Source organism: Hyperolius riggenbachi, chromosome 6 (assembly GCF_040937935.1).
Source record: "Hyperolius riggenbachi isolate aHypRig1 chromosome 6, aHypRig1.pri, whole genome shotgun sequence".
Classification (NCBI taxonomy): Eukaryota; Metazoa; Chordata; class Amphibia; order Anura; family Hyperoliidae; genus Hyperolius; species Hyperolius riggenbachi.
Window position 1 is genome coordinate 282,281,151 of NC_090651.1, and position 278,196 is coordinate 282,559,346.

At 43.8% G+C, this 278,196-nt stretch overlaps 3 protein-coding genes across 3 annotated transcripts; 1 reads left to right on the forward strand and 2 right to left on the reverse strand.

Annotated features, from left to right (window-relative positions):
• The first annotated feature begins 39,254 nt into the window (after positions 1-39,254).
• Positions 39,255-113,253, forward strand: LOC137522769 (uncharacterized). Its single transcript, XM_068242830.1, has 17 exons — positions 39,255-39,351; positions 49,975-50,226; positions 51,488-51,637; positions 55,068-55,298; positions 60,496-60,699; positions 61,795-61,950; positions 63,031-63,165; positions 65,346-65,525; positions 72,658-72,862; positions 74,147-74,236; positions 77,306-77,425; positions 87,380-87,531; positions 90,075-90,161; positions 95,172-95,318; positions 100,165-100,362; positions 101,430-101,542; positions 112,677-113,253. The coding sequence occupies exons 2-17, from the start codon at positions 50,002-50,004 to the stop codon at positions 112,915-112,917; spliced, it is 2,634 nt and encodes an 877-aa protein (XP_068098931.1). The 5' UTR covers positions 39,255-39,351; positions 49,975-50,001; the 3' UTR covers positions 112,918-113,253.
• A 789-nt stretch (positions 113,254-114,042) lies between these two features.
• LOC137522167 (zona pellucida-like domain-containing protein 1) lies at positions 114,043-183,153 on the reverse strand. Its single transcript, XM_068242199.1, has 11 exons — positions 183,105-183,153; positions 173,887-173,985; positions 166,886-167,112; positions 148,729-148,916; positions 142,937-143,009; positions 140,282-140,379; positions 135,977-136,063; positions 127,013-127,184; positions 123,154-123,262; positions 115,077-115,109; positions 114,043-114,227 (listed from the first exon to the last, which is right to left on the reverse strand). The coding sequence occupies exons 1-11, from the start codon at positions 183,151-183,153 to the stop codon at positions 114,043-114,045; spliced, it is 1,320 nt and encodes a 439-aa protein (XP_068098300.1).
• A 30,380-nt stretch (positions 183,154-213,533) lies between these two features.
• On the reverse strand, positions 213,534-248,783 carry LOC137522770 (zona pellucida-like domain-containing protein 1). Its single transcript, XM_068242831.1, has 11 exons — positions 248,702-248,783; positions 246,637-246,736; positions 246,332-246,558; positions 240,565-240,752; positions 233,256-233,328; positions 229,865-229,959; positions 220,786-220,878; positions 218,509-218,668; positions 218,337-218,418; positions 215,403-215,426; positions 213,534-213,784 (listed from the first exon to the last, which is right to left on the reverse strand). The coding sequence occupies exons 2-11, from the start codon at positions 246,725-246,727 to the stop codon at positions 213,681-213,683; spliced, it is 1,137 nt and encodes a 378-aa protein (XP_068098932.1). The 5' UTR covers positions 246,728-246,736; positions 248,702-248,783; the 3' UTR covers positions 213,534-213,680.
• Between the last annotated feature and the right edge of the window lie 29,413 nt (positions 248,784-278,196).

Genomic DNA, 278,196 nt, shown 5'->3' on the forward strand with positions numbered 1-278,196 from the left:
GTGTGTGCCTGTGCCATGTTACACCGGTGCACGTTGTGACATCACTACACGCACTGATGTAACATGGTGTGGGCACTTGCGGTGGCAATTAAAATGCATGCTGGACATCCCAGGAGGGGAAAAGAGGGGCACATACACTTGGAGAGGGCAGCCTGGCAGGCAGTGGTGTTAGGACGATTCCATGCTGAAATCTATTGGAGATCTGTCTGCATAGTGTGGGCAGGCAATAGATTCCTCTCTGATTAGATTAATTTAAAGGAGGGTCTATCTATCTGATGGCTGATCTGGAGGTGTGTCATGAGCTTTTGGAGTCATTCCCCCAGTCCTGACATATGCAGAGTTCTTTAAGAGAAGTAAAAAAATTCTCAAAAACGATTTGCTTATTTCTAGTTCTTGCTTAGTGGACAAACATTTTTTTCTGCCTTATTCCGTCATATGTGATAGGGTGACAACGTCACCTTAAAGTTCCCATGCAGTGGTTTAAGATCATAGGCTTGTGATTACTATTGTCTTGCATACAACAGTATTCTGTGGCCCGTATGCAATTCACTTTTTCTCCTGAGTTTTCTCCTAGGCAATATTTTCAAACTTGTCAATAAAAGGCATTTTAAACCAACAACAAGCAAGAAAACACTTAAAATAATTTTGATAGTAATTTTTGAACTACTTTTTGGTACTTTTTCAATTACAAAGTGCTGGAAAATTATTTTAAATAGAAGATGAAAAATTATCCCCTAGGAGAAAACTCAGGAGAAAAAGTTAATTGCATATGGGCCTGTGTGTTTATTAAGTTGTACCTAAATAATGAAAGCTGACATGAGGTCCTAATTCCATCTTAAAGTGCACCTCCAGACTAAAAATCGACTCAGCAGCACTGAAAAGGCCTGGTGTTTCTTTAACAGTTTCACAGCATCAGAACTTTGTTTCTCTTATACAAGCCTCATTTTTAGCTGCACAGAAGAAAACTGCCCAGGCTTTTTTCCCTGATGCTGTGCAAAGCATGATGGGATTTCTAATGTTGTTGTTCTCGTTCTGCTGTTTTTGTGCAATTTTTTTTTCTTTACATTTTGAATTTGACATTTGAAGCCTAGCGTGTGCAGCTGGGAGGGGTAATCAGGACATAGGACAGTTGGAACTGTGTCTCCTGCTCCTTGTCACCTCCTTTCAACCAAAAAGATGGCTGCCCCGATGACAAAGATGGCAGCCCCCATGAATCACAAACATTTGCCTGTTCTTTTAAAACAGGGTGGGTAAGAGATTATATTACCTATCTATTCTAATTAACATAACTAATGTAACTTAATGACAGTATGGTTGTTTAGGCTGAAGTTCCCCTTTAAGCCTCATTAAGGAATCCTGTTGTTAGTAGCATTTTATTTCTCATGTATGTCTCTCCTTTTTGGTCCGACATTAGGTTGATTTAGAGATAGCCAAGAAAAAGAGACTGGCAGCTGAGTATGAGGAGATCCTAAACAAGCATCTGCGAGTTTTACAGGAAGATGTTAAGTCCCAGGAGGAGCATTGTGTTTTATTTAATGCAGCACTGAGAGAATCCATTAGACTGCTGGAGGTAATTAGAGATAAAACCGGAACATCAGAGTCTGGGAACACACAATATATGATAAAATGGCAAAAGTAAGTAAAGAGCTAAATTAAAGACCCCTTAAAATTAAAAGCATAAAAATATATAAATCTGTGCTAGAGACTTGCGCAGGGACTTAATCTTTGATATAGGTGGAAGCCTTCCATAGAACTGACTGCACATTAAGCAGGTGGATGTCGCATGTGGACAGGGCTGGGTTTCTGGAAAGGCCTGGGTTTTGTGCGGCTGCTGCCCAAGGGGGTTGAAAGATAAGGAAAGTCAAGAAACAAATGGAAAAGGGGTGCTGCTGTCCCAGAGAGCTGTACATGAAACAGAGGAAGATAGAGTTACATAGAGTTTCAATCCTTGATGGCATTGGTTACCCATAACCTTCAAGTATCTGTGAGATGAAAGAGATCAGGAGCCCATCGGCGCAATATCGTAGGACAAAGAGATATAGACACAAGTTTGTACATAGTATACTCACAAGGGTGGGTTGCAAGAACTTGCAACCATCATCTGAGCCTGCCGAAACATAACCATCCCCGCCCGTGTCCCAGGTCTGTTAAAGCAGATGCTCGTCAACCTCTCTCCTTAATTACCGTATTTGTCGCCGTATAAGACGCACTTTTTCTCCCCCAAAAGTGGGGAGAAAAAGTCCCTGCGTCTTATACGGCAAAGGCAGGGAATCCCCAACTTAAAGGGAAGGTCCAAGCAAAAAAAAAAAAAAAGAGTTTTACTTACCTGGGGCTTCTACCAGCCCCATGTAGCCATCCTGTGCCCTCATAGTCACTCATTGCTGCTCCAGTCCCCCGCTGGCAGCTTTCTGACCTCGGAGGTCAGGGCCGCATTGCGTACATTTTTACGCATTCCCGCTAGTGCAGGAACATTAACATATACATTTTTACGCGTTAGTGGTGCAACGAATACATTTTTGTTCCTGCACTAGCTGGAATGCGTAAAAATGTATGCAATGCGGCCCTGACCTCCGAGGTCAGAAAGCTGCCAGCGGGGGACTGGAGCATCAGTGAGTGACTACGAGGGCACAGGATGGCTACATGGGGCTGGTAGAAGCCCCAGGTAAGTGAAACTCATTTTTTTTTTTTGCTTGGACCTTCCCTTTAATAACGCCCGCCGATACGAACCGCGACCCGCCGCCATGTTGGGGATTCCCTGCCTTTCTGTTCCTGCCTTTCTGTGCCCGCCTGCGTCTCCTGGTCCCCCGGATGCAGTGTTAATAGCGGCGGCAACTTACCTTTGGCAGGCTCCCGCGCTGATCCTAGATCATTGCGCTGCCCCCCGCTAGCCTCCTCTGCCTCCCCCCTGTGTATTTGGCCCCCCGGGTGAAGGAATAAAGTATCGGCAGCTTACCTCTGCAGTGCGCCCGCGATGACTGCAGACATCCGTCTTCCAGGCACTTCTCGCTCTAGTGGCCGGCTTGAACTGATGACGCGCAGTTCAAGCTGGTCACTAGAGCGAGAAGTGCCTGGAAGACGGATGTCTGCAGTCATCGCGGGCGCACTGTGGAGGTAAGCTGCCGATACTTTATTCCTTCACCTGGGGGGGCAGATACACAGGGGGGAGGCAGAGGAGGCTAGCGGGGGGCAGCGCAATGATCTAGGATCAGCGCGGGAGCCTGCCAAAGGTAAGTTGCTGCTGCTATTAACACTCCAATCCGGAGGGCAGGAGACTCGGGCAGGTGGGAGGGAGGAAGGCAGGGGGGCAAATAAGGGCACATGGGGGCACAGAAAAACACATGAGGGGGCACAGAAAAACACATGGGGGCACATCAGGACACATGGGGGGGGGCACAGGAGCACACATGGGGGCACATGAGGACACATGGGGGGCACATGAGGACACAGGAGGACACATGGGGGGCACTGAAGGACACATGGGGGCACATGAGGACACACAGGAGAACCCATGGGGGGCACAGAAGGGCTCATGAGGACACATGGGGGGCACAGAAGGACACATGGGGGCACATGAGGACACACAGGAGAACCCATGGAGGCACAGGAGGGCACATGAGTACACAGGAGGACACATGGGGGGCACAGGAGGACACATGGGGGGCACAGAAGGACACATCAGGCACATGAGGACACACAGGAGAACACATGGGAGGCACAGAAGGGCACATGGGGGGCACAGGAGGACACATGGGAGGCACAGAAGGACACATGGGGCACATGAGGACACACAGAAGGACATGTACAAGACGCTCCTGGAATATGGACGCACCAGGTTTAGTATTTTCTTTTTCCCTGATTTTTGCCCTCTAAACCTGGGTGCGTCTTATATTCCGGAGCGTCTTATACGGCGCGAAATACGGTAGTTGTGCGGACTGTAAGGTCCTTGTGACTATAAAACCCTTGAGGGTCTGGACTATGCTAAAAACACTGGTAGACGTGCCTCCACCAGTGTTTTTAGCACAAAACAGAGGTGGTGATCTACATGAGTAGTCGAAATGGAATTGGGGATACTGCACATGGAATGGGGAGGGGGGGGGGTTGCTGCTGCACATGGAAGAGGAGCAACAAGAAAGTTGTCTTAGGGGCGCTAAAAGTATAAATCCAGCCTTGGACATGGATGGGAGCTGTAAATGATATAGGAAAATGACATATGAGGGGATTATACATGCAGAGTAGGAGTTGCTGCACATTGATGGAAGTTCTACTGCACATAAAAGAAGGTTGCTAAAATGGAATGGGGAACTGCTGCACATAGAGGATGCACTGTATGTAGGAGATAGACATTCATATGACATAGGGCCTTTTTCTTCACCTGAAATAGGGGGCAGCACATAAAATGGCGGTAGTTGCTGCACATGGAATGATAGCTCTAGTAGCACAAGAAAGAGGGGTGTACTGACAAGTCGAGCTACACATGAGGGGCGGCACCTGTGGAGGTATTGTACATGGAACTTACTGCCAAGACAAGAGCTTCATGTTTGTTGAAGCTTAAAGGGAATCCAAGGTCAGAGGGTTATGGAGGCTGCCATATTTTTTTCCTTTTAAACAATACTAGTTGCCTGGCAGTCATCCTGACCATGTGTCTCTAATACTTTTAGCCATATACCCATAAATAAGCATGCAGCAGACCAGGTACTGTGACTCAGCTTACAGAAGATCAACAGGGCTGCCAGGCAACTAGCATTGTTTACAAGGAAATAAATATGGCAGCCTCCATATCCCTCTCACCTCGGGTTCCCTTTAATCATAACCCTGCCTATTTGCAAAACAACCCACAGAAAGGTCCCAGCATGCATTGTGGGTTGCCTACACATTAATTAAAGACGTTATTTGCATATTTTCTTTGAGGGATTATAAAGACGCTGAATTGGCACAGAGAAGTTTATTGGTGTCCATGAAAAACATATTTTCACAAAATATGTGGATTTGCATTGCATGATTTAAGTTATATTTAGATTTGAAAGCTTTCCTTGTTAATCCTGGATACTGGTTAGTTGTACACAGGGGCATAACTAAAAATCACTGGCCTCCCTGCAAAACTTTGGATGGGGCCCCCTCCCACAAAGGGGGCTGGGCGCTGTACACAAGAGCCTGCTGCACACTGAATAGGGACTGTCTGCAAATCTTTGTATCATTCCTTATCAGTGGCTGAGCAGATGCAGTCATTAGAACAAGTGTGCAGAGAGCAGAAATCTTCTTCTTTCCTTGCCCATGGTTGTCAGGTTCTCAGGACGGGGCCCCCTGTGGATTCTGGGCCCCCCTGCAGCTGCATCCCTTGCAGGGTTTATTGTTACGCCCCTGGTTGTACAGTAATGATTCATGGTAACACAGCTTCCATACTCACCTTCATGTGATGTGCAGATGTCTCGCACAGTTTGACACGTCTTGCAATACAATGTACACGGCTGTCATGAAGGAGAGCAACAGACTGAAACTGTGGGGTGTGCTGGGCGAAGGAACTGGAGCATATCTAGTAAATAAGGATAGAACCAGATTACTGTCAAAAAGGGATCTCATAGGTAAGTCTATTTTGGTTTAATGTTTTAAATAATTATAGCGTACCTTTTGACACAATCTTTTTTCTTGTTGTCACCTTTTAATGTGAACTTTTTTTTAGTTCTGAGGAACTAAGGGTGAATACCTACATCCAATCTTGAGTAGCCGTTGTTGGCCAATTTTACCACTTCCAAGTTCCATGTAGTATGAGGGCTAACAGATTTTGAATACTGTGAACAAAGTGTGCAGGTAAACTTTCATTAAATGGAGGTGGGAAAATTGGCCCATGATTGGATTGGATTGGATATGTGTATCCACCCTTAGAAGTGTACATTAAGGGCTTGATTCACAAAGCGGTGCCAATTGTTTAGCACGGGTGTGCTAAACAGTTAGCACGGGAAGTGCTTTTCGCGGAGTTTTGCGCACGCAAAGTGCCGCGATTCGCGCGATCGCGGACTTTTGCCCGCGCAATTTGGCGCAAATTGCGCGTGCAAAAGTCAGCGATCGCGCAAATCGCGGCACTTTGCAAAGCTCCATGAAAAGTACTTCACGTGCTAACTGTTTAGCACACCCGTGCTAAACAGTTAGCACCGCTTTGTGAATCAGGCCCAAACTGTTTAGAGGCAGATTTTTTTTCTTTCAGATGCAGATAATGTTGATTCCATAATTTTCAGAAATTCATCTCCCATTGAACAGATTATACATCCTGTATCTCTGTTCTGGAAGGTTAGACAACAATTTTCATCAGTGAAACTATAATCTCTACATATGTAAAACATTTCACAAATGCAGTATGACCATGTGTAGCAAAGTTTAGTTTGTTACTTACTGGTTTTAGATGTGCAATGTTGTCCTGTCGGGCCACTGAGGATCATGACCCCAGCCCACACCATATTTATCATGTCAACTCCTTCAAAGTACCAGGCAGAAGTCCCTCATCCCCAACAACCTGGCTAACCTTGTGTGCACTCATACATGTGCACATGATGATGTTATAGTTTATGCACAGAAGAAAGGTTAACACAAAGAAAAGGGGGTCTTAGTGTGCCACAAGAAGTAAGACGTAGGATGGTTAGCAGCATGTTAAAGACAGTTACTTCCAAGGACTTTTATAAAAGTAGTCCAATACCACTTTAAAAAAAAAATAAGTTTTGAGCCTGAGCAGACAAAGAGTAGCATGAAGGATTAGGTGCAGCCATCGTCATCTTTGGGAGGGTTTTTATCAAAGTCTCCTGGGCCTCTACTGATAGGGACAGCTTGGAACAGACTTCAGCTTACTCTCTGAACTTCCTACTAATGGGAGTAATGTTGATCTTCTCAAATGTATCCACCTCAGGTGTAATATACAGTATATACCTTAATATTTGATGCCCACAAGTGAAGTATAAATCAGAAGGTGGGGAAGGACACAGGGGTCAATAGGCATAACAGCAAAATTTTCCCAATTGACCCTAAGACCCGAGAACTTCCCAAAAATAACCATGATGTCAATAGTAGCCTTCGGGGAGGAATACATGTCACCCAAAAATAGTAGGGTGTTGTTGGCATAGAAAGCAATTTTCTCCTCAAGGGAGCCATATTTAAAGCTGACAATTTGCTGGGAATTATGGATAAAACTAGAGAGAGGTTCAGTGGTCATTGCAAACAGGAGGGATAAGAGGGCAGCCCTCCCTAGAGCAACTTTTCAGCTCCAATGCAACTGATACTAAATATTTAACCTTTATTGCTGCAGTATGGTGATTATACAGTATTTGGACCGGTTACCACTTTAAATTATGCAAAATATTGAAGTCAAGGGCACACTGGAAATCACCTCCTTCACATGCTGTACCAGGCATCATTGGACCTTGGTTTTGTAGTCAAACTAGGAAACCTATTTATTTTTTGAACAAATAAAGCTTTCTCTTGATGCTGTATACAAACTAAAACATATTTTTTTCAGGATGGGAAGAAGAAAAACAGAGCAATATTTTTATAAAAAAAAATAATACCTAAAGTGAGATCTATGGGAATTTTTGTTTTCTAAACATGGATTTTTTGTTATTGAGAAGGAATTACAAAATATGTCTATTTTGATGATATTTTGATGGATTTGTGTGACTTGCAATTAATGTTACCTATCATGGAAAAACAGAGTAGTCTGTAGCTCTCTAGTGATGTAGTCCATGATAAAAACTATGTGCAACCAAAATCTGAAACCCCGCTGAGTGATTGTGTTTATTAATTCACACTATTATTGAATGTAATGCTGTTTATTTATTTAAGCTTTAGATGGGTCTCTGCTGGAGAATGACATTGTATGTTTTGATCCGATACTTGGACTAATCACCCCGACTGCACACTCCGTCATGCTGCTGTCCAGCCATTACCTGATGCCAGTTCCAACTGATTACTTTGTACATCGTGACACAGGAAAGGCTCTTCCTATCGTTGGGAACATTGGTTATGATCCTGCTACCTCTCAGCTGATATCAACTATAGATTCTGGTTATGGTAAGGAACTCCCCGCCATCACCACCCCGTAACTAAAAGTTAGCATGCTGTATGACACATTTTTGAGTCTGTATCTATCCTCCATCTCATAAAATAGCTTTTTTAAATATCCCACAGTTTAATCTATGAACCATTGACCTGTTTTATCTCTTTTGTGCTCTCAGAAGCCATTTCATGTTTTATGGCTGTAATTCCTTATCAGTGAGGGTTACCCTATAGCCCAACCTGGTCCCAACTTGGACATAAACTGTCACTTGCATACCTGATTTTTAACTCTTTTAGGCAGAGTAAGAAAAAACGGAACATAACATAGTGCTTTGCACTGTACATACACATGTCTATCTCTTCATGTCACGTGTCACCTCATGTATCCTTTAAAGCTAACCCTGCATTATATAACATATCTTTAATTCTTTATGATTTATTTCTCAGATTTCTTATACTTTTACAATTTATGTTCAAAAATGGTTTAATGATTCACAAGGTCTGATAATAAATGCCAGTCTTGTTGTATTCAAACATATTTTGTGTTTGGTTAACATAGCAGTCATGTGATCGGGTGAAAGCTGACTGGCTCCTGAACGGTCAGTATGCAAACCTGTAAACTGCTAAGTTCAGTCTGTTTATCTTACTAGTGGTCTCAATCACCAGTGAACAAAACAACAAAGTATATATATATATATATATATATATATATATATATATATATATATATATATATATATATAACCAAAAATAAAAAATATATCATTTAGGGTTAAGTACAATAAATACAGTATCAAATATGCTATTAACCACTTCAGGACCATGCATATTAAAATCTGTGTCCCTTCTTTGAATGCTAGTTTCTGACACATTGTAGATTTTTCTCCAACAGTTTTGTGTACTTTGACAGCTGAAACCTATTGGAATGAATGAGGAACAATTTTGATTGGCTCCTGTCCTGCTCACCTAATCACTATGATCGCGTAATTATCACTTTTTCACCCTTAAAATCCTCATTTCCACCTCTATTTAGTGCCCTTGCAGTGTACCTAAAAAATAAATAATCTACACAATTTTGAAATTTCTGCATAGACGACATATAGAATAATCAGTTTCTGAAAGTTTTACTGCTGCAATTTGAGATATTTGCATATTTTTGGTTGGAAAATTCCATTTTTTTTTCATTTTTCAAGCATATTATCTCTTTAAAACACAAGCAAATTCCAGATTTACTATAATTAATGGATATCAAAAGAAAGCCATATTTGTCCTGAAAAAAGCAAGACTAAATATGTTTGGGTAGACTAAAAATTACCCAAGATCTATCAACTTAAAGGGACTCCGAGCAGTGCAGAAACTATGGAAAGATGCATATCATTTTAAAGCTCTCTTTCTCCTCTTTCCAATGATATATAAACCGCCGCCCTATACGTCTTTTAATTTTCGCTATTTTCGCGATTGAAATTGCCGTGGCCACGATTTCAATTGCAAAAATAAAGAAAACGAAAAGGCGTAGAGGGACGGTTTAGGTGTCGCCAGAAAGAGGAGAAAGAGAGCTTCAAAATGATATCCATCTTTCCATAGTTACATTGTATTACACAGGCCGACTTTTTCTGCTGAATAGAGCTGCTGACACTGGGGAAAGTGTCGTCCTGTGTAATACAAGTAACTATGGAAAGATGGATATCATTTTGAAGCTCTCTTTCTCCTCTTTCTGGCGACACCTAAACCGTCCCTCTACGCCTTTTCGTTTTCTTTATTTTTGCGATTGAAATCGTGGCCACGGCAATTTCAATCGCGAAAATAGCGAAAATTAAAAGACGTATAGGGCGGTGGTTTATATATCATTGGAAAGAGGAGAAAGAGAGCTTTAAAATGATATGCATCTTTCCATAGTTTCTGCACTGCTTGGAGTCCCTTTAAGCTGAGGCATAGCAGAATTATGAAAATTGGCTTGGCCCTGATGTGGTTTAAACACTATACTTTCCCCACCGCATGTCCGCAAATTACCCTATGACTGTATGCACACAGTATACAGCTATTTCTTGGAAATTCTGTATGAGTGGTAATTATCATTTACCATAATAGTTTTTATTCTCTTTCCTTGTAGGAGAAATGTGGAAAACAGGAGTTCCAGTATTGCCATATATTACATATCCTCTGGATGCAAGCACAGGATTACCAGTAGAATGCAAACTTCCTGATATACGTCAAGCTCAATGTCAAAACTTCACTCTAATGGTGGATCCGGTACCTGGCTTAGAGGTACCAATCCTTGCTGTGACAAGACACCCCCAAACACGGCAGTGGCTGGCTGTGGGAGGCACTTACCTCCATCCTCTAACAAACTTACCGTCTCCTATTGAAATTGGAGGTCCGATGATAGGTCCCCGAGGGAAGATTTTCCCAATTCTAGGCATTGGGTTTGACAGAAACACAGGTGAGTAATACTTGCCTTTATGTTGTCCAGTGTGAAATTACTTACAAACTTTACACTTTACGCAACTGTTTCCTTACCAAGAAAAAATGCAATTATGTAAAAAAAAGTAAAGATAATTTTCATTTAATCAATTGAGGAAATATTTTTTTTTAGATACACGATCTTCTGATTATTTCGTCACATAATCATCTCCTTTATTTAAGCATGTATCATATCTTTTTTACAAGGTTTTCAATCCCTTTGTTTTAGTGGTATCATTCTATGGGTTTGGAGGATTGGGGGATGAGGGAGTTCATGTTAATACTGCTGAATAACAGGCGACAAGCTGTGCAAGAAGCTAACACATTAACCTGCAGATGCAAGTTAGATTACACAGAAAGAATACCTTGGCAGCATGGCACATACAGTAAAAGCAAATGGCCCTTACTTTTGTTTAAAACCCTTGTATGTGATTTAGATCAAAAACATCATACAGGCATTATGGTGCTTAAAGGTACAAACTTGAAACATATACTAAATGCTTTGGATTCAACTGAATGTGTTATTGTTTTGTCAAACATTCACATTTTTTTGTAAAAGACAAATCTATGCGTAAAATGATGCCTAATTATGCAATCCCATAATTCATCTAATTTCTAAAAGGCATGTTTTGCTTGATGAATTAAGAATAGGCTGGGGAACAAATTGAATACAACATTTTCACCATTAGAAAAATAAATAACATGCTTCTGCTCTGTGCAGCTGATTACTCATGCAGTAAAATGGGAAGTTTTTAGGTTGTCCATACATAGTACATAGTAGTACTGAAGTGGGCAATTTGGGCGCATAGTGGCGTACATTTGAAAAGGGCACCTGGTAGTAAATGAAACAGCCAGATTCGGCTACAAAGGGTGTCTAGTGTAGCCAAAATGCCAAATTCGGCTACAAAGGGTGTCTGTTGTAGGCAAAATGTCAAATTCGTCTAAAAAGGGCGTCTGGTGTAGCTGAAATGCCAAATTCAGTTACAAAGGGTGCCTGGTGTAGCCGAAAAGCTAGTTTTGGTTTTATAAAAGAATGCTGTTATACGCAAAAATTTGTTGGGCTATATAGCCTAGAAAAGTGATATAGCCGAGAAAAGTGATTACTATGACCTAATTTCTCCCTACTCTCACACAGAACCCTCCCTGGTGGTGCCTAACCCCAACCTCCCAGGTGGTGCCTAACTCCATGACCCCCCTGGTGGTGCTTAACCCTAACCCCCCCTTGGTGGTGCCTAACCCTAAGACCCTCCCCATGGTCCCTAACTCTAAGACCCCCCTGGTGATTGGGGGGTAATATTCGACTCATATCTCTCTTTTATTCCTCATGTTCACTCCATAACCAGCTCCTGCCATATCCAACTCAAAAACATATCTCACATCCGTCCTTTTCTCACTCAAGACACAACGAAAATGTTTATACATGCGCTTATAATTTCTCATCTGGACTACTGCAACATACTACTTTGTGGACTACCTTCTAACAGACTGGCCCCGCTCCAGTCAGTACTGAACTCAGCTACTCGTCTCATTCATCTTTCATTTCGATCTTCCTCTGCTGACCCTCTTTGTCAGGCTCTTCACTGGCTGCCAATTAACCAGAGGATCCAGTTCAAACTCCTAACCCTAACCTACAAAGCTCTCCACAATCTCTCTCCCCGGTACATATCCTCCCTAATTTCCAGATACAACCCCAATTGCAATCTCAGATCTGCACATGATCTTCTGTTGTCCTCCTCTAGAATCACCTCCTCACATCCACGTTTACAAGATTTTGCATGCGCTTCACCCCTCCTCTGTAATGCCCTCCCACAACACATCCGTCACTAGCCAACCTTTGTTACCTTTAAACGCTCTCTAAAAACTCATTTGTTCCGACAAGCATATGCGCTACCTTAGGCCACTTCCCTTTGTCCTAAGTCCAAATTGCACTCTTACTAGGTATCCTAAAACACACTGCCTCTATGTATTTTATCGTATACTACCCCTCCTCTTGTTTCCTCCATTCCCTTTAGATTGTAAGCACACAAGGGCAGGGCTCGCTCCCCCTTTTGTGTCTTGGAAATTATTATACATTTTATTTATCATATTACTTTTATCACTGTCATTCCCAATTCTATATTTTGTATTCTGTATTTTGTATCATCTTTTTTTTTTTTTTTTTCATATTTAGTCACTAATTATGTATCTTGTATATTGGTGTACACCATTGTCTGTATTATTATGTACCCCATGTTTGTTTCTTACTTTGTACAGCGCCACGGAATATGTTGGCACTTTATAAATCAATAATAATAATAATAATTACTATGAACTAACGTCTCCCTACTCCCACAAAGAACCCTCCCCTTGTGATGCCTCACCCTAAGACTTCAAGACCCCCCCCCCCCCAGTGGTTCCTAATCCTAAAACACCACCCTTCCGCTTGTAATGCCTAATCCTAACTACCCCCCTTGCACCCCCAAATCAAAAATCTTGGCTATAAATGGACGCCCTTTAGTAGCAGAATAAAAAACCTTGTAGCCAAAAACCTTGTAACGGAATCAAAAATCTCACCTACAAAGAGACAGCCTTTTGTAGCAGAATCAAAAACCTTGTAACTGAAAACCTTGTAGCCAAATCAAAAATATCGGCTACAATGGGACTCCCTTTTGTAGCCAAATCAAAAACCTTGTAGCCGAATCAAAAATATGGGCTACAAAGAGGCACCCTTTTGTAGCCAAATTGAAAACCTTGTAGCCGAAAATAAGACTCGGGCTCCCTTTTTACCACCTTGTAGCCAACATTTGTAGAAGTAACATTGAAGTCTATAGGGGTGCCCTTTTAATACAGATGGCTCAGGCGCCCTTTTCAACTGATTCCGCATAGTGTGCCTGGAAACGTGGGTGATGCTATAGCCCACAATATAAATTGCAGCTTTGGTGACACATGGGGAAAATTTGGGCTCTGCCGCTTAGCTATAATATAGCTGAACTCTGGCTATCGTTGGAAGGGAGCTAAGTTGCAGCACATGGAGTTTAGGTACAATATAACAAAACTGCAAATAGCTGGAAAGATAGCAGTGGTGATTTTAAACAGTGATGGAAGGCGCCCGGATTTTGTCTACAATTAGGATAGGTTAGTTTTAGACGTAGGAAAGCATGGTTAGAGTTAGGAGTAGGTGAGGAGCTAATGCTAGGCGGAGATAGGGGAAGGTTAGTGTTAGGTGTAGGTGGAGGGGATTATCATTAGGTGTATGTAAGTGAAGTTAGTGTTCAGCCTGTATAGTGGAAGATTAGTTTGAGAGTAAGGTTATGGAAGGCGATAGCAGAAAATTGGAAATATTAACAATATTATACTGTTTTTAATGTACTGTAATGTAATAGTAGAATATTGGTACTGTTACTGGTATTCCTCTATCAGTATTTCATGATGCCCACATTTCTGTGGGCCCCTTTTGTATGTACACATTCAGACTTGCAAAGTGCAAATTGAGGTTCAGTCAGCTTTGGAAATTCATAGTTAGCTGCAAACAGAAATGGTATTTTTAATCATATTACATTATGAAAGAGTTTTGCAAAGTTCTGATATGCCTTTTTCAATTTTGAAAGGAACTCAAGATGCACTTTAATAAAGACAGCAAGCAGACATATTGAACTGCATTCATGTAGAAAATCAGTAGTGTGAATTTTTAGAAAGCAAATCATTGCAAATGCCATATTTTAATGATTGCTTTTGTATATTGACAGGTGATGTAATCCCACTTGGGGGTCTGCTGTCTTCTTCAGGTTCAGTAACTGTTCTGGGTGATGTATTTTGCGATCCATTGAGTGGTAAGAAGGTTAGAATACAAGGAGCTGTTGTCCAGCAGGACAGAGTGGTACCTCATGCCGGGGGCTATCAGACTCTTCTAGACTCAAACCTGATGATGGCTCAGATTGCTGTTATTGATACCTTGAAGGCACACAGAGACTTGTTCTCAGAAGACCTCCCTCTTGTTAAAGAAGACTTTGTGCAAGCACACACAGCCTTCAATGAAGTTTTGGAAACCATGAAGAAAGCCCTTTCAATGAGGAACCAGCATGTTATTTCTAGAGTTTACAATGTTACTTGTCAACTCAAACAGGCAGAAGATATTAAACGTTATGGTGGAAACTTGGGTGAGCATCACAGAATTGCCCTGTAGATGTTATAAATTATACACTTAGATATATATTGAGTAGTCCCACCTTACTAAAGCAGAGTTGTATCATACAATAGATTAGCTTCTATAACACAATCTGAGAATAAAGTGCCCATTAGGATATGGAGCTCTGCTTTTAGTAGATGAGGTAGGGTTGGACACCTATGTGCCCTAAAACCCTTCATCCCAGCCAGATACCATTCATCTCAGCCATGAAGTGTCTAATGGATTCCTCCTTCTAACCTCACTTATTGACCAATCACTGAGGATGTGTGCAGAAGGCGGCGGCTGGGTGATAGTAAGCAGCTGGGATTAAAGGGACTCCGAGCAGTGCAGAAACTATGGAAAGATGCATATCATTTTAAAGCTATCTTTCTCCTCTTTCCAATGATATATAAACGGCCGCCCTACGCCTTTTAGTTTTCGCTATTTTCGCGATTGAAATTGCCGCGGCCGCGACTTCAATCGCGAAAATATAGAAAACTAAAAGGCGTAGGGCGACGATTTAGGTGTCGCCAGAAAGAGGAGAAAGAGAGCTTTAAAATGATATCCATCTTTCCATAGTTACATTGTATTACACAGGGCGACTTTTTCTCAAAAATCAGCAGCTCCATTCAGCAGAAAAAGTCGCCCTGTGTAATACAAAGTAACTATGAAAAGATGCATATCATTTTAAAGCTCTCTTTCTCCTCTTTCTGGTGACACCTAAATCATCGCCCTATGCCTTTTAGTTTTCTCTATTTTCGCGATTGAAATCGCGGCAGCGGCAATTTCAATCGCGAAAATAGCTAAAACTAAAAGGCGTAGGGCGACGATTTATATATCATTGGAAAGAGGAGAAAGAGAGCTTTAAAATGATATGCATCTTTCCATAGTTTTTGCACTGCTCGGAGTCCCTTTAATGCTGGCTGGCTATGCTAAGGAGTATTGGGAAACCTGAATGTCGGCATGCTACCACAGCCAGTGATAGCAAGAGTGTACAGAGCAGGGAGTGCTGTCTATTTGTGGGGTCCATCATGGGGCTCTGTCTGTTGTCGGAGTCTCTTGTGGAGCGCTGTCTTTTAACTGGGAGTTAGTCATGGGGGCTGTATGATGCCGAGGCTGATGTTGTGTGCTGTCTTTTTCAGGGTGGCTGTCTGTTACTGGGATCTTTAATGGGATGTTGTTACTGGGGACATGTCTTTGGGGTGCTGTCTTTTTCTGGAGTTTATCATGGGTGCCTCATGGGAGAAATACAAGCCTAACATTGTTATTATGAGGACATGCTGAGCAGTTGGTATTAGGGGGATTCGCTGTTTCCAAATTGTTCTGTCGGAACATTTAGAGGCTGACCTATTTATACAGTATGTCACTTTACAACAGACCTACTGTCACATCTATTACCACACCTCACTCTTACTGGCATCACTTCCAGCTGGATATACTCACTTCATATTCTGGTCTTATCATCATCCTCCCTACTTCCTTTCCATCAGGTGGCCCTATCTTCCCTAGGTATACCACTAAGTATGCCACTGCTCAAAAATGTTATGGATCTCTTTCTCTCTATCTCTTTATTTCTCTCTCTCTGAGTGTTTTAATTCTTAGTAAAACATTAAATACTTTGGCCGCCTTAAATCTAAGATAAACTATAAGAATAGATACAACAAACAAGATGCATGTACTAAACATGTTTTTCAACTAAGAAATCAAAGGGCACTGACTATAGAGTAAGGTAATAGTCTTCCAAAAAAAAAAAAAAACCTGCTTGAAAACAGTTATCTTCATGGTGCTGCGGGAGGACATGGTGGACATGCCCAGAACATGGCCATTTCCATACCTGGCGCTAGGAAGAGTTGCAAGAGGGTTGAAAAGAAAAAGTAAACTACGGGCAGTAAAGTTATTGTGAAGCAGTCTTGTGAGGCGGCAGCGTGTGAGGCGCAAAAGGAGGAAACTGAAGATGGATGGGCACCGTGGCAGGCAACAGCAGAAAGGTAAAGTATAAATGCATTTCTACCCAAAATTGGTCCCATCGTCGTTCAGGCATGCTCTTGGTGGCACCAATTTTAACCCGATTAAAGAATAATAAAATATCAAATCAGATGGTCTATTGGCCACCAAGAAGAGTAATGTATGGGCACCTTAAATGAAGGGCTATAATTGTTTAACCATTTTTGATCTAGATCAAATGGTATTTTAGTTCAACCAATTACGTAACATAAGGAATATGTAGAGGACAACATTTATTAGTAACTATAATAATGGTTCCTGAATAAAGCCTGTACATAACCTGAATAGAATATGTATATAGAAGAAGGATGATACACCACAGGGAAAAAAACCAGTAGAAGACCAAGAAGCAATATAGAGTAGTAGGAAAACGACCAAGGCATTCTTTAAATAGCTAGATGTTTTAAATACATAAATAAGCTACCTCCATGCAAACCTGTGATAATTCAGGTAGAAAAACTACAAAATCCTATTTGGGTATCATAGGAATTACAATGGTACATTAACAAATCAGTCACACTCCCAACAGGATTAGATATAAAACCTGAAAGACTTCAAAAAAGGGTAAACTAGTATTAAGTACTGAATAGTAAGATGCATTCAGAATGTTAAAATCTTAAAAAAGAATAAAATGGAACATAAGTGGTGATTTAGCTGCACGTATAAGGTCTAAAAATGGACGTTATAAAGCTATATTCTGAAGTGCCTTTAACTGTTCCACTAGTTATTATCTTTATCTACTTTAGAGGAATAGGAGAAAAGGTGTGACTATTGAACTGATCTGTGTTTCTCATTTCATGCTGTAGGAATGATTAAGTATCATAAGACAGAGCTGTGGATTCCTGCAGTTCTTGGAACTGAGATCCCAGATCCTGGACCTTCAGACCTGATGGTCCCAGTTCTTGGAGTTGAACATGATTATCGTAGAGGTCATCTCATTCCATTGGCAGGAACTATGGAGGACTCACAAGGTCAAGGTATAAGAACTGATAACTATATCTATGCTTATAAAGAGGAACTTAACTGAATATAACGTAATGAATAACACTGCTTATTATTTTACAATATTACTTTATAAATGATTTCGTTTGTGTTTGCCCATTGTACAATCTTTCGTCTTCCTGATTTACATACTGAATTTTATCACACAATGTGACATCTTTACTGCTAGCGAGGAGCAGTTATTGTTATTGTTACTTAATGTTTGTTTGATGTGTGTTCCAAAGTGATTAGAAACAATACCTGGGCCCATATGCAATTGAGTTTTTCTCCTGAGTTTTCTCCCAGGTGATATTTTCAAACGTGTCTATAAAATGCCTTTCAAGCCACCAGCAAGCAAGAAAATGCTATATTTTATAGCATTTTTTCACCTACTTTTTGGTACTTTTTCTATTGCAAAGTGCTGAAAACGTATTCTAAATTGGAGATGAAAAATGATCTCCTAGGAGAAAACTCAGGTGAAAAGTGAATTGCATGTGGGCCCTGGCCACCCAGAGTACACTGATGCTTAAACCAGTATAATTAATGTAAAAGTATCTTGAATAACTTGACTACGGTAAATTGTACTACTGTATTTTGTCACTAGAGTTTCTCTTTAAATAATTTTTCACCGAGGAGTCAGCTATAGATTGGTCCTATTTAACTTGGACTGACAACCACTAAAAAATATGCTGTAACATGAAACTTAACTTGTATTTATTGGAATAAAATCATCAAAGAAGGAGCAAATAATCATCTTACTCACATACACATTTCAGGAACTGTGGATGAAACTTGGAACTGAGCCACTAAAATGCACTTAATGTTGGCTTTGATTGCCCTACCTCCAAACTACATAAAACTTGCATGAAATGTGCAAGCAGCTCGAACTCTTAGCATCTCACTCACTATTTCTGCTTACTAATTATAAAGTTAGTAATCATAAACAAGAAGAAAATCGAGAGCCCAAGATAGTGGAGTATATTAGTGTGATACAAATGAATTCTGTATATATGAAAAGGTACTCACCAGGATGGGTTACCACTAAGGTAACCAAAGTAATAGCAGGTGGGGAGTTTAGACCCGACCCCACTCGGGCTAAAATGTTGCTCTTCATAGATAAAGAAGATAAGGGGTAAGCACTTTATTCCACTAGCAATCGCAATTGTTAAACGCTAGCGATTGCAATTGCACAAGTCCCTAATTTTTTTCCGGGATTGCGATTTTGCAATGCATTACAACGCAAAAGTGGGGAAAAAAATCGTTCCGAGGTGCGATCGCACTTTGGTAAAAGTCGAATCGTGGTAGTGGAAAATACCTACCGCAATTATTATTTTGCAAACCCTACTGTGTTAAAAATCGCTAGCGTTTTGCGATTTAGTGATTCAGCAGCGCAATTGCTGCTACTGGAAAAGGGCCCTAACACCTCTCCACCAAGGGTGGACACAAAATTGATGAATTTTGTACTAAACAGAGGCGCCAGATAAGAATTAAAACATATTACAAACCGTTTAAAAGGGGGGTAGTGGTGGACTTGAGCAGTCTAATTCCAGTGAAAAATATTTATTTAATCAAAATACTCCAAATATTTGCAGTAAATAGGAGCAGCTGAGTTTCAGTCACTGTATTTTTTTGGACTATAAGACTCACTTTTTCTCCCCCAAAAGTGGGGAAAAAAAGTCACTGCATCTTATAGTCCAAATGCAGGGAGTTCCTGGCTTGTAAACGCCTGCCAATATGAACCTCCAACCCACCGCAATGTCGGGACTCCCTGTACTGTGCCCATGCAGAGGAGGACACAGGGGGATAAACGAGGACATGGGGACACAAAGAGGCATAGAGAAGGACACAAGGGGGACACAAAGGAACATAGTGGAGGACACAAAGAGGGACACATGGGCCACACAGGAGGACACAAGGGGGTCAGAGGAGGACACAGGGAGACACAAGAGGTACAATGTTGCATGAGATATTAAGGGGGCATAATATACAATGCCCCTTCCCCAGGGATGCACTAGGTTTAGAATATATATTTTTTCCCTGGGTTTTGTCCTTTAAAACTGAGTGTGTCTTATGGTCAGGAGTAGGGTTGCTCGTCGGATTCCGCGGAATTGGGGTTTCCGCGATTCCGGACGGAAATTGGCAGTTCCGTTCCGGTGAGCTGGAACGGAACATCTATACCGGTACTTGGTAAATAGCGGAATTTCTATGCGGAATTTCGTCTGAATGTTTTGATCAATCAGAGCCATCGGAAATTAAAAGCCAATCAGAAGCGTGTAAAGGCCCATACACACGGGGTACGGCTGTCGCCGCAACCACGTGGCACGCGCGTGTTGTGGCGACAGGTCGCCCGTGTGTATGACGTGCGCGCCCCGAACCGTCGCCTGTCGGAGCTGTCGCCAGGCGATTGACATGTTCAATCGCCGGCTACAGCTGTCGCCGCAACTTCACCGGAACTGTCGCTAGTCCCGCATGTGTATGCGGGCTAGCGACAGCAACCCACACACAGCACACAGAGCTTCTGGCGGGGGGGGGGAGGAACCTCGGCGACAGCATCCGCCGCATCGCTAATCCCTGTGCTGCCGTGTGGATGCAGAGGGACTTGGCGACGAGCTGTCGCCGAGCTGTCGCACACACGCTCCCGTGTGCTAGCGACAGCTACAAATGTAGCTCGTGTGCATTTAGCTTAAAAGCTGCATTTACTGTTAGGCAGAATTTTAAGCCAATCAGAAGGATCGGAAGAGATAGACCCATCACAGAAGCTTAAAACACTCTGATTTCTACATTAAATTCAGAATTTCAGCACCAATCAGAGTCTTAACAAAAACCAACCAATCCTACGTTAGCAACCAGCTCCTAGCTACCTATCATCAGCTATCCCACCCATTTTGTATATAAGAGAGGTGTGACAGTCCCGAAGCTTGTGGGTTTCAGTCTGGTGTTTTGGAGAGAGGAGAGACAGACCCATATTAGTTGTTTCAACATAAAACAAAAGTCTTTTTAAAGACTGAGAGAGAATTAGACTGTGAGCTATTAGTTAGAGTGTGAGCTATTAGTAGTAGTAGCTAGGTGTATTTGTGAGAGAGTGACAGTAGATTGTTAGTTTATAGTGTACTAGTAGTTGCTGTGTGGAGAGGGTTAGAGAGAGCCAGCCAGGCCACAGGCTAAAGGTGCATACACACATCAGACTATAGTCTTTGGAAAATGAAAGATCACAGACCACTTTTACTCCCTTCCATGTAGTATGAGAGCCATACCTTCACAGTCTTTTCTATGGAGCTGAACTCCCCATCAGAAAAAAAATCTTTGCAAGATGCTGAACAAAAACATGCTGCACACGCTCAAAAGATCTGTAGCTGCAAAAGATCTGTTCCTGCCAAAAATCCATTCCTGCAAATTGCAATGATAGTCTATGAGATCTGCAGATAATCATACACACATGATTTAACTGACATTCATCTGCAAATCAGGTCCACCAGGATGGATTTTCAGATCTGCGGATGATTGCATGATCTGCAGATGAATGTCAGTTAAATCATGTGTGTATGATGATCTGCAGATATTATAGACTATCATTGCAATTTGCAGGAATAGATTTTTGGCAGGAACAGATCTTTTGCAGATACTGATCTTTTGTGTCTGTACAGCATCTGTGTGTGCAGCATTTTGCAAAGATTTTTTTCTGATGTGGAGTTCAGCTCCATAGAATAGACTGTGTAGAGTATGGCTCTCATACTACGTGAAGGGTTGTAAGATTGGTCTGTGATCTTTCATTTTCCAAAGACTATAGTCTGATGTGTGTACCCACCTTTAAGTGTTTGACAGAGTGAGAGAGTTAGGTGATTGATTAGTTGAGTGTAGTGCAATTTTTTCTTTTTTAAGTTAATTTTTTTCCTTTATTTTGTTTTTGATTTATTTTCTTTATTTCACCCCTTTATTTCTTATCTGTTTTTAAGTTCAAGTTAGGTGTATTTATTTGATTTTGGTTCTGTCGCTCATACCCCTTCCTTAATAAACTTTTTTTGCCCCAAAACAATGGAGCGAGAGCAGCAGCAATTTCCAGCCACTCCTAAAAGAAAATGGAGTGATGGTGGTGTTGGTGGATCACGTCAACCCATGGAGTATTGCACAAAACAACTGGATACCTGGCCTGAACTCGCTCAGTATGCACTGGAGGTTCTTGCATGCTCCGCCGCCAGTGTTCTTTCTGAGCGAGTATTTAGTGCTGCAGGTGGGGTGGTCACCGACCAACGGACACGTCTGTCCACAGACAATGTGGACATACTAACGTTCATAAAAATGAATGAGTCATGGATCAGTGATAATTACAAGGCCCCTCTCACTGATTCATGATGAAGATTAGACAGACTAAATTAAAATGTTGCTGTTTTTCAAGCCTTAAATGCTCTCCCTCTCAAACTCTGCTGCCTATCACTATCATTGCATATTCTATCCTAACCCTACGCTGCTGCTCCAAAAAAAAATTGTAATGTCTGCTGTAGAACCACCTCTAGGTCCCATGGCCTACAACTTCTCCTGCTGCTCCAAAAAAAAATGTAATGACTGCTGTGAAACCACCTCTAGGTCCCATGGCCTACAAGTTCTCCTGCTGCTCCAAAAAAAAATTATAATGACTGCTGTGAAACCACCTCTAGGTCCCATGGCCTACAACTTCTCCTGCTGCTCCAAAAGAATGTAATGACTGCTATGAAACCACCTCTAGGTTCCATGGCCTACGACAACTCCTGCTGCTCCAAAAAAAATTGTGATGACCGCCGTGGACCAACCTTTAGGTCCCATGGCCTACGATGTTTCAAATGAGCCTGTGAGTAATACCTCGGAAATTTACAGAAATCCTTTTAAAGGGAACCTAAGCTGAGAAGGATGTGGATTTTTCCTTTTAAAATAATACCAGTTGCCTGACTCTCCTGCTGATCCTGTGTCTCTATACGTTTTGCCACAGCCCCTCAACAAGCATGCAGATCAGGTGCTCTGACTGAAGTCAGACTGGATTAGCTGCATGCTTGTTTCAGGATTGTGATTCAGCAACCACTAAAGCCAAAATTATCAGCAGGGCTGCCAGGGAACTGTTATTTGTTTAAAAGGAAACATCCATTAGGTTCTCTTTAACATTGCGGAAATTGTACCGCCGGAATGCGGAATACCGCGAAATACCGTGGGAGACCGCCGGAAAGTAGCAGTAGCGGCATTTCATTATTGCGGTAGGCGGAATTACTGCGATATCGCAAATCACCTCTTCCGATCATCCATAGTCAGGAGCATCTTATAGTCCAAAAAATGCGATCATAAAAGCAACTCAATACAAGCATTTTAACCACTTGCCGACCGCATGCTTATACCGTGCGTCGGCAAAGTGGCAGCTGCAGGACCAGCGACGCAGTACTGCGTCGCCAGCTGCAGGCTGATTAATCAGGAAGCAGCACCTCGCGCGAGCGGCTGCTTCCTGTCAATTCACGGCGGGGGGCTCCGTGAATAGCCTGCGGGCCGCCGATGGCGGCTCGCAGGCTAAATGTAAATACAAGCGGAAATAATCCGCTTTGTTTACATTTGTACGACGCTGCTGCGCAGCAGCACCGTAAGGCAGATCGGCGATCCCCGGCCAATCAGCGGCCGGGGATCGCCGCCATGTGACAGGGTACGTCCTGTCACTGGCTGCACAGGACGGATAGCGTCCTGTGCAGCCCCGATCACCGGGGATGAGCAGGTAGGAGAGGGAGGGGGGAATTTTGCCGCGGAGGGGGGCTTTGAGGTGCCCCCCCCCCCCGCAACAAGCCTGCCCACCAGAGCGATCAGACCCCCCCTGCACACCATCCCCATAGGGGGGAAAAAAGGGGGGCGATCTGATCGCTCTGCATGAAACCTGATCTGTGCTGGGGGCTGCAGAGCCCACCCAGCACAGATCACAAAAAATAACGCTGGTCCTTAAGGGGGGGTAAAGGGTGGGTCCTGAAGTGGTTAATAGTTAAATAAATTTGAGGTACAGTTCAGAACACATTTCCGTCCTTTATGAGAGCTTTTCCCAATCTACATCCCACATACAGTATAATAAAATATAATAATACAGTAAATAATTCATTTTATTGAGCCAGTTACCCCATCTAATGTATCCATTTTTCATTTCATAAGGACTTGTTCCAATTAAGATTGGAGCTAGAACAATTGATTTGGTAACAGGGAATAGCTGTGCAGTGACGGGTGTCCAGACTAATCCGGTCACCGGGATAATAACACCAGTTATGCAGCAAGTAACACCATTAAAAGATCAGGATTCCTATCTGGTAAGTTGTTTTAAGTGACATAACATAAGTTATATGTCGAAATGTTTTGTTTAATGTTCAAGTTATAATCCTAACATTGTCTGTGTATTTTAGCTGGAAGCTCTACAGACGGAACTGAATATGAAAGAAAAATTTTGGCAATGTCAACGAAATAAGGAAGAAGAACTCATGAAGGATTTATATTCTTGCATTATCCATGTTCTAGATGTAGCCAGAGAGGGGAAAACTCATAAGGTGAAAATTATATTTTGTATATTGGTGTATACTATTGTCTGTATTATTATGTGCCCCATGTTTGTTTCTCACTTTGTACAGTGCCATGAAATATGTTGGTGCTTTATAAATCAATATTAAGAATAATATTAGTTCAAACAGTTAATTTTACTGTTCTGTGAACTATAATCCTCCTACTCCTCAATTTTTTAGTCAACTCCAACTCTTTGTGACCATATGTTCTTTTGCATGCCAGATGTGTCCGTCAATCACTGCTTCTTTCAGCTGTTGCATAGTCATGTTCATAGCTTCACATATGCTGCCTATCTATCTATACTTTTTCTAAGCATCAAGGAGTTTTAATAGTAGTATCAGGGGCGTAGCAATAGGGGGTGCAGAGGTAGCGACCGCATCGGGGCCCTTGGGCCAAAGGGGCCCCGAAAGGCCCTTCCTCAACTACAGTATTAGCTCTCTAATGGTCCTGTGTTTACAATAATCACTTCTATAGATACTTTGAATAGTGGTAATCATTAACAAGCTTTTCCCCATCCCCTTCTTGCACCTCTGACACTGTAGTTGCCATTGACAGGTTTTGGTGCGCCGTACCAATTGTTATGTATAGAGTGCTTGGGGGGCCCCATTGTAAAACTTGCATCGTGGCCCACAGCTCCTTAGCTACGCCACTGAGTAGTATCAATCCTTCTAGTGGAAACTCTGGCCTTATTTCTTTAAGCATTGACTGGTTAGATTTTTTTAGCTGTCCATGGGAACTCTCAGTACTTTTCTCAACACCCACCATTCAAAAGCATACATTTTTGTACAAATGACCTTATTTATAGTCCAACTTTCATGGCCATATGTTACTACTGGAAAAACCATAGCTTTAACTAGTCTGACCTTTGTTGGTAAAGTGATATCTCTATCATTTAGTACATTGTAAATTTGCCGTAGCTTTCTTTCCAAGTAGCAAGCAGTAACAAGTATGTTCATTTATCAAAGGTCTATGTAAAAAAAAAAATGTGATAGTAATAAATAGAATTGAAAAGAAACAAGGCCCCCAAGTTGACCATAATGTATGGGCCTGTAGACATGAAGCTTTTGGACCAAACCAATGGCAAGTACACACGATTAGCTGTTTTATAATTATGGTACTGCTGCTGATTCATATTACTATTGGAGGCTGAAAAGAAGCCGGTCTTATGAGCATAGCATTAATGTTGATACACGTTTGTCAGGATCTTAAATGTTTGTCAAATGTACTATATTCATTATTAATTATTGTATCTTTTATTTTAGATCAGGCTTAAAGACCGAATATTCTCACTAGATGAATCGTGCCAATCCCTTGAAGACTCTTCTTTAAGTGAAGTCCAGAGAAGAACATCCCCTAATCTTAGCAGTTTAGTTGTAAAGATGAGTCAGTTGCCGTTTTTAGGTAGGAACATTTTGAATGTATTTTTGTTCAGGTACATAGATAAATATACGATCTGGGCTGGGCTTATCAGCTGTATGATTGAGCATGCAAGCAGTAGGAATGGTTAATAAGATGCAAATAACTCAGAGAGGATGCACATTTTACGGATATCTTATGCAAACGCATGCAATATGAATAAGGCACAGCAGCAGTATTTGATTGGTTCTCTTACAAGCAGCATACATATACATAAAATTATCATTACAAATTGCATCAATTGGGAGTTAGTTTCATCTCATTGACCATCCCTTGCTAACTAACCAGTGACCACATTATACTGTTGAGGTTAGTACGGGTGACAGTTTGCCAATGATCCTGGTGAAGACATACTTGACAAGTTTGCCCTCAAGCAATTAATGCTTTAATGCGCTGACCAATAAAAAAGCATGGGGGTGGAGCATCAAGCTGCTGCTAAGAGATAGAGAACCAGTTGGCTGAACTTTTCCAGCACAGCTGATTGCTGAAGTGCTGATGATAGAGGAGATCTTTACAAATAATACACAAATCACACAAATTACCCTGAACTATCGAATAGCCTATTGTCTATATTTGTCTAAAGGTTCGTATACACGATATACAAAAGTCACCACAAACAAATGACCAATGTCATAGAAATAATTTTACTAGCGACATAGTCAAAAGAAGAGTCTTTCCAATGATGTCAGCACACAGATATTGCACACAAACAAGTCATTTAAATACTGCACGTGCAAGCAGATGCGACATTGCACACAAATTGTGTGCATTCTGTAGAACAATGTAATTTAAACGAACAAATGTAGGCAACTGCACAATATTTGCCCACTAGTCGTTGATCTGCTAGATGGATTGGGCAAAATGTCTGATATCGGTTGCTCATTGTTGTTGTTTGGCTGCTTTGTTTGCATCAAAATACGGCAGAATAATTAGTTGTATGTTTCACTGACTTTTGCATAGCATGTTTACAATATTTAACCACTTGCCGACCGCGCACTCATACCGCGCGTCGGCAAAGTGGCAGCTGCAGGACCAGCGACGCAGACTGGCTGCAGGCTAATTAATCAGGAAACAGCAGCTCGCGCGAGCGGCTGTTTCCTGTCATTTCACGGCGGGGGGCTCCGTGAATAGCCTGCGGGCCACCGATCGCGGCTCGCAGGCTAAATGTAAACACAAGCGGAAATAATCCGCTTTGTTTACATTTTTACAACGCTGCTAACAGTAGCAGCGTTGTAGTAGATCAGCGATCCCCGGCCAATCAGCGGCCGGGGATCGCTGTCACATGACAGCGGGGAGCCTGTTAGAGGCTGCACAGGACAGATCCGTTCCTGTGCAGCCTCCGATCTCTCGGGGAAGGGATGGGAGGAGAGGGAGAGGGGGAATCCTGCGGTGGAAGGGGCTTTGAGGTGCCCCCCCCCCCGCCACCCACAGCATGCAGGAGCGATCAGACCCCCCCAGCACATCATCCCCCTAGTGGGGAAAAAGGGGGGCGGTCTGGTCGCTCTGCCTGTCATTTGATCTGTGCTGGGGGCTGTAGAGCTCACCCAGCACAGATCTGAAAAAACAGCGCTGGTCCTTAGGGGGGGTAAAGGCTAGGTCCTCAAGTGGTTAAAGGACAGATAAAGTGAGAAAACTATGGAGGCTGCCGTATTTATTTTCTATTAACTAATACGAGTTGCCTGGCAGCCCTGCTGATCTATTTGGCTGCAGCAGTGTCTGAATAACACCAGAAACAAGCATGCAGCTAATCTTGTCAGATCTGACAATTATGTCAGAAACACTTTGATCTTGTGAGAGAACGCGGAAAAGCCGCCGCGTGTGCTGATAGCAAGGCGGCTGATTCCGCGTCTGGCGCGGCGGTTTGCAAGCGGAAGCGTGCGTCTGATAACCTGAAAGAACACGGAAAAGCCGCCGCATGTATGGACAGCAAGGCGGCTGGTTCCGCGTCCACCATGGCGGGTTGCATGCAGCAGCGTGCATCTGGTGTGGTTGAGTCTGTTAGTGCACATAGGTTCAGGAATACGCGCGCGCGCGCTGAGAGGCAAAACTTTTATGATGGCCAAGGAGGGATCAGCTGACCAAGCTGGTCAGCTGACCTCAGAGCTGGTAACCATTGGTTCATCACTTAGGGGTGGCGCCAGAGAGCGCTCCTCTATATATAGTTACTGCTGGCCACTCGCAAGTTGTCTGCCGTTGCGAACACTACGTGGAAGCACTCAGACCTTAGTCAGATCCAACAGTGTGTTTGAACCAGGAGGACCTGGGAATTCACACTGAGCCAGATTACTTCTATTGTTATCATTCTGTTATACTTCAGACTAGTTCCAGGGTGTAGAGACCACGGACCTCACACCCAAGACTAGGGAACTTGTGTTATCATTCTGTTATACTTCAGACTAGTTCCAGGGTGTAGAGACCACGGACCTCACACCCAAGACTAGGGAACTTGTGTTATCATTCTGTTATACATCAGACTAGTTCCAGGGTATAGAGACCAAGGACCTCACACCCAAGACTAGGCATTGTTTGATATTTGTTATGACCTATTGCTTTTCTGACTATTCCTCTGCTCTCTGATTTGGTACCACACATATCTGATATTCCGTTGCAAACAGCTGCCTGTCTTGGATACCGAATCAGCCTTCTGTCTTTGTACTTTGTCTGTCCGTGTGTTGCCGACCTGGCTTGCCTGACTTCGAGAGCTATCTCTCCTCTTAAGAGATAGTCTCCAGATCTGTCAGTGACATCCACCTTCAGGTGTCACTCACTCTCTGGTCCTTCCTACCTTCAGCCTGACTTCACCCCTTGGAGAGTCTCAGGCTGCTGGGAGGTTTCTGTACTCTCTAAGAGCAGTATTGCCCATAATGCCTAAAATCACCTGCTCTGCAGGTGCGTTACTCAAAGTCATACTGTTACACCAAACACTCACGATTACATTAAGGTGTCCAGAGGTTAGTACTATATCTGTATTATTGGTGATTCTGCAGATCATCCATAACCAGGTATATATCTGCATTCTTGGTGATACTGCAGATCACCAATAATCAGATTCTCTCTGCGTGCTGACACCGATCGTTACAGATCTGCTGCATGCCTGTTCAGGGTTTACGGCTAAAAAGTATAGAGGCAAAGAATCAGCACAGTAGTAAGGCAACTGGTAATGGTTAAAAGGAAATAAATATGGCAGCCTCCATAGCCCTGATGCCACAGTCGTCCTTTAACTACTTCACAACCGTGTCACGCCGATGGGTATGGCCTCGGTGGCAGCCCCAAGACCGCCTAATGCCGATTGGCCTAAAGTCCTGGGGCTGCAGTTTGCAGGAGATCGCGCACAGGCTGCGCGCGTATTTCCTTTTGGTAGGCGGAGCGGTCGCCACTCGGGAGACTGTTAGACGGTCTAATTACATTGTACAGCACTGCGATATGCAGCTGCGCTGCACTGGGGACAGCCGTGTGACACGACTGTCTGGTTTGATCTCTGGTTTACTTTCAGTTTTGTTTAGTACAAACCAGTTTCAACCTGTGACTTTGTATTGTTCTCAACTTTGCTTTTGTGTTTATTTTTTTGCCAGAGGACAGCACTGAAGAAAAAGAACAGCAGCTGATATTTTCACTGGTTTTTAAGAAAACAACTGAAAAGTTAATGGAATTTATTAACAGAATTGAGCAGGAATCTGAGAGACATTGCAGCCAACTGACAGAATGGATGAAGAGTAGAGAACAATCAAATGAAGATATAGTTAAAACAAAACAGGCAGCTGTAAGTAGTGTGAAAACAAGGATGATACCATTTATTGGCTAACTTAGAGATGAATAAACAGTGAGCTTTCGGCTTATAAAAAGCCTTCGTTGGCCTTTGTCAAAACTCCTTGCTTTTACTGATGGCTTACACGGTACAACACTCTACTACTTCATATATGGAGAAAGGATGAACAGCTTTACCCCCAGAGCTGGACAGTGCAGGAACCTGGAAGCTTGATTCCAAATAGTAACAAAGAAAACACAGAGATGGTCCGCACTTGTCCACTTTAGGATATCTTTGTTCAGGACGTATCCAGCTTCACAAAAACTGACGTGTTTCGGACGAGAGGTCCTTAATCATAGCATATGTAAATATCACACACCTTGAACTGTAAAATATATAAATTATAAAGGCTGCAATGAGGATAAGGCTTGAAGTCACCTGACTTATCCTGTATCATGCAGTGTCACCATTCAAATGTTGAACTGTTTCTTCAGTCTTCTTCTCGCATGCATGAAATAGAGGTATTAGCATGAGACACTACAACCTAAACTAAGTTTATGTTAAAGTAGAGGCGTGAAACTCCAGCACTCATGGATCATGGGAACAGGGGACCAGACATGCCTGTGTAGCAAACTGGACTGTAAGGAAACTGTTCCTTTAATAAAGCGTGCTCACGCTGTGGGTACAATTGTATACGTTGCAGGAGAGAGAGAGAGAGGACAAGGCTGGCACTGCGATTCAGGAATTTATTAGCAGGAATAAAAACACTTATAGGCACAGATGTAGGTGATGCAGATAGTGGCTAGGTGAGCAGAGACTCTCTGCCTCGCAGTGAACAAGTGCCAGCGGCGCAAAACGGTCGTCTGAGGAGGCATTTAGACCTGGCGCCCAGCTAACCACTATCTGCATCACCTACATCTGTGACTGTAAGTTTTTTTATTCATGCTAATACATTCCTGAATCGCAGTGCCAACCTTGTCCTCTCTCTCTCTTCTGCCACCTAAACTAACTTTCATTTTATTTATTTTTTATGTCTCTTTTTTTTTTTTTTAAATACACGTTTTAAGGTTGTAAAGTTTACTATTTGTGTTGCAGTCAAAGAGGAAAATCCTATAGTGGACATATGAACATTTCAATTGGTTTTGAATTAGTTATTTTAGCAGATGGGTGAGGATGATGTCCAAACAATTATTTTTTACCTAACTAAACTTTTAAAGAGAACTTCAATTTTAACCACTTCACAACTGAGGGGTTTTACCCCTTGAGCACCAGAGCAATTTTCACCTTTCAGCGCTCCTTCCATCCATTCGTCTATAACCTTATCATTACTTATCACAATGAAATGAACTATATCTTATTCTTTTCGCCACCAATTAGGCTTTCATTAGGTGGGACATTATGCCAAGAATTATTTTATCCTAAATGTTTTTTAATCGGAAAATAGGAAAAAATGTGGGAAAAAAATTATTATTTTTCAATTTTCGGCCTTTATAGTTTTTAAATAATGCATGCTACTGTAATTAAAACCCATGACATTTATTTGCCCTTTTGTCCCGGTTATAAAACCATTTACATTATGTCCGTATCACAATATTTGGCGCCAATATTTTATTTGGAAATAAAGGTGCATTTTTTCAGTTTTGCGTCCATCCCTAATTACAAGCCCATAGTTTATAAAGTAACAGTGTTATACCCTCTTGACGTAAATATTTAAAAAGTTGAGTCCCTAAGGTAACTATTTATGTATTTTTTTAAATTGTAATTTTTTTATTTATTTTTTAATTACAAAAAATAAATAAATTGGGGAGTGTAGGAGGTAATGAGTTAATTTTTAGTGTAAAAGTAATGTATTTGTATATGAAAAATGCTTTAGGGTGTAGTTTTACTATTTGGCCACAAGATGGCCACAGTAACTTTTTGTTTATGCGACCTGCAAGTGTACAGGAAGTACGCTTGCAGGAAGGGTTAGGAGGCTGGGAAACTTTTTTTTTCACATAATGATCGCTGCTTCTCATAGAAGCAGCTAATCATTGCGGGGGGCAGGGATTAAGGAACGGGAAAGGTTTTTCCCGTTCATTGATCTCCATGCGAGCGGACGGCAGCATGCACGAGCGCGGGGGCGCGCGGACAAGCGAGCGGGAGCGCGGACAGCGGCGTCAGGTGCGGATTTCTCCGTCCCTTGATGTTAACAGGGTGGAAAAAGGGACGGAGAAATCCGCACCGCTGGGGGTAAAGTGGTTAAAGGATACCTGAGGTGACTTGTGACATGATGAGATAGACATGTGTATTTACAGTGCCAAGCACACAAATAGCTAAGCCGTGTTACTCTTTTCTTTCTCTGCCTGAAAAAGTTAAACATCAGGTATGTAAGTGGCACTTCCTGTCAGAAGCCACTTTCTTAGCAGAAAATGGCTTCTGAGAGCAGGAAAGAGATAGAAAGGGTCAATAGTTCATAGATTTTAGCTCTGGCATACTTCAGTGAATGTGTCATTGAGCAAAAACAATAAAACAGTAAAAACTTAAGAAATAGATTTAAATATAAATTAAAAGTTTGGAATATCTTAAAAAGTCATTTTTACGAGAAGGAGGATAGGTACAGTGGTTTATTTCATTTGTTAATTTTCACCTCGGGTGTCCTTTAAACGCCTTGCACTGAATAGTTTGGCCAATCAAGTCATGCTTGTATCAGAGTAGACTTTCACACATTTTTTTTCTCATTCCTGAATCCATAAATCCAGAAATATTGTTGTCTCATTTTCTTGCAGGTTATGCAGCATTACATTGATGAGTTTGAGGATCACATAATGAGAAGACTGTCAGGAGTAGATGCTGCCTACTGCAGGCTGGAATATGTGAGGGAACAAACTAAACAGCAAGGGCTTATGGCTAAGGTACATATACTCTTCATAAGATCTACACTAGATATTTTGACAACTATAGAGTGAATGACTCTCCCCGGAGTGTACCAATAAATTTATGTTGTTCTAAATACACAGCTTGTTGTGTCTGCTTGCAGGAGGTAAGTCCACCACTGCCTCCTAAGCATTTTTAAACCTTTTAAGTATTGTTTTTATTCTTTTGGCGCCTCTGTCCTCGTTATATTTAATATCCACCCCTGGTGGAGGGGGATACCCCATCTGTTTTCCTATCTACAGAGAGCGACTTCTTATTCCTGAGTGAGGACAGGCTAATCTCCTCACCTGCCTATACAGTGGTTACCTGGAGGTAACCCGTGTTTGTGAGTATATCGTTGTACTCTTCATCAATTTCCCATTTCCTCAACCTACTACACTATATTTTGGCTCTCGGTTCTTCTCTTTACATATAGAGTGAATGAGAAATGCAGGGGTGCCTCTTCTTGTCACTCCAGGCAAGAAATCCTGTGGCGCTCCCCCCCCCCCATAAAAGATAAAACAAAAATCATATACATTATAGAACACTTCACACATGATATAAGCCATCAGAGAGGGATAACTATGAAACGGGGCCCTAGGCAAGATAACACTTTGCCCTCCACTGATGGTCACCTGGCTTATTTAGTTAGATTTGGCAGGGGCTAGCAACCACCAGGCTCCTAAACTCTCTCTAGACCCTAGGCAGCTGCCTAAGTTTGCCTTGTGGATGATCAGCATTGTATGCCATACAGCACATGCTGCCAGTATGCACCTCAAATAAATACAGCATCCACACTACAAGTTCCAATGGCAGTCACATTGCAAGATTGGATTATCAAGCAAGACATTGTTACTTTCAAAATAATTTTTCACAAACATTATGAGATATGCAGATATGTTACCACCTGTTAGGGTAGGACTGGAGTGGGTATATCATGACATTGAAGGGCTGATATGGTAAGGTGGTTTAAGGCACAGTGCACACCGAGCGGTTTTAGCAGCGATCCGCCAACCACATCTGTCTGTGAAAATGCTTGGCTAATGTATTTCAATGGGATGGTGCACACCAGCGGTTTGAGGTTTTTAGCAAACCGCAAACGTGCCTCCTGTTGCTCGTTTGCGGTTTGCAGAAGCGATTCTGCCTCAATATAAAGTATAGGAAAAATGCAAACCGCTCTGAAAAATGCTAGATCAGAGCGGTTTTCCAGGCGTATTTGTTACAGAAGCTGATCAGTAACAGCTTTTACTGTAACAATATTTGTAATCTGCTTCACAAAAACGCCCGGCATATTTAGAAAATGTCTCTAAACATGCCTAGAATCGCTCTGAAATCTGCTTCAAACACCGCTAGCGTTTTGAGGATCTGCTAGCGGTTTTGGTGTGCACTGGGCCTAACAGTTTGATTCATAATCCATTCTGGAGATAAGCACAGTGTGTTTGTAGTAAGTGATACAAGAGGAGAGAAGTAGAATGGAGGGAGGAAGGGTAGTAGAGGGTCAGAATTGATGATATGGATGAGCAGATATCTATGAGTAGAATAGAGGCTCAGGGGGTAGCACTACTGCATTTTAGTGCTGAGTCCTAGGCTTGAACATTGGCCAGGGCAAAATCTGCATGGAGTTTCTGTGTCCAGACACTTCAGACATTTCCTGCATCCTAAAAAACATACTAATAAGTCAACTGGTTTACCCCAAAACAATCCTATATTGAAAATATTAGACTATAACTGTGGTAGGGATTAGACCGTGAGCTCCTCTGAGGACAGTCAGTGACATGACTATGCACTCTGTAATGTGCTGCAGAAGATGTCAGTGATATATAAATAAATACTAATAATATGGTAGGACATTATACTATGACTATGGTAGGGTTAGATTGTGAGCTCCTCTAAGGACAGGCAGTGACATGACTATGTACTCTGTAATGTGCTGCAGAAGATATCAGTGCTATATAAATAAACAATAATAATATGGTAGGACATTATACTATGACTATGGTAGGGTTAGATTGTGAGCTCCTCTGAGGACAGTCAGTGACATGACTATGTACTCTGTAAAGTGCTTCAGGAGATGTAAGTGCTATATAAATAAATAATAATAATATGGTAGGACATTAGATTATGACTATGGTAGGGTTAGATTGTGAGCTCCTCTGAGGACAGTCAGTGACATCACTATGTAGTCTCTACAGTGCTGCAGAAGATGTCAGTGCTATATAAATACATAATAATAATAATATGGTAGGACATTAGACTATGACTATGGTAGGATTAGATTGTGAGCTCCTCTGGGGACAGTCAGTGACATGACTATGTACTCTGTAAAGTGCTGCAGAAGATGTCAGTGCTATATAAATACATAATAATAATATGGTAGTACATTAGACTATGACTATGGTAGGATTAGATTGTGAGCTCCTCTGAGGACAGTCAGTGACATGACTATGTACTCTGTAAAGTACTGCAGAAGATGTCAGTGCTATATAAAGTACTGCAGAAGATGTCAGTGCTATATAAATACATGATAATAATATGGTCGGACATTACAGTTTGACTATGGTAGGGATGAAATTGTAAGCTCCAGTGAGCAGTCAGTGACAGGACTATGTACTCTGTAAAGTGCTGAAGATGTCAGTGCTACATAAATACACAATAATAGTTCCAAATGCTACTGGCTCCCCTGAAGAGTGCTCAGACTAGTGTACATAGTTGTGCACATTGTTCCCCAAGTAGCAGTTGTTTGGTCAGAGAGACAGTGGGAGAGGGAGCATGAGCAGAGGGTGATGGCAAGCAAAGTTAAGCTCCACACTCACCACAGTGACTGCAACAACACAGGAAGATGGATCCAGCGAGGTGTCCCTCATGACAAGCGTCCAGCGATTCATCTTCCTGCCAGCGGGTATGCGAGATGTCACGTGACATTACAGGACGGGCGCGAACGAGAAGTCAAGCAACCTCAGTACTTTACTTGATCCTCAGTGACGGTCACTTTTCACCACACAACGCTAAGCGATGTCACGACATCGTGTAAATGACTACTTGTCGCTCAAAAAAAAAATTGATGGACATCGGGAAAATGGTTGGAAAAATCGTGAGGCGGTACATAGCATTAGAGAGAGGGCAAACAGACAGCATTAATGGAAATACTACATTATTATGCCAGCTTCAATTATAAGTAGTGATGGATGTAATTACACACATTGCTTACATGTCCATTATCATTGTTTGAGCTTTAGATGCTGCCCTCCTATTCACTCACGCACAATGAAAGACAAAACCTGCAACCCCCACTGTGTCCATTACACACTTCAAACACTGTCCTGTTGAATTCAGGGAGAAGTGCAGGCTGTGTAGGGGAGAGGATCAGATGATCCTACCGCTCCATAGCTAGTCATGGCGATTGTCCTGACATCTAGACATGCAGACATTCTAGCAGAGCACACAGCTGTCTGCAGAGTTTACTGTTTGTTTGTTTGTTTGTTTGTCTCATTCGCTCTGCAGACTCAGTAACATTTGGGGGTAGGGAGCTGTCCCTGTCTCCTCTGTGGAGGGGCAGAGAACAGCTATAAGCCAGACACCTTCTTCTTAGGGAGTATCTATAATTCTGAACTCTGAATGATTCTTTAGTGACTTAGCAGAAGGCTATTTGTGAAAAGAGCAGAGTAACCAAGCACCTCAGGGTGACCCAAACTACTAGGAATGTATAGGGGGATAAAAGGAACCAAAATGCCCTCCTACTAAAAAAGCAAAGCTTGGTGTAATTTGCCTTCTTAAAACAGAAGGAAATCTATTTCTCTCCAGTCCCTTACAACGGTCTTTCAGGACAGGAATTTTTATTTCCCCTTGGACTGACAGTAATTTATTGTGCCTTCCCCATCAAAGCCGCTCCAAGCCACTGCCTGGGTGGTCAGTAGGTAAAGGCACCCCTGGAGAAATGTAATTTGTTATATTTTAGATTTACCTGATCAGTGCAAGGATGATGTCAAATCTATTGTTTGTAACAGATGATTTTATGCTTTAGTCATATTTGTTAGGGACCTCCCTTCATTATGTCAACTCACAAAAATCATACTGGAATGTGACCAGGAGAGAGCAGAGACATATTGGACAAATGCTAATTCCTATGCTGAAACATCTTACACAAACCATGGAGGAAAATGTGAAGTCTACACCACCAATAGAGGCACCTGCATCAGGTATACTTACACTAAATCCCTAAGGTTTTACATAAAGACTATTAAAGTGGGCTTGTCATCAGCCAAAAATTCAAATTCCATTTACCCACTGCTCTGTGTTTATTATGCAGTCTACAACCTGACCCTGCATTGCAAGCATTCCAATATAATCATAAATGATTCTGCAGTAATAAATCTTATCTCAAGTCAACCAGGCTCTATTTGGGTTATTGCCAAGCAGAGGGAATCTTGTTATCTCCCCTCCCACATTCCTGCACTTTACTGATTGGCTGAGGGCAGTCATGAATTTGGCCTGCACAGTAGTACAGAGCGCTCTCCCACAGCTTTTTTCCATGCAAGAGTAGCTCCATGCTACTGTGCAGGCGCAGCCATCCGTACCAGGAAGCCAGATCATTTGGTAGCCCCTCTGGTTGTCCTCTGCGATCACCGATTATGCCTCTCAATCAGACCTGGTGGCTCTTATTGCAGAATGTTGTTAGACGTTTGTTTTATCATTTCATTTACTGTTGTGTTTCAGGTTACTCATCAAGGAGTACGTTAAAAGCATCGGCTGCAAATTCGGACAAACTTCAAGTTTCTAGTGCCACAAATAAGCCTAAGCATTCAATACGTGCTCCTTGGTTGTGCACCACAGAAATATTTCAGAAACATCAAGGATATGTATTCAGGTAAGCGGCCCCCTAACACGTAAAAAAACACATGTTCTTACTGTATATACAAAAGCAAAGCAAAATTCTGAATTTAGCTTTAAGTTGTGTTTAGCAATTAAGATAGTCATTCACACACAGACATGTATCCAGTGGCGTACCTACCATAAGGCTGCATGTGCTCAATAATGCAAGGCAGTTTGCTGCTGCAGAGGCCAGTGATACAGGTACTGACAGCCGACTTGTGTAGTGAGCAGAGAAGCAAGCTCAAGGCAATTTAGATTAACTTGAATGCAGCTTGAAAAATAGGGGAGAAACCGAGAGCCCAATATGGTGCAGTATGTTAATATGGAGAGATCTGTTGTGAATAAATGTGATGATTATACTCACAAGGGTGGGTTGCCACAAAGGCAACCACTGGACAGGCCGGCGGGGAGAGTTGTAATCTGACCCCGCTCAGGTTTAAAAAGTCGCTCTCTGTAGATAGGAGAAAATGGGGATACAACCCTCCACCAAGGGTGGACTAGATAATATTGAAATACGATAACAGAGGCGCCAAGCAGAATAAAATTAGTTAAAATTGTTAAAAAGGGGGAAGTGGGTGGACTCAGTCACCTCCCTTCTGAAAAAAAAGGCCGGACAATGGACAGGTTACTTACAGTCTAAAGTAACATTTATTAGTAACTCCAAAAGTGCAACGCGTTTCACGGGTAACAGTCCCGCTTCTTCAGGCAAACGATTTTTGGAGTGTGCAAAATCAGGTCATGAACCAGGTAGAGCGCCTCTGTCTATGAATGTCTTGAATGCAGGTTATCTTATCTCTTTTCCAAGTTCCCCTCTCCCACCCTGTTGTCTTCCCCATGACCCTTTCCTCTTTTCAGATTTCAGTGGCTTCTTTTAGCAGCATGTCCCTGCCAAACAGCACTGGTGATGTCTGCAGTCCTGATGACAGTCCTAACATATTATTATTGGGCCTGATTCATCAAGCGAAAGCAGCGCAGCTTAATGTGCATTAGTGCTCGCTAATCCAGGCTTTACTTAGCAGCGTCCGCTGCTATGTAGGAGTGTGCCTTCCCTTGGTATGCGCATTGCTTCCTTAGCAACGTGCATAGCTTTCAATGTTTGCGGTCCTGTGAAGTATCGCTACTGCGATACTTCACTAACAGCTGCTACTGTGACAATAAACATGTTAATTGTCATAGCAGCAGCTGCTAGTGAAGTATCACTGCAAGGTGGAATCATGGGTAGTGTAAAAAAACAGCTTGCGCGATCACAGCACGATTGCGCTTGCGATCGTCGCGCTTGCGAGTGGAAAAGAGCCCTCTGGCAGAAGAAACTTGCCATATATTTTCTAGTACTGCTTTCTAAGCTGTGGGTGATTAAATGTTTGCTTGTCTATCTAGATTTCTGCTTGAGAAGCAAGCCAGTGAACTTGTCCACTTGGAACGGATATTGCTGACTGAAGAGATGAACAGGATCTGGACATTTTATGAATCTTACAAAGTAAAGACAAATCCATGGGTTGTCACACCTCAAAATAAAGATAAGCAGGTTGTCACACAGCAATAAATGAGAAACTTTTTTTCACTGCATGAAATATCTTTATAGCCAAAGGAACAATGCTGTGTATTTCCCTTGTTCCTCCTGCTGACATGTGATATATGCATGTGTTCTTCTATAGCTGATGTGCCATACATGCATATATATGCATGAGTCCATATTAAACACTTTGCCTCCCTACGACCATCAATATTATTTATGTGTGGCAAGTGCTATTATGCCCCTTATAACTACATTTTACCCACATATTGACTGCAGCGCAGTTCACATTGATACCGAGCGCATTGCTCGCTGAGTGTTGCGTGGCATTACTATGGCAACGCATACGGAAGCATTGTACCTATGTGCAGATCTTCTACGCAGCGCACGAGCACGCCCCTTCCACAGCCAGCCAATATGAACGCAATATCGCATCACCCTGACAACCAGTCTGCCGGCGGACATGACGACACCACTAGGCCGGGCCTGTCACTATGACAACGCCCGACACAATAATATTGCATAGAGGAGGCAGCGGGCGGAAGTGACGTACTGCCCGCTCATAGCCACAAAAAATAGACTGAACGGGGCACCATTGGAGCGATCGTTGTAGTGATGTGCGGCTGCACATCATTGGGCATTTCCACCTTCAATGCATATGTAATTGGGAGGACAAACGGAGATTGACCAGTGGGTAGATGGGGGTTTGCTCTCCACCCACTGGGCGCGGCTCATTTCCTGTTCCACCAGGTATTTAAACAGGTGCCCGACCAGGCACATTCAGCTTTGACTTAAGCTGTGTGGGATGATGCTGGGGGGTTTTATGTAGATATTTTGTGTATAGCATTGTATGTATTATACAGCACCTTCTGAGGAAGCCCTTTTAGGGAGAAATATGTTCATATTAGGGTTTTAACTTTTTGTACAGCACTATGCACCTTTGTTGACACATCTCTCCACCATCCATTCCTGAGCGTTGGGATATAGCAGTGTGAGGTAGCACTCTGGGCTCTACCCTGACCGTCAGCTTCTGACATACATTTGGTCAGAGGTTGCTTTTCTTTATCCCTTGAACCTCTCCCGATACCCTGGTGTGCTGTTTTCTGCCACCTGTGGGATAACTACACCCCACTTCCACACTGAAGTGGGGGGGATCAGCAAAGACCACCACAGTGACATACATTGGGCAGTGTTCCCCTTACCTGGGTAGCTCACCATATACACCCCGCACTACATATGGGGGTTGTCCAGTAATTATCTGGTAACTTATAATTGGGGTGTATCTCACCTCCTATTTATACCAATAGGGTTTGTCTTTTTTAGACTTTTTGTTTGTATATATTTCCCTGGTATCCTTGTATTCGGCCAGTGTTTAATAGCCAAAGTCCAGGCAGAAATTAAATTCAAAACATCATGCACATTTGTTGTCAACATTGATACAGGTCTTTCTTTGCTTACAAAGTTTTAAATTATAATGTCAACAAGATGTTCTAAAAGCCTGGGTTGCTATCCAGTTCAAACCTCTGGATTTCTAACACCAATAATTAACAGTTGCTGAATTCACTACAATGTTGGGCTGGTGCATACCAGAGCGATTTTGGAACGTTTTTAAAACCGTTTAAAAAAAAAAAATTTTAGATTTCTGAGGCGTTTCTGCCTCAATGTTAAAGTATAGGAAAGTGTAAAACTGCTCTGAAAAACGCTAGATCAGAGCGGTTTTCCAGGTGTTTTTGTCACAGTAGCTGTTCAGTAACAGCTTTACTGTAACAATATATGAAATCTGCTACACAAAAATGCTCCAAAAAATGCTAGGCATGTTTAGAAAACCTCTCTCCACATGCCTAGAATCGCTCTGAAATCTGCTTCAAAAACCTCTAGTGTTTTGCAGATCTGCTAGAGGTTTTTGGTGTGCACTGGCCCGTTGTTAGATTTGATTATGTTACAATGCAAATCATGATGGGAGCTAATCATCCATGGAGCAGTAGGTGGTTACTTATAAGCCATAGATCAGCAACCCCAGCCTAATTCCCAACCACCTGACACAGATGCAGATCATCAATGACATGTCCAAGATGGCATAATTTGAGTTTAGTAGGGGAACAATGATCATATGACCAGATCAGTAATCAATCCAAAACTATAGAACTGCTTTATTACAAATTGACTGTGTTGAAATATATTAGGGACATGTCAAAGTTCATTCAGACTTTTTTTTTATTACTTACCTGGACATACACAGGGATCTTTTATGTTAGTTACCCCACCAGGGTTGCTCGAATGTACCAAAATTCGATTTGGGTACATTCGAATTCGGCCCCGCGGAAAATTCGGATTCGGATTCAGATGCAATAGCCGAATTCGGTTCGGATTTGAAATTCGGTTCGGGTTGCATAAAAAAATTCGGGAAAAAATCGTGTTCGCAAATTCGGATGGGTTTTTTTTTAAAGGGAAATCACATGTAAATAGGTCTAATATAAAAAAAAAAAAAAAAGAAAAATGTGATGGCAAACTTTTTTTTTCAGCATTTCTTGTTTAGTCATCGTCACCGTCTTCTTTTTTTCTCTCCATCTTTTTCTTCACCATCTTCTTTTTCTGTTTTACCCTCTTTTTGTTTCTCGTCATCAATCATTCATTACTATCATCTTCATCATCTTCTTCTTCACTGGCATCTGGTTCTTTAAGTTCTTCTTCTTCTTCACCTGCTTCATCTTCAATTGTTTTTTCATCTTCTTCTTCACCTGGTTCTTCTTCGTCTTCTTATTCTCCTTCTGCATAAAAAAATTCGGGAAAAAAATCGTGTTCGCAAATTCGGATGGTTTTTTTTTTAAAGGGAAATCACATGTAAATAGGTCTAATATAAAAAGAAAAAAAAAAGAAAAATGTGATGGCAAACTTTTTTTTTCAGCATTTCTTGTTTACTCATCGTCACCGTCTTCTTTTTTTCTCTCCATCTTTTTCTTCACCTTCTTCTTTTTCTGTTTTACCCTCTTTTTGTTTCTCGTCATCAATCATTCATTACTATCATCTTCATCATCTTCTTCTTCACTGGCATCTAGTTCTTTAAGTTCTTCTTCTCCTTCACCTGCTTCATCTTCAATTGTTTTTTCATCTTCTTCTTCACCTGGTTCTTCTTCGTCTTCTTATTCTACTTCTTCATCATCATCATCTGGTTCTTCTTCACCTTGTTCTTCTCTTCTTTTTCTTCACCTGGTTCTTCTCTTCTTCTTCTTCACCTGGTTCTTCTCTTCTTCATCTTCACCCGGTTCTTCTCTTCTTCTTCTTCTTCACCTGGTTCTTCTCCTCTTCTTCTTGTTCACCTGGTTCTTCTTCATCTTCTTATTCTTCGTCAACATCATCTGGTTCTTCTTCACCTGGTTCTTTTCTTCTTCACCTGGTTCTTTTTCTTCTTCTTCACCTGTTTCTTCTTCTTCATCACCTGGTTCTTCTTCTTCTTCACCTGGTTCTTCTTTTTCTTCTTCTTCACCTGGTTCTACTTCTTCTTCATCATCTGGTTCTTCTTCTTCACCTGTTCTTCTTCCTCTTCTACTACTTCTTCACCTGATTCTTCTTCTTCTTCTTCACATGGTTATTCTTCTTCTTCTTCTTCACCGTCCACCACCAACATTCTTAGTTTTTTCCCCTTGCAGAACTGCACTGTTGTAAAATGTTATCTTCAACACCAGCATAGCTATTGTAGTGGTGTAATAGCTAGTTGTGCATGGCAGCAGTGCATAATTCTGTGGACCCTGGCGGTGGGAACACAGACAGGCAGGAGGATAAACTCAGCAGGAGGAGGAGGAGTGGCGAATGGCAGGAGGCCATGTATGGACCCTGATGGTGGGAACACAGACAGGCAGGAGGATAACTATAGCAGCAGCAGCAGCAGGAGGAGGAGTAGTGACGTATGGCAGCAGGCAATGTCACAGGCCAATGGTACCTAGCCTTGGTACCATGGCTGAAAATAAACACCAAAGAGCAGGAGGAGGTTCCGGACAGCAGTCGTGCAGCCCACATTGTGCCCAATCCACAACTGGGACAGCACAGTTTTCAACCCAGACACCTCAGAAATTTTTTTTATATACAACAGTATAGCTATTGTAGTGGCGTAATAGCTAGTGGCGCATGGCAGCAGCGCATAATTCTGTGGACCCTGGCGCTGGGAACACAGACAGGCAGGAGGATAAACTCAGCAGGAGGAGGAGTAGTGGCGAATGGCAGCAGGCAATGTATTCTGTGGACCCTGGCGGTGCGAGCACAGACAGCAGGATAACTACAGCAGCAGGAAGAGGAGTGACGTGTGGCAGCAGCAGGCATGCATTGTGTGGTAAACAGCAGGATGAAAATCAGCGCTTCGTAATATGTTGGCACTTTATAAATACAATAAATAAATACACAAATAAATAAATTCATAAATAAATCAGTAAATTCATAAATATATAAATACATCAGCAACAGCAGCAGGAAGAGGAGTGACGTGTGGCAGCAGCAGGCATGTCACGGGCCATGGTAGCTAGCGTTACTACCACAGCAAGTGAAGAAACACCAGGCCAAATTATCAGGACCCTGGGAATGAAGGTTTATGTTGTCAAAGAATTCCCAGGCACCTCATGTCCTCCTCTCGCCGACAGTCGGTGCCAGGAACGTGCCTTCAATCCAGGCCTGGTTGATCTTCAAAAATGTCAGTCTGTCCACTCCCTCTGTGGAAAGACCAGAGCGCTTCTCGGTGACCATGCCACCTGCCGCACTGAAGCACCTCTCGGACAGCACGCTGGAAGGGGGGCAAGACAGGACTTCCAGGGCGTACTGCGCCAGCTCACTCCAGATGTGCAACTGCTCAACCCAGTACTCCAATGGGGTCCACGCTGCCGGTGTCAAGCCCACTGAAGGACCCCATGTACTCAGCCACCATCTGGGTCATGCGCTGGCTGTGGCTTTCAGAGGAGGTGGCTGCTGCACGCACCTCCTCTCTCGGCTGCTCTACCGTCATGTAGAGCGCCTGCGTCAATGACAGCAGGTCTCCTGGGCGCCTGACACTGCTGCTGCTGGCCGCAGGCACCGGCTGCTGTGCTGGCTGGACAGGGACAGAGGGGGTGGAAGCCTGGGGACAGGCTTCCTCCAGTCGCCGAACAAGGAGCTGCTGCAACTCGTTTGTGCGCTGCTCACGTCCTGTAGCAGGCAGAAACTGAGCCCACTTCCCCCTCAGCTGTGGATCCAGGATCATGCTGATGCAGGCGTCCTCCCTCGCTTGCATCTGCTTTACCCTGGGGTCTGTGCGCAGGCAACGCAGCATGTGCGCTGCCATGGGGAACAGGGTGGTCCGTGACACAGAGACATCAGGGTCAGCGTCCTCCTCTGGCTCCTGAGCCTCTTCCTCCTCTCTCCACCCTTGCACCACTGCTGCTGCGCTCCGCTGTTCCCCCTCAGCAGCGACGTCCAGCACCTCCAACTCCTCCTCATCCTCCTCCAGGGATTCAAATTCCTGCACTGCAGTGGACTGCGCAGGCAGCTGCTGTTCCAGCTGGTTCCGGGCCTCCTCCCCCAAATTCACCAAATCGCCAAGTGCCTTGTCCAGCAGACAAACAAAGGGCACCCACTGGCAGAGGGATGCCCGCTCCTGGCTCACCAGTTTGGTTCCCTGCAGGAAGGGAGCCAACACCAAGCAGACCTGCTGCATCTCCCCCCAATGTGTGTTGGTGAGGAGCTGGAGTTTGGTGGTGCCTTCGAGAGTGCCATCCACGATGTACTGGTTGACAGCCCTCCTCTGCTCAACCAGCCACTCCAACATCGCCAGGGTGGAATTCCAGCGAGTCGGCACATCGATGACAAGGCGGTGTGGTGGCAGGCCCTCGCACTGCTGGATCTCTGCCAGCTTTGATGCAGCAGCAGCTGAGCGGCGGAAAGTGCGCACAATTTTCCGCCCGCTTCCAACAGCTCCTCCATTCCCTGGTAGGTGCGCAGGAACTTCTGCACCACCAGGATTAGGACGTGGGCCAAGCAGGGGATGTGGGATAAGTGTCCCCTGCTAATGGCAGCCAGCAGGTTGACGGCATTGTCGGACACCACCAATCCGACTCGGAGGCCTCTGGGGGTCAGCCACATCTTCTCCTGCTCCCTCAGGTAGCGGAGCACGTTGGCTGCTGTCAGACTGTTCTTCCCCAGGCTCACCATCTCCAGCAGTGCTTGGTAGTGGCGGGCCTTCACGCTGCTGTTGCATTGTCGCTTGGCGGCGGGAGCTGCTGCTTCTCCCCTGACCCCGCATGGTGGCACCACATAGTGGGTGACTGGTGTCGCTGATGCGCCCAAAGGTGGACCTGCTGCTTCCTCACTCTGGCTTTCCACCAGGCTGACCCAGTGTGCTGTGTCCTGTCCCAAAACGGCTGCTCCATGAATCCATGGTTATTTGGCCATGGCAAACTGGTGCAGTGCTGGGATCGCCGTGCGAGAGAAGTAGTGGCGGCTGGGGACTTGCCACTTCGGGATCCCAAAATGCAGCAGCGCTCTCATGTCACTCCCCTCCTGCACGAAGGAATATGGCAGGAGCTGGGAGCACATGGCCCGGGCAAGCAACCCGTTCAGCCCCCGGATCTGCCTGTGAGCGGGAGGCAACACCTTGGTCACATGGGAAAGGACTCGCTGAGCAGGGTCTGGTGGCGTTTGCCTACGCGGGAGGATGAGGAGGCCACTGTGGAGGGAGCTGATGAGGCCACTGTGGAGGGAGCTGATGAGGCAACTGAGGACTGGCTGCCCAGGGGGGGGGGAGGAGTGAATTGCTGCTGCTGTACTCCTGCTGCTGCTGCTGGGTGGGATGCTGCTGCTGCTGAAATCTGTGCAGTGGCTCTCTGGCTCTGACCACCACTGCCTGCGCCACTTTACATCAGCTTCTCATACTCACAAAAATCCTCAAAATGCCTGGTCTCTAAGTGGGTCGACAGGCACGAGGTACTCAGCTTGAGGAGATCGCGACCTCTGCTGAGACTGACCTTGCAACTGTTGCAAATTGCACGGGTCGGGTCCTCTGTGCACTTAGTGAAGAACCGCCAGACAGGGGACTTCAATCTGCCCTTTGAGCTTGAGGGCTAGGGTTTTTTGGTGCCCTTTGAGGCTTGTGCCTTTTTTGGTTTGGTTGGAGGTTTGCTGCGGGTGTGGTGGTAGCGGCTGAAGCAGCAGGCTGTGGCTCCTGCCTTCCATGCCCTTTGCTTGCCGCCTTGCTGCTGCCATGCCTCTGCGCCAGAGACACCTCCTCCTCCGATGACAAGCTGCCTTCAAGCAAGTGTGCTGGTGGTACTGGTGAAGGCACATAGGGAGGATCCAGCACGTCATCATCATCCCCAAACATGTCCTCTGAGCCCGCCTCAACCACATCCAGTAGCCCAAAATCCCCTGCATCATGCCCCTCCTCATCAGCGCCAACAACAAACTGCTCCACCTCCAACTCCTCCTCCTCCTCCTTGCATGATGATGTCCCCATTATCTCCTGCTCAAACTTCTCCACAACACAACGGCTGCAGTCACTGGGGTAAAGACCCAGCTCAGTGAGGGCAGGCTGGTCAATGGGGTCACAGTGACCTCAAGCGGTGGTGGAGGCCTGCTGCGGACCGGAGTGCTGGTGGTGGTGGTACTGGTCTCGCTGGTGCTGGAGGCCTGGCTGGAAACGGTGGCTTCCTGCTCCACCATCATTTCCACCACAGCCTGCGCCTGACTCTCCATAATGGGCCGGGGGTGATGACCCGTCTCAAAGATGGGCGCAACGCGCTGCTGTTGTGCCTCTGCTCTCTCCTCCACAACTCTGCGGTCAGTGGCTGGCGGCGGACCAGTCACAGACCTGCTGCTGCTGCTGGCAGTGGCTGCTGCAATGGCGCTGCCTCTCCTGGTGGTGCCTCGTCCTCTACCTCTGCCAGTCATTTGGCACTTATATACGAATAAACAAATGTGTAGAAAACGGCGGGAAAGGGTGTAAACTTTAATAAAGTCTGGGTTGGTGGTGATGGTGACTGACTGGTGGTAAGTGTCAACAAAAAATGAAATTTTTTTTTAAGTAGTAGTAGTAGTAGTAGTAGCACAGCAGCAGTACAATTTAACTAAACTACTATAGTACACAACTAACTAGATTCCCTAACCTACCTAAGCTAGTAGTAGGCTAAGGCTGCCCTAGGCTAGCAGGCCTACCCTGCACACAGATTAACACTAGCCTAGCACAGTATACAGTACACACTAGCTGACTACAAACAATCAAATTACTATCAATCTATATAACAGTGCAATGAATGTGTTTAGGAGGTGTTTAGGAAGCAAAACGCTAGGTTTAGCACAGAATACACTTGATCAGACATGCAGCACAGCACTGGAGATGCTCTCAGTACCAGCTCAGTCACACAAGTGCGTAGCTCCGCAAAATGGCCGCCGCCTTATATAGAGGAGGGGAGAGCCAGGCTCCCCTCCTCTGATTGGTTGCTAGCATTGCCAGGGACTCAGCTGAAGGAATTCTGATTGGCCCACGTCACTTCCGAATCCCGAAGCCGAACCCAACGCGTCATCCGGCCGAATTCAAATGCGCACATTCGGCCTCCTTCACTTCAGGTCCAGCGCATTCGGCTTCGGCTTCGACTTCGGGAACGCTGAAATTTGCCCGAATAATTTGGGTAAATTTGCATTCGGGAGTCCTGGTGAGCAAGCCTGGCAACCACCCAAAGTCATGCATCCTCTTCAAATGACAACTGAAGTGAGGGGAATACGGAAGCTGCCATATTTACTACCTTTTAAACAATGTTCTTTGCCTGGCTGTCCTGCTGATCCTCTGCCTCTAATACAGTACTTTTTAGCCATAGAAGCTGAACAATCATGCAGATCCGATGTTTCTGACAAATATCTGACAAGATTAGCTGCATGATTGTTTCAGGTGTGTAATTCAGACACTACTGAAGCATGACAGATATGACAGATCAGCAACACTGCCAGGAAACTGATACTGTTTAAAAGGAAATACATATGGGGTCGTATTACTATTTAGTATTTATAAAGCGCCAACATCTTCCGCAGCACTGTACAGAGTATATTGTCTTGTCACTTAACTGTCCCTCAGAGGGGCTCACAATCTAATCCCTACCTTAGTCGTCATATGTCTATGTATGTATCGTAGTCTAGGGCCAATTTCAGGAGGAATCCAATTAACTTATCTGTATGTTTTTGGGATGTGGGAAGAAACCCATGCAGACACAGGGAGAACATACAAACTCCTTGCAAATGTTGCCCTGGTTGGGGTTCAAACCAGGAATCCAGCATTGCAAGGCGAGCGCACTAACCACTACGCCACCGTGCTGCCCGGTCATATGCAATTCACTTTTTCTCCTAAGTTTTCTCCTGGGGGATAATTTTCATCTTCTCTTTAAAATAAATTTGCAGCATTTTACAATTTAAAAAGTATCCAAAAGTTGGTGAAAAAGTACTATCAAATTTATTTTGAGTATTTTCTTGCTGGCTTGTGACTTAAAAAGCATTTTATGACAAGTTGTGAAAATATCACCTAGGTGAAAACTCGGGAGGAAAAGTGAATTTCATATGGGCCCTAGAGTGTCTTTTAACCACTTTAGGACCATCGGCTTCTTCTTATAATCCCAGGTAAATATGCTAGAAATGTAAGACTAGTGTGGGTAGATACTGAGCTGCACATGGATGGTGAAATTATTTTTTAGAGAAACTGCACTTGGAAATCTGTGTGCTTGTCACAAACACATTAATGTGTTGGGATTAACAATATGTTTAATGAGGGTTCCAGTAAGTAACACAAGTGGGCTGTATCCTGTTCCAGTATGTTATGGTAATGGAATCAACCAATTGGAGCCATCTCTGCCAAATCTAGCTTGCGTACAGTCTCCCAACTGAGCACTTTGGCCTCCTTTTTACCCCTCACACTGGATGCTACACCAATGTCTGCAGCGCCGCCACCCCTCACCCTCCATCCCAGCAGAATGTGTTTGAGTCTATAGCCTTGCAACACATCTGCATAGCATTCAGCCACGGAGCATTGTTAGAGATAATACAAATCTAGCACCTGTACAGATATCTGGTAACATCACTAGGGGGTTGATTAATTAAGCTGTGCTGCTAAAGCATAACATGAACAGCGCAAGTTCTGTTCACACAACATGCGGTAGTGCAGCGTAGCATGTGCTGGTAACCTACACGCAGTCCATTCACTTAACGGCCACTTCAGCCATTCTGCCCTAAGCCCCGTCGGGTCCAGTGGCTTCATAGGACGTGATCCCCGCACATTGATTGGCCCAATAGGCTGCCTGTCACCTGGACCCAACAGGGCTCAGGGCAGGATGAGTTGATCAGCCGTTATGTGAATTATGCGCGCATAAGTTACAAGTGCAAGCTATGCAGGTGTGAAGCTCCACTCGGCCGGGGCTCCGCATTCTGGCTATCCCAGCCTGCATGGGGACAAGGGGTTAAAGAGGCTTGGGAGGGGGGAACCCCACATCATTTTTTTTTAACTTCCCACAACTCTGAACATTTAAAAAAAGAAAGTTTCAAAAAACACGTAAAGTTGCCAGGGATCTTTATACAGCCATATTATGTATGCGATCCCTGGCCAAAGCTTTGTGACTCCGGAGGGGTTTCCAGGGGGTCCGTACGCTCTGCGTATGAACCCCCTGGAAACCCCGTCATGAAATTCATTGCTGTTTCTTTTGATATATGTAAAGTTACACTTCAGTTAGGTTTGCTTCATTAACTGTCATTTACCGCATTTAAATGTATACTTTTTTCCTATGAAACTTTAAAATTGATTTTCTCAAAAACTATAAGGTCTTTTTCCTCTTGTACCCACTGTCCCCCTCCACGTACCCTGCAAATCTGGTGTGTCTGGCTTGTAAGGGGGCTTTGCTATTAACCGTTAAAGTCAGCGAATGTTCGCCTGTCATATAAGTCAATGGACCACGCTGCGAACAGCCAGTTTGTAAACTTTTCAGAAATTCGTGTTCGAAATTAACAAACCCAATATGTGATGTTCGCTACCTCTCTAGTGTAGTGTTCGCACAACTCATACTGCTCACATTAAGCATCAACCCCTATGAGTTCCATCATGACAGATCATTGAACAACACAATTGCTTGTTTCATACTAAACATAAGACAAAGGTTGCTGCTCAGCTGTACAGAACTTAGTCCAAAAAATGATCACCCTAGTAATAACTTACTGATTATTTACGGCGATAGAAGCTGAGCGCCTGTGTGTGACTTCAGGGTGACTCTGGCAATAGATTAATTGATGAATAGAGTCATTAAACACCCCTCTTTTACATTTCAGAACTTGTGTGCTTATTGTTATAAATGTCTCATAAAGTGGTTACTGGTATTTTTCTCTTGACTGCAGCCCTTGAAAACAGACCCAGAAATAAATATGAATTTAGAATGGGATACGCTTGTCGAAGAACTGACTAAAGTTCACAGCTTCGCCCTCAAAGCTCTACATGAGAAACATCAAGAGGAAGTGAAAAGCTGGGGACTGAATCCAGACACAATCGTACCTGGGAATTACTTCAAAAGAGATGTGAAAGCTGCCATATTGCACCTGGCTATGGAAATATTAACAGCTTATCAACAGCAGCCTTGTGACAACTCCCAGGTATTCAGATCATTTCAAAGAGAGATCGTTTTCGATTATTCAGCAATAGGGTTGCATGTTTAGATCTACAGGCCGATGTCAGAGGCTGACAGGTGAAGGAATAGGCTATACTAGCCTCTTCACTGGTAGTCTAAATATTGGTTTGGCATGGAGTGAACATAGGCCTTGGCTAGTTTTCTTACTCAAAATTTTATTGATACTCAATATTTTCTGACATGTGAACTGTTAATACACTCTGGGCCATATGCAATTCACTTTTTCCTGAGTTTTCTCCTAGGTGATATTTTTCCAACTTGTAAATAAAATGCTTTTTAATCTCCCAGAAAGCAAACAAATACTCAAAATAATTTTGATAGTACTTTTTACCCTACTTTTTGTTAGTTTTCCCATTGAAAAGTGCTAAAAATGTATTTTAAATCGAAGATGAAAAGTTATCTCCTTGTAGAAAACTCAGGAGAAAAAGGGAAGTGCATATGGGCCTCTATGAACAATTCTAAAATATGTGATTGATAATGCCTTACTTATTGTCTTTGTTATATGTTATTCCCTTCTAAAAAATAAAAATGTTTGAAACTAAATCCTTGCAGATGCCTCGAAGCATTGGACTGTACATACTGTACGTGTGTTTCATCATCATCATGTTACATGTCACTTCAGGAACCTTTTAAAGAGAACCCGAGGTGGGATTTAATTATGTTAGTGGGACACAGAGGCTGGTTGTGCACACTAACACCAGCCTCTGTTGCCCCATGGTGTGCCTCCATGTCCCCCCTGCGCGCCGCTATCCCCTCCGCAGTGCTAGCGACACACAGCGTGTCGCCAGCACAATGCTTACCTATGCCTGTCTGTTAGCGCCGCTCCCCAGCCTCCTCCGTATCAGCGCTACCCGCCCGCGTCCCTTCCCTCCCGCTGATTGGAGGGAAGGGGCGCGGGCGGGTAGCGCCGATACAGAGGATGCGGGGGAGCGGCGCTAACAGACAGGCATAGGTAAACATTGTGCTGGCGACACGCTGTGTGTCGCTAGCACTGCGGAGGGGATAGCGGCGCGCAGGGGGGACATGGAGGCACACCATGGGGCAACAGAGGCTGGTGTTAGTGTGCACAACCAGCCTCTGTGTCCCACTAACATAATTAAATCCCACCTCGGGTTCTCTTTAAATAAATGTTTTGATCAGCTGAGTTTATTCCTCAAATAAGCTAGTGCAACAAATTTAAGGTTTCAATTGTGATGGAGGCTAATTTTAACTTTTGTTGTTGCCAGGGAATGTCTTCAGCAGAAGCTGCATTATTTACCAACACTAAGGATTCCCAGAGTCTGTTTTTATGGAATATAGCTGCAAAGTTTGTCAGACAAGAGCTGCTGATTCAGATTCACACATATAATATACTGGATACCTATTTGGAGATTCAGGTAAAAGCATTCTATAGATTTGGATAAAAAAAAAACTGAATCACAGTCTTAAAGTGAACCTGAACCAAGTAAAACTATTTAAAATAAACACAGGATGCACCTGCAAATTAATATTACATATGGTACTTACCTCGCCGTCAGTTCCTCTCAGAAGCTCACCATTTTCTTTTTACAACAATTCCTTCTAATTCTGACAAGATTTTGTCAGAACTGAAATATATCAGTTGCTGTCAGTTATACATAAGTCGCTGTCAGTTATAACTGAAAGGACAACTGGTGAGCAAGGTAATGTCCATGTTTCCCTTTGGCTCATGTGGATGATGTAACAGTTTAACAGTGTGCTGGCCCGGAAGCTGTTATGGGGTAATGGTCATTTTCAAAATGGAAGACAGAGAATTCCATTTATTACAGTGGACAAACAGGATGCAGAAAGTGATTGAGAAGTAGTCTACATGGGAGGTAAGTATGACCTGTGTATGTTTATTTTGACTTTTAATTTTCTGTACATTTTTGTTTTAAACAGTTATATGTCTCCACCTCCTACAATCATACACTTAGCACACAGACACACAGACAAAGCAAATGGGATTCCTCATGTATTTGTGCGTATTCTATAAACTTTCCAATACATTTTTTAGATCACAGATTTTAAATATTCTTTTTCAATATTGTATACAAAATCACATTTTCATGTACAGTTTTCTTTCCCATTTTGGATGGAGGGAGGAATACTACTTTTTCAATAATAGTATTTATTGAAATGTTTTGATATAACAAGTCATAAAATCCATCCAAAGTAAAGGTATTGTACCAATAAGGCTGTACAGAGATATACTTTTCCATATAATTTATACAAAGCCTTAACATTTGCAAAGTTAAACCTTTACCTTATGGAGATGAAAGAATAAAACACTATATACAACTATGTCTGATCATAGAATATTGGAAACTTATTTCCATTTTTTTCTTCTTCTACAGAACAGTAAGAAATACCTAATTAACCCGTAAACTGTAATAGGAGATTCTTCCCGGAGGGAGGAATAGTTAAAACTTCTGTCATCTTTATGTTGACCTCTGTGTACCAAGAGAATGCTCTCCATTAGTGATACAAACAAAAGAAAATTCCAGACTGAGAGTACATTTCTTCTTCACTGTATCTACAACGTAAAGCGGATCTGAACTCAGAACGTCCTCTCTGCTCTAAAAGATACAGCAGCATAATAACCTTCAAACAAAAATACATTTCTTAGTTACAGCTGATACAAATCCTAAAATAAATCTGCTCTGTTTCTACTTCCTGATTCATGGAAGCAGACATATTGTTTACAGCCTGTACTTTCAAATGAGCTTATCTGCCATCTCTGCCTAGGCAGTCATGTGACACAGGGGAGAGATCAAATATAACTTGTGATTAGACACAAATGAGGGGGAATTAGACAGGCTAAACTCTCTAAATACATACAGGGTGCATTTCTCTGTTTTCCTTCTATCCAGTGTGAGTTCCAATATAAGCTGGACATAGACTTTAGTTGAAGTATGACAGTAAGTATGACATGTAAAAAAATAGACCACTGAAGGATCTTTGCTCCATAGCAAGAAAATGTAGCATGCATATTATGTGAGTTATAGACTTCTGGCTGAAGGGATATTTTATTTACAAAAGCAAGAAGTTTTAAATCAGGATGATACCATTTATTGGCTAACTAAAAATGAATAAGAATAAGCAAGCTTTCAGCCTTGCAGCCTTCGCCGGGCTTACAGGATGTAAGCCAGACGAAGGCTGCAAGGCCGAAAGCTTGCTTATTCTTATTCATTTTTAGTTAGCCAATAAATGGTATCATCCTGATTTAAATCTTCTTGCTTTTACTGGTGGCTAACACGGTACAATACCCTACTGCTACTACCTATTTACAAAAGTAACTCTTTATTTAGGCCCCGTTCACACTGCACGCGTTTCCAGCCGCGTTTTGGAAACACGTGCAGGTGGCCGACACGCACGACATCAGACATTGCATAGAGTGCAATGTCTGATGTTCACACTGCATGCGTTCCGGACCTGTGCGGTCCGGGAACGCATGCTGCACGCATTTTTTGTAAAAACGCATGGCTGTCCCATTCACTTTTCAGTGATGGGATCAGCCACGCAACGCATACGAACGCGGATGGCGTGCGTTCGTACGCGTTGCGGTCCGCATGCGTTGCGGTCTGCGTTCTGCAGTCTGAACAGGGCCTAAGAGTGAAGTCTCAGTTTTGATGAAGGTAGAAACAAGTCTGAAGTCAGGTATATTTCATGGGAAACATATTATTACTTCTTCACCCAACTGTTTAAATACAGCCACATGTCTAGACAATAATAGCAATAATACATTGTCTGTGTACAAGGCTTCCCAAAGTCTCATCTGCCTATGGGATCCATGCCCAAACCAACAGTAGCATTGTTATGGATAGGCAGCGGCAGCGCCAGGCAATGTTTTCGGTACTTACAGCGGTTACATAATGCATGAATCAGGAAACCCCCGTTACTTAGGTAGTGCACATGATAACATGGTACCGTGTCGTGGCAATCTGTGTGTCACCTAGAAACACAGGTTGTGCTAATTGTGCAACATGAACTACATTACTGCTGTAAGCAGTGGCATAGCAATGGGGGTTGCAGAGGTAGCGACCGCATCGGGGCCCTTGAGCCAGAGGGGCCCCATGGGGCTTTTCCTCAACCAAAGTATTAGCTGTTTATTGTTCCTGTAATGGTAATAATCACTTCTATAGATGCTTTGAATAATAGTAAGCATTAACAAACTGTTCCCCATCTCCTTCTTGCACCTCTGACACAGTGGCTGTCCTTACCAAACACCAAAGAAAATGCTCACTGACAGACAGCACTCTGCCACTTATGTAGTCTGCAGACTGCTTGTCAGCCAATAGGAAGTGCAAATACATTACACGTAGTCTGCAATACTTAATTAAGCAGAGGCTGTGCAATACAGCCAATCGTTGGAGAGGGCTTCAGTAACATATAGACAAAGGCTATATGCCAGCAGGGGGCACCAACATGCAGGAATCTCCCTCTCATCCGCCCCCCTCCTAACTAACCTGTATAAGGAGCTACAAATGAAATATATATATGCAAACGCTAGTGCACATGACAGGCCGGGGCCCCGAGCACTGCCACTACTACAGTGGCTGTCCTTGGCAGGTTTTGTTGCGCAGTATCAAGTGTTACATATAGAGTACTTGGGGGGGCCCAATGTAAAACTCGCACCGGGGCCCATAGCTCCATAGCTACACCTCTGGCTGCAAGTAAAAGCAAATCTAAGTAAGCAAATAATGACTTGTGTTTTATGAATTTTAGTAGAAAGTAAATGTTATCCTGGTTTAAAATCATAGGCAAACATGTCAATTATTAGGATGTATTAATGTTGTAAATACGCAGATTGGCAATTGTGTAGAAGAAGTACAGAAGATCTTATCCACATCTCAGTGGAAGTCTTATGGTGGAAAACCAGCTGCAGAAGATGCTGCAGACTTACTGGAAAAACAATACTTGGATAGACTGATATCTTTATTGAAGAAGACATCCTGCAATGAGAAACAGAGTCAGCTGCCACTTGATGAAGTACAGCATCAACTGAAGGAGGATCACTGTGCATTAACTGAAAAAATGGTAATGTATATTTACTCTTCTAATTTCATCTGTATCCTTCTTATTCTGCATACTTCTTTCTCCCCATCTGTGGCCTTCTTTCTTTGCTCTGTGCTTCTATCATCTGACATCATAATCTTCTTAATGCTTCTTTTTTCCCTTCATTTTAATCTGTGAACTGCTTTCTTCTTCTTTGCATTTTCCATTCTATTCTTCTGCTTTCTTCTCTGATTTTTCTATTCTTCTACTTTTTTCTTCTAATATATTAATTGCAGCGCCATCCCACACCACTGCCTGCAACTACCCAACTCTATCAGGAACCCCATTAGTGGACATCTGCACTGAGCTTCCTTATTGGTTACTTAGGCTATCCATCTCAATTAAAGGGTACCTTAGCGCAACTTAAAGTGAACCTCCGGACTAAAAATCTACTCAGCAGAGTTTAAAAGGCTTGGTGTCTCTTTACCAGTTTCACAGCATCAGAACTTTGTTTTTCTTACCAAAGCATAATTTTTAGCTGAATTTTTAGCTAAGCTCCACCCTTCAAAGAAAACTGCCCAGGCTTTTTTTCCCTGATGCTGTGCAAAGCATGATGGGATTTCCTATGTTGTTGTTCACGTTGCCTAGCAACTACGAGGGGTGATCAGCACACAGGACAGTTGGAACTGTGTCTCATGCTCCCTGTCACCTCCTTTCAACCAAAAATATGGCTGCCCTGATGAAATCAAACATTTGCCTGTTCTTTTAAAACAGGGTGGGTAAGAGATTATATTACCTATCTATTTTAATTAACATAACTAATTTAACTTAATGACAGTATGTTTGTTTAGGCTGAAGTTCCTCTTTAAAATAAAAATGAGGGGAGCAGGCATGTTTAGTGGGCTCTCCTCATGCCCATCACTCCCCCCGTTCTCCTCCGTCTCCCTCAGGTACAGCCTCTCAACAGTGAAACTGGAAAAGTATATTTTTGAATTTTCCTGCTGAACTCTTAATGGTTCACCTAAATGAAACAATAGCAAGCTCTGGCAGTATAGTAACATAAGCCACTGGTCACTTGCAGGGGATACAAATAAGATCATGGGTGTAGCTATAGGGGTAGCAGCCGCGGCACAGAGCTATATGAGGCCCCATCTGCTTAGTCACCCTCCACTTTATTCACCTGAAGAAGATAACAAAAAAGTAGCATAAAGAAAGACTTGAATAGCAACAGAACAGAAGAACAAAGAAGAAGATGACATTAGATGTCAGAAGTATACATGGGAATTTAAGTGGTACATACATGGTTAACCATAAAATCATAATAAAGAAAGAACAAAACACCAGGTTGGATGTAAAAATGGCCGTAGGCACTGTTTATTGCGGTTTAATTTAATTCAATAATTAATCTTTATTATAAAACTTTGATCATTAAATCGGAAATCATATAACCAAATAAAACTCCAAACAGTATAACCATAAATATTCCAAAATAAATATTCCAAAATACAGTCTTTAGACTAGTATTATACCAAGTAATCCAAGTCAAACTAGTCAACCCACAATCGTGGGCGACTTTAACCGCCAATAAAGTCAATCAGCCTACGACAGTTCCTGAACAAAAGGGAGGGCGGGTGGGTGCTCCCAGCTTGCCTGACTGGAAACTGAGGAGATACACAGAGTGTCAGAGATGTCTTGACAGGACCCCCTCTGTGATTGGCCGGACAAATCTTGGCTCCAAGTGACAGCTGCCAATCACAGAGAGCTCCTCTGGGCATCCGCACAGCAACTGCATTCCTCACAGGCTTCCTAGGGACAGCCCATCACCTGAAAGAGAAGAAAGGCACAGCCAGCATCAAACAGAAAAAACAATTTAACCCTATGAGTACCACTAATCCTGTCAGTAGTATATAACTATCCCTACCTGAGCACCATCATTAGCTATATATATATATCCTACCAGCAACTTGCTAACTAACATGTAAACCTATATGGAGACCCCCCTAACTGTCTGCCCACCAAATTCCCAAGAGGCCTGCGTTTTATACTGGCACTATGGCCTTCCAAAAGAATAATGAAGTATGCAGTTTAACAAAAAAAAGGGGGGGGGGCGCAAAAAAAGAAGTATACAGATGTAAAATGAAACAAACAATGTTTTTTTTTTAGATTTAATTAAATACTTACTTTTGCAAATTTACCTCTTTTACTTACCTTTTATGGACAATCTTTTAAACACATCCCTGCATTCTGTAAAAATATAGGCACAGGAATCTTGCCTGTTATTTAGCAGGTGATAGCTGACGACTGGCATCTACTGTAGTTAGTGAATTTTGAATGCCATCATGTGCCCTGCACTATGCATGCATGTGCCTGTTTCTTTCCTTCATAAAGGTGTAAATGCCTTTTAGTAATTTCTTCTTTCAAATTATGTAGTGTACAGTATTAGCTTCCTCTACTTGCCATACTAATTTACATACATTTTCTCTGGGTATAACTCTGCAACAAAAAATCATTTGGGCATTCTGCTGTCAACAAGGGTAACTTCTCATGATGTAATTTATTATTCTTAGGCTTCGATTCATAAAGCATTACTGCATGAAGAAATGCTGAAAAAAGCTGACTTTACAGATTACTTAGGAAAATGTCAATTCATAAAAGCTGTTATTGCATAAAAAGCTGAAATTCCCGAGCAGCGAGGTAAATTACCGACTTGTGTGGTAATTACCTCAACACATGTCAGTAAATGTCAATTCATAAAGATTAGAACACTCGGTAATGGCACGAAGAATACCGCCTGTTTTGAAGAGGTGATAAGCAGAAGCAGTGAGAACTCCCCCTAGGCAGCAGCAGCGAGAGCGGAACAAACAAGGCTTCCCCTGAATACTTTAGGCTGTGTGTTTAACCTTCTGGGTTCCTGTTTTTCAGATGTGTATTTGCTGGAGGTGAACATCACAAAACCTGGCATGTGTAAAGTTTTTTGAAGTTCTTCTAAGCTGTGGCAATTAAATAAATTGTTTAGAAAGACTAATAGACAGATTCAGAGCAGATTCAGCACAAGCAGAGGCAATATAACAAAACACGCACATCTACATTGAAGTTGGGATGCCTCTTTTATTGTAATGCTGTCTCTGCAAGGAGAACAGCAAATGTAACAACTCAGCCAGCCACTTCCCATGTTACCGACAGTTTAGTTCGGTAAATCATTGCATTTCTATCGCAGCTGTGAAAATGTTTATTAATTAGCACACAAAAGTCTAAAATACCGAATGCAGTATTTTCCCGAACAGATTTTTTTTACCGCACAGCCTTTTATAAATTGACTGCTTCTCCTATGCTCCCATATAACCCAAGTTTACTTCTGGGTCATATTAAATTTTAGTCTTACAATTTGCCTTGTTTTGTGGCAAAAAAAAAAAAGTTTCTGTAACTTGCTTTGTACAAATTATTTCCTACATATTAATATACTAGCTGGACGCCCGGCGTTGCCCGGGTATGTATTTGGCTAGTGTTGGCTCTGCCCACTTTTCCTAACCCTAACACACAATTACTTAATGACCAAGTATGTGAGCTTTGCGGTCTTTGGCATCAATAATTTGCAATAAAATAAATTTAATCTGATTGGATGTGGCTCCACCCCTTTTCTGAATTTGAACCCCAATCACCCAATGGCCAACTGTACCAGGTACAGGTGATTAACAGTGCAAGAATGGCAGCAATTAAATATTCCCCTTAAAAATCAATAGATGGATTTTGATTGGCTTTTATAGGCTCCACCCACTTTTCTGAATATTAATCCCAGTCACCCAGTGACCAACTGTGCAACGTTTGAGAACCCTACCATTAACAGTGTAAGAATGGCTGCAGTTTACATTTGCGCAATGAAATTTGTATTTTTCTCCACCCACTTATTTCCTAACATTGTTCAGGTATGTATTTGGCTGGCGTTGGCTCCGCCTACTATTTCTAACCCTAACACACAATTACTCAATAACCAAGTTTGTGAGCTTTGCGTTTTTTGGCATCAATAATTTGCATTGAGATTAAACAAATCTGATTGGCTGTTTGTGGCTCCACCCCTTTGTCTGAATTTGAACCCCAGTCACCCAATGACCAACTGTACCAGGTTTAAGGCTTGTGTCATTAACAGTGCAAGAATGGTAGCAATTACATATTCCCTCTTGAAAATCAATAGGTGAATTTTGATTGGCTTTTGTAGGCTCCACCCACTTCTCTGAATATTATTCCCAGTCACCCAGTGACCAATTGTGCAAAGTTTGAGAACCCTACCATTAAAAAAAGTAAGAATTGCTGCAGTTTACATTTTCTCAGTGAAATTTGCATTTGTCTCCGCCTACTGATGACCCGGCATTGCCCGATTATGTATTTTGCAGGTGCTGGCTGCGCCCACTTTTCCTAACCCTGACACACAATTAATCAATTACTCAATGACCAAGTTTGTGAGCTTTGCTGTCTTTGGCATCAATAACCGGCATTAAAATTAAACAACTCATATTGGCTGTTTGTGGCTCCACTCACTTTTATAAATTTAAACCCCAGTCACCCAATGATCAACTGTACCAGGTTTGAGGCTTGTGCCATTAACAGTGCAAGAATGGCAGCAATTAAATATTCCCCTGAAAATTAATAATTTGCATTGGAATATAATAAATCTAATTGGCTGTTTGTGGCTCCACCCCCTTTCTGAAATTGAACCCTAGTCACCCAATGATCAACTGTACCAGGTTTGAGGCTTGTGCCATTAACAGTCCAAGAATGGCAGCAAAGTAAATATTCCCTCTTGAAAATCAATAGGTTAATTTTGATTGGCTTTTATAGACTCCACCCACCTTTCTGAATATTAATCCCAGTCACCCAGTAACCAACTGTGCAAAGTTTGAGAACCCTACCATTAACAGTGTAAGAATGGCTGCAGTTTACATTTTCCAGTGAAATTTGTATTTGTCTCCCCCCCCCCCCTTTTTTTGGTTATGGGAATAAAAAGTATCCTATACTTTATTCCAGTTAATGTACTATGTGTGTGCCAAATTTCATTCAAATCCGTTCAGCCATTTTTGCGTGATCGAGTAACAAACATCCAAACATCCAAATATCCAAACATCCAAACATCCGAACTTTCCCATTTATTATATTAGTAGGATAATATTTTTATTTGTTTGCTTCATTTTATGGAGAAAGATTACTATTTAATAGATAAAATGTGAAATAACTGTCTGTCTTTTAGGTACAGGACAAATATACATCATTGCTGCAAGCGATGGCAAATTCTTCAGTTACCCCGTATAATACAGAATATGTAGTGTGTTTTGTGCTCTCGCAAAGGCACTTCCGACAGTCAGTTATGCTTCTCCAAGACATCTTCAAGGTCAGAAAGGAGGAGCAAGAGAAACTGCTGAAAAAATTAAGTCTGCATGATGACATCAACACTGTAAGTTCTTCCTTGCATATAAGTAAATGCCAGCTGTTTTTATTGGTTTTGCATAGCATAGGAAAATGTTTTCCTCTGTCTTGTATTAATGTTGTCTCGGTCCCAGTGCTTCTTGTCCCTGTCACAGTAGAGAAGCAGCAGAAAATTAGGTGAATGTGTGCACCAAATCCAAGTCTGTAATAACACCTCCTTCCCCCCCCCCCCGCCCCCAGGGGATACATACCTGGGAAGGGGGAAGCCTTTGGATCCTAATGACCCTTCCCCTGTCTTCTTCACCCTCCAGGATTCAGCGTTGGCAGCCCTTGAACACCGGCAAGGTAAATATTTACCATGGCTCAGGTGGAAATAGCTGAGGCGGATTGGGTCTGCTCTACTGTAGATAACCAATTTTATGTTAATTATCCTTGTTTCAGTATCAGAAATACTTCCTTTACCGATATATTGCTGTATATTGGTATTTGACCCTGCCCCCGCACCCCCGATGTTTAGCCTAGGCTCATTAGCACTCTGGTGGATGAGGTGGTGTTTCTGCTGACTTCGGAACGCACAACCAATAAAATGTTTATTTGTTGTGTGTTCCGAAGTTAGCAGAAACAAAACCTAATTTAGAGCATAAGGCTGCAAAACTAATTAGCCTAGGCAAAACTTCAGTGGGAGGTGCAGTGCTGCTTCTTGCCAGCAGTAATGATGGTGCCACCTATGATAAATTGAAGAATGTAAATCAGGGAAAGGAAAGATTTTCCCCATTATTTGTATTATTTCCCATGCACAAACAACAGTTGAACAAACATATTAAAGACAAGAAATACATGCACACAAAGGCACATTTCCATTTTACAAAATGAAGAATAGCAAAGATGAATACACTTATCAGAGAGAGGAAAGATTTTACAATGGGCAAACACTGACCAAATCATTTATAGATCAATAGTGTAATTTATAAGGAATTTGATTCATTAAGTAATATTCAGTAAAGTTCCTGTTTATGAAATGAACTGGAAAACAATGCAAAAGATTGACTACCTCCTATTTATGCATACATTCATAGATGGATCGCTGCATTTATTGCCATTATTATTATTTTATGTTTTTAAGATGCATTTTCAGGAAGATCTGCTTAATCTCTTCGACAACAAAACAGAAGCCAGATTTTTAGTTGCAGATTTGCAGCACGTCATAAAAAGGATACAGTTAAGAGCATGCCATGTAAAGGAACTTGCCAGTGGGATAAAGGAATATTGCTCTAACAAAGTGAGTATTTCATTTGGTTTTGAAAATATCACATTATTATTATTATTAGCAACTGTCAGCTAGTTTCTGACATTCCATATGAGAACATAGAGGAGGTACTTAAAAGGTTAGAACCTAATAATGGCGCCCATTAAAAAGGGCACCCTCATTCAATGCAAATGTTTCTCTTTTGGTGCCAAGTGTATAAAAAAGGCACCGCGTAAATATAAAACAACTATATTGCTTGTTATCTTTAACTTTCATTTCCATACCAAATTTATCAATTACAATAACTCATTTAAAAAAAACAAAAAAACTGTATAATAATTTCTAAAACTGTTCCCTATGCTTTCTCGGAAAAAAAATGTTTACATTTCAACTTTTTGCACCACAACGAGCAACTTTCGCTATTCTCACCTATGTTACAAATTATCGTTTTTCAACAAACTTAAGGTTAGGCACCAACTGGGGAGGGTTCTGTAAAGGGGGAGGTTAGGTTATAGTTAAATATCGTTAAGTATTAGGGATATTTTACTATATGAATGAAGTAGTACAATATCGATAAATTAAACAGTATTTTATCACTTTTACTGGTGCTCATTTTACTAAATGTAAAAGTAGAGGTTACAGTGGGAAATAGTAGAAAATCAGTATTAGAAACAATATTTTTATGGCATATCCTGGCACCCATTTTACTAAACGATGACTTTCGTTTATATATGGTGCCCTTTTTAACTCAAGCCTTTATTATATGCATACCCTGAAAGGTACTCATGATTGTATAATTCCTGATGCATGTAGCATTCACATAATTAGGTTTGTTGGTTTGTTTGTTTAAATTCATATTTATTTTTTTAATAAATGCACAACAAGCTGAGTTTATTGAAAAAAATACTAAAAAATAGCAAAATCAGAAATCATAAGAAAAAGAACTGTTGTTTGGCTATATGCACATGCAATTTCAGTTTGCTAAAACTGGAAATTAAGCTACAGAGTTTAATAGCAGTAATTTATTTAACTGCTATTTTTATGTCTAGCTGTGTGGGTCATTCTTGTGTTCTGTTATAAGACCAAACTTTAACTCCTATAGTAATCTGACAGGCCAATATCCTTGGATACATGGAGGAAGCTCAATGCCTGGAATATGAACTTCAGACCTTTACAGAACAGGAACTTAAAACTCTGAAGGAGAAACTTAAAGAATTATCTGAAAGTACTATGCTTAGTGACCACCAGGTAAGTGAATGCTATATTTATGCAGATCCACCTAAAACAGCTTGCATTTGTCAGGATCCTTGTCTGTTGTGCCAATATGTGATGGTAGAAATCCTGCTACAAGATTTTATTGAATCAGTCTCTTTTTAATAAAGACTACGCCAAATATAGTATTAGTAATTCTTGTTTCACTTGCCTAATTAGGTTTTCTTTGTCTTCTTGTCTGACTTGTCTAAAGTCCTACATTTCTTTAAATGTATTAATATAGGTTTGAAAGTGAGTTTCAAGCATCACTGTTAATATAGAAAAGGTCACTTATTTATGACTTTATTGCCATATTTTATCAAATAAGAACTGGTGACTCTAAGTACCAGCTTTTGCATGGTCATCCAACTGTTATCCAAAGTTCAGTGTTCTAACCTTACCCTGATGGTGGCTGGTGCCAAAGCCACAGCAAGATTGCTACTATGGCTTGGCTGTCACACCAAAATGCACAAAAAAGCAGAACTCTACTGGCTTGCAAATGTGCATATATTGCAGTAAACAGAAAAGGACCAAGTGTCCGCAAAATTATTATTATTATCTATAAAGCCCCAACATATTACACAGTGCCAGACAATAATACATACAATGGTACAAAGGATGACAGCTGTAACATAACAAGCTTCTACAACATAGGACAAAGTTATACAAGGCAAACGGTACAAGATACATGGTGATGCAATTTGGGGCTGGTTAGGTAGGTCCAGTAATTCAAGTATGAGGCGATCATAGCAATTGTGAGGTGGATATCTGGTGGCAGTGCAAGCAGGGTGGGGTAGAATGATCAGGAACTCAGTTTTGTCTAGGTTAGGCTAGCTGACATCCAGTAGGAAATAGCTGAGAAGCATAAGGAGATCTTGTCCATAGAGGTGGAGTAGACATCAAGGGTATGAAGGTAAATCTGAGTGTTATCGGCATAAAGGTGCTATCTGTAGCCCATGGAGGAGATGACTTTGCCAATAGAGGTAGTGTATTTTGAGGAAAGTGGCACACAACAGAGCCCTGGGGGACCCCGACTGAGAGAGAGCAGGGGTTGAGGAAAACTCATTGAAGGAGGTTGTGTAGGAGCAATTGGAGAGGTAGGAGGAGATCAAAGCCAATGTGATGCTATGGATGCCCAAGGACTGTAGGGATTGGAGGAGAGGATGGTTTTTAGCAGGGGTGTCGAACTCAATCATGTAAGAGGCCAAAATATAAAACATAGTTTACGCTGCGGGCCAAATTGTTTATTAAGATTTACCATTTATTGAAAGGTCTCAAACTAAGTTGTGCAACTATAGTGATTGTGGAGAGGGGGCTATGGGGGGTAGCTCCTCCCCCATCCGCAGAGCAGCACAGTGGAGCAGGTTAATAAGAACCTGCTCCAGTGCTGCTGTGGGTGTCCTCCGTTATTCCTGACAGCCACACGCTCTATGCTGCATACTCCCAGCTTCCAATGCATTTCACATGATTGGGAGCTGAAGGTATGCAGAATAGAGCTGGAGCTGCCAGGAAGAACACAAGAGCAGCATTGGAGCAGGGGAAAGGTGTGTGTCATTAACCAGCCACATGGGGGGTTAGGTTCCTATGCTAATCTTGCTGAGGGTCCCATGGGTTGTTGCTGCACCATGACTTAAACTAACAGTGCTTCAACCTGAAACACAGTCACTGGTGTGCTCCTTCAGATGAAAATTCAGTGTGCTGTTTTTCTGTTCTGTTTACAATGATGCCCATTTGAAGCTCTCGAGGGCCACATGACATAGCAAGGAAGGCAGCATTTGGCCCGCGGGCCTTGAGTTTGACACCTGTGGTCTACAGTAACAAATGCAGAGGAAAAGTCAAGGAGGAGCAGTACGTAGGAACTTCATTTGGCTCTGGCAAAAGTAAGGTCGTCGTCCAACATGTAGTGCTTCTCTGTTTGGTACAATATATGGATGTTTGCAAGCCGGTAGAGTGCCGCCTTTGTTAATTTTGGTTTTCATGGTCATCCCAAGTTATTGCATAATCTGAAAACGGCATGCCTGCCAAGCTGATTGTGAAACAACATAGAGCAATAGTTTTGTTTGCTAAACATATAACATTTTAGTTTTTTCAAATAATTGTTGTCTGACTTAAAAAATGTCACAGAGCTATTTTGAGATTAGGCATAAGGTCACCTCTATTTAAACTTTTTCTTGCAGTGTAAAGGCAGGACATCAGAACAGAATGGGGACATTACTTTGAATGACACAGATTCATTCAGGTATTCACAAGATAAAGAAGTGGAAGTAGAGCAGTCTCACAGAAAACAGATTGCAGAGGAACGTATGAAACTCCAGGACCAGCTTGAGCGCGGAGAACTGAGTGGATTGATGAAACAGGTCTGGCAGTGCTGGCTGTGCTATATAATGCAACATGTATTTTATAGCCATTAAGAATAGTGTTGATCGAACACCCAGTTATTCGGGCTCGGCCGGACATGGTCCAGATGAGCGGGATATTGGGCCGAACACTGAGCCTAATTGAAGTCAATGGGGACCCGAACATGCCTGCTTTAGTCCCCATTGACTTCAATTAGGATCGGTGTTTGGTCCAATATCCCGCACATCTGGACCATGTCCGGCCGAGCCGACCCGAGCCCGAATAACTGGGTGTTCGATCAACACTAATTAAGAATTGTAGGTTTTGTTTGTTTTTTTTAACTCAGCAAGTCATATTTATTGGAGAGATTGGCAGTTGAGATACACAGACATTCTCTGCTCGCAGGCAGGGTAGAAAAAAAGGGAAGGATAAACGGGTCATCATACAGAGTAAATTGTCCTGCAGCAGAAAAGTGATTCCAATATATGATCCTGCTGGACCGCTGAAGAGTAACAACAAAACAGAGTAACACATAGAATTACCATGTTTAAAACTAAAGGGAAAGGGAAGGAAGAAAATAAGGAAGAAAAATATGATAAAAAAAGAGAAAGAAAAGAGGAGTACCCTAGGCCCCGCCAGGCCAACTATATCAGAGAGGAGAGAACTAAGGAGAGAATCTGTGTCTACTGCCTTAGCAGGAAAACGCTCAAATATGCATTATACGAGTCCAGGGGTCCCAGATAAAGTGGTATTTGGCAATAGCTCCACGTCTTTGGTATATGGCTTCATGATATGGAAGGATATTCTTTACTGCTGTGATCCATTCTGTAATTAATGGCACAAGGGGAAGAATCCAGTGTTTGGTTAGGATTCTACGGGCAATTTGCATAACATATATGATCAATTGGGTGGTGTACTTGTTGTAGGTATTGGGAGGAATGATGTTAAGTAGGCAAATCTTGGGGTCAAGAGCCACAGAGCAGCCCATCTTATCATGAAGAAATTTCGTTATTTGTTGCCAATACAAATTTACCTCGGGGCAGGACCACATCATGTGATAAAAAGAACCTGTATCCAAAGCACATTTTGGGCAGAGAGGGGAGTAACCTGGTTTAAATGTAGATATACGCACCGGGGTTAAGTATGCTCTGTGCAGTACATAAAGGGCAAGCAACCTATCAGGTACATGAGGGGATACCTTAGGAATATTATCGAGGGCATCTTCCCAGTCCTCGTCTGTTAATTCTCCAACCTCCAGTTCCCATGTGGATTTCTTAAGATAGGCCCTACGAGTGGAAACCTCCATCATTATAATGTTGTAAATTGTGGATATCAACTGAGTTGATGAAGTACCACTAACTATAGATAGAATTCGTGAGTCTGAGAAACCAGTCGGCAAGGTTGAGAATTGGGCCTTAATTGCATGAGTGAGTTGTAGGTAGGCAAATCTCATATGAGAGGGTAAGTTATATTGAGTAGAAAGTTGCTCATATGGAATAAGGTGGCATGAGTCTATGATTTGGTGGAGGTATAGAATACCCTGATTAATCCAGAGTCTGGCATTTGGCAATTTATGTAGTTCAGGAAGACTACGGTTTTCCCATAGCGGAGTGTATTTAAGGGGATGCTCGAGGCGTAGGTATTTGTGGGCTGTATCCCATGCTTTTAAAGTTTGGAGAAGTGTAATCGGATAGCCTTTAGTATGGTAGGAGTTTTTGGCTCCTATAAGAATAATGGTAATGGGCTCAAGTTGTTGAAGTGCTGGGGAGTCTGACAGAAGCCCTACTAGCCTGTCTTTCTGGAGGGTAATGTCAAAGTATATATGGGAGAGCTGGACAGCCAAGTAATATACATGGCAGTTGGGTACTGCTAGACCACCAAGGTCTTTAGGACATTGTAGTGTTGTGAGTGGGAGACGGTGCCTACCCTTATTCCATATGAACTGTGTAAGAAGAGTATTTATTTTAGAAAAGAGCGAGAACGGGAGATACAGGGGAGCATTCCAAGAAATGTATAGAATACGAGGTAATAAAATCATTTTAAGGAGATTCGCTCTGCCGGCCACATTGATCGGTAATTTACACCATGCCTGAAGCTTAGATTGTACATATTGAATTAAAGGGGTCCAGTTAAGTGAAATAAATTCCTGAGGGTACCTGGAAATGCGTATACCAAGGTAAGTGATCTCCGATGCCCATTGAAGAGGAGTAGAGGCCTGAAGCAGGGATGGAGGGAAGATGTCCAAGGGAAGGATAGAGGACTTTGACCAATTGATGCGAAGGCCAGAATAAGAGCCAAAGTTTTCTATAACTTGTAAGGCACGTTGGAGTGAGTGACCAGGGTCAGACAAATATAATAGCATATCGTCTGCATACAGGCTGATTTTATCCACATTTTTTCCCCGGTGAAGACCATGAATTTCCTTGTCTTCTCTAATCAAAACTGCCAGGGGTTCAAGGGCCAGGTCAAAGAGGAGAGGGGAAAGAGGGCAGCCCTGCCTCGTGCCTCTAGCCAAAGGGAGGGCATCGGAGATCCAGCCATTTATTCGTATTCGAGCATAAGGGTCAGTGTATAAAAGCTGCACCCAATTTATGAATTTAGGGCCAAATTTAAATCTTTTGAGAACTATATTCAGGAAGTCCCATTCAATGGTGTCAAAAGCTTTAGCTGCGTCAAGGGATACCACCACTCTGGTCCCTACCGTGTCATGTAAGGACTGCATAGCCAGGTGTAGTCTGCGTATGTTAAGGGCTGTGGATCGGCCTGGGATAAAACCAGACTGATCGGTGTGGATCAGAGAGGTTATGACAGTGTTGAGTCTGAGGGCTAGGAGTTTTGCTAGGATTTTGACATCTACCTGGATAAGAGAAATGGGGCGATATGATTCGCATTGCAGCAAGTCTTTACCAGGTTTTGGGATCAGAGTTATGACCGCCTCGCGCATTGTGGGGGGGAAGGTTCCACTTTCTAAGGCTGAATCATATAGTTTTAGTAGTTTGGGTGCCAGGACTGTTGAGAAGGACTTAAAAAATTCTGCGGAAAAGGCCGTCCGAACCAGGGGCTTTAGATGATGGGAGAGCAGCAATTGCGCTTTCAATCTCTTTGACTGTAAGGGGGGCGTCTAGCAGGGCAACCTGGGGTTCTGTCAGGGTAGGGAGGGGTATTCTTCCTACGTACTCTGCAATTTGAGAAGGTGATTTAGATGTGGATTTAGTGTAGAGATCTGTGTAAAACTGAGTGAACCTATTTAAAATATCTGAGGGTGAGGTTAGTATGGCTCCATTGATGTCTGCAATGCGGACTATTATTGGAGGGGAGGTTTGCTCTTTGGATATTTTAGCTAAAAGAGACCCGCATTGTTCTCCTAGCTCATAAACCCTTTGCTTAGTAAAGAGAATTTTCCTATGTGCCTTTCCTATAAGGAATTGTTCATATGCATTTAGTTTAAGTTTATGATTTCTCTGGGAGTGCTCAGTTGGGTTGGAGGATACATCATTTATAGCTTGCTCTAGATCTTGGGAAAGTTTTTGTTCTATTTGAGCTGTCTCAATTTTAATGCGTTTGATTTCAGAGGTTAAATATCGTCTAACGAAGAGCTTAAAAGTTTCCCAAATTATCGGAAATGTGGTGGATTGCATCTGGGTTTCGAAAAAATGAGTAAAAGCAGTGGAAATTTGGACTGTTTCCTGAATTTTAGTGATCCAGAATGGGCTCAGTCTCCACATGGGAGATTGTTGCATAGAGTGCCATGAAAAGTGGGCTACGTAGGGGGAGTGGTCTGAGAGCAGGGATGGCAAAAAGTAGGCCTTAGTTAAACTAGAGATCAGACTTCTAGTGGAGAGTATATAGTCCAACCTAGAGTGGGTTTTATGTGAAGCAGAATAACATGACACAGCAGGGACCTCTGGGTAAAGGGTAGACCAAGTGTCAAAGATGGCGACATCTTGAAGTATTATGTGAAGTTTAGTATCTCTAACAGGAGTTTGTGACATGGCTGGCTGGGGGATTTTATCAAGTCTGGGAAAAAGAATGTAGTTAAAATCCCCGAGCCAGACTGAAGGCAGATGAGGGTGTTGAGCCACGTAGTCCAGGGCCACCTTAATAACCGAAAAGGAGAAGGGTGGCGGTATATAAAACACAAGTAGCAAAATTGGGGTGTTGTAAAGCAAACATCGCAGGAAGATGTACTGACCCTCGGGGTCTATAACATTACTAATAAATTGAAAATGAGTACGCTTGGATATAAGTAGGGAGACGCCTCTGGAATGAGATGAATGAGTTGAGTGATAGTCCCATCCTATCCAAAATCGGCGGAGGGCTTTGGGCAAATCTCCGTCCAGATGCGTCTCCTGCAGAGCAATAATGTCAACCGACTTCTTACGTAAAAATTCTAGGATGACCGTTCTTTTAACCTTATCTCTTAGACCCCTCACATTCCAGGTCAAAAAGGACACGGAGTCTTGTGGGGGGCGAGAGAGTGCACTCATCATACAGGCATATTAACACATTTTCTAGTAGTATGAGAAACGTAGACCAGATTAAAGGTGATAGTGGCCTGGCGGGGCAAGAGAAGGTAACAATAAAAATTAACAGCATATAACACCCAGCTCATGGCCCTAAACGTAGGGTCTGAGCATTTACCCATAGCACAAAACAGTTCAAAGTAGCTGCAATGAGGTAGGTTATCATGGAGTAACTCCACGAAGGTTATTGCAAACAAATGTTCTATGCATGTGGCAGCTACCTGAGGGTGCGACATCTGAGGAGCAGGTGTCACATATGGCCTTGCACGCTTCTACACACAGGGCAGGGGGAGTTATGACCATGCAAGGACTAGCAGGTTTAGTGAAGGGGGAGAAGTGTAGGTTTTGTTTTTGTTTTACTTTTTTCCCCCAAACATTAACCTGCTTAAAAATGTGCACGTTGTATACAAAAGGCGTCAGGTTCTTTTAGGGCTGGTTCAGACGGACGCTTGCAGAGCGTTTACTGCCAGCGTTCGGGGCTTGGCGTTAAACGCTCCCATTCAAGTGAATGGGAGCGTTTGTACCAAGCTTTTTGACGTGCGTTTGCACGAACGCGGCGTTCGGGTCCCGATTTTCACTGGCGTTCAAGGAGCCCCTGGAAGCTACATGTTGCTTCCAGGGGCGGTTAACCGCGACGGGTAATGTCCCCCTAGGGGAAGAAAAAACGCGACCGCATCCGAACGCATTGCGAACGCTGCTGAAAGCCCGAACGCATTGCCGCCGCGACGCCAACAAACGCGACGCCTCCAAACGTCCGTCTGAACCAGCCCTTACTCAGTTCTGGGATTAAACACTGATTTATAAAAAATAATAATAATAATTCAACATTGATTAAAATGTATATAAATCACCCCTTCCCACCATAAACATAAATTGAACGTTAAGGAGTATCTACTTGTTTGAACCTGCAATCCCTTAGGCCTGAAACCTACTAGAGCACTTACAAGTGTGATTTGTGCTTTCTTGGAATCGCCTGCACTTCCAAAAGTGATGGTGGTGATTTCAGAGGAGCAATTGCAATTTGGCAAAATCACAATTGCGGTGCTTGCAGCATTTTCATTCAAGAAGTGCAGGGCCCAAATTTGCATTCCTTGAAAATGCTCCAGAAAGCACTGTTGTTTTATGTTCAAATCTGTTGCTAGCGGTTTTTAGACCATTTTGCGTTTTTTTTATTTTTTTATTTATTTTTTTTTTTTTTTAGTGGGCATCTTAGTGACCAATGCCAGTGAGATGGAAGTAGATTTTTCTGCAATTGTGATTTTGCGCGATTGCAATTTGTCACTGGAATGTTATCATTACATATAGATTTAAACCCACTTCAGGGGTGTATAAAGTCCATCTCGAGGCACTGCTTCATATATACCAACTGATAGCATAAGGGCCCTTTTACACTTAATAAGTTGCTCTCAGTTATAACTGGAAGAAAACTGATTTTCAAAGTAATATCCATCTTTTGCTATGGCTCAGTTCCCACTATATGTATTTTAACTGAAAGAATTTTCACAATGCACTGCTATGGAAGAACGCATACTAACGCACACTAACGAATACCAATGCATTAAAGGAAACCAGAGAGGAATGCTTCGGTAAAATAGAAAAAAGATTTTATACATACCTGGGGCTTCTTCCAGCCCCATAAGCCTGGATCGCTCCCATGCCGCCATCCTCCGCTTCCTGGATCCGCCGGTACCGGGTCCGTCACTTCCGGCGGATGCGTCCAATTGTCCGCATCACAGGGGCTCCCTCCATACCCGTACGCATGCGGCTGCTCAGTAAGCAGCCACACTCGTACCTGTATGGAGGGAGCCCCTGTGATGCGGAGAATTGGCCGCGTCCACCGGCCGAATGGCCGACTCGCGGCAATGACGGGACCCGGTACCGGCGGATCCAGGCAGCGGAGGACGGCGGCGTGGGAGTGATCCAGGCATATGGGGCTGGAGGAAGCCCCAGGTATGTATAAAAGCTTTTCTTCGCCCTCTCTGGTTCCCTTTAAGTGTAAAAGGATCCTTTGAGTGTAAATTACCTCTCACTGATAACTAATTACAGGCCATAGCATTTTTGCATGGCAGAGAAACACTTATGAATGAACGGAATAGATCTAGATGGTCAATAGTTCAGTATGATAGCTATGTTTTTAGCTTTTAAACATTAAGGCTGTCCAATGTAAGAGTGTGACCATATACACAAATGTTTAACTCATCCATTCCTTACCCGGGACTTTCTCCAGCCCCATAAGCACAGATGCGCCCTTCGCCATCCTCTTGCGTGCCTCTGTTAAGCTGCAATCAGCTCCTGGTATTCGGCTCAGTCGGGCCCAGTCTTACTCAGTGACGTCAGCCGGGCTCTTCTGCGCTTGCTGACGTCACTGAGCCGAATACCGGAGCTGACTGCCGCTTAACGGAGACACTCAGGAGGAGGGCGAGGGACGCATCCGTGCTTATGGGGCTGGAGAAGGCCTCGAGTAAGTAAAAAATCTTAAATATCTGAGGTCTCTGGTACACTTTAAGCAGAAATGTTTTTTAGTATTATTATATGCTTTTAATTTGTGAATTTGTGTGGTGATGTGTTCCTTTTCTCTATGTCAAAAATCTACTACAACCTTATTTATAATTTTTTTTTTTTATTGTAGAAACTCATCAGGGAACATGATGAAACTATTGGTTTTCTGGAGAAAGCCCTTCAGCATAACCTTGACATGCTAAATATAAAACTTGAAACAGATCTGATGCTCAAGAAAAAACTTGAAGACACTACTCAAACAGACCTGGATCCACCCCATGGGAAATCCAACCTACAGAGCAATGACCAGAAGATATTGTCTCTACTTATAGAGAGTATGCAAATAAGAAATGTGTGCACATAGTAAACGTTTCTATGCTGTTAATAGCTTTACACCTGTATATTTGTCAGGAAGCATGTGACCAAACTCTTTCACATGTGGTTAGGGAAGTTTTCAAACTAGGAAGACTTTTTAACTTTCCAAAGATATAGCCATCAAAAAACTCTCTCATGGCTATAATATACAGGCAACATGTAACAAGGACTTGAAGCAACTACAAATACCATTTGTACATGCTATTGATCTGTGGTACAACTACAAATTACGGGACCCCATAGCAAGGTGTTTATTTGGCTTGCAACCCAATGCATATTTGAACAATGGCATCTTCCACAATGGCATCTTCCACAATGGCATCTTCTGGCCTGCAACACTCAGTACAGCTTTCCTGAAGCATGTGCATCTGCCAGTGACCACTGACCTCCCGAATGTGCACACAACATGCATCTTATATCACTCCCTGAGCTCTGTTGCTTAATTTATGTACACATGCCTTATGGTCTAAGGTTGTGGAGGAAACAAAAAGGCAAGTGAGATCCCCTATCTTCCCCTAAGTACCATAGCAGCCCCATTGGCTTCCTTGGCTACCGCTATACTTCTATGACTGATATTATTTAGTATAGCTTCTAGGAACTAAGATATGATTCATGTATTACAGCCAGGTGTCTGCTGGTGGGACAATCAGTGGGCTGAGTACCTCTACTGTCTTCCCTTAACCATTTTGATACTGACTTACACTGTTTGCCTCAAACCAGCCAACCTTATGTTCCCTCTTCTCTCACCAGCAAGGAACATTCTCCCTCAGCCAAACTGAATGTGTATATTCATTGCTTTGTCAGTGGTGTTACACAGGTGCAGTGCCAAGTAGGCTCTTTGATCTGTATAACTAATAGCTTTCAAAAGCATGTACTGGGCGTTTATTACACTCATACCTGTATTTAGTATTTTGATTGTAATATTTATATTTTGGTATGCTGTACTTGTGTTCTTTGTAACAGTGAGAATCATGTAAGCATGCAAAAATGTTTTGATCTGTGGCTCTTATCGGTCCCCTTCTACCCACTCTGCTCACCCTGCCCTCTTCACCCAAACAAAACATGTGTGGAAGCAGGCAACCCTTCTTACAAATCCTTGAAATTCTATTCGAACATAAAGTCATAAGTAATAAACCAGGAAATAATTTATGATAAGAAAGTATTCCAATTGTAAAAGTACAGTGTGCAAAGCAGTGTTGTAACTAACCATTTGTATTGTTGTACCCACTTTTTGTATCGTCTAGATATAAGTGTATTTCAGCAAGCAGAACAAATTGCAGCTGCAAGAATTTCAAATCTGGGTCCTCAACTGTACAGTTCACTTTATCCTACAGGTAAGGTATGACTATGTATAAGTATGTGTGTGTTGGGGTGTGTGTGTTTGTATATATATATATATATATATATATATATATATATATATATATATATATATATATATATATATAAATATATGTATATATATATATATATATATATATATATATAATTTTTTTATTTACTTTTTTTTTAACTAGAAGTCGTTAGCGTAAAATGTACAGGTTAATGTTACTGTTATTCCACTATTAGACTATTCAACTAAGAACTCTCTAACTCCTTCCACCCAAAAATGCAGTCCTGCGACCAGAATATTTGCAGCTTCTTAAATTGTCTTAAAGGGACACTGTAGGGGGGTCGGGGGAAAATGAGTTGAACTTACCCGTGGCTTCTAATGGTCCCCCGCAGACATCCTGTGCCCGCGCAGCCACTCTTCAATGCTCCGGCCCCGCCTACAGTTCACGTCTAGAATTTCAGACTTTAAAGTCTGAAAACCACTGCACCTGCGTTGCCGTATCCTCGATCCCGCTGATGTCACCAGGAGCCTACTGTGCAGGCCCAGTATAGTCTGTGCCTGCACAGTACGCTCCTGGTGACATCAGTTGGATTGAGAAGCCCCGGGTAAGTTCAACTCATTTTTCCTCGACCCCCTACAGTATCCCTTTAAAGGACCAATATCTCAAAAATGTGTAAAATCCAAACACCCATGTTATATTTCTCCCAAAGAAGAATGCACTATAAATTGCTTATTTCCTGTGTTTCTATCACTTACATTAGGCAGAGGAACTTCGACAGATCTGACAGAATGGACTAATATATTACCTAACATGGAATTCACAGTAATCCCTTTACATTCAAAAGTGCTCCTGGATGACAGTGGCACTTTCCAGCTCCCAGAATAGTGTGCACAAAGAAGACTGGCTTCCCAGCACCATTGTAAATGTTCTTTTTTTATAGAGTGATTTTTTAATAAAAATAAAGAAAATACTAAGAATCCCTCAAAAAGTTGGGCTTGTACTAAATATGTCAGTCTTGTCCGATTTTTACCAGCTATTGTGACAGGAACATAGGAGAAAAATGTATAGTGCACTTTACGTTGGACAAATGTAAAACTAATACAAATTTATGCATAGTGGTTAGCGCTCTCGCCTTGCAACGCTGGGTCCCCGGTTCAAATCCCAGCCGGGTCAACATCTGCAAGGAGTTTATATGTTCTCCCTGTGTCTGAGTGGGTTTCCTCCAGGTACTCCGGTTTCCTTCCACATCCCAAAAACATACAGATAAGTTAATTGGCTTCCCCCTAAATTGGCCCTAGACTAAGATACATACACTATACAATACATACATAGATATATGACCATAGTAGGGATTAGATTGGGAGCCCCTCAGAGGGACAGTTAAGTGACAAGACAATATACTCTGTACAGTGCTGCGGAAGATGTCGGTGCTATATAAATACTAACTAATAATAATAACATTTTACAAATGTTTGTAAACTAGTGTGTATATATATATATATATATATATATATATATATATATATATATATATATATATATATATATATAGTAACTATAGCCAGAACAGAAAAACGAATGAATACAGCATAATTATTGAAAGGCTTTAAAAAAGAAGTCCAATTTCATGCTGGATTATCCAATTGGAGATCATCCAGTTAAATTTAAACAATCACTTCAGGTCCACTTTCATGACATTCCTCAGGTTTGGCTATGTTCCTGTGTATAAAACTGACTACTGTTTGGGTGTGATGGGTGCAAAGGGAAGAGATGGACACCTTATTGATAGAGAACCTTTTTTCTACTGGATCTTTTTATTAAATTTTGATAAGAATTTGTGGTTCAGGACCTCACTCAGCAAAGCCGTCTAACCAGTGGTGGCTGCAAAAAGCACATGGACCTTATGTTGGGTTGGACATTTCCTCTAAGATAAAAAAAAAAAACCAAAACATTAAATTACAGAAATGGTAATATGACATCCCACATGGTGGATAAAATAATTTGATTGACTGGTCGTCTAACTTAATTAGCAGCACATTTGAATTCAAATCTTGGCTAAATGAATCCTATAAATGATACAACCAATGCTGTGGAAATGTATGGGTACATTTTGCTTTATAAATTGTTCCACTTACTAAAGGCTCATACACACATCAGACTATAGTCTTTGGAAAATGAAAGATCACAGACCAATCTTACCACCCTTCATGTAGTATGAGAGCCATACCTTCACAGTCTTTTCTATGGAGCTGAACTCCCCATCAGAAAAAAAATCTTTGCAAGATGCTGCACACACAGATGCTGTACAGACACAAAAGATCAGTATCTGCAAAAGATCTGTTCCTGCCAAAGATCCATTCCTGCAAATTACATTCATAGTCTATGAGATCTACAGATCATCATACACACCTTGTTTAACTGACATTCATCTGCAGATCAGACAATCATCTGCAGATCTGAAAATCCATCCTGGTGGATCTGATCTGCAGATGAATGGCTGTTAAACAAGGTGTGTATGATGCTCTGCAGATGTCATAGACTATGAATGCATTTTGCAGGAACGGATCTTTTGCAGGAACAGATCTTTTGCAGATACTGATCTTTTGAATGTCTAAAGCATCTTTGTGTGCAGCATCTTGCAAAGATTTCTGTCTGATTGGGAGTTCACCTCCATAGAATAGACTGTGTAGGTATGGCTCTCATACTACATGGAAGGGGGTAAAATTGGTCTGTGATCTTTCATTTTCCAAAGACTATGGTCTGATGTGTGTATGAGCCTTAAGAATGGCCATGCACCAGGTGCACGGCTGTTCTTAGTTGGTGGAGCGATTTGTCTGGTTAATTCCCATAATGAACAAGACTACCTCATGCTAGCTAGTTAAGTGATCCCCGGTGGTTTGTGTCCAACTTCTTAGAGGAGCAAAACGGAGAGAATTGACAGACTGATAGAGTCTGGGCGTGGTTTTACATTTCATAAACATGGTCAAAATGTATTAGTGTTTACTGTGCACATAACTATATACATACTGTACATAACCACATTTTTCTTCTCCTTCCTTGGATGACCAGATACAATCAGCAGCAAACCCCTGGAATCCTCGTCCTTGCTCTCTCTTCTGAAGGAAGTAGACAGTCAGCTCAGAACCAGTGCTCAGAGTGCTAAACTCCTTGGAGACTGCAAAGGGCCAGGTAGGAAGATGTTCCATGGACATAACGCTTTACAGAGATCAATAAATCTTGTATTGTTTGCTTTATCATAGTTATCTGGTGCTTATTCAACCTGTACCTCAAAATATAGGATTTTATTTCTTCAAAGCAAATTTTGAAACAACTTTAAAATACTGATATGATGTAAAGAAACCAATAACCTGTATAATAGAACTGAACAAAAATACTGTACAATGTACAATTCTGCACACTGTTGGGAATATTTACCAATACTTTTTCATGTTTCACATCTTGCATTCCCCTTGCAAGCTTATTGTTGATTAGGCAGCAACTTTTTCTTGAAGGATTTTTTTCTGACTTTAGGTGGCTAAGGGCAGTTCTTAGGACCCGGGCCACCAGCTGGGAACGGAGTTGTGGCGAGGGACATACAAGTACCGTATTTTTTGAGTTATAAGATGGACTATTTCGCCCCCAAAAGTAGGTAAAAAAAGTCCCTGCAATTTTGGGATTGATTGAAAAAAATTTGCATACACGTATGCGTTTACGCGATTGCAACGTGAAAATGCATAGAAAGGGGGCGTTTTTCGGTGCGTCTTTTTTTTTTTTTTTTTTTACACCTCGCACCTTCCCTTTCAGGATAGTCATTATAATGTTAGCACTTCAGGGTTAATTCCTTTTTCAAGCTATTTAAAGAGAACCTGTAACAACCTGTATCCTGGGAGATACTCACCTCGGTAGGGGGAAGCCTTAGGGTCCCAATGAGGCTTCCCCCTCCGCTGTAGCTGCAGGCAATCCAGCGCTGGCTCCCACAAAGTGTCCTGCAAACCGGGCTCGACAAGCTCAACATGGCTATAATATTTACCTTCCTCAGTGGCGTAGCTAGAAACCTCTGGGCCCCGATGCGGAATCTGGATGTGGGCCCCCCCTCCCGGCAACAACAGCCCCCCCCCCCTCGCAACACCCGAAGTCAACACATATCCAAATCCCCATATAGCTGTGCATGGCATGGCTATATCAATTCCGCTTTCCAGCAGCATGGCTGCCACGTTCAATTTGCAAACATACGCAGCACCCAGAGGAAATAGGGAAATTAGTAGCAAGATGCCAGTCTGAAGGAAAATAATCGTTATGTGAGCAGCATTCACCCGATAATAATTATGTGCGCAGCATTCACCAGAAAATCGTTATGTGCGCAGCATTCACCAGAAAATATTAGTTATGTGGGCAGCATTTACCAGATAATAATTGTTATGTGCGCAGCATTCACCAGAAAATTGTTATGTGCGCAGCATTCACCAGAAAATAATCGTTATGTGCGCAGCATTCAGGGCTGTAGAGTCGGTCCAAAAATCCACCGACTCCGACTCCTCAGTTTAGGATTCCACCGACTCCGACTCCTCGACTCCGACTCCTCTAATTTGCATATTACAATTTTGTTGATTAAAAGTATGTAACATGAAATTCGTCTCTTAACTGCCAACGCTTAGGAATTTTACAAGACAACTGAAGTGAGAAGGATATGTAGACTACTATATTTATTCCCTTTAGACTAAAACTAGTCCTTGGTAAGAGTACTTGTAAAAGGTACAAACCGGAACAAAGAACATCTATCAGGCCCTAGGCAATGTAAGTGTGGGTACATGTAAGAATGATGTGCAGTTACTCTGCAGGGGAATGAGGAGATTCTTCCTCTATTACACATTCAAGGTTTATGGGTGACAGACAACACCTCTGTGTTCAATGTGCACAGCATTCTCAGTGGATTCCCTGCAGCTCTGTGGGGAGTGCATATGTAGAGTATAGTATTACTGTGTAACAAATAAACCTGAGACAGATGAAATTAAAGTTTTATACATACCTGGGGCTTCCTCTAGCCGCCTTCAGGATAATCAGCCCCTCGTTGTCCTCCTCCACCACCTGGATCTTCTGCTATGAGTCCAGGTACTTGAGCCAGTCGGGCGTAGTGCGCATGCACACACTCGGCCGCCAGGAGCATACTACACCTGTGCAGCACTATTGCGCAGGTGCAGAATGTTCCTGGCTGTGGGAGCGGCATGCGGCCGGACAGCGCTGACTGGCTGAATTGCCAGGACTCATAGCAGACGATCCGGGTGGTGGAGGACAGCGAGGGACTGATTAGCCTGAAGGGGGCTGGAGGAAACCCCAGGTATGTATAAAACTTTACTTTTCATCCGTCTCAGGTACCCTTTAATTTGTAGTCACCAAACCAAATTTTAACAACATATCAAATTATTTGATTTCATCAGCAAAGGGAGTGCATACATTTGCATAAATCAGCATCAGTGCAGAATTATTTCCATCTCATTGATCATCTCTATTAGTGACACAGCTACACATCAGGCTTTATTCTTACAGCATAGATGTTATTTAGTATATATGTTACGGCCAGAACCCGAAGTTTGGCCACTTCTAGTTCTGGCCGGCCACTTCGGGTTCTGGCCGGCCAATGCGCGAAGTGGCCGCTGCGCTGCGGCCAATGTTAGAAATGGATTGTTTCCTCTGACGTTAATGTATCTTCTGGCCGCAGCGCAGCGTCCAAACGTATAACAACTTAGTGAATGTATTGCAATTCAGCCGGCGGCAATGTAACAATTCAAGCCGCTGGCTTTTTCTCTGCCTCTCTCTCCTTCTCCTTCTCCCCCCCCCCCCCGCCTCTCTCTCCTCCTTCCCCCCCCCCCCCCCCCCCGCCTCTCTCGCTCTCCTATGGGCAGCCGGCAGTAACACGCGTGTCCCCCCGGAGTCGTTCGTCGTGGCAGGGTTATCCTGCCGTTCTTGCAGAGTGGGTGCTGGCAGAAGCGATGTCTGCAGCCTCCCCGCTCTGCTGCCCTGGCTCCACGAACGACTCCGGGGGGACACGCATATCCCCGCCGGCTGCCCATAAGAGGAGAGAGAGAGAGAGAGAAAGGCAGAAAAAAAAAGCCGCCGGCTGAATTGCAATAAATTCACTAAGTTGTTATACGTTTGGACGCTGCGCTGCGGCCAGAAGATACATTAACGTCAGAGGAAACAATCCATTTCTAACATTGGCCGCAGCGCAGCGGCCACTTCGCGCATTGGCCGGCCAGAACCCGAAGTGGCCGGCCAGAACTAGAAGTGGCCAAACTTCGGGTTCTGGCCGTAACATCTATAAGGGCCCGTTTCCACTAGAGCGAATCCGCATGCGTTGTCTGCATGCGGATTCGCATAACCAATACAAGTGGATGAGACTGTTTCCACTTGTCAGTTTTTTGGTGCGTTTTTCTGTGCAGGATTTTTCTGCACGGTAGAGCCTGCAGAATTCGCCTGCGTGAGGAATGCAGGCGATTCGCAGGCTATGTATTTAATAGAGAAAACGCACATGCGTTTTTTGTCGCGATTTCGCGTGCGAATTCGCACGAAAACTAATGCAAATTGAACCGGGCAGTGACATGGTTAAATTCGCATATACCCTGCCTATGCGAAATCGCATGCGAAATCGCGGCAAAAAACGCATGCGGAATCGCATCCGCATGCGATTTCGTCAGCGGTGGAATCCCGGTGATTCGCACCGCACTAATGGAAACGGGCCCTAAGAGATTCCTGTGTACACATCATATATACAGTCACAATCAGATATGTATATCTGACCTTAAAAATACGGGGACTGCTTTATTGAAGCAGCACAAGTAACTAATTTTGATTGGTTTATTTCATTTTTGTGGACTAAGCACAGCTATTACTGTATATATACTGTATATATACATTATTTTTAATGACTATTATCTGAGAAATAGAACATTTTATCATATTTTCTATTTTAATTACAGTTACAAATTCATTAGGAGTCGGAGTCGGTGCATTTTTTCCCGACTCCGACTCCAGGCACCCAAAATTGCCCGACTCCACGACTCTGACTCCACAGCCCTGGCAGCATTCACCAGAAAATAATCGCAATGTGGGAGCATTTACCAGAAAATAATCACAATGTGGGAGCATTCACCAGAAAATAATCGCAATATGGGGAGCAGTCACCAGAAAATAATCGTTATGTGCGCAGCATTCACCAGAAAATAAACGCAATGTGGGAGCATTCACCAGAAAATAAACGCAATGTGGGAGCTTTCACCAGAAAATAAACGCAATGTGGGAGCTTTCACCAAAAAATAAACGCAATGTGGGGGAATTCACCAGAAAATAAACGCAATGTGGGGGCATTCACCAGAAAATCGTTATGTGGGGACAGTCACCAGAAAATAATCGTTATGTGGGGGCAGTCACCAGAAAATAATCGTTATGTGGGGGCAGTCACCAGAAAATAATCGTTATATGGGGGCAGTCACCAGAAAATAATCGTTATGTGGGGGCAGTCACCAGAAAATAATCGTTATGTGGGGGCAGTCACCAGAAAATAATCGTTATGTGGGGGCAGTCACCAGAAAATAATCGTTATGTGGGGGCAGTCACCAGAAAATAAACCTGTACAAATAAAAAAAAATTCACTCACCTGGCCAGCCTCTGACGGACCTGACTAATCACAATATGTGCATTCCTTAGATCAATGGTCTGTGACCTGCAGACCACAGAGGCACGGACAGCAATCCAACATCTCAACATACAGAACAACGGCACTCACTCCTGCTGCCTCTACTAACTGTGCACCCGACCTCCTCCTCCTGGAACTTTGCCTGCTCTGCCCCGTGCAGTTGAAGCTGGAGAGGCTAGAGGCCAGCCAGCACCAGGGGAGAGAGCGAGTGACGTCATAGTCACAGACAGTGACATGACTCATCTCGCCAGACTCGCCTGGCTCCAGGGGTGAGCCTGGGGTGCCTGGCACCTGGGTACAAGATTTTCTCTGGCGCCTATGGGAGTGGTTAAATTAACCGTGCCCAACCACATAACCACACCCATGTCCTGCCTAATCACACCCACACCTTCCACCTCTTTACGCATGCATGTGATACCCCATTCCTACCCCTCTTTCATGGGCTTGCTCCTGGCTGGCTTTGGCTGCCTGCGAGTCCGCTAGTCTCTGGACTGACTCAGGCTGAGAGGCTCTGCGAGTGCGACGCAGTCACACACTGCGTATTTATGGCTGCCTGCGGCCACCCTACTCTCGCTCGCTGTCTTCGGCTCCTCCCCCCGCCAAGCCCAAGCGTGAGGTGGGCTGCCTGTATCTTTACCGTTGCGCTGCGCAGCCTGCCAGTGTTGCCAACCTTTCACGTTATTTTTTACTGACAAATACCTAAAAATTCACTGACAAAAGATTTTTACTGACAACATTTCCCCACTAAATGCACATAAGAGACAGCGTTTCACCAGTAAATGCACATAATGAGAGACAGCTTTTCCCCAGTAAATGCACATAATAAGAGACAGTTTTTCACCAGTAAATGCACATAAGAGACAGCTTTTCACCAGTAAATGCACATAAGAGACCGCTTTTCACCAGTAAATGCACATAACAAGAGACCGCTTTTCACCAGTAAATGCACATAACAAGAGACCGCTTTTCACCAGTAAATGCACATAACAAGAGACCGCTTTTCACCAGTAAATGCACATAACAAGAGATCGCTTTTCACCAGCAAATGCACATAATGACAAACAGCCAGTGTTGCCTGTATATGTAGCCAGGGATATATGTGCCCATTATATGTAGGCAGGGGTAAATGTCCCCAGTATACGTAGGCAGGGGTATATGTCCCAGTATATGTAGCCAGGGGGTATATGTCCCCAGTATATGTAGCCAGGGGGTATATGTCCCCAGTATATGTAGCCAGGGGGTATATGTCCCCAGTATATGCAGCCAGGGGGTATATGTCCCCAGTATATGCAGCCAGGGGGTATATGTCCCCAGTATATGCAGCCAGGGGGTATATGTCCCCAGTATATGCAGCCAGGGGGTATATGTCCCCAGTATATGCAGCCAGGGGGTATATGTCCCCAGTATATGCAGCCAGGGGGTATATGTCCCCAGTATATGCAGCCAGGGGGTATATGTCCCCAGTATATGCAGCCAGGGGGTATATGTCCCCAGTATATGCAGCCAGGGGGTATATGTCCCCAGTATATGCAGCCAGGGGGTATATGTCCCCAGTATATGCAGCCAGGGGGTATATGTCCCCAGTATATGCAGCCAGGGGGTATATGTGCCCAGTATATGCAGCCAGGGGGTATAAGTGCCCAGTATATACAGCCAGGGGGTATATGTCCCCAGTATATGCAGCCAGGGGGTATATGTCCCCAGTATATGCAGCCAGGGGTATATGTCCCCTGTATATGCAGCCAGGGGGTATATGTCCCCAGTATAAGAACACAAGCTTTCAGGAGGAGCACCACCAATCAAATTACACTTGGAGTGTGCCTCGGTCAAAGCCTCTGTGCCAATAGAGACTTGCAACAGTCCATTTCCAAGTAAGACTGGCACCACTCAAAAGAAATAGTATTTGTAGCTCTTTAATCAAATAAACATGGCTTTAGCAAGACAGACGCTGTTTCGGGCACAGCCCTTTCTCAAATTGCAGGAGGCTCTTGCAATTTGAGAAAGGGCTATGCCCGAAACAGCGTCTGTCTTGCTAAAGCCATGTTTATTTGATTAAAGAGCTACAAATACTATTTCTTTTATGTCCCCAGTATATGCAGCCAGGGCAGCCATCAGGGGGGGACAACTGACACTGCAGTGAGGGGCCCTGGGCTTCAGGGGGCCCTGGGCCTCCCCCCTATAGCGCTGGAAGGGCCGCATGTGCTGGCTGCTGGCCTCTATGGCTCACTAACCAGCACACCGTGTTCCAGTACTGAGAGAGAGTGACATCAGCGCTTGAACATGGGGAGCAGATACTGGGGCACCACCTATAGTTGAATATCTATACTGGGGCACCTGTATCTTGCTGGCCTATACTGATGCACCAGCTATACCAGACTACCTATACTGGGGGTATCTACACCAGGCTACCTATACTGGGGCACCACCTATAGCTGGCTACTTATATTGGGGGAACCTATGCCTGGATATCTATCCTGGGCGGGCACAGCAACCAGTGGGAGGGCCCAGGGAGGGGGGCCAGGCCTGATGATGTGTGAGGGGCCCCAACATTTCTGGTGGTGGCCCTGTATGCAGCCAGGGGTATATGTCCCCAGTATATGCAGCCAGGGGTATATGTCCCCAGTATATGTAGGCAGGGGTATATGTCCCCAGTATATGTAGGCAGGGTGTATATGTCCCCAGTATATGTAGGCAGGGGGATATGTCCCAGTATATGTAGGCAGGGGTATATGTCCCCAGTATATGTTGGCAGGTGTATATGTCCCCAGTATATGTAGGCAGGGGTATATGTCCCCAGTATATGTAGCCAGGGGGTATATGTCCCCAGTATATGTAGGCAGGGGTATATGTCCCAGTATATGTAGCCAGGTATAGTGACCCTGTTTAGGTAGTGAGTGACCCCCTTTAGTTAGTGAGTGACAGGAGCCCGCCGCCGCTGCTCCCCCCTCACCTGCAGCATCAGTCAGACCTCAGCATCAGCGGGCGACCCGACCAGAACGGGCGCCGGATGCACCCGCTCTACATCACTTCCGCATATCAGTGCGGGTGCTAGGTCCTAGCGCCCGCACTGTTGGTCGCCGCCTGATCGAGGTCTGACCAGACGCGGCGCCGGCGGCTAGAGGGAGGTAAGGAGCGGCGGCCAGAGGGAGGAGCGGCAGCCGGGCGGCAATGCACCCGCCCAAGCTCGGCCCTGCCTGGCTCCACCGCTAATCACTGCTGTGCTGTCTGCTGCTGACGCTGGGGAGGAGGGAGGCGGAACCGAGGGAGAGAGTGAGATGCAATTAGTAAGGATGCCGGCCGGCAGCACCCACACACTCTGGCTCGTCCTCGCAAAAAAAGTTACATTATGCAAACAGGGGGGGGGGCCCGGCGGCCGGGCCCCCCCTCAAGGCTTCAGGCGGCGGGCCCCGTCGTGAATGCGACCTCTGCGACCTCTATTGCTACACCCCTGACCTTCCTTGGCTCCAGCGGGGGTGCTGTTCCAGCTCTCAGCTCTCAGCACGGTAATAGGTGGAAATAGCCGATCTCCGTCGGGTCCACCCCACTACGCAGGCACAGGAGACTTGCGCCTGCGCAGTAGAGCGACCCGACAGTGATCGGCTATTTCCGCATATCTCCGAGCGGAGAGCCGATACTGCGCTGGAGCTGGAGCCGGAAAGGTAAATATTTACATCCCCGCCGTTCTGGGACACAGGAGGATGGGGGAAGCCTAGATAGGATCCGGAGGCTTCCCCCACCCGAGGTGAGTACCCCCCAGGGAACTTTTTCTCACTACAGGTCTTCTTTAAGGCCAGTGAATTTAACTCCAGAGATTGGGGTACCTATTGTTTTTATGCCCAATACTTCAATATCAGCAATCCCTATCAGTCATGTTAAGTTTCATTAGTTTCATCTATTCTAAGGTTAGGTAAGTTTAGGGTTAGGTAAGGTTAGGGTAGCACTCTGGAGATTGGAAAGATCTGGTTATGATTAAGTTGCGGCCGGTTATCTGCATTGGGTTATATCACTGTGTTAGGCTAGGTATGTTAGGTGACTGTGGTTGCTTCCTACATAGAAGGCAGGCATTTTCTGTCTACAGGTTTCATTGATCCCTATCATATAAGCAACAAGCAGTACAGCACCGGCAGTTTGATTGATGTGCAATAGATTACTGCTGAAATATATCCAGATGGAATATGGCATGTGGTGTAGATATCAATCACAATATGGTCGATTTTTGTTTTATTATAGAGGAATTGATTGGTTAGGCATTTCAGATCTTAATCCATCTTTGTATGGCTAGCTTAAAGGAAACCAGAGGTGAAAGGCATATGGAGGCTGCCGAATTTATTTCCTTGTAAACAATACCAGTTGCGTGGCAGCCCTGTTGATCTTCTGACATAAGATTCTAAGAAGTGGCTGAGTCACACCCTGGAACAAGCATATGGCTAATCCAGAAAAACCTGAGTCAGCTGAGTCAGAATACTCGAACTACTGCACGCTTGTTAAGGGTCTACTCTATGGATAAATGTATTAGAGACACAGAATCAGAAGGGCTGCCAGGCAACTGTTCTTGCTTACAAGGAAATAAATATGGCAGCCTCCATATCCCTCTCACATCAGGTTACCTTTAAGGGAACAAATTTGCAAACAGTCCATCCACTTTAAAGTGGTCTGAAACTCTGACATAACAATCAATAAAAATGTGTTTTCCTACTTTTTATTACTCATACAGTTATCATATTTGCTTTTGTGCACAAGTAATATGTGTCTGTCTACAAATTACAATTTTCCAAAGTATAGTTTATCTTGCCCTGAAACCTGCCATTGCATTTTATTCCAGTTGCTTTTTATTATGTATTAAAATCTTCTAGTGAGCTATTCTGAACTGTGGCCTCAATTCACGGAGCTTTATCAAACACTTTATCAAACGTTTGATAATTTTCCTCATGGGTAAAATCTAATTTTGAATTCACTAAGGTGTTATTGATTTATTGATCATTTCATCGATAAAACATTTGATAAAACCTATAACACCTTAGTGAATTCAAAATTAGATTTTACCCATGAGGTAAATTATCAAATGTTTGATAAAGTGTTTGATAAAGCTCCTAAAGCTCCGTGAATTGAGGCCAGTGTGCATGCTAGAAGCAAAGAGAGCTTCTCAGAGAGTGTTTTCAGTTGCTTACACACAAATGTAACAACATTGGAATGTAAAAAAAGATACGGTTATCTCCAGTCTGGATGCAGATTTCAAGCTGAATTGCCTTTACATGGCAGGACAAGGTGCTGCGTTTAACTGTTTCAGTGATGTTCAGGTAAAAAAAAATTCTGGGATAGTAGCTTTAAAGCTGTAAGGAATCTTTTAGAGTAAAGTAGATATGCTGACCACTTTAAGTAGTATTTACAAAAAATAATTAGATGTTATTTGTTTCACTCATTTTATTGTAACTACTATGCTTTTGCATTTACAGAGCAGAGAGGTCCATTTAGAGATATACAGGATTTGCAGTTACACTGCGGAGGTGATCTGAGCCCTGTTCTTCCTGAAGACCTGTCAGCCTGGGAATATGTGATATACCAGTATGGCATTCACATCTTACAGCTCCTGAAATCACACATTGACGTAAGTGCCTTTCCTCATTTTCTGCTTAGACGATGGTAATGGGAGTCATTATTTTGTTACTGGACTTACGACCCAGTTTTATGATCGAGTACGATTCAGTGTCTGACGATTATTTTTCCTGGTTTATTAATATGCATAAAAACAAAAGATAAGGTGCATGTTTTGTTTGGTAATACAGCTGCATTATAGACTTTGCATTCCATCTGCTCATGGTTGCACTTGTCTGTAATAGTATTGTCTGTAATATTATATCAGATTGTGGTAAAGGAAATTTCTTATCACTTTGACTTATGAAATCTGTTCTGGAAAGCTGCCCACAGCTTATAGTTTAAGTGCATAGGATGTTTAACAGTGCCATACAGGATAATATTTTAAGGTGCTAGAGAGAAAGCTATGATACTGTAAAAAATGAGTTTTCTAAACCTGATTATCTCTCCTCATGTTCTGTCACTGCTAAAATGTGTAAATTCATAAAAGTGCAAGAGAAAGTGAATCCGCCATCCAATATACTTCCCTTCCAGCCATTGCATGGGTAGGAGGAGCATGGCAGAAGATCATAGCAGGGGTGAGAAGGTGTGGCACAGCTGCAGTCAGAGCTCCTTTACATTCAACAAGCTCCTCCTCCTTCCATTATTGTCCTTTCACACTGAATCAGTTGCTGTCAGTTATAACTAAACGTGAAGTCCAGTGTTCATGTTTCTCTATGGGTCAGTTCACATTATATGCATTTTAAATGGAAGCTTTTTACAGTGCACTGCTATGGAACAACTGATCAGTTAAAACGCATGGGGTTTTCAGTGTTCAGTGTGAATAGGCTGCCAGGCAACTGGAATAGTTTAAAAGGAAATAAATATGGCAGGACATATGTTTTTATAATGACTAAGAACAAAGAACACTTTAAAAGAAAGAGAAGAGGAAGTAAACAAAGACTGAACTAGATAGCAGTGAAGAATGGATTTACTCCTTAACATCAAGCTTGGATTTACAAAACAGGAGACTATAGGCACAGATGTCTTGACACCCTAGACTTCTCCCTTCATGAGCCTAGAAACACTCACCAAACAGCACTGCAAATGTGCCGGCTGGCCCAGCTTTCACTGTTCCCTCAGTTCCCTTGCCCATAATAGGTAGCAACAAGTGCCCCTTACTATTAGGTAGCCAGAGTTATCCTCAGTGTTAAGCAGCTAGTTGTGCCTCCAAGCATTAGGTAGCTAGTGGTACCTCTGACTGAAGGTAGATCTGGTCAGTGGAATGCTGACACCTGAGTGAGCAGGGACGGATCTAGGGGGGGGGGGGGGCGAGCGGGTATCTTGCCCCAGGCGCAGGTTGTTGAATTCTTAAAAAGGCGGCAAAATGAATGGCAGTTTAGGCGCCAAAACCTGACCTTGCCCCAGGCACAACTTGGTATTGATCCGGCCCTGTGAGTGAGTAACCTCTCATTCACACTCTGCTTGGGACTCTGCCAGGGGCGTTGCTAGCCCCAAAGATCAGTGGCACGTGACCCAGATCTATTCTGGGGTGCCCCGGATGTCCCCCAGTCAGAGTAGGAGATGTGAAGCCTCTATGGGGGCATGCTTGGAACTGTGGTGCATCAATGGAAGGTATGCTGGGTTCTGTGACGCCTTTATGGATGCATACAGGGAGCTGTGCTTATTCTATGGCGGCATGCTGGGAGTTGTGGTGCCTCAATGGAGGGCCTGTGGGAGCATGGGAGATGGTCCACTAGAAGGTCGGGGAATGCTATGGGGGAACTGCCAGACAACCCGGCATCAGGTCAACTCACCCAGCAGAAAGCCAGACCAGCCAGCACAGAAGCCAGGTAACTCTGCCTAGTTATGTTTAAGCGGCACTGCCTATTTATGTGATATGCTGTATTTATTTATTTATTTGCTATATTAATGGAGAGGGGGCTTCATCCAACATAAGGCCTACTTAGACCACTGTTAAGTTGTAAATTTGGTTCCACCCATAACCACACCCACATTCTGGTGCATGGCCCCAGTCTGGAGTGCCCAAAAGTGCCCCGGATTTCTTAAGATACGAGCAACGTCCCTGGGCTCTGCATAGTTGAGAACGAAGGAAGGCCTTTGGGGAAGGGAGTGATCTGCCTTTCCATCTCCAGCCGCCTGCAGGCATGTGCCTACAGTGCCTTATGATAAATCCAGCCCTGCTTGACATATGAAAAATGTTTCAATAAAAAGTCCAAAACACAACATGGTGGAGACCCCAACCCTCCTGGATGAACAGAACCTCTCCGTAGGAGACTTTGTTGCAAACTGTTTCTAAACTTACAGTATTTTCAAAAACAAACAAGTCATATATTCAAATATTACAATGATCTTTACTACTACACATGAAAGCTACACAAAACTCTCCATGAACTTTGATTAATGTTTTAGGTACAGAAAAAAACAGCAGAGTGTACCCGGGAAACTAGGTCCTCAATGTATGATACTCATGATTTTTGTGTTCAAGTATAAAGATTTTAGTTCAATGACATAATCATTGTGGTTCCTTAACATTTCATATCATTACTTCAGCAGATTGGAGATCTCCATTTGCATATTTCTTCTTCTCTGCCTAGTGGTAACGATGACAAGAACGCCTTCTCTCATTCTTTCTTTTACCAGGTAAGGAAATCAACAGTTTATTTTCTTTGAATCCATAAATGTTGCATTATTTCTTGAAGAACCTTTTGGGCTTTCCAATGTCACGGGTACATAGATAAAGACCCCTTACATGTTTAGAAAATAAAAAAGGAGCTAGAAATATCAACTTTATGGGGGGAGGGGGCTAGACTTGTTGCCCTCTTTCTTTTCTACTTCTTCTTTTAGTCGTTTTAACAGTTTTTTCTATATAATTCGCACTCCATTTGAGGAGTTGCCACCAATTAAACTTATTGGATTGAACAGCTGAATTCAGTGAGTTTTGGGTTTAGTCAGGCTCCAGAAGGAGCTATAGGTAATATCTGGCAAGAACCCAAGGCTGCGGCAAGTTACTGCTGATCATTGTACCTAATGCAGTATAATCAACATGAGTACAACAAGTGATTGTTAGATTGGCTATATCACCTAATATGAACCCTTAGTTCTTTTTTTTTCTTAAATATGTAATAAAACTATTTTAATATACTGTGTGTATGTATATGTATATATATATATATATATATATATATATATATATATATATATATATATATGTATACAGGATCTTCTCAAAAAATTAGCATATTGTGATCAAGTTCATTATTTTCTGTAATGTATTGATAAACATTAGACTTTTATATATTTTAGATTCAAATACACACAACTGAAGTAGTTCAAGCCTTTTATTGTTTTAATATTGATGATTTTGGCATACAGCTCATGAAAACCCAAATTTCCTATCTCAAAAAAATAGCATAATTCAGCCTGTGGCACTGATCAGGTGTTATGGAGGCCCAGGATGCTTTCGATAGCAGCCTTAAGCTCATCCGGAGTGTTGGGTCTTGCGTCTCTCAACTTTCTCTTCACAATATCCCAAACACTGGTCCACATGACAGTCTAGGGGCCCCAGGTCTCTCTCACTCACTGGGGCCCCCAAACCACCATGCGACACCTAGAGGGAAGTGCGGGCAAGCCCTGGACCTCTCACCTCCAGGGAACTCACCCCACCACCTCTAAACTGAATGCCAACTGCAACAAATACAATTGCTAACTTCCAGTCAGAGCAATATCCTGCCTCTATCTGGCCAGCAGACGCTTGTCAGCCAATCAGGTGCACTGTCATACACCCTTTGCCTGCTGTACCATACCTAGCAGGAATTACATAGATTAGCATTCAGGTGGGAGGCTTCGGTTGGACGCAATCGTGAATTGCGTCGTTTAACAGGGACGCCCCGTGTAGGCACATCTCCCACACGGTCCCCTCCCTAACCACTCACCTGTCAACCGCATCGTAGAAGCTGCAAAAAATAAAATTTAAAATCACAAACACTGGTCCACATGACAGCCCAGGGGCCCCAGGTCTCTCTCACTCACTGGGGCCCCCAAACCACCATGCGACACCTAGAGGGAAGTGCGGGCAAGCCCTGGACCTCTCACCTCCAGGGAACTCACCCCACCACCTCTAAACTGAATGCCAACTGCAACAAACACAATTGCTAACTTCCAGTCAGAGCAATATCCTGCCTCTATCTGGCCAGCAGACGCTTGTCAGCCAATCAGGTGCACTGTCATACACCCTTTGCCTGCTGTACCATACCTAGCAGGAATTACATAGATTAGCATTCAGGTGGGAGGCTTCGGTTGGACGCAATCGTGAATTGCGTCGTTTAACAGGGACGCCCCGTGTAGGCACATCTCCCACACGGTCCCCTCCCTAACCACTCACCTGTCAACCGCATCGTAGAAGCTGCAAAAAATAAAATTTAAAATCACAAACACTGGTCCACATGACAGCCCAGGGGCCCCAGGTCTCTCTCACTCACTGGGGCCCCCAAACCACCATGCGACACCTAGAGGGAAGTGCGGGCAAGCCCTGGACCTCTCACCTCCAGGGAACTCACCCCACCACCTCTAAACTGAATGCCAACTGCAACAAACACAATTGCTAACTTCCAGTCAGAGCAATATCCTGCCTCTATCTGGCCAGCAGACGCTTGTCAGCCAATCAGGTGCACTGTCATACACCCTTTGCCTGCTGTACCATACCTAGCAGGAATTACATAGATTAGCATTCAGGTGGGAGGCTTCGGTTGGACGCAATCGTGAATTGCGTCGTTTAACAGGGACGCCCCGTGTAGGCACATCTCCCACACGGTCCCCTCCCTAACCACTCACCTGTCAACCGCATCGTAGAAGCTGCAAAAAATAAAATTTAAAATCACAAACACTGGTCCACATGACAGCCCAGGGGCAGAGAGAGACCTGGGGCCCCTGGGCTGTCATGTGGACCAGTGTTTGTGATTTTAAATTTTATTTTTTGCAGCTTCTACGATGCGGTTGACAGGTGAGTGGTTAGGGAGGGGACCGTGTGGGAGATGTGCCTACACGGGGCGTCCCTGTTAAACGACGCAATTCACGATTGCGTCCAACCGAAGCCTCCCACCTGAATGCTAATCTATGTAATTCCTGCTAGGTATGGTACAGCAGGCAAAGGGTGTATGACAGTGCACCTGATTGGCTGACAAGCGTCTGCTGGCCAGATAGAGGCAGGATATTGCTCTGACTGGAAGTTAGCAATTGTGTTTGTCTTGTGTTTGTCTCTATGGGGTTCAGATCAGGAAAGTTGGCAGGCCAATTGAGCACAGTAATATCATGGTCAGTAAACCATTTACCAGTGGTTTTGGCACTGTGAGCAGGTGCCAGGTCGTGCTGAAAAATGGAATCTTCATCTCCATAAAGCTTTTCAGCAGATGGAAGCATGAATCCACTTTTGAACCAGAAACAGTGGCAGAAGCGCCTGACCTGGGCTACAGAGAAGCAGCACTGGACTGTTGCTCAGTGGTCCAAAGTACTTTTTTCTGATGAAAGCAACTTTTACATGTCATTCGGAAATCAAGGTGCCAGAGTCTGGAGGAAGACTGGGGAGAGGGAAATGCCAAAATGCCTGAAGTCCAGTGTCAAGTACCCACAGTCAGTGATGGTCTGGGGTGCGATGTCAGCTGCTGGTGTTGGTCCACTGTGTTTTATCAAGGGCAGGGTCAATGCAGCTAGCTATCAGGAGATTTTGGAGCACTTCATGCTTCCATCTGCTGAAAAGCTTTATGGAGATGAAGATTTCATTTTTCAGCACGACCTGGCACCTGCTCACAGTGCCAAAACCACTGGTAAATGGTTTACTGACCATGGTATTACTGTGCTAAATTGGCCTGCCAACTCTCCTGACCTGAACCCCACAGAGAATCTGTGGGCTATTGTGAAGAGAAAGTTGAGAGACGCAAGACCCAACACTCTGGATGAGCTTAAGGCTGCTATCTAAGCATCCTGGGCCTCCATAACACCTGAGCAGTGCCACAGGCTGATTGCCTCCATGCCAAGCCGCATTGAAGCAGTCATTTCTGCAAAAGGATTCCCAACCAAGTAGTGAGTGCATAACTGAACATAATTATTTGAAGGTTAACTTTTTTTGTTTTAAAAACACTTTTCTTTTATTGGTCGGATGAAATATGCTAATTTTTTTGAGATAGGTAAGTTGGGTTTTCATGAGCTGTATGCCAAACTCATCAATATTAAAACAATAAACGGCTTGAACGACTTCAGTTGTGTGTATTTGAATATAAAATATATGAAAGTCTAATGTTTATCAGTACATTACAGAAAATAATGAACTTTATCACAATATGCAAATTTTTTGAGATGATCCTGTATATATATATATATATATATATATATATATATATATATATATATAATACCTTTATTCAAGGACATATATTTTTCTATCGGCAGCCCTATTCAAATCGCTTTTTCTCCCATGTTTTCTCCTAGGAGATTATTTTTCATTTTCTATTTAAAATAACTTTTCAGCATTCTGCAATTGCAAAAGTACCAAAAAGTAGGTGAAAAATTCCTGTCAAAATTACAAGTAGTTCATTGCTTGCTGGGGGCTTAAAAGGCATTTTATGATGAGGTGTGAGAATATCATCTAGTAGAAAACTTAGGAGAAAAAAGTAAATTGAACAAGGGCCCCATGGCCCATATGCAATTCCCTTTTTCTCCCGAGTTTTCTCCTAGGAGATCATTTTTCATCTACTATTTAAAATAACTTTCCAGTAATTTTCAACTGAAAAAGTGCTTAAAAGTAGGTGAAAAGTACTATCAAAATTATTTTGAGTATTTCCTTGCTCTTTGGTACCTAAAAAGGCCTTTTATTGACAAGTTTAAAAATATCACCTAGGAGAAAACTCAGGAGAAAAAGTTAATTGCATATGGGCCCATATGTCCTTTTCTTAATTTCTATACTTATTTCCAGTGGCATAATCTTCTTCCGGGTACATTTTCATCTGGATATTTCTTTCATCTTCTTTCACCTTTTTTTCTTTTGTCAACTTCTTTCCTTTCCTTTAAAAATCTTTATTGCAAATTCACCCACAGCCCACCTTGCTGGACCTGCGGGGCCCGCCTACATTGCTGCTCTGTGCCACAACTCTGCCGGGCACACCCAGCAGCACCACTTCCCACCACTTCCCGTGCACCTCTGTTGGGCACCCCCAACACCACCACGTCCCACCAAAGAACAACTGACACCACCGAAACCTCCACATCACCGCTGGATTAAAGCCACAGCAGAAAAACGAGAGCATCAGCAAAAAGCATCTTTAACCACTTCCTGCAAAATGTATGTTTATAAACCTCCTATGTGTGCACTGTCATCCACACACGCACATGGACCCTTGATCCCATGGAATGAAGTGGTTAAATCTGCTGCTGGAGCTATCCATTGGTCCAATCACTGAATCAGTGAGATTCCTCCATGAGGACCCTATACTCTACTACTGTGGATATTATAGGAAAGCCCACACACGAGTCTTTGAATTTTCTGCGGGTGCTTCCTACTGGTCAAGAAAGAGCCATCATTTAAGTAACCAGATTGTTAGTCTGTTATAAAATGATATTTGCATTTTATATTAATGACATTATATTGTGCAATCATTGCAGAGATCTGAAAATAACCTGTTTGTTTCTCGGGAATACCTCCAGTCTGTTGGGAGTTTTACTCTATTACTTGTGCACTGCACATCTCACATTATTTCTGATGGCTTCTGTGATGACTTCAACCCTTTGTTCCTGAGGACCTTCTACCAGGTATTTTTCTTGATAAAACATCAATGTTGCAGTACGATTTGGTCTGTCTGTGCAGTACTTGAAAGTCCTAAGGAGTAAAAGAACTTTGAGGCACACCTCGTCTCCCCACCACCACCACCACCACCTCCTCCACCCCTGAACATGGGCCTCTCAATCACCTATTCCCCGCCCCCCCCCCAACCCCGCCCCGTGATCATGCAGAGCAAAGGCAGCTGCAACAGAGCATGTACTTAACCCAATTCTGGCAGGACTGGTCCTCTTCACTACTCCATGTAGCAGCGACATACAACTTAACAGCTTATGGCTCTCCTGACACTGCATGTCATAAGATAGGAAGTATTATTATTTTTATTTTTTATTTATTTAGCGCCAACATATTCCGCAGCGGTTTACAAAGCACAATAAGACGACAAGGGGAACATAGATATACTAACAAACGCGAACGCGAACCACCGAAGTTTGCGCAAATAAGTTTGCATGTGAACCGTTCGGGCCATCTCTAATCAGGAGTCCCAGGGATAGGGGAGAGCAGGTGGAGAGTGTGCAATCCACTACAGATCACATCTACATGAAGTCTACTCTAATGTCCCAATGTCAGTAATGGACCTGAAAAGAAAAAACAGTGATGTTTTATCTGTTGCCGCAAAGCATTCACTCTTCAAGAATATAATAATTCAATGCTGAAAAACTGTGAACAGAGTTTTTAAATCACATCTAAAGGGAAATGGAGTAGCAAAAGTAACTTGGGGCCCCTGGATCAAAAACCCCTCCATGTAAGCAGTATTAGGGTCCCCTTTAGTTTTGACAAATTGCTCCCCAGTGCCCCCAAGATGGCTGCCAAGCCCAAATTTACACATATTGCAAACTTTTCATTCAACTCCATTGTCCATACATACATGCATACTACCGATAGTTTCAGTAAACTCCTGATAGAAAAAGTACGGGCAAGCTTGGTAATCAGGTGACAGAATTCTTCACGTCCTGACAATATCCCATTACACAATGATCTTGCAGCTAAGTAATGCACTCCTGTACTTATGCCCATTGCTATGTGAAGTGGTACCTGCCGGCCACAGAGTTAGTTCAATTCTTCTGGGTAGTCCAGTGTGGTGAGAGGTCCATTAAGCCCCTCAATCTAGTCCCAGTAAATCGCACCATCCACATAGGACTCAACCCTCCAGGAATAATTCAACAGATTTTTATTGCGTACATGAGCGGTGGTATAGCACACAAAAAGCACAATGTTGTGCCTTTTGTGTGCTATACCACCGCTCATGTACGCATTAAAAAAGTGCTTAAGCACTTGAGAAAGGGCCTTTGCCTGAAACATTGTGCCTTTTGTGTGCTATACCACCGCTCATGTACGCAATAAAAATCGGTTGAATTATTCCTGGAGGGTTGAGACCTATGTGGATGGTGCGATTTACTTATGCCCATTGCTGCCATATTAAGGGTTAACATCTGTCCACTGGAGCCAGCTCTACCAAAATAGTAGCACACTGTGTCTACTTCGGACTTACGGAGAACTGGAGTGAAGGGCTGATCTTCCCTACAAATGAGTCACAGGCCTGCTGCTGTTGGTGGCATCCCAAAGACTGCGGCTGTAGATGAAGCAAGCACACTACTGACAAATTAGCACTATCTCCCAACTCAGAGAGCCTCTCTCCAGCATCAGCCGCTCAAGATACACAGCGACCATTGCAAAAACAGAGGAGATGCTGCAATTTAGGAGATGCTGTGATTCAGTTCAATACAGATGGGCAGTGGCGTAGCTACAAACCTCGGGGCCCCGATGCAGAAATTGGACCTGCCTCTTCCCCCCCACCCCACCCTACATTAAATAGCCAGGAGTAGGTGCCCCCAGTATATGTAGCCTGGATTAGGTACCTTAGTATAGATAGTCAGGAATAGGCACCTCAGTATAGATAGCCAGGATTAGATGCCTCAGTCTAGATAGTCAGGAATAGGTACCTCAGTATAAATAGCCAGGGATAGAAACCTCAGTATAGATAGTCAGGAATAGGCACCTCAGTATAGACAGCCAGGATTAGATGCCTCAGTCTAGATAGTCAGTAATAGGTACCTCAGTATAAATAGCCAGGGATAGAAACCTCAGTATAGATAGTCAGGAATAGGTACCTCAGTATAAATAGTCAGGAATAGGTACCTCAGTATAGATAGTCAGGAATAGGTACCTCAGTATAGATAGTCAGGAATAGGTACCTCAGTATAGGTAGCCAGGATTAGATGCATCAGTATAGATAGTCAGGAATATGTACCTCAGTATAGGTAGCCAGGATTAGATGCATCAGTCTAGATAGTCAGGAATAGGTTCCTCAGTATAAATAGCCAGGGATAGAAACCTCAGTATAGATAGTCAGGAATAGGTACCTCAGTATAGTCAGGAATAGGTACCTCAGTATAGGTAGCCAGGATTAGATACATCAGTATAGATAGTCAGGAATAGGTACCTCAGTATAGGTAGCCAGGGATACATGCCGCAGCCTCAGTATAGATAGTCAGAAATAGGTACCTCAGTATAGATAGCCAGGGATAGATGCATCAGTATAGATAGTCAGGAATAGGTACCTCAGTATAGGTAGCCAGGGATACATGCCTCAGTATAGATAGTCAGGAATAGGTACCTCAGTATAGATAGCTATAATTAGATGGCTGAGTATAGATAATACAATACAATACAATAAAATAACATTTCTATAGCGCTTTTCTCCCATAGGACTCAAAGCACTTAGGCTCTCTCAGATTCAGTAATTAGTAGTAGGATGAAGTATTCACACAACAAAAGTTATATTTCTGCAAATGCCAAACTGAACAGGTGGGTTTTCAGTCTGGATTTAAACACGTCCAGGGATGGAGCTGTCCTGATCTGTTGAGGTAAGGAGTTTCAAAACGTAGGGGCAGCATGACAGAAGGCTCTGGGACCAAAAGATTCCAAGCGGACTCTGGGTATGACTAGATTATTAGAACCTGTGGATCTGAGAATGCGGGGATTGCTACGCAGCTGCAACATTTCTTTCATGTATCCAGGGCCTAGATTATTCAGGAATTTAAATGTCAGTAGGCCGATCTTGAATAGGACCCTCCATTCTATAGGTGGCCAGTGAAGGGAGTGCAGGACTGGCGTTATGTGGCAGTGACGGGGTTGGTTGGTTAGCAGTCTGGCAGCAGTATTCTGTATCAGCTGTAGGCGGTGCAAGACCTTTTTTGGAAGGCCAGTGTAGAGAGCATTACAGTAGTCCAGTCGGGATGTGATGAAGGCATGGACTAAGGTTGGCAGATCTTCTGGGGGGATGAGGTGCTTGATTTTTGCAATGTTCTTCAGGTGAAAATAGGATGATTTCACCACAGCAGAGATTTGAGTTCTGAAGTTTAACTCTCCATCAATTAGGACTCCCAGGCTACGCACATGATCAGAGCTGCGTAGATCCGTGCCTCCTATTCCCAGTGGTGAAGACTGCAAGTTAAGTTGTTTTGTTATCATGCTCTGCCCTCCAATCAGAAGGACTTCAGTTTTGTCTGCAGTTAGTTTCAGCCAGTTGTCATTCATCCATTGCTGTAGTTTATGTAAGCAGGCATTTATAATTAGAGTTGGGTCTGTCACACCAAGCTTGAAGGAAAGATATAGTTGGGTGTCGTCTGCATAGCAGTGGTATGTCAGGCCATGTTTTTGGATTGGTTTTCCAAGCGGTAACATGTAAATCATGAAAAGCAGGGGGGAGAGGATTGAGCCCTGGGGCACCCCATACTTAAGTGATACAGGGGTGGACAGGAAGGGCCCCATAGACACTTTGGGGGTTCTGCCACTCAAGAAGGATTGGAACCACTGAAGAACTATGCCATCAATGCCGCAGTATTCCTGTAGCCTGTTTATCAAGATGTCATGGTCAACTGTATCAAAGGCTGCAGAAAGGTCTAGCAGTATGAGGATCGAGCACTCTCCTCTGTCTCTTGCCATGAGCAGGTAGTTGCATATTTGGATGAGGGCAGTTTCAGTGCTGTGGTGTTTCCTGAAGCCAGACTGGAATGGGTCATAACTGTTGTTTTGTAGGATTTTGGCTTCTAGCTGGAGGTAAACAGCTTTTTCAATTAGCTTGCCCAGAAAGGGGAGGTTAGAGACAGGTCTGTAGCTGGTCATTGCATCTGGTCAGGAATAGGTACCTCAGTATAGATAGCTAGAATTAGATGCCTCAGTTTAGATAGTCAGGTATAGGTACCTCAGTATAGGTAGCCAGGAGGATGGGGGGCGCAGCAGCAGGACCAGCAGCGGCTCAGTAGTCATCAGATACTCACTTGCCACGATCCATACGCTGCAGCTACAATCTTCTTCCTGTTTTTGTGTTCTATCTCACAGTAAGAGCACCCCCTAGAGGGCACTCTTACTGTGAGATGGAACACAAGAACAGGAAGAAGTTCGTAGCTGCAGCGCTTGGATCGTGGCGAAGTGAGTATCCGACTCCTTCAGTGGCAGCAGGTAGGGAGGACAAGTAGGCCAATCAGGGGCCCGGTCGCACAGGCGACCGCTGCAACCGTGGCCCCTATGCCCCTGCAGATGGGGGGATTGAGGGGTCCCGGCAGCTGGACCAGGGCCCTGGGGCAATTGCCCAGGTTGCTGCTATGGAAGCACCGGCCCTGTGTGTTATGGCCCGCACATGTCTCTAGTTAGCAATAGAGCTTTAAACATATTTTCTCTCTTTATTTTATTCTCTTATGTATATATTGATGTTAACTACAACCATCCTCACAGTCCATTACTGATTATTGCCTTTCCTCACAGTCCATGGCTGATTATGACATTCCTTTATTGAAAATCTATTTCTCTTTGTAGGCAATAAAGGTTTGCTTCACTGAAGGCTTCTTTACCAAATATGAATTGTCACGCCATTCACAGCTTAATAATCCATGCTCAGCACAGTGCAGAAGTCTGTCAAAAACATACAACTGGTCAAAGGACAACATCGACTTCATTCCTCAACTTATTTCAATAAAACTTCACCCGGCAGGGAAAAATTCTTCCCATGGAGAGGTAAAACCACAATTCACAATGTTTTGCGCTAACCACGATGCCACCATGCTGTCCAATATAAAATATATGTAAAAAAGAGAGGAGCGCTCTGAGATTTCCAGCAATGATAGGTCAATTAACACTAGGAAAGGTCTCACCTCGTATTAGTGTGGCCGGTAAACCTTTATTTTATAGTCCCATATGTATTTTGTGCCATATTGTAACACTGTGGCCAGTCTATTCCCCTGCCTCTATTTTCACCATTCACGGACAATTGGACGCTGCTCACCACGCCTTCCAGCGTGTGTTTGAACAGAAGTCCTCGCTACCATCGCAAGGAGGTCTGGAGCTGGTGACGTCGCCTCCGCCCTGTCTCTGCCTTGCTGCCACGGAGAGCCCGGTCCCCGGCTGCCTAAGAGGGACGCATGCGAATCGCGGCTGAGTACGCTGTACCGGCCACACTAATACTAGGTGAGACCTTTCCTAGTGTTAATTGACCTATCATTGCTGGAAATCTCAGAGCGCTCCTCTCTTTTTTACATATTCCTCTAGTGATTAACATGGGAGCAGCCGAGTGATTGTCGGGTGGCCAGATCGCACCTTGAGGGGCTCACTACCCCAGAACTTTTTACTCAATATAAAATATATGAACTATTGACCTATGTCATCCCTACACTGCATTGAGAAACTGTTCGCTGTCAGGAAAGTGGTTTATGGCTGTAATTCCTTATCAGTGAACATTATACTATAAATCTGTCACTTGCAGACCTAAATGTTTCACTCATTCAGGCAGAAAAAGAAAAAAAAACTGACCTAAGTCTGCTATCTGTATGTTTTGCACTGTACATTTACATATCTATCTCTTCATGTCACATGTTACCTCAGGCTTACATTAAAAACCAACCTCAGGTTGTAGACTGTGGGAAAAATGTGTTTGACAAAACAGATTATTGTATGTTTGTTTTTAAACTGTCATTATAAACTATTTGAAACTAAATACAACAGATTAGAGCTAGAAATGATAAACAAATGTTGTGAGCATGATCATGTCTGTGAAATTTTAATGAGATTTGTATTTATTTTTGCAGGCTGTAAAGACAGGAGAAAGGTTACCTATATCTGAACTTGAGTTAACACTGAAGGAGAAACTGGCGAAAAGGAAAAAAGAGTTCTTCGCAAACAACTTAATTGATGAAACCTGGTAAGTTTTATCATATAAATACAAATTTGCACTGATTTGAGTATTAACTAAACCACCATTTTCATCCAAGAGAACAGGTAAACATGGCTCACTTGAGTGGAAATTGACAACCTTTGCCATTATTCCCCCACTGTCTGTCTGTACACTGGTTCTATATCAATTCTGCCAGTGTGGTCATTACCAGCTTTGCAGCCACCAATGTTATCCTTGTAATATAAAGTGCAGAGAACGCAAAATGGAGCATAACCTGCAGCAATTAGTGTCTTCCAGAGCACAGTTAAAAGTAGCAGACCATCTACCCCTATTTGTGTTTCAGTCCCTCCAGATAGTTCCTCAGCCCCACCCCCTCCCCCTCTACACACGTTCTGAGATACTGGGCTCCAATCTCTTCTGGGTAGTGTTTTTCAGGTTTCTTAACCTCTATATGAAGCTTTGTATGAACAACTGAGATGACTATCACAATACAGGTGGAGGTTTTGACTGTAGAGTGAGGACCTAGAACACACAGTGACTGGGACCTACAGTATATGGAAGACAAGCAGAAGTCAGCTGAAGAAAGGGGCATGGCACCCACGGAATGCAGCACAGGTAGCTGTAGTAATGTATTTCCTTAATGCTGCAGTGCATATCAGGGTGCAAGCAGCTGGATAGAGGAACTAGCGGAGGTGAGGATGGATAGGTGAACACACTCCTTTAGGCCCTATGCACTTTGAATTGGAGCACACCAATGCTGCAGACTGATGAGGGGAGGGGATCTCCACTGCACACATTCTGAACTGAATGGACTATAGTCTGATATTTGGTATAGGACAGACACCAGTTGATTCTAACGTTTCATTTCATACTTGACTGTGTTCAGTATGTAATTTTGAGCAAACATTGTACAGTGGCTTGCAAAAGTATTCGGCCCCATTGAAGTTTTCCACATTTTATCATATTACTGCCACAAACATGGATACATTTTTTGGGAATTCGACGTGAAAGACCAATACAAAGGGGTGTACACGTGAGAAGTGGAACGAAAATCATACATGATTCCAAACATTTTTTACAATTAAATAACTGCAAAGTGGGGTGTGCGTAATTATTCAGCCCTCTTTGGTCTGAGTGTAGTCAGTTGCCCATAGACATTGCCTGATGAGTGCTAATGACTAAGTAGAGTGCACCTGTGTGTAATCTAACGTCAGTACAAATACAGCGGCTCTGTGATGGCCTCAGAGGTTGTCTAAGAGAATATTGGGCAACAAACAAACAGCAGTAGGTTGAAAAAAGGGCCTCACAGGGATCCAAAAATACAAAAATCTTTATTGAAGACCAAATCTCAATTTTCAATACACAGATAAAATCAATTAAAAATAAGGGCCCCAGGGGCTCCTCATCCACTCCTCACACACCATACTGCATCACACATGCAACCCAACTAATATTACTGGTAATAGTGTGTACTATTGAAAAATGGCTTACAGAATTCCAAAAACTTTTGAGCTGGAAATAGAAACAGCCTTTTCAAAATCAGAGAAGGAAGGCTCCAGTAAAATCAGCACGGCAAAAGAACCTCTATGGCAACTATTTCGTAGTCATAGGAACTTAATGGAGAAACAATTAAAAAGAAGGTGGAATGTCTCCTTCCTACAGTCCTACCAAAAAGCCAAAGTTATCCCTCATGGAATTCGGGAACGAATATCACCAGCTGAAAATTTACAGACAGAAAGATTTAAAAAGATCTGGCAGGAGGACTGTTTGAAGAGAGGCCTACACATTCTAAGTTTATTCATAGAGGAGGAAAAATTACAGTTAGAAGCATTATCTGAGGCGGTAGATCAAAGCAGTGCTGAACTGGATGCCTTTAAGGAACACCCTGATGTTCTTAAATTAAATAACAATCTAAAAACATATATGGAAAAGGCTCAATATACAATTAAAAAGATGAAACAGACCAAATTCCAGGAGGATATTTCGGAATGGAATATAGAGGCAGTATTTGATCCATCTCTAAAACCCAAGCGAGGACGTTCAAAATCTAGGAGAAGGGGTAGTGGGAGTCGGCCTCGACGCCCGCCCCCCTCAGTACCTAGACCAAATGTGGAGCAAAGTGAGGATGAAGACCCAGAGACAGTGGGAGATGAGGGAAGTTCAAGGCAGGTGAATTTTTTAGACGAGAACAGTGGGGAAGAACAAGAAAGCGACGTCCAGGACAAAGGAAAAGGTATAGGGAAAGGATCAAAAGGGAGGGATCGAGGGGGAAGGGAGCTGAAGGACAAGGAACAGAGAGAGGAACTAAGGAGGGGACGCAGTCAGAACAAGGAAAACAAGAACAGATAGGAGTAAATGTGGTGAACCTCACCGACTTCAGGCTGGAATCACGCCACATCTCTTTGTTGTCAAAAGGCCTATCATTCGCCCCAAATCAAAAGGGGGATGAATTTACTGTCTATAAAGATGTTATACTATTTTTGAGAAGAACTATGTTAAAATTAATGTATAAGGACAAACAAAATTCCCAAAATGAGCCTAGAGATGTGGAAAAAATCTATCATTGCCTGAATTTGAATGAGAGGGAAGCCCTTATGGCCTTAGAACTACTGTGGGATGAGGGCAATGAAGAAATATCATGTGATGATATGGAGGGGGATGATCCATCCCTAAATGATAATTCCATACCGCCAACAGGCCTAAAGAAAAGATCAAAATTCATGCCACCCATCAGCACAAACAAGTACCTATCAGTATTCTTGGAAACATTTTCCAAAGAGATAGGAGCCCTGGAGCTAGACCCCAGAGGTGAACACAACCTGTCCAAGGAAGAACGGTTAGCACTGAAGGAACTAAAGGATCTTAGAGGGGTAGTTATTAAGCCCAGTGACAAGGGGGGAAATGTGGTCCTCTGGAGGGAAGAGGATTATCTGGAGGAGGCACACCGTCACTTGGATGATGGGGCCACCTACCGTCGCCTTGCCACAGACCCCTTTCCCCCCTTGGTCACTAAAATCAATCAAAAATTGGAAGAAGCGCTATCCGAAGGCCTCTTATTAAGGTCTGAGTATGAATATCTAAAAGTTATGGAATATGTGAGACCGACTTTTTACCTTATCCCGAAACTACATAAAAATAGAGAACGCCCTCCAGGTCGCCCTATTATGTCGGGAATAGGAGGCCCCATGGAGAGAATTGGACAGTTTGTGGATAAAAAACTAAGGGGTCTGGTTTACCGTCCTACGTGCAAGACACAAGGGATGTCCTTAGGGTCATCTCTGGGGTCTCTGTCCCCCCTGGGGCCCTGTTGGTGGGGATTGACGTTGAGTCTCTATATACGTCGATCCCACACAGGGCAGGTCTAGAGGCAGTCTCTTTCTTCCTGGGTGAATCCTACCCGAACTTACCTGAACATAATCAATTCCTGCTGGACATTTTTGACCTAGTGCTTACTGAGAACTTCTTCCTCTTCGAGGGCAGGTTTTATCACCAGGTGGCCGGGACATCGATGGGGGCGGCGTGTGCGCCGGCGTATGCTTGTCTCCATCTTGGTTACTGGGAGAGGAGAGATGTGTACACTATGGATATGTTCCGGCGCCACGTCGCCCTCTGGATTAGATTTTTTGATGATGTGCTGGTGGTGTGGAGAGGTGGAAGAGCTGAGCTAGAAGTTTTTATTGACACCTTGAATGCTAACAAAAGGAATATCAAACTTACCTATACTAGTGATGCCGAGGAATTACCGTTCCTGGACCTGAGAATTGCGGTCAGGGATGGAGCCTTGGTGAGCACGACATATAGGAAGCCAACGTCAGGCAACACCATCCTCCATGCCTCCAGCCATCATCCCGGTCACCTGGTGAGGAATATACCCTATGGTCAGTTCCTCCGTTTAAGGAGGAACTGTACCAATGAGGAGGATTTCAATGCTGAGTCCCGTGAACTGTATGGGTGCCTCAGAGAGCGAGGATATCCTCATAGAACTCTGAGGAGATGCCTTCAGAGAGCAAAGAATCGGGACCGCGAATCACTCCTCTTGGAGGGCAAAAGAGATGGATCAGGTGCTGCCAGAAGGGAAGGTATAGTGACACCATATGGACTACACTGGAACTCTCTAAGAAACTGCTTGACAAAACTTTGGCCAATCCTGCTAGCATCACCTGATATAGCTGAAATAGTGGGTCCATATCCCACAATAACGGCTAAAAGAGCACATAATTTAAAAGACCACCTGGTAAGTTCAGAATTTTATAGTAAAAAATTACAGGAGGAAAGGAGAAATTGGCTTTCATCTGCCCCACCCCCAAAGGGTATGTACCGCTGTGGGAGGTGTAAGGTCTGCCCCTTTGTACACAGAACAAAAACCTTCTGGGACACAAAGCATGAGAGGGAGTATGATATTGGTGCGTTTATGAACTGTGAGACCACAGGGGTAGTATATATGGTTACCTGCCCCTGTGGTCAACACTATATTGGAATGACCACGCGGGCCTTTAAGACCCGAATTCTAGAGCATATATCAAATGTTGGAAACAAAAATGAGAATTGTAAAGGTCCACTTAGAGATCACTACCAGCAGTATCATGGGGGTACCTTTAAGGGGAGTCTAGCTAAGGTTCTGGTATCCATAAAGAAAGGGGCAAGAAAGACTGACATAGAGAAGGAGCTATGTCGGGTTGAAACAATGTGGATTTATAAGCTAGGAACACTGTCTCCGCTAGGTTTAAACTCCGAGATGGACTTTTCAGTGTTTTTGAACTGATCAGCTGTTTATGGTGGAGGTCCCCTTTAAGTCCAATGGGAAATTGAGATAGATGCATGTCAGAGTGGATGGAAATGATGGGTGACATTGAATGTTGAATAATAACTGTATGAATAACTAGGATGAACCAACTAATTGATTGCCCGTTTTGTTCACCTGAATATGCACAACCGATTGGGATACACTGCTATGTGATGCATCCTTTTCTCACTTGTGGGATGTCCTGGACATTTGGTCCGTTCATTAGCTCTGACTTCTGGGCCACATCGAAGGTGTTAATACCTAAGTGTCACTTCTAATTCTAATTTCAATTCATGCTGCTATGCTAGCAACTGCTGGCGAAAAAACTTTGGTTCCAGAACAAAAGATGGCCGCTTGAAAAGGGTCACATGACCAGGCCTGTCAGTATAAAGAAGCCTTTGAGATGTATGATCACTCCCCCTGACGTCACTCTGAGGAAGCCAAGCCTATTGGCGAAACATGTAAGTGGGAGGAGTCCCAGGAGGCTAGCCTCGCCCACTACCTGAAAAACGCGAGCGTTCGATCCCCGCCGGGACGCTGATGCCTTGGAGCAACAGGCGGGTTGATCATGCTCACCGCTGCCACCAAGACCCTACTACTTGCTGGAGGGATAGCAGTGCGACTTGTGAGAGCAGAGACTCCTATACAGACAACGCTCACTAACCGCGGACTGCAGCGTGTCGGGGACCTGTAAGCCCAGTCGGTCGTAAGTTGTTCAGAGTCTGTGGACGCTCCATGGTACACAAGTAAGCTGCGGGAACTTTATTTTTCATGTGATCTGACACCCTTATGTTGAAGGATTGGAGAGGATGTTTTTGATATTCACTAACTGCGACCCAGTGACAGGTCGACCTGCATAGGAGAACTTAGTGACTCTTTTGCCTTTTGAGTTCAACCTAGCACCATTGTGGATCTATTATCTACCTACCCCTCCTGAAAAAAGAGGATTCCGCAAAAGATTACATATACGAGCAGTGCACTAGCTCTTAAAGGGCCAGCCACATGATTTAAATATTTATACATACCTGCTTTGCTATAGCTGCTGGAGCATCCATTACCAGTAATATTAGTTGGGTTGCATGTGTGATGCGGTATGGTGTGTGAGGAGTGGATGAGGAGCCCCTGGGGCCCTTATTTTTAATTGATTTTATCTGTGTGTTGAAAATTGAGATTTGGTCTTCAATAAAGATTTTTGTATTTTTGGATCCCTGTGAGGCCCTTTTTTCAACCTACTGCTGTTTGTTTGTTGCTCAAATTTACTTTTTGGTTTCTTTCGGGCCCATATGAGTTGGTTGGGTTGAGGAGCTTAAGGTTACTATATAGCCTGGCCCTCATTATAACACATTCCAACTTAGATCCATTGGTTTGAGGACTGCTATCCATATGTTTTAAGAGAATATTGGAAGCAACAACACCATGAAGTCCAAAGAACACACCAGACAGGTCAGGGATAAAGTTATTGAGAAATTTAAAGCAGGCTTAGGATACAAAAAAAATTCCAAAGCCTTGAACATCCCACGGAGCACTGTTCAAGCAATCATTCAGAAATGGAAGGAGTATGGCACAACTATAAACCTACCAAGACAAGGCCGTCCACCTAAACTCACAGGCCGAACAAGGAGAGCGCTGATCAGAAATGCAGTCAAAAGGCCCATGGTGACTCTGGACGAGCTGCAGAGATCTACAGCTCAGGTGGGGTAATCTGTGCATAGGACAACTTTAGTCGTGCACTGCACAAAGTTGGCCTTTATGGAAGAGTGGCAAGAAGAAAGCCATTGTTAACAGAAAAGCATAAGAAGTCCTGTTTGCAGTTTGCCACAAGCCATGTGGGGGACACAGCAAACATGTGGAAGAAGGTGCTCTGGTCAGATAAGACCAAAATGGAACTTTTTGGCCAAAATGCAAAACGCTATGTGTGGCGGAAAACTAACACTGCACATCACTCTGAGCACACCATCCCCACTGTCAAATAGGGTGGTGGCAGCATCATGCTCTGGGGGTGCTTCTCTAAAGCAGGGACATGGAAGCTGGTCAGAGTTGATGGGAAGATGGATGGAGCCAAATACAGGGCAATCTTGGAAGCAAACCTCTTAGAGTCTGCAAAAGATTTGAGACTGTGGCGGAGGTTCACCTTCCAGCAGGACAACAACCCTAAACATAAAGCCAGGGCAACAATGGAATGGTTTAAAACAAAACATATCCATGTGTTAGAATGGCCCAGTCAAAGTCCAGATCTAAATCCAATCGAGAATCTGTGGCAAGATCTGAAAACTGCTGTTCACAAATGCTGTCTATCTAATCTGACTGAGCTGGAGCTGTTTTGCAAAGAAGAATGGGCAAGGATTTCAGTCTCTAGATGTGCAAAGCTGTAGAGACATACCCTAAAAGACTGGCAGCTGTAATTGCAGCAAAAGGTGGTTCTACAAAGTATTGATTCAGGGGGCTGAATAATTACGTACACCCCGTTTAGCAGTTGTTTAAAAAAAATGTTTGGAGTCATGTATGATTTTCGATCCACTTCTCACATGTACACCACTTTGTATTGGTCTTTTACGTGAATTCCAATAAAATTGATTCATGTTTGTGGCAGGAATGTGACAAAATGTGGAAAACTTCAAGAGGGCTGAATACTTTTGCAGGTCACTGTATATGAATACATGCCAGTAATGACAGGGCACTCCCCCTTCTGTCATTGTAACAGAAACTTTCCCTGGAGGTTTCCTTTTTCTGAGAAGGGGACAGAGCCTATTATATATGACAATGTGGCCTTTTTCTGTATAGCAACATGATATAGTATCAAGTCTAACACACTGTCCAGGGGACAAACTATAATACCAATAGCATAATACCCTATGCAGGTCACTTATAGGGCATAGTTATTAAATCATAGTGGAAAATTTACAACCGGCACTTAGATAACATCAGAGGTTAGGATGAATGGGTGAAAGAGTAGTAATGTACTTTATGTCAGACTGTGGTAATTCAAATTGCTTAGCTGAAGATTTACATTGCCTTTAAAATTGCCATTGCTTTTAAAATCTCCAATTGAAGAAAAGACACACCTTCAGCCAGACAGTATAAACAATTACGATCCATAGACTGTATGTAAATGTAAAGGAATACTATCAATTAAAGCATTTTATTTTTTAAATGCTGTATGTTAGGGCACACATTAGCACAAGTACTAAGAGCAATTTCCTTTTTCACACAGCTCTGTCTCTCTGCTGTAAAACCCGTCATCAGTTTTAGATACAAAAGTGTTAGGCTCTTAAAGGGCTAGACCATGTTCCTGCACAGGGAGGTTGCTATCAACTCCTCAGTGTATAGTTTAATAATCACCTTGCTGAAAGAATCTTATTCAAATGGTGGTAAGGGGTTAACGATTCCAGCAATGTGTGTTCCTTGTCTTCTGTTCTCTGACTGATAAAGATCCTGATAATGCCTTTGTAAACAGCATCTTTCCCTCTCATAGCAGCCTATGAAGTAGATGCAGCCTGGAATGTAGCATCACAAACAAGCCAGTCAGTCGGTCAGGAATATTGTATACACATCTCCCTGCTAGTTATAATACAGCAATATTACAGCTCCTCTAGTTACCTGTTACCTCCTCAGATCAGCCTCCTCCTCATGTCTCCTGCATGCTGTGACACAGTAAAGTATATTTGTGAGCTGTGTGCGGAATGAAGAATAATTTTTAAGCAGAGAGAGAGGGAGAGAAAACTGGGTGAATAAATAAAGTGCCCCTAGCGCTAGTGGTAATGTGTACCCTAATATAGAGTATTTAAAAAAAAGTCATTTTAATTGATAGTGTTCCTTTAAACAGACAATTTGTTAGCTAAGAACTATGAAAATTAATGAACTGTAGATACTGTATATGTGCCCAGGTATTTCTTTTGATTCATTTCACCTGAAGAAGATGCTTGTAATAGCGATAAAATATCTTCCAAAACAGAAACGGGTGTTCAGTCACCATCTTTTTCTTTGGATAAACCATGACCTCATACAAATGAGAGCCTTTGGAAATTTCAGAGGTGATTGTCATACTCTGCTAAAACCTGCAGAGGGTACCTAATAGTAAAACCTTTTTTCAGTTGTGACTGACCCACAGTGTTCACAAATGTGAACATTGTGGGCCAATCACAACTGAATAAAAAAGGTTCTGGTCTTTAAGATTGCTGCCCAGAAAAGGTTAACTAAGTATTGTGGCCCATGGAGCTCAGCAGTCATTAGACAGCTGAGTTTAGTGGCAATGATAGCGGCTGGAGCAGGCAGCAATGGGAGATTGAAATATGTGCCCTGCCTTTGTTCTCCAGTTCAGGACATGTTGAATAAATTACACCTAGTGTAAGTATGGATGGACCCTTGAGTTCAGGCTTATTGCATGTTGGCTGCACGTCAACTGCAGTTTGAAGTTATTTGCTTTCGATAGTAATCAAACCTTCCTGTGAGCTCAGGTTGAAGTCAGAAAACAACTTGAACTGAGGTGAGTACACTAGCCCAGGGACATAAGAATAGCCACCGCGATCACAGGGGCCTTTAGAGATAAGGGGCCCATTCCACCTCTTTTCCAGTTTGCAGAGGAAGTGCGGGGAAACACTGCAATATTTACCTGTCAACAGGAGTGCTCAGATACCCCTTTTTAAAATCCGAATTGATTCGGATCCGGATACCCAGATATCCGGATCCGAATCGGATATCCGAATCCAAACTTTTTGGTATCCGAGTAAACTCGGATATCCAAACCCAATATCCTGGATATCCGGCCGGATTCGGATATCCGGATAGAAAACCGGAAGTGACCTGAAAATGGCGTAAAATGCTTCCAAAAGTCTCTCTCTCTCTCTCTAGGCCTGACTGCCTTCGAAAGGGATTTTTGCCATTCAAAGTGATTTTGGCTTCTGCTCGGATATCTGAAGAAACTATCCGCCTGGATTTCGGATTTCAGATGGGAAATCCCAGTTTGCTCGGATAGTCTACTTGGATTTTAACCACTTAAGCCCGAAGGGTTGAAATTTTTTTACATCCGAGCAACTTTCACCCCCCATTCATTTGCCAATAACTTTATCACTACTCATCACAATTAATTGATCTATATCTTGTTTTTTCCGCCACCAATTAGGCTTTCTGTGGGTGGTATATTTTGCTAAGAGCCACTTTACTGTAAATGCATTTTAACAGGAAGAATAAGAAAAAAATGGAAAAAATTCATTATTTCTCAGTTTTCAGCCATTATAGTTTTAAAATAATACATGCCTCCATAATTAAAACTCACGTATTGTATTTGCCCATATGCCCCGGGTATTTCACCGTTAAAATTATGTCCCTATCACAATGTATGGCGACAATATTTTATTTGGAAATAAAGGTGCATTTTTTCCGTTTTGCGTCCATCACGGTTTAGAAGCCCATAATTTATTAAATCATATTAATATACTCCTTTGACATGCATATTTAAAAAGTTCAGACCCTTAGGTAACTATTTATGTTTTTTTGTTTTTTTTTTTATTATTGTAATTTTTTTTTTTTTAATTTAAACTTGTATGTGGGTATTTTTTGGTGTGGGAGGTAAACAGGGTTTTTTTTTAATATATTTATATGTTTATTTTTAAAACTTTTTTTTTAGGTGTAATTTGCTATTTGGCCACAAGATGGCCAGAATCAAAAGTCCTGGGAGCGATCGATCTCGCTCCCAGGCAGAAGAAAGAAGACCAGAGCTCAGAAAAGCCGCAGCGTCTGAAGAGACGCTGTCGGCTTTTCTCCGGGGGGGTCCGATCAGCGAAAGGGATTTATAATCCCTTTCACTGATCGGTGGGCTAGCGGCCAGCAGCGGGGGCGCGCACGGGGGGGCCCGCGGGAGCGCGCGCGACCCGCGGGAGTGTGCGCAGCCCAACTGGACGAGAAATCTCGTCCAGTTGGGCTTAAGTGGTTAAAAAATATCCGACTTGCTATTCGAAGTTCGGATAGTGGAAAAAGTTCGGATTATCTGGGTAGTTCGGATATCCGAAATCTTGCTGAGCACCACGGCCTGTCAACACTCCATCGGGTCACTTATACCTCCCGACCCTATTCTGCCCTCCTCTGGCACCTGTTTACATCACATGTGATTGGTAGCCAGAGGAGGGCAGCAAAGAGCAAGTGGCTACATTGAGGAAGAAGGCTTCCAATGCAGCATGGCCAGGAATATATGTCTACACAGCTCCGCTGTGCTTACTCTGCCACAAAAGGGGTCATAGGGGTGGCATGAATTTTCAGGGGGGCTGATAATTTTGACTACGGGGGGAGTGTTGTCACATGTATGCACTAGTCCTAACACTGGCTATATGTATGACCTTGGAGTTCATGTCATGTGTTACTTTACAACGTGTTATTTCATTACAGCACAGCCATAAAAGAAGAAAGCAATCAGGAATGGATCAGCACAGAGCATCTGCTGGAAACCCTGGACCAAATGAACTCTGAACTGATTAAAATCTTAGAGAAAGAAGTTGCGCTACAGAATCTACAAGATTTAGAGGGACGGTGTTATCACTTGAAAGCTCTCTGTCTTGAGAGACAGCACTTGATAAGAAACATAGAGAAACTTGAAGAACAAATTACTCTTCACAACAATCTAGTGTAGCAGTAGAGTTACTGTGGTGGGGAGTTAGTTATTGCTTAATGGCATTAGAGATCTCTTAAAGTGTACATGAATAGACATGTGACACATGACGAGATAAACATTGGTACATAAAGTACTAATCCTAATAAAGGACAACTTTAACGAGAGGGATATGGAGGCTGCCATATTTGTTTCCTTTTAAACAATACCAGTTGCCTGGCTATCTTTCTTATCCTCTGCCTCTAATACTTTTAGCCACAGGCCCTGAACAAGCATGCAGCAGATTATGCATTTACGACATTATTGTCAGATCTGACAAGATTAGCTGCATGCTTGTTTCTGGTGTAATTCAAACACTTCTGCAGCCAAATAGATCAGCAGGGCTGCGAGGCAACTTGTATTGTTTATAATGAAATAAATATGGCAGACTCCATATCTGTCCCATTAAAGTTGTCCTTTAAGAAACTGTCTGAAGTCCTGTTATATTTTTGTGCACCATAAGAGTTAGTGCTGTTATCTATGAAAATAAAGCTTTTGAACAGCTTGTGAAATACAACCTGATGTCCTGAAAAGTAAATAGAAGGCAAAACACTTTTATCTGACTGTGAAAAGACTGCTGACAACAGGTGTGTTCACAAATTCAAAGAGTCATTATTTCAGTTTTTTTCTCCTTTTTTTTGCGGCTAAATGAAGCAGATTTTACATCAGACTGTCATGGCAGCTGTTTAGAATGCAGTCTTAAAAGTTCTGCAGTTAAACTGAAAATAAAAATAGGAAACTCTGTTTTGTGTTACCAATGTTAAATTTGCATGTAAAAGAGACCTAGCAAGTAAAGTACTGAGATGTCATCAGACCAGAGGAATCATAAAAAGGTGAAGCAACATTTATAATAAATTTTATTAAGGCAATAATAGGAAAATAAATCAGAATCAACAAGTAATCTCTGTTATAAAGACACATAAATCAAAGTGCAATGCATCATAAATTTAAAAGTAGTTACTGATTATAATACATACCTGCAAGCATTTCTTCAAATTAACATGTAATTAACATGCAGCGTATTAAGAACGCGATTTAATTTTTTTACTAAAGTGATTTATGCAATATCATTTTCTCAGTATATATTACTATGACTCTCAAAAGTGCTTATTTCCCAGTGAAGGTGAAATTATCCACTCCATTCTTCTTCTCATTCTGAGATGCTCGAAGGCGGGACATCCTGTACAAGATGATGCTGCCAATCACCAGGGCAGCCCCGAGCAGTGCAGCAACAACGATTCCAACAATAAGACCAGTCAGAGTGCTCTCCAGCTGCTTTGCTGCTGACTCACCTAAAACAAAATTCAGGATACCATAGTGATTATTACGTTAACAGAACTACATTTTACTTTATACGGAGGAGTGGCTTTCTGTGGTAGGAGAACTATGCACTTAGCTAAGATGGACCAGAACTCCAAATCTATTAGTGACGTGGGATCAGCTGTACACACACTAGACCCTCAGCTGGCCAGAGCCACCTCTGCTGAGATTAGACTAGCATGTGTAAATACTCTAAAGTACCATTTTTGTGAAAAAAATTATTTAAAAATAGATACATATAAAATGTCAATTTCTCCCACAGTAACATGCACTATAAACTACAATTTTTTCGTATGTCAGTTACAGTAGGTAGGACAAATCTGACAGATTTGATTTTGGACTAGTCCGTTTCCTCTTAGGAGATTCTCAGTTTACTACCTTTATTATTTACAAAAGCATGCATTTGACATGTTTTTACAATGCAGATGTGTGTATGCTAATTTTAGCTGTTCACTAATGTTGCTGTTCAAATCTGGGTTTCCTAGATGAAAGACCTGGATAATGCCATCCGCAGCACTTCAGGACCATTACATGGGGAGAGAGTCACAAACTTGCATTCCATTTGGTGCTTCGCGTCACTCCAATGCCTTCGACTTGCGCCTGGAAGGAGGAAGCGTCAGAGTCACGTGGAACGCAGCTTCAAGACCCTCTTCACAAGTATTGCTCATGAAGTGCTACAGACAGCATTATTCAGGTTTCTGAATTCGGAAACCCGGATTCAAACAGCAGCACTACTGTTCACACATTTGCACAGTAGTAATGAATTGCCACTATCGCTGTGTAAGTACTATCACACAACATACAAAGAAACAGATACTTACTGCTTGAAGAACTTGAGGCCTGGCCTACTGCTTCTATAAAAACATATAATATAAAGAAATTATAAAGTGATTAAAACAATATATTCTAAATTAAATATAAATCAATCTGTTAATTAAAAAATGTAACCAATGAGATTGTTTTAAAGCGGATCCGAGATGAAAAAGTAACTATAACAAGTTACTTGTCTATATATCTTATCTAAAGTTTAGATAGTTTACACAGCAAATCTAGCTGCAAATGGCTTCAAAAGTTTATGATTATCATGTCATGTTCAGTCATTATCATGTCATGTTCAGATCAGTCATGTTCTGTTTGTCACACTACACTGAGACAAGCTGATAGCATCTCTAGTCCTCAGCCTGTGGAAAATGTCACTCCCCCCTCCTTCTCCCTCCCCCTCTGCCTCTGAAATCTCTGGCTAGTATCCTCCTCCTCCTCCTGTCCAGACTGAGCTCCCATAAGCCCTTGCTACCTGGACTGAGTGCCAAGGCTCTCTGAAAAGATGTGGGCGAGGCTTGTTAAGTTTATCGGGAATTCGAGTATTAAAACAAAACAAAAAAAGTATTTGGCTTGAGGTATGCCCTATAAACTATAGGAAAGGAACACAATTATGCAATGAGTAAAAGTTTACTATTCATTTTAAGTGACATAAAGCTAAAACTCCAAAATTTAGAATATCGTGTGTAAGTCCGTTTATTTCAGTAATTCAACTTCAAAGGTGAAACTTATAATATGAAATAGGAACCCTTTGCAGGTGCTTTGGATTCATTAGCTGGCTCAAGTCTGACACTTTGGGGGACATTTATCAAGATTGAGACAAAATATTTGGAGGTTTTTAGAAATCCATGCAGAACTGTCTCAGTCATCCTAAGAAATCACTAAATAGTGCAGATTCCTTCTTAAACTGTTAGGAATAGGAGGAGTTAGGAAGGTCTCTCAGGCAGCGCAGTGTGTGAGGGAAATTACTGTTGCTGAGGTAACCAACACATCTGCTGTCAGCAGGCTCTGAGTGAGGGGGGAAGAGCCCTTCACAAACCACATGCCTGCAATGCTGCACTATCTGGAGAACTGATATGAAGCACTTCTTAATCTGAAGAGTTTAGGGATCGATTTGCATTTTTCTTAACTGTAGTGCAGCTCTAGAAATCCTTGCTAAACTGTCGCTATTACATAAGGAAGTTTCTTATTATCATTCAGAACAGTTCCTCTGCTGGGTAGAACAGTTTTATAAGAAAAAAAACTGTCAGTAATGCTTTGATAAATCCGTCCCTACGAGCCTAGAATATTGATCATTTTCCCAATATTCTAATGGTCTGAGATTTTGGGATTCTTATAAGCTGTAAGCCATAATCATCAAAATTATAACAAATAAAGGTTTGCATAATAAAAGGGCTGACACCACAGAATAAAAATAAGCTCTTTATTGAAATGCCATTAAAATTACATAATAGTCAAAAAAATAGGCTTTGGCGGTGACAGCCCGCTGTTTCGAAAGCTCTTTCTCAAGCCACTCAGCCACAAACAAATAAAAACAACAAATACAGGTTTGAAATATCTCACTTTGCATGTAATGAGTCTCATATATTAGTTTTACATTTTAAGTTGAATTACTGAAATAAATGAACTTTGCACGATATTCTAATTTTTCAAGTAGGAGTATGTTCACAAAAGAATGGTAAATTTACCTGGTGCAGATAGCAGATTTATGCAGTTCATGTAGCAAGTTATGTAACTCATTTTATACGTGCATCACTTACTGTATGTTGCCTGTTACAGAAGCAGCGCAAGTGTTGCATATATAAAGCATGTTGCACAATTTTCATTAACTTGCTATGTATAGTAGCAGTAAAAATGATGTGAACCCTTTGGAATTATATGGATTTCTGCGCATATTGGTCATAAAATGTGATCTGATCTCCATCTATGTCACAACAACAGACAATCACCGTCTGTTTAAACTAATACCACACAAATAATTAAATGTTTTCATGTTTTTATTGAACACACCATGTAAACATTCACAGTGCAGGTGGAAAAAGTATGTGAACCCCTAGAATGATGACATCTCCTAGAGCTAATTGGAGTGAGCCAGCTGGAGACCAATCAATGAGATGGAACTGGAGGTGTTGGTTACAGCTGTCCAGCTGTATAAAAACACATACCAGTTTTGGGTTTGCTTTTCCCAAGAAGCATTGCCTGATGTGAATGATGCCTCACACAAAAGAGCTCTCAGAAGACCTACGATGAAGAATTTTGCCTTGCATAAAGCTGGAAAGGGTTATTAAAGTATCGTCAAAAGCCATGCTATTCCTCAGACCACTATAAAACAAATTATCTATAAATAGAGAAAGTTCAGGACTGCTGCTACTTTCCCTAGACGTGGTCTTCCTGTAAAGATGGCACAGCGCAGAATGCTCATTGACATGAAGAAGAATCCTAGAGTGTCAGCTAAAGACTTACAAAAGTCTCTTGCATATGCTAACATCCCTGTTAGCGAATCTATGATATGTAAAACACTAAGGGCCTGATTCACAAAGCGGTGATAACTCAGTTATCACGCCTAAAAGACTTTAGGCGTGATAACCTTTGCACTAGCAAAGTTATCACCACTTTGTGCTCTAACTCGCGCGAAGCTCCCGCGCGCAAAGTTTTGCGCGCGGACGCGCGTGCGCAAAGTCCCATAGGGCTTAATGGGCACTTCGCGCGAAGCACGGTGCGTTGCGCAAAACTTTGCGCGCGGGAGTTTGCGCGAATTCTTTCAGATCACGCCTAAACTAAGTTTAGGCGTGATAAAGGGCTTTTCACAGGCGTGCAAAGTGTTTGCACCGCTTTGTGAATCAGGCCCCAAGCAAGAATGGAGTTCATGGGAAGATACCACAGATGAAGCCACTGCTGTCCAAAAAAAACATTGCTGCACGTTTAAAGTTTACAAAAGAGTACCTGAATGTTCAACATCAGTACTGACAAAATATTCTGTGGACAGATGAAACAAAAGTTGAGTTGTTTGAAAGAAACACACAACACTATGTGAGGAGAAAATGAGGCATAGCACACCAACATCAAAACCTCATCCCAAATGTGAATGGTGATGGGGGTATCATGGTTTGGGGCTGCTTTGCTGCATCGGCCTGGATGGATTGCTATCATTGAAGGAAATGAATTCCCAAGTTTATCAAGACATTTTGCAGGAGAACTTAAGGCCATTTGTCCACCAGCTGACGCTCAGCAGAAAATGGGTGTTGCAACATGGCAACGACCCAAAGCATAGAAGTAAATCAACAACGGAATTGCTTAAACAGAAGAAAATATGCCTTCTAGAGTGGCCCAGTCAGAGTCCTGACCTCATCCCGATTGAGATGTTGTGGCATGACCTCAAGAAAGTGATTTACACCAGACATCCCAAGAATAATGCTGAATTTGAAACAGTACTGTAAAGAGGAATGGTCAAAAATTACTCCTGACCATTGTGCACGTCTGATCTGCAACTACAGGAAACATCTGGTTAAAGTTATTACTGCCAAAGGAGGTTCAACCAGTTAGTAAAGGGTTCACATACTTTTTCCACATGTACTGTAAATGTTTACATCGTGTGTTCAATAAATACATGGAGATATGTAATTATTTGTGTGGTATTAGTTTGAGCAGACTGTGATTGTCTATTGTTGTGACTTAGATGAAGCTCAGATCACATTTTATGACCAATCTGTGCAGAAATCCAAATAATTCAAGAGGGTTCACATACATTTTACTGCTACTGTATGTAAATTGCACCAATCCTAGTAAACTTTACATGTGCTGTCTGCACACATTAGGCTAAAGCTGGCCATACACTGGCCCGATTTGCGCCCGTTTCGACAGCAGATTCGATCACTGGGATCGAATCTGCTGCCAATCGTTCACGCTACACGCCGAATTTCGATCCATTTCGTCCGATCCCGCATACATTACCTGCTCCGCCGGCGCGAATCCAGTCTCCCGGTCACCGCTGCTCTGTCTGCGCTCTGGTCTCCAGGTCCAGCATGCCTCACTTCTTCTAGCCCGGCAGGAAGTTTAAACAGTAGAGCGCCCTCCTGCCGGGCTAGAAGAAGTGAGGCATGCCGGACCTGGAGACCAGAGCGCAGACAGAGCAGCGGTGACCGGGAGACTGGAGTTGCGCCGGCGGAGCAGGTAATGTATGCAGGCGGGCGGGGGCAGCAGCAGCAGCACCACCACAACAGATTGTGAACGGTTTCAGGCTGAAATCGGTTCACAATCTGTTTGCTGTAAAGGTAGCCATACGATCCCTCTCTGATCAGATTCAATCAGAGAGGGATCTATCTGTTGGTCGAATCTGATGGCAAATCGACCAGTGTATGGCCACCTTTACAGTTCATTTATGAATATACCCTATTAAATCCTGCTCAATATTTCTGATGTAAAGTTACTGTACATTTTTATTCAGGTGCACTCTTTCAGCAGATGAACAGAAATGATTTTCCCAGTACTGTTTATTATTATTAATAGTAGTAGTAGTACATTTGGAAACAGAATTTAAATCATAACAACAATTCATTGAATGTTGTTAGTTATGAGCTGGTATTGCATGAATTTATATCAATAGGATGTATGTATTTTTCCTCTTCCTGCATTAAACGGCATGGGAGGTGCACAATGACCTTAATTCAATTAACGTTGATTTAATTCAAAATAACTTTTAAGCCCCCAGCAAGCAAGGAAGTATTCAAAATAAATGTGTTATTACTCCTAGCAATTGTCCAGCATCCCATGCTCATTAGGGGCGTGGATCACAATAACTCACGGCCCTGGCTCTTCTACTGACCACAAATGCTATTGCTCCATTGTTATTGCCTGATGAAGCGGGATCAAACCTGCGAAACACGTTGCATTGTCCCCTAGAGTATGTAAATAAACTTGTATTTGACAAACACATTGGCAATTTTTGAGTCTGCTGGGAGAAGGTAAGTCTACCACTGCCTCCTCATGTTTTAAACTTTTTAGATACTTTTATCCTTTTGGTGTCTCTGTATCTGTACTATGCTGTTGGGGCTATGTTGTTGTTTCTTAAAGGATACTTTAACCCAAAAGTAAATTTAAAAATGGGGTTAGCAGGCATGTGTAGTGGGCTCTCCTCCCACCCACCACTCCCCCTGTTCTCCTTCGGGAACAGTCCGTTACCCTGTACTGACCCACCAAAGCGACTTCCTGGTCGAGAGGGTGGACAAAGACTGCACAGGGGCTATCCGGTGATGCTCTGCACATGTCCACTATAACACAACTACATTGTGGGCATGCTCAGAGCGCTTCCAGCCGTGGGCGAGCAATCGCCGGGCAGCACCGGTGTAGTCTTCGCCAAGCCTCCCGACCAGGAAGTAGCTTTGGAGGGTCGATAAAGAGTAACGTAGGGTGCTGGAGGAGACCGGAGGGAATGGTGGGCAAGAGTAGAGCGCACTACACAGGACTGTTCCCCCAATTTTTGAATTTGCTTTGGGGCTAAGTATCCTTTCAAGCACCAGCTGTATTTTGGGCTGTCCCTCTGAGGGTCAGCTTGAGACCATAAAGTAGGGGGGTACCCATATTTGTGCCAGTTTAAATATTAAAACATTATTAGTATTTTCTTAAAGGGGGCATTATATTCATTTAAAAACATGCTAATTAGGGCCAGGTATATTTAATTATTCCTTATGGATACTGATTTTCCTGCTGATTTACAGTATGTAGCCTTGTCACTCCTTCAAGTGTTTAGGGGAAAACCAGTGCTAGTCGTAATGGAAAAATCTACGCTTACGGATCATTACGCGTAATTTTACGCTATTACGCATTACGCAGTTACGGTTACGGCGTAGGAAATGATCTACGGTTCATCACTGTAATTACGCGTTAACTTACGCAGTTACGCATAAGGATACCGTAATGTAGGCGCTTACGCTACGATGTTATGCGTAGTGCCGCAATACCCATTAATGCGTACTTTTTGATGCATACGGACGATGTGTACGCAATAGCCGTCAATGTGACAGCTATTGCGTACACATCATTCGTATGCGTCAAAACGTATGCTTATATACTGAAGGGCGGGAGAAGATACTATTGGTTGCTTAGGATGTTGACTGATTGGCTACTCTTAGAAAAGGGGAGTTTTTACGTTAGTAATTACGCGTAAAATTACGCGTAAGTCTTCGTAAAATTACGCATACCTAGCAATTACGGTAGACAGCGTAATTACGATACCACTTAACTGCTTACGCGTAAATAATTACGTGTAAGACCGTAAGTTACGCGTGGCGCTTACGCGTAAATTTACATTGAATTACGATGCGTAATTACGCTCATGCGTAATTTCGGCCCAGCACTGCGGAAAACATAATTCACTAATCACACTTACGTATCCTTTAAATATTGTCATCTCTGTATTGTTCCAGCAAATATGCCACTTGTACTTCTATGCGCATGCATACTGTATTTCTTTTCTGAATAAACTAGATTTAGCAACTCTTACTTCTGCTCAGAATGTAAAAACAGTGTTACATTTAGCATATTAGTATAAATAAATTATAAAATTGCCTTCATGCGTATCATGCTGCTTCCCTCACAATTTTTTGCTGGGTTTACAGTTAAGACCGATCTGTTATGCTTCCATAGAGGCACCAAGAAAACAGGAAAATTAGATATTTACCTAACGGTAATTTTTCCTTCCTGGTGCTGTCTCCATGGCAGCATAGCAGACTCTCCCATTGTCCCTCAGCAGGACTAGAGTTCATAGAATGGTATGCAGCAGTGGGGAATGCACTGATATATAAATATTGTGTTATGAGGGTTAAAGGAACTAAGTGAAGTGAGAGAGATATGGAGGCTGCCATATTTTTGTCCATTTATACAATGTACATTGCCTGGCTGCCCTGCTGATTCTCTGCCTCTAATACTTTTAGTCATTTCCCCTGGACACGCATACAAATCAGATGTTTGACTTAAGTTTGATTGCATTTGCCGCATGCTTGTTTAAAGAGTAACTGTCAGGCTGCAGGAGCTAATTTAAACCTCTATTCTCCTGTGTTAAACAGTTTAGAAGGAAGCCAAAAAGGCATTAGTGAAGATAAAAATCTCTCTTACCTTTGATGTGTGCTTATCACCAAAGCTGTTAGACCCAAGAGGACGCAAGCCGCATACTATACTGCAAAGCATTCTGGGGCCCTCCCCTCGGCTGCTAATGAGACGTTACAGCAGCTTGTAATCAGTCCAGCGCGTAGCACTGATAAATCTCCGGGCAGAGTACACTGCAGGAGTCAGCTATTGTTCCTAGCCACATGGCTCATTAATATTCACTGCACACTGTGTTATTCAATACGAGCTTTTCTGTGATCAGGAAGCAGGCAGGACATGACGACACATTTGACAGAAAAACATGGAGCCTGCCATGAGCTGTCAGGAGCATCTATCTCTGCATATACTATGTACATATTCTGTGAAATCCAAACGTGGACAGTGAAATGCATATGTAATGTAAGTACAGCCAATCTTTAGCTACTGATATATGTGTTTATTTTCTCTGAGACCTTATACCTAATAGCCCCTCTTTAAGGTGGCTGAATCAGACATTACTGATGCATGAAAGATTGGCAGGATGCCAGGTAACTGGTATTCTTTAAAATAAAATCAATATGGCAGCATCCATATGTCTCTCAGGTCAATTGTACTTTAAGGGGCGGAGTAACACAGCTCTTATGTTGCAATGGAGACTGCACCAGCAAAGGAAAATTACTTTTAGGTATGCATCTTTTTTTCTGTTTTTAAGCACTCTGCAATTGAGAAAATACCAAAAAGTAGGTGAAAAGTACTGTCAAAATTATTTAGAGTATTTTCTTGCTTGATGGTGGCTTAAAAGGCATTTTATTGATAAGTTGTGAAAATATCACTTGGAGAAAACGTAGGAGAAAAAAGTGAATTGAATAAGGGCCATAATGATTGATACTTTGTACCACAGTGAATGTGCACTACATATATGCCGTATACATGACAAATTACTAGATTAACATTTTTAGGAAGTTGCCAGTAGTAAAGAAACAATTAGTCTCTTCCAACCTGTATCTGATGTGATTATAGGACCAGCCGACACTGTGACCCTTTCTGTGGCTCCACCAGTTACTGCCACATCTTCTGCAGCTCTCCTTCTTCTGGTTTTATTGCAAGCCTGTATGTTAAGATAAAAGGTATTATCGTAGTTATGTCACATATTGGTACGGTGCCGGCTTATTACTCGAGGCAATTTTAAGTACATACTACAGCTCAGCTTAGTCCTTGACCTAGAGGAGATTGGTGCTTTTATGTGGGCAAACTAGGCAAATGCCTAAGGTCTCCAAGCTTCTTAAGGGCTGGGGCAGTATATCTAAGCCCCACAGGACTTCATCTTAAAGTGGACCCAAATTAAAAATACAAGATTTCAGAAATAAAATCTATTTTCTAAATTATAATAATAAATAGCAGCCTTTTTACAGCTGCATGATGACAATTGACAAATATAAAATATTTTACATTTATTGGAGGAACCCCTCCCTTCCTTTCAAATTGCCGGGACAGAATCCGGCAAACTGCTGGAGTAGATGGTGTCTGGCAATGGAGGAATTGCTAATGGCTGCCCCCAGCATATCCCTAGTTATGAAAAGAGAAGGGTGAAAAGCATGCACTGAAATGATCAGAGGTTTGAAGGAGAGTTTGAGTCAGCGATCTAAGAAAGATACATAGAGCGCTCCATAGTGTAAAACCAAAAAATAGTTTAATATGCGCAAGTTTAAAATGTACGTACAAAATACAAGATGCAATAAAGCTCATAGATAGCCTGCAGACACCTTCTCCCTCCTGTAGCGTGGGCACCGCCAGGCTGTGGCCAGCAGCGTGGCGTCCGATGTCCTGGAAAGTCTCTCACTGGTGGGGGGCGTGTTCGCTGTCACGACGTGCCTCTAGCATGATGACGCGTTTCGGCATCCCTGCCTTCGTCAGATCTGATCTGACAAAGGCAGGGATGCCGAAACGCGTCATCACGCTAGAGGCACGTCGTGACAGCGGACACGCCCCCCACCAGTGAGAGGCTTTCCAAGACATCGAACGCCACGCTGCTGGCCACAGCCTGGCGGTGCCCACGCTACAGGAGGGAGAAGGTGTCTGCAGGCTATCTATGAGCTTTATTGCATCTTGTATTTTGTAAATACATTTTAAACTTGCGCATATTAAACTATTTTTTGGTTTTACACTATGAAGCGCTCTATGTATCTTTCTTAGATCGCTGACTCTTGTTGTTTACCCTACTGGAGAGCGGCTCCATGATCACCATCTGATATCTTAGGCGGTGTGGACAGTCTATTGGAGCGCTAGACACATCTTTTTTATTGTTTGAAGGAGAGTTTATTTATCTATGTATTTGTCAGAGTGGTGCAACTAAATATTTTTAATTAAAAACATTTTTTGGTTTGGGTCCGCTTTAAGTCCCAAGGGTGTAGATATACATACCTCGCCGGAATCGCCTGCCGCGCGTGGTCGTGCATGCTCCCCCACATGTTTTCACTGCTGCACATTAGTACACCATTCCCCGATCAAAGTGCTTGTGATCAACAATCTCCAGCATCAATGAGAAAAAGTGAAAGTAAAGCATACACGTATTACTTCCTGCGTACTGTTCACAGGAGGAATAAAGAGGGGGGGGGCATCTAGTAGCCGGATACTAAAATTACACCTTCATAAATCACAATGAATGAAAATACATAAAATACCCCATTAATTAACCTCCCTTTCCATAGCAACCAAAATAAAACACTTTTATAAAAATAAATAAATAAAAATAAAAGTGGCATTTAAAAAAAAATACATAAAAGTTACCTTAGGGACTCAACTTTTTTAATATGTATGTCATGAGGGTATATATGACTGTTATTTTTGCAAATAAGGGCTTGTAATTAGCGACGGCGCGCAAACTTTAAAAAATACACCAACAAAATATTATTGCCATACCTTACAATAGGAACATAATTTTTAATGGAGTAATAACCGGGACAAATGGGCAAATTAAATACCTGGGTTTTAATTAAAGTAGCATGTATTAACTTAACTGAGAAAATTTTTTTTTTTAATTATTATTCCTATTAAATTGCATTATGAATAAAATAATTCTTATTAAAATATACTACCCAAAAAAACTTAATTGGTGGCAAAAAACAAAAAAACAAAACAAGATATAGATCATTTTGTTGTGATAAGTAGTAATAAAGTTATTGGTGAATAAAAGGGATGAGCGCTGAAATGTGAAAATTGCTCTGGCCCATAAGGGGAAAAACCCTTTAGTGGTGAACTAGTTAATCCCATAACTAACCTAGACCTTAAACCTAAACCTTAAACCTAATCTCCATCCCACTTAATCTTAAAGAGACCCGAGGTGGCATTTCATTACGTTAGTGGGGCACAGAGGCTGGTTGTGCACACTAACACCAGCCTCTGTTGCCCCATCGTGTGCCTCAAAGACCCCCCTGCTCGCCGTCGCCGCTATACCCCCGCAGTGCTGGCGACACGCAGCGTGTCGCCAGCACAATGTTTACCCTAGCGCTGTCTATCAGCACCGCTCCCCCGCCTCCTCCGTATCGCCGCTACCTGCCCGCGTCCCTTCCCTCCCGCTGATTGGAGGGAAGGGACGCGGGCGGGTGGCGGCAATGCGGAGGAGGCGGGGGAGCGGCGCTGACAGACAGCGCTAGGGTAAACATTGTGCTGGCGACGTGATGCGTGTCGCCAGCACTGCGGGGGCTATAGCGGCGAGCAGGGGGGTCTTTGAGGCACACGATGGGGCAACAGAGGCTGGTGTTAGTGTGCACAACCAGCCTCTGTGCCCCACTAACGTAATGAAATGCCACCTCGGGTTCTCTTTAACCCCTTTGTGACAACTTGCCCAAATCTTCTCTCCTTAAAGAGGAACTTCAGCCTAAACAAACATATTGTCATTAAGTTACATTAGTTCTGTTAATTAAAATAGATAGGTAACATAATATCTTACCCACCCACTGTTTTAAAAGAACAGGCAAATGTTTGTGATGATTTCATGGGGGCAGCAATCTTTTTGGTTGAAACGAGGTGACAGGGAGCATGAGACACAATTCCAACTGTCCTGTGTCCTGATAACCCCTCCCAGCTGCACGCAATAGGCAATGAGAACAACAACATCAGAAATCCCATCATGCTTTGCACAGCATCAGGGGAAAAATGCCCAGGCAGATTTCCTTGATAGGGTAGAACTTAGCTTCTGTGCAGCTAAAAATGGCTTGGGTAAGAAAAACAAAGCTCTGATGCTGTGAAAACCGTTAAAGAAACACAAAGTCTTTTCAGTGCTGCTGCATAGATTTTTAGTCTGGAAGTTCACTTTAAGGTTAACTACTTTCCTGATATACCCCCCCCCCCCCTCCTGATGGCTGCTAATTGCCCTAACTTCCTATCTCTGGATGATAAAACTAACATTCCCTAACTCTGTCCGCTAATGACACACCTCCTAAATGATTCCAATCCTTACTCAATAGCAGTAACTAACTAATATTCCCCTTTTGTCATTGGCATTCCAGGCTCTGATTACAAGCACTAGGAGCCTAACTCTATTATTCCTAGCATCATTCCTAGCAGCTGAAATACATTTTCAGCCAATAAAGTCCATAAGCATTTTGATCAGCCGTGTTATAACTGAGTGTCTGCACCAAATCAATCACATCAAACTTAAATGATCCAAACATGGGACCTGTTCCAGGGGACATCCCAGATTGGGCCCTTCTTTAACCGCAACTGAAAGCAGAAGATGGCAGGGAAGCATGGTGTATAAGGTATACTACTTGTCTTTATCAGTGGGCTCCCTCTGTTCCTCTCCTATCTCGTGTCCATCTTATAACTTTATAACCGTGCTTTCTATAGTCAGACATACCTGCAGGTAGCTTTGACATGTCAGGGGTTGGCACAGTCTGGTGATACAGTGAACATAGATGGTGGATGTCGGCAAACTGCTGTGCGCCAAGAACCGGAATGTCTGGAAAGTAAACTTGGCTGTTTTTCCTTGGCCATTCAAAAGAATGTTGGTGTTGTTTCCCGCAGTACACCTTAGTGAAAGCACAAATAGAACTTGGTTCATAAAAATCTACAAATTTTCATTGTACAGAAAGCATGATTTTCAATATGAAATATACAAGGATGCAGAGGCAAAAACAGTCCAAATACAGATAGACCTGCCTCCTCTCTTATGGAACAATTTTGCACACTAAAGGGATGAATAAGTTATTTTCACAAAGATAGTTCTACGCATAACATTTGTTTGTATATTTGTTATTTTTAGCTAAACTCCTGAACTTAAGCCTGATCTGGAATTGAATTCCTTACTTTGCCCAACCTAAACTGCCAACTCTACATGAACATTAACCCAGCAGCGGGATTGTCAGCTATGAAATCAAATCCCATTTACCCACTGATCTGTGTTTATTATGCAGTTTACAATCTGACCCTGCATTGCAAGCATTCCAATATAATCATAAATGTTTCTGCCATTATAAATCTTATCTCAGTCAGCCTGGCTCTGTTTGGTACATTGTCAAGGAGAAGCATGTCATCTCCCTCCCACATTCCTGCTGCTCACTAATTGGCTAAGGGCAGTTCAGTGTGGCACAAGACTGAAGAGGGAGAAATTGCTGAAATATGATCTATGCTGTGTTAACTTGTGTTTACAAAGCAAGCTAGATATGACAGTGCAGTTTCTAGGGGAAAAAAATAGTAAGGGAGGATATGACATCAGGATTGGCTTCAGTCAGAGGCAGCAAAGATGGAAAATGCTTGAAAAAGATTTCTATGTATTTACTATATAAAATGTCACTGAAATCAAAATGTGCACAGTACAATAAATATGTTATGTAAACAAGTATTTATCTGCTTATGTATGGTTTTTTTCTGGGATAGTTTGGCTGCCCCTGCTGCTTTAATAAATAGGTCAATTGATCATGCTGCCTGCTGCAACAATTTCTAGATCAGAGCAATTGAATCAGCCGTATATTGATGGCAGAAATCGATGAGTGTATGGCTATCTTTACAGAAGATCGTAGCAAAACCTAGCTAGTCCTGGTCTTATCTGATACCATTGATTTAATTAGTAAACAAGGCTACAGATATCAACAAGAGACCTTAATTACATAGCAGCCATTCAAACGGATTATAAAACAAACATGATACATTTTAGAAACATCAAATTGTACAAGAAACAGCATAATAATATTACCGTGTTGCCACAGCGGGTTGCACTTATTTCCCAACCTGCGGTCTGTAGATGCAACAGTGCTATGAGCTTTCTGCACACAGAAACTTTACTGGCATATACTGGATATGCTCCATAGTAACCTAGCCATAAAACATAGCTATAGCCTTAGGCCACATTCACAAAGGTATGCTGCAGTGTGGTGTAACGTGGAAGCTTTGTAACACAACATTCACAGTGCAGCGCGTGCATTGCAGTACACTGGGCTGTGGTAAGGTAATGCACTGCATACATTAACAGTACAAGTGAAGCACACTTCTCATTGACTGTATGCTTCAATGTACCTAACGCAATGCTCAGGTAACCTGAGAAACCAAAATGAGCCCCTCCATACCGCCCACCCCACCCATCACACACTGATTGCTATTAGATTAAGAGGCATCCCTGGACCCCCAACCGCCCCAACACCTTAATCTCTAGTTATCTGGCTTGCAGTCACTGCCATGTATCCCCTTTTCTTATTTCTCTCTGCTTCAAACACAATAGAGGAAAGATAGCTGAGTGAGATGTGCGCCCCCTCCTACACTGCGCCCTGGGGCTGGAGCCTCTCTCGCCTCTGCCTCGGCCCGGCCCTGTGCAATGCTACTGTCCCGATCTGTTGCATTTCTGCTGTCACAGGGAATTCAATGACCACTTTGAACGTAGGCTGTGTTCACACATTCAGTACAATATGCGCAGTCCCATTCTGGTCCTATGCCTTCAGTTTGCATCAGTTTTGAATCATTTTTACAGAACAGAACTAATAGAAATCTGATGAAAACTGACAGGACAGGACTGGAACAGAATTGTAAACATGGGCCTCAATTCACTAATCAGCTTAGACTAGTCTACTGATGGTTTTTAGTCTACTGATGGTTTGGTCGGTTGCATCAAAGGGGAATTTACTATTACCAAATGTTTTAGATCTTTTTATAGACCTGGTCTAAACCATTTGATAATTAGGTCAGTAAAGCAGGGGAAATGATCAAAAGATGCAATTCACAAACAAGTAGCTATGACTGGCATCGTTCTCCTTTGATGAACTCTCCTCTGCATACAATTAAATTCCTGCATAATGAATTCAAAAGTTTCCATCCTCACATCTAAAATACCTCTCAGACTTACTTTACCAACAAGAAATCAGCCGGTCTCAAATATCTCAGACCCATCCTTTGTGCTAGTACCTACAACTGCATTACTACACGTAGGTGTCAACTTAGCACCAACTAAAATTAAAATAGCCCTATCTCACTTACTTTGTGCCACCCACCAAGCCCTTCTCCAAAAATGGAACTCATCTGACATCCCTAAGCCCGACACAATTATCAGCCTAGCTCTCAATAACATAAAAATGGAGAGCTTTTTATCCCGACACTTCACATCATATCCAACCTTATGCTGACTCCCCTCACCTAGGCCCTAGGGTATATATCTAATAGCCTGTGCACCGTTCGCAAAAATCAGGATCCGTCTAATATATAGCTTATTCAGACCATCTGAAACACAACTATAGCTCAACCAAGTTTATTAACCTTCCTCCGATTCAACTCCCCCTTCAGAGCGCAAACTACTATCATCTTCCCCCCAATCGAATCTGTAGGTAGTTGGCATTGCCCCTACAGAGATTGATACCTCGCCTAACCCCCGCAATGTCCAATCCCTGTCTTTTCAATTTGCTCTGATTCCCGCTCCCCCTTTCCACTGAAACATCCAGGCCTCTCAACTTGGTTGACTAAAAAAAAACAACATCACAATTCCCCTCAATATACAGTAAATTATCTGTGTACAGTTATCTGTTATATTTGTTATATTTGTTATAATTGTTGAAAGCTGTTTAGCAACGGTTTGTGTACTCTGCTCTACCTCTTACTATGTTCTTTGTAAGTTAAAAATTTCTCAATAAAAATTAACTTGGAAAAAAAAAATAATAATGGACACACATGTCCAAATGAAAAAAAAAATTAAAAAAATCAGCCGGTGTAATCTCTGTCAGAAAAAGTGGGTGTGGTTACTCCTTGTTTGCCTTTGTGAATTGTGTAATTACTGAATGTTAGACCAGGTCTAAAAACAGGTCTAAAACATTACACCAAACCATCAGTAGACTAAAAATCATCTGTAGACTAGTCTAAACTGCTTAGTGAATTGAGGCCATTGTATGTGTGAGCCTTACTGTAAGCAACAACTGCATTTTGTATATAGTACAATTATTAACCATTAGTCAACTAGGCCCTTTTCAAAAATGGGCTCTTGAATGACCGCCAGTGCGCCCAGCCGCCCGCGCATGTTAGCCCACACGCATGCTTTCACGTGTGCATGTGCCTACGCCCACGGCTCTATGCCTGTGCACTCAACAGCTGTCACGGGAACGCAGCCTATGGAAGCAATTTGCAGGGCTTTTATTAGGATGTTAGACAATATCCGTTGTTTAGGTTTAATTATTAATAACATAATATATATTATAATATAACTTTTATATATATTATAAGGTTTGTGGGTTTTAGTTAGCTAATTAGGGGCAATCAATCCAATCAATTAAGCGACATAACTCTTTTGTACATTTAACTGATCCATTTGATGCAAGAAATTTCAGATTCAAAGGGCACAAACGAATTTACTAGAATTCACCAGTAATTCAACAGAAATAAGCACCACATCAAGGTAACATTAACTTTGTTGTAACTTACCTGTACTGCTGCTTACTATTGCTGTCTAACTTGATCATCTCTGCCCTTATTTCTGAACTGCACAGCCTACAAGCCACCCCACCAAATAAAAACAAACTGCACTGATAAACGACTAAACGTTGCTCCATTGCCCTAGGTAAGCCCACCACCAAGTATCCTCCAACCTCTGCTACACCATTTTCCCTACCTATTTTCACCACCACTCCCAGTGCAACAGTATGTATCCCCAACACATCATTATGCGTACCCCCCTCATACCTCCTCCTCTTTCCCTTAATCACCCGCCCTATTGGTGCCTCATGTTCTGGCTCCATCTGCTTCTCCCCCTGGTCCCTTGTCCACTGCTCACCACACATCCTAACCCCAGGCCCACTCCGGTCTCCCAACCCCCCCGTTCCCCTCCTCATACTTCCCACCTCACCCACCACAACCAAATTTACCCACCTAGCCCCTCTCCCCGCCGCACCTCCCACCCTCCCCATACCCACGAACATTCTCGCCCCAATCTCATTCCCATCCGCCCCATACTCAGACAATCTCTCCCTCTATCTGGCGCTCTCTGGAATGCCAGATCTATCCGCAACAAGCTTACAACTATCCATGACCTCTTTATCTCAAAAACCCTCACCTTTCTTGCCCTTACTGAAACCTGGCTCACCCCCTCTGACCTGCCTGCAGCTGCAGCCCTATCCTACGGGGGTCTACACCTCAGCCATACCCCAAGACCAGATAACAGGCCTGGGGGAGGGGTGGGCCTACTCCTCTCCCCACCCTGCACCTTCCGTGTCCTTACCCCTCCCCCTTCTCTTTACTTTACCTCCTTTGAGGCCCATGTTATCCGCCTCTACCATCCCCTCCCAGCCATTATTGCAGTCCTATACCGCCCCCCCTCCAGTACTATATCGCACTTCCTAGAAAACCTTGCCTCCTGGCTCCCACACATCCTGTCCTCCGACCTCCCAACAATCATCCTCGGAGACTTTAACATTCCAATTGATGAGCCTACCACCTCTGCTGCCACTCAGCTTCTCTCGCTCACCAACTCCCTTGGCCTCACTCAGCATACTAATGCCACAACCCACAGTGCCGGTAATACCTTGGACCTAATTTTCTCCAAAGCCATCGCACTTACCACCCTGGACATTACACCATTCCCCATCTCCGACCACCACCTCATCACCTTCACCCTCACTTCATCCAGCAACCCCTGTCCCCCTCCCCAAACTGGACGTTGGCAGAGAGATCTGCGTAACCTTGACCCCAATGTACTAGCCACACCCCTCCACTCTCTCTCCTCCTCCCTCCCCAGCCTAACCTGCCCCAACGAAGCGGCAGCTCAATACAACAGTAACCTCTCTGCAGCCTTAGACCATGCGGCTCCCCTGACCTTTCGTACCAACAGTCGCCCCAACCCCCAACCTTGGCACACTGCCCTCACAAGAAAACTACAAAATGAGACACGAGCTGCAGAACGCAAATGGAGGAAATCCCGCAACAACAATGATTTCCTGGGATACAAGACTAAGTTGCAGACGTACCATGCTGCCCTCGCTGATAGTAAACAGATATACTTCACTCACTTGATCGCTACCCAAGCCTCCAACCCACATCGTCTTTTTGCCACCTTCAATGCCCTACTTAACCCCACACCTCCCCCCCCAACCTCCACCCTCTCAGCCACTGACCTATCAAATTACTTTATCAACAAAATTACAACCATCCGGAGGGATATTTCTCTCCTCCACTCTATCGCCCCCGCCTCCCCACCACATCCGACTCCTTCCTCTTTCTCCTCCCTTACCTCCTTCAATCCTGTCACGGTGGAGGAAGTCAACCAGCTGCTGGCAACTTCACCTGCCACTTCCTGACCCCTAGATCCGGTCCCATCTGATTCTCTGCGCCCACATTTTTTTGATCTGGCCCCTGTCCTCACCCATCTGTTCAACCTCTCCTTCTCCACCGGCATCTTCCCCTCCGTATTCAAACAGGCCACTGTGCTTCCCCTACTAAAGAAATCTTCACTTGACCCTGCTCTGCCATCCAACTACCGCCCAATCTCTCTCCTCCCTTTTGCCTCAAAAATTCTTGAACGCCTGGCCCACCAACGCCTGACCAACTTCCTTAACTCCAACTCCCTTCTCGATCCCCTGCAATCTGGTTTTCGCACAGCCCATTCTACAGAAACCGCCCTCACCAAAGTGGTAAATGACCTCGCCCTTGCCAAAGCCGAAGGTAAATACTCCATCCTGCTCCTCCTGGACCTCTCCTCGGCATTTGACACTGTCGACCACTCCCTCCTCCTCCACTCCCTGCAGCTAATGGGCATTCAGGACCTAGCCTTAGCCTGGATCTCCTCCTACCTCTCCAACCGCTCCTTTACAACATTTTTCAATGGCTCCTCATCCACTCCTACACCCCTCTCAGTTGGTGTTCCTCAAGGTTCCGTCCTAGGACCCCTACTGTTCTCACTCTATACTGCCTCAATTGGCAAAATCATCTCCTCCATGGGCTTCAATTACCACCTGTATGCCGACGACACCCAGATATATCTCCACACCCCAGACCTCTCCTCCTCTACCATGGACAAAGTCTCTGCCTGCCTCACATCCATTTCCTCCTGGATGGCTGCCAGGTACCTGAAGCTTAATTTGGACAAGACTGAGCTTCTAATATTCCCACCCCGCACAGCTGCACCCCTCCCAGATCTGCACGTCACTATTGAAAATACTATAATCCACCCTACCTCCCAAGCCCGCTGTCTAGGCGTTACTCTGGACTCTGAACTTTCCTTTACCGCCCACATCCAAGGTATTGCCAGATCCTGCAACTTCCACCTCCGCAACATCTCCAAGATCCGCTCCTACCTGTCCCCTGACACCACTAAACTCCTTATCCACGCCCTTGTCATCTCCCGCCTAGACTACTGCAATTCTCTTTTATCTGGCCTCCCCTCTAACCGTACTGACCCACTTAAATTGGTAATGAATGCGGCAGCCAGACTGATACATTCTTCTCACCGCAGCGCCTCTACAACTCCGCTCTGTAAAGCACTACACTGGCTCCCCATCAGCTTTAGGATCAATTTCAAAATCCTGTGCTTTGCCTACAAATCAGTGCACAAGACCTGCCCAACCTACATCTCTGATCTGGTCCACAGGCACATACCAGCCCGCCCCCTTCGATCCTCCAATGACCTGCGCCTAGTCGCACCACGCATAACTCAGTCACACGCACGATTGCAGGACTTCACCAGGGCCGCCCCTACTCTCTGGAACTCTCTCCCACCAGCCGTCAGACTCGCCCCCACCTTTAATTCCTTCAAACAAGCTCTCAAGACTCACCTCTTCACGCTCGCATACCCCCCTACACCAGCACCATAATATGTTCTGTTAGACCCCCTCTCAAAAGACGCACCTATTGTCTCCACCCCACCCTTTAGATTGTAAGCCTCCGGCAGGGCCCTCCTCCCTAACGTATCCAGCTTGATTATGCAATCTTACTCGCAACCACCCCTCTTGTAGACTCGAACAGTCTCTATTTTGACCTATGATACTGTATTGTTATCAAATCATTTGCATGATCTTGTTTTGTTGTGAGTTTCCGTATGTTCTACCTGTATGTTAACCCATTTATCTATTGTGCAGCGCTGCGTAAGATGTTGGCGCTTTATAAATACAATAAATAATAATAATAATAATATAATGCCAATATATTGTTTAAAAAATATTTCTCATGATAAAGACAGGGAGGATCCTTCTGGAAATTAGGCATATGCCGTGAGTATATATCTCAGTAGTGTTGGCAGATCGCCCATATGACTGTGTTAGCATTGGGAATCAAGTGTTGACATTTACTCAGAGAAAACATGAAGTTTTGTCTGAGTTCACCAGCAGCGATTCCATTATGAATAATGCCCAGCATGACCTTTAAACTAGCATTTGTGTGAAATATTCAGGCGAACATGGGTTCATGGATAGGCAGTCACGTTGTGATTTGCACATATATGAATGGCCCCATTTGTGAATAGGCAGGTGCTTGGTCGTCCCACAAAACCACACCAAGCATCTTCACCCAACACTAATGTTCAGCCCCAGCATTAGTTCCACGTCATTCATTTCTTCAAGATGAATCAGAGAGTTGGTAATGCTAGTAATGCTGAAGGTAACCCATAAGCAGGCCTGCTGGTGGTGATTTGTTCCTCAACCACACACTACTTAAAGCGGATCTGAGATGAAAAACTAACTATAACAAGTAACTTGTCTATATATCTTATCTAAAGTTTAGATAGATTACACAGCAAATCTAACTGCAAACAGCTTTAATAGAATATGATTATTTCTTCCTGTGATAAAATGACAGCAGCCATGTTGTTTGTAAACATTACACAGAGGCAAGCTTATCTGCATCTTGAGCAAAAAAAAACCTAATCCCCCTTTCTCCTCCCTCCTCCCCTCTGCCTCTGAAATCTCTGGCTAGTAATACCCCCCCCCCCCCCCCTCTTGCCCAGACTGAGCTCCCATGAGCCTTTGCTACTGTCTGAAAGTGCCTTGGCTCTCTGAAAACCGGTGGGTGTGGCTTGTTTAGTTTATAGGGCATTAGATTATTTAAACAAAAACAAAAATGTATTTGGCCTGAGGAATGCCCTATAAACAATAGGAAAGGAACACAATTATGCAATAAGTAAAAGTTCATCTTGGATCCACTTTAATGAGTTTAAATATTACTATAAGAACTTGTGTATATTACTTTTAGAATTGCTGTCTTCATCTGTGCATGTCTTCAAACAAAATGGCAATATAAGAGCTATGTGGTTAGATAATCAGGTATAGGTGATGAAATCACATAGCAGAATGATTATATATATATAAACTGTATATCATAATTACTTTTATTTCTTCTAGCTACTTATATTTTAAATGGTTGTACATACCCTGTTAATAGGCTAAACTTGCCACTTGTGGTAGTGGTTAGTAAGGGTGATGGAGTCGCAAAACACTCATCCAGGAGCACATTGAAGCTGGAAGGTATAAAAAGAAAACAAATAAAAATAATCACACACATTCAAACTGCACTTGCTGACAACCTTGTCCTTGTGACCTGTTGGATGTCCAAGACTCCCCAACATTCTCTTTTCTCTGTTCATGTCATTGAAGTCTCAACATCATCTGTGCAGATGCAGGAAAAAAGGGCGCCGACGGTTAGTGGACGAAATGGGCGCCACCATAGACTCTAATGCAATTATCATTAATACAGCCACAAAAAGCAGAAAAAAGGGCACCTGATAAATATCATTAACAACATTAAAGTTATTGACGTATGTTATCGTTTTAGAAGATTGCAACATTATAGTTTTTGTCATATTATTTTGTTTGTATGTACAGATTTTATGTTATCAAAGATATTATCATTTCTATGTGTAAAAAGGTGTTTCTGCAGGAGGAGTGGTTAGGGTTAGGCACCACCATGGGTGGTGGTTAGGGTTAGACACCACCAATGGGGCAGATAGGGTTAGGCAACACCTGGGGCAGTGGTTAGGGTTAGGCACCACCAGGGGGTTGGTTAGGCTTAGGCACCACTGGGGGGTTATGGTTAGGCACCACCAGGGGGGTGGTTAGGGTTTAGGCACCACCAGGGGGTTGGTTAGGCTTAGGCACCACCGGGGGGTTAGGGTTAGGCACCACCAGGGGGGTGGTTAGGGTTAGGCACCACCAGGGGAGTGGTTAGTTTTAGGCACCACCAGGGGAGGGTTCTGTGTGAGAGTAGGGTTGGGTTAAGCTGTATTGTTGAATTACGTTACGATTTTTAACGTTAATCAATGTTATCAACTCCTGTCTGTTTTAAAACTGTTTTTATCGTTGACCAATTTCGTTAATAATGTTTATCGCTATTGAGATTTCGTTATCCACCGGTGCCATTTTGTTATCCATCCGGGCCATTTTTTCCTGGCGCCCTTTCTAATGCATGCATCTGTGCTGTTATAGACCTGGTACACACAAAGGAATCTGCAGCCAATCTTTCCTCTTGATTGATTGCTGATTAAAAAGCAATCAGGGTGGGAGTGTTAGAGCCCACTTTCCACTAAACACTGCCTAAAACTGGCGATTAAAAGCCAGGATTGCGGTGGGGAGAAGCAGAAACGGCAAAGAGAGATCCAAGAGATCACAGTGACTCGATTGGTATGTCTTTTTATTGTACAAACGGACAGTACAGATTCTCTTTAAATAGACCCAAACCCAAATTGTGTCATGCCATCTAGTGTTTTTTTTAGCTCTAAAGTACCTTGCTAATTCATGCCTATTTTGGTGTATGAAAAAAAAAATCATATGGCTGTTAGATGTTCTTGGACAATGCTATGGTGTTGAGACATTAAAGGGAACCTGTACTGAGTAAAATTATTTAAAATAAACACATGAGGTAACTTCAAACGAACATTACATCGTTACCTTGCCATCAGTTCCTCTCAGAAGCTCACAATTTTCCTTTGGCAACAATCCCTTCCAATTCTAACAAGATTTTATCAGAACTGAAATATATCAGTTGCTGTCAGTTATATATCAGTTGCTGTCAGTTATAGCTGAGAGGACAACGGATGTGCCAGTAATGTCCACGTTTCCCTATGGCTCAAGTGGGTGATGTTACAGTTTAACAGTGTGCTGAACAGAAAGCTGTTATGGGGTAATGGCCATTTTCAAAATGGAGGATGAAGAATTCCATTGATCACAGTGGATAAATGGGACGCAGGAGAGGAGAAAGCGATTGATGACTAGACGATGCGGGAGGTAAGTATGACTTGTGTAGTTTTATTTTGACTTTTAATTTTCAGTTCAGGTTTTCTTTAAGGTTACTTTGTGTTGTGGAACTCTGGGAAAAATAAGTTCTCCTGTAGATCCTGGTAATGAAAGATCTACAGCACTCATTCTCAACCAGGGCTCCCTGGAACACCATGGTTCCTTGAGGACTTTGCAGGGGTTCCCTGGCATTTTTTGCCCTTCAAGGTTAGTTGTCTCAGCTGACAGATTGTCCTCTTCACTCATTTTCTGCCCATTCTGTCCTGAATTCTAGCTTCCCTACTTGTTCATCACTGAAGCAATGGCCTAGACACAATGGCACATTACGTTGGTGATTACAATGTGGCATGTGGGATGCCAGAACTAAGGATGTGTGTCTAGCAGATGGAGAGAAAAGAGATAAAACACTAACACTGGGCAACTATAATGGGGTGTTCAATAATGGAGGGCATGAAATGGGTGCCTCTTAAAGGAGAAACATGGAATGGGGACTATTACAACAGTAAAAAGTGTTTAGCCTCACCCTTACGTTATTCTAGGGGTTCCCCGAGATTCAAAAATTATTTCAAGGGTTCCTCCAGGGTAAGAAGATTGAGAAAGGTTGAGCTATAGGGTGACAAGAGTTTTCAACTTTTGCTAGGACCATTACTACAGTAAATGTGAAGAGACTTAAGACCAAAAATGCAGATACTTGTACCTATGGAGAGGGAAGGCTCTGGACCCTACAGCGCCTTCCCTGTCCTCTCTTGTTTCCTTACTAGTTCCATCCCTGTCACCCCCTTTTATATTTGCCAAGTGCTTCTGAAGACGTGCAACTCCGTACTGTTTGTTCATGCTCACGCATGCGCAGTGTGGAACCTACCATCTCTGGAAGCATTCAGGAACACGAGTGCATCTGGAGCCTCCCAGGGCTCATGGTTGTGTTACACACAACGCAGATGACAACGCAAAAATGAGGTGAGCAAGAGGAGACACGGCAGGCTCTATAGGATCCAGAGCCTTCCCTGGTGATAGGTAAGTATCTGCCTTGGTTTTTTTTTTCATGTAGCTAGCCTAGCGCTAGCTACATGATTCCAACCTCCCTGCGGCATCCCTCCCACCCCTCCGATCCCCGCCGGCGCAATGGCCTGTCCGGAAATCCCGTTCTGAACGGGATTTCCTGGAGGGCTTCCCCAGTCGCTATGGCGACGTTGTGACGTCACAGGGAGACCCGATCCACCCCTCAGCGCTGCCTGGCACTGATTGGCCACGCAGCGCACGGGGTCTCGCCTGGGGGGGCCCTGCATCGCGGTGGGTATCGGCGGATCGGCGGCGGGCGGCGGCGATCGGGTAAGGCACACAGTAAGCAAAGTGCTTGCTGCGTGTTTTAAAAAAAAAATATTGAAATCGGCCCAGCGGGGCCTGAGCGGTCACCTCCGGCGTCTCTGGACGAGCCTAGCTCGTCCACAACGCTAGGGTGTTTAAAGGACACCCGGGGCCATATGCAATTCCCTTTTTCTCCTGAGTTTTCTTCTATGAGATAATTTTTCATCTTCAATTTAAAATAACTTTTTAGCACTTTGCAATGGAAAAAGTACCAAAAAGTAGGTGAAAAAGTACTGTCAACATTATTTTGAGTATTTGTTTGCTTGCTGGTGGTTTAAAAGGCATTTTATGTACAAGTTGTGAAAATATCACCTAGGAGAAAACTCAGGTGAAAAAGTGAATTGCATATGGGCCCTGAGGTGAAAAACATAAACAATGGTATCTATCCTCCTTCTCCTAAAAATGACTTTTTAAGATATTCCACCGTTTTATTTTATATTTAAATCTACTTTTTAAGTTTTTACTGTTTTATTGTTTTTGCTCAATGACACAATCATTGAAGTATGCCAGAGATAAATTCTATGAACTATTGAACCTTTTTATCTCTTTTCTGCTCTCAGAAGACATTTTCTGCTAGGAAAGTGTTTTATAGTTGTCATTTCTTATCAGTGAGGGTCACACTTTAATCTGACCCAGTCCTGACTCAGACAGGAACTGCCACTTACATACCTGATGTTTAACTCTTTCAGACAGAGAAAGAAAAAAAGGAACACAGCATAGTTATTTGTGTGCTAGGCACTGTACATACCCATGTCTATCTCATCATGTCACATGTCACCTCGGGTATCCTTTAATTCCTCCATGGAAGCTCAGTCCAGGTCACCGGAGTCAAGCAGTAGTGTGCAGATGTGGCCAGGAGCAGAGCGCTCATTCATGCACATGTCAGCACAATGATGTAATTGTGCAGTCATGCGCCTGTTTTTAGTATAATGTTCAGCTCTGGTATCCTTTAATGCTGATGATTGATGGAGGAGCTGAGTACTTTATTGATTAGTTTATTTAATATAGTTATTCCCCCATGTGTATTGAACAGGAAAGTTGAAGCAATAGATAAAACAAAAAGCATGAAATGGGTAACTTACTCGGCAGTTAAATTAGTAGCTGTGACTTGAACATATACCGTTTGTTTCAGTGGAAGAGCGGTTCCATTTATTTGGAATGTGTTGGTAAAGTTTGAATCCTGAAACAAGATACATATTTAGCAAATACACAATGGGTTTCTTTGAAAAGAAATGTTCAAGTGTATTTATTTATTTTTTAGGAACAACTACTACTATAATAATACGATATGATCAGTAGCAGTTCAGCAATTAAGTAGCAATACCAACAGCCACCGCTAAAGCGTGGTACACACCTTCAATTTTGATTGACAAGGCACTGACCAATTTTACTACCTCCATGCAGTATGAGATTTTACCTACACAATCTGCTCATAGTATTCAAAAACTGTTGACCCACATACTACATGGAGGAGGTAAAGTTGGCCAGTAATTGACTAGTCTAAACCGAAGGTGTGTACCAGTAGAGATGGCCCAAACTGTTCGCCGGCTGACAGTTCCCGCCGAATTTCTGCTGCTCACGTTCTCGGTGAACTGCAAACATTTGGCTTGTTCAACACGCCCCCTATACATCATCGTGGAGCCAAACTTTGACCCCTTACCTCATAGCTAGCAGACATATGGCAGCCAATCAACTAGCACCCCCTCCTGGACCCCCCAACCCCCTATTAAAAAGCAGTTGCGGTGGCCATATTGGATTCATTCTCTGCTGGCTGCTGTTACTGAGAGCAGGGTCAGAATTAATGCAGATAGGTAGGGAACGCATTAGCTAGGCCTGTGTTCTTATTCCTCACTGAATATATGCTGAAAGCTACCCAAACAGCCTTTTTGAGGGCTAGTACATTGGTCTCCTGTTTTTTTGTTTTGGGCGTGACACTCCACAGCCCACTAACACCCATAGCTGTGCACAGTACTGCAATTGTGGCCAAATTAAGTTGCAGGCACACTATTGTGGCCAAATGAAGTTGCAGGCACAGTACCACTCCAGTGCTTTTTTTTTTATTGTATTCCAATAGAACTATTGCATTCCTGTGTGTGTGACACTCAACAGCCCACTGACACCCAGAGCTGTGCACACTACTGCTATTTTGGCCACATTAAGTTACAGGCACAGTACCACTCCAGTGCAGTCCAGGTGTCAGATCTCTTGAAACAAATTTTCCATCACTTTTGTGGCCAGAAACAGTCCTTGTAGGTTTTAAAATTCGCCTGCCCATTGAAGTCTATGGTGGTTCGCCGGGTTCCTCTGTTCGTGAACATTTGCAGAAATTAGCGATATCTCTACGTGCCAGGCCCAACCTAGAAGTGAGGCCTTCACTCTGCCAGAATGGCAATGTGGACAGTCATAGAAAATTCGATGTACAACCTGCTGTGTTGATCCATGTAACTGAAATGTCGAAGCAGATGGTTTCGGCACACGAAACTCTGGACCTCAAAGCAACCTGCTTTCCTCTGCTCTAATATTTTAGCAAATCCACTCTGAGTTTCGGTCCTCTCTCTGAGACAGGCGTTAAGATGAGACAAATAGGCTAAGTTGGTCAGACCAACCAGTCCTGCAAGCCTTCTCTTACAAAGACAGGAGAAAGCAATCTTAATTAAATGATACTAAAAGAAACCCCTATTTGTCCTGGGAAAAAAAAAAATACATTTCTTGGATAGACTAAACATTGACTGAGATGTTTAACCGCATCCTGACCATCTAATGCAGGATTGCCGCGGAACAGCGGCTCTCTCATTTCTTCGCGATGCATATGTGTGTCATCTCGCGAGGAACGAGATTTGATGGGAGCCCGCACTCCCATGAAGGCTCGCTCCCGTCAGCCGGCACAGCGGACCCCAGCAATCAGCCTGCCAGCCAGTGATGTAGCCTGCCAGCCATCAGCCTGCCAGCCAGCCATCAGCCTGCCAGTCAATTATGTATTTTATTTTTTATATAGCGCCAACATCTTCCACAGAGCTGCACAGAAGTCTTATCACTTAATTATCCCTCGAAGGGGCTCACAATCTAGTCCCTAGCATTGGCATATGTTTATGTATTTTTGTTTTTTTAATCGTTTTTTCTATCGATTTTTATAGAACAGAACGAAAATTGATTGGAAAATCGATCGAAAACATGATTAAAAAATGTTCGGAAAATTGAAAAATTGATAAAAATTCGTATCAACATGTTGGAAATAATCGATCTGGTAGGTAAATCTTCCAGAAAATTGTATGGTGTGTACCTAGCATTAGATCTTTACCATGCAGTGACAACTAATTGGCCAATGTGCATAAATAGATCAGTACGATAACTTGTCAGATGTCAGAGCAGGAAGTGTTAAGGCACAACAAAAGCAAGGACAGGATTAGAAGCTTCCAGTCCAGGAAAAGTCAGATCAAGTAAGTCATAAATAAGGTTGGTCGGTGAGATGCAAATAATTCTGAGTTGACGCAAACTTATGCAACTTTTTTAATGCAAATTTGTGCTGCTTGAAAATGGACCAATTGAATCCCTTATCTTTATTTAAATGATTCAATTTAAAGTTGCATAAAATTGCATAATTCAATATAAACTTGGAATTATTTTCATTGACCATCCCTAAAGGTCTGTATCCAGAAACAAAAGACTTGAGTTGCAAGTGTAGACATGCAGCAGCAGTAGTGGTGGATTTTAGCTGCACTGTTCATAACAATACTTACAGTGTAAATTTGTAAACCTAAAGTACTGATGAAGGTACCATTATTCGTGTTGATAGCAACATTTGCTGAGGATCTGCAATCAAATTTGAATAATTTAATGCCAGCACGTTTATTTCCTTATCTATAGTTTAATATATAAAAAAAGATTAGGTTATTCAATTCTGGTGAATACATGAAAGAGAGCCCAAGGTGGGCTCATTAAAAAAAAAAATTAGACTACCTGATCAGGGAGGCTGAGGGGATCAGGTAGCCACCCAAACTGCCACCCTCCACTGCCCCTGAGAGCTGCTCTGGCCCACTTTCACTTTCATGACTTCTGGGTCATGACGCTGCAAGGAGAGCGATCTCTCTCTCTCCCAGCATGCAGGGAGGCGGGGGAGCAGCAGGGGCATGGCAGCTCTGGAAACCCTGCAGAAACGCCCATAGTGAGCGTTTGGGGAAGGTAATCCCTCGCTTCTATTTACCCTCAGAGATATCAACAAATATTGTTGCTATTTTCGGGGGGCTATAGCGTGGCGGCAGAGAGTGATGGTGTGGGGACACAGAGGCATGTCATTAGGACAGAGAACATGCCTCTGTGTACCATCTGCCCCCCAAGGAACCGCCTCAGGTTCTCTTGAAGGAAAAAAGCCCCATATGAGCAGCTTTGTTCTACTGGGCATACATGAACATTACTTGCTCAGCGGATGCGCTCATACATGCCAGGAGTGTGGCCTCAAGAAGAGGATCTTTGCAGAAACAGAGGGCTTGACGAGGGTCTGGGACACCTCTGGACCTTCCAAAGGCTTCCCACTCAGGTGCGGACTGGTCTGGGGGAAGGGGGGAATTCTTCACCTGAGCTGCCACCATTTCAAACTATCAGGGCTGGTACAGTGGTGAATTGCTTTTAAAATCAGCAGCTCCTTGGCCACCTGATTCAGCTCCGCCCCCAGCAGTCCACAGCTGTTCTGATGGGCTCAACTTAGCTCTGTTATGTAGGGCCAGGGAGCAGGGCATTGACTGAAAGCTGCTGCACCTCCTGGCATGCTCTCTCCACTGTGCACTGTGTGTAGACTCCACCCCCTGGCCTGTGGAGACCATGCTGAGGCCGACTACCAGTACTTGCTATGCTGCTGTGTATGCACCCATGGGGAGAAGCAGGGCTGGCCTTTCAGTACAGCCTTCCCCAGTGCAGAGAATAGAGGCACTGCTCAGGGGTGCAGCTAAGGTTTTGGTAGCCCCAGGCAGTCCATAACTTGAGGCCCCCATCCACAAAAGCCACTTCTAAAAAAAAATGGATAGCTACACCCCAAAACAAAGTGGCGCACCCAGCGCGCCATGGTGGAAGATAGGCGTGGCCAAAACATGATGTGGGTGGAGCCAAATACTAGCAGTTTCTAGGCTAAATTGCACCCAGGGCGAGGGCGTAAAATGTGCCCCCAATGTGGAGACTGGTATAGGTGCCCGAAGTATAGGTAGCCAGCTATAGGTCCCCCCACAGTATAGGTAGCCCATATAGTTGCCCCCAGTATAGGTAAAAAAGGTAGGTGCCCCCATATAGGTTAGATAGGTTGGTCCCCTGTATAGGTTAGATAGGTAGGTGCCTCCAATATAGGTAGCCAGTACATTTACCCCAGTATAGGTTAGATAGGTATATGCCCCCAGTACAGATTAGATTGGTATATGCCCCCAGTATAGGTTAGATAGGTATATGCCCCCAGTATAGGTTAGATGGGTATATGTCCCCCAGTATAGGTTAGATAGGTATATGTCCCCCAGTATAGGTTAGATAGGTATATGTCCCCCAGTATAAGTTAGATAGGTATATGTCCCCCAGTATAGGTTAGATAGGTATATGTCCCCCAGTATAAGTTAGATAGGTATATGTCCCGCAGTATAGGTAAGATAGGTATATGTCCCCAGTATACATTAGATAGGTATATGCTCCCAGTATAGGTTAGATGGGTATATGCCCCCAGTATAGGTTAGATGGGTATATGTCCCCCAGTATAGGTTAGATAAGTATATGTCCCCCAGTATAGGTTAGATAGGTATATGTCCCCCAGTATAGGTTAGATAGGTATATGCCCCCAGTATAGATTAAATAGGTATATGCCCCCAGTATAGGTTAGGTGGGTATATGTCCCCCAGTATAGGTTATATAGGTATATGTCCCCCAGTATAGGTTAGATAGGTATATGCCCTCAGTATAGGTTAGATAGGTATATGCCCCCAGTATAGATTAGATAGGTATATGCCCCCAGTATAGGTTAGATAGGTATATATCCCCCAGTATAGGTTAGATAGGTATATGTCCCCCAATATAGGTTAGATAGGTATATGCCCTTAGTATAGATTAGATAGGTATATGCCCCCAGGCCCCCCAGTATAGGTTAGATGGGTATATGTCCCCCAGTATAGGTTAGATAGGTATATGCCCTCAGTATAGGTTAGATAGGTATATGCCCTCAGTATAGGTTAGATAGGTATATGCCCCCAGTATAGATTAGATAGGTATATGCCCCCAGTATAGGTTAGATAGGTATATATTACCCAGTATAGGTTAGATAGGTATATGTCCCCCAGTATAGGTTAGAAAGGTATATGTCCCCCAGTATAGGTTAGATAGGTATATGCCCTCAGGATAGGTAGATGCCCCCTCCTATAGCCAGGAGGGTGTGCGCAGCGGCGGGGAGAGAGAAGTTTCCACTTACCTACCTTTATTCTGCACGCAGCTTCTATCTTCAGCCTCTCCCGGCGTGTGTCGCATCGGTAAGAGCTCCCCCTGTGATGACATGCGGTACGTCATCACAGGGGGTGCTGTTACCATAGCGACAGAACCTGTCAGGATCGAGGAAGGTAAGTTGAAACTTCTCTCTCCCCGCCGCTCCGCCTGGTGCCCGTACGCCCGCCGCCCACCCGCCGCCAGCAGTAGAGCGAGGCCCCCGGCAGTGTGAGGCCCCAAGCGGGTGCTTGACTTGCTTGTATGCTGGTAGCGCCTTTGGCACTGCTGATGCAAATTTCATGCTTATATTATGCAAATATATAGAACTTAGACACAGACCAATCAAATGCAGTGGCTGAAGAGTACACTTTAGCAATTTAATAGCTATTTATAACTTAGGGCACAACTGAAGAACCTATCCAGTGGAAATGAGAGTAATACTCACCTCCCAGACAGCTATCTCGATGCTTGAAATTCCCTCACTGCTCTGCCCCACACAACTAACCACTGTGATCTCCTATGTAGAGATTGTAGTCACAGCCTCTATTTCCTAATGTTTCCCCAATCTCGAATCTGCAGTACAATCTCAACACAGGAAGCAACAGCTGTCAGTGTTGGAAGGCCCGCCAGTAGTGATGGTCTTGTCTTGGTCTAAGAGAACTCATGGAGAAGCATGTGATTTGTTTGATCAGCCGATAGATTTGCAAATCTCTGATTTACTGTGATCACATATTGCTTTAACACATGATCATGAAGAGCAAATCAGAGACTTACATACAGGGGTTGGACAAAATAATGGAAACACCTAACATTTTGGCATCATAATCTTTGAACATGTTTTAAGCAATCAAAACTTGACATATGTTAAAAAAAAATGTGTTTATTATTTTTGTTATTTGATATGTTTAATTAAAAGAATTGTTTTTAACAGATATTTAAACCAAAGTTGGTTATAATTTATAAAAATGGCAGATCTCTCAGACTTTCAAAGAGGACAAATTGTTGGTGCTCATATGGCAGGTGCTACTGTAACAGAAACTGCCCGAATGCTTGGCATTTCAAGAGGTACTGTCTCAAGTACTGACTGCCTTTGAAAGAGAAAGAAAGACGTCCTCAGCAAAGCACAGTTGTGGCCGAAAGTCAAAGATGTCTGAGAGAGACCATCGGACTGTAAGTCGAATTGTTAGAAAAGCTCGCAAGACCACGGCTCCTAAAATCACTGCAGAGCTGAATGAACATCTACAGAACCCACTTTCCACAAAAACTGTTCGTCGGGAGCTGCACAAATTTGGATTCCACAGAAGAACTGCAATAAGAAAACCTCTTGTCAGGATCTCTCCTGTAGCATGTTCTGTCGGTTGCAGTGGATTTGCAACCGGGCAGTTCTGACTTATCTGCTTGCATTCGGTTGCGCATTTGCAATAAGTCTCATTGTCATTTGCAATCACTCCGATTCCTCCTATTGCTTGCTGCAGTTGCCCTGGATTTCCTACATGCATGTTGTTGCATAATATTGCATGTATTTGTTATGCGAGTCCTTTTTCACAGTAAGCTAGCAGCTTGTAATCAAGCTGGTTCAGGATTGAGTTAATTACCATTCAGCTGTGTGGGAATTTGCATGCCTGCATCTATTGGCTGATGTCGACATAAAAGTCTGCCTCCCATTTCAGACTCCGCCCGACATAGCGTACAGCTCCCTGAGTTGTTGCTGGGTCCATGCTGTGAAAGTATTGTGTATTTCTTTGCTCTGTATTTTCACGCCTGCTGGATGTTTGCTGAACGCGCAGGGGGTCAGTAAAATCCACTATCCTGCTAATTGGATACCACATACCATTACTCCTGTGGCCACCTGTGTAGCCTCTTCCATTACCCAGCTACATAGTCTTGTTGCTCTTGGTGCTAGGTCTGCTTTCTGCATCAGCATGTATGCTTGCTCACCTAAGTCCTATTAGGGCCAGCTAGTGGCATGCCAGGCAGGGTCAGCAGGTGAAGAGCGAGCCTTCCAGTGTTGAGCATATATGCTGACTCAGAGAGTATATCCCCCAAGCTTTACACCTCTGCTCTCAAAGACAAATGTTTCAAAGCGTTTAGAGTGGTGTAGAAACCACCAGAATTGGTCCCTCGAGCAGTGGAAAAATGTGATTTTCTCTGACAAATCATCGTTTACCTTATTTTCGACCTCCGGCCAAGTGTACGTTTGGAGACAGCCGAAAGAAGCATTTCATCCAGACTGCCTTCTCCCAACCGTAAAACATGGCGGGGGTTCTGTGATGATCTGGGGTGCTATTTCTTGGAAATCCATCAGGCCAATGATTTTCCTTCATGGAAGAATTAACAGCCGAGACTATTTAGGAATTTTGGGCGACCAAGTTCATCCTATGGTTCAAGAACTGTTTCCGGAGGGGAATGCCATCTTTCAAGATGATAATGCCCCAATCCATACAGCTAGAATTGTTAAAGAATGGCGCGAGGAACATTCTAATGAAGTTGAGCATCTCATCTGGCCACCACAATCCCCAGACCTCAACATCATTGAGCATTTATGGTCGTTATTAGAGATTCAAATAAGAAGCCGATTTCCACCGCCATCGTCTCTAAAAGAACTGGAGGGTGTTTTAACTGAAGAATGGGCTAAAATTCCTTTGGAAACAATTCACAATTTGTACGATTCAATTCCTCTGAGAATTGAGGCTGTAATTGCCGCAAAAGGTGGACCTACATCATATTAAATTTATTTTGTTGGTTTTCAAGATGTTACCATTATTTTGTCCAACCCCTGTATCTATCACCTGCTCAAACTGATCAAATGCTTCTCCATGAGTTCTCCTAGACATGGCCATCACTACTATTATTATTATTACTTATTGTATGTATAAATTGTCAACATATTACGCTGTGCTGCAAAATAGATAAATGAGTTAATAGACAAGGTAGGACATACAAGGAGCTCACAACAAAACATGGTCATGCATAAACCCACCAGCATAAAGACTCCCAGAAACAATATCAGTATAATCTTGTCTCCACCTGAACAAGTTTTCAGTTTCAGCTTTACGGAACTTTAGAAATAAAAAATATATGTACTCACGTTAGAATCTCCATATTTGCCAGCAGGTATAAGAGAGGATAATAACAGGTGAAAGAGTAGTTCAGGTTAGTACTGTAGGAGATTATACCATTGTCCAATGTGGGCGGAGTATCCACAAATCCTGAGATAACCACTGTCTGGACCTTTGAATACGCAGCAAAATCTCCAGTTCCTGTAGCCTCTAGAATCTGCAAAATAATTCACAGGCAAGATTTTTTAAATACAGGAAATAATAAAATAAGTGTTTGAAGGACTTATGAAAAACACAAAGGATGTCTAGCTAGTCGTGACTAGAGGTGATCAATGAGATTAAAATTATTCTTACTTGCAGGCAAATTTAATACAAGTTGTATGCAGCTCAGAATTGGGCCAGTCAGATGCACTTCCTGCAGATTTTGATTGGCCCAGTTCCAAGGTGAATGCATTTGGCATTATCTTTGCATGCAAGTCAGAATTGTTGGCCAACTCTAGACAACACACTACATTTCTGCATCAAAGGGTAGCTAAGATGGCGAGGGAGAAAAAAATATATACATACCTGGGGCTTCCTCCAGCTACCTCCAGGCTGATCGCTCCCTCGTTGTCAACTTCCGCTGCCTTGCATTGTCCGCAATTGGCCAAGGTAAGTCCCCCAGTTGGGACCAGTCAGCGCAGCAGGAGTATTATGCAGGCTCAGAATGCTCCCAGCCATGGAGTAGTACGCCAAAACAACAGGACTTTCCAGGGCCAGGAGGAGGATCCAGGGGGCACAGAAGGACAGCGAGGGAGAAATCAGCCTGGAGGGAGCTGGAGGAAGCCCCAGATATGTATACATTTTTTTTGTCCTGCCCCCCTCTCAGATTTACTTTAACAATTTATGCCTGTATCACTTTGATAATGTGACATGTAATACAGCTACAGTTACAGTAGTGCTTTGTGGTGCGAGGTAACGGAGGCATTGTAAAATGGAATACCGCACTGCAGTGTTAAATCTGTGCGTTCACAGTGCATCTGATGTGGTGCAATCTAATGGAGTGTGACTTTTCTGTTATATTGAGTTCCTGTTTTTACGGGAAATGTAACGCACCTCCCACTGTGAACCTAGCGTATAGCTTTCTAAAATTGGAAGACACAGTAATTCACAGTGCTGTTCCAAAAGATTGCACACCAACATTCAGTGAAGATGGTGGGTGCTGGACTTCCATACAAGCATCCAAGGAAGGTCAGCACACCACTTTAACTAGAACTTTTTATTGCTCCATTACCGTATACACACACTCGATTGTAAAACCAGCAATTGTTTTGGGGCCACACAGGTTTCCCTTTGTCAAAACACAACTCGAAAAAAGTGAACCCTGCATGGCCCCGAAACGATTGTTGGTTTTACAATCAATCATGTGTATACAGTGAAGGTGCAATAAAAAGTTCCCGTTAAAGTGGTGTGTTGACCTTCCTTGTATGCTTGTATGGACTTTTGCTACTTGGTCCAGCACCCACCATCTTCACTGAATGCTTGGATGCTTGTACAGTAATCCACAGGTGCACAACCTCCAGAATGTGTCCAAGTTGCAGGATCATAATATATAATTTCAGGAAAGTAGTAATAGCCATGCAAACCATTCATTTAGGTTGTTTGTTTAATTGTCTTTCATTTATTTTACAATCATCTCATTTGACACACTGTGCATACACATGCAGTGATGTCAAAAGTGGCATTGCCAGCCATTGCTAGTCCATTTGATAAATGTGTGGGCTAGCCAACATCTAGCCACATGATGTCCAGTGATGATATAAGGAAACATGCTTGCACCACAGCTGTAGAAGTGCAATTATTCATATTTTTAAGATTCCACTGCCTCGGTGCTTCAAACACAGCAGCACAAGGTCAAGGGGTCACAATATAATTCAGGGCCACTGTATCTATTGTGCTCATGTGCAAACATTATATGTCAATAAGTAAAAAAAATGCTCCAACAGCAAAAGATAAGATACGTCTGACCCATTGTTATGTTTGTCTGTAATTACTTTGTGATCCAATAATCATAATGTAGCATGATTCCACTGTGAAAGACTCTATCCCCTTTATCCACCACTAAAGTGTATCTACATCCTCTGTGACTTCATCTAAGCCACGAGGATGTAGATATACATCTTGTAGCTGAAGCACAGCTGTGCAGGATTGGGCATTGCTGCAGCAGTAATTTGGTGAAATGGAACAAATATTTTTAAAAAGTGCTTTTATTTTTTCAGTTCAAAGTAAAAAACACACACTGTAGCATTATTTCAGAATCAAATAACCTCACCATAAATTGTGACAGGAACATAATGTAAGTTGTGTAAAAACCGTAGGAATAATAAAAAAAATATAGAGGTTTTTTTTTCTTTTTATCAACAGTAGCGCTTTTTATTTTTAATCTGGAATTAGTAAAAAATTATGTTCTTTTTCCCATTAAAATGCATACAAAACAAAATTGTTTAATAAAAAAAAAAAACGATTTTGCACCCTAAACCCAGAAGAAACCCCCAAACATCAAGGACAAAAAATTGATAACATTGATCGGGATTTTTTAGAGGCAGGACCTTCGAAGGAACGCAGAAAACGACAAAGCCGTGACGGAGAGGAGTCAGAGGAGGATACAGAAAACAGAGGCACAAACAAAAAACAAAAAGCGTATTAGGGAAGGGGATTTACAATCTTAGCAGTAAGGAATTATCAAAACATGAATGAATGGTCTTGGATAAAGGCCTGAAATTCGCACCACCCAAACCTATGAACAAATTCCAGTTGTACATTGACTCTCATAAATTTGTTAGGAAATTGAATATAAAGAAGTTTTTTAGTAGCCGGAATGCTCCCACAGCATCTACAGTGGATCTGAGTGCTAATAGACCCTTTTTATATAGCGGTTTAAAGAATAAATCAACATTTAACATTTATGCGCCAATAATGGCATAATAGACACTTTCAAAAAAGCGGTTTTGCATGATATTGAAGAATTACCAGTGAAGGCAGCTAGAACTGATCGGCACTTTAAGGAAGCACTTAGCACTTTATCTAAAGATAAACAAATCACTATTAAACCAGCGGATAAAGGCGGTGGTGTTGTGATTATGAATACCAGTAAATATAATCGAATGGTGCTGGATTTACTTGAAGATTGTAAAACGTATTAAAAACTAAGGACAGACCCAGAAGGTAACTATTATGAAATATTGAAGGGACTAATAAAGAAGGGTACAGACAAAGGAATTTTGACAGAAAAGGAAGCAAAATACTTAGTACCCTCATTTTATAGAACCCCAGTAATGTACTGCCTCCCAAAAATTCATAAGGACTGTACAAATCCCCCGGGTAGACCAATTGTAAGCGGAATACAGTCAATAACAGCAAGATTGGGTCAATTCATTGATACGTTTTTACAACCTATTGTCACGCAGGTACCTTCCTATTTAAAGGACTCCAAACACTTAATTCAAATTCTTGAGGGCGTACAATGCGGAGAACCACACATTTTGGTAACAGCTGACGTTTCCTCCCCGTATACCGTGATACAGCAGGATGCAGGACTAAGGGCAGTGGAGTATTTCTTAAAAGCACAGGGCACTTTAAGTAATGTTAAGATCTCTTTTTTAATAGAAATTTTAGACTTTGCATTATCACATAATTATTTTTGGTTCGAAAAATTGTTTTATTTGCAGAAGATTGGTGTAGCCATGGGGGCAAGGTATGCGCCCAGTCTGGCCAATTTGTTCATGGCCAGATGGGAAGAGCAAGATATATATGAAAGAAAACATTCAGATCTAATTTTATGGAAACGTTTTATTGATGACGTGTTTTTTATCTGGAAGGGAGATGTGCAATCACTGGAGACGTTTATAAGTTTTATTAATACTAATAATGACAACCTAGTTTTCAATTGTGAATATAGCACTATGAATGTCAATTTTTTGGATCTAGTTATTACAAATGAGAAGGGCAATTTTAATACTAAAACTTATTTTAAAAAGACTGATCGTAACAGCTACGTTCCTCAAGGTAGCTGCCATCATCCTACATGTTTGAAATCTATCCCACGAAGCCAATTTCTGAGGATTTTTAGAAATTGTACTAGACTAAAGCTGGCCATACACTGGCCCGATTTGCCGCCGTCACTGGGATCGAATCTGCTGCCAATCGTTCGTGCTACACGCCGAATTTCGATCCATTTCGTCTGATCCCGTCGATCACTCCGTGCGGAAAATTACCGTCGATCGCCCGCGGGTAGGGAGCGCGTCGCTAGCGGCGTTCGAGTACCCGACGACCGACGCAATAGAGCCGCATACATTACCTGCTCTGCCGGCACGACTACCCCCGGTCACCGCTGCTCCGTCTCCGCGCTGGTCTCTGGCATGCTTCAGTTCCTCCTGCCCGGCAGGAAGTTTAAACAGTAGAGGGCGCTCTACTGTGGCTGGACAGTGTAATGGTTAGGGGCTCTGCCTCTGATGTAGGAGTCCTGGGTTCAAATCCTGGCTCTTCCTACTCAGTAAGCCAGCACCTATTGAGTAAGGAGTTCATTAGGCAAGTCTCCCTAACACTGCTACTGCCTACTGAGTGCGCTCTAGTGGCTGCCTCGCAAGCGCTTTGAGTCTGACAGGAGAAAAGCGCTATACAAAAAAAGGAATTATTATTATTATTACTGTTTAAATTTCCTCCTGGGCAGGAAGAAGTAAAGCATGCTGGACCTGGAGACCAGAGCGGAGAAGACAGCGGAGACCTGGGGACTGGATTCGCGCCGGCGGAGCAGGTAATGCATGCGGGCGGGGGGAGCGGCGGCAGCACCACCACCACCACAACAGATTGTGAACGGTTTCAGGCTGAAATTGGTTCACAATCTGTTTGCAGTAAAGGCAGCCATACGATCCCTCTCTGAACAGATTCGATCAGAGAGGGATCTATCTGTTGGTCGAATCTGATGGCAAATCGACCAGTGTATGGCTACCTTAAGTGATTATACTACACAGACGGATCTACTGATAGATAGATTTATTGAAAAGGGATATGATAACATTGAATTACAACGGGTACGATCAGAAATTGCCGCAAAAGACCGATGTGACATTATACATGGGAATAGTGCAATAGGAGTTGAAGATATGGAAACTGATAATACTGTAAATAGTAGAACAAAGCAAACTGAAATATCCTTTATAACAGATTTTAATCTGCAACACAATGACATTAAAAAAATAGTAGCACGACACTGGCATCTACTACACTTGGATCCGGACCTGAAGGAGTTGGTGGGCAACCAACCTCGTGTGATATTTAAAAAGGCATCTAACTTGCAAAATGTTTTAACTAACTCTTTCAACCAGCATCCAATACCACGGACATTTTGAACCCTTGATGGATATTACAAATGTAAAAAGTGCTATAATTGTAGGACGTGTAAAAATGTCCCACGTAAACAACTATCGTTTAAAAGCAATGTCACTGGTGAAACATTTAATATAAAGACATTCTTCAATTGTAAAAGTATGTATGTGGTGTACTTGTTGGAGTGTCCTTGCGGACTCCAATATGTGGGAAAAACAGAACATGTGCATAATATTGAGAAAGGTGAAGTAGATCATTCAGTCCCAAACCATTTTAAAGAACATCACAATAAGGACCCCAGTAAAATGAATTTTTGTATTATTGACCAAGTGACTAATAAGTGGAGAGGACAAAATAAAGATAGAGATTTATTGCAATTAGAAAATGAATGGATTTACAAACTGAAAACTCTGAAACCAAGAGGACTGAATGTTGATTTTAGTGTTAATTGTTTTATTGATAATTCGTGAATACAATTTTAGTAAATAGTTTGTGTTTATATATATGTTTCAGAGGTAAATATTTGATTCTCCACTAGATGGCAGCACTAACATAATTGTGGTCACGTACGGTAAGTGTATATTATGTAAAGATCTGTTTTAATTGCTTTTTTATATTATTTTTAATTAATTCATGTGGACGTTTATTTTAGTATTTATGTATACCGATGAGTTAGTGGATTATTATATTCACTTACATATGATTATTGGAAGGATAGAATAAGAGGTATCTTTTAATTAGAGTTGGGCCGAACCTCCGATTTTAGGTTCGCGAACCGGGTTCGCGAACTTTCGCGGAACGTTCGGTTCGCGTTAAAGTTCGCAAACCGCAATAGACTTCAATGGGGATGCGAACTTTGAAAAAAAAAAAAATTATGCTGGCCACAAAAGTGATGGAAAAGATGTTTCAAGGGGTCTAACACCTAGAGGGGGGCATGGCGGAGTGGGATACACGCCAAAAGTCCCCGGGAAAAATCTGGATTTGACGCAAAGCAGCGTTTTAAGGGCAGAAATCACATTGAATGCTAAATGACAGGCCTAAAGTGCTTTAAAACATCTTGCATGTGTATACATCAATCAGGTAGTGTAATTAAGGTACTGCTTCACACTGACACACCAAACTCACTGTGTAACGCACCGCAAACAGCTGTTTGTGTAGTGACGGCCATGCTGGACTGGTGCGCACCATGGCGAGAGTGCAGGTTTTGGTGGCTTTACAGCCCATATGGTCGCCTGGCTGATGTAGCTGAATGACAGAACAGTGACTGTCCAGCTGATCAAATTTGGTCTGATCACAATGAAGCAACGACCTTATTATCTTTTGTGTGCCCCCCGAAACACTCATCTAGGCGCCGGTCATTGCTTCATTGTGATACGCAAGCCCCTTCACCACGGCAAGCTAATGATCACGAAGGGGAATGGGCGCATGTACATGCCTGTTCTTTTGTTGTTGCAGCTGCCCGCAGTGCAGCCAGAAAAATTAGGCAGTCATGTACACGCACCAGAAAAATTATTACAGCGGCCGCTGCTAGCAGCGGCCTAAAAAATTCAGCAATCCGCCTGGAGTCCCGGACCCTGTTGGTGGTGGCGGAGAAGGTAGTCAAGCGGCCTGCAGGCAGACATGCTGTGTGGAGGGACTGGGAGCGACTTAGTCTTCTTGGGGCAGGCCAGGCAGCCAGTCACACGGCGTGCAGGCAGAGATGCTGTGTGTGCGGGGACTGACTTAGTCTTGGGGCGAGCAGCAGCCCTCCGGGATCCATGCCTCATTCATTTTGATAAAGGTGAGGTACTTAACACTTTTGTGACTTAGGCGACTTCTCTTCTCAGTGACAATGCCTCCAGCTGCGCTGAAGGTCCTTTCTGACAGGACGCTTGCGGCAGGGCAGGAGAGAAGTTGGATGGCAAATTGGGACAGCTCTGGCCACAGGTCAAGCCTGCGCACCCAGTAGTTCAAGGGTTCCTCATCGCTGTTCACAGCAGTGTCTACATCCACACTTAAGGCCAGGTAGTCGGCTACCTGCCGTTCCAGGCGTTGGTGGAGGGTGGATCCGGAAGGGCTACGGCAAGGCGTTGGACTAAAGAACGTCCGCATGTCCGACATCACCATGAGATCGCTGGAGCGTCCTGTCTTTAACTGCGTGGACACGGGAGGAGGATTAGTGGCAGTGGTACCTTGCTGGCGTTGTGCTGTCACATCACCCTTAAAGGCATTGTAAAGCATAGTTGACAGCTGGTTCTGCATGTGCTGCATCCTTTCCACCTTCAGGTGAGTTGGTAACAGGTCCGCCACTTTGTGCTTGTACCGAGGGTCTAGTAGTGTGGCCACCCAGTACAGCTCATTCCCCTTGAGGTTTTTTATACGGGGGTCCCTCAACAGGCAGGACAGCATAAAAGACGACATCTGCACAAAGTCGGATCCAGTACCCTCCATCTCCTCTTGCTCTTCCTCAGTGACGTCACGTAAGTCAACCTCCTCCCCCCAGCCGCGAACAATACCACGTGAAGGTTGAGCAGCACAAGCCCCCTGCGACGCCTGCTGCGGGTGTTCTCCTGCCGCCGTCCCCTCCTCCTCCTCCTCCCCCAAAGAAACACCTTGCTCATCATCCTCTGAGTCTGACTCATCTTCTGCACACGACTTCTCTTCTTCCTCCTCCTCCCCCCTCTGTGCTGCCGCAGGTGTTGAGGAAACAGCTGGGTCTGATGAAAATTGGTCCAATGCCTGTTCCTGCCATAACGGTTCCTGGTCACGCTCATTTGCAGCTTCATCCGCCACTCTACGCACAGCACGCTCCAAGAAGTAAGCGTAGGGAATTAAGTCGCTGATGGTGCCCTCACTGCGGCTCACCAGGTTGGTCACCTCCTCAAACGGCCGCATGAGCCTGCATGCATTTTTCATCAGTGTCCAGTTGTCGGGCCAGAACATCCCCATCTTCCCAGACTGTTTCATTCTACTGTAGTTGTAGAGGTACTGGGTGACGGCTTTCTTCTGTTCTAGCAGGCGGGAGAACATGAGCAGGGTCGAATTCCAGCGAGTCGGGCTATCGCAAATGAGGCGTCTCACCGGCATGTTGTTTTTCCGCTGAATTTCCGCAAAGCGTGCCATGGCTGTGTAAGACCGCCTCAAATGCCCACAGAACTTCCTGGCCTGCTTCAGGACATCCGCTAAGCCAGGGTACTTTGCCACAAATCTTTGAACAACTAGATTCATGACATGTGCCATGCAGGGTATGTGTGTCAGCTTCCCCATATGCAAAGCGGCAAGCAGATTGCTGCCGTTGTCGCACACCACGTTGTCTATCTCCAGGTGGTGCGGGGTCAGCCACTCATCCACCTGTTTCTTAAGAGCAGCCAGGAGAGCTGCTCCAGTGTGACTCTCCGCTTTGAGACAAGACATGTCTAAGATGGCGTGACACGGTCGTACCTGGCATGCAGCATAGGCCCTGCGGAGCTGGGGGCTGTGTAGCTGGAGAGGAGAACTGCCACTCAGCCAAGGAGGAGGAGGACAGCAAAGAGCATGTAGCAGGAGGAGAGGAGGTGGCAGGAGGCCTGCCTGCAAGCCGTGAAGGTGTCACAATTTGGTCCGCTGCGCCCTGCTTGCCATCGTTCACCACCAGGTTGACCCAATGGGCTGTGTACGTAATGTAGCGGCCCTGCCCGTGCTTGGCAGACCAGGCATCCGTGGTCAGGTGTACCCTTGACCCAACGCTCTTCGCAAGATATGACACCACTTGCCTCTCAACTTCACGGTGCAGTTGGGGTATGGCCTTTCTCGAAAAATAAGTGCGGCCTGGCATCTTCCACTGCGGTGTTCCGATGGCCACAAATTTTACGGAAGGCCTCAGAGTCCACCAGCCGGTATGGTAGCAGCTGGCGAGCTAACAGTTCCGCCACGCCAGCTGTCAGACGCCGGGCAAGGGGGTGACTGGCCGAAATTGGCTTCTTCCGCTCAAACATTTCCTTCACGGACACCTGACTGCTGCTGTGGGCAGAGGAGCAGGAAGCGCTTAAGGGCAGAGGCGGAGTGGAGGAGGGTGCCTGTGAAGGTGGAAGGGAGAAAGCGGCAGAAGCAGATGATGCACCTGAAGGAGGAAGAGGAGAAGGAGGGTGACTTTTCTTTTGTGTGCTGCTGCTGCTTTTGCTCAGGTGGCCATCCCATTGCTGTTTGTGCCTTTTCTCCAGGTGCCTTCGTAAGGCACTTGTCCCTACGTGAGTGTTGGCCTTTCCACGGCTCAATTTTTGTTGGCAGAGCGAACAGATGGCTTTGGTCCGATCTGAGGCACACACATTAAAAAATTTTCACACTGCTGAGCCACCCTGGGATGTGGGCACTATGGGGACCTCAGCAGCTGATGCTGAAGGGCAAGTTGGCTGGCTGTACATAGGTGGCGATACATGGTGCCGGACACTGCCACCAGCTGTTTCTGATGAAGAGCTGCCCCAGCTTCTTTCAGCAACTTCTCTCCTCCTACTACTCTCTGACTCCCCCTCTGAACTGTCCCCCTCTTCATCTCCTCTATTGGGAACATACAGAGGATCCCTATCATCGTCATCATCGTAATCATCCTGCCCAGCTTCGCTTGCCTCAGACAAATCCAAACATGCACCATCAGTAGGTCCTTCATCCTCCTTACACGTTACATCCATAGTGTTGCCGCGTAACTCAGACATATGAGCTGGTGAAAATTCATCTGGCTGTAACAACAATGGCTGTGCATCAGTGATTTCAACACTAAATAATTCTTGCGAAGTGTCAAATGCAGCGGAAGTGGTGCTAGTAGTAGCGCTGGTGGCTGAGCAAGATGAGGTGTTCTGTGTCGCTAAATACTCAACCACGTCCTGACAATCTTGGGAGGTGATGGGACGTGCCTTCTTCCGAGCACTGTACTGTGGGCCAGGTCCACACGAAATTACATTTACACGACCTCGCGCAGACCTGCCGGGTGGCCTTCCTCTGGCTCTGGCACTACCTCTTCCTCTACCTGTTTTGTCCATATCGGGTCGGGTATGCACGGAGTGGTATATCACACTGCGTGCACTCACGTAGGTAGGTGGGTTCACTTAACTGCACAGGTATGCGCACTGATGCGGTGGGTTCACTGAACAGAACAGGTATACAGTGGCGGGTTCACAGAACAGGTATGCAGTGGCAGGTTCACTGAACAGAACAGGTATGCAGTGGCGGGTTCACTGAACAGTACAGGTATACAGTGGCGGGATCACTGAACACAACAGGTATGCAGTGGCGGGTTCACTGAACAGAACAGGTATGCAGTGGCGGGTTCACTGAACAGTACAGGTATACAGTGGCGGGTTCACAGAACAGGTATGCAGTGGCAGGTTCACTGAACAGAACAGGTATGCAGTGGCGGGTTCACTGAACAGTACAGGTATACAGTGGCGGGTTCACTGAACACAACAGGTATGCAGTGGCGGGTTCACAGAACAGAACAGGTATACAGTAGCGGGTCCACTGAACAGAACAGGTATACAGTGGCGGGTTCACAGAACAGAACAGGTATGCAGTGGCGGGTTCACTGAACAGAACAGGTATGCAGTGGCGGGTTCACTGAACAGTACAGGTATACAGTGGCGGGTTCACAGAACAGGTATGCAGTGGCAGGTTCACTGAACAGAACAGGTATGCAGTGGCGGGTTCACTGAACAGTACAGGTATACAGTGGCGGGTTCACTGAACACAACAGGTATGCAGTGGCGGGTTCACTGAACAGAACAGGTATGCAGTGGCGTGTTCACTGAACAGTACAGGTATACAGTGGCGGGTTCACAGAACAGGTATGCAGTGGCAGGTTCACTGAACAGAACAGGTATGCAGTGGCGGGTTCACTAACCAGTACAGGTATACAGTGGCGGGTTCACTGAACACAACAGGTATGCAGTGGCGGGTTCACTGAACAGAACAGGTATACAGTAGCGGGTCCACTGAACAGAACAGGTATACAGTGGCGGGTTCACTGAACAGAACAGGTATGCAGTGGCGGGATCACTGAACACAACAGGTATGCAGTGGCGGGTTCACTGAACAGAACAGGTATGCAGTGGCGGGTTCACTGAACAGGTATGCAGTGGCAGGTTCACTGAACAGAACAGGTATGCAGTGGCGGGTTCACTGAACAGTACAGGTATACAGTGGCGGGTTCACTGAACACAACAGGTATGCAGTGGCGGGTTCACTGAACAGAACAGGTATGCAGTGGCGGGTTCACTGAACAGTACAGGTATACAGTGGCGGGTTCACAGAACAGGTATGCAGTGGCAGGTTCACTGAACAGAACAGGTATGCAGTGGCGGGTTCACTGAACAGTACAGGTATACAGTGGCGGGTTCACTGAACACAACAGGTATGCAGTGGCGGGTTCACAGAACAGAACAGGTATACAGTAGCGGGTCCACTGAACAGAACAGGTATACAGTGGCGGGTTCACAGAACAGAACAGGTATGCAGTGGCGGGTTCACTGAACAGAACAGGTATGCAGTGGCGGGTTCACTGAACAGTACAGGTATACAGTGGCGGGTTCACAGAACAGGTATGCAGTGGCAGGTTCACTGAACAGAACAGGTATGCAGTGGCGGGTTCACTGAACAGTACAGGTATACAGTGGCGGGTTCACTGAACACAACAGGTATGCAGTGGCGGGTTCACTGAACAGAACAGGTATGCAGTGGCGTGTTCACTGAACAGTACAGGTATACAGTGGCGGGTTCACAGAACAGGTATGCAGTGGCAGGTTCACTGAACAGAACAGGTATGCAGTGGCGGGTTCACTGAACAGAACAGGTATGCAGTGGCGGGATCACTGAACACAACAGGTATGCAGTGGCGGGTTCACTGAACAGAACAGGTATGCAGTGGCGGGTTCACTGAACAGTACAGGTATACAGTGGCGGGTTCACAGAACAGGTATGCAGTGGCAGGTTCACTGAACAGAACAGGTATGCAGTGGCGGGTTCACTGAACAGTACAGGTATACAGTGGCGGGTTCACTGAACACAACAGGTATGCAGTGGCGGGTTCACAGAACAGAACAGGTATACAGTAGCGGGTCCACTGAACAGAACAGGTATACAGTGGCGGGTTCACAGAACAGAACAGGTATGCAGTGGCGGGTTCACTGAACAGAACAGGTATGCAGTGGCGGGTTCACTGAACAGTACAGGTATACAGTGGCGGGTTCACAGAACAGGTATGCAGTGGCAGGTTCACTGAACAGAACAGGTATGCAGTGGCGGGTTCACTGAACAGTACAGGTATACAGTGGCGGGTTCACTGAACACAACAGGTATGCAGTGGCGGGTTCACTGAACAGAACAGGTATGCAGTGGCGTGTTCACTGAACAGTACAGGTATACAGTGGCGGGTTCACAGAACAGGTATGCAGTGGCAGGTTCACTGAACAGAACAGGTATGCAGTGGCGGGTTCACTAACCAGTACAGGTATACAGTGGCGGGTTCACTGAACACAACAGGTATGCAGTGGCGGGTTCACTGAACAGAACAGGTATACAGTAGCGGGTCCACTGAACAGAACAGGTATACAGTGGCGGGTTCACTGAACAGAACAGGTATGCAGTGGCGGGTTCACTGAACAGAACAGGTATGCAGTGGCGGGTTCACTGAACAGTACAGGTATACAGTGGCGGGTTCACTGAACAGGTATGCAGTGGCAGGTTCACTGAACAGAACAGGTATGCAGTGGCGGGTTCACTGAACAGTACAGGTATACAGTGGCGGGTTCACTGAACACAACAGGTATGCAGTGGCGGGTTCACTGAACAGAACAGGTATGCAGTGGCGGGTTCACTGAACAGTACAGGTATACAGTGGCGGGTTCACAGAACAGGTATGCAGTGGCAGGTTCACTGAACAGAACAGGTATGCAGTGGCGGGTTCACTGAACAGTACAGGTATACAGTGGCGGGTTCACTGAACACAACAGGTATGCAGTGGCGGGTTCACTGAACAGAACAGGTATGCAGTGGCGGGTTCACTGAACAGGTATACAGTGGCGGGTTCACTGAACAGAACAGGTATACAGTGGCAGGTTCACTGAACAGAACAGGTATGCAGTGGCGGGTTCACTGAACAGAACAGGTATACAGTAGCGGGTCCACTGAACAGAACAGGTATGCAGTGTCGGGTTCACTGAACAGTACAGGTATACAGTGGCGGGTTCACTGAACAGAACAGGTATACAGTAGCGGGTCCACTGAACAGAACAGGTATGCAGTGGCGGGTTCACTGAACAGTACAGGTATACAGTGGTGGGTTCACAGAACAGGTATGCAGTGGCAGGTTCACTGAACAGAACAGGTATGCAGTGGCGGGTTCACTGAACAGGTATACAGTGGCGGGTTCACTGAACAGAACAGGTATACAGTGGCGGGTCCACTGAACAGAACAGGTATGCAGTGGCGGTTTCACAGAACAGGTATGCAGTGGCAGGTTCACTGAACACAACAGGTATGCAGTGGCGGGTTCACTGAACAGGTATACAGTGGCGGGTCCACTGAACAGAACAGGTATGCAGTGGTAGGTTCACTGAACACAACAGGTATGCAGTGGTGGGTTCACTGAACAGGTATGCAGTGGTGGGTTCACAGAACAGGTATGCAGTGGTGGGTTCACAGAACAGGTATGCAGTGGCAGGTTCACTGAACAGGTATGCAGTGGTGGGTTCACTGAACAGGTATGCAGTGGTGGGTTCACTGAACAGGTATGCAGTAGTGGGTTCACAGTACAGGTATGCAGTGGTGGGTTCACAGAACAGGTATGCAGTGGTGGGTTCACTGAACAGGTATGCAGTGGTGGGTTCACAGTACAGGTATGCAGTGGTGGGTTCACAGAACAGGTATGCAGCCAGGAACAAGCTAAGCCTAACTCATCTTTCCCTATGAGAGACAGTCTGCAGCAGCTCGCCCTACTCTCACTAATGCAGGCACACGAGTGACCGTAATTGCCGCCGCTGCCTGCCTTATATAAGGGGGGTGGGGCTCCAGGGGCTAGTGTAGCCTAATTGACTACACTGGGCCTGCTGACTGTGATGTAGAGGGTCAAAGTTGACCCTCCATGTGCATTATGGGGCGAACCGAACTTCCGCAAAACTTCGCCTGCGGGACGCGAACGCTAACCACGGAAGTTCGCATGGAACCGTTCGCAGGCGAACCGTTCGGCCCAACTCTACTTTTAATAAGATGAATAGTTTTGCAATTTCTTGTTTGAAAAATACTATCACAAGACTTAAAGGGACTCCGAGCTCATCTTAAAAATGAAAATTGTACTCACCCGGTCCTTTCTCCAGCCCAGTGCTGGTCGGGAGGTCCCACGACGGCGTCCTGGCTCCTCTCCTAGTCCCCGCTCCGGAATGGCTGACCGGCGGTAGCCCGGGCGACGCTCGGCCAAGTGTCGGGCTTCTTCTTCCGCGTATGACGCGGCTGACGTCACACGCCGGCCGCCTCGCGTCATCACGGCGGCTGGCGTGGAAGTACTGCGCATGCGCGATTAAAGCGCGCATGCACAGTACTTTCACACCGGCCACGGTGATGACGCGAGGCGGCCGGCGTGTGACATCAGCCGCGTTATACGCGGAAGAAGAAGCCCGACACTCATTATGAAGATTGTCGAATAAAGATTGTAAACCCCCTGTTGCTGAAAACTACTGAGCCCGGCTTGTTGTTTTGTCCCTTGGTGGTGAACACTGTGTACCTAACAAGCACTGGGTGACTACAGGCTATAACAACAGAAGAGGGTGATTTTTCAGCGCTGAGGAATACAGATTTACATTCTTAATTTAAAAAAATGCCATACACTGAAAGCCTATTTTGTCTTGAAAAAAATATATATTTTATTTACTTGTCATAAGTATGGATAAAGTGATTGCTGATTAAATAGGGACATAGCTAAAATGTCAGAACTGCTCTAGTCCATAAGGGGGAAACAAGGTCTGGATGTGAAGTAGTGAAATATGGTTATTTCTGTGACTATATCCCTATATCATGGGATGTTTTCTTTCCCTTTATTGATTTTATTCCACTTTAAAAATGGGCTCTAGGTCTGTCGCCTGCCGTGCACGCACACACACGCCCGCCTGCTCGGCCGGCCCGCCTCCTGGCCCCTGCATCCTGTCCCAACGTCTGTGTCAGTGCAGGACATGCGTAGTAGCACAAAAGCACTGACACACGGACATGGGACGCAGAGACACTTTATTAGGTAGGATTGTTACATCCTTACATCAGTGAAAGCTAGCAAGGCTATGGTACATTGATGATGACAAGTTAAAAAGTTATGTCCATGATTCAAATAAAGCAGAATGATGGTTACGACGTGTATCCCCGTGCAAATATGTGCAGCAACTGAAGCAAGTCATATATTTGTATTTTCCATTATTTGTAGGAAGGAAGAATATTCTGTCATGACTGAACCGTTTAGTTAAAAAAAATCTATGCTTACATTACTGAGGACAACACCTTGGTACTCTACTAACTGAATTTAAAATGTTATTGCATTTTTGAAAACAAATGTATTTGGCACTTCCCACAGTCACAAATTTTCATATTGAAGGCCAATTTGCGTACGTTAAAAAGGGGCGCTGGGAAAAAAGGGCGCGGGGTTTTAAACGATAAACATGGATAACGTTTAAAAATATAATGTACTATATTTCGTTTAAAAATAATGTTTTATAAAGTTATAAATCATTAAATAATGTGCATGAAATCGGCAATTGTGAAAACGTTAATGTTCCGTTTAAAAAGTGAAATGTATAATACCGTTTAAAAAAAAAATTAGTAAGTAACCCTCCCTGTACCTACCCCTAACCCCTAGACCCCCGTATTGGTGCCTAAACCTAAGACCCCCCTGTTGGTGCCTAAACCTAAGACCCCCCTGGTGGTGCCTGAACCTAAGACCCTCCTTAGTGATCACTGTATTGTGTGTAGAATAATGTTTTAGAAACAGTAAGGGATAGAATATAGTACAATTTACGTTACGTACTGATCGCTTTATTTTGTGAATAATAATGTTTTACAAACAGTAAGGGATAACATTTAAAATAATGTTTTATTGAAATAGGAAACGTAAATCATCACAAGCAGTTATAAAACATTAAAAATCTTCGGGCGGCGTTGGAAAACGTTATTATTCTCGGGCGCCCTTTTTTCCTGTTCGGCGCCCAGTAAACAATATTTATTATGGGAGTGAATGGCGGCGCCCGATTTGTTCACTAGCCTCCTGCGCCCTTATTTACTGTTTCCGGCCAATTTTAGTACTTTTTGCGCAGTGCTTTGTTTTAACCACTTGAAGACCACAGGCTTAGACCCCCCTAGTGACTAGGCTATTTTTTTAAAATTCAGCACTTTAACAGTATATTACTCGGCAATACAACTTAGCACACATTCCCCGCTTATCTCCGCCTACAGGACCTGACGCCAAACGGCGTTAGACGGTCCCGTAGCTGCCACTCTCCCACCGTAGATTGGCGTTAGGCAGTCAGGAGGGTGTTAAAGAGTACTTCTGATGTAAAATAGAAAGCCTGCAGCTCTCTATTATTTCTGCAAGGATCAGTGGGTGGTAGGGTTAATAACTCACCTGCTAGTCCATATTTCGCTAATGACAAAAACACTGCCAGCCAAACCACACCCCCCACCCCCTTTCAGCAAAACCACCACAGTGTTTTTTTTCTAAAGTCTTCTGAAACACTGTGGCCACCCCCACCTGCTTGCTGCAGCTCCCAACTGCCACAGCAAGCAGGTGGGTGTGGCCATAGTGTTTCTGAAGGCTTCAGAAAACATGGCCATTGCTATCTTGCAGATAGAGGGGCAGAGTTTCTAACATCTAATGAATTTAGGGGTGAGCAGGAGAGTGATTAACACTACCACCTGCCGATCCTTGCAGCAGTAAAGGTAGCCATACACTGGTCGATTTGCCATCAGATTCAACCAACAGACAGATCCCTATCTGATCAAATCTGATCAGAGAGGGATCGTATGGCTACCTTTACTGCAAACAGATTGTGAACCGATTTCAGCTTGAAACCATTCACAATCTGTGGTGGTGCTGCCGCCGCTTCCCCTGCCCGCATGCCCGCATACATTACCTGCTCCGCCGGCGCGACTCCCGGGTCTCCGCTCTTCTTCTCTGCTCTGGTCTGGTCTGGTCTCCGGCATGCTTCCCTTCTTCCTGTCTGGGGGAAGTTTAAACAGTAGAGCGCCCTCTACTGTTTAAACTTCCTGCCGGGACAGGAAGAAGGGAAGCATGCCGGAGACTAGACCAGACCAGAGTGGAGAAGAAGAGCGGAGACCCAGGAGTCGCGCCGGCGGAGCAGGTAATGTATTGCAGCTCTATTGCGTCGGTCGTCGGGCACTCGAACGCCGCTAGCGATGCGCTCTTTACCCGCGGGCGATCAACGGTTATTTTCCGCACGGCGCGATCGACGGGATCGGACGGAATGGATCGAAATTCGGCATGTAGCGCGAACGATTGGCAGCAGATTCGATCCCAGTGATCGAATCTGCTGTCGAAACGGCGGCAAATCGGGCCAGTGTGTGGCCAGCTTAAGAGAGACATTGCAGGAGCTCTATTTTACACTGGAAGTAGTCTTTAAATATGCACAAGAACTGCATGCTGCATGTGAGCGCATTTCCATTGCAGTCAATAAAAGCGCACACCATCCAGGTGCCTTTTTAGGGTATTTTCTTTATGGGAACCGCAATACAGCTTTCAATCTAACCAGGTGTAACAGATACCTGATCAGATAAAGGAAACAACCTGTGACTATGTTACAGAATTATCCTCGCGTTAAGAATGCTTACCGATATAGTATTTCCACATGAATTCTGTGTGGTATCGTTGATTGGAAATACAAATCTTACAACTGGGGGGTCAACCGTAGTGTCAACAGTTCCATTGCAGTTGCCAGTAGTGTGTCTCCCATTCAGAGCCAGAGTTGCCGGGTCAAACATGGCGAACTGGGCTGGGCAGGCGATGATGGTCAGTACGATGTTGGATGGACCACATTGTACTGTGATATCACTGTTTGCTGATAGAGAGAGGAATTAGTATCAATGTTCAAATGTCACGTTCAGAAAGTACAATTTTCCAATTTAACAGGACCATTATCATAAACATTATAAAATGTTAAAGGGAGTCGGAAGCCTTTTTTAAAATAAAAAACTGATACTTACCTAAGTAGAGGGAAGGCTCTGGGTCCCATAGAGCCTTCCCATTCTCCTCCCGTGTCCATGTTTCCTCGCAGGTTCCCTGTTAGCTGTCCACTCCCTCTCTAGCGCATCCGCGTGTGCGCAGTACAGAGCCGTGGAGTCTGCGGTGGGAATGAGGACACTTGGAGGAGAAAGAGAAGGCTCATTAGGACCCAGAGCCTTCCCTTTCCTTAAGTAAGTATCTGTTTTTTATTTAAAAAAAAGGCTTCAGATTCGCTTTAAATCCACGTGTATACATACATAAGATGTACATTTGTCACAAAGTAAAATGCACTTTTTTGCTATGTAGATGTCACTTATAGGAATGAGTAATTCATAAAACAAATTGACTGGGTAGAGTGCGTTGCGCAGTTAGTGTGGCCCACGATACCTAGGTAAATCAATTATTGTGAAAGCAACACTTGCGTAGTGTGCATCATCATAGCAATGCTCACGTTACCTAGGTAACGCAAGCCTGCTAATTGTGCAGTAGGCACTACGTCATTAGCGTACTAAACAGATTGCCATGTTACCAATGCTATGACTCTTTATATCCTAAACAGAGTTATGATGGCTATCACAGTCTATAATTGTGTATCACTTTTTCTGTCTGGTGCATGTTTCGCAGCCAAATTGCTGCTTCCAGAGGCGTAGCAATAGGAGTTGCAGAGGTAGCAACCGCATTAAGGCCCTTGGGCCAGAGGGGCCCCGTAGGCCCTCCCTCAACTGCAGTATTAGCTCTTTATTGGTCCTGTGCTGATCTTTTATACAAATGCTTTTAATGATAATAATGATTAACAAGCTGTTCCCTGTCCCTTTCTTGCACCTATGACACTGTGGATGTCTTTGGCAGGTTTTGGTGCGCCTATCGATTGTTATTTATAGAGTACTTGGGGGGGCCCTATGTAAAACTTTCACTGGGGACCACTGCTCATTAGCTATTTCACTGGCTGCTTCCTCAGATGTTACACAAGGACTTTACAGTTTCATATACTAAGTTGCCAAATTGTATCATATTACATTCAGTCTAAGGGATAATAATTCCAATCTGAAGTAAATACATCATCCTCAATCCAGAGAAAATGTTACAATCTGCCACAACATATACGCATTGTTGTCAAAGGTTACTAGTTCCACATGTCCAAAAATGACCAGTGGCTGTAAAGGGTAATGGTTACGGGCTCTGCCTCTGACGTTGGTGACCTGGGCCCATATGCAATTAAAGTTTTCTCCAGAGTTTTCTACTACATGACATTTTTAAATGTGCCAGTAAACTGTCGTTTAAACCACCAACAAGTAAGAAAAGACTCCGAATAATTTTGGTTGTACCTTTTCATCCCCTTTTTGTATTTTTTCATTTGCAAAGTGCTGAAAAGTTATTTTAAAAATAAGTCAAAAAATGATCTCCTAGGAGAAAACTCAGGAGATAAAATTAATTGCATACGGGCCCTGGGCTCAATTCTTTGCTCTTCCCATTCACTAAGCCAGTACCTATTAACCCTCCTGGCGGTTTGCTAAAAATTCAAAGAACGGGATCTCCTGGAGGGCTTCCCCCGTCGCCATGGCGACCGGGTGGGATGACGTCGTCGTGACGTCATAGGGGACTCCGGTCCACCCCACAGCACTGCCTGGCACTGAATGTCCAGGCAGCGCACGGGGTCTAGGGGGGGGGGGCGGCCGCGGCGCGACTAATAGCGGCGGATCGGCAGGTAGCGGCGGCGATCGCATTGTACACACAGCTAGCAAACTGCTAGCTGTGTGTAGCAAAAAAAAAATTATGCAAATCGGCCCAGCGGGGCCTGAGCGGTGCCTTCTGGCGGCATAGCCCGTGCTCAGCACGGGCTTACCGCCAGGAAGGTTAAGGAGGTCTTGGGCAAGACTTCCTTAGGCTATGTTCACATTATAACTCGCCAGCGCTTTTTCAAGCACTGAGCAATTTTTTGTGATTTACGTACACTTTCTAAGCGCTTTTCTAAGCGCATTTGCAGAGCATTTTCTTTTCACTTCCTGACGTCAATCAGGAAGTGAACTCTTTCACCCAGAAATGAATAAATACAGTGTATTTATTTATGAAAGCACTGGGGAAATCACTATACAAAGCGCTTTTTCAATCTCTTTGTGACTTCCCTATACCTTCCATTAAGCCAAATCACCCCAAAAATGTTACAGGTAGCGCTTTTTGGAGCAGTTTGGAATCTAACCATTCATATGTGAACACTCTCATTTGGAATCATTGCACAAGCACTTTTAGGACGATTTTCAAAATCGCCGGCGCTTATAAAAAAAAACGAAAACGCTCTAGGTGTGAACAAGCCCTAACACTGCTATTGCATACTGAGTGTGCTCTAGTGGCTGCCTTACAAGTGCTTTGAGTGCAACAGGAGAAAAGCGCTACACAAATATAGAAATTATCGGGTGCTTCATTCCAACCGTGGTCCCATCTTCAGCCCTTGTCCTACCTATCTATCTGTCTGCTACACGAAGCAGAGTATGGTGTCTAAAGAATTTCTTTCTTTTCCAAAAACATACCCTAGAGATGACAGAGACACTGTCCAATTACCAGAACAGTGTTCACACAATGGGCTTGATTCACCAAAGCGTGATAACTGCTATCACAGCAGTTATCACGCGAACTGCCACGTGCGAAGGTTTGCGCACGTAAAGGATTATGATCACATGTAAACAAAGTTTTGCGTGCGATCACGTGCACGTTTCACGCACGTAATCGAACTCAGACCTCCGTTTATCACGCGGAGTAACCCTTTACGTGCGCAAATCTTCGCTCGTGGCAGATCGCGTGATAACTGCTGTGATAGCAGTTATCACGCTTTAGTTAATCAAGCCCAATGAGACAGACTTGCTGGTTTCTTTGTATATGTTGTTATGAATGTTTTTGTAAAAAATAGAGGAATAGCTGAAAATGTACATTTTATATGTATGCATACACATGGATTTTAAATCCAAACATTTTTCACAGTAGTGATATTTTAAACTTGATCTGAAATCATGTTGTTAAAATCAAAGTAAAAGAGAGGCTGATTCCTAGGCAGCCTCCTTTACCTGTCTTTTCCCTTCACCGCTGCGGGAGGCTTCAGCAATCTTCGAGAGCCTGAGTGCTCCCAAAGATGGCCGCACCGTACTACGTATGTGCAAGCTTGCATTCTCACACATTTGCGCATGTGTAGTAAGGAGCGGCTGTCCTCGGGAGCACTCGGGTTCCCGCAGATTGCCAAAGCCTCCTGCAGCGGCGGAAATGAGCAGTTTCCGACCAATCGGTCAGAGACTACTAACAAGGATCCAGACCTGGAACTCTGGGGACCGTAGGAGGAACAGGATGGCTCTATAGGACCCAGAGCCTTCACTCATCTTAGGTAAGTATCTGTTTTCTTGTTTTTGTTTCCTAAAGAGAATCCGAGGTGGGGATATGGGGGGCAGATGGGACACAGAGCCATATTCTCTGCCTAATGACATGGCTCTGTGTCCCCCAACCGCCGCATTCTGCCCCCCCCCCCACACACACACACAGCCGTGCTAAAGCCCCCAAGTTTGGCGACAAGATTTGTCACTAACAGTGTTGCTCGGATACCCCTTTTTATTATCCGGGTTGACCCGGATCCAGATAGTAAACTATCTGGATAAATTCGGATATCCAAATTCGAACCATTCCGCAATCCAAATAGATCCGGATATCCGAACCCATCATCTGGGTAAATCCGGATATTCGGATTGAAAACCGAAAGTGGCCTTTAAAATGCTTCCAAAACGTCTTTTATAGTAATTGATGCATGAAGCATCATGTTTTTTTTTTAAAGAAAAACAGTAATTGTTTATGTGGGGATCTAAAATACAAAAAAAAAAAATGGCTGTAAATTAACATTCAGGACTGGTTCCAGACAGCAGTCGTGCAGCCCACATGGGGCTTGATTCACAAAGCCGTGCTAAGTGTTTAGCACGGGTGTGCTAAACAGTTAGCACGCGAAGTGCCGTTCGCGGACTTTTGCGTGCGCAAAATGCCGCGATTCGCACGATCTCGGATTTTTGTGCGCGCAAAGTTGCGCAAGCAAAACTCAGCATTTGCACGAATCGCGGCACTTTGCGCGAGCAAAAGTCCGCGAACGGCACTTCACATGCTAACTGTTTAGCACACCCGTGCTATACACTTAGCACGGCTTTGTGACTCAAGCCCATTGTGTCCAAAGTCCAACACACAACTGGGACATCAGTTTTCATCCCAGACACCTCCAAAAAAATTACACAGCAATTGTGTTTTGGGCATAATAGGTAACAGCAGCAGTGGTCTGTGGCACCCTGGTGGTGGGAGCAGCACAGGCAGCAGGAGCAGCGCAATGCAGCAGCAGCAGGTTTAACGTGTGCCAGGAGCATGTCGGAGATTGTACCATGGCACATAGCATTGGTACCACGGCTGTTAAAAAAATTGTGAACCAGGCTTAGTTAGTATTAGTTAACAATCAGGAGGAGCCAGGAGGTTGTGGTGGTAAAGGGTGGTAAGGCAGGCATAGTGATTCCCAGCCACTTCATGTCCCTCTTTTGTCTGGCGATGTTTTTTCCTTGCACGGGAAGCAAAGGAGGGAGCAAAGGAGGCCACTGAGGACTGGCTGCCTGAACAGGCCTCAGTGTCGGCAGGAGTGACAGAGGGGGTTCTGGTGCTGCTCCGAGTCTGACCACTGCTAGCGCCAGCTTCATTCAGCTTCTTGAACGCCTCATCCTCAACAAAATGTTTTTTGTTTAGATGCGTAATGAAACTGGAGGTGCCATACTTGGAGGGGTCACAACCTCTGCTCAGCTTTAGTTTGCACACATTGCATATGGCAAACTTGCTGTCCAATGAGGGCAGAGTGAAAAACCGCCAGATTGGGGACATGAAGATTCCCCTGCGGCCTGAATGGGATTCTGCTGCTTTTCTCCCTGTGGCGGTTGGGGGTTGAGTGGTGCAGCGGGTGGTAGTGGCAGAAGATGTCCTCAGAGTCAGAGCTGACATCCCCATCCTGTGGATGGTAGTCACGGTCCTTCATCTCATCATCAACATCATACTCCCCCTCCTCAAACAATTGCTCCTATTCTGCTGCCACATGCAAGGACCCCCCCCCCCCAACAACCACCGTCTGCATCTGTGACTCCTCCACATAGCCCAATGCGCCCAGAATATCCTCCTCAAAATCGCTGATTGTGATTGTGGTGCCTGGAGTGAAAAGCACGCTCACTGAGGGTAGGCTGCCCGCTGGGGTTGACGTAATGACCAACAAGTCCCCAGGCATTGCTCGGCGGCTGCTGCTGCTCCTGCGAACAGGAGTGGTGGTGCGGGTGGTGGGGGAAATCAGCACAGAGTGACAGACAGCAGAGTAGAAGACAGTGCACACTGTCTATCTGTCACACTGACACTGCTCAGCACAGCAGCACTACAGTAATCTATAGTAGGCTAACACAGTACTACTATAACAACTAACTAGCACTGCAGTACTAACTACACAATAACACAGTAATCCTATTTCCTAACCTATACTGTAGCTAAGGCTAATAGCAGGCCAGCAGCAGGCAGACCTAAATAGCAGATGCTGCAGCACAGAGTCTGACTGTCACTGACTGAAATCACAAAATTACACAACCTAGCTAACTAAAAAACAATAAAATAGTGGTATAGTACAGGTGTTTATGTGCAAAAACGCTAGGTTTTATCACAGTATACAGCACTTGCTTAGTCAACACCACAGGAGATGTCTCTCAGTGAGCAGTCACAGCAAGGACGAGATTCTCATCATGGCTCCTGCCTTATATACAGGAGGGGCTGGCCAGGGTTCCCCTCTGTGATTGGTTGCTAGGGCTTCGGCTGGGAGCCCTCTGATTGGCTCAATGAGGTCATGGAGCCCTCTGATTGGCTCAGTGTGTTATGCTACCCGGATTCTGATATCCGAACTAGATATCCGGATTTCTTTCCGGATATCGCATGCATATCTGGATTCACCTGGATCCGGATTTCAGATTTAGCAAGCTACATGGAATCCGGATCCAAGGTCGGATAGCTTAAAAAGTTTGGGTAATCTGGGTAGTTCGGGTACTCGGAATCCAAATGAGCATCACTGGTCACTAATTCGGAGGTAAAAAGAGGGGGGAGGAATTCCCTGTTTAAAACGCCTGCCAGGGGCGTTCATATAGGGTTTCCTGAGCTGCCATCGAGCAGCTCTCTCCCCTGGCCACGCCTCCTGCTGCTCCCCCGCCTCCCCGCACGCTATAAAAGACAACACAGTCTCTCAGCGCAGCATCCTGACTTTAATTTTATTGCATAGTAAAAGGAAACTTTATTTTTGAACAAAAACAAAACCTCCATTGTTGTACTGTTACAAGGCGTGCGACCTACACTATATAAGCTTGCTTGCTGTCGTATGCGTATATAAAACACAGTCCTTTACATATTTGTAAGGTAGGCTAGCAGATGGGAGTTTCAGAATTAGTTAAAATTAATCACATCAGGTAGCTTGTCTGATCATTCTGAAGTAACCTGTAAGAAGCTTGAAAAATAACTTTTGCTATAGGTAGTCAGTAGGGCCTCAGACCCACTTACAACTGCACAACACTCTAAAAAATGCTATAACACATACCTGGATACCTGTTATAAAGGGATGAGCAGTTTATTCCAGCCCCAAGACACTGCCGTACCAGCAAACCAAGCATACATAGTACAGCTACGTGTATTTTTCCTAAAAAAAAAAAAAAGAAATCATTAAGATTGAAATGTTGCCTTTAGCAAGATATTGTGAAAAAAAACATTGTAGGAGGCATATACTCATAGTAAACCTTGCATTAGAGAGCTAAGAAAGTTGCTATCCTGATCACCTTCAAAAATCAAGATGTCCTGGCTGTAATGCTGATCCTCTATTTAGAACACTTTATACATTTTTAGATTGTAAGCTCGCAAGGGCAGGGCTCTCTCCCCCTTTTGTGTCTTGGAAATCATTATACATTTTATTCATCGTGTTATTTTTATCACTGTCATTACCACTTCTGTATTTTGTATTCTGTATGCTGTATCATTTTTTTGTATTTTGTCACTAATTATGTATCTTGTATATTAGTGTACACCATTGTCTGTATTATGTACCCCATGTTTGTTTCTTACTTTGTACAGCACCACGGAATATGTTGGCGCTTTATAAATCAATAATAATAATAATAATAAAAGGAGTGGAGAGGGGAGAGGTCAGTGTTAGTAGTGGAGAGGGGAGAGGTTAGCATTAGGAGAGGGGCAATGTTAGTATTAGGAGAGGGGGTAGTGTTAGGCAGAGGATGGGGGAGGTTAGTGTTATGAATGGAGAGGGAGTAGGTTAGTATTATTGGTGTAGAGTGGGAAGTTAGTGTGAGGACAGGAGAAGGAAAGGTTTGTGTTAGGCAGAGGAGTGGGGGTAGGTCAGTATTAGTGTTAGGAGTGGAGAGGGGGGAGGTTAGTGTTAGGAGTGGAGAAGGGGGAGGTTAGTGCTATAAGTGGGGAGGGGGGAGGTTAGTGCTATGAGTGGGGAGGATTAGTGTTAGGAGTGGAGAGGGGGGAGGTAAGTGTTAGGAGTGGAGAGGGTGAAGGTTAGTGCTATAAGTGGGAGGGGGGAGGTTAGTGCTATGAGTGGGGAGGATTAGTGTTAGGAGTGGAGAGGGGAGGGGGGGCACTGTTAGGAGTCAAAAGGGTAAGGTCAGGATCTGAGTGTTAGGTTAGTGTTAGGTGTTAAATTATATTTATATATATTTATAAAAGGTGATCACATTCCACCCAAACATCACTTCTAAAGAGTTAATACATTTACCTCGGGTCCTCAGTAAGCCTGCCATAAGTGAAGTTCTGTATGACCTTTATTATCCTAGTGGCCCTTCCCTACACAGTTGCAAACTCATTAATTCAGTAAGTATTGCTGTTGTTCTATTCCTGATTACATTTATGTTATTCAATTTAGAGCATAAACAGATTTTTACTGCTGCCTGTGTCTGACTTGGGGAAAATGTTCCTCAGCTCTTTTCCATGAAAAAAGCTACACAATTGAAGGTATTTGGAAATCTTTCCACCTGGGTAAAAGACAGAGCTATAATATAAGGGTGGTTTCAGACTGGGGCGGTGCAGTGCGGTAATTTTACCACACCACACAGTAGGGCAATGAAAGTCTGGGGGGGCTTTCATACTACCGCGGAAGGGCGCGATGCGATGGAAGTGATGTAAACGCCACATTCCTGACACTCGGACAAACCTACGTTACCGCGCGGTTATGCGTCGAGCTGTGGCGGACCTTAAGTCATGTAAGTCTATGGGGACGTAGGGATGTTAGAAATCATAGCAGTGGGCGTGCGGCGCACATGCGCGGAAGTGTACTTTTTACAATACGCTTCCATGCACTTCCGTATTTCCTAAAGTGAGCGCAAGCGAGCATCCCTTCCTGTTTGGATGTCACCCAGAAGGGGATCACCGCATACTAACGTGGTAATCCCCGATGGCCTGTTTGTGGTGTGTGCTGTACGCTCCACGGACCGCACCCCTCGCTGGCGCCAATCTTTAGTCTGAAACCGGCCTCAGGAAAAAAAGTAAATAGTAATAAAGTAACAAATGAAAAAAAAAATTTTAACCAGAGTTTTCCTTTGATTAAAAAAGTAACAGCGATCTAAGCAGTTTTTCCTCCTCTGAATCGCGGTTATTTTGCCTATTTGTAATATATTTTAAAGGCAGATCTGATAAGCACCATGATCACATACTGAAAAGCCAATGTAAATTCATAAAAAGTAATGAAATACATGAAAATATTTACCGGTCACTTTCCTCTAACAGTCAGTCGTACATTATTTTTAAAAAGCTGTGACTGGGGTTCAGTGTAAAGTGAGCAGAGATTACAAAGAATGCTGGTGAGCCGATAAACATGTAATATAACTAGAAATAGTAACATCACTCTTCGCAAACAATAGAAAAAGAAACGGAATATTAACCACTTGAGGACCACAGTCTTTCTACCCCTTAAGGACCAGCCACTTTTTTTCCATTCAGACCACTGCAGCTTTCACGGTTTATTGCTCGCTCATACAACCTACCACCTAAATGAATTTTGGCTCCTTTTCTTGTCACTAATAAAGCTTTCTTTTGGTGCTATTTGATTGCTCCTGCGATTTTTACTTTTTATTATATTCATCAAAAAAGACATGAATTTTGGCAAAAAAATGATTTTTTTAACTTTCTGTGCTGACAATTTTCAAATAAAGTAAAATTTCTGTATACATGCAGCGCGAAAAATGTGGACAAACATGTTTTTGATTAAAAAAAAAACATTCAGTGTATATTTATTGGTTTGGGTAAAAGTTATAGCGTTTACAAACTATGGTGCAAAAAGTGAATTTTGCCATTTTCAAGCATCTATGACTTTTCTGACCCCCTGTCATGTTTCATGAGGGGCTAGAATTCCAGGATAGTATAAATACCCCCCAAATGACCCCATTTTGGAAAGAAGACATCCCAAAGTATTCACTGAGAGGCATAGTGAGTTCATAGAAGATATTATTTTTTGTCACAAGTAAGCGGAAAATGACACTTTGTAAAAAAAAAAAAGAAAAAAAAAAGAATCCATTTCTTCTAACTTGCGACAAAAAAAAAATGAAATCTGCCACGGACTCACCATGCCCCTCTCTGAATACCTTGAAGTGTCTACTTTCCAAAATGGGGTCATTTGTGGGGTGTGTTTACTGTCCTCGCATTTTGGGGGGTGCTAATTTGTAAGCACCCCTGTAAAGCCTAAAGGTGCTCATTGGACTTTGGGCCCCTTAGCGCAGTTAGGCTGCAAAAAAGTGCCACACATGTGGTATTGCCGTACTCAAGAGAAGTAGTAGAATGTGTTTTGGGGTGTATTTTTACACATACCCATGCTGGGTGGGAGAAATATCTCTGTAAATGACAATTTTTTCATTTTTTTTACACACAATTGTCCATTTACAGAGTTATTTCTCCCACCCAGCATGGGTATGTGTAAAAATACACCCCAAAACACATTGTACTACTTCTCCCGAGTACGGCGATACCACATGTGTGGCACTTTTTTGCACCCTAACTGCGCTAAAGGGCCCAAAGTCCAATGAGTACCTTTAGGATTTCACAAGTCATTTTGCGGAATTTGATTTCCAGACTACTCCTCACGGTTTAGGGCCCCTAAAATGCCAGGGCAGTATAGGAACCCCACAAATGACCCCATTTTAGAAAGAAGACACCCCAAGGTATTCCGTTAGGAGTATGGTGAGTTCATAGAAGATTTTATTTTTTGTCAAAAGTTAGCGGAAAATTGATTTTTATTGTTTTTTTCACAAAGTGTCATTTTCCACTAACTTGTGACAAAAAATAAAATCTTCTATGAACTCACCATACTCCTAACGGAATACCTTGAGGTGTCTTCTTTCTAAAATGGGGTCATTTGTGGGGTTCCTATACTGCCCTGGCATTTTAGGGGCCCTAAACCGTGAGGAGTAGTCTGGAAATCAAATTCCGCAAAATGACCTGTGAAATCCTAAAGGTACTCATTGGACTTTGGGCCCTTTAGCGCAGTTAGGGTGCAAAAAAGTGCCACACATGTGGTATCGCCGTACTCGGGAGAAGTAGTACAATGTGTTTTGGGGTGTATTTTTACACATACCCATGCTGGGTGGGAGAAATAACTCTGTAAATGGACAATTGTGTGTAAAAAAATCAAAAGATTGTCATTTACAGAGGTATTTCTCCCACCCAGCATGGGTATGTGTAAAAATACACCCCAAAACACATTGTACTACTTCTCCCGAGTATGGCAATACCACATGTGTGGCACTTTTTTGCACCCTAACTGCGCTAAAGGGCCCAAAGTCCAATGAGTACCTTTAGGATTTCACAGGTCATTTTGCGAAATTTGATTTCCAGACTACTCCTCACGGTTTAGGGCCCCTAAAATGCCAGTTCAGTATAGGAACCCCACAAATGACCCCATTTTAGAAAGAAGACACCTCAAGGTATTCCGTTAGGAGTATGGTGAGTTCATAGAAGATTTTATTTTTTGTCACAAGTTAGTGGAAAATGACACTTTGTGAAAAAAACAATAAAAATCAATTTTCCGCTAACTTTTGACAAAAAATAAAATCTTCTATGAACTCACCATACTCCTAACGGAATGCCTTTGGGTGTCTTCTTTCTAGAATGGGGTCATTTGTGGGGTTACTATACTGCCCTGGCATTTTAGGGGCCCTAAACCGTGAGGAGTAGTCTTGAAACCAAATGTCGCAAAATGACCTGTGAAATCCTAAAGGTACTCATTGGACTTTGGGCCCCTTAGCGTACTTAGGGTGTAAAAAAGTGCCACACATGTGGTACCGCCGTACTCAGGAGAAGTAGTATAATGTGTTTTGGGGTGTATTTTTACACATACCCATGCTAAGTGGGAGAAATATCTCTGTAAATGACAATTGTTTGATTTGTTTTACACACAATTGACCATTTACATAGAAATTTCTCCCACCCAGCATGGGTATGTGTAAAAATACACCCCAAAACACATTATACTACTTTTCCTGAGTACGGCGGTACCACATGTGTGACACTTTTTTGCAGCCTAGGTGCGCTAAGGGGCCCAACGTCCTATTCACGGGTCATTTTGAGGCATTTGTTTTCTAGACTACGCCTCGTGGTTTAGGGCCCCTAAAATGCCAGGGCAGTATAGGAACCCCACAAGTGACCCCATTTTAGAAAGAAGACACCCCAAGGTATTCCGTTAGGTGTATGGCGAGTTCATAGAAGATTTTATTTTTTGTCACAAGTTAGTGAAAAATGACACTTTGTGAAAAAAACCCAATAAAAATCAATTTCCGCTAACTTTTGACAAAAAATAAAATCTTCTATGAACTCGTCATACACCTAACAGAATACCTTGGGGTGTCTTTTTTTCTAAAATGGGGTCACTTGTGGGGTTCCTATACCGCCCTGGCATTTTACGGGCCCAAAACCGTGAGTAGTCTGGAAACCAAATGTCTCAAAATGACTGTTCAGGGGTATAAGCATCTGCAAATTTTGATGACAGGTGGTCTATGAGGGGGCGAATTTTGTGGAACCGGTCATAAGCAGGGTGGCCTTTTAGATGACAGGTTGTATTGGGCCTGATCTGATGGATAGGAGTGCTAGGGGGGTGACAGGAGGTGATTGATGGGTGTCTCAGGGGGTGGTTAGAGGGGAAAATAGATGCAATCAATGCACTGGGGAGGTGATCGGAAGGGGGTCTGAGGGGGATCTGAGGGTTTGGCTGAGTGATCAGGAGCCCACACGGGGCAAATTAGGGCCTGATCTGATGGGTAGGTGTGCTAGGGGGTGACAGGAGGTGATTGATGGGTGTCTCAAGGTGTGATTAGAGGGGGGAATAGATGCAAGCAATGCACTGGCGAGGTGATCAGGGCTGGGGTCTGAGGGCATTCTGAGGGTGTGGGCGGGTGATTGAGTGCCCTAGGGGCAGATAGGGGTCTAATCTGATAGGTAGCAGTGACAGGGGGTGATTGATGGGTAATTAGTGGGTGTTTAGGGTAGAGAACAGATGTGAACACTGCACTTGGGAGGTGATCGGACGTCGGATCTGCGGGCGATCTATTGGTGTGGGTGGGTGATCAGATTGCCCGCAAGGGGCAGGTTAGGGGCTGATTGATGGGTGGCAGTGACAGCGGGTGATTGATGGGTGGCAGTGACAGGGGGTGATTGATGGGTGATTGATAGGTGATTGACAGGTGATCAGTGGGTTATTACAGGGAAGGACAGATGTAAATAATGCCCTGGCAAATTGATAAGGGGGGGTCTGAGGGCAATCTGAGCGTGTAGGCGGGTGATTGGGTGCCCGCAAGGGGCAGATTAGGGTCTGATCTGATGGGTAACAGTGACAGGTGGTGATAGGGGGTGATTGATGGGTAATTAGTGGGTGTTTAGAGGAGAGAATAGATGGAAACACTGTGCTTGGGTGGTGATCTGATGTCGGATCTGCGGGCGATCTATTGGTGTGGGTGGGTGATCAGTTTGCCCGCAAGGGGCAGGTTAGGGGCTGATTGATGGGTGGCAGTGACAGGGGTGATTGATGGGTGGCAGTGACAGGGGGTGATTGATGGGTGATTGACAGGTGATTGACAGGTGATCAGTGGGTTATTACAGGGAAGGACAGATGTAAATAATGCCCTGGCGAATTGATAAGGGGGGGTCTGAGGGCAATCTGAGCGTGTAGGCGGGTGATTGGGTGCCCGCAAGGGGCAGATTAAGGTCTGATCTGATGGGTAACAGTGACAGGTGGTGATAGGGGGTGATTGATGGGTGATTGATGGGTAATTAGTGAGTGTTTAGAGGAGAGAATAGATGGAAACACTGCGCTTGGGTGGTGATCTGATGTCGGATCTGCGGGCGATCTATTGGTGTGGGTGGGTGATCAGTTTGCCCGCAAGGGGCAGGTTAGGGGCTGATTGTTGGGTGGCTGTGACAGGGGGTGATTGATGGGTGATAGGTGATTGGCAGGTGATTGACAGGTGATCAGTGGGTTATTACAGGGAAGGACAGATGTAATTAATGCACTGGTGAATTGATAAGGGGGGGGGGGGTCTGAGGGCAATCTGAGCGTGTGGGCGGGTGATTGGGTGCCCGCAAGGGGCAGCTTAGGGTCTGATCTGATAGGTAACAGTGACAGGTGGTGATAGGGGGTGATTGATGGGTGATTGATGGGTAATTAGTGGGTGTTTAGAGAAGATAACAGATGTAAACAATACATTTGGGAGGTAATCTGACGGCGGGTTTGCGGGCGATCTAATGGTGTGGGTGGGTGATCAGATTGCCCGCAAGGGGCAGGTTAGGGGCTGATTGATGGGTGGCAGTGACAGGGGGTGACAGGGGGTGATTGATGGGTGATAGGTGATTGGCAGGTGATTGACAGGTGATCAGTGGGTTATTACAGGGAAGAACAGATGTAATTAATGCACTGGCGAATTGATAAGGGGGGGTCAGAGGGCAATCTGAGCGTGTTGGCGGGTGATTGGGTGCCCGCAAGGGGCAGATTAGGGTCTGATCTGATAGGTAAAAGTGACAGGTGGTGATAGGGGGTGATTGATGGGTGATTGATGGGTAATTAGTGGGTGTTTAGAGGAGAGAATAGATGTAAACAATGGATTTGGGAGGTGATCTGATGTCGGATCTGCGGGCGATCTATTGGTGTGGAGGGGTGATCAGATTGCCCGCAAGGGGCAGGTTAGGGGCTGATTGTTGGGTGGCAGTGACAGGGGGTGATTGATGGGTGATTGACGGGTGATTGACAGGTTATCAGGGAAGATAGATGCATACAGTACACAGGGGGGGGGGGGGGTCTGGGGAGAATCTGAGGGGTGGGGGGGGTGATCAGGAGGGGGCAGGGGGCAGGGGGCAGGGGGGGGGATAAAAAAAAAATAGCATTGACAGATAGTGACAGGGAGTGATTGATGGGTTATTAGGGGGGTGATTGGGTGCAAACAGGGGTCTGGGGGGTGGGCAGGGGGGGGGTCTGAGGGGTGCTGTGGGCGATCAGTGGGCGGGGGGGGGGCAGATCAGTGTGTTTGGGTGCAGACTAGGGTGGCTGCAGCCTGCCCTGGTGGTCCCTCGGACACTGGGACCACCAGGGCAGGAGGCAGCCTGTATAATACACTTTGTATACATTACAAAGTGTATTATACACTTTGTAGCGGCGATCGCGGGGTTAACATCCCGCCGGCGCTTCCGTATGGCCGGCGGGATGTTACGGCGGGTGGGCGGAGCCAGTTGCCGGGGGAAGCGCGCGTCATCAATGACGCGATCGCTCCCCCCGCATGCCTAAAGGACGCGCCGCCTGAAGGCATATTGCGGTCCTTTAGGCGTCCACTTTGCCGCCGCCCATGGGCTGTGGGCGGTCGGCAAGTGGTTAACACACACATTATATACTGTATATATCCTACTTATTAAATAAACTATAAAATTCAATTGTCAATTGCAGAGAAAATGAATGGGAGGACGGGGCCAGAAGGGGCTGGCGTGTGCGCGCTGATATGCGCGGTGACAGACCTAGTCACTAGTATATATATATATATATATATATATATCCGTGTATTCTAAATTTGTACTACAGTTGCATTCCATAGAAACAATGGTTTGACTCTATAAACTGTAGTAATTGCTATAGTGTTGAATATGCATATTGTAAGCCATTTAACAATATACAAAGATGAGTGCGACATAAAAAACCTTTTGCACAGTTATCAATATAAGGCAGTCTCAGTTTCCACCAGGTTTGTGCTATAAACATGCATGCAAATCAAATATTACATACCGGTAACATAATAACATCATATTCAACAGATATTTCTATAATTAGTTTCACATGCAGGTACATTTTGAGACCTGCTTTTATCTAAATAAGCACAGGTCAGACAGCAGATAAGAAGGTACTGAGGAGTCCAGTAATGTACAGACAGTAAGGAACCAGTCCCAAGTTCTCTCTACACCAGAGTGGCAGATCTCAGGGAAGTTTTGTAAACACAGTACAGCAATAACTTGCTTTGCCCCCCCAAAAAAACTGTCCTTAGACTATGATAGTATGGAATAGATTTTGAGCTTCTCTGATTCATAGTCAATCATGAGACTATTAGGCTCATTCACAAAGCTTTTCTGTTGAATTATTTCACCTTACTTATTAACACACAATTTATCTCTCCTTAAATAACTTAACTTGTATTTATCTCTCCTTATCTAGATTAACTCATGATTTATCTCTTTTTATCTAGCTTAAAGGGACTCAGAGCTGAATGAAATAAAAAGATTTACACATACCTAGGGCTTCCTCCAGCTCCATCTGGGCAGATCTCTGCCACGCCGCCATCCTCTGCTGCCTGCAGCTTTGGGAACTGGGTCCCCACACTTCCGTCAGTCGGCTCCAGTCTGATGTAAGAGAAGTGTGCTCTTTGCGTATCTCTCCAAAGCTCTGGAACACTTTAACGTCTGATTTAGCTCTCCTTAAAGGATTAATTCAAGGAGAGATAACACATACAAGAAGTATGTTTCTTCCAAAGTAAAATGAGCCATACATTACTTTTCTCCTATGCTGCTGTCACTTTCAGTAGATAGTAGAAATCTGACAGAACTGACAGGTTTTGGACTAGTCCATCTCCCCATGGGGGATTCTTAGTTATTCATTTATTTACAAACATGCTTACTAAACTGCAGTTGCTCAGATCAACTTCCAAAACAGTCTGCTAATGAACATGAATAAACGAAATACTCAAAATCCAAGTTCAAAAATACTGTAAGTAACGCAACATGGGTGAAAAGTCATGTATAGCTCATTTTACCCTAGAGGAAATGAACTTATAATTTGTATGCGTTTACATGTATTTTAATTTTTACAACTTTTCCGCAACTGTGGTCCTTTAACTGACTTAACTCATGATTTATCCCACCATATCTGTTTATCTCATGGAATTATCTCTCCTTATTTGTTTATCTCATACATTAGCTTCAGACACTATAAAAATAATAGTAATTAAAAAAAACACACAATTTACTTTATTACTCTCTGCATGCAGCCATTGGAGTTATACTTGACTAAGAACACCTCTGGGCCCATATGCAACTCACTTTTTCACCTGTGTTTTCTCCTAGGTGATATTTTCACAACTTGTAAATAAAATGCCTTTTCCACCACCAACAAGCAAACAAATACTCAAAATAATTTTGGCAGTGATTTTTCACTTACTTTTTGGTACTTTTTCCATTGCAAAGTGCTAAAAAGTTCATTTAAATTGAAGATGAAAAATTATCTCCTGGGAGAAAACTCAGGAGAAAAAGTGAATTGCATATGGGCCCTGATGTGCTTAGCAGATAGTAAGAGCAGAGAAGGAATCAGCCCCCATATGCCACTTGTAACATATTTCTTTTAAAGCTAACATACTGTACATCTTGGAGGCCTTTATCTTTAGCTGTATGGCTGACAGTGGTGAATTACCAGCTATGAAGCCTGACTAGTGCATTATTCTTACCTGACAAAGTCATCTTGGTGAGTTTAACCACGTTGTTGACAGTATGTATGTCTACATAGCTTTTATACCGAGAGTATGTGAAAGTGTTCTTTTCAGACAGCAGTTCATATTCTAACTGGGGGGCTGCAGACAGTCTATTGTTTCATGCGTAGCATACTTCTTTGCAGATAGACAATGGGCAGAGTGGTCAGAGCATATCAGATTCTGTGTCAGTATCCTACTGATATGTATCACTATCTAGGAACAATGAAAAGCTAGTAGGATGGGAACATGGCTCTGAGCACTGTAACATATAGGGCTGGACATACCTGCCCATTTAGCAAACAAGGATGCATTGTGGTATATGATTTAAAAAAAGAGGAATTCAAATCAAGAAGGTTTATAATATTAATTCTCCCTTTAGGACCGAAAATAAGAACTGAGCAACTACGTTCATATATAATTCATATTTACATGAACAATAAGACACATGATATTTGGAACAAGAGAAATCAATAGCAGCATAGCAATTCAAAAACAGTAACAAAAACAGGGCAATATTATGTCACAAGACGTCAATTTATTTTTTTCTTTGTTTAGAAAAAAAAATACCGGGTATTTACCATTTTGACATTTCTCATCTTAAAGAATAATTGTAATTACAATATCACTCATATAAACCAATTACAATATCCCCCAATTAACATATAATTATAATTCACAGATGATTTTTTTTCACCAGTAAAGATATTTACACCTGAAACAAGCACATGTATGCAAAAAGGGCACAGAGGAAAAAAGGGTGCCCGGTGAAGCTGAAACGGCTTCACTGGCAATTAATAACCCTATTTTCACACTGAACCCCACCCCCCTCCCCCCCCAATCTACAGATGCCTATCCTTAACCATTTACTCCCACGGCTAACCTTAACAACCCATCCCCCATGGCTAACCTTATCCACCACCCCCTCCCCCCACGGCTAACCTTAACCTCCTGGGGACCGCCTAACGCTGATGGGCGTGGCCTCGGCAGCAGGCCCAGGACTGCCTACCGCCGATTGGCGTCAAGTCCTGGGGCTGCAGTTTCCCATGGAACGGCCGTGCGCATGCGCGATCGTTCCCTGCCACCTCACGGAACGGAGTTCCGTCATTAGCCTGCTAGCCGCCGATCGCGGCTAGCAGGCTGCTTGTAAACGAAAGGGGAAAGAAATCCCAGCAATCCCCGGCCTCTGCTTGGCCGGGGAGCTCTGTACTCTCATAGGCTGATGCCTATGAGAGGCGGAACAGGACGGATCAGCGTCATGTTCCAAATCAGATACTGGAGGGGAGGGAGGAGGGAGGGAGAGAGAGACTTGTAAAGGCTGAAGGGAAAAGAAAAAGTGCTGCAGCGATCGGACCCCTCCGGCGGCATGTCCCCTTAGGGACAAAAAAAAGAAGGTGAGTCCGATCGCTGGGCTCCCAAGCTGGGCTGTGCAGGAGGCTGAAAAGCCTACACAGCCCAGCACAACAAAAAATGGCCTGGTCTTTAGGGGGGGTTAGCACTGTGGGCGTCAAGTGGTTAAAGAGGAACTGTCGCAAAACTCTTAAAATGTAAAACACATACAAACATACAAACAAGAAGTACATTTCTTCCAGCGTAAAATGAGCCATGCATTACTTTTCTCCTATGTTGCTGTCACTTACAGTAGGTAGTAGAAATCTGACATTACTGACAGGTTTTGGATTAGTCCATCTCTTCATGGGGGATTCTCAGCATGGCCTTTATTCTTTATAAAGACATTCCCTGAAAAAGATTTATACAAAGATGCTGGCCAGCCTCCTTGCTCACGGAGCAACTTTTAAAAATAACGTGCTTTTAAAAATAAAGAAAACCCTGAGAACCCAACCATAAGAAGATGGGTTAGTCCAAAATCTGTCGGTAATGTCAGATTTCTACTAATTACTGTAAGTGACAGCAACATAGGAGAAAAATAATTTATGGCTCATTTTACTCTGCAAGAAACGTACTTCTTATTTGTATATGTTTACATACAGTATATTTTACATTTTAAGATTTTCGTGACAGAGATCCTTTAAAGGATACCAGAGCTGAAACAAAAAGTAAAAACGGGGGGAGCAGGCATGTATATGAAGTAGTTCTCATGCCCATCGCTCTCCCGTTCTCCTCCTCCCTCCTCCTTACTTGCAGCTACTTCCTGGTCCGTAAGGTCGAGCATTAGTGTGCAGGTGCCGGCCTAGCTGCGCATGTCCTTGATCGCACAGCTGGGGGCGCTCTGCTCATGCATATGACGTCAAGAGTACATGCAGTGGGCATGTGCACAAGTAAGGGGGGGGAGGAGAATGTTTTTACTTTTTGTTTTAGCTCTGGTATCCTACCCGCCCCCCATGGCTAACCTTAACCACCGACCTCTCATGCCTAACCTTAAAGGTTCCCCCCTCCCCCCCCCCCCCATGCCAATCTGACGAAACATCCAAAAAGCACGGTAATTTTCAGGTTACTAAATTTTTCCTTCAGAGTCGATATTTGCGTAGGCGCCTATGGGGAGCGCAAACTTTCACTGAGGCGTGTGCCCAAATTTCGCAGGTCGGGCTAATCCAGTCAAACTTTAGTCAGAAATATCTAATCTGCATGCTTTTTCAGGATCTATGGCTGGAAGTATCAGAAACAGAGGCTCAGCATGACAGCCAGGTAATCTGCATTACTTGGATTTTGCTATGAAGCTTGGGAAAGTTAAACCACTAGAGGGCAACCTTTTATTGCATCTTATTCTCAAAGAAGCCTGACAGAAGGTTTCATTTACTGGAACATCAGCTACTGTAGACCAGATTCTTTCCTCTCATGAAGATAACCCATAGAAAGATGCTTTATTTTTTCTTGGGATGTTCTGGTTTAAATTTTAAACAGTTTAAGCGTATTTACATGGAGGAAATGTCAATGTGTAATCTGTTTTTGTTAACTCTACTGAATGTTCTAGGTGATTGATAGTACTGCAAGGAGTTTGTATGTTCTTCCCATGTCTGTGTGGGTTTCTTCTGGGCACTCCGGTTTCCTCCCACATCCCAAAAACATACAGATAATTAAATTGGCTTCCCCCTAAAAAATTGGCCTACACTGCGATGAACATATGACTATAGTAAGGATTAGATTGTGACCACCTGTGAGGGAAAGTTAATAAATTAAAGGCTCGTTCACACTAGAAATCGCAAAACGATAGCGATTACCGCTAGCATTTTGCGGGCATGATTTTTACACGACGCGGAAAAATCACTGGACGAATTATCGTTTTGGGAGCAATCGCGATTAGCAGTTCTATACATGCTAATCGCGATCGCTCCAGAATTGCTGGCAAACCACTGCAGGTAACGCGTTTGCGATTAGCGATAATCGCAAAACGCCCACGATCATGACAGTGAGAACACTTCCATAGGCTAGAATAGGACTAGCTGTTTGCGTTTAGGGAGAATCGTGCGATTCCCGTTTAGGTGTGAACAGGGCCAAAATCTTAGCCACAAGGAAAATACAGGAAAAAAACACAGAATCTAGGCTACTCACCTTGAGTAACAAAGACCCCAGCTTTTAGCACAAGAATTTTCATGCGAGTGTACAGAGGGTTAATAGACTTTGCTGTTTTACTTGCCCACCCCCTCCAGCACGTCCCTATTACTTATTAAAATATTTAAATGTCCTAGTTCAAGGTGAAGAGCCCGGAGTCTGTGTTTTTTTCTTGTACTTGATCCACGTGTCTAGGATCAATTTAGATTGATCAAAGAGTTTGGAGCGATGCTCAATTCAATTGTCAATGGTAACCATGGTTCTTGGGTCTTCAACAGAGAGTACTCTGTGTGTCTGGATGGAGCCAACGTCCTCTGGAAATGAACTGTAGGTATAAAGGTGATCCAAGATCACCCTGGAGGAAAAAACACAGAGACAACGGGAGTCCTGATGGTGCAGTATGCCACAAAGAATTTTATTAGTGAGAATTGTAGAACGCAGTAGTCACAAAAGGAGGTTGCAGACGGCCAACCAACCACTGCAGGCAGGTGGAGATGAACAAACCTGACTCCACTCGGGTATCCAGCCCAGCTAGATGCAGTTGTGCCCTGTTGATACAAAATGACTAAATGAGCCAAATAGAACATCCCTCCAAAGGAGGGTGAAAAGCAGCACAAAAGGGGGAAAGAGGCTACCTCACCTTTTTCTATTTTTTGTGTTTTTAACAAAGTTTTGTTGATACATTGGCTATTTAAAAAACTCTGTCACAATATAATAATGTTAACCAAATAAGAACACAAACAGGAGAGATCTTCAGAAACCCTTCCCCCCAAAAAGCATATGACCCATCTTGGAGCTACTACAATGCTCTTCATGGCACTGCCAATAATACCCACACCACCTCAAATATAGAAAATCCTCTGAATTGTATATGGATCATAAATGGTGTTGAAGTCTGTCCCAGTTTAAAATAGATGACTTATTTCACTTGTTTTTGCTTCTCTTTTCAAAATGTGCACTTCTCCATACCCAAAAGAATGTCCCTTCTCCATCAGATCTCTCAAAGTGTATGAGATCTCTTCATTGTACAACTCTCTTCAGTACAATGGATTCCAGAAACCTAAGTATGACAATACTAATAACCTGCTGAATTGCTGGGCTTTTCTTAACTGCTTGGACTATACTGACTCTTCTATATTTTGCCTGATGAAGCAGGTTTTTATCCAGAGAAAGCTGTTGTATCATTGTGAGTTTTTTCCTCTTGCACAAAAAAAGATACCATAACATAATAAAACCTTGGATTGCAAATAAGCGCTTTGCAAGACAAGCAAAAAACTTTCAGAAATGTTGACTTGATAAGCAAGTAATGTATTGATATATAAGCACAGTATGTATATGTGCGTCACATCATTACAACTGACCAGATGGATTTATAGCTGAGAAGCCTATATTATTATTATTATTATTATTATTATTATTATTGATTTATAAAGCGCCAACATATTCCGTGGGGCTGTACAAAGTAAGAAACAAACATGGGGTACATAATAATACAGACAATGGTGTACACCAATATACAAGATACATAGTTAGTGACAAAATACAAAGAATGATACAAAATACAAATTATAGAATTGGCAATGACAGTGATAAAATTAACATGACGAATAAAATGTATAATGGTTACCAAGACACAAAAGGGGGAGAGAGCCCTGCCCTTGCAAGCTTACAATCTAAAGGGAATGGGGGGGGGGGGGGGGAACAGGAGGCGGGGTAGTATGCAGCAAATATATAGAGGATTTGTGTTTTAGGATACCTAGTAGGAGTGCAATTTGGTCTTAGTACAAAGAGAAGTGGCCTAAGGTAGCGCATATGCTTGTCGGAACAAGTGTGTTTTTAGAGAGCGTTTAAAGGTAACAAAGGTTGGCGAGTGACGGATGTGTTGTGGGAGGGCATTCCAGATGAGGGGTGCAGCGCGTGCGAAGTCTTGTAAACGTGAATGTGAGGAGTTGATTCTAGAGGAGGACAACAGAAGATCATGTGCCGATCTGAGATTGCGATTGGGTATGTATCTGGAAATTAGGGAGGATATGTACCGGGGAGAGAGATTGTGGAGAGCTTTGTAGGTTAGGGTCAGGAGTTTGAACTGAATCCTCTGTTTAATTTGCAGCCAGTGAAGAGCTTGACAAAGAGGGTCGGCAGAGGAAGATCAAAAAGAAAGATGAATGAGACGAGCAGCTGTGTTTAGTACCGACTGGAGCGGGGCCAGTTTGTTAGAAGGTAGTCCACAAAGTAGTACGTTGCAGTAGTCCAGACGAGAAATTATGAGAGCATGTATTAACATTTTAGTTGTGTCTTGAGTGAGAAAGGGACGGATGCGAGATATGTTTTTGAGTTGGAGATGGCAGGAGCTGGTTATGGAGTGAACATGAGGAATAAAAGAGAGAGATGAGTCGAATATCACCCCCAAGCACCGAGCTTTGGGAACTGAAGTTATGGGAGTGTTATTAACATTTATTGTTACTTCAGGCAGGGAGGTGAACAGAGACGGTGGAAAAATTATTAGTTCTGTTTTACTTATTTTAAGTTTTAGGAAGCGAGAGGACATGAAGGAGGATATAGCAGACAAGCAGTCAGGAACACGTTTAAGGAGGGAGTTAAGGTCTGGGGCAGAGAGGTACAATTGTGTATCGTCTGCATAGAGGTGGTATTGAAACCCGAATGAGTTGATTAAATCACCAAGACCATGCATGTAGATGGAAAAGAGGAAGGGACTACTCCTCCAGTCCCTCCAGTCCTTGGGCATTCACGATCTCGCCCTGTCCTGGCTTTCATCCTACCACTCCAACCGCTCCTTCACGACCGCCTTCAATGAGTCCTCGTCCACCCCAACCACCTCTCGGTGGGAGTCCCCCAAGGTTCGGTCCTTGGCCCCCTACTGTTCACGCTATACACATCCTCCATTGGCAAGGTTATCTCCTCCATGGGTTTTAACTATCATCTGTATGCAGATGACACCCAGATCTACCTCCACACCCCTGACATATCCACCACTACCATGGACAAGGTCTCCTCCTGCCTATCAGCCATCTCCTCCTGGATGTCCGCTAGGTTCCTGAAACTAAATCTAGACAAAACGGAATTTATGATCTTCCCACCCCGGCCATCCATGAACCTCCCAGATGTGCATGTCACTGTTAACCACACTACCATTCGCCCTACCTCTTTAAGCCCGTTGTCTGGGTGTCACCCTGGACTCCGCACTCTCCTTCACTTCCCACATCCAAAACCTCACAAAGTCCTGCAACTTCCACCTTCGTAACATCTTTAAGATTCGCGCTTTCCTGACCTCTGCCACCACCAAACTCCTCATCCATGCCCTCATAATTTCCCGCCTTGACTACTGCAATGCCCTTCTGTCTGGTCTTCCTATGACCCGAACAGCCCCACTGCAGTCCATCATGAATGCGGCAGCCAGAATTATCCACTGTTCCCATCGCTCCACCACGGCAGATCCCCTCCTAGAATCCCTCCACTGGCTTCCTATCCAGTCCAGAATCAAATTCAAGATACTGTGTCTGACCTACAAATCTGTCCACAAAACTTGTCCAACCTACATTTCCGATCTTACTCAGAGGTACACACCTAGCCGCTCACTCCGCTCTTCCAATGAACTTCGCCTAACCGCCCCCCGCATCACCCAGTCCCATGCACGCCTCCAGGACTTCTCAAGAGCTGCTCCAACACTATGGAACTCCCTACCTCCACCATCTTCAAGAACCTTCCTCCACCTTCAACATCTTCAAGAAAGCCCTCAAAACTCACCTTTTCACTCTGGCCTACTACCCCTCACAAGTGCTCTAAACCTACAGCTGAACTCTGGTCCCCTACCGTTCGTGTCCTTACCTCTCCCTCTAGATTGTAAGCCTTTGGGCAGGGTCCTCCTCCTTTTGTGTCCTACCTGATCATGCACCTCCATTACTGTGAACCCATGCTATGTATCTGAGTGAACCTAACTTGCCTAATCTCCATGCTCCCATCCAGTGACTGACTAAGCATTACCTTGTACTCATACTGTGCTGTGTGATCTGGTTTTCTATTATTCCTGTATTGTCATATTGCTGTATGTCACCCCTAAATATTGTCTGTAACCTAAATTAATGTTCAGCGCTGCGTAATATGTTGGCGCTTTATAAATACAATAAATAAATAAATAATAAATAAGGGACCAAGGACAGAGCCTTGGGGAACCTCGACAGACAAAGCATGAGGAGAAGAGATCTGATCTGAGTAGGAGACTGTGAAGGACCTTCCAGAGAGGTAGGAAGATAACCATGTGAGAGCAAGGCCCTTTATTCCGACATTTGAAAGTATTTGTAGGAGTAAGGTGGGGTCGACAGTATCAAATGCTGATGACAGGTCAAGAAGGATGAGTATGGATAATTGACCTTTGGATTTGGCTGTAAGAAGGTCATTGGCCACTTTGGTAAGGTCTGTTTCCGTGGAGTGGTTAGAGCGAAAGCCAGACTGGAACTGATCAAGTAGAGAGTTAGCAGATAAATAATGGCTTAATTCTGCATGTATATGGCATTCAAGTAGTTTGGATGCAAATGGGAGAAGTGACGCTGGGCGGTAGTTGGCAAGTGTGGTAGGATCTAGAGAAGGTTTTTTAAGTAGTGGTGTCACAACAGCTTTTTTGAGTGGGGACGGAAAGATGCTAGTAGAGAGGGACAAGTTAAATAGTTGTTAGTGCAGGCAAGAGAGATGAGGATAGCTGCGGAATGAAATGGGATGGAAAAGGATCCAAAGAACAGGTGGTTAGATTAGCTTTGGCAATTATAGAGGAGAGAGAGTGTTCAGAGAGTGGATAGAAGGCAGTTAGAGAACAGTCAATGAGAGGTGTGGAGGTGGGATTTGAGGGCTGCGTGGAGAATTCACTTCTGATTTTGACAATTTTATCAGTGAAGTATGTTGCAAATTCTTCAGCTGATAAGCAAGATGAAGGAGGAGGAGGAGGGGGATGGAGAACGGAGTTGAAGGTGCTAAACAAGAGTTTTGGATTGTGTAAATGGGCGGATATTAGGGAAGAAAAATAGGACTTTTTTTGCCACAGAGAGTGCGTTTCTGAAGTTGTTCAAGGCAATTTTATATGAGATGAAGTCCTCACTTGTGCTACTTTTCCTCCAGCACCGTTCAGCTGCTCTAGAGCATCTTTTTAACTGTTTAGTGGTTTTGGTCATCCAGGGTTGGCGACAGACACGGTGAGGGCGGGCATTGACGAGGGGAGTGAAGTCACCGGTGGTCGGTGGCGATAAGTTCCTTGTTCGGAAAGATCTGCAATTGTTTGTCCGTAAGATCTTGCTCAAGTCGATGTACGCGGAGGAAGGTGGTCTGAATCAATGTAGGTCTGCAGATGCAGGCACCCATGGCAGCGCATTGGGACCCTTGAGGATCTGGATGCCCTACGGGCGCTGGAGCATCTTATGGACCAGACCTCTGATTTTGTTGTACAAGAAAAAGACCTATTGTAGCTCACTATAATTTCTGTGTAACTAACCATTTCCTTCCGCAGCTTTTACTGGTGCACCGGCAGTGAAGACCAGAAGATTGTGTTATTTGACCTTTGGTGTCCAAGGAAAGTGTATTTTGACATTGAAGTGTACATGATTCTTTTCTACAGTGGCCACTGTTAGGCCATGAATAAATCTTTGATAATTTCAGTCAGTGTCTGGTGGATTCAACTCAGCCAAGTGCCTGGTGCTAGCGGATAAAGCAGGTTACACAGCTATAGGTGCCCCTGTATAGGTAGCTAGGCATAGTTGCTCACAGTATAGGTTAGCCAGGCATAGGTGCCCACAGTATAGGTTTAGCCAAGTATAGTTATTTGCAGTATAGGTTAGCCAGCCATAGGCTTCCTAGTATAGGTTAGCCAGCCATGGGTCCCTCAGTATAGGTTAGCCAGCTATAGGTTAGCCAGCCCTAGGTTCCCCAGTATAGGTTAGCCAACCATGGATTGCTCTGTATAGGTAAGCCAGCTATAGGTTTGCCAGCTACAGGTGCCCACTTCACTCCCCTTCCCTCCCTCTGCAGATCACTACGAAGAAGAGTGACTCACCGGTAGAGATGGTCTGAACCGTTCGCCAGCAAACAGTTCCAGGCGATTTTTGGGTGGTTCGCGTTCGCATGCGAACGTGAACTTTCCCAGAAGTTCAGTTCGCCCCCATGGTGCACCATTAGGGTCAACTTTGACCCTCTACATCACAATCAGCAGGCCCATTGTAGCCAATTAGGCTACACTATCTCCTGGAGCCACCCCACCCCTTATATAAGGCAGGCAGCGCCGGCCATTATAGTCGTTCGTGTCCCTGTAGTAATTAGTGAAGGGAAAACTGCTGGCAGACTCTCATAGGGAAAGATTAGATAGGCTCTTGTAAGCTTGTTAGCTTGCTCCTGGCTGATTGTTATTCCTAACATAGCACCCCACAACAGCTCTCTTGAGAGCTAATCTTGTTCTTGCGTTCTATTTTTTACCCTCCACCTCCTCCTCCTCTCTTGTCTTATCTTCCAGGGATGTGTAGGATGTCAAAAGCCAGCTTACATACATTGGCCGGGAATCAAACCCAGGTCAACTGCTTTGAAGGCAGCTATGCTCACCACTACACCACCAACACTACATGCTGAAGCCAGCCTAGCATGTACCATTGTGATATACCCAAGAGAAAAATGAGCTTGCTTAGGGATTTGTAGGATGTCAAAAGCCAACTCACATACATTGGCCAGGAATCAAACCCAGGTCAACTGCTTTGAAGGCAGCTATGCTCACCACTATACCACCAACACTACATGCTGAAGCCAGCCTAGCATGTACCATTGTGATATACCCAAGAGAAAAATGAGCTTGCTTAAGTATTTGTAGGATGTCAAAAGCAACCTCACATACATTGGCCAGGAATCGAACCCAGGTCAACTGTTTTGAAGGCAGCTATGCTCACCACTATACCACCAACACTACATGCTGAAGCCAGCCTAGCATGTACCATTTTGATATACCCAAGAGAAAAATTAGCTTGCTTAGGGATTTGTAGGATGTCAAAAGCAACCTCACATACATTGGCCAGGAATCGAACCCAGGTCAACTGCTTTGAAGTGTCACGATCTGTTCCTGCTGGTGACATATGTGAACTTTCGCATGGACTTCCTCTGTTCACCAGCAGATGTCCCCTCTCTCAGAAAGAACATTTTACATTCCTCCTGAAGTTCCCTCTGCCCACCAGCAGAGGTCTCTGTATTCAAGAACTATGTCTCTGCAGCCTTGCAAGAGGTCACATGACCATCCTGCAGAGTATATAAGTCCAGATCCAACAGAACACTGTTGCTAGTTCATTGGTGATGATAGCCCTAGAGCCTGTGTTCTGGTCCTTTTCCTGTTACCTGATTCCTGCTACCTGTAACCTGTCTGCCTGTTACCTGATTGTTTGACTCCCTGGTGTATGATATTGGCTTTGTCTGACTATTCTTCTGCTCACCGATTGTATTGCTTGATGTCCTGGTATCTAATCTCGGTTTGTTGACTAACCTATTGCCTGCTGCATATGTCCTGTGCTTGAATGTATATTATCCTGTGTATATATATATATATATATATATATATATATATATATATATATATATATATATATATATATATATATATATTAGTTAGTTAGCTTAGTTAGACAGGGTCCGGGGTTCATTGTGTGCACACTGTATATACTGTAGATTTGGTTTGTGTATGTCTGATCGTAAGATATTTGCCTGCAATCGTATTGCTAGTTTGCAATCATATTGCTACTTGTACAGTTCACTTGTATTTATGTTCATGCACCAATTGCAGCATCACTTGTGTATATATCCTGCCCTTGTAAATAAACCATTACTTTATTTCACCTTTACCCTGGTTTTGGTCTTCAGTATTTCCACATTAAGTGACATTCTGCATTCAGTGCAAATCTGTGTGCACAGCACGTTACAGAAGGCAGCTATGCTCACCACTATACCACCAACACTACATGCTGAAGCCATCCTAGCATGTACCCTTGTGATATACCCAAGAGAAAAATGAGCTTGCTTAGGGATTTGTAGGATGTCAAAAGCCAGCTTGGAAGGCAGCTATGCTCACCACTATACCACCAACGCTACATGCTGAGACTTCTTGGAGCAGACTTACTTCCTCCCTCCACAAGACACACATACATCCCCATAAAATAATTCAACAGCAACTGCATGCACAGTCTCTGTGGCACAATCGGTTAGCGCATTCAGCTGTTAACCGAATGGTTGGTGGTTCAAGCCTACCCAGGGACAGCCTTGCCTTTTGCATTCAACAGTTGTCCAAAGAGAACCCCAGATAGACATGTAGAATCATCTCTTCCTCACTCTGGGCTTGAACCACCAACCTTTCGGTTAACAGCCAAACACGCTTACTGATTGCACCACAGAGACTGTGCACACAGTTGTTGCTAAACAATTTTATGTGGATGCATGTGTGTCTTGTGGAGGGAGGAAAAAAGTCTGCTCCAAGAAGTTTAACGCCACTTTAAACAAGACCTGTATATATCAAATTTCTACATATATTTTTATTTATTTTATTTATTTATTTATTTATTTATTGTATTTATAAAGCGCCAACATATTACGCAGCGCTGAACATTAATTTAGGTTACAGACAATATTTAGGGGTGACATACAGCAATATGACAATACAGGAATACAAGAAAACCAGATCACACACCATAGTATGAGTACCAGGTAATGCTTAGTCAGTCACTGGATGGAGCATGGAGATTAGGCAAGTTAGGTTCACTCAGATGCATAGCATGGGTTCACAGTAATGGAGGTGCAAGATCAGGTAGGACACAAAAGGAGGAGGACCCTGCCCAAAGGCTTACAATCTAGAGGGAGAGGTAAGGACACGAATGGTAGGGGACCAGAGTTCAGCTGTAGGTTTAGAGCACCTGTGAGGGGTAGTAGGCAAGAGTGAAGGTGAGTTTTGAGGGCTTTCTTGAAGATGTTGAAGGAGGGTGCTGCCCTAATGGGTGGAGGTAGGGAGTTCCATAGTGTTGGAGCAGCTCTTGAGAAGTCCTGGAGGCGTGCATGGGACTGGGTGATGCGGGGGGCGGTTAGGCGAAGTTCATTGGAAGAGCGGAGTGAGCGGCTAGGTGTGTACCTCAGAGTAAGATCGGAAATGTAGGTTGGACAGGTTTTGTGGACAGATTTGTAGGTCAGACACAGTATCTTGAATCTGATTCTGGACTGGATAGGAAGCCAGTGGAGGGATTCTAGGAGGGGATCTGCCGTGGTGGACAAAGGCCAGAAAGAAGTAGGCAAAGGAGTGCCAATTTTTCCGTACGGCTAAGCGGTCTCACTCACTTTTTCCTACAACGAAGCATCTGCTGTACAGCAGCAGAGTGGTGCAGCGGAAGCGTGCTGAGCCCATAACCCAGAGGTCGATGGATCCAAACCATCCTCTGCTAGGTGTACTTTGGTTTTTACACCTTGCTTTGCCACATGGGCCAATCGGTGGCCATAGCACCATAAGAGAAAGTGTCATTAGGGCCTTGCTGTAACATAGATAGTAGTGTAACTATTTCAACTAATGTACCCTTCTTAAACTTGAAGGTTATATACAAACGTAAGCAGAGTGGTGCAGCAGAAGCGTGCTGGGCCCTTAATCCAGAAGTTGATGGATTGAAACCATCCTCAGCTAGGCATGATTTCATTTTTGCACCTCGCTTTATTGCATGGGCAAAACGGTTTCGATAGCCCTGTAAGAGAAAGTGTAATAAGGGCCCTGCCGTAACATAGATATTACGGTAGCTAAGACTACTCCTGGGCCTTTCTTGTAGTTGAAGAGATGAGTGAACTGTGACACCACACTTAAAAATGTAAAAAACAAACAAACAAAAAAACAGAGAAGCTTCCCCATATTGGAGCATTGGATTTGCTAAAGTCTTAAGCCAGGGGAGGACTGGGACCTTTTGGCCTGGAGGGAAAACACAAACTAGAGGCCCATTTTCACGGCAGCCCGGGCCCTAAATTACATCACACACGTGCCCCACGTGCTATATGCCAAAAGTCTTATGGGAAATACAGCAAGGACAAATGAGGAACAGCGTGACAGGTAAAGTATAATGCACTGGCAATTGGGGGGGGGGCACATAAAACATTTTGAGTTACAATGGCCGGGGTTTCCGTCGCGTTCAGGGCCGGATTTGTGGAAAGGCCTCCAAAGCCCAGGACTAGGGCGACAAAATTTGCTACTGTTTGTGGGGCGGGTCACGGGTGACAGTCTAACTGCAGCTGTCACCCTCCTCCATGTGTCCGAGGCTGTTAGCTGAGCTGCCCGCCCCGCTGGCCGCTTTGCTCTGACTGTGTGTGAAGTGAGCAGAGGAGGCGGAGGCGGCTGCGGTAGCCTGGCTACGAGGAGGAGGAAGCCGGAGTACTAAGGAGGAGATCGAAAGCGTGCGCACCGGCAATGGAGTGATGTTGCCTGGATTTGAGTGAGCCTGCCTGCACCAGTGGCAGATTCTCGCTCCTGAGTCCCAGGCAGTTCAGGCTCCAGGCATCCAAGTGGCGGCAGGGACAGCGTGCATATCTTTCAGCAGGGCGCACTCTGGCAATTATAATGCCTTCCACTGAAGCACAGTGCAGACCAGGAGACTGTAGATGGGAGGTCTCGCGTTGCCACTGGGGCTGATGGATGCATGAGAGCCCCAGGGCACAGGCACCGAGGAGAACAAGAAGACCCCCTTCCCTATTTATCTGCTGAGCACATCCCTGGCTACAGCTTTCAGCGTCTGCACCCTGCCTGCACTCTGTAAGTGAAAGTGAACATAAGCTATGCCTGTGTAGTGTGTATGCTGCCGATGCTGCCCAGCTTCCTCTCCTCCTCAAGTTACATGACATTATTCTACCTCTGTCCCTCGTGACTTCAGCCTTAGCTAGATATCTTTCCCCTTTGCTATTTAGCACTCGGCAGCCTCTGTGTCAGCTATCATCCTCCCAGGTCAGATGAGGTCAAAAGTCTTGCAGCTGCCTTGCTGCTGGAGCTGACATTGCAGCGTGTGGAGGAAGGAGATAGCTTTAGTAAGATTCTGTGTGTCCCCCCCCCCCTTTTTCCCTGTCTCTCTCTCCCCCCATCTCTCTTTCTCCCCCTCTCTCTGCCCCTGTCTCTCTTTCTCCCCATCTCTCTCTGCCCCCCTCTCTCTGCCTCCCTCACTCTTTCTCCCCCTCTCTCTGCCTCCCTCACTCTCTTTCTCCCCATCTCTCTGCCCCTCTCTCTCTTTCTCCCCATCTCTCTCTTTCTCCCCCTCTCTCTGCCCCTCTCTCTCTTTCTCCCCATCTCTCTCTGCCCCCTCTCTCTGCCTCCCTCACTCTTTCTCCCCCTCTCTCTGCCCCCCTCTCTCTGCCTCCCTCACTATCTTTCTCCCCATCTCTCTGCCCCTCTCTCTCTTTCTCCCCATCTCTCTCTTTCTCCCCCTCTCTCTGCCCCTCTCTCTCTTTCTCCCCATCTCTCTCTGCCCCCCTCTCTCTGCCTCCCTCACTCTTTCTCCCCCTCTCTCTGCCCCCCTCTCTCTGCCTCCCTCACTCTCTTTCTCCCCATCTCTCTGCCCCTCTCTCTCTTTCTCCCCATCTCTCTCTGATCCCCTCTCTCTCTGCCCCTCTCTCTTTTTTACCCCATCTCTCTCTGCCCCTCTCTCTTTTTCTCCCCATCTTTCTCTGCCCCTCACTCTTTTTGCCCCTTTTTTCCCCCACCTCTCTCTTTCTGCCCCTCTTTCCCCCCACCTCTCTCTCTTTCTGCCCCTCTTTCTCCCCATCACTCTGCCCCCTCTCTCTCTGCCCCTCTCTCTCTTTCTCTCCCTCTCTCTCTGCCCCCCCCTCTCTCTCTGCCCCCCCCCCCCCTCTCTGCCCCTCTTTCTCTTCTGTCCCTCTCCCTCTTTCTCCCCGTCTCTCTCTCTCTCACTCTCTCTCTCTCTCTCTCTCTCTCTCTATCTATCTCTCTCTCTCTCTCTCTCTCTCTCTGCACCCCTCTTTCTACCCATCTAAATCTGCACCACCTCTTTTTCTCCCTGCCTCTCTCTGCACTCTTCCCTCTTTCTCTCACCCTCTCTCTCTCCCCATCTCTTTCTGCTCCCTCTCACAACACACACATATATATGCACACATCATACACACATATTCAACATTATATCCACTTCGCACACATACACTCCACTCATATACAAGTATCACGCATATACTGCATATATCTGCACACATCAAACACATACCATACATATACACACATCACTCACACACACAATTTTATTTCCTGACACACTTTTGGGAGAGTGAATTCTCCCAGAGTAAAACAGAATGCCCCCGGGAGAGAACTTTGAATCATTCTAACGATTTCCAAATCTCACACCGGAGCACTAGAGCATAATGTGCATGCGCCAATTTTTGACATGTGCCATATGTGTCGCTGATCACAGTGGATCCTGTAAACATGTAAGTTCTGTCTGGGGTACATAGAGATCTATGCTGCTGTACAGGCAACATAGCTTATAGTATAGGGTGCTGCTACCTCTAGTGCTCCTGTTAGAAATATACTTCCGCAGCCTCCCAGGGGGCAATATATTTTGCTTTTATTGTGGAGGAATGTTTCTGTTTGGCAGCGGTAATTGGTGAGGATGTTAATAGTTGGAGAGGGCGGTTGATGACAGTGGGCCTTGGGTGGTAAAAAGTACAAATCCGGCCCTGGTCGCGTTCATTGTTCGTGATTATCACACTGGATCGACCTCATCAGCCCGAGATTGCCCAGACTCTCAGATCGATACTTTCAACCAATTTCCACCTGAAATCAGACAGATATTTTCCCACGGACCTGCAGGAAAGCCTCTGCTCTGCATCATGCTGTTTATATTTACCAACTTGCCCACCCTCTAATTACTCTGTAATTAGGCATTGACTTCCCTCGGCCATTCTAGTGGTTCACATTGTCTTATACAAAAACATGTACCAAGCACTGTACCAGCCCTAAAACATTAAATGAGAGGCAGCCTGGGGGGAAATTTCCCCCCCCTCCCCCCTGGCCAGTCCTCCCCTGTCTTAAGCCAATGTGTTGTAAGACACAAGTAAGCTTTAGGTTAGCAGGAATGGTTGCATGGCCACCTAGCTTTTCATCCTTCCCACCCTTGCCCTGGAATCTTCCAGACTTCAAAGTGCTGTCCTTTGCTGTGTGCATTACTCCAGCATCATCCAGGGGGGCACATGATCTTTCTGAAGTCTTGAATTGAAGCCTGTAAGCAGTATCACCATGTGTCCCACTGCTTTCATCTAGCAAATTAGGCAAATAAGCAAGCTCATTTTTCTCTTGGGTATATCACAATGGTACATGCTAGGCAGACTACAGCATGTAGCTTTGGTGGTACAGTGGTGAGCATAGCTGCCTTCCAAGCAGTTGACCTGGGTTCAATTCCTGGCCAATGTATGTGAGGTTGCTTTTGACATCCTACAAATCCCTAAGCAAGCTCATTTTTCTCTTTGGTATATCACAATGGTACATGCTAGGCTGGCTTCAGCTTGTAGTGTTGGTGGTATAGTGGTGAGCATAGCTGCCTTCAAAGCAGTTTACCTGGGTTTGATTCCTGGCCAATGTATGTGAGGTTGCTTTTGACATCCTACAAATCCCTAAGCAAGCTCATTTTTCTCTTGGGTATATCACAATGGTACATGCTAGGCTGGCTTCAGTATGTAGTGTTGGTATAGTGGTGAGCATAGCTGCCTTCAAAGCAGTTGACCTGGGTTCGATTCCTGGCCAATGTATGTGAGTTGGCTTTTGACATCCTACAAATCCCTGGAAGACAAGACAGGAGAAGGAGAGGAGGGAGCAAGGGAGAAGAATTACACTCCCTGATTGATGTATACACATGCAAGATGTTATAAAGCAGTTTAAGTCTGCAATTTAGCATTCAATGTGATTTCTGCCCTTAAAACACTGCTTTGCGTTAAATTCAGATTTTTTTCCGGGACTTTTGACTTCTATCCCACTCAACACTGTCTCCCTCCAGGTGTTAGACCCCTTGAAACATGTTTTCCATCACTTTTGTGGCCAACATAATTTTTTCTAGTTTTCCAAGTTTGCCTCCCCATTGAAGTCTATTGCGGTTTGTGAAAGTTCGCGCAAACTGAACTTTTGTGGAAGTTCGCGAACCTGGTTCGGGAACCGAAAATTGGTGGATCGGGCCATCTCTACTCACCGGCTCCCAACATTCCAGCAGCAGCAGCGCGTCGAGCGCCACCACCATAGCTACAGCAGGTCTCTCTGTGTGTGACCCAGAGGCTTGTAACAGCAAGTCACATGATAAGTCATGGGATGCACTGTTTAAAGCCGTAGGGTAACACGCACAGAGACCCGCTGTAGCTATGGAGATGGCGCTGGACGCGCTGCCACTGCTGAATGAATGTCATTGCTGGAACGTTGGGAGCCGTTGACTCATTCTCTTCTCACAACTGCTCCGCTCACACTATGCAGGGGGAGGGAAGGGGAGTGAAGGGGGCACTTTGGGGCAGCCAAAGAGCAGCCTTTTATACATGGGCCACCTGTAGGCACTTGCCCACAGTGCCTAATGGTAAATCCGGCCCTGAAGTGTAGGGACTGTACAATGTCACACTTCCGTAAAATTCCTCAAAAGTAGGCAAAAGTCAATGGATAATTTCCTTGTTAAAACCACACAAAAAAGGATGGAGTGAGCCAACTGATAGCAATGATTCTGTTAGTGAAATACTTTTTTAAATTTTTTATACAGTACAGTACTTTGTATCTATAAATGTTTTTGAATCATGGAACAAATCGTTTGAGTTTCATGCTCACAAACCAAGGTTCCACTGTACTGTCATAATCACTTCTATGAGGGGTTTTCTCAGGGAAGGTAAGTCCATCTTTACCTCCCATTCTAAAGTGTACCTGATATGATTAAAAAAAGGAAAAATGTATACATACCTGGGGTTTCCTCGAGCCCCCTAAGGCCAGATCGCTCTCTCAACGTCCTCTTCCATTGCCTCATTCCTCTGCAATCCTCCCGGTAACTTCGGCCACTCGGGTGCCAGTCGTCACAGGCGTAGTGCGGCTCCCCTCTCGCGCTCCCTAGGTCGGGAGTGTTCTGTGCCTGCGCATGTGCAGAATGCTCCCGGCGACAGGAACGTGGTGGGGCACGTGCGCTTTGTGGGGCGGCGTATGCGCAGTAAGCCCCGTCTCCTGAACTTACTGGGAGCCATAACGGAGAATTGAAGAGGCAGAGGACGGCAGCAAAGAAATGGATCAGGGCGAAGGGGGCTGGAGGAAGCCCCATGTATGTATAAATTTTACTTTTCAATCATCTCAGGTTTCCTTTAAACCAGTGTTCCCCAACCCAGTTCTCAAGGCCCACCAACAGTGCATGTTTTGTGGAAATCCACACAGGTAGCTCATCAGCTCTGCTGAGACACTAATTACCTCACCTGCTCTTGTTTGTGGTTTTCTGCAAAACATGTACTGTTGGTGGGCCTTGAGGACAGGGTTGGAGAACTCTGCTTTAAACTGTTTTTAATTATTTATGTGATCTTTAGTTTCTCTGTACCTTTCGTTTGGTGATCCAGCTTTGGTGGAGGATTGTGCTATGGCACCTTCCAGGGAGCCACATTTAACCCAAGTGGAGTCTGGCTTATTCTCCTCTGCTGCGATTTGTGTGGTCATTTTCTAGTGACCCGTACTTGTGAATATATAGTGTCATAGATTGCTGGCTCTGCTATTTTATTTATACACTTGGTCTTTTATTTTCAGTACTAACCACTTAAATCGATAAACAAATACTTTTCTTGCAAATATACATTGCATGATACTTTGAATAGAAAATGTATTTATACTTTGGCCAATGGTAATTCCAATCCCCCACAACCACAGCACAACATCCAGCCACCATGACTGTTTGGTTGTGTCTATCAGATGGGTGGATGCTTGTACAGTAAATGTGGTTGGGTTAAAATGGAGCTGCAGCCATGGGCCATAGCTGTAGTCTGCATTGGCGATGTCATAATACAGTATGTAAATGTGAATGTAAATATGTAGCACCAGCAGAGTCACATGTCATGTTTATAGATGTCGCGAACATAGAATTTTACGTTTGCGAATGCGAATGTTTGCGAACAGACGAATCTGGTGAACCGCCATAGACTTAAATGGCCAGGCGAATTTTAAAACCTACAAAGACTGTTTCTGGCCACAAAATGGATGGAAAAGTTGTTTCAAAGGGTCTAACACCTGGACAGGGGCATGCCGGAGGGGAGTCCATGCCAAAAGTCCAACCAAAAATTACGGAGTTGAGGCAAAGTCAGGTTTTAAATCCCTAAAAGGCAGAAATCATTTATGCACAGCTCTGGGTGTCAGTGGGCTGTAGAGTGTCTCACACAGAGAAATGCAATAGTTCTATCAGAAGTTAAATAATAATGCACTGGATTGAGTCTGTGCTAGCAACTTAATGAGGCAACAGCTCTGGGTGTCAGTGGGCTGTGGAGTGTCACAAACAAACAAAAAACACAGGAGACCGATGTGGTAGCCCTCAAAAGACCTGTTTGGGGTGCTTTCACAGCACGTGAGGAACAAGAACACAGGCCTAGCTAATGCTTTCCCTACCTATCTGCAGCAAGTCTGACCATGCTTTCACTAACAGTCAGCAGCCAGCGGAAAATAATCCAATATGGCCACTGCTACTGCTTTTTGATAGGAGGTGGGGGGTCCAGGAGTGTGTGCTAGCTGATTGGCTGCCATGTGTCTGCTGACTGTTACATAGTTACATAGTTATTTGGGTTGAAAAAAGACATACATCCATTGAGTTCAGCCAGAAAATAATGTACAACACCAGCCTGCTCCCTCACATATCCCTTTTGATCCAGAGAAGGCAAAAAACCCTTACAATGCATGGTCCTATTAGCCCCAAAAGGAAAAAAAATCCTCCGCAACTCCAGGTGGCAATCAGATAAAATCCCTGGATCAACACCACTGGGCATTACCTAGTAATTATAGCCATGGATGTCTTTCAACTCAAGGAAAGCATCTAAGTCCACTTTTTAATGCAGATATAGAATTTGCCATAACTTCTTCCTGTGGCAATGCATTCCACATCTTAATCACTCTTACTGTAAAGAACCCTTTCCTAAATGAATGGCTAAAACATTTTTCCTCCATGCACAGATCATGACCTCTAGTCTTTTGTGAAAGCCTATGGACAAAAGCTCATCCACTAAACTTTTATATTGCCCACTGATGTATTTATACATGATAAGTAAATCACCTCTAAGGCATCTTTTCTCCAGACTAAATAAACCCAGTTTATCTAACCCTTCTTGGTAAGTGCAGGGGCGTAGCAATTGGGGTTGCAGAGGTAGCAACCGCATCGGGGCCCTTGGGCCAAAGGGGCCTGTGGGGCCCTTCCTACACCAAAGTATAAGCTGTTTATTGGTCCTGAGGTGTTAATAATCACTTCTAAAGATGCTTTGAATGGTAGAAATCATTAACAATTTGTACCCCACCCCCTTCTTGCACCTCTAATACTGTAAATGACCTTGGCAGGTTTTGTTGCGCCGTATCAAGTGTTATGTATAGAGTTCTTGGGGGGCCCTAATGTAAAACTCGCACTGGGGCCCCGAGTTCCATAGCTACGCCACTGAGTGAGACCTTCTATCCCTTGTATCAATTTTGTTGCTCGTCTCTGCACCTTCTCTAAAACTGCAATATCTTTCCTGTAATGTGGTGCCCAGAACTGAATTCCATATTCCAGATGTGGCCTTACTAGAGAGTTAAACAGGAGCAATATTATGCTAGCATCTCGAGTTTTTATTTCCCTTTTAATGCATCCCCAATTTTTATTAGTTTTAGTTGCAGCTTCTTGGCATTGAATACGATTATTTAACTTGTTGTCGAGGAGTACTCCTAAGTCTGTCTCCAAGTTTGATGTCCCCATCTGTATCCCATTTATTTTGTATGGTGCTAGACCATTGGTATGACCAAAATGCATGACTTCACATTTTTCAACATTGAATTTCATCTGCTATTTATGTGCCCATATAGCCATCCTATCCAGATCCTGTTGCAATATGACACTATCTTCCTGAGAGTTGATGATTCTGCACAATTTTATATCATCTGCAAAAATAGCAACATTGCTTTCTACTGCATTTACTAGATCATTAAAAAATAAATTGAAGAGTACTGGACCCAGAACTGACCCCTGTGAGACCCCACTGCTAACAGTCACCCATTTTGAGTACGATCCATTGACCACAACCCTTTGTTTTCTGTCCATTAGCCAGTTCCCTATCCATGCAAACAGACTCTTCCCCAGTCCTTGCATCCTCAACTTTTGGACCAAACATTTGTGGGGAACAGTGTCGAAGGCCTTTGCAAATTCCAAGTATATCACATCTACAGCATTCCCAATATCCACATTAGCATTCACTACCTCAAAAAAGCTGTTAGTCAAACAGGACCAGACTATTTTCTATTATGAAGTCTTGTATAGTATCTTTTACTAATCCCTCAAATAGTTTGCTCACAACTGACGTTAAGCTTACAGGTCTATAATTTCCTGGATCTCATTTTTTGCCCTTCTTAAATAATGGGAAAATGTTGACTGTACGACAAAGTACTGAAACTCTGCCAATTGAAAGAGAGTCACAAAAGATGAAGGGGTTTATCGATAACTGAACTTAATTCCCTCAGGACCCGAGGATGTATGCCATCAGGGCCAGGTGCCTTGACTATTTTTAATTTATTTAGTCTTGCCTTCACTTCTTCCTGCGTTAAGTATTTATTATTACAATTGGAAGATTGAGACTCTTCTGCATTTGTAATTTGCAACAGCGATGTTTCCCTTGTGAAGACAGAAGCAAAGAAAGCATTTAATAACTCAGCCTTACCTTGGTCATCCACCATTGAGTTCTCACCTTCATCCTTTAGGAGTCCTATACAGTCAACCTTTCTTTTTTTAGAGTTGATGTACTTTTAGAACTTCTTTGGGTTAGATTTGATATCCCTAGTTGGCTGATAGTGTAATGGTTAAGGGTTCTGCCTCTGACACAGGAGACCTGGGTTCGAATCTCGGCTCTGCCTGTTCAGTAAGCCAGCACTAATTCAGTAGGAGACCTTTGGCAAGTCTCCCTTACACTGCTACTGCCAATAGAGCGCGCCCTAGTGGCTGCAGCTCTGGCGCTTTGAGTCCGAAAGGAGAAAAGCGCAATATAAATGTTATTTGTCTTGTCTAGTGATTAGATTTTCAGCTTCAATCTTTGTCAGCCTAATTTCTTTTTTACAACTCTTATTGCACTCCTTATAATTGCTTAGTGCAGCCTCAGCCCCCTCCTGTTTTAGCACCTTATAGACATTTTTTTCCACTTCATTTTATCTCTAACCTTTCTATTCATCCATAGAGGCCTTTTTTTATTCCTAGACGTTTTGTTTCCATACGGGATATATTTACAATAATATTGATTGAGAATAACTTTAAAAGTTTGCCACTTCCCTACAGTGTCCTTCCCTTTTAGTACATTATCCTAGTTCACCAAATGTAATGCCTGTCTGAGTTGATTGCTGTGCTTCTCTAAAATTCTTAGTTCTAGTTGTCCCTCTGCCCCGTGGCCTATCAGTCACCAGATCAAACGTTATCATGTTGTGATCACTATTTCTCAAATTTTCTTGAACCTGCACATTTGATACATTACCTGGTCTATTTGAAATGTTCAAATCCAGTAACGCTGTGTGGTAAGGGGTCAAAGTTTAGCTCAATGATAATGTATAGGGGATGAATCGCACATGTCAAATGTTCGTTGTTCGTCATAAATGCGAACAGCCGATGTTTGCAGAATACAGCTTGCTGGCGAACTGTTTGGGCCATCTCTAGTTATGTTACTGCCTAGGGCCTCCGCCCATGTGAAGCAGCCACAATCTGTCCACAGCCCACCCCACACTCATGCATAACACAGCATATAGCTGGATGCCCACTCAGAGAGTGCCCTGTTTATTAGAATTATGCACATATGCTGCAAAATTTAAATTCATGTCACCTCACCAGGCAGTGTAGGAAGCATTTTCACACAGTTGAGTTGTCCAAGCATGGTTCCTACACTGACCACAGTCCTGGATATCCTACACTGACCACAGTCCTGGATAGTTTGAATGGAATCACCAGAGATGTTCGGGAGTGGGTCTAATTTCATGGTTTTGCGAAATGGTGAGGGGGAAGAAGCATGTAGGAGAGCGTATGTCTTACATGTAACAAAGTTGCTGTTCTTTTAAGTTTAAAGAGTAGTTTTTTCTACACGCTGACCCTCGCCAACTATGATAGCCTGCTAGATAAAAGGTCCAAGCTGGATAAGGTAGGGAAATGTGGGTCTATTGGCACAATATGGAATCCATCACTCTGTCAGTAATGGAGTAATTGAAAGATACAAAATGATGGGTTTATAAAACTCTTAAAGAGACACTGAAGCAGGAAAAAAATATGATATCATGAATTGGTTGTGTAGCAGGAGTAATTACTAGAACATTGGTTGCAAAAAAAAATATCCTCATATTTTTTTTTTTAGTTATACAGCTTTTTTTTTATAACATTGCATAATTCTCTAATACTTGTAGTTTACACATTAATCAGCATTCTAAAAGTTTTTGCAGAACAGGCAGTGAACTTTTGACCTGTTTTGAACTGTTTTCTGCAAAAGAAAAACACAATATAGTTGAGATAACCTAATCTGAAGTCAGAGCTCTCCATGCATTTCAAAGTCGCAGAGCTCAATGGTTATTTGCATAGATAACAACTGGAGTTTCTTAACTCTTCCTGTACTGGAAACAAATATTAGACATATATCTCTGCTCCTAATGCTTTATTTCTTAGCTGTACTACACAACCAATGCATTATATAATAAAAAATTTGCTTCGGTGTCTCTTTAAGTGCTCCTTAGCCACTTCAGCCTACGTTTTTTTTATTTTTTTATCACCTCAAGGACGTAAGCAATTTACCCTATCAGCGCTCCGCCCATTTATTTGCCAATAACTTTATCATTACTGATCACACGTAAATGATCTATATCTTGTTTTTTGGCACAAATTAGGCTTTTTGGGGGTGATTCTTGTTTTCAGAAATTACTTTATTTTCTTTTGAAAGGATTCATTTTTAATTCAAATTTGCCCTCAGTGTATTTTTAATATTTTGCCACTAGATAACGCTACGATCACTATGCTGAGTTTTCTAGTAGTGTTTTTTTTTGTTTGTTTGTTTGCTTTGTTTTTTTTTCTTGCATCATTTTACGTTTCACTATTATAAATGGACCTGGTCCCTAATTGGGGTCATACGTCCACTTATGCCAGGCACTGCGACTGAATCAGGGAACATCTCCTTCCCCAATTGCCGCCGTGTAAATGCCACCAGTAACAAGCAGCAGGTACGCTCACGTGCGCTCGCAACCACCGTGGAAACACTGGATGCATCCAGATGGATCAGAGCCACTCCTATCTAGATGACTATAGTCATCCAGATAGGATTAAGAGGTTAAAAGGAATCTTAACCACTTTGCATCCAGACCTCATTTCCCCCTTATGGACTTTGCAGTTTTGACATTTTAGCTATGTCACTATTAACCACTTCAGCCCGCAGATGTCTTCACCTTCAGAACGGAGGCAATTTTTCCGTCAGCGCTCCTCGCATTCTTTCGCCAATAACTTTATAAATACTCATCACACGTAAATGATCTAAATCTTGTTTTTTTTTCGCCACAAATTAAGCTTTTTGTGAGCGATACTTGTTTTCAGTAATAACCTTATTTTCTATGCATTTTGAAGGCAAATACACACAAAACAAGAAAAAAATACACTATTTCTCTAATCCCACCCCGTATAGTTAGCGCCCCCCCCCCCCCCCCCCCCATCCAATGTGAAAAGAGATATAATTCAATTAAGGCATACAGAGGGCAGCAGAAGGAGGGGCAGGGGATGGAACCAGGCTGGAGGGAAGGTCACAGTGCTGAGGTTGTACTTGCAAGGCACTAGAATGAGGAGAAAGATGGAGGTGCAACTACATATAGAGGCCCAGTGCACACCAAAAACCTCTAGCAGATCTGCAAAATGCTAGAGGTTTGTGAAGCAGATTTTTAGAGCGATTCTAGGCATGTTTAGAGAGATTTTTCTAAACATGCCTAGCATTTTTGGAGCGATTTTGTATAGCAGATTTCATATATTGTTACAGTAAAGCTGTTACTGAACAGCTACTGCAACAAAAACACCTGGAAAACTGCTCTGATCTTGCGTTTTTTAGAGCAATTTGAGCTTTTCCTATACTTTACATTGAGGCAGAAACTCATCTGCAAACCGCAAAAATCCTGCAGGAGCCACGTTTGCGGTTTGCTAAAAACTTCAAATCGCTGGTGTGCACCATCCCATTGAGATAGATTAGCCGCTACCAAAAACGCTTGGTGTGCACCAGCCCATAGATGTGAGTCTGTTCTATCCATTACGATGTGTAACCCATATGATCCTTTAGCACCAGGCTCTGGCTGAGTGAAATCCACCAGACACTGACTCAGATAAGATTATCAAGAATTTATTCGTAACCTAACAGTGGTCACGGTAGTTGCAATCAACCCAAAACACTTAAATGTCACAACACACCTCCTTGCACATTTAAGGTCAATAATACACAATCTCTAGTATTCACAGCCGGTGCACCAGTAAAACCTGTGGAAGGAAACGGTTAGTTACAAACAAATTATAGTGAGCTACAATAGGTCTTCTTGTACAACAATCAACCACTTTACAGCATATACAGATCACAGTACCATTGTTGGGTGTGGGCTGGGGAAAGGGCTGGTCTACTGAGCAATTCAGTCCAATACCTAATCAGTTCTTAGTCCCTTGCAACCAAGTCCAAGCTATATTGCTCAGCAAAACCTTGGGGGAAACTCGTTCGCAATTTGGTACTGAATAGTTGACAGTTCATTGGTTGGTCCAATCAGGACATTCACCTTGCTCCAAGATCTTTTAGGCTCTTTAGGTTGTGTTTGTAGCACTCAATACACTTTACTCTTAATACCTCCCCTCTGGATTGGGCCTCCCAAAACAACAAACAAAATACAATTTAAATCAAATAATCAAAAAGGGTTAAAGCAAAATAAAGATAAATGAAAACAAAATATAAAGTGACTGATGCACCCCTCTATACCATCAACACCACCCTCCTACAATAAAACTCTCTATCGCAAAAATGAGGTTTTTCTTTTAAAAACCTTTATTAACATTATAGTCTCACCTAAAACGCCACACTTCCGCGGCTGCAAACCCCCTCGATCACCTCAATCTCACGGGGGTACGGGCAGGCAACTACCGCATAGAGGCAGCGCGGGCCGGCCTCTATGCGCGTCAATCAGCGCTGGATTGCCGCCTCTCCCCTGCCCCTCTCAGTCTACCTTCACTGAGAGGGGCGGGGGAGAGGCAGAGAAACGCGCTGATTGACGCGCATAGGGGCGGCAGCAAAATCCATGACCAAGAAAGTCGTGGATTTTGCCTGCCCTGTACCCCCGTGAGTTTGGGGTGATCGAGGGGTTTCCAGCTGTGGGAATGCGGCGTTTTAGGTGAGACTATAATGTTAATGAGGTTTTGAAAAGAAAAACCTCATTTTTGCGAGACTTCAGAGTCTCTTTAACTGCACTTTGACTTTAAGGCTGAATAAGCTCTGAAATGTGCAACGTTGCAACAGTTGTATTCCAACCTAATTGACTCTGTATCTTGATCAGGTATTACCTGGTTTCTCCTGCAGTATACTTTAATATCACAAGATGCAATACAACTCATCCTCTTCCACTTAGCTTTGTAATACTGACAGGTTCTCTTTAGATATCAGACTCTTTGTAATTATGCAGAATGCATCAACTGAAGAACATATGAAGTTTAACTCTTGACTTGAAACGGACTTGACAGGAATAATGTCTCTATGTAACAGGACCATATGCAAGCGGGGGCTGTGTCAACTCAGCAGGGTACTCTATGGAGGCTATGAATGTCTCTCAGTGACAGTAGTGCCTGGACTTTTTATAATCAATAGCAATTTGTCTCACTTTATATCATCAGCTTTCTTCTGCATAAACAACTGTATTCTCAGCACAATGTCTCTGTGACTGTACAGCTCTCTCATACAGGCAGTCTTTAGCAATACCACTCAGGGACAGAATTTGGGCCTCTCCAGGTTCTGGGTTGATATCATCAGCAAGCTTACGCTGGACACTGGCTACTAACTGTACACACTTTGTGGCTTAGGTTTGGCTCTCAGGCCTATACTTACCTGACTGCGAATGTCTTTAGGTCGGGCTTGGTCCGGGTCTGCCGCCTCCGGCCTCCAGGTAGTGTCCAGCCCGCTGCCGCTGTTCTTACTGCACGACTGTGTCTTTCTCTGTATAGCCGCCGGGTCCCCCTAGCTTCCGGGCGACTGCTAGGGCCTTTCTCTGCGCTGGTCTGGCCTCCCACCAGCTCTGCACCGCTCGCTCCTACTTCAAGTCCTCTCTCCTCCACACTCTCTCCCGCTCTGCTCTGGCTCTCACCAGTTCCCTCCAGTTACACCCTTCTAGACTCTGCCCCCTGTGCCTGCTCTGTGTCTCTCTGACAGGCCATGTAGGGCTCTGGAAAGTTCCAGCAAATTCCCCTACTTTGCATACTGCGGTCGTCTAGCAACTGATTAAGCGACCTTTCTTTCGCTTACTTTCCCTTCTTATGCGCCGTTTTGGTTCTAGCAGCTTGGTACTTAGTCTTAAAGGCGCCACACACATAGTAATGCTTTAGTATTCTGGAACCCTCTTTTGCGGGGGTTACAGATGTACCAGATGTAAAGTTTATATATACTCATCTAACTGTACACTTAGCACAACCTACATATATGTATTTCCATTCAAGGTTTTTTTTTTTTTTTTGGCCGGAGGTAGTCTTTAAATAGACATAATTTAGAAGTCTACGTTTTAAAAGTCCCCAGGTGCCTAACCCTGATGTAGCCCAAGAAAGAAACACATAAAGAGCAACTGTAATGAATACAGTAGAATTTAATTACTATTCAGGATACCAATTTTGATGTTAATTATCCTCGTTTCATCATCCCAAACACTTCTTATATCTATATATTGCCTTATATTACTGAAAACACCTCCCCCCAAGTAATGCTTAGCCTAAGCTATGATATCATGCAGCCTTCTCCCCCAGAGCATTCTGGGAGGTTAAGTAATGTTCCTGCTAACCTCACATACTCAACAATCCCATACTGATTCAGCTAGCAAGTAGCAAAGATGCTGATACCCCCGACAAGTTTAAGATTGTAAAGTAAGTTGAGATAAGGTTTTACAATGGGCAAACAATGGCTAAATAATTTATGAATATTGTAAAAACATGCAATTTTAGCAATTGTATTTATTAAGTTATGTACAGTTAAGCTCCCCATTATCCACTAGAGCTGTGGAGCTCAGAATGACCCACCCTGGCACAATTTTTGCAGCTTCTGCAGGTGCCCCAAGCTCAACTCAACATTAGATTTTTCAGCATAAGTTAGATTCATCAAAAGCTCGTAGACTTTCCATATTTAAAATTGGAAACCCATCAATTTAATCGTATCATGTACAAATAAAAAGAGACACAATATGAGGCAGAATTGTATTATTAACAAATGCTAACATTTCATCAGCTAAGAAGCAATATACAATTGTCAAACATGTGCAAAGCCTTAACAAGTAATACATTAGGAAGCTATAGCAGATTATTTCAGTGCTGCTGATTATATAATTAAATTATTGCATCGATTATGCCTAACCTAACACAAGCACAGATCAATATGTTTTCAGAGTGTTTTTGACAGCAATCTGTCCCACAATCACAGCAATGATGAGCCCAATGACATGTCCTGTCTGTGATGCAGCTTTTTGACTTGTTCCTGTGTGCAATGAAAAGAAGATTGCTTTAGTTTGTGTGCAGATTACGGCATTAGCTATTCTGATATCCTAAAAAAGCAGTACAGTAAGTATTAGTATAAGCATGGCTCAAAAACTCATAAAAAGGTAGCAGGAAAAAAGGGCGCCGCCATAGACTCTAACAGATAGACAGACACAGAACATTTATATTGCACATTTCTCCTGGTGGACTCAAAGTTCCAGAGCTGCAGCCACTAGGGCGTGCTCTTAGGCATTAGCAGTGCAAGGGAGTTTTGCCCAAGGTCTCCTATTGAATAGGTGCTGGCTTACTGAAAAGGAAGAGCAGAGATGCATTTATCACATCTCTAATGCATTTATCGCTCTTACGGTGCCCAAAGCAGAAAAGGGCGCGGGATAAATACCGTTGTCAACATTAGAACATTAAAGTTTTTGAAATGTGTTATCCGTTTAGAAACATGCAACATTATAGTTTTGTCATATTATGTTGTTGATTGTACAGATTTTAAGTTATCAAATGTATTATCGTTTCTATGTGTGTAAGGGTGTTTGTGCAGGGGGGTGGTTAGGGTTAGGCACCACCAGGGGGTTGGTTAGGTTAGACCGGGGGGTGGTTAGATACCACCAGGGAAGGTATTGAGGCACCACCAGGGGGGTGGTTAGGGTTAGGCACCACCAGGGGGCTGTTAGGGTTAGACACCACCAGGGGGGTGGTTTGGGTTAGGCACCACCAAGGGAGTGGTTAGGTTTAGGCACCACCAGGGGAGGGTTCTGTGTGAGAGTAGGGTTACGTTAAGCTGTATCCTTGAATTATGTTTTAAAGTAAATATCTTTTCATTTTGATTTCCCGTCTGTTTTAAAGGAATACTTAAGGCAAAAATAAAAAATGAGTTTTACTCACCCGGGGCATCCCTCAGCCCTCTGAAGCTGGATGGTGCCCTCGCAGCCCCGCTCGGATCGTCCTGTCCCCGCCGGCGGCTACTTCCGGGTTCGGCGACAGCCGCCGACAGGCTGGGAACGCGGCTGATTCTCCGCATTCCCAGCCGCTATATCACCCTCTATGCTGCTATAGCTATAGCATCATAGAGGGTGATATAGCAGCTGGGAACGCGGAGAATCAGCCGCGTTCCCAGCCTGTCGGCGGCTGTCGCCGAACCCGGAAGTAGCCGCCGGCGGGGACAGGACGATCCAAGCGGGGCTGCGAGGGCACCATCCAGCTTCAGGGGGCTGAGGGATGCCCCGGGTGAGTAAAACTCATTTTTTATTTTTGCCTTAAGTATTCCTTTAAAACGGTATTTACCATTGACCAATCTTGTTAATGATGTTTATCGTTATTGGATTTCGTTATCTGCCTGCTTCAATTCGTTCTCCAGCCACGCCCTTTTTTCTGCATGTCCTTTCTTCAAGCACGCCATTAAAAAAATTTGGTTTTTGATATACAGTATATAAAAACTATACATTTGGTTTATGCAACTGGTCTCTACTAACTGCAAAGCAACAGAAAATAGAAAAATTCACATAATAAAAATCAAAAATTTTAATACACCTTTGCAGTGCCAATAAAAAAATTATCCACCCATACACTCATAAGTATATATGTTTTTGTTTATAAGGAATACGTACCAGTATTGAAGGCTTGACTTCCAACTGTAAAATAAAAGTCAACAATATAAAGCTCATCACAGAAAAAATAAGACTTAATAGATCCTCTGTATGTAAAATTCCCCAATAATGTTTTGTTTGCTAAAAGCACAGCATCATTTCTAACACTGAGCTGTATTATTTTCTCCACACGGAATGTATTATTTAGAAAATTTTGAGAAACTGGCACACTCTTATCCATGTTATGAATGGGTTAAAGGGATAATTAAGTCAGATAAACAAAAGGCAGTTTTACTTACCTGGGGCTTCTACCGCCCCCCCTGCAGTCGCCCTGTGCCCGCGCCAGTACTCAACGGTCTTCCGGTCCCCTGCCATGCCTCAGTTTCGCTTTTGACTGAGCCTGACACCGACCACTGTGCATGTATGGCCCTGGCAGCACGTCCTTGTTTGCGCTCCCATTATCGGGAGCGTCCTGCGCAGATGCAGTAGAGATTTTCTTGTACTGCGCCTGTGCAGAATGCACCTGGCAATGGAAGCCCGAACAAGGATGCGCGCCACCAGAGCCATGCAGGCACAGTAGCTGGCAACAGACTCGGTCGCCAAAAGCAAAACTGAGCCTCAGCGGGGGAGTACTGCAGGTCAAGCAAGGTCATCGCTGCAGTTTTCCCTCCGTCCTCTGGGTAGCACTGTAACCCTATAGTGAGATTGCCGGCTGTCGTCATGATGACAGAAGGCGATCTCACCAGGGGGAAGCACAGCCTCGGAGGAAAGGAAGCAGAATGGAGGCCGACATTGGGATCCTCCAGGAGGTGAGTTAAAATGCCCGCTGCGTGCATTGCTCTGCACTGAACCTCCGGCGGCTACCCTGAGTGTAGGTCGGGGTTACCGCTTTGAGCTGCAGTTTTCTGCCCCGACTGTAGCTCGGGGTTACCGCCAAGGTGGATAAGCATTGAAGGCTGAGTTCACTTATAAAGAAAAGTGCATTATCAATATGCTCACTACAAATATATCCATAGCACTCCATAGAAGGGATAACTGTTTTGTAATGCTGTTTTAATCACTTGACGATGATTACATTCACCTGACGATGGATCAGGGAACCTCCCAGTGATGCTTCCCGACGAACGAGGTTCCCCGATACATCTCCCTGCCTGCAAGAACACGCGACAGCACATGACAGGCGCGAACGAGAAGTCAAGCTATCGCGGTACTTTGCGTGGGAGTCGTCGGAGATCTTAAAGATATGCTCACTCATGGCAGTCGGCAAACTTCATTCATGTAATTGCGTGCCTGTACCCATGTTGCGAGATCGTGGAAACGATTGCTTGTTGCTCAAAAAATCGTTGTGAAAATCGCCTTGAAGGTACGGGTCCTGTTCTATAAACAAAGATTAGTGATCACTCTGATCACCATTTAGCTGCTCTGTGGTAAACAACATAGGCCATGGCTTGCCACTATTCTATATCGTGACACATCCCTTTATAATTCAATATAAATCAAGAACTCAAAATGTTATTGTCGATTTGATTTGGAAAAATGTCTATGGAAGACAGATTTGTTTGTATTTGATTTGATATTTGTTAATGTCGGATCAAACTCAAAATAAAAATTATATTAAAATGAAAAAGTACCTTTAAAAAATATATATATAAAACATTTTACACTGTAAATAAAGCATAATGCCACCACGCTACTTCTAACCCATTGATTCCATAACTCCTTTATAAACCTTATGCTGAGAACAAGCCGCTGTGCATTCTGGGCCATTTTTTTTCTCCCTGCAGCACAAGAGATGCCGAAGATTCCTCAGGCTTCCTCCATTAGGTTTAATTTATGATCTGCAGCTGCTCTTTCCTCATGGGGGATTCTCAGGGGTTTTCTTTATTTTCAAAAACATTTACTGAAGAGCATTTGCTTAGTCCAATTGTGTGCAAGTGAGAAGGGAAGAAGGCAAGCATTGTAGATCCTCTTCAGGAACTACTCTTTTTAAAGAATAAATGAAATATCAATAAACCCCTATGAGGAGATGGACTAGTCCAAAACGATTAACATTTGGGATTAACTCAGATTGATTTCTATCTTTGACTAATGAATATATCCCTAATTCTGAGCCATGACACTATCTGCATGACATTTCTATGTTTTCCCTATATTTGCACGGAAGTGCTCTTGTTTCCATAGAAAAAAAATATTGGTATGTTTTCTGCTTTCTCTCACAATAGGCCCTCAAATGTGGCAGCCTGGCAGGGATATTCCATTGTAAGCCTCACTGAGGGTCAAGTAATGATGTGACTTGTTCAATGCTTTCTGTAAATTGGCAAGAAAAATATATCAGTTCTACTGTATATACTGTAAATGCATAGTTAAATATTTAACAGCTAGTTTACAGCAGATGCCAAAATACAGATTACCTGACATGAGAGATATTGCTGAGGCAACGGCCTCAATTCACTAAGTTTATCTCCTGTCTTTGATAAAGTTTTTTTAGAGTTATTACCATGGTGATAAGGCATGTAGTATTTAGGAAACATTTTACCTCAGGCAAACCTAAAGTTAACTCTTCTGTCTTTAATTTAAGATGAGGTCTCTAAAGTTAACTCTTCAATGCTTAAAATAACTCCAGAATTCTAAAGTTAAAGACAAGCTGTTAATTAACTGCGTGTGAAAATAACTATATTAAGGACTGAAGTGATAAGATAACTCTCTCACTGAGAAAACGTATCTCTACACCTTAATAAGGCAAGAGCGATGTGTGGAGGTAAGTTTTATCTTGCCTTATTATCTCCGGCATCATCTTAGTGAATTGAGGCCAAAGTATGTAACACATATAAGGGAGTAAATATACCCCTTTCATAAATAAGTCCATGCAAAAAATACCTTTCTTTTGCTGGTTGATACAAAAAATAAAACTAATTTCCATATATAGTATACACCCTAAAACCAAACTATCCTCACCATCAAAAGTGATAGGGCCATAGGAAACAAGTGAATCTCCGTCGCTCTGAGCAGCTCTCTTTCTTCTTGAACCAGTGCATTTCTATATTGCAGAAAAAAAACAACAACAGTAAAATATAAATTTATTTACATCTCCTACAAATCTTCACTATAAGCATGTAGAGGAACTTACAGGACACGTGGCTGGGTCACAAAGTTTGGTAAAACAGTTTATGTATATGGATGATGCTGGTAGCCCACTGTGCTGCATGAAGCGGAATGCCTTAAAGTAAAACTGGGCAGACTTACTAACGCCATTTGAGGTAACATTAACATTGGATGATACATTGCACCTGGAGAAAAAACAAGATGGTTAATTTAACTTGGTTGGTGAGCATCAGTAAAAGAAGCAGTTAACGTACTCCTAACCTTTATTTTTCAAAGCTGTGTAAAAAATAAGCCACCACACAACTTACATATTCCGGGTCCCCATCGCTGCTTCTTCTTCCGTCCTGGGCAGCTCTGCCATTCTGCTGCAGTGTCCTTTCCTAAATGCCAGCAACTTCATAGCAATAGCGCTGACCCGGAAGCACTACACCGGAAGCCATTGCTGTGAAGATGCCTGCATATATAAGAGAACACTGTGGCAGAACAGCAAAGCTGACAGGACAGAAGAAGCAGTGATGGGAACCCAGAGTTGGTGAGTTGGGTGGTGGATTATTTTTTAACAGGTTTTTAATCATTAAAGCAGGAGGGGTGGTTCAAATGGGAGTGCTCAGGGGAGATAGGGGCAGTCTTAGGAGAAGAACTACCACTTCCTCCATGCCCTTATTGGACATTCTTTACCAGTCAAAGATTTTGACTGAGCAGAACGTGACCCACAGGGGGCACTAAAAAAAAAAAAAGGAAGGTGCAGCGACATACAGTATGTCATAGCACCACATATACAAAAGGTATGAAAAGAATGCAAACAACCCCCCCCCCCCCCCCACACACACACACACACACACACACACACTTTACCAGTACATTGGTACTTTAAGACGTTTATTCTATTTACAGATGACATGAAAAAAATTAGCTTGGCAGAAACTCCCACTCTTCCACTCAACATCCAAAATTACAAAAACAAAAAAATTGTGTGGTTCATATTCCTATGGCATCCCTGCTAGAGGATAAATTACATTATACATATGCTATATCACAAAGGCAAAGTGGTTAGCTCCTTTGCCTTGTAACCCTAGATTCTGAGATTCCCCGCCAGGATGTTTTCCTTTCATGGAGTTGGTATATTCTCCCCCTGTTTGCATATGTTTACTCCAGACATTCCATTTTGCTCCATAACCCAAAACATATTGGATAGATTACTGGCACCCTGAAACCCCACCCAAGCATGTATTAGCCAATTCTTATCTATCTGTCACTGATTAAGATGACTGCCTAAAGCAGGAAGTAACATCTTATGCATCCTTTTACACCTCTGCAATTTCTGTAGTTTTTTATTTTAATTTTTCCAAAAATTTGTCCATCATCACAAAGGGATCATGCACTGCTGCAGGCATGTTGGGAATGTGTAACCACTCCCACCTCTACCACCTCTATAGCAGGTGACAGAAACACCAGGCATGTAATAAAGTAGAACATAGGCAGAGCTCTAGAGCAGTGACTAGAATGTGCGGTCAGCGTATTTAGTGAAGATCTAATGTCAGTGGTTGCCCAGGACTAAAACTTGTTATCAAGACAACCAGTAAAAACTGTGTAAACACCTGGAGGACCCAATAAGTGTCGCCAGCGCATCCCTTTAATTACTGACATGTCTAAAGGGGTGTACAAGTCACCCAAAGACAGGGGCATGACTTAACCACCCCACCACCCCCACACCGCAAAATTTGGCAGTCTGGGCACCTCCACATGCTGCTGTGTGCTGCACCCCCCTCCCCAAACGTGTATGCAGCACACAAATCCCTCCCTCCCCCCCCCCCCCCGTACTGTATCTGGTTCTGGCAGGGATACAGAGCTACTTAACTTCCCCTTTAGTATAGCCGCCATGCAGCCACTAACTTAGCGGCTCCCAACATTGCGAGTCGCTGGGTGATAGGCTGTACAGCGGCTACACTAGTGAAGAGGGCCTGTCCCTCCGTGGTAACAAGGTACAGTATGAAACTCTGCTGCCATTCTCCCTTGCATCCCAGGACTGGGCCTCCTCCGCCCCTGCAGGGGTCACTGATGCTATTGTTACACCCCTGCCCACAGGGTTTGAGACTAGAGACTTCTCAGTAAAGACCATCTCAACCAGCCACCTCTGCTGAAAACCCTGTAGTGTGTGTATGAGGCTTACATTATGCGTGTTTCAGTTCAGAGTGTCTAATTAACCATAAAACCGCTGTAACTCTGATAATCTAACAGCACCGGACCCTGCAAATGACCTGTTTGTATATTACATCACATATTGCAAGATGTGCATACTTACCCAACAAAAAAATCGAACTTGTTTCCTTGGGCTGGTAGAGGCGAAACGTAAGGGGAAGGAGTGGCAAAGCACTGATCCAGTAATACATTGTAGCTGTGGAGAAATTAAAAAGACACCTCTATGTAACTATCTTTTTGCGTACATTGCAAATGTAGTTAATTATTTTTAAAAAACTCAAGTGAGCTGAGCATAGTTACAAGAAAACTGTTAATCGTTAACTTTTCCTGAACCTCCAATCAATTAACTGCCAGATGACAAACTAATCAGCAGATCAGCATTCTGGTTAGCCTAGTCAATAGAGATTTGCAGAGAAGAAAACAATTTTGCCTACTGAAGCAGTTACTAATGAACTTTACCTAGTCAAAATGTTATAATAATAATAATAAAAATAATAATAATAATAATTCCAGTATTTGTATAGCGCTTTTTTCGTGTTGGACTCAAAGCGATTTGCGAAGCAGCCACTAGAGCAGTAACAGTGTTAGGGAGTCTTGCCCAAGAACTCTTACTGTATAGGTGCAGGCTTACTGAATAGGAAGAGCCAAGATTCAAACCAAGGTCGTCTATCCAAGAGGCAGAGCCCATTACACTATCCAGCCACTTATAATTTTGAGAGACTGGGAGTGTAGTGTGATCATGCACAGTGTTTATACTTGTGCAACACTTTTAATGAGTACCTCCAGTGTAATATAGTACTGTAATGTAAAGCTGGTGATTGAAAGGGAATATAAATCACCCATTCACTGGAAAATAGCTATAATTGTTATACCTCCATCAGCAAAAATGTTATAGCAGTTTTTGCCCGAAGCCTCTCTGTTGAAGCTTAGGACCTATTCACACTACAAAGTAGCAAATTGTGCTGGTGATTTCACTGCGATCAGCATTGTAAAATCACTGTACACTCCCCCGATTCCCAACGATCGCGATCAGTGCTTGTTTAAGCACAAAAAAAGTATCGATTGAGAATCGCGACAAAATGCTGCAGGTAACATGTTTTGCGATTGCCATTAATCACAAAAACGCCCAAAATCGGCAGAAATTGCGGCAGTGAGATCACTACTATTAGGTTTCTATTGCGCTAGCGCTTTAAAAAGCACTAGCGCTTGAGCGATTAGCGGGAATCACCTACTAATCGCTCTAGTGAGAATGGGAACTTCCAACTCTGTGGCCACGCCCTCCTGTGTTGCTACGGCCCACTCCCAGCTCAGCAACCATGGCTTGATAGGAGGCCACTGACTGGTTGTGGGCAAAGCTCTGAACTTCAAGAACTACAATAAAAATAACGTAATGAAAAAAGTGCTTAATTTTTGCAATAATTAGTTATAAATTATTTAGTCAGTGTTTGCCCATTGTAAAATCTTTTCTCTCCCTGATTTACGTTCTGATATTTATCACATGGTGACATCTATACTGCTGGCAGTTGATGTCTGTAGATGCTGCTTTTTTGGTGGATGGAAACAGCTGTTATTTCCCATACTGCAACAAGGCTCCCACAGTGGGATGTCAGTACCATGGTCCTGACATCACACTGTGGGAGGGGTTTCACCACAATATCAGCCATACAGAGTCTCCTGATGATCCGTTTCAGAAAAGATAAAGATTTCTCATAGGAAAAGGGGTATCAGCTACTGATTAGGATGAAGTTCAACCCTTGTTTACAGTTCTTCTTTAAGTTTTACGACAGGGAAGGGGGGGGAGCAAGGTTTAACAATTATCGCATTTTCCAGTGAATGGGTAATTTACATTCCCTTTCAATCCCTGAAGCTACATAAGGACACTAAATGGAGAACATTAATTGCTTTTATTTGTATGTGAAATTACACTGGAGGTAGTCTTTAAGATCACACACAGAGGTCTATTCACTAAAATCAGGTAAAATTGCAATGTGAATATAGCGCACAGCAATTTTTCAGCAAGTTACACACATAGTGCAACTCACATCACGTAGGAATTGCATGCGTTGCCAGTATAAAGCGCATAACAAGATGAACCAGGTAAAATAGTAAAGACAGTTATTTCAACAATGTACTCAGGGCCGGATTTACCATAAGGCACTGTAGGCACTTGCCTACAGGCATCTAATGATGGAAAGGCTGCTCACTCCCTTACCCAAGTGCCTATTTCTTGCCTAAACTATACACAGTCCAAGCAGAGTGTAAATGAGAGGTTACTCACCCGGGTCTCGTGCGGCATTCCACTGACCAGATCTCCCAGGGGCACCTCTAGCTACCTAATACTTGGGGGCACCTCTAGCTACTCAATAATGAGGATAGCTCTGGCTACCTAATGCTAAGAGCCACCTGTAGCACTGGCGAACTCAGGGGGCTATTCCGGGTGTCTGGAACCTCCCCCCTGCACTGAGCTGTGTATTCAGCCAGGGAAGCCCGCATAATATAAACAGCCTCATTCTCCCTCCCTTCTTACTTCTGGTGCCTCCCTCCAGCTAATAGAATGAGAGAGGCAGCCGGGCTTCCCCTCACAACCCTCACAAGAAGATGCAGCCTGCAGTGAGAGAATGTTGATTATGGAGTCCTGGACTCTCCACAGCACAGAAGTGTCAGACATGATGAAATTAGAGTGCAGGCAAGCTGGTAAATATGCACAGGCATGATGCAGAGCTTGCCTGGACTCAGGGTCTGTGGGCAAACATCTGTCTGGTCTCTCCCCATTGTTATAATGACTGCATGTGTGGATAAGGTGTGGATAACACGCTGAAAAGTTTTTGACAGTCCCTAGACTCCAGGAGGGCTTCTTTCTGACTTGTGTGAGAGACTGACAGGGACAGGAGTCCGATTACAGGCAAGTAGCCTGTGTGATGTGGGACTTCAATACAGATAAGTTCTCTGCTCCATCTCAGGCTATTCTCAATTTCTCCACTCCTCTCTCTGGGCTAGTGCAACGCCAAAATGACAATAGCAATTGCTAGCAATTTGTGAGTGTGATTTTGTGAAGTGATTTTCAGAGCGATTTTTGAATGAATTGCTCAAAAACATGCTACATGCAGTATACCTGCGATTTTGAAAAAATCACAACGCTGCTGTGGGAACACCCACATAGGGTAACATAAGCCAATCGCTTTTCAAATCACTGTTGATTTGAAAAACGCTCAGAAGCACTCTTGGTGTGCACCAGCCCTCCCTCATTCACCTTTGTTTCCCTCTTCCCCTAGAGCTGACTGTGTGTTCTTGTCTTACAGGAAAGCTAAATAAAAGTGCAATCCTGGTGAGGCAAAATATTATTATTTAGTATTTATGTAGCGCCGACATCTTCCGCAGATGCATATATCCCTGCATCATATGGGTATCGCTTGCGCTATGTGAAACTATGTAGCATATTCCACTGAATTGTCCAAACTAAGTCTATCTCCTGTTCCTCTCTTTAGGAGTTGTTCCAGCGCTGTACCCCGTTCACATTTGCTGCTACCAGAAGCCCTCAGAAACACTTGTGTCCTTGAGTACTTCCAAAGATAGGCAGCTCCGTAATACGCCAGCGCACTTTTGTGCATGGGCAGTATGGAGCCACCTGTATTCGGAAGCACTTGGGGACATACGTGCTTCTGGACCTTTCAGGAACCCCCCCCTTAAAAATCCTGCGTTTGCCCCTGTGTAGCTACCTATGATGGGCTGGGGAAATAAGGGAGAAGTGACAATTTGGCCAGTCAGCACACTTGCATTGTGGTTTGTCGGGTGTTTGTAGGATCACGGAGGGCAAAGTCTAGGGGCGACAGGACATTTGTGCCTATAGGCTCCTGTGATGTAAATCCAGGCCTGAATGTACTACAGCAAGAGTATGGGGGGAGGAAGGGGGGGCGGGGGTTGGCGTTGGTTGGTGGTGAAGTCAGTGCAAGTCAGTCCAGGCTGGTGAGTGCAGCACCGAGGACCCATGACGTTCAGGTCTCAGCACACTGGCACCTCAAGATCTAGCCTGGCTCACATATACATGTATACATGGGACCTGTTTTGGACTGATCTAGAATTAGCTCTAGACACTCATATTTTTTTCACTCATGTAAAGAGCAAATTAAACAAGTACTTATATACTCGAGTATAAGCCGACCCCTCAACTTTTACCATTTAAAACAGGGGAAAACTATTGAACCGAGTATTTGCCGAAGGTTGGAAATACAATAAGTATAAATACTCTCCACTGTACTGCCAGTCAGGAGAACCTTAATAAATGTAATTAGCCTGTGCTAACATTTCCAGTTACTTTAGCTGTTGGCATTGTGTGTCTTTCCTAGGGCAATTAGCTAAAGATTTAATTAATACATTTCTCAGTCACGTTGAAATGGAAGGACAGTGAAAGTGGTTGCTATAGGTTACCACATACTTTCACACAATATGTTTTGCAGCACTTACAGTCCCCTCGAGTGTCAAGGATAGCAAGTAAGCAATTGGGCATGACCGTTAAGCCTCCCTGCAGGCAAATTACAGTCAAGCAGAGGGAAAGTGGACGGCATGCTGTGTGTGAGCTCATGCTGGGCAGATTAGCTGCATTACTGTGTAACCCGGGGTGTGACATCTGTGCCCCCCATTCCTCTGCAATATATATATATATATATATATATATATATATATATATATATATTGTTTTGAAGCCTGCTGATAAGGGCGGGGCCCTGGTAGTGATGGACACAATAGATTATGAAAGAGAGATTTATTCCCAATTGTCTGATCAAAATGTGTATAAGAAACTACCAGGTAACCCCGCCCCACATTTGAAAACTGCATTGAAATGTATTTTGGATGAGGCTGTCAGGAAAAGTGTTATAGCAAAAGATTTAAGTGAGTACTTGTTTGTACAAAATCCTGTAATTCCTGTCCTTTACACCCTGCCCAAAGTCCACAAAATTCCCACAACACCACCTGGACGTCCAATTGTGGCTGGGATAGGGTCAGTTTTTGCTCCCTCAGCCACTTTGTTGGACAAAATACTTTCTCCCCTAGTCAGACAGACACCCTCGTACTTACGAGATACCACCGATTTTCTAAACAGGGTATCCAAAATTACATTTGATACAACTGAGGATATCTGGTTAGTTGGATGGGATGTATCATCTTTATACACGTCGATCCCACAAAACGAGGGGATTGGGGCGTGTATGAATTTGATTCGACAAAGTGATGAATATAACAGCCAGGAAATGGAGTTCATGGAAACTTTATTTCATTTTGTGTTGGACAACAATTATCTTATGTTTAAAGAGGAATTTTTTCTTCAACAGCGGGGCACAGCTATGGGATCCAATGTCGCTCCGTCTTTCGCAGGTGCATTTATGCACGATTTTGAGACCAAATATGTCTATTCTAATGTAGCGTTCGCCAGACATTGTCGCGTCTGGTGGCGCTACATAGACGATGTCTTCGCGATATGGCGGGGCAACATTGGATCCCTCATGTCCTTTCACTCAGAACTTAATAATTTTCATCCAAATATTGGATTTGAGATTGTCCATGACAGAACTGAAATTCATTTCCTGGACACGACCATACGAAGACAGGGGTGCTCTCTGTCTTCTAATCTGTACCAGAAACCGACCGATCGGAATCAACTTCTCCGCTTCGAGAGCTACCACCCACCCGCTGTCTTCCGCTCTGTAGCCAGGAGCCAGCTGATGCGGGTTAATAGGATCGTCTCGGATGAGACACAGGCTGCACAGGCTAGACAGCGGATGTGTGAGAGGCTCTCGGAGCGGGGATACCCTGAATCTTTGTTACAAGAGAAGTTGCAACGTGTCATAGAGCCCGACTCCTCTCCAAGTGAACAAAAGTGTACCCAAGCACGTCTTCCTTTTGTGTGCCAGTTTCGTGGCTTTTCCCATAAGGTACTTGTAAGTGTGAGGCGACATTGGCACATGCTTGCGGATGCCTATCCGGAAATACCAGAATTTTCTCTGCCTCCTATCCCTGCGTATAGGAAGAACGAGACAGTGGGTACACGTTTGGTCCATGCCGACACTGGTCCTGCCCCTAAGAGTCTATCTACTTTTTTGCGTTCGACACGAGTGGGAAGTTTCCCTTGTTTATCCTGTAGTGAGTGCCGCCATGTTATAAAAGGCTCGACATTTGGGGATGGATATGGTGTCAGATTCCACCTGACCTGCCAGAGCTCTTATGTTGTGTATTTATTGCGATGCCCCTGTGGACTGAATTACATAGGGGAAACCACCCAAAAGGTGAGGGATCGCATTGCACAACATAGGAGCTCTGTCAGGAATGTCAACTCTGACTTACCTGTAGCTCGCCATTGTAGGGAGTTTGGTCACAAAGATGTAGACCTTAAATTTATGATCATTGACCATATCCCCAAACCAAGAAGGGGAGGGGATAGAATATTGATGTTAAAGCGACGTGAGGTATTATGGATCGATAGATTGGGTAGTCTACACCCAGGAGGTCTCAATCATGACTTTGACCTTCATCTCTTTTTATAATTTTCAGGTCTGGATTTTCTCTAGAAAAACGAATAGGATACTCTTGGGTCTGGATAAGACATTATTCTACATAAGATTGTCTGGGATCAGATAAGTGGATTATGTATTATGGACTGCCGTATGTGCATATGCAATTTATTGCCTTCCTGTTTTGTTTACTTCCTTGATTGGGAGATCATGTGATGTAATGATGTCATTTCCCTGCAGGTATAAAACTGATCATGTGATTTGTATTGATTAGCATTGATAAAGGCTGTGGACAGCCGAAACGTTTGCTGTTGTGCTGCTGTAAGCTGCATTATTTGCTCAATAAACTGAGCTTGTGTGCTGCAATTCTCTGGATTTTTTGTTGTACTTCAGGGGAACTGGGCACCCCCAATTGCGTGCACACCACCAGGAGAGTGTTATCCGTCTGTTGAGCTGCTGACCACCTCTGGACTTTATATATATATATATATATATATATATACATCTCTGTCACCCACTGCCTCCCCCCCCCCCCCCCCCCCCCAGAGTAGAGCCATATGTACATGTATTTCGGCTCTCCCCCCACATGTGCAGAGCTTTACACAGTGGAGCAGTGTGTGCATTTGGTTTTGCCTCCCCCCCCCCCCACCAGAACCAAATGGAGTGGACCCAGGGATCCACATTCTAATTCTGCACGTTATAATCCCTCACATATACAGTGGGTTGCAAAAGTATTCGGCCCCCTTGAAGTTTTCCACATTTTGTCACATTACTGCCACAAACATGCATCAATTTTATTGGAATTCCACGTGAAAGACCAATACAAAATGGTGCACATGTGAGAAGTGGATCGACAATCATACATCATTCCAAACATTTTTTACAAATAAATAACTGCAAAGTGGGGTGTGCGTAATTATTCGGCCCCCTGAAGCAATACTTTGTAGAACAACCTTTTGCTGCAATTACAGCTGCCAGTCTTTTAGGGTATTTCTCTACCAGCTTTGCACATCTAGAGACTGAAATCCTTGCCCATTCTTCTTTGCAAAACAGCTCAGTCAGATTAGATGGACAGCGTTTGTGAACAGCAGTTTTCAGATCTTGCCACAGATTCTCGATTGGATTTAGATCTGGACTTTGACTGGGCCATTCTAACACATAGATATGTTTGTTTTAAACCATTCCATTGTTGCCCTGGCTTTATGTTTAGGGTCATTGTCCTGCTGGAAGGTGAACCTCTGCCCGTCTCAAGTCTTTTGCAGTCTCCAAGAGGTTTTCTTCCAAGTTTGCCCTGTATTTGGCTCCATCCATCTTCCCATCAACTCTGACCAGCTTCCCTGTCCCTGCTGAAGAGATGTACCCCCCGAGCATGATGCTGCCACCACCATATTTGACAGTGGGGATGATGTGTTCAGAGTGATGTGCAGTGTTCGTTTTCCGCCACACATAGCGTTTTGCATTTTGGCCAAAAAGTTCCATTTTGGTCTCATCTGACCAGAGCACCTTCTTCCACATGGTTGCTGTGTCCCCCACATGGCTTGTGGCAAACTGCAAACGGGACTTCTTAAGCTTTCTGTTAACAATGTCTTTCTTCTTGCCACTCTTCCATAAAGGCCAACTTTGTACAGTGCATGACTAATAGTTGTCCTATGGACAGAGTCTCCCACCTGAGCTGTAGATCTCTGCAGCTCGTCCAGAGTCACCATGGGCCTCTTGACTGCATTTCTGATCAGCGCTCTCCTTGTTCGGCCTGTGAGTTTAGGTGGATGGCCTTGTCTTGGTAGGTGTACAGTTGTGCCATACTCCTTCCATTTCTGAATGATCGCTTGAACAGTGCTCCGTGGGATGTTCAAGGCTTTGGAAATCTTTTTGTAGCCTAAGCCTGCTTTAAATTTCTCAATAACTTGATCCCTGACCTGTCTTGTGTGTTCTTTGGACTTCACGGTGTTGTTGCTCCCAATATTCTCTTAGACAACCTCTGAGGCCCTCACAGAGCAGCTGTGACTGACATTAGATTACACACAGGTGCACTCTATTTAGTCATTAGCACTCATCAGGGAATGTCTATAGGCAACTGACTGCACTCAGATCAAAGTGGGCCGAATAATTATGCACACACCACTTTGCAGTTATTTATTTGGAAAAAATGTTTGGAATCATGTATGATTTTCGTTCCACTTCTCATGTGTACACCACTTTGTGTTGGTCTTTCATGTGGAATTCCATTAAAATTGAATCATGTTTGTGGCAGTAATATGACAAAATGTGGAAAACTTCAAGGGGGCCAAATACTTTTTCAACCCACTGTATAGTCGAGGGGGCACTTGAGGGGAACAGATATTACCGTACTTCACTGATCTGCACATATGGTAGAAGCATTAGTGGGTTACACTTGGTTGTGACTCAAGTATAAGCCGAGACCCCCGCTTTTGGGCCACTTTTTTGGTTCCAAAAACTCAGCTTATGCTCGAGTATATACTGTACTCAACAGTATCAAACTCAATAATAATGATAGCTGAAGACTATAGCTACCAAATTGTACATTTACTATATTTCCTGCAGTTGGGACCCAAGCACAGTGGGGTGTCTGCTATATATTGGTTGCTACCTATGTTCATTGTTACCAGCCTTGTTAAAAATGTCTGCTAAAATGATCAAAATACTTATAAATGTACATACCTTGTCGTTGTGCTATTACTCCTTACTTGAACATATACTGTTTGCAGTAGGGTAAAAACTGATCCATTTGAGACTGCAGTAGTGAAATTATTATCCTGTTAATTACAAGACAAGGGAAGCTGTTAAGCTTGAATCCTGCCCACATATACTCCACCCACATCATCAGCACTGGGTGAAAATGTTTTTTTAAAAATGATTAACGTTTAGGACACCTTTAGATTTGAACATATACTGTAGTATAAACTATGCTTTTTGGTAGTTTTCAATGAGCTTTCAAAGTGTTTTCTACTCATGATATAATGAATTGGTTGTGTAGTACGGACAATTAATAGAACATTAGTAGAAAAGAAAGTAGTGTCATATTTTTAATTTCAGGTATATAGCTTTTTTTTTTATAACATCGCATCATTCTTTAACCAGTTCGGCCTATCTGGACGAGCTTCCTCGTCCAGATAGGCACTGGTGCTGCCGCCGGCTCTTGCGCGCGATCGGGCGCGCCCCCGCGCGCGCTCCCGCTGCCCGCCGCTAGCCCCCCGATCAGTGAATGGGAATATAATTCCCATTCACCGATCTAACTTCCCTGCAGAAATACCGACGCTTTCTCTCCAGAGAGCGCGGTATTTCTGCCCCCAGGAAACAACTCCTCAGCATTTTAGTTCCTAGATGCGAGCTGGTTCGCATCTAGGACTTTTTTCACTGTGGCCATCTTGTGGCCAAATAGTAAACTGCACCCACATACATTTTTGATTAAAAAAAAACATTATTTTACATTTAAAATTAGCAGTTTCCCTCCCACACCAAAAATTACCCACATACACTTTTTTTATTTAAAAAAAACAAAAACAACAATTAAAAAAAAAAAAAAAAACAACATAAATAGTTACCCAAGGGTCTGAACTTTTTAAATATGCATGTCAAGAGAATATGTTATTATATTATTTAAAATTATAAGCTTATAAATAGTGATGGACGCAAATTGAAAAAATGCACCTTTATTTCTAAATGAAATATCGGCACCATAAATTGTGATAGGGACATCGTTTAAATGGTATAATAAGCGGGACAGATGGGCAAATAAAATACATGCGTTTTAATTACGGTAGCGTATATTAATTTCAAACTATAATGGCCAAAAACTGAGAAATAATGAATTTCTTCCGTTTTTTTCTTATTCTTCCTGTTAAAATGCATTTACAGTAAAGTGGCTCTTAGCAAAATGTATCACCCACAGAAAGCCTAATTGGTGGCGGAAAAAACAAGCTATAGATCAATTCATTGTGATAAGTAGCAATAAAGTTATAGGCGAATGAATGGGAGGTGAACGTTGCTCGGATGCATGAGATTTTCGGACCGCGGCGCTGAACCGGTTAAAAATTGCAGTTTCCACAATACACTCAGCATTTTAAATGATTTCACAGAACAGGCTACTGATCCTTTGAATTTTTCTCTGCAATAAAACCATAAACAAAGAAAAGAAATTCGAGACATTTGAGATAAGTGCTTCAAAAGATGCTGTCCAGGACTTTATAAAGTCACAGAGCTCACAGAAGCTCCTTTGCATAGATAACTGAAATTTCTTAATGCTCCCTGTACTGTAAACAATATGAGACTCATATCTGTGCTAATAATGTTATATTTCTTAGCAGTACTGCACATACAAATCATTATATCACACATTTATTTTCACTTCAGATTCCCTTTAAACTACTTATAACAGGGAGATGAAGACTGGTGAAGATGAAAGGAGATGAAGACTCCCTGTCTTGAGTTAAGAAGGAACAATCAGTAAACTTATATATGTACTCTAGATGTGTGTCACCTGAAACAATCATTTGTGTTGGTATCAGGTAAATAATCTAGTGTATGTACAGATGTCCTCTGATGTAGCCAACTAAAGAAGCGTACACACCTTTAACCTCCCTGGCGGTCTATTAAGATCGCCAGGGCGGCTGCGGGAGGGTTTTTTTTTAATAAAAAAAAAACAGTTTCATGCAGCCAACTGAAAGTTGGCTGCATGAAAGCCCACTAGAGGGCGCTCCGGAGGCGTTCTTCCGATCGCCTCCGGCGCCCAGAATAAACAAGGAAGGCCGCAATGAGCAGCCTTCCTTGTTTTGCTTACATCGTCGCCATAGCGACGAGCGGAGTGACGTCATGGACGTCAGCCTCCGATCCAGCCCTTAGCGCTGGCCGGAACTTTTGTTCCGGCTGCGCAGGGCTCGGGCGGCTGGGGGGACCCTCTTTCGCCACTGCTCGCGGCGGATCGCCGCAGAGCTGCGGCGATCAGGCAGCACACACGGCTGGCAAAGTGCCGGCTGCGTGTGCTGCTTTTTATTTCGCTCAAATCGGCCCAGCAGGGCCTGAGCGGCGATCTCCGGCGGTGATGGACGTGTATAGTCGTCCATACCGCTGAGGAGGTTAATGGATTTCACTCATCGGAGATCAGGACCCGATCCCCTTGGGTGACATCACTGGGCTGGACTGCACACACGCGTGTCAGTTGTGTAGCTGACGATGCGTTGTGTTGCTATGCGAAGGAGGGACTATGAGTGGGGCATACTTGACGTCACGCAGTGGTCGGGGGAGCATCACAAAGTTGGGGGCTGCTGTACACATGCCTGGTTATCGACTTAAGCGGTTGTTATCGCCCACCTCAGCCGACTTAAAGAGGATCCGAGATGAAAAACTAACTATAACAAGTAACTTGTCTATATATCTTATCTAAAGTTTAGATAGTTTACACAGCAAATCTAGCTGCAAATAGCTTCAAAAGTTTATGATGATTTATTCCTGTGATACAATGAGGGCAGCCATGTTCTGTTTGTCACATTGTCACAGGCTGAGGGCTGGAGATGCTATCAGCTTGACTGTGTGTAAATTCAGTCCCCTCTCCTCCTCCCTCCTCCCCTCTGCCTCTGAAATCAATGGCTAGTAACCTCCTCCTGCCCAGACTGAGCTCCCATAAGCCCTTGCTACATAGCCAAGGCACTGTGTAAAACCTGTGGGCGAGGCTTGTTTAGTTTCTAGGGAATTAGAGTATTAAAACAAAACAAAAAAAGTATTTGGCTTGAGGAATGCCCTATAAACTATATCAAAGGAACACAATTATGCAATGAGTAAAAGTTTATCTCGGGTCCACTTTAAGTCAGGCATGTGTATGGCCCTGCACTCATAAGTGATCTGTTATGTTGAAACCAATCAATATACTTGAGGGAGCTTTTACTGCAGCTTGCTCAATGCTCAATTGACACCTCCTCCCCACCATAGAATAAAACAAGTTGCTCTGCATGTAGTCTACACAGCAATTGTCTTTGAACTGTCACAGTCATTTTTAGTGAATAACATTAAAAAAGTGTATCAGTAGCTTTGAAAAGGGTCTTTGACTCAAACTTACACTGAAAATATCCATTCGCAAAGTGCTAATAAAGCTACCATTGTTTGTATTCACCACTGCAGATCCAAATGATCTAAGGGGAAAAAAGAAAACATGCATCAAATGTGTGTACAAGAGACTGAGAGTGAGCTGAAAAAAAACCTCACAACGCAGATATTTAGTATACATTATTTCACAACTGAATTAACTCTACAGCATTCCTCTTATTACTAGAGTTGGGCCGAACCTCCGATTTTAGGTTCGCGAACTTCCGCGGAAGGTTCGGTTCGCGTTAAAGTTCGCGAACCGCAATAGACTTCAATGGGGATGCGAACTTTGGAAAAAAAAAATAATTATGCTGGCCACAAAAGTGATGGAAAAGATGTTTCAAGGGGTCTAACACCTGGAGGGGGGCATGGCGGAGTGGGATATACGCCAAAAGTCCCCAGGAAAAATCTGGATTTGACGCAAAGCAGCGTTTTAAGGACAGAAATCATATTGAATGCTGAATGACAGGCCTAAAGTGCTTTAAAACATCTTGCATGTGTATACATCAATCAGGTAGTGTAATTAAGGTACTGCTTCACACTGACACACCAAACTGTTCACTGAACAGAACAGGTATGCAGTGGCGGGTTCACTAAACAGGTATACAGTGGCGGGTCCACTGAACAGAACAGGTATGCAGTGGCGGGTCCACTGAACAGAACAGGTATGCAGTGGTGGGTTCACAGAACAGGTATGCAGTGGTGGGTTCACAGAACAGGTATGCAGTGGCAGGATCACTGAACAGGTATGCAGTGGTGGGTGGGTTCACAGAACAGGTATGCAGTGGCAGGATCACTGAACAGGTATGCAGTGGTGGGTGGGTTCACAGAACAGGTATGCAGTGGTGGGTTCACAGAACAGGTATGCAGTGGCAGGATCACTGAACAGGTATGCAGTGGTGGGTGGGTTCACAGAACAGGTATGCAGTGGCAGGATCACTGAACAGGTATGCAGTGGTGGGTGGGTTCACAGAACAGGTATGCAGTGGCAGGATCACTGAACAGGTATGCAGTGGTGGGTGGGTTCACAGAACAGGTATGCAGTGGTGGGTTCACAGAACAGGTATGCAGTGGCGGGTTCACAGAACAGGTATGCAGTGGCAGGATCACTGAACAGGTATGCAGTGGTGGGTGGGTTCACAGAACAGGTATGCAGTGGCAGGATCACAGAACAGGTATGCAGTGGTGGGTTCACAGAACAGGTATGCAGTGGCAGGATCACAGAACAGGTATGCAGTGGTGGGTTCACAGAACAGGTATGCAGTGGCAGGATCACTGAACAGGTATGCAGTGGTGGGTGGGTTCACAGAACAGGAATGCAGTGGCAGGATCACTGAACAGGTATGCAGTGGTGGGTGGGTTCACAGAACAGGTATGCAGTGGCAGGATCACTGAACAGGTATGCAGCCAGGAAAAGCTAAGCCTAACTAATCTTTCCCTATGAGAGACAGACAGCAGCTCGCCCTACTCTCTCTAATGCAGGCACACGAGTGGCCGTAATGGCCGCCGCTGCCTGCCTTATATAAGGGGGGTGGGGCTCCAGGGGCTAGTGTAGCCTAATTGGCTACACTGGGCCTGCTGACTGTGATGTAGAGGGTCAAAGTTGACCCTCATAGTGCATTGTGGGGCGAACCGAACTTCCGGAAACGTTCGCCTGCGGGAGGCGAACGCGAACCACCGAAGTTCGCCGGGAACCGTTCGCCAGCGAACCGTTCGGCCCATCTCTACTTATTACCATACATACAATAGTGAAAAGCTGTCCAATTGTTCTAAGCCATCTTCATGAAAAATCTATTGTGTGTACAGCCAGGAGAAATTCAGTGCTGCTGTTATACTAGGTACACAGGACAAGATTTTTCAGCCGATTTTGATTTTCCAATCAATTTCCTTATCTTTACTCATCAATTTTCATTCACTTCTATGAGAAATCGATCAGAAAAAAAACGATCGGAAAAAAAAATGGACATGATGGAAATTAACGAACCATCTTTCTGCCAAACTATCTTATGGTGTGTACCTAGTATTAGTCTCTTCATGTACAGATCTATCAACTATCATCAGTGCAATCTGGACATTATGTTATTATATGCCCATGTGATACTGTGAACACTGGACTGAGTAAGAAATATGACCTACACATATTACTGGTAGTTTTTCTGCTTTTCTGTATATAATGCCTTCAGAGGCATAGCTAGGGTTCTCAGCGCCGGGGGACAAAGACGGTTTTTGCGCCCACACCTGGACAAAATGTGTATGGCCACACATCAGAATGTGGATGTGGTCATGGGTGGAGTCAAATGTACAAATGCTGTTTAGATAATCAAATGTGCCCCCTTCCCCTGTGCAGATGTGCCCCCCTTCAAATAGCCAAATGTGCCCCCTTTAGATAGCCAGGTGTGCCCCCCCATAGATAGCTAGATGTGCCCCCCCCCCTTTAGATAGCCAGATCGGCCCCCCTTCCCTCATTTAGATAGTGGGGTGTGCCCCACTATAAATAGCCAGATGTGCCCCCTTTAGATAATCAGACGTGCCCCACTTTCCCTTCTGCTGTTAAAGCTTCTGCAATCCTCTGCAGAGGGAGGGAAAGAATCAGGGGCACTTCCGGCAGCCAACAAGCCACCTCTCATGCATGTGGAGGTGCAGCAGCTGTGCTGATCCCCCTTACAGTGCTGTGCCCGGGACATGTGCCACCCCTTGCACACCTATAGCTACTCCTCTGAATGCCTTGTATATGTTCGTATATTTATTTCTTAGTTTGTTTTTTGGTTTATAGTTTTTAATTGATCAGGTGCTGACCTTATTGTCCTGCTCTATGAACAGATCTATTGGTGGTAATTTAATTGTGACATTTGTACTTTGCCTATTAATCGCTCTACTAGATGGCCGCTCTGTTGCCTAGCTGTGACGATGCTGCTTGTCTTTATGAGCGGTGTTTCTACAGATAAGATGTATATTGTGATGTTTTTACATCTTAATTGTGGATTTTTTTCCCTAAACTGGATTGTGGACACCTGGGGAGTGGTCTGCATATTGAGTAGCAGTCTTCCATCAGGTCCGCTAATTTACATCTTGATCCTGATTGGTGCTTTTGTTGTATATATATATATATATGTGTGTTTGTGGAGATTTGTCTTCAGAACTGGGTGACTTGAGAAAGGGTGGGAGCCTGAAACCACTGTGGTGCCTTACAGTTCTTTCTATTGTATGTCTTGTTAAGCATTTAATAAACTAAGATTAATATTTGGAGTGAGGATCTTTACAAATTGTTTTCCAGTGATGATCCTGTGATGCCCAGGATACGTGGTCTGCACGCTTCACCCATTTTCTTGGGGATTAGCCAGAGAGTGTGATCTCACTGCTATAAATATACGTTAATGGGGGGCTGTCATAGTATATTGTCAGCCACTAGGGGTTTATCATTGAGATGGGGTCTTTCACTAGGATGCCTAATTACATTATTTTCGAGAAAGTCCTAATTTAATTGAGCAAAAATCTATTAACCCTTCGCACACTCACATGCAAATGTTCAAACAATTGCATTCACAGATTCACTCATCCAGGCACAACTGTTATCCCTACAGCTAAATTAAAAGCCAGGGTTTTAGTTCACAGAAGAATGCATTCTTATGCTTAGTCACCTATACTGCGTAGAAGTACCCAGGTAAACATAGGTGTCCTAACTCTGGCCCTGTAACATGCATAGTGCAGACATGCAAACACATTCATTGCATCAAACCTATCAATGGATTAGGAGCACACATCCTAACTTCCTCTCCTGGGAAAGACAGTGCATCTTACCAATCGCACAAGGGAGCTAATGTTATGTGTCCATGTGCACAATGCGCATACACCAGCATAAGCTGTCTGCATGCTGACAAACATACAGGGGAAGAGGGGAGTGCACCGAATTGGACCCTAGCCACAGGGGTCAATGATAAGAATAAACATACATATATCCAGGCACATCGCCTCTAGCTAGGACACCAAATAAATTATTAGGGAAAGGGAGGTGCCGAAGGGGGTGTGGCCAGAAAACAGCAAAAATCTATTAACCCTTCGCACACTCACATGCAAATGTTCAAACAATTGCATTCACAGATTCACTTATCCAGGCACAACTGTTATCCCTACAGCTAAATTAAAAGCCAGGGTTTTAGTTCACAGAAGAATGCATTCTTATGCTTAATCACCTATACCGCGCAGAAGTACCCAGGTAAACATAGGTGTCCTAACTCTGTCCTAACTTCCTCTCCTGGACACATAACATTAGCTCCCTTGTGCGATTGGTAAGATGCACCGTCTTTCCCAGGAGAGGAAGTTAGGATGTGTGCTCCTAATCCATTGATAGGTTTGATGCAATGAATGTGTTTGCATGTCTGCACTATGCATGTTACAGGGCCAGAGTTAGGACACCTATGTTTACCTGGGTACTTCTGCGCAGTATAGGTGATTAAGCATAAGAATGCATTCTTCTGTGAACTAAAACCCTGGCTTTTAATTTAGCTGTAGGGATAACAGTTGTGCCTGGATGAGTGAATCTGTGAATGCAATTGTTTGAACATTTGCATGTGAGTGTGCGAAGGGTTAATAGATTTTTGCTGTTTTCTGGCCACACCCCCTTCGGCACCTCCCTTTCCCTAATAATTTATTTGGTGTCCTAGCTAGAGGCGATGTGCCTGGATATATGTATGTTTATTCTTATCATTGACCCCTGTGGCTAGGGTCCAATTCGGTGCACTCCCCTCTTCCCCTGTATGTTTGTCAGCATGCAGACAGCTTATGCTGGTGTATGCGCATTGTGCACATTGACACATAACATTAGCTCCCTTGTGCGATTGGTAAGATGCACTGTCTTTCCCAGGAGAGGAAGTTAGGATGTGTGCTCCTAATCCATTGATAGGTTTGATGCAATGAATGTGTTTGCATGTCTGCACTATGCATGTTACAGGGCCAGAGTTAGGACACCTATGTTTACCTGGGTACTTCTGCGCAGTATAGGTGATTAAGCATAAGAATGCATTCTTCTGTGAACTAAAACCCTGGCTTTTAATTTAGCTGTAGGGATAACAGTTGTGCCTGGATGAGTGAATCTGTGAATGCAATTGTTTGAACATTTGCATGTGAGTGTGCGAAGGGTTAATAGATTTTTGCTGTTTTCTGGCAACACCCCCTTCGGCACCTCCCTTTCCCTAATAATTTATTTGGTGTCCTAGCTAGAGGCGATGTGCCTGGATATATGTATGTCTAATTTAATTGAGAACATGCTGCCCAATTGTTATGTGGGGGTTCTACTGTTGCCTAATTGTTTCTTGGGGGGCATGTATATACTGATCTATTTATATGTCACTATACAACCTATTTCGACACTCGGCAAAATTCTGCTTTGCGTAGCATTTTAGTAAGGAGGCTTCTTGATCCCTTTCATCTCCTTATGCTGGGGATACACGGTACGTTTCTGTACCGTGTATCGACCAGCTGATCCGGCCAGCTGATAATATTCAGCTGGCCCGATCAAGCCGCTTGACCCATGCCCGCTCGATTCCCGCCAGTGGACAATGGCAGGGAATCAAGCGGCTGATAAGGACCGCCGGCGGGGAGGATCGGGAATTGATCCGCGCGCACGTGCGGGGACGCGGCTAAAGTCTATGCGGCGGCTAATCGGCCGCCGGATCGACCCGTCTATGCCCAGCATTACACGCTCCTAGGAGTTCTGGTTCACAATGAGCGCTGAGTGTTTCAAGTCCTAGCCCACAGAGCCATTTTAATCCATGTCACGCACTGTTGAATCCAAAACAGTCAGTATGCATGTTGGATTAGTTTTGCTCTGTAATATTAACAAGCTGACACATCACTGCATTGCAGCGGTTCTGGAGGTGTGTTTAGCTAGCAGGGACAACATGGGCGTAGCAATCACCCCTACGACGCCTGCAATCGCAGAGGGACGCAGAGGCTTTGGGGGCCACAACATCTGCCTCTACCCAAACGCAAGTGCAGCCAATTAGCAAAGAAACCTCTCGATTTACTCACAAAAGCCGTGTGCAGGAGTGTGTGTAATTATTTCCTGCTTCCAGAGGCTGCTTCACAGCAGAGCACTCTCTGCTGCCATTCGTCAGCTCACGATCATGTGACCTGCATGGGGTTCAGGGACCAAAAGGACCCGTGCTGTCATTTTTGCATGGGGGCCCTATTAAGTCTAGTTACGACCCTGAGGGCAAGGCTGGATTCACCATAAGGCACTGTAGGCATGTGCCTACAGGCGCCTCTTGATGGAAAGGCGGCTCACTCCCCTCCCCGAGCGCCTCTCTCCTTCCCTATGCAGCGTCCTGAGCAGAGCATAAATGAGAGGTTACTTACCCAGCTCTCAGCATTCCACTGACGAGATCTTTCTTCAGTTGGGGACACCCCTAGCTACTTAACTGAGGGTACCTCTGGCTACCTAATGCTAACGTGCAAATGACATGAAATGTGGAAATGACAGCTGGGCCAACCAGCACACTTGATTTGTGGTTCAGTAGGGGTTTGTAGGTTCATGAAGGGCGAAGTCTAAGGTGCCAGAACATCTGTGCCTATAGGCTCCTGTGATGTAAATCCAGGCCTGCCTGAGGGACAACAAAGTGATGATTTACATATTCAGCAGTGATGCATTGTGGGGCACCACGAATGCTCACTCCTCCAACCTGAATAACTTCTGTTTTAAGAAGGCAACATTCTGCCTTACTGGCCATGTCTTACTTCAAATTGTGTCTTACCCACTGCCTGTGCTTGCCCTAGGCCATAGTTTCTCAACGTGTGGTACGCGTACCCCAGGGGGTACTTCTGAGGGTTCCAGGGGGTACTCGGGCTTGATATACTTAACCAAGAATAACAAATTTAGAGTTTTAGAAAATGATAATTCTTATTTAAACAAAGCCAAGTTAGTATTTTAGCTAATTATAAGCAATAGTAAAAGCTTGGAAATGGTTTAAAACCAATTATAATGTACTACGATTAAATATATATTTGTCAAGGGGTACTTGTGATAATGTTTACTTTGCTAGGGGGTACTTCGTGAGTATATGGTTTTAAAAGGGGTACATACCAATAAAATGTTGAGAAACACTCATTTATTTTCTTAAAGTAAGAAACAGATCTATATTATTTAGTAAGTATACTCCATGTAGTGCTAACTGTCTGTTTTAAAGGAGGATGTGGCAAGGAAAAGGTTTAAAAAAAAAAATTAAACCACACCTTGTCTTAGCAAAGCAAAACCTATCTATCCACAATTATATATATGGTATACTCACGTTAAAATCTCTGTATTATTTAGCAAATACTGCATAGGGTAGCGGCAAGAGAAGTTGTAGTACAAGTTTGTACTGTAGGAAACAAGACCCAATGCTGATTCTGCTGGAGTATCAACAAATCCAGAAATTACTACTCTTTGGATATTAGAGTATGAGCCGAAAAAACCAGTGCCAACTTCACTAAAAATCTGTGTAAACAAGAAGAACATAGAGTGGATTAAGAATGCTTCAGCTAATTTAATCATTGCATTTATTTCACAGAAGCAGTAGCCTTATTTTAGTGTGTGTTTTTGATTGCGAACAAACCAAAGGTTGGGACAACCAACAGAGTGCGTTATCAGTAAACAAGCAAAAGAAAGAGAGAGAGAGAAGGTGCCCATACACTTATCAATTTTTACTGGCAAATTTGATCCCTGTGATTGAATCTGCCAGAGATCGATACCCCAATATGGCCATCGGATCGAAATTTTAACCAAATTCAAATCTATTAAAACTATCAATCACACTGGGTGGAAAGATCACACTGGAAATGTGGCAGGTCAGATGCGCAGCGACAGTGGCTTAGCAATAAGGGGTTCAGGGGTAGCGACTGCATCAGGGCCCTTAGGATAGAGGGGCCCCCGAGGGGCCCAACCTCAACCATAGTATTAGCTCTTTATTGGTCCTGGGCTGATAATATTCACCTCTATAGATGCTTTAAATAGCAGTGATCATTCACACACTGTTCCCCGTCCCCTTTTTGCATCCCTGACGCTGCAGTTGTCCTTGATTGGTTTTGGTGTGCGATATAAATTGTTATGTATAACATGCTTGGGGGGGGGGGGGGGCCCAATGCAAAACTTGCACTGGGGCCCACAGCTTCTTGGCTACGCCACTGCGCAGCGGTAGATTAGTGGCTGATCAATGGAGCCCTTTCAGGTCCCCCCGCCCCAGGGCCGCCGATAGGGCATCACAGGGGAGAGAAGTGTATGGGGCCCGAGGGATTCTAAAGCACATGAAGGCATTTATCAGACCCTTGACCAGAGCTGCAAGTTCTGAGGGGGATACTTGCTGGTATAATATACTGAAGATTCTGCATATCATCCAATAGTACACTTCAGTCACCTCCCCTCCCCAAGTGCAGTGCTGAGACTGTTTGACAGAGGGTAATCTCTCCATTTGTAACTCCTGTGTGCTAGCTTTTGTTTTACATTTGTACATGTGATTCCACTAGTGTGTAGTTATGATCTGCTCCTCCCTGCTGTGTTTACAGCACTGAACCAAGCTGATAATGAGAAGGTTTTCCCCTATGGTGCCCAGACATTTCTGATGGCGGCCCTGTCTCCCGCATGTAAAATAGTGCTCCATGGCCCCGGCAGAGTGTTGACAGAAGAGCACGATTACCTGTACAAAGTCAACGGCGCACTTTCTCCTGTTTCCGGTCTCCATTGCCGCTGGCCGCCTGTTACCCCGTGACCATGTGTTACTTGACTACGTAGACAGGACTCAGGAGGAGCACTCCAGCGGACAGGTGAGAGTGTTCCACTGCCAACACTCTGCACAGGCCCTGAGGGAAGCACTAGATGTGGAGAGACCCGAGGGACCAGCCAGCCAGCTCTGCACTGACTATGGTGGCAGTTCCATAGATTTTTAATAGATTTCAAGGTGAAATCTATTAAAAACCTATTTACAGTATGTGGCATTAATAAATCCCTCTCTGATCAGATTTTGATGAGAGAGGGATCTGTCCGTCGAATGTGAAGGTCATCTGTTAGTGTATGGTTATGTGAAATAGATAAACAGACATAAGGATGGGCAGTGGACAATCAGGAATCAGGGATGAGGTAAAAAGCATAGAAGCTCACAATGCTATCCAAGAACAGCACTCTTCGTTAACTCCAGAGCAGGATTATGTTCCAGGCAACTAGGCAGGTGCTTGGGGCCTAGTGGGTGTCAGGGGGCCCACCTGCCACGTTCTCTGACACCTCTCCACTTCAGCTTACCAAAGGACCACAAGGTGGCATCAAATCTACTACCTTGCCTCGGGCATCATAGCATCTTAATCCAACTCTGGTTAACTCTCAGTCATAATATTCATAGTATCAGGAAGTTTAGGGAAGATTAGGCTAATGGTGCTCACTGATGATACTATCTTAATTTAACAACCTTATGGTATTACTTGTACTGCTGTGTAATATGAGGGGTTACCTAAAGTATTCATTGAAAGCATATTTACTCAGTTGACTCATCTATAACATAGATTTGGTAAGATTGTACAATCAAAATGAATCAGCGGTAATAGCGGGCACCTTATAGCAGAGTTCCCCAACCCTGTCCTCAAGACCCACCAACAGTACGTGTATTGCAGGAAACCACAATCATTCACAGGTGAAGTAATTAGTGTCTCAGCAGAGCTGATTAACTACCTCTGTGGATTTCCACAACACATGCACTGTTGGTGGGCTTTGAGGACGGGGTTGGGGAACACTGCCTTATAGGACGCTATAAGTGAGAGGGATATGGAGGCTGCCATATGCACTTTCTTTTAAACAGTTCCATTTGCCTGGCTGTCCTTCTGGTCCTCTGCCTCCAATACCTCAGCTGTAGACCCTGAGCAAGTGTGCAGGTCAAATGTATGACTGAAGCTTGGCTGGATTGGCTGCATGCTTGTTTCAGGTGTGGGATTTAGAAAACTACTGCAGCCAAAGATATCAGCAAGAAAATAAATATGGCATTCATATTATGGGAATAGATGAGCATTAGGGTTGGGTTAGGGCAGTGATGGCTAACCTTGGCACTCCAGCTGTGGTGGAACTACAAGTCCCATGAGGCACTGCAATACTCTGACAGCTCTAAGCATACATCGGGGAGTCAGAGGCCTGATGGGATTTGTAGTTTTGTCTCAGCTGGAGTGCCAAGGTTAGCCATCACTGGGTTAGGGTGTCTGTTGGCAAAAAGGTGCTTCAGGCCTTAAATGGCCAACTGAAGTGAGAGAGATATGAAGGCTGCCATATTTATTACCTTTTAAACAATACCGGTTGCCTGGCAGCCCTGTTGATTTATTTTGCTGCTGTAATGTCTAAATAACACCAGAAACGAACAATAATGTCAGAAACACCTGATCTGCTGCATGCTTGTTCAGGGTCTATGGCTAAAAGTATTAGAGGCAGAGGATCAGCAGGACAGCCAGGCAATTGCTGGCAATTGCTGGTATTGCTTAAAAAGGAAATAAATATGGTAGCCTCCATATCCCTCTCACTACATTTTTCAAAGTTAACTGATTATGCCTTCAGCAATGGGTGCCTATGACATAAGAAGCCAAAGTTGTAATCCCTTGTATTTCAGTATTGGCAAATGTATGCTGCCACCATCCATGGGACCAGGATCAGGTCAAGAGACTCATTGCTCAGGCACCGATACTGCATAATATGGTACCTAACTAATCTTCCGAAAGCAACTGATTAAGAAAAATGGAGTTCCAGTCAGTGGTTAGACCAGGACTACTTAGTACATCAGCCAAACTATGCTACCATGCCCCAGCCTGTGCTTAGCCAGCTACAGCATAAAAGCAATGACAAGGGGTCATGACTGCTTATCCAGCATGTAGCTGCATTTGTAGGAACTCACAAGAAGGAGACACAGGGGGAGATTTATCAACGCATTACCAACAGTTTTTTCTTCTTAATCTGTTCTAACCAGCAGGGAGAACAGTTCTGCATGATAATAAGAACCTTCTTAAATCCTAGGTAATAGTGGCAAATTAGCATGAATTTCTAGAGCTGCACTACAGTTAAGAAAACTTCAAATCCATCCCTAAACTGGCGCAGATTAAGAAGTGCTTGATAGCAGTTCTACAGATGTAGAACTGCAGGCTAGACATGATTGCAGAGTGCAGGCTAGACATGATTTGTGTGGTGCTCCTCCCCCCTGCTGAATTCCTCCTCAGAGCCTGCTGCTATCAATACAGCAGGTGTATTGGTTACCTCAGCAACAGCAATTCCCCTCACACACTGCACTGTCTGAGAGACCTTCCTAGCTTCTCCTATTTTACAACAGTTTTAGAATGAATCTGTACTATAATATCTAATGATTTCTTCAGATGTCTGAGACAGTTCTGCATGGATTTCTAAAAACCAACAAATATTTTGTCTCCGACATCCTTGATAAATCTGGCCCACAGAATCACAGATGTTTTAACTACTTATTGCAGACAGACAAACAAGTATATAGTATAGTAAACAGCTATCCTTACACTTCAATAAAATAAAACCAGAACACTATAACAATGGTATCTTAGTACAATTATGCTCAGGGTCAGTTCTAGCTACAATGGAGCTGCGGGGCAAAAGTAACTTGGGGCCCCCCTAGCCAACTCCCAGGACCCATCCCACCACACTTCCAGCCACACAAAATTATTAGGTGTCCATATGTCTCCAAAAGCATTGTTGTGGACCCTAATATTCCCCTCCTCCTTTCCCTTAAAATTTCACAGTGTACACACAGTGCAGTTTTACCTAATCCAAATAGGACACAGGAGGCAGCACCATGCTCTACACTCCGGACTACTCCCCTCTCTTCCTCTTTCCCTGCAGGCATGTATGGGGTCACCATAGCTGGGAGGGGGGGCACACCATCCTCAAGTGAAGGGCAGTCTATTGGGCTAAAGTGCAGGGACCAGATCCTATGAAGCCAGTGGACCCGATGGGGCTTAGGGCGGGATAAGTGGAGTGAACGATATGTGAATGGAGCATGCATAAGTTACCAGCGCATGCTACGCAGCACTACCACGGTTAGCGTGCCCACAACTCGCGCTGCTCACATTAAAGGACCACTATCGCGAAAAAAGTAGGCAGTTCAAAAATGTGACAGATGACAGGTTTTGGGCCAGTCCATCTTTTTAAGGGGGATTCTCAGGGCTTTCTTTGTTTTCAACAGCATTTCCTGAACAGCAGTTTAACTGCCAAAATAGCAAGATACCAGCCGGCCTCCCTAATCACTTGCACACTATTATGTCAGTTAGATTTTACAACTGTTGTTCAGGAAATGCTGTTGAAAACAAAGAAGGCCCCGAGAATCCCCCTTAAAAAGATGGACTGGCCCAAAACCTGTCATCTGTCACATTTCTTAACTGCCTACTTTTTTCGCGATAGTGATCATTTAAGCTGTGCCCATTGTACCTTTTTTCCCATAACCAAGGTCATTTTAACCACTCCCCCCCCCTCCCCCAGTGACCAGGCTATTTTTTACAATTAAGGCCATTGCAGCTTTAAGGGCTCACTGCAGAGCCGCACAACTCAGCACACAAGTGATTTACCCACCCCTCCCCGCCCCCTTTCTGCCTACCAACAGAGCTTTCTGTTGGTGGGCTGTGATCTCTCCCAGCATGTTTATTTATTTTTTATATAAATATTTCTTTTTTTTTTTTTTTACGATACATTTGGGTAATTTTTTTTATTACTTCTTTAACCCAACCCCCTCCCTCCCCCTGCCAGTCAATCAGCATGATTATGACAGCGGATCGCCTCTCTGCCTTCAGAGGGGACAGCCATGTCATAGGGTTGTCCCCAGTACAGCACTGCCGTAGATCGCAGTGCTGTACAATGTAAATAGATGGCGGTTTTGTATCGGCGTGCGCGATCTCCTGCAAAACCCCGCCCCAGGACTTCATGCCAATTGGCGTGGAGTGGTCCTGGGGCTGCCGTGGAGCGGTCGGCAAGGGGTTAAATCATATGCAACAAATAATTACAATAGATGTATGTCATAGTAATACATGAACAGCGATATTCACCTGAATGATATTCCCACACACGTTACTAGTGGAACTGTCAAGAAGCATAGTGAAATTCATCAGCATGGTACCAGTTGAATTATCCACTGTCCCCAAACATGACGATATGTTGTGTTTTCCATTAAGAGCAAGAGAGAATGGATCGAAATTTGCAAAGTAAACGGGACAGGCTTTTATGGAGAGTTGAATACTGCTTGGTCCGCAGGTGACGGAAATGTCAGAGTTTACTGGAAAAACAAATAAAAATACAATAAAACAAGCAAGAAACTCGAGGAACAGAAGCTGAACACACATAGTAGCTGTACCTGGAAGCCGAGAATATGCAGAGCTGCATGTTTGTCCATTGGTTTGTTGGGTAGATATCAGTATCAGTATAATAAAGGCTAAAACCTTCATTTTTCAATCCTGCATAGACAAAAAAGGCATCATAATCGTACTGCATTACTACATGTGTATTCGCCCAAGAACCTGTTATCCTTTTAACTGATGCAAACAAATACTTCTACAAATGGTAAAGAAGGTCTCATTACCACTATACAATGCAGGTGACCATGCGCTATACTGCAGTGCAAAGCCATTGCGTTTCTATCCGCAGCACCACAGCCCCCACGTTCTAACTGGGGAAGCACACAGAAAGGACCGCCAACAATCTGCGCTGCAGTGAGTTTTTACAATGCTATGCAGTGCAACACTAATACGTCTACAATTAAGGTGGCCACCTACCATACAAATTTAAAAAATCCAATTTTACACTAATTTGATATATACAATCAGTTGTACCAAAAAAAAAAAATCGAAAAGGTTTTTTCATTCATTCAGGAAATCTGATCGAGTTTCCCATTTTTATTCGATAAAAGAAGATCGGGGGTGGTGGATTTTTCTGATCAATTTATATGAAAATTAAATGGTGTGCAGTAGATTGACAATTTCTTGAAGTATAAACCCAAGCAATTTTTTCTGAGTTTTCAAAAAATGTTATCAGAATTGGGGAGAAATTGAACATAGGTGTGTGGTACTTTGATCAGATGTTTGAAATGTTACAATCAGTCAGAAAAATTGATAGCAAATCTTGAATTGAAAAGATATTTAAAAAATTGTATGGTGTGTGGCATCCGTTAGTCTGTGTTAATGTATTAAGATAAAAATAATGATAAATACTAATGATCAGTGCATTAAGCTGTCCCCCACAGAACTGTTAAAATAATTTCTTGTGCATCATTTATTCTGAGCTCAGTCACAGTCAAAAAATAAATAAATAAATCTACATAGCTGCATAATCTCACCAGAATACCATTATTATAGCGTTTATACTATCTTCTTTTCTATACTATATATGCTGTCTTTTTGAGAGACATAATGCACGCATTGGCCTCAGTTCTGAAAGGCCACTCATTGGGCTCAATTCTGGTAGCTATGTGAGGTAAATATTTTTTTGTAGGTAAAATACCTCATGAGGTATTTTCCTCTTCTTTTATCAATTCTGAAAGATTTTTCTCCATTTCCGAACATGAGGTAAAACATGAGGTAAATGCATAGAGTGAGGTAAAACATGAGGCATTTCAGTGGTAAGCCTGCAGCAAATAAGTAATAGTCTTTAATTATCTTCCATAGGTTAGGATAGTCTTTGGAAGATGGTTTTTTTTTTGGGGGGGGGGGGGGGTTTGAGGAGGGAAGGTGTATTTGATTATGTAGCAACCTATGAAAAGTAAATTTATAAGCATCCATTATAAAAATAAATGAATAAATAAAAATCCAGCTCATTTACCATTAGAGGCTGGGGGGAGGGGAGGGGGGTAGGAGCACTTTTAGAGGCTGGGGGCAGTCAGAGCACTTTTAGAGGCTGGGGGAGGGGTTAGCACTTTTAGAGACTGGGGGTGTGAGTACTTTTACTTTTAGAGGCTGGGGGTCTGGAGGGGGGGGGGGGGTTACAGCACTTTTACTTTTAGAGGCTTCTGGGGGGGGAGAAGGGGGGTCTCGGAGCACTTTTAACAAGAGCTTTTCAGCAAAATATGGGGGCCCAGAACACAGAACAAGCTGAAAAGGCTCCATGTTATGTGACAGCTATCACAATTCTGTCACAGCACTGCATTTATCATTTGGTAGAGGTAGGTCTAATTATATGAGGTAAAAGACATGCAAACACGCACCTTATTTCACTTCAGAATTCAAGTGTGAGGTATTTCACTACTAAATACCACACATTTTTAGTAGAAAATTACCACATGAATTACATGAGGTAAAACTTTACTTAAACTACCATAATTCAAAAGTTGATTTCCCTCATGAGGTAAACCCAATACCATGAGGTAATTATTTACTAAACGCTACCAGAATTGAGCTCATTAAAACAACAAACATGAGGAGAAATACCGCATTTGGTATTTCTGATTTTGCTTCTGTACTCTTGAAACTTTCTCCTAGTGAGGTAATTTTCCGCACATATTTGTGCGTTGAGGGAGTGAGGGAGGGGGTGAGTGAGGGAGGGAGAGGGTTGCCTTCCTCAGCTCACTGATCAAGGCTGATGGGCAGGCAGACGGCATCTGGGCTGAGTACAAGGGCTGTGCTGTGCTGTCACACACCAGCAGCTTTGTGCAGTAGCCTGTTTCCACCATCCCCATCCATGCTAAGCTGTCTCCTATCAGGATGATCAGCCAAGAGCATGGAGGATCAGCCGGAGTACACAGCGGGCATGGGTGTAATGACACAGCGACAGCGTCCAGCAGGAGACTGCTTTCCAGCTGCCATGCCTCCACGGCCCCCAATGTAGCCTTATCAGCCAGTAACCACACAAGGAAACTCTCTTCCCCTCCTGCCTCCCACTAGCCACACAGCTTATCACACGGATGAGTGAAGTTACCGGAAGGTAAGAGCTGATCTTAAAAAGCAACTACTTTTGCTTGTTCTACCGAATGCTCTTATCTCTCAGAATTTACATTTACTGACTTCAGGGCCGGCGCTACCATTAAGGCAAAGGAGGCAGCTGCCCCAGGGCCCCAGAGCTTGTAGGGGCCCCCAGTGGCTACAAGAGGAAAAAAAAATTTTGCAAATCGGCCTTATAGTTTTTGAGAAAATCGATTTTAAAGTTTCAAAGGGAAAAAAAATACACATTTAAAAACCTGCCGACTTTAATGGTTAATAGCAAATCCACCTTAAATGCTAGAAACCCTAAATTTGCAGGATATGTTAAGGAGATCATTATGAATAAGAGGAAAAAACAATTTTTCAAAAGACCTTATAGTTTTTGATAAAATCGATTTTAAAGTTTTGAAGGAAAAAGGTATACTTTTAAATGCGGTAAATGTCACTTTTAGTAGCAAACCTAATGGTAGTGTAATTTTACATGCATCAAACGAAAGCGCAATAAATTTCCTGACGGGGTTTCCAGGGGGTCTATACGCAGCCACAACGCTTTGGCCAGGGATCGCTATACAGCCGCAATATGGCTGTATGAAGATCCCAGGCATTTTTTCCTATTTTCCCCCAAAAAAGTTTTATGTTTAGAGTGTGGGAATTTTTTTTTTTTTAAATTATGTGGGGTCCCACCTCCTGAAACTTTTTAACCCCTTGTCCCCCATGCAGGCTGGGATAGCCAGAATGTGGAGCTCCGACCGATTGGGACTTCACACCCTGTTATACCAGCTGCAAAAAGGTCCCCTAATGCCGATTTTTGTTCCGGGGTATATGTTGGGGGGGCCCCCCAGGTTTATTTTGCCCTGGGGCCCCATTGTTGCTTAAACCGGCCCTGACTGACTTTTAAGGAGGATTTTACCTCATAAGTCAGAAATTTACCTCACTACTTGGTAACTTCACTTTTCCATGTGGTAACAGGCTACCAGAATTAGATGTTTGATAAAATTAGCATTTTTTTTTTTTTTTTTGCATTACCGAATGCGGTAATGCTTTCAGAATTGAGCCCATTAAGTGAAAACGCAACATTTATTTTCAGTGTTCACCGTATCTTAATGTCTTTTTTGCTGCTTCATAGCAAATTTTATATACCGAAAAAAAAAAAAATATATTGAGGTTAAGGCAACTTGCGGAAATGGTACAAGATCGGACAGCATGGAGAGAGCTAACCTATAGAATCACCAAGTGTCAATACGACTGAATGAATAACATTATATCACCACTCTTAGAAACATTAAAAAGGTTTGAACACTTGAACTTTGAGGCAGTTTACGATTTGGTAAAGGTGGCCACACACCAAACAAGAATTGCAATACATTTTTCTGACTGATTATTTCATTTCAAAACTATGACCAATGTACCACACACATATTTTCAATTTTTACCCAATTATGATAAAAATGATTGGAAACGCTGAGAAAATTGCTAGGGCATGTATATTAATACATTGACAAACTAACACACATCATACAATCTTTAGGAAAATTGAAGAAAAATTTCCAGCATTCTGGATCGATAAGAATCGTAAAAAAAAGGGGAAATCCAATCTGATTTTTCAGTCGAATAAAAAAAAGCTTTAGATTTTTTCGGAGAGATCCAATCATATTTATCGAATTGCCATAAAATCGGATCATTTTATTGTATCATGTGTGTGTGGCCACCGTAAGATACATAAAATTGCTTAATATAGCATATCTATTTACTAATAGTCTACTGTACACCAGGTTTAACATTCTATACTGGAAGATGGATGAGCCAGATTTACAAACAAAGACAACAGAGACTATAAAGAGGTATATAGATTTAGTGATGCGTACTACACTGTTCATTGCTACAGTGTGTACATGGAAGACGTACCTACCTGACACGGACAGCTCCTGGTCCTTACTGCTATCTTATAAGAAGCTGCAGGTTAAGTCTTCAAAACCTTTATAAATGACATTAGAAGAAGGAAGTGTGTTCTAGAAATTTAATATAATCTTTCTAGAGGGCAAAATTTGGGTTTCAGAGTCAACTGGAATTTCATCTTTGCGATTAGTTTTGAAAGACAAAAGCTGATACCTGGCAACAAAGCATCACATTTCTACAAGAGATAAACATTGTCTTAAAGAGTGTCAGAATCACAACATATGAGGCAGTGGGAAGCACATGATGAGGAGAAGTGTGATAAACAAGGGCGGATCTAGATGTTTTGCTGCCTAAGGCTGGGTCCACACTAGACACAGTTGCAGGACGGACACTGCAGTCCGGATCAGGGGAAGATTAGGGGAAGTACCCACCGTACTGCAAACTGATGAAAGTGCATCAGTTTTGCATCAGTTTCCGTTCAGTTTTTCCCTGACAGAAAACGTCTCCATCATTAGGAAGGAGTGGGAGGATTTTTTTGGGCCAATCATAAAGCTCAGGCTATCCGTTTTCACATCAGTTTTTTGCCAGTGGAGCTGGAGATGCGTTTTCTCATTGCTTTTCACTACCCCTGCGTGTATCCGTGGTCCTGATCCGTTGCGTGAAAATGCAGCAGATCCGGCTGGACCTTCCGTTCAGGTTTTGAAAACGGGTCCCCGCAAACGCAGACGGATCCGTTTTTCACTTGGGTGAGGCTGGCTGCTATTTTAAACATTAGTATCCGGGGCTCCGTTTTTCATCAGGTTTGAAAAACGCAGCCACGGATACGTTTCCGGGGCCTAGTGTGGACCAGGTCTTAATCAAGATTTAAAATAGTGCCCCTCCCCACACAAACAATCTGGGGATAGTATGAGAGAGCCCTGGGTACTGCTACTAGTAACTGGCTCATCCAAAACTAAAAATAATTATCATATTAACTATTGGTACTAAACTATGTCTATTAACCACTTCACACCTAATCAGCCCCCTGTAGGCTCCTGATCCCCCACCCTCATATCCCCCTCAGACCCCCTCTGATCACCCCACCCCCTGCTATTGTCTACCTGTGATCTCCTTTCTGTAAGGCCTGCAAACAGCCTTCATTTCATCCCCTGGTCACCACCTGTCACTCTCACCCATCAGATCAGGCCCTAATCAGCCCTCTGCGGTCTCCTTATCTCACCCAACCCCTGCCCTCAGGTGTACATCAAGAAAGGGCGTCGGGAAAAAAGGGGCGCGAGGTGTAAACGATAAGCGGTAATACCGTTTATAAGAATATTGTGTTGTATTTCGTTTACAATTAATGTTTTACACATTTAGACATCATTAAATCATTATAATTGTATATTATTGTGAATAACCTTCATTTATCGTTTCTTCTTATAATAAAATCTGAAAATATTGTTTATAACGATGATATAAATATCCCTACATTCGTAATAAGTGTTGTTAAACATTAGTAAGTATTATTAAAATTTTACTGAAACTAAACCTAATCCTACTCTCACACATAACCCTCTCTGTACCTATCCCTAACCCTAACCACCCCCCTGGTGGTGCCTAACCCTAACCACCCCCCTGGTGGTGTATATTGTACTGTAACTATACCTGTAACTATACCTAACCGTTCTCTCACACAGAACCCTATGTGTACCTAGCCTTAACCCCTAGACCCCATGGTGGTGCCTAACCCTAAGACCCCCTTAGTGGTGCCTAACCCTAACCACCCCCCTAGTGGTGCCAACCCTAACCACCCCCTGGTGGTGCCTAACCCTAAGACCCTCCTGGTGGTGCCTAACCCTAACCACCCCCTTACTGATCGTTTTATTATGTGGATAATAATGTTTTACAAATAGTGACTGTAAAAAATATGTTGCAATTTACGTTACATACTAATCACTTTATTTTGTGAATAATAATGTTTTACAAACATTCAGAGATAAAATTTTAAATAATTTTATTGTGTGGATAATAATGTTTTACAAATAGTGACTGTAAAAAATATATTGCAATTTACGTTACGTACTGATCGCTTTATTTTGTGAATAATAATGTTTTACAAACAGTAAGGGATAAAATTGTAAATAATGTTTTAGTTAAATACGATATATATGTTTAGTATTTTTATAAACGTTATTTGTCACGGGCGCATTTTCTAAACTTAAATCATCACAAGCACAGTCATTAAACATTAAAAATCTCCGGGCACTGTTTGTAAAACGTTAATAATCTCCATCGCCCTTTCTTCCTGTTCGGCGCCCATTAAACAATATTTATTATGGGAGTGAATGGCGACGCCTTTCTTGTTCACTAGCTGCCGGCGCCCTTTTTTCCTGTTACCTGTCCTCAGATCCCCTATGATCGCCCCCCCCCCCCGCTATGGTTTACCTTTGATTTCTACTCTGTAAGGCCTATAAACAGCCTTTTATCACCCCCTGATAGCTTCCTGCTAGCCCCCTGTGACTGTCACCTGTCTGATCAGGCCCTAATCTGTCCTCTGCGGGCTCCTGATCACCCCCTGCCACTGTAGCCCTTTAAGAGAGGGGAGAGTGATGTTGGAATGTAATTAACATGTGTAATGTAAAATTAGCATGTTAGGCTAAAATTCGCTTTGAAATTATCATTGTGGAATGATAATTTCAAAGCAAATTTTTGTGGAGAGAACAGCGCATTTTTGTGGAGAGAACAGCGCAGGCGCAAATTTTTGTGGACAGGAGGAGGAGAGAGTACTCACAGAGGACAGAGACCAGGCGGCCACGGAAAAGTACTACAGAGACAGCAGGCCAGATCCAAGAAGTGCTCAGAGAAAGGGAGAGGCAATGATGAGACAGATGAGTATACAGTGGGATGCGAAAGTTTGGGCAACCTTGCTAATCGTCATGATTGTCCCATATAAATCATTGGTTGTTACGATAAAAAATGTCAGTTAAATATATCATACTAGTGGACCGAAGCTCGTTTAAAAACGAGCTAGGTCTGTCATTGCGCATGCACCCGCACATTTCCGCCACACGGAAGAAGTGAAATGAAGTTTATTGCATTTACAGAAAGTCTGCAATAATGGTTTACATAAAATTAGGCAGGTGCATAAATTTGGGCACTGTTGTCATTTTATTGATTTCAAAACGTTTAGAACTAATTATTGTAACTCAAATTGGCTTGGTAAGCTCAGTGACCCCTGACCTACATACACAGGTGAATCCAATTATGAGAAAGAGTATTTAAGGGGATCAATTGTAAGTTTCCCTCCTCTGTTAAATTTCTCTGAAGAGTAGCAACATGGGGTCTCAAAACAAGTCTCAAATGACCTGAAGACAAAGATTGTTCACCATCATGGTTTAGGGGAAAGATACAGAAAGCTGTCTCAGAGATTTCAGCTGTCTGTTTCCACAGTTAGGAACATATTGAGGAAATGGAAGACCACAGACTCAGTTCAAGTTAAGGCTCGAAGTGGCAGTCTAAGAAAAATCTCTGAAAAACAGAAGCAACGAATGGTGAGAACAGTCAGACTCAATCCACATACCAGCACCAGAGAACTACATCATCTTGCTGCAGATGGAGTCACTGTGCATCGTTCAACCATTCCGCGCACTTTACACAGGGAGATGCTGTATGCAGAGGAAGTCTCTTCTCTGGACACAGCACAAACAGAGCCACTTGAGGTATGCTAAAGCACATTTGGACAAGCCAGCTTTATTTTGGAATAAGGTGCTGTGGACTGCTGAAACTAAAATTGAGTTATTTGGGCATAACAAGGGGTGTTATGCATGGAGGTAAAACAACACAGCATTTCAAGAAAAACATTTGCTACCTACAGTAAAATATGGTGATGGTTCCATCATGCTGTGGTGCTGTGTGGCTAGTGCAGGGAATCTTGTCAAAGTTGAGGGATGCATGGATTCCACTCAGTATCAGCAGATTCTGGAGACCAATGTACAGGAATCAGTGACAAAGCTGAAGCTGCACCGGCGCTGGATCTTTCAACAGGACAATGACCCTTAACACAACTCAAAATCCACTAAGGTATTCATGCAGAGGAACAAGTACAACATTCTGGAATGGCCATCTCCGTCCCCAGACCTGAATATAATTGAAAATCTGTGGTGTGAGTTAAAGAGAGCTGTCCATGCTTGGAAGCCATCAAACCCGAATCAAATAGAGGTGTTCTGTAAAGAGGAATGTGTTATAATTTAAGTAGGCCTCAGTTATTTGGACTGAGTTAGTCAAAAAGGCTTGAGGAGCAGACCTGCCCTTTAAGGGATTTTCTCTTAGAGAGAAAATCTGCAGTTCTGTCAGCAGAACTAGAACATACCAAGAAGCTGTTCTATGGACAAGGCCGCAGGTCTCACTGACCTCAGCTTGTACGCCACTGGAACAATAAACATCAGCCATATTTACTAAATATCCACATTCCAGTAAGTAAAGGAAAGGTGACATTAAATATTAATCGAGTGGGTGGGTATTATGACACCACAATGGGGTTCATCCAATAGTCTGGTCTAGGGGATGGCGAATATGATGTCAAGTTTAACTCTTTCCTAGTCGGTATTAAAAACCTAGATGGGCGCTCAGAGCTCACTCTGCTTCTTACTTTCGCACTAGCTCGCAAGGCTGACTGGGACCTCTAAGTATGTTAATTCCTTTCTGTAATCTGATATAATGTATGCTGTACATAGGTAGTCTAGTGTAACGTAGTTAGGAAGAAGGTACCTGATTGACTTGTAACGCAACATGAAGATTGGCGTGGCTGGGATATGATGAACTGTGTCTATCTGTATTTCTGTTTCTTGAATAAATAACGTAAACCTTGAAGAAGCCTGAGAAAGTCTATCTCCTGCTTGCTGTGTTGAGAGTCAAGTGATCTCACAGTCTGTGAGACGCAACTGTAAGAAGTTAATGGTGTCGAAGCAAGGTGATAAAGAACAGTTTATAACAATTAGAGTTGGGCCGAACCTCCGATTTTAGGTTCGCGAACCGGGTTCGCGAACTTTCGCGGAACGTTCGGTTCGCGTTAAAGTTCGCGAACCGCAATAGACTTCAATGGGGATGCGAACTTTGAAAAAAAAAAATAATTATGCTGGCCACAAAAGTGATGGAAAAGATGTTTCAAGGGGTCTAACACCTGGAGGGGGGCATGGCGGAGTGGGATACACGCCAAAAGTCCCCGGGAAAAATCTGGATTTGACGCAAAGCAGCGTTTTAAGGGCAGAAATCACATTGAATGCTAAATGACAGGCCTAAAGTGCTTTAAAACATCTTGCATGTGTATACATCAATCAGGTAGTGTAATTAAGGTACTGCTTCACACTGACACACCAAACTCACCGTGTAACGCACCGCAAACAGCTGTTTGTACTAGTGACGGCCGTGCTGGACTGGTGCGCACCATGGCGAGAGTGCAGGTTTTTGTGGCTTTACAGCCCATATGGTCGGCCTGGCTGATGTAGCTGAATGACAGAACAGTGACTGTCCAGCTGATCAAATTTGGTCTGACCACAATGAAGCAACGACCTTATTATCTTTTGTGTGCCCCCCGAGACACTCATCTAGGCGCCGGTCATTGCTTCATTGTGATACGCAAGCCCCTTCACCACGGCAAGGTAATGATCACGAAGGGGAATGGGCGCATGTACATGCCTTTTCTTTTGTTGTTGCAGCTGCCCTCAGTGCAGCCAGAAAAATTAGGCAGTCATGTACACGCACCATAAAAATTATTACAGCGGCCGCTGCTAGCAGCGGCCTAAAAAATTCAGCAATCCGCCTGGAGTCCCGGACCCTGTTGGTGGTGGCGGAGAAGGTAGTGAAGCGGCCTGCAGGCAGACATGCTGTGTGGAGGGACTGGGAGCGACTTAGTCTTTTTGGGGCAGGCCAGGCAGCCAGTCACACGGCGTGCAGGCAGAGATGCTGTGTGTGCGGGGACTGACTTAGTCTTGGGGCGGGCAGCAGCCCTCCGGGATCCATGCCTCATTCATTTTGATAAAGGTGAGGTACTTAACACTTTTGTGACTTAGGCGACTTCTCTTCTCTGTGACAATGCCTCCAGCTGCGCTGAAGGTCCTTTCTGAGAGGACGCTTGCGGCAGGGCAGGAGAGAAGTTGGATGGCAAATTGGGACAGCTCTGGCCACAGGTCAAGCCTGCGCACCCAGTAGTTCAAGGGTTCCTCATCGCTGTTCACAGCAGTGTCTACATCCACACTTAAGGCCAGGTAGTCGGCTACCTGCCGGTCGAGGCGTTGGTGGAGGGTGGATCCGGAAGGGCTACGGCGAGGCGTTGGACTAAAGAACGTCCGCATGTCCGACATCACCATGAGATCGCTGGAGCGTCCTGTCTTTGACTGCGTGGACACGGGAGGAGGATTAGTGGCAGTGGTACCTTGCTGGCGTTGTGCCGTCACATCACCCTTAAAGGCATTGTAAAGCATAGTTGACAGCTGGTTCTGCATATGCTGCATCCTTTCCACCTTCCGGTGAGTTGGTAACAGGTCCGCCACTTTGTGCCTGTACCGAGGGTCTAGTAGTGTGGCCACCCAGTACAGCTCATTCCCCTTGAGGTTTTTTATACGGGGGTCCCTCAACAGGCAGGACAGCATAAAAGACGACATCTGCACAAAGTCGGATCCAGTACCCTCCATCTCCTCTTGCTCTTCCTCAGTGACGTCAGGTAAGTCAACCTCCTCCCCCCAGCCGCGAACAATACCACGGGAAGGTTGAGCAGCACAAGCCCCCTGCGACGCCTGCTGCGGTTGTTCTCCTGCCGCTGTCCCCTCCTCCTCCTCCTCCTCCTCCACCAAAGAAACACCTTGCTCATCATCCTCTGAGTCTGACTCGTCTTCTGCACACGACCTCTCTTCTTCCTCCTCCTCCCCCCTCTGTGCTGCCGCAGGTGTTGAGGAAACAGCTGGGTCTGATGAAAATTGGTCCCATGCCTGTTCCTGCCGTAACGGTTCCTGGTCACGCTCATTCGCAGCTTCATCCGCCACTCTACGCACAGCACGCTCCAAGAAGTACGCGTAGGGAATTAAGTCGCTGATGGTGCCCTCACTGCGGCTCACCAGGTTGGTCACCTCCTCAAACGGCCGCATGAGCCTGCATGCATTTTTCATCAGTGTCCAGTTGTCGGGCCAGAACATCCCCATCTTCCCAGACTGTTTCGTTCTACTCCAGTTGTAGAGGTACTGGGTGACGGCTTTCTTCTGTTCTAGCAGGCGGGAGAACATGAGCAGGGTCGAGTTCCAGCGAGTGGGGCTATCGCAAATGAGGCGTCTCACCGGCATGTTGTTTTTACGCTGAATTTCTGCAAATCGTGCCATGGCTGTGTAAGAGCGCCTCAAATGCCCACAGAACTTCCTGGCCTGCTTCAGGACATCCGCTAAGCCAGGGTACTTTGCCACAAATCTTTGAACCACTAGATTCATGACATGTGCCATGCAGGGTATGTGTGTCAGCTTCCCCATATGCAAAGCGGCAAGCAGATTGCTGCCGTTGTCGCACACCACGTTGCCTATCTCCAGGTGGTGCGGGGTCAGCCACTCATCCACCTGTTTCTTAAGAGCAGCCAGGAGAGCTGCTCCAGTGTGACTCTCCGCTTTGAGACAAGCCATGTCTAAGATGGCGTGACACCGTCGTACCTGGCATGCAGCATAGGCCCTGCGGAGCTGGGGCTGTGTAGCTGGAGAGGAGAACTGCCACTCAGCCAAGGAGGAGGAGGAGGACAGCGAAGAGCATGTAGCAGGAGGAGAGGAGGTGGCAGGAGGCCTGCCTGCAAGCCGTGGAGGTGTCACAATTTGGTCCGCCGCTTTCTGCTTGCCATCGTTCACCACCAGGTTCACCCAATGGGCTGTGTAGGTAATGTAGCGGCCCTGCCCGTGCTTGGCAGACCAGCCATCCGTGGTCAGGTGTACCCTTGACCCAACGCTCTTCGCAAGAGATGACACCACTTGCCTCTCAACTTCACGGTGCAGTTGGGGTATGGCCTTTCTCGAAAAATAAGTGCGGCCTGGCATCTTCCACTGCGGTGTTCCGATGGCCACAAATTTACGGAAGGCCTCAGAGTCCACCAGCCGGTATGGTAACAGCTGGCGAGCTAACAGTTCCGCCACGCCAGCTGTCAGACGCCGGGCAAGGGGGTGACTGGCCAAAAGTGGCTTCTTCCGCTCAAACATTTCCTTCACGGACACCTGACTGCTGCTGTGGGCAGAGGAGCAGGAACCGCTCAAGGGCAGAGGCGGAGTGGAGGAGGGTGCCTGTGAAGGTGCAAAGGAGAAAGCGGCAGAAGCAGATGATGCACCTGAAGGAGGAAGAGGAGAAGGAGGGTGACTTTTCTTTTGTGTGCTGCTGCTGCTTTTGCTCAGGTGGCCATCCCATTGCTGTTTGTGCCTTTTCTCCAGGTGCCTTCGTAAGGCACTTGTCCCTACGTGAGTGTTGGCCTTTCCACGGCTCAATTTTTGTTGGCAGAGCGAACAGATGGCTTTGGTCCGATCTGAGGCACACACATTAAAAAATTTCCACACCGCTGAGCCACCCTGGGATGTGGGCACTATGGGGACCTCAGCAGCTGATGCTGAAGGGCAAGTTGGCTGGCTGTACATAGGTGGCGATACATGGTGCCGGACTCTGCCACCAGCTGTTTCTGACGAAGAGCTGCCCCAGCTTCTTTCAGCAACTTCTCTCCTCCTACTACTCTCTGACTCCCCCTCTGAACTGTCCCCCTCTTCATCTCCTCTATTGGGAACATACAGAGGATCCCTATTACCGTCATCATCGTAGTCATCCTGCCCAGCTTCGCTTGCCTCAGACAAATCCAAACTTGCACCATCAGTAGGTCCTTCATCCTCCTGACACGTTACATCCATAGTGTTGCCGCGTAACTCAGACATATTAGCTGGTGAAAATTCATCTGGCTGTAACAACAATGGCTGTGCATCAGTGATTTCAACACTAAATAATTCTTGCGAAGTGTCAAATGCAGCGGAAGTGGTGCTAGTAGTAGCGCTGGTGGCTGAGCAAGATGAGGTGTTCTGTGTCGCTAAATACTCAACCACGTCCTGACAATCTTGGGAGGTGATGGGACGTGCCTTCTTCCGAGCACTGTACTGTGGGCCAGGTCCACACGAAATTACATTTACACGACCTCGCGCAGACCTGCCGGGTGGCCTTCCTCTGCCTCTGCCACTACCTCTTCCTCTTCCTCTACCTGTTTTGTCCATATTGGGTATGCACGGAGTGGTATATCACACTGCGTGCACTCACGTAGGTAGGTGGGTTCACTTAACTGCACAGGTATGTGCACTGATGCGGTGGGTTCACTGAACAGAACAGGTATACAGTGGCGGGTTCACAGAACAGGTATGCAGTGGCAGGATCACTGAACACAATAGGTATGCAGTGGCGTGTTCACTAAACAGGTATACAGTGGCGGGTCCACTGAACAGAACAGGTATACAGTGGCGGGTTCACTGAACAGGTATACAGTGGCGGGTCCACTGAACAGAACAGGTATACAGTGGCGGGTTCACAGAACAGGTATGCAGTGGCAGGTTCACTGAACACAACAAGTATGCAGTGGCAGGTTCACTGAACACAACAGGTATGCAGTGGCGGGTCCACTGAACAGAACAGGTATACAGTGGCGGGTCCACTGAACAGAACAGGTATACAGTGGCGGGTCCACTGAACAGAACAGGTATACAGTGGCGGGTTCACAGAACAGGTATGCAGTGGCAGGATCACTGAACACAATAGGTATGCAGTGGCGTGTTCACTAAACAGGTATACAGTGGCGGGTCCACTGAACAGAACAGGTATACAGTGGCGGGTTCACTGAACAGGTATACAGTGGCGGGTCCACTGAACAGAACAGGTATACAGTGGCGGGTTCACAGAACAGGTATGCAGTGGCAGGTTCACTGAACACAACAGGTATGCAGTGGCAGGTTCACTGAACACAACAGGTATGCAGTGGCGGGTTCACTGAACAGGTATACAGTGGCGGGTCCACTGAACAGAACAGGTATACAGTGGCGGGTCCACTGAACAGAACAGGTATACAGTGGCGGGTCCACTGAACAGAACAGGTATACAGTGGCGGGTTCACAGAACAGGTATACAGTGGCGGGTCCACTGAACAGAACAGGTATACAGTGGCGGGTTCACAGAACAGGTATACAGTGGCGGGTCCACTGAACAGAACAGGTATACAGTGGCGGGTTCACAGAACAGGTATGCAGTGGCAGGATCACTGAACACAATAGGTATGCAGTGGCGTGTTCACTAAACAGGTATACAGTGGCGGGTCCACTGAACAGAACAGGTATACAGTGGCGGGTTCACTGAACAGGTATACAGTGGCGGGTCCACTGAACAGAACAGGTATACAGTGGCGGGTTCACAGAACAGGTATGCAGTGGCAGGTTCACTGAACACAACAGGTATGCAGTGGCAGGTTCACTGAACACAACAGGTATGCAGTGGCGGGTTCACTGAACAGGTATACAGTGGCGGGTCCACTGAACAGAACAGGTATACAGTGGCGGGTCCACTGAACAGAACAGGTATACAGTGGCGGGTCCACTGAACAGAACAGGTATACAGTGGCGGGTTCACAGAACAGGTATACAGTGGCGGGTCCACTGAACAGAACAGGTATACAGTGGCGGGTTCACAGAACAGGTATGCAGTGGCAGGATCACTGAACAGGTATGCAGTGGCAGGATCACTGAACAGGTATGGAGTGGCAGGATCACAGTACAGGTATGCAGTGGGCTGAGGGCTCACTGAACAGAACAGGTATGCAGTGGCAGGATCACTGAACAGGTATGGAGTGGCAGGATCACAGTACAGGTATGCAGTGGGCTGAGGGCTCACTGAACAGAACAGGTATGCAGTGGCAGGATCACTGAACAGGTATGCAGTGGCAGGATCACTGAACAGGTATGCAGTGGCAGGATCACAGTACAGGTATGCAGTGGGCTGAGGGCTCACTGAACAGAACAGGTATGCAGTGGCAGGATCACTGAACAGGTATGGAGTGGCAGGATCACAGTACAGGTATGTAGTGGGCTGAGGGCTCACTGAACAGAATAGGTATGCAGTGGCAGGATCACTGAACAGGTATGCAGTGGCAGGATCACTGAACAGGTATGCAGTGGCAGGATCACTGAACAGGTATGCAGTGGCAGGATCACAGTACAGGTATGCAGTGGCAGGATCACAGTACAGGTATGCAGTGGGCTGAGGGCTCACTGAACAGAACAGGTATGCAGCCAGGAAGAAGTTAAGCCTAACTAATCTTTCCCTATATGAGAGACTGCAGCAGCTCGCCCTACTCTCACTAATGCAGGCACACGAGTGGCCGTAATGGCCGCCGCTGCCTGCCTTATATAAGGCGGGGTGGGGCTCCAGGGGCTAGTGTAGCCTAATTGGCTACACTGGGCCTGCTGACTGTGATGTAGAGGGTCAAAGTTGACCCTCAGTGCATTATGGGGCGAACCGAACTTCTTCCGCAAAAGGTTCGCGTGCGGTACCCGCACGCGAACCACCTACGTTCGCGCGAACCACGTTCGCCGGCGAACCGTTCGGCCCAACTCTAATAACAATGGTGCCGATTAAACCCTGATTAACCATTTCCGGACCGAGGTGATAGAGATCTACGCCCTGTTTTGATGGGCTCCTGGCTGGCAGGGAGTAGATCTCTATCACCGGCGCCGCCGTTCCCCGCCGCGATCGCGCGCACCGAACCGGCTGCACTTAGCTGTCTTATGACAGCTAAGGCTTCCGGGTATCGGCAGGAGCCGTCACTGATTGGCTTCCTGCCGTGTGATCGCTGTGAGCCAATCACAGCGATCACCCTCCGAAAGGCAACATAGTTGCCGTTCCGCCTCCCTCTCTGCCTCCCTCTCCCTGTCACTGTGGATCTTGTGTGACAGGGAGAGACGCACAGCCTGCAACCGTGACAGGCTGTGCGATTTTAGTGTAAATAAACTTTTTTTATCCAGCTCTCCCCCCCCATGTATCCCTTGATCCCCTCCCAACCACCTATATATAGATATATCTATATATATCTATATATAGATCTATATATATCTATATATAGATCTATATATATATATATAGATTTATATATATATAGATCAATATATATATATATATATATATATATATATATATATATATATAGATCTATACATATATATATATATATATATATATATATATATATATAGATCTATATATATATATAGATCTATATATATATATAGATCTATATATATATATATAGATCTATATATATATAGATCTATATATATATAGATCTATATATATATAGATCTATATATATATATATATATATATATATATATATATATATATATATATATATATATATATATATATATATATATATATATATATATAGATCTATATAGATATATAGATATATATATATATATATAGATATACATGTATATAGATATACATAGATATATATAGATCTATATAGATATAGATCTATATATATATATATATATATATATATAGATCTATATATATATATATATATATATAGATCTATATAGATATATAGATATATATATATATATAGATATACATATATATAGATATACATAGATATATATATATATATATATATATATATATATATATATATATATATATATATAGATAGATAGATCTATATATATATATATATATATATATATAGATATATAGATCTATATATATATATATATATATATATATATATATATAGATCTATATACATATATATAGATTTATATATATATACATATATATATATAGATCTATATATATATAGATCTATATATATATAGATCTATATATATATAGATCTATATATATATAGATCTATATATATATAGATCTATATATATATATATATATATATATATATATATATATATATATATATATATATAGATCTATATATATATATATAGATCTATATATCTATATATCTATATATATATATCGATATATCTATATATATGCATTGTGATTTGAACCACTTGCCAGGGGCGGCGGCAAAGTGGAGCCCACAACGACCGCAATACGGCGATCGGCGGCGGCTCGTTGCGGACTAGCTGGCCGGGGATCGCACGCTGGATGTGCCCACCCGCGACGTCAACCCGCCAGCCAATTAGCAGCGGCGGCGGGTTGTTAACCCCCGATCTGCCGCATGTAAAGCGGATAATACGCTTTGTAATGTATACAAAGCGTATTATACAGGCTGCCTCCTGCCCTGGTGGTCCCAGTGATTGAGGGACCACCAGGGCAGGTTGCAGCCCTCCTAGTAAGTACCCAAGCACACTGATCCTGCCCCCTGATCGCCCACTGCACCCATCAGACCCCCCTGCCCACCCCTCAGACACCTGTTTGCACCCAATCACCCCCCTAATCACCCATTAATCACTCCCTGTCACTATCTCAACGCTATTTTTTAGATTAGGTCCTAAACTGCCCCCTGGGGGCTCCTGAACACCCCCCCCACACACACACCCTCATATCCTCCCTAGAACCTGTCACTGCTACCCATCAGATCAGGCCCTAATATGCCCCCTGCGGGCTTCTGATCACCCGGCCAAACCCTCACCTGCCCCACCGCAGTGACAGAAATTTTTTTTCTGATCACTGCTGGTACGACTTAATTGCCATGTCCAGGTCACGATTTGAGAACATTTCTGCACTTCAGTGCCAATACAACCTGTCATCTAAGAAGCCACCCTGCTTATGACCGGTTCCATAAAATTCGGCCCCTCATAGACCACCTGTCATCAAAATTTGCAGATGCCTATACCCCTGAACAGTCATTTTGAGGCATTTGGTTTGAGCTAAGGGGCTCAAAGTCCTATGAGCACCTTTAGGCTTTACAGGGGTGCTTACAATTTAGCACCCCCCAAAATGCCAGGACAGTAAACACACCCTACAAATGACCCCATTTTGGAAACTAGACACTTTAAGGTATTCAGAGAGGGGCATGGTGAGTCCGTGGCAGATTTCATTTATTTTTGTCACCAGTTAGCAGAAATGGAAACTTTTTTTTATTTATTTTTTTTGTCACAAAGTGTCATTTTCCGCTAACTTGTGACAAAAGATAAAATCTTCTATGAACTCACCATGCCTCTTATGAATACTTTGGGGTGTCTTCTTTCCAAAATGGGGTCATTTGGGGGGTATTTATACTATCCTGGAATTCTAGCACCTCATGAAACCTGACAGGTGCTCAGAAATGAAAGAGATGCTTCAAAATGGGAAAATTCAATTTTTGCACCATAGTTTGTAAACGCTATAACTTTTACCCAAACCAATAAATATACACTGAATGGGTTTTTTTTTTATCAAAAACATGTTTGTCCACATTTTTCGCGCTGCATGTATACAGAAATTTTACTTTATTTGAAAAATGTCAGCACAGAAAGTTAAAAAAATCATTTTTTTGCCAAAATTCATGTCTTTTTTGATGAATATAATAAAAAGTATTAGTGACAAGAAAAGGAGGTAAAATTCATTTAGATGGTAGCTTGTATGACTGAGCAATAAACCATTAAAGCTGCAGTGGTCTGAATGGAAAAAAGGCTCTGGTCCTTAAGGGGTGAAAAGACTGCAGTCCTTAAGTGGTTAAACACTGTCTAGCAAAACAAGCAGACAGGGGCCGGGGGCCGAAGAAGTTTTCAAGATATTCCACAGCAAAACAAGCGGAGTAGACGCGGACTGGAAAAGCTTATCAAGCTGATAAGTGGTGTGGGTGTGCGGGAGCCGAGCACACGGGCTGCAATTCGAGGAATCAGCGGCGAAACTCTTAGACGTTTAACTTTGACTGCATGTGCACTGCAGTTCATAGCCTACATTGGATCAGAAGGAACCCTCTGATGGCCAGCTGGCAACGTGCTGCGAGAGGTCGATGCGCTGTGGGGGGAGTGGGAGCCCCCCCAGAAAGTTCCGGTGTCCATTCAGTTTCGCGGAGAACAGTTGCGGAAAAGCTGATGAATTGCGAAGAGTCCGCAGATCAGGCATGTATGATTTGCGTTGTTATATTGCATTATCTTTATTGTGCAAGGAGTTGTTGATGTGTACATTCTGTGTTAATTGCAGCTTGGTGTCTGCGTATTTCTTTACCTTCGGTGTAAAGCGTACATAGTACACGCTTTAATGTTTCTGTAATGTATGTTACGGTTTAGAATGTGGTTACATCCACATTTGTCACAGGCATGTTTTTTTTTCTGCTGGTGGTATTTGCTGCGTTTGTTTTTTTCTCTCTTTCGTTTTCTCAGAGAAGCTGTCTGCGTAGGAGTGATGACAGCGAAGCTGCAGTCTGTTAGAAGTGGATGAGGGGGAGAGAGGAGGTAGCTGAGTAGACAGGAGAGGGAATGTGAGACAGTTGGAAAACTTAGAAGTAAGTTTTTTTCCTTCGGGGAGCTGGCGTTTTTTTCCCGAGCCCGATCAGTGTGTTTTTTTCCTCTCTGTCCGTAGTGGAAAGCGTAGAGAGATAAGTAGGCTTCTCTCGTTCCAGCCAGTGCTGCTAACATGTTTTTCAATGTCTGCATCTGTTTTAGGTTGTGTGGCGAGCTCCGGCTGATAAATGTCTCAGAAGAAGTTCTAGCTGGGATAGTAAAAGTTAAAGTGGTTTTAGAGTTATGCTGCGCGCTTTAGTAGTTCTGAGTTATGGCTGAGATAAGCTGCAGATGATTTGTGTAGAGAGGGAGTTTTCCATGTCCCTGGGTGAATACTACTGTAGAATTGCAGCTGGGACATAGTTTTTCTCCGGTTTTGAAGACAGTGTGTGTGGCGGAATGCTGATTTTTTTTTTTTTTTGCACTGTGTATAGATGCTAGGTGTAATTATGCATAAAATGTTTGTTCTGTGTGAGTTTGTTTTTTCTCCTAAGGTTTATAGGATCGAGAGGTTGCTATGGGAGCAGCCATCTTAACTGGCAGTCCAGGACTCAAAATGGCGGCAGTGGAGAGGGCCCGCCCCCAAGAGTCATGGCTCCCACACGTCATGGCAGGGGGGAAGGAAGGGCTGGGGGATCCACGTCATGTCAGGCTGTGCTCGCGGCTCCGGGCAGAGCAGCTGAAAGGGAGGGGGGAATGCCAGTATACGTGCACCAAGCTATTACTGTAAGACTAGCATGGTCACGGATAGGAAATGTTTCCCAGCTAGGTGCAGGGAGACCAGGAACAGCGCAGATCAGGAAAGTGTCTGTACTGAGTTGCTTATGGGATTATTCCTGTAAGTGGGGCACCTTAATGGGTGTTGCAGCATGAGTTCCCAATAGAGAAAAGGGGGGACAGTGCAGCAAGGGGGTGCCGGAGTTGGAAAAAAGGGAGTTGACCAATCCGGGTTTCCGTCGCCGCTGCTGCAGAGTGGTAACGTTTTTTTTCCAGTTTTTGTCATGGACAGGGCCAGAGCTTGACTAAGAGGTCTATGCTGGGCTGGGGCTGTTTTTTGTGCGGTTTTTTCGTCCACTAATTGGTCAAATATGTATTTTTCCAGCTCCTACCAAGTGTAGCACAAAGAACAAGAACTGACAGCAGTTCACGGGGCAATTATAAAGATGGAAGAATTGCCATTTACAGAGTGACAGTGTATCAGGACAGGTTTGCCATATGACTACCTACCACGTGGGCATTCAGGGATCTGCATACAGGCAGGTGATGGTGGTATGCTTAGCCCTGCACCCTGTGTAGTTTAAGTGCAAAGTGCTCCTTCCTACAGGGAGGCAGCCATGTTTTTTGTAGTCTGAGGGTAGTGGCACGGCAAACATTGGTCAGAGGGTACAACACACAGAACTTCTAGCAGGGCTGGTATCGCAATGAGGTTCTAGATAAGTAAATGCGATAATGAGTAAGAGCATTGCAGGCTCACCTGCAAAGCAACAACAGGTGTGGCATCCGTAATCTGTGCATGCGACGGCCGCGCATGTACAGATAGGGGGGGATGTGGAGGGAGCTGCAATGAGGTGAGAGCTTCCAGAGGTGAAGTCCGCGGGAGCATATTTTAAACAGGTAAGTACTGAGGATAGTACTGAGGTAGGGGGGGTGAAGTTTAACTCCAATCTACCAAAAAGAGTAAACAGAGTTCATGAGATGAGAACCATAAAGCAACGAGATCAATTACGGCATATATTGATCAAGTTAAAGTGTACAGAGTACAAGCCGCAGGGCGAATCCCAAATCATTAATAAGAATTGATTTGTTTGTATTTCGATTTCAGGAGTTTGGCAATATGGACTCGAGACAGCTGCAGTGCTGGCAGCCAGTGGCGTAGCTAAGGAGCTGTGGGCCCCGATGCAAGTTTTACAATGGGGCCCCCCAAAGCAATCTATACGTAACAATTGATACGACGCACCAAAACCTGCCAAGGGCAACTACAGTGTCAGAGGTGCAAGAAAAGGATGGGGAACAGTTTGTTAAGGATCACCACTATTCAAAGTATCTATTGAAGTGATTATTATGAGCACAGGACCAATAGAGAGCTAATACTGTAGTTGAGGGAGGGCCCCTCTGGCCCAAGGGCCCCGATGCGGTCGCTACCTCTGCAACCCCTATTGCTACGCCCCTGCTGGCAGCAAAGATGGAGATGTCAGTCGGATAAGCGAAAGGTTCCTGATGCCAATCTAAGTTTGGAAAAACACGAGATTCCTGAAATTGGAAAGAGACTAAAACACGAGATTCCTGAAATTGGAAAGAGACTAAAAACCGAGGTTCCTGAGATCAGAAAACGACTAAAAAAACTGACTGAGCAAAGCATAGTGCAAATTGCTAATGTTTTTCTTTCCCAAGGTGGTGCTTTTATAATGAAGAGTACCATGCTGATGGTGATCCTAGGTTGCCATTTCGTCTTAGGAGAACGAAGAGAGGACATTCTCATGTATAATAAGGGGTTAATGAGAATGCAAGGCCCAAGCATGTTAATGTTTGGTGACAAAGGTACTAATCCTTTCACACCTCCCTCCGCTTGGCACAGATGGACCAAGCGGGGATGGAGGAAAAGAGCACTTGTGCCAGGAGAAGACAAATTTCAGGGCACAATGTGGGTGAAAGGTCTGAAGGGTCAGGTGTGCGGGCAGTGGGAATTGAATGGCAGTGTAAATCTGCTATTGAATGCCACACTCCCAGAATCGATGCACCGATCCAAAGAGTTGTTAAAAGGTACATTGCAGTACAATGGGTACATGCAAAAGGTGGAGTGTGTGATTCAGGGGTACCTTGTCTTAGTTATCCAGAGTGAGATGGTTCCAGATTGGAGAGGAACGAGCAGGAGGCGTCAATTCTCCTGCCGGAGAGACGCGGGGGACAACATCACACTCTGGAACTACCAACAGAGAGTGCCTCTGAACCAACTATACACACGTAAAGGCTGGAAAGCCGAGGGGTGGTGGTTCTCGAAACAAGAAGTAAAAATCGAGATCAAGCCACATTTCCAGGTGACAAAGAGGGTGGGGAAAGCGGTCCCGGGGGAGGGAAAGCCAACACAGGGAACCCCATCCACACTACACGGGTCACAACAGGGGACGATATTACACAGTCCATATGCAGCCACTTATCCTCATGCTAGTTGGGTAAGTGAAGAGGTACTCTTAATTGAAAGATTGCAGAGAGTACAGTCTTCCCGACCTCAGGTACATATTGTGCCTCAGGACATAAGGGGGGAAGAGGTCCAATCAGGACAGTTGGGGACATATTTTGTCAGGGAGATGCTAAAAGATCCTGTGAAACTGAGATTGGACAAGGAGAGGTATATCGATTTTTCTGGAGAAGGATCTTTTGCATGGCAGCTTCGAGATGTTTGGGTGAACAAATGGAAACGGTGCAACATTCCTTTAGGCACCGCCACTCACTTAGTTCCCACCTCAACCCATGTCTTACACCAGGACCTGAGAGGTCAACCTTTTTTGGTGCTAGACCGGGAGGTGAAAAAAGTAGAGTTGTCCTCATGCGGGCCATTCTTGCAGAGGTACCTGTGTTTGCCGGGGCAAGTCAAATTTAGTGAAGAAGCCTGCAGGCTCAATAACGCAGAATGCGAGGCTACCATTCAAAAGATCCACCCTGAAGCCAAACCGACAGTTCCGATGGCTGAAGGAAAGGTTTGTTTTTTTAGCATCATGTCTAAGGACACATTCAAGGTACATTTTCATAATTGTTCCAACAAGGGGGATCTGTCAAGGGGAACATATTGGGGGAGCGGAGATCCCATATGGATCCAGTCATCCAGGTTTGATGACGTTATTTCTCAAATTGTTAAGAGAACTCTTAAGGTCAACGTTAATATCTAGTTATCTGGCTTGCAGTCACTGCTATGTAACCCCTTTTCTTATTTATTTCTGCTTCAAACACAATTAGGAATGACAGCTGAATGAATTGTGCGCCCCCTCCTACACTGCGCCCTGAGGCTGGAGCCTCTCCAGCCTATGCCTCGGCCCGGCCCTGCACCTACTGATCACCTATCAATCACCCCGTCACCCCCTGTCACTGCTACCCATCAGATCAGGCCCTAATATGCCCCATGCGGGCTTCTGATCACCCGGCCAAACCCTCACCCGCCCCACCACAGTGACAGAATTTTTTTTAATGATCACTGCTGGTACAACTTAATTGTGGCTGAGACAAACAGTTATGCCACACAATACGCAACCGCCAATCCAAGAAGCTACTTTGCTCAGCCTTTTCGGTGGAAGCCACTCTAAGTTTCCGAACGTAACATTTTTTGGGGCCTTCTCCTTAACATGGGTGTAGTCAAAAATAATGTATTGCGGTCTTATTGGTCTATGCACCCAATACATCACATGCCCATGTTCTCTGCTGCCATGTCCAGGTCACGATTTGAGAACATCCGGCGTTTCCTGCACTTCAGTGCCAATACAACCTGTCATCTAAGAGGCCACCCTGCTTATGACCCGTTCCACAAAATTCGGCCCCTCATAGACCACCTGTCATCAAAATTTGCAGATGCTTATACCCCTGAACAAGTTTCACTTTGTGAAAAAAAACAATGAAAATCAATTTCCGCTAACTTGTGACAAAAATAAAATCTTCTATGAACTCACCATACTCCTAACGGAATACCTTGGGGTGTCTTCTTTCTAAAATGGGGTCACTTGTAGGGTTCCTATACTGTCCTGGCATTTTAGGGGCCCTAAACCGCTAGGAGTGGTCTAGAAACCAAATGCCTCAAAATGACCTGTGAAATCCTAAAGGTACTCATAGGACGTTGGGCCCCTTAGCACACCTAGGCTGCAAAAAAGTGTCACACATGTGATATCGCCGTACTCAAGAGAAGTAGTATAATGTGTTTTGGGGTGTATTTTTACACATATCCATGCTGGGTGGGAGAAATATCTCTGTAAATGGACAATTGTGTGTAAAAAAATAAAAAAAAAATCTCATTTACAGAGATATTTCTCCCACCCATCATGGGTATGTGTAAAAAATACACCCCAAAACACATTATACTATTTCTCCTGAGTACGGCGATACCACGTGTGACACTTTTTTTGCAGCCTAGGTGCGATTAGGGGCCCAAAGTCCTATGAGCACCTTTAGGCTTTACAGGGGTGCTTACAATTTAGCACCCCCCAAAATGCCAGGACAACAAACACACCCCACAAATGACCCAATTTTGGAAACTAGACACTTCAAGGTATTCAGAGAGGGGCATGGTGAGTCCGTGGCAGATTTCATTTTTTTTCGTCACCAGTTAGCAGAAATGGAAACTTTTTTTTATTTATTGTTTTTGTCACAAAGTGTCATTTTCCGCTAACTTGTGACAAAAAAATAAAATCTATGAACTCACCATGCCTCTTAGTGAATACTTTGGGGTGTCTTCTTTCCAAAATGGAGTCATTTGGGGGGTATTTATACTATCCTGGAATTCTAGCACCTCATGAAACCTGACAGGTGCTCAGAAATGAGAGAGATGCTTCAAAATGGGAAAATTCACTTTTTGCACCATAGTTTGTAAACGCTATAACTTTTACCCAAACCAATATATATAAACTGAATGTTTTTTTTTTAATCAAAGACATGTAAATGTGGACAAGAATGTATACAGAAATTTTACTTTATTTGACACATTTTATCACAGGAAGTTAAAAAAATCATTTTTTTGACAAAATTCATGTCTTTTTTGATGAATATAATACAAACTAAAAATCGCAGCAGCAATCAAGTAGCACCAAAAGAAAGCTGTATTAGTGACAAGAAAAGGAGGGAAAATTCATTTAGATGGTAGGTTGTATGACCGAGCAATAAACCATTAAAGCTGCAGTGGTCTGAATGGAAAAAAGGCTCTGGTCCTTAAGGGGCAAAAAGACTGCGGTCCTTAAGTGGTTAAACAGTCCTATGAGCTATAAACAGAAAACTTCAATGAAATAGTTCAGTTCCAGGACTGATGTTGGACTGATGTTTCTGGTTGTATGCACTGAAAATGGAAAACAAACTATGGTGTACTTATTTAGCTCTTGCATATTTCTTTCCATAAAAAGCTGAAGCTCTCTGAAAAATGTCTGTTGATGAAAAACGTATAATGGCAGCACATCTAATTGCCTTAGCATGGTTGATGCCCCAGATGACACCTGAGAGGAGATAACCAACGTTCTCAGCATTTTAGCATGAATGCATCACGCGCTTCATGAGAATGTAGCATAAATCTTAAGGCAATAATTTTGTATTGAAAATAATAGCCCATTATAATGCAACTATGCTGAACATGCGAGGTACAATGAGCTTAGGAAATTTGATGCCCCCATGGGTGGCTACTGAGAACTAATTGTAAGTGAGCAGCATCACCCCTATCATGTTTGTTGTCATGAACCAAGGAAGATAGTTCAGCTTCTGTCACCTTGTATCTGGTCACCTATTCTAAGCTTCAGGCGTGTATAACAAGGATACGTCTAGACCAGATATTCAGTGTTCCCAAAGTATCACAGGGCTGAGCTGTCTAGGGAATTTAGGACAGTTTATTTACATTACTTTACAGTATAGCCCACAGAATGCTGTGTTGCATGAGGTGAGAAGATGACTTATGATATAAGGAGTTCCCATATCTGTATTTACAATACTGGCTTTGAATGTTATTCCTTAAGGCAACAAAAATATCATCACAGATTATTTCTTTACCGAGTGAGGACCTACTGTATAAGGACCTTTTAGTGTCTTGGAAATTATACATTTTATTCATCATGTTATTTTTATCACTGTCATTACCACTTCTGTATTTTGTATTCTGTATGCTGTATCATTTTTTGTATTTTGTCACTAATTATGTATCTTGTATATTAGTGTGCACCATTGTCTGTATTATGTACCCCATGTTTGTTTCTTACTTTGTACAGCGCCACAGAATATGTTGGCGCTTTATAAATCAATAATAAGAATAATAATAAAAAACTGTGGCATAGCTACAGACCTCAGAGCCCCGATGAGGAACTTAGACTGGGCCTCCCCACTAGCTAGATGTTCCCCCACCCCAATATGGTAGATAGATGTGACCACCTCCTCCCACCCTTATATAGTAGCTAGATGAGCTCCCCCCCTCCCTGCCAGGGCTCTACAGAGTGAAGTGGGGAAGTTTAGAGGAAGCCCACAAACTCACCTCTTACAGGTTCTAGGTGCTGGTGGTCTCCTCTGTCTGATCTGCACCACCGCCGCTCTGTACTTCTTGCTTCTCAGATCGGGCACTAGAGCCCAAACGGAGAAGCAGGAAGAACAGAGTAGTGGTGGTGCAGAGCGGACCTCCAGCACCTGAAACCTGTAAGAGGTGAGATTGTGGGCTGCCTCTAATCTTTGCCACTGTGCTCTTTAGGAGGGCAACATAGGGAGGACAAGCGAGCCCCCCATGAGGGTGGCCCCGGTGGCAACCATAGCCCCTACGCCACTGAAAGCTGCCAAAAGCTACTAGCCTGGCTGATGTGATCCTCTTCCCTACACAATAGGACCTATGAAAAAAAAATGTTCAAGAGACAAAATCTGTTGATATAGAATATCTTATTTTTTTATTTTTTTTTAAAACAGATTTGATTTTGCTTTCTCTTCATAACAATTGCCCATCGCATTGGTAATAGCAAGATTATATGATAAAGATCATTCAACCCTAACCCCCCCCCCCCCCCCCGGTCACTAGTGCACGACCATGAAGAATAAGGATCTCAGCAAATTAGAACTGTAATTTACCCAGTGATCCTTAAAGATCAGCCATTGTATACCATGATGTATATTTGAAGTGGGACATGAGCTCCACTATTTCTGCTCTGGTATATATAGCCACAATAAATGCTTCCATGTAGCAAAAAAGTTGATTTTTCTTTATGCAACAGTGTTTCCAGCTTGTCCAGGTATAGCATGGGAGTAAGCTTGTCCTTCAGATCCCAAATGGAAGGCATACTAGCATATATCTGTTTATTATAAAATTACTTTATTTGCTGCCAATAGTATAAAATGTGTCAGATTAACAGTCCCTTTTGAATTATGATTAAGAGCAGAGTTCGATACATCTCCCGTTTGATAGTGAAACAGGTGGAGTCATCTGGAGATCCTTATTGCAAATACTGTGAATAAAATAACCTACATTGCCACATACCATGATAAATAACTTTTTGAAGCTTACACTTCAGGCACTCAGCTGTATAATGCAAAGGTGGCATTTTATATTTGACGTTGAAAGCATACTTTGCATTGTGTAACATCTTAAGATGGGATTCCCTCCAAATTTCACCAATTAGAGTCATTTCACTATAGTATTCCCTACCATAATTTTCATGGAAAGAGGTGCCTGGCTCTTGCCTGGTGAAGCGGGATCAAACCTGCAAACCGCGTTGCATTGTCTCCCAGACTATGTAAATAAACATGTATTTGACAAACACATTGGCAATTTGTGTCTGGTTGGAAGCGGCAAGACCACCATTGCCTCTTCATGTTTTCAACTTTTCAGATACTTTTATCCTTTTGGCCCCTGTGTATCCATGCTACGCATAATTTCCATGGGTATGTCAGCATCTCCAGTTTAAAGGGAACCAGAGATGAACGTTTCACACAAAATAAACATATCAGTTGAAAGCTTGTAAAGAATAAATGCTCTGCCTGATATTTTTGCAGCTCTGGTGTGCCTTTTAGTGTTTATCCATTATTGCTCCAGGAAAAATCAAATATGGCCACCTGCTCATATCCCTTCTCCTTCCGGGTTAGGAGTTGTTCTGGATGTGCTGTCTAGGCTATGAGACTATGCTATCTAGGCTAAATGCAGCCTTTCATCTATGTGCTTTCATTTTGGTATGATGTACAGCTGCCTGTAGGGAGTGTCTCAAAGGAATGAAACTGCAGTCATCAGTATCTACAGTATGCAGACAGTGCACACAGATTGCTTATCAGTTTGCATTGGCCTTAATGGAAATCTAATGGCAAAAAAAAAAAAAAAGCCATCAGATCGAATTTCAATAGATTTCAAACTGAAATCTATTGGAATTCTATCCTGGTAAAAAAATGTTCTAAAAACGCATCAGATAGATCAGATGCATTTCTTATCTATCTGCTGCCAATCTGAAGAGTGTATGGGCACCTTAACTCTTGAACAGATCAGCCACCCTTGGTTCAGATTTCCCAGCACACAAGGATTTTTGTATCTCAGCCAGTGACAATTTGCAAGTTTTAGGTGCCAAGAATACGTCATTAATAGACCAAACCGTCAACATATCTACCACCCTAGCTTTCACAAAGGATCATATCTGAGCGTAGTAGAGAGTGAGACAGGGCAAACCAGCCACTCTGCGTATATATTTTTTAGGAAGATGTGACAAAGCCCATTGCTGATTGGACATATTTGAAAACCTCCATGCAAGTAGGCAAGAAAAGAACATTGTTGGTTTGATAGGCACACAGCATCGCATGGTCCAAAACTACTTGTTTGATGCTTGATAGATTCAGCCTTGATAGATGCAGCCTTCAGGCCTCTTTCACACCAAGACGTTGCGTTTTAGGGGACGCATAACATACCCCTAACGCAATGCCTGGTGGTGTTGGAGGTGGACGCCAGAGTGAGCTGTGTTGTGTGGCTGTTGGTGCGCCTTTTTGTCTGATACTCTGCGAGGACCATGAGATCGGAACACTCCGCATCACGTGGTCCCGCCAGCCAATCAGCGGCTGCTCCAGGAAGTAAACACTGCAGTAGTGATGGGAAGTCCGTCTCTTCAATGAATCAATTCATTGAAGAGCTGGACTTCTTATCTACTGTTCAGAATCGATTCAGAGCAGCAGGACTGAACCTAGTAATGGGAAGTCCGGCTCTTTTCAATGAATCGAGCCGAACTTTCCATCACTACACTGCAGTATTAGCCATGTGGCTAATAGTGGACTCTCCTCTCCTGCTTAAAATAAAAAAAATGCAAACAGTCTAACGCAGCTAAAGCCGCCTAGAACGCACAGCATACTGCACTTTCAAATAACGTCCAGTGTTACACTAACGCAATGTGGGCACTGTGAACAGCCCATTGATTGGTTTTATTACTGCGAGTTGGGCTGCGTTACAGGCTGCTTTAATGTGCACCTGCAACATCCCAACGTGAAAGCAGCCTCAGTGTAAAGGTGGCAACACACCATACAATTTTTTTATCTGTTCAATTTAAGAATTGCAATCAATTTTTGACCGATTGGTACATTGGTCATTTTTAAAATGTTACACACCTATGTTCAATTTTCCCCCAATTGATAAAAATGGATTGGAAACTGAGAAAATTGCTTGGGTGTATAATAAATACACCATACAATCTTTAGAGAAATTGAAGAAAAACATCTGGCATTGATAGATAAAAAAAAGTCTAAAAAAACAACTTTGATTTTTCTGGGAGATCTGATAGTTTATCGAATTGCTGTAAAATCAGATCATTTTATTGTATCGTGTGTGGCCACCTTAAGGCTCCCTGCACACGATTACAATTTTTAATCAGTTCCAAACCTGATTTTTAATTACTGAATGCTGCATTTTTTCCTCCATTTTTCTGATTGCATTCAGGAAAAATCTGAATTTCAAATCGGAAATGGAATCGCAAAACAAATTTGCAGTGTGCAGGGAGCCTAACAGGATTGCATGATTACCATTCAGCTGTGTGAGAATTTGCATGTCTGCTCTCATTGGCTGATGGCCATAGAAAAACCTGCCTCTCGTCTCAGACCTCACCCGACAGCATTCAGCTTAGCCATAGTTCATTGCTGAGTTCATGGTGTGAAAGTATTGTATTGCATTCTTGCCTTGCCTGCCTGGATGTTCCCTGCACCCGCATGGGTACAGTGAAGTCTTATCCATCCTGATAGTTGGGAGACTGCCTTCACCACATGGTGACTGGTAGCATTTCTGCTTGTTCGGTTCCTGTGGACATGACTGTAGCAGCAGTTGCTATTAGTTACTCTACCACCAGTTTGTAGTGTCTGCATCAGTGTGGATGTTTGCTATTGCTGGGCAAACAATCATGTCACTCCAATAAATGTAAAAAATATTTTATATTTGTCATCATGCAGCTGAAAAAAGGCTGCTATAAATTTAGAAAAGAGATTTCTGAAATCTTGCATTTTTAATTTGGGTCCACTTTAAGACCTGGGGGTAACCAAAGTCAGGAGACTGAGTGTCCTGCTCAAGTGAGGGCTTGTCTATAGGTGGATGTGGGCTGGGCTCAGAGCTACGGTAATAGATTAGGGCATAGTGACTGAAAGAAAGCAGGAGATCTGCCAGGCATTACAATAGTTCTGTAATTTACCAAAAACACATGGCTTCAATTCACTAAGACCTGTTTGGCAATAACTAGAAGTCAAATAAGCTGTAGAATAGGTCTCTATAGCAGTGGTTCTCAACCTTTTCAGCACACATACCCCTTTGTGGGTCATCCCTAAGCAAATGTACTCCCTACCTAATAGCAGAGAAAAGTGGGTGTGGACATTACATGTGGGTGGAACCAAATACTAGCAAAATACAGGTAGTCTCCATTTAACAAAAGATAGGGACTGTCCAGTCTTAACCTGAATGTTCTTTTTCCCCCTCGTCACTTCAGTTGGTGC

What these genes read in the sequence shown, in the direction of transcription:
- LOC137522769 (XM_068242830.1), top strand. Translation starts at nt 50,002, where the DNA reads ATGAATTTAGAATGGGATACGCTTGTCGAAGAACTGACTAAAGTTCAC. An exon ending in AGCCTTGTGACAACTCCCAG is followed by an intron (nt 50,227 to 51,487) that starts GTATTCAGATCA and finishes TGTTGTTGCCAG; the next exon opens with GGAATGTCTTCAGCAGAAGC. An exon ending in AGGAATATTGCTCTAACAAA is followed by an intron (nt 61,951 to 63,030) that starts GTGAGTATTTCA and finishes GTAATCTGACAG; the next exon opens with GCCAATATCCTTGGATACAT.
- LOC137522167 (XM_068242199.1), bottom strand. Translation starts at nt 183,153, where the DNA reads ATGGCGGCGTGGCAGAGATCTGCCCAGATGGAGCTGGAGGAAGCCCTA. An exon ending in GGAGCTGGAGGAAGCCCTAG is followed by an intron (nt 173,986 to 183,104) that starts GTATGTGTAAAT and finishes TTTTTTTTTTAG; the next exon opens with GAAAAATACACGTAGCTGTA. An exon ending in AAGTTTAGCCTATTAACAGG is followed by an intron (nt 127,185 to 135,976) that starts GTATGTACAACC and finishes GCTTTCACTAAG; the next exon opens with GTGTACTGCGGGAAACAACA.
- LOC137522770 (XM_068242831.1), bottom strand. Translation starts at nt 246,727, where the DNA reads ATGAAGGTTTTAGCCTTTATTATACTGATACTGATATCTACCCAACAA. An exon ending in AAGTTCGATTTTTTTGTTGG is followed by an intron (nt 218,669 to 220,785) that starts GTAAGTATGCAC and finishes TTTTTTCTCCAG; the next exon opens with GTGCAATGTATCATCCAATG. An exon ending in GTGACCCAGCCACGTGTCCT is followed by an intron (nt 218,419 to 218,508) that starts GTAAGTTCCTCT and finishes TCTGCAATATAG; the next exon opens with AAATGCACTGGTTCAAGAAG.